This window comes from Pinus tabuliformis, chromosome 3_1, assembly GCF_031772625.1.
Source record: "Pinus tabuliformis cultivar Carrire ecotype Pingquan chromosome 3_1, CPIR1, whole genome shotgun sequence".
NCBI classification, from domain to species: Eukaryota; Viridiplantae; Streptophyta; class Pinopsida; order Pinales; family Pinaceae; genus Pinus; species Pinus tabuliformis.
The window spans coordinates 97,947,453-98,235,810 of NC_142301.1; the positions used below are offsets into that span (position 1 = coordinate 97,947,453).

Genomic DNA, 288,358 nt, shown 5'->3' on the forward strand with positions numbered 1-288,358 from the left:
AAATTATGAATACAATAAGCCCTCTACCCCATTCTTTGCATCATCATCAACTACCAACATGTATGAAATGTCAATTAGGTGTTTATTGACTGGCAAAACCTAGCTGAGGCACGAGGGAAGACATATATGCAAAGGTCATGGCAACGCAAGAGGTGCCCATAGCATCTATTCAATATTCCCTTACATCATTATTCGCACTCGGACTACTATAGGGATGTTGACAAAGATACTAGATTCTACCAGTGGTTCACGAATTGTTGTCGCTGCTACAACACCACCCAAATTTTTAGGCATATTCAAAATTTTGGGTACCCCCACCACTCACCCCGAGCTTCTAGGGTTTTTTATAGGACCCCAACCGATTGCTCTCCCAGCGACCTTGCCTATCCAACCCCTTTGGTGTGCCCACTCACATTTCATGCATCGCATTCCCGCATCATGTTTTATCTTAGATATAGGCCTCAGAATCGCATTAGGGTTTCGAAGGTCAATGGCTTCATTCGATGCGTTAAGAGTCTCATGATTTTAAAACTCATCTTCGCATGATATGCATCGTGATCAATGGGTGTCCTATATTTGAACAAGCATGCGTTTAAGGTGGCTTCCCGCAAGAGTGACAATATTAGGGTTTGGGAGAAATCCTAGATTGTTAGAAGAGTGATCTCTTCCCTATTGTCAATATATCTACATGCCTCTAGGAGTGCTCTTCCATTGGCATCACATGGCATCATCGTGGGAGTCACAGCATCACATTTTCCTCAAGACCCTAGCATATCCTTCACCTCAGCATATGCGTTAGGGTCTGTGGGAATTATATCTTTCCCTTACATCCTTATAACCCTGAAATATGTGATTGAAGGTCCAACCCTGTTCTGAATCAGTCCTCACTCTCAGATGTGTATTAACAAGATATTTCTAAGTGTTTATCCTACGAGCTGGAAATTACCTTGGGCCTCATATAATACCATGACCACTTGTAATTAGGAAGCCCATTAAGATGCTTGAATGTTGAACCGATTTCCAAATGAAAGCATAATTCGCTCAACCATACAATGTATGACACCTTAATTTGGATACTTGGGATGCATGTTCCTTTAATGAGTTATTTCCTTTTTTTAAGTTCCATGCTTCCACGTGCAAATATATACATGTGTATGTTGTTTGGGTAAAGTAATTGGTTGGTTTCACTTTCTTTGCAGGGATCAAGGGGAGGTGGCTCGGGCACATGTCCAACAAGGCAACCGTTTGCCACAAAACTAATCTCAAATGCGGGCTTGAAGGGTTTTGACAAGGAGGGAACGTAAGCAGGGAAGATTGTTTTGGTTAATATACATACATATATCAGGCATAATGGTGGTTGTTGTATAGATATATGTTGAAACAACTCTGCCACCACCATTTTCTCTCAACCTTAATCATTATGACAAAGAGTTAGGACAGCGCTAGTCATGGGGTAATTGTTAAACTTCCTCTCATTAAAAAAACGCACAGATATGCATCGCACTCAAGGTCGTCAAGAAGTTTTGGTGATGTAATTAACGGTGGGTGGCCCAAATTATGTAGTGATCTGAAACCATACCTTTAGAAGGAAAAGGTTCAAGCATCACGTTGAAGAGGTTCTTTTTTTTTTCATTTGACCACCAGGTTTGACTCCTCAAAACAATATCACGTTGCGAAGCACGATCTAGAGTGGGCATGATGTAATCGATGTTCAGATTCGGCGATCATGGTTAAACTATAACGCAGCATGGAATGACTTCAGAACTTCAAGGCCTTGCTTGCCTATATAGCGGTAGCCTTGTTTTTTCTGAGTGAGTTAGTTGTATGGTTTAGCTAGGGCCGATAACCTCATCTATGCGCCAAGGGATACTCATGAATAAAAAGCGGATCCCTTCCTTCTTAAACAGTTACCATCGTTTCATTGGCAAACCCTTGGGAGTATGAGCATGAGGAAGCGCATAGCGATGAGCAGGCCTACCTAGTAGGACCCAATGTTATCAAGACGAGGCCAGCGTGACACCTCCCAATCAAACCTATCGCAGAGGAGGGAATTAGGTGTACCGCATCTCTATTTTCGACCAAGGAAAGCATTGTTAAGCTGGCTACGTTAGCCCAGAAAATGGAACTGGGTTTGTTTCACAGATTTAATAAGATCAGTAATAACCAACTACTGTGGTTTGGAGGTGTGTATAATGAAGTCATGCCTCGTCGAGACCTCATCTTGTTGTCAACAGACCGTCCCGAAGACGAAGCTCTTATACTTCAAAGACTTCACACGCTTTCAAACTGTCAAGTTGTCTTGACTGAAACATAACACGGATTAGCTTTCACGATCGAGGTTGAGACTTTGGCTTGACCATCATAGCAGCGGGGCAAGTCGTGAAGTCGCAGGGGTCGATGCTCAGAGACGAAGTTATAAATGCGACCTGTGACCATGTTGCTTCTCTAAGTTGCAAGATCGCAATTTCGAAGCCTTAAACAAGCGTTGGAAGTGCGACTTCGCTCCAAATGCGATTGCACGATAATGGTCGCTAAGTTGCACTCGAAGACCTCAAGTGGACAGCCAGAAATGTGACTTGCATTACGTTGTGACCCTGTGACTTCCAATAAGTCGGAATTCCACTCAAGTTGCGTCATCGCATTCTTATATATTAGGGAAGGCAGCCGAAGGATGCGACTATGTTATAGCACGACTTTGCGACCTTCCGGAAGTCGCATACTACCTCACAGATCGACTTTCCTCCCAAAGGTCACAATTTTTCAACAGAGCATGAGGTTGTCGATCTGCGTCAAGTCGCATTTCCAAATGTGATTGATTTAGCAACTGTGAGGCTGCAAGATACATGCTTGGGTCATGAAGATGACATGACTTGATTTGAATAGGGTCTTCTCAAAACGTTTCGAGATGGCGCAGTGGAAAATGAGCATTATGCAATTTTTCCCTTAAAATAATGATGAGAAGATACAGCAACCATGAGACAAAAGAAATCATGAAGTAAATAAAGGACAAACAATTTCCGCCCACAAGTGCACTGGTTACAAATCATCTCCTGGATAGCATTACCGATGGAAAAGGGAGATATTATCAATGTCCAAATGACAAGGGAGTTATAGAAGGACTGTGCAACAATCTTCTTGATGGAGTTGTCTTTTATTCGGAATAGTGGAAGTTACATTACCATTTTTCTTATGAAATGACATTCCCATTGACTACTGTAATATTTGGATTGTGGATGAACATATATGGCATTGAGAAGAAACCTCCATAGTCATCCAACATCAAATTCCAGGGAGTTGGCCATATGCATTAGAGTGTTGGATCTTGAAGCCCGGGAAGCTATATGCCTCTTAGCATTGCATTTCCTCTATAGAAGATAACAAATGCTCTGGGTCCTTCACCCTAAAACACCTCTTGATGATTGATTAGAGCAAGAAGAGATATGGGTAGTCCTTTCAGGAACTATTGTAAACATTTTGGAGCCTAGAGACACCCCATAAAGATCGCATTAATTCATTGCACTATAGCACAGGATAGGACTATCCAGGGGTCCAAAGTTGTTTTCGGTTTTTTGTGATTATTGTTATTTATTTATCTATTGTTACATTTATGGTGTGGTTCTGCAAATATCATCGTGTTTAACTATGGTTACTGTCTTACACGGTATAGGAGGGCGAGGACTCCAACCTATGAGGAGAGATCTAGGGTTACTTGTGGGAAGACCAGCAACTAGGATGTTCGACCAGTAAATAAGTCGGCTCAACATGGTTGATTAAGACATGATGGGAATCGCAATGGCATTCTATGCATCCAAGGAACCACACAATTTGATCTTGTACTCTAGCAATCGTGTTAAATTTGGACAACTAGGTCCAAACTCCATGTTCTGATGCTCAGATTAAGAGGCTAATATTTTTGTTGGATTCCTCTTTCTGAGAGGTGTAAAATCCATATAAAAATAGTCTTAATCTGATGAGCAGAACTTATATTTTGAATTTATTATTCTTAATAAATTATATGTGCAAAGGTCAGCCAGTTTTGTAATGTAGGCTCACATGCCCAACAGATGTGTCACACACCCTCATTGATGGATATATATATACAGGAAAAGTTGGAGAGAATTTGATCACAACACAACTCACATCTTCCTCTCTCATCCTAAAAAGTACGAGCTACCTGGAGGACGAATTTCAGCCACACGTGGGAAGGACGAAGAAGATTTTTCTGCTGCTAGGATTTCTGCTGCTAGGGTTTCGCAGAAGTTTGACCAGCGTTGACTTTGGTCAACGCTTGGTCCAAACAAGCTGAAAACTTGTGGGAGGTTCGATTTTTGAAGGCCATACTACCTGGCACAAAAATCGAGGTCAAAGGGTTGACCGTTTTGCTGCTGCGCTGACTTTTAGCTTGCTGCCCCTGCATTGACTTTTCATGACAGCGTTGACTTTTGTAGAACTGACTTGGGTTGACTCATCTACTGGTTGGAGGGTTGTTGTGACACATGCTGGGCTGGCTGACCAAAGGAGACTTTGCTGGTTGAAGCATCCTGTTGACCGCCGAAACAAACACATACATTTTTCTTGTTTCTGATTTGTCTTCTGTAAGATCTGCTTATATGTTCTATCTGCATTTTGCTTATCTACTTGTATAATTGCTGTGAGAAAAGTGAAATTGCTCTTAGCATAGAACATCTACAAAACTTTACATGGTATCAGAGCTGAGGTGAAGACAAACTCTATCTATAGCAATCATCATCGAAGGAAATGGATTCCTCTAAGCTTGAATTCAGGGAGAATGACAAGCTGACTGGAAGTGATGACTTCCATGCCTGGAAGATGTTATTAGATCTCAAATTAGAAGATCATGATCTCCTAGATCATGTGACAGGGAAGATTCAAGAACCTCCATCAAATGCCTCTGCTGCTGTTAAACACAAGTATAAGAAGGGAGAAATCAGAGCAAAGCTGCTGATCAGGGAATCCATAAATAAGAGTCTGGTTGCCTACATATCTGAACTAGGCACATCCAAGGAGATGTATGACAAACTGATACTTATGTTCCGAGTAAACAATGTGAACCAAGTGCTATTCCTCAAGAACAAGTTGAAGAATATGAAGAAGGGCCGAGACGAGTCTATTCAAACTTTCTTTATGAAGTTGACCGAAACCAGGAACAATCTGCTAGCTATTGGGGAGACAATAGCTGATCGTGAGATGGTTCTCACCGCACTTGGAGGACTTCCATATGAATGGCAAGTATTCACAACTACCATTCTCAACAATAATATCATCCCTAACTTTGATGAGCTTCTGTCTAGATGTATGCAAGAAGAAACAAGGATGAAGGAATTTGATAATGAAAGAAATGCTGCCTATGTTGCTCATTCCCGAAAGAAGAAATCTGGTGGTTCCAAGGACAAAGGAAGGACTAAGACTCAAAAGAAGAAGGGTAAATGTTTCACCTGCCATAGGACTGGACACTATGCTAGAGAATGCCCCTTCCAGAAGAATTCTCCCGATAGTGACGACAACAACAACAACCGAAGGAATGGGAATCAAAGAAATGACAAATCCAAAGGAAAGAGGAAGGCTCACTTTGAAGGAATCCATCCACCTTCTAAAAGGACCAGAAATACCAAGTATGAGGAGTCTAATGTTGTTGATAAAAGAAATGAGTATATTCTAATATCTGCTCTCTCAGCTGCATCTCCGCCCGACACTATGGATGTCTAGCTAATTGATAGTGGTGCCTCAAGACACATCATCGGATGCAAGGAAGCACTTTCTGACATGGTTGAAAGGGATACTAATCTAGAAATTATCCTTGGGGATAATGCCACTTATCCTGTGAAAGGGACCGGGACTGTGACCCTCCACTTGTCTCAAGGACAAGTCCTCCATCTACAAGATGTACTCTATGTACCCAAATTGAAGAAGAACCTTGTGTCTGTATCTGCCATGGAAGACAAAGGATTCAATGTAACTTTCTCTGATGGAAAGGTACTCATGTGGAAGAAGAGCTTCAAGGAAGCTATCTCAATTGGTTTTAGAGTTGGTACACTCTACCAGGTTGGAGGGAGTCCGTTGGGAGCTATGACTTGTGATACTATCCGTCAAACCAAACTATGGCACCGAAGATTTGGACACCTTCATTACAAGGCTCTTCCCGAAGCAAGGAAGGTGGTGACAGGGATGCCTGATTTTGGAAATAATCATAAAGGTGTATGTAAGGGCTGTGCTGAAGGAAAACATACAAGGGGACCTTTCCCCTCAAGTGTCACAAAGACATCTGAGATATTGCAACTGGTCCATTCTGATCTTTCCGGTATGTTGCCTGTAACATCCCTGGGGGGATGTTCTTACTATATGACATTTACTGATGACTTCTCTCGCAAAACCTGGATATACTTCTTGAAGAAGAAGGATGAGGCTTTCATGTGGTTTCGTACCTTCAAAGCCTTGGTGGAAAATATGACCGGAAAGAAGATCAAGATTTTGAGGACTGACAATGGCACTGAATATGAGTCAAATGAGTTCAAAGACTTTTGCAGAGAAGCTGGCATTAAGAGGCAGACTACCACTGCATATACTCCTGAGCAGAATGGTGTTGCTGAACGCAAGAATAGGACTATTGTGGAAGCTGCCCGTGCCATGCTATGTGACCAGGGTCTTCCAAAGTTTCTGTGGGGAGAAGCTGCAAATACTGCTGTGTACATTCAAAACCGATGCCCTCATTCCGCTTTGGACTCCAAAACTCCCGAAGAGGTTTTCTCTGGTAAGAAACCTGATGTCTCACATTTTAGAATTTTTGGATGTCCTGTCTATTTTCATGTGCCGAAAGAAAAGAGAAGTAAGCTGGATGCTGTTTCAATCTTGGTTCTGCTTCGATCTCATGGATGAGCAGGAAGCAGAAGTCGGTGGCTTTGAGCACCGCGGAGGCCGAATACATTGCTGCTAGTATGGCCTGTTGTGAAGCAGTTTGGTTGAGGAAGCTCTTTAGTGAGCTGTTCCAACATGTGCTAGATACCACTGTAATACTCTGTGATAATCAGAGTGGGATTCGTATGACTGAGAATCCTGTGTTCCACGACCGATCCAAGCATATTGATATCAGGTACCACTTTATCCGGGATATGGTACAGCGAGGCGCTGTAAGGCTCGATCATATAGGAACTGATGAGCAGGTCGCGGATATTCTCACTAAGCCCCTGGGGAAGGTCAAGTTCCTAACCGTCCGTGAGAGTCTTGGTGTCGTGGAAAGACCCTATGATGTGGGTCCTGTTGGACGATGAGCTCTGGGAGCTCTGGGGGGCTTTGGGGATAGCTTCTCGGAGCTATAAGCACTCATAATGCTTCTGCCCCACCCTTGTGATTATTGAGCTGGTTCGCCACTCATTTAATCTGTGCCCCGTATGCATCCTACCCATTGAGTTCAGGGCTCATGGGAAGTACCTCTCATTTGGCCAATGAGGTGTGGAAAAGCTAGAGACTATTAGCAAAGACTGATGGACGCATCAGAGATTGCCGTACTCTCTATCTAGGATGGCATGGTCCAACCACTTGATCTGGGATCAAGATTTGTGAGGTCTGGGACCTCTAGACTGATTATGTCAGTCGGGGAATGATGTCTTTGTGACTGACCCACTTCTGTTCTAAAATAAAGAAGCCAGCAAAGCAAGTTTCGGCGGGATGACTCACGATGTTAATTGCACTAATAGATGGAGTTCTCCCTAGTTGAGAGGGAGTGTTAAATTTGGACAACTAGGTCCAAACTCCATGTTCTGATGCTCAGATTAAGAGGCTAATATTTTTGTTGGATTCCTCTTTCTAAGAGGTGTAAAATCCATATAAAAATAGTCTTAATCCGATGAGCGGAACTTATATTTTGAATTTATTATTCTTAATAAATTATATGTGCAAAGGTCAGCCAGTTTTGTAATGTAGGCTCACATGCCCAACAGATGTGTCACACACCCTCATTGATGGATATATATATACAGGAAAAGTTGGAGAGAATTTGATCACAACACAACTCACATCTTCCTCTCTCATCCTAAAAAGTACGAGCTACCTGGAGGACGAATTTCAGCCACACGTGGGAAGGACGAAGAAGATTTTTCTGCTGCTAGGGTTTCTGCTGCTAGGGTTTCGCAGAAGTTTGACCAGCGTTGACTTTGGTCAACGCTTGGTCCAAACAAGCTGAAAACTTGTGGGAGGTTCGATTTTTGAAGGCCATACTACCTGGCACAAAAATCGAGGTCAAAGGGTTGACCATTTTGCTGCTGCGCTGAGTTTTAGCTTGCTGCCCCTGCGTTGACTTTTCAGGACAGCGTTGACTTTTGTAGAACTGACTTGGGTTGACTCATCTACTGGTTGGAGGGTTGTTGTGACACATGCTGGGCTGGCTGACCAAAGGAGACTTTGCTGGTTGAAGCATCCTGTTGACCGCCGAAACAAACACATACATTTTTCTTGTTTCTGATTTGTCTTCTGTAAGATCTGCTTATATGTTCTATCTGCATTTTGCTTATCTACTTGTATAATTGCTGTGAGAAAAGTGAAATTGCTCTTAGCATAGAACATCTACAAAACTTTACAAATCGCTTTGGTGATAAGCACTCTAGGGTCTAAAAGAACCCTCTACATCTTCTTCTTTTTATCATAATGTAAATGTTCTCCTATGATGCCAACAGTTAAGCTGAGAGAAATTAAGCATGTACTAGGCAGTAGGCATGAGTGAGTAGTAAGGAAGCTCAAGAGGCATGAAGGTCACTGAAAGGTCACGAGGGAAGGCCAAAGGTCATGGTAGGTGAAAGGTCACCTTACCTCTATAAATTTGCCCTCATCCCTCACTTAAATTGACTTTTAGCACTCGAGTTGAGGCCAATATAGATAGTTGATTGATGCTTGAGAGATGAGGGGCCAGTCAGCTCTTGGTAGCTAGGAGAGTGGTTTGGTAGTAGGGTTAGGGATTTGACATCGGGCGATAGTATGAACAGTCCATGTTCCACTACTGGGTATTGGCCAGTTACATGATATGTATTTGAAGTTGCAGCGATATTAATAAGATGTTTTCTTTTTCCTTCTACACTGATCCCCGTGCTTACTCATGGTGGTTATATTAGCTATCTGGTACCTGACCATATTTGTATGAGTGTTGTCATATACGTGAGATGTTATGTACTGATACATAGTGGTTGCATGTATGTTTCGCTTTAGAATCTGTGTTTACTTGTTCCTTGCCATGTCGGTGACCTATTGTGAACTACTTCGCAATTGACCTCTGGCATGTTCCTATTTATTATGTCCAATGGGGGTTCAGCTTAATAATTGTCCCCATCGTTTATCTCTTCTTATCGTTGTTGTGACTTGTTTAAACCTCTTTCTGCAATTTGTCAATCTTGGTCTGATTTTGTTTCACTGCCTGATCACTTCATTCTCGCACCACTCTGGTACCTTCTCATTTAATAACCAAGAGGAGAAAACAATCATGGTGGCAGTCGGGCCCACATACTAGATGGGGCTCCTATTCCAAACGGTGTGAAGTCTAATTGGGACTTTACACCGCGGAGACCCCTTAGACGTTGGCGGTACATTTTGCCCCGTCAACACCTCCCTAAGTTGAGAGGGAGAGATAGACACATCATTCTTGTCTTCACTTGGGAAGACAGAATGGAGGATTGGGTAAACATCTGGCATCTGATACTCTTTGAGGATGAGTTAGTGCATCCAAGAAAAGAGTAGTCATAGAGGATTGATATTCTTTGAGGACTCGAAATCCAAGATAAGAATAGTCCTGGTGGAACACACTCTGAGAACCCGGGTAGGATATGTTCCAAGAAAGAAAATGATGTGGGTGAATATACATCATTGGTCTCGCCAGCATTGAGCTCTAATATTGTGGAGAGAGAGAGTTGTTAGTCAAGGCTATGTGACAATGTTGGTTGGTATAATGTTATACAGATGGGTTACCAATCCGACTCTTCTTATGAGAATTCTTCTGATTGATAATGTCCAAGTACCGTCTATGGATTATGAATACCTCCCTAGTTAAGAGGGAGTGTTGAAAAATGTAACTAGGTTCGGTCTTCATAATAACATGTGTAATCATGATTTTATGTAATTGATGTAAAAAAGAAAAACAAATTATTTTGTAATGCTTAAGTCATGGTTTTCATGCTCAAGAAATTTTATTTTAGTTGAAGCTCCCATTGTGAGCTATTAGGTTTGGTCATCAAGTCATAAAGTCTAGTAAAGTCAATGTCAAAGATTGAAGACCTATTTGGGCATGTTACATATGTATTTGAGTGATTATAAGAGTCAAAAGACCCTCTAAGACCAAGCTCAAGCACTTCTAGCAAGTCAGCCTTAAGATGGAGCAATGAGCCTACACCAAGAAGACAAGTCGGCCTAGAACCCAATCAAGTCAGCCTATAAGATGAAGGAAGAAGCCTATATATAGGGCTCTCGGCCTCATTCAAGTGACACACACCAATACACAAGAAGTTCGATAAGAAGGGAAAGAAGATACCTTACATCCAAGCGAAGAAAGGAGGACAAAGATCGAAGGAAGAACAAGGACATTTGAGGACTATTTTTGGGTCATTTCATTCACACGTGCAAGGAAATCTAGGGTTTCCTGTCTGTTGCAATTTCATATCTTAAGAAGGTTGAATCAAGACAAGAAACTAAGCTACTTTGAAGGCTGAAGTCACTAGCAAGCCAACTCTTGTCAAGCAAAGGAGAAGAAGGGGTTAATTAGCCCTAAATTGGTCACATGTGGGAAATTGCAGTAAATTGCAAGCTGCCGAAAATTGCAGGAGAGGTCGAGGACTTCAGTCTTGTGTTGCAAGATCTAGGGTGAAGGAAGGAGGAGGAAGTGCAAAAAGTAATTGACTTGGTCTTGGGAGAGGTCATTAGGTCAAGGGTCTTGGTCTTGATATTCGTCAATTGAATTCTCTATAAGAAGAAGAATTTGTTTTGGGTTTTCCTTTCAAGTTGGAGAGGTTTTGCCCCTCGCTTATCACCTACACCTTGTGTCTCTTGTCTCATTATTGTTTATGTTTTTATAGTTGTTTGTTGAAGAACACTATAATAATCTAAGTGAAAAGAAGAATCGAATCTAAACAAGTAAGAAGCATTCACAAGAAGTTATCATCAAAGAGAAATCTCCTAATCTTAATGCCCTAGATTTCTCAATAGGAAGATCATCAGGCAATAGGATGTGTGATCCTTTTCTCTCATGACAAGTTGGGTATCTTTCCTATTGTCATTGGATATAGGGTGGCAGATTTATCTCCCGTATGATGATTCTTCTTCTTTAGATTCGAGAGTGTTCAACAGATGAGTAGAGATGAGCCAGGACGAGACAAGATATGTTACAGTGGTGATGATGATAGGGCATTTGAGATGAGATTATGATGCAATAGGAAATTCCTCCCTAGCTGAGAGGGATTGCTGAATTTGGCATCTCTAGAGAAATTCCCTCCATTGGGAAGCCTTCCTCACCCAGAGAAGACCCTTCTAGCCCTTGCAAGAATTTAATTTGGTCAAAGAATAATATTATATTTGATGCGAAATTCACATGTACACAAAAGTACAAGTCGACCTAGGCAAGGAAATTTGAACCCCTAAGGCACATATAATAAATACACATTATGTCACATCTGGAGGACATCATCCCACATCACATTCTTCTCTTGGATTGGTTCGTATAGCTTTGAAATTACAGGTTTATCTTCACACATTCAAAGGAGACAGAGTCATTTTCTACTGGCCGAAATTGTCTTTTTTTTTGGTCCTGTTACCCACCACTTCATGGGTGATATCCCCAGGAGAAATTTTTCTCCATGATGAGCCTCAGCCAGCAGCCCCTTGATGCCTCCTACTAGCTCGTTGTGCCATTTCTCTGCCACCTGAGCCAACCATGTGATCCCTCACCCACCTGTATTGATCGTATGTTTGAAGGTGGGCCTCCCGAATCTAAAGGTATGCCTTGTCATTTGGTAATTGAGTATTGGGTTTACTTATCACAGATACTTCTGGGTATGGATTGATGGGGGGCTTTGGCAGAAAGAGTGGGTTTAATTTGTGCTCATGTCCCCTTAATCTCTTTTGGTTGTTACCCTTGGATCTTAGAACTGTGGGATCTCCTTTATTGACCATTTGGTTCTAGGGTGGTACTACTTGGGAAACCCTGATTTTGGGTGCGTGGTCCCGCTCCTTTATCCACACATATCACTCCCCTTCCACTCACTATATCCCCATTCATATTTTCTCCCACCTGGGTCCGCATTCTCATTTTGGGTCCACATAGGGCTCGCCTCCCTATCCCCTTGCCCCCACCTTGGGTCAGGGCTAGAATGATGCCTCGGCGGTTGAAGCGATTAAAAGAAAAAGTAAAAAGCATAAATGGCCACATTTAACAAGAAATTGTACCACAAAATGCAAAAGATGGTCGGAACAAAAATAATTAACACGTGAGCAAAAGCCAACACATGAGCTCTACCCCATCCATGGCCATCACGTTGGTTCCACAAGCCCTAGATGAGCCTCCTCTATCATTTAGGAATCCATGATTGTTCCAACCCCTAGAGGGCAATGAACCGCCCTACCTCCAAAGGGGTAGTTACTGCTATATATACACATCATGCTATTGTCATTTGAGCCTCGAGTAATTAATTAAAGAAAAATCATAAAAGGAAAAAAAAGCATATAAAGAAGGGTGGAAAAATCAAGGTCGAGACACCTCATGTACCACAATTGCTCCCTTCTATACATTATATACCCAGGTGTGGGCTTCCCCTTGTTTAGCTACCCTTACGCCCCATTATGTGGCACAGGGCTGCCCCCCTCATTCCCTATTCCATATCACCAATTTGTCACTTGCCACCCCCATTAGAAGAATGTACCTTGGACATACTATCCCCTCTAAGGGCTAAAACTACCTAATAAGGTCCTTGGCTAACCCCCTTTGGAGTTTGTAGACACTAGCACATGTCAAAGCCCACTACAGAAGGGCATACCATTATGAAGTGCCCACTTTGTTATTCGTGATTTGTAAGCTCCTTTAGTCGATTATTTTAATGGATGATTGTACTGGAAGCCTAGGGGACACATTGGATCTTAAGCAAGATTGCAGGTGGTTACCATTTGGGTTTGGCTTCTGTTGAACCCCAGAATTGCTTATTTTTGACACTCCTTTTTCCACCTTAATCCTTCCTTTTTGACATTCATAAGTTACAATCTGGGTATCAATTTACAAGGTTGAAGCATAACAGGTATATAATCATCATATATTTCATAAGTGTCATTTGTCTTTATTATTTGACTTAATATCTACCTAAGCTACCGAATTACAGTGATTCTGCAACTGATAAAAATAATTGCAGCTAGATCCAAGGTTCAATAGGTTGTGAAGCTCCATCCGAGAAATAAGGCACATGGGTAGCTGGAAAATAATGAGGACAACGATTCATTCCTATTTGCAGAAGCTGGATCGATGAAAAAGGCACCTTATCAGTCTGGTCAAAGGATAAGTCAAACAACATGGAAGGCATGGATCAAGCAAGCGAGATGCAGATTTTTCGTTTCATGATTTGCTACGTTGTTAGCAAATCATAAATAAGATTATGATATCTTATCTCTTAGGATATGTTGATTAGCATAGGCGTAAAGCTCTGAAAACATTTATTGCGTAAGGGTTTTATAAATATGCCTCTCGACATAGCTAAACAAGACAAGAATTGTATTTGTGAAGTACTTTGTTTTGATATAAAAACTTTCTTCAACTCCATTGCTTGTTGTGTGTTCCAATGCATGAATAATCATTTCATGAAATCTTTATAACGTTCACTGCTTCTCATAGGAGAGCCCCCTCGAGACAATAAGGATTTTGTTTATTTACAATCAGTATTTCCGCACAGATTTCCTTTAGATTTTGTCAATTCATTCAAGTATTCAAGTTTTGATTTTTAGATATAGATTTGAAATTGTTTTACTAATCATTTTATTGATCAAGAAAGGAGAGATCTCATATGCATATGGATAGAGCTTAATTCAAAATAGCAGTAGGAATTTAAGCTTTATATTGCAGTAGTTTTTAATCACAATTTTCATAGAGATAGATTTATTTATGAGTACGATTTGAAGAGTGATTTTATTTAAGTATAGGTGTAATTCTCATTCAAACAAGTGTGGGTTATGATTCTTATTCAAGCAAGTATGGTTTTCATTTGAATGAACATAATTTTCAAGAATGATTTTCATTTAAGCAATAGTGTTCGATTTTCATTACAACATGTGTGATTTTACTTTAAGCAAGTGTGTGAGTGATTTTATTTCAAACAAGTGTGAGTGTGATCTTATGAAGCAAGTTTGAAGTTTCTTTTAAGTAGGATGAAATTGTTATTTAAGCAAGGAGAGAAGAATTGATTTCATTTGATATAAGCAATTTGTTTACTTATATAGCCATAGAGAAACATGTGCATCTTGATAACTCAAATTGATTTAGGCATTTAATAAGTGACAAAGACTTCTAGCACATACAGTGCACATACATTTCATTAGTTTACTAGCCCTGGTTGATAATTTTATGTAAGTAATTTAACATCAATTAAATTACCAAACATTTGCCCTATATGGGATCCTGACACCCAAAGGTCCACATTGGAACATGTAGGGTGTGCATAGAGAGCCATGGGCCTCCACAGCAACAGAGAACACTCCACAGATCTTCATAAATGTTCAGAGACAACTAGCGATCCACTTTTGGGACAATGGTGACACGATTGGTACACTCTGCCCAGCAGGTCCCCACAGGAGCTCCACACTCTTGGCAAGTGTCCCAGCGCGTGTACGATGTCATGGCAGCATTCATTCCACCACCTAGACCATTACAGAGGATCTACATACATCTTCGATTCATATGGAGACCCATGGGTCATTGATGTGCCCTCAGACCCACTGAGAGCACCACAGGCCCACTACTTGGAGAACAAGGGGCCACCCCCTTGTCCATCATATTCCAAGGAATTTATTCCTCAATATGGCACTTTAGGATGTTATTGAGCCTTTCGAGGGCCCTATGACATGCATACACCATCATTTGGCCCCTTATGAGGCTTGTTTTTACATTATAAGCTAGTATGGGGGGCTTGTCACCATTAGGAGTTATTATTTGCACATTATTTTATCTTTAGGGGCCCATAGGCTAATTTTAATTCTTTAGGAGGGTATATATTAATGTTAGATACATCCATTTGTATCATCATTGGACTTGGGATCTCTCTATCTTTAGAGAACTTCACATTTTTTTCCTCGGTGGATTATTTTGGATGGATGAATTTTGATGTATGGATTTGGGCTATTTCTATCTTGGAGCTTCTTATTTACAAATGAAATGCTCGTTGGATATATTCTATAATGTTGTAAGTAAATTTTGATGTGGTTATTCCTATTGTTGCATACTGCTAAAATTAGGGCTAGTTATTGCATAATTGAAATGTGGAATTAAACATGTTTTAGCTAATTTAATGTATGGGCCAATGTTATATGAATGAAATGTCCTAGAGATTTATTTGTCTCGATAAGCTTGCATCATTTGCTTTGAAGTATAAATGCTTGAAGGTCACTTTTCTTTTCTTTCTCTCGACATTAGACGAAGTTGACTTTCTGGACCTCCTTGATCAAGAAACCAAATTCTCACTCACCATTATCCTTGATTCCATATCCCCAAGTGAACTAGGCACTAATCCCATAAAAGGGTGATCATTCCAACCCCCTTTTAAACCATTTTCCCCTTCTTCCCCAAGTTTAGCCCCATTAGGTCACCTAGGGCACCAATTTCTTGGCAATTAGCCCAAGGAAAAAACTTGATCTCCTCTAGGCTACTGCTTTGGTGGGTCCCCTCCTCTCTTCCAAATTTGAGGCCATTCTAACAACGGAATCTCCGGGAATCCCAAGCCCTAGCTCTAGGACCGAATCTTGCCTAGGCATCTCGGCTAGACACTAATAGGATCAATTCAACCTTTTAAAGTGAATATTCGTGTTTGGTCCTTTCCCCTCACCTTGTCCAGGATAGGAACATCATTGGTTGTTACATTCCATCCCCAAACCTAGAACGGGTCCACTTGGCCCTGTGTGATCCCACTTCTTAATAAAGACTATTTGTCAAAAACCATTTGGGAGTCCAAGTTTCCAAGGATTATAGGGATCGACAAAACTCCTTTATAAGCCTATTATTTCTCCCTCAACCCTCCAATCCTCACCTCTTAGCCCTAGTGGACCAAGTCCCTTGCTCAAATAGCAAACAAGTTCCATTTTTCATTCCATCCTTAGGAAAGGGTTTTCAGGGTCACTTCTCATCTATCCATTGACATCTAATTTACAAAGTGATCCCTACACTACCACGACTCCTCCCATCTGTGTAGTTGTGGTGATAGTAGGATAAGCCTCCATCGTTGCCCTTGACCTAGCAGCTTCCCTCTTAGGAACCCCCTTTAGGTCCCCCGCTGGTTTGAGTGGTAACAGGGCCTTTGACTAGTGTTGAATTTTGAACTTGTAGCATGGTTTGACTTGGTTTGCCTTTGAATTTTTTATCTATTTGGAGGGTCATGTTGATTGGCACATTGACCGAGATTTTTAGGGTTGTTTGACCAATGTTGACTATAGAATTTCAGCGAGGGTTTATGTAGGTCAAAGTTTGACTTTGACTAAAAAAGGAGGCCTTATTTTCTAACTGTTGACTAAGCTATTTCAGAGGTGATTTGACCATTGACTAATTAGGGTTGCTACTATTATTGTTGACTTTGACCATAATTGAAAATTTTGACTTTGGATCAGATTTAACTTTTGGGCTCATCTTTGATTGGATATCAGATTAGGGATTTTCCCTAGTCTTTGAACAAATCCTATGTCTCTATTGTTCTTAGTTGTCTTCTATTGTGCATTGGTTCACTGTTCTATCTACAATTGCTTATTGTTGCTGAAAATTTAAATTATATTGGATAAATTGATTGCTAATTGAAGAAGAATTGGAATAAGTGATTGTGTTAAGCATAGAGCACTGGAAAATTAACAAAGAAGTTGAAAAGTTCTAATATCATTGTACCAGCAGTTGATTGGTTCGATCCAAGAACACATCGACTGATAAATATACTACTGATGATTGGAAGCTGATATAATTCCTTGAAAAGCGTGAAAGCATAATTATGTAACGAAGGAAGAAGATATGAAGGCTTGTGCAATCAAATGTGAAGAAGTTTGGCTCCACAAGGCATTTCATGACACGTTGGATTCGATGTGAAGATTGTTAAAGAACCAAGAAAAGGTCGAGGTGTTTTATGATTTGAGAGTATGATGCAGAGGGGAGTCGAGAAGCTAAAACAGATCTCCATGGAGGAACACTTAGTTGTCGCATAGATGAGTATTGCTAAGACAAGCTTAGGCTTGTGGTTGTTCCTCGTTTGAGAGGGAGTGAAGATTTCCTCCCTGGTTGAGAGAGAGTGATGATGGACACTATATTCTCCATGTGTCATACACTATAGCCACGACTAACAGTTATCAACCTAGTGAAAGAACTGTTAGGGAGTATGGAGGATTAGATAAGCATCTGGGACCGATACTCCTTGAGGAATGGTATCCAAGATAGTAGTTTCAAGGATCAATACTCTTTGAGGATAGGGTATCCAAGATAAGAGTAGTCCTCAAGACCAATATTCTTTGAGGATAGGGTATCCAAGATAAGAATAGTCCTATGAGGTCATACCCTGTGAACATATGGATGGGGCATGTGCCTAGAGAGAGGTGGTGGTGGTGTCCAAATTTATGCCTCCAACATTGTGCTCAGATCTAGGAGAGATAGAAATTGTCAATCGAGAGATAGAACTTGCCAATCAAGGCCTTGCTATGTCTGACAATGTTGGTTATGATAATGATGATGCTTATCAATCTGAACCCTTCTTATGAGAAGATTTCAATTTGAGAGTATCATGTTGTGTCATTATGAATACCTCCTTACATAAGAGGGAGTGTTGAAAATGTAACTAGTGTCGGTCTTCATAATGTAAATTTTCATAATTAATAAATTGATTATCTTTCCTAGCATGCTCTTTTTCATTCTAAGATTTATTTATTTTTCAAGCATAGGTTTCATGCTCAAGTCAAATTATTCTTTTATTCAAACATGTTCTTCATGCTCCTTATTATTTGTTTTGGTCAAAGTCAAAGGCTTATTCATAGCCTAGAAAAAGATTTTTCAAAAGATGTAATTTGGGTCAAATTCAGCGCAAGAAGCCAAGTCGGCCTTGCCCAGGAAGAGACACCTATTCAATCCCCTCTGGACAAGTATAAATAGGTCAACTTGAGCCCATCTAGAGACCAATTCGCAGTATCTGACCTTCTATTCTTCTGCGTTAGAGCTAGAAATAGAGCGAAGTCAAGGAGAGAAAAAGAAGAGGTCGAAGTCTGATCTTTCTTAAGCTCGCATGTCCCTTGTTGGTATGTTGAAGCTTATACCTGGTGCTGAACTTGTTGCTGGACCTGTTATTGTACTTGATGCTGGATTTGTTGACGGAAGGATATCTTGAAGGAGGGCTTGATTGGGATCTTGAAGGTTAGAGTCTTGTCATGGTTTAAGTCTTGGATGTCTCACTTTGATCTGACTCTATAAGAAGAGGAGTTTCTTGGGTTTTCCCCCTCGTGGGGTTTTTCCCTAGCTTGGAGCCTAAATTTTTGTGTTCTTTGTCTCTGGTGATCTTAATGTGTTTATGTTTTTGGTAATTGCTTGATGAAGAGAATGTAATAAAAGAAGTAAAAAACTAACAAACATTCACAAGTAATTATCAAGTAAGAGAAATCAACCCTAATTTACAAGCATCCTGATTTCTCAACACAATAGACCAGGGAAATAAGATAACATGTACACTTGTGTAACCTGAAATATGACACACAAAGGTAGCATTTTAAATCATCTATACAGTTTTCATGTTAGCAAGCATCTCATAGTTGGAAGTATACAAATGAATAACTGGATGCTCAGGAGTGCCAAATATACATACTACATATTTTAAGGCAAATTTCATTATTGGCAAATCCGTAGCTAATTGCTACGGATTTACTGGTCGACCACTCAATTTTGGGAAGGGATCTTGTTTGCTGAGAACCACTACTTTGCTCTTATGAGAAAAATAACCTTTCATCAAGTTCTTGTGGATCAGGATAGCCATTATACATTCTACCTGCAACATATCACGAGTAAAATGTAATCACTATAAGAAAATAAAATGAATCTAAAGATCTTGATTATTACCACATAGTATCAAGTAGGAAGGACAAACCTCTTCAACATCCATGTCAATTTCTAGCCATTTCAGAGCTTTAACAATAATATCCATTTTCACTTGGTGTGCCCTGCTTGCATCCTTCTGTTTTTGAATGATGTATCTGTAGATCCTTACATATGTTAAAAATAAATTTCAACGCATAATGAATGACTGGCACACTACAATGTATTTTAACAAGTGGGAAACTCACATCTTCTTAATCAATCTCTGATAGACTTGCAATTCCAGCTTCTCTAAAACTAGATATACTCCTGAACGCAGAAACCTACAAAAGTCAAACTGTTATACACCATTTAAGAAACTGCATAGCTAGGAATGGAAAATCTTTGCTCAAATAACCAATATTGACTATTAAATGAGGCCCATGAGCCTGAAGTGAAACTCAAGGTTACCAAACACCAAAATACAGACTAAGACCATACTCATCCTCATGATTCTGCAGTGCATGTCGAAGCAGTCTTAGGTCACCTCTGCGCAAAGCTTGCACAACATCAATATACTGCATTTAAGCACACACACAATCAAAATGAAGAAGACATTTTATGAGGCCTTTCAATACCTTTCGTAAATAGTAAAAAAGAAACTTTGAAGCTGCTAAGGGTTGAAACATGCTTGGTACAACCAAAATTTGATGTCCATTTTACCTTGCTCACGCATAATCCATACGTTTTTCAAAATTTATGGAGTTATTATAACGACATGAATTCCTCTCAGACAAGGACCCGTACTGCATGTTTGAATTATTTTTTCATTTATATTAGCATTCAATGGTAGTTTTCAACAATTCAATGATCTTATCATGGAACACTAGGCTCCTAGCCTCTAGATGAAGTATGCGCATGAACAACACTTTAATCACAAACCCATGTAAAACGAAGGGAAAGATGATCAACATATTCCATTTATATATGAAGATAAATATAAGATAATAACGATGGCATCCCATTATCAGTTTACATGGCTACTGAAACCTAAACAATCTCAAGTCAAACTTTCTGATCCTTCAGATTGCTTTCGTTTAGTATGAACTGAGCCACCTATTTAGTTTGGTGAGATAAAATTCCTGTCTTCTAACTGTTCCTGGACTCAAACACATCAATTTTGATTTACAAAAATCCATGGAAAATTTACAATTGATTAACAAGCACTTATCAAATCTGGATTCTATTGTCATATTAACCTTAGAGGAATACAGCCTACAGGCTTGCATAAGATCACTGTAAACACAGACGCAACACTATGCAGCTTAAATAAACAATAGGATAGCTTAATTCTAGGAAAAGACACGAGATCTTCATAATACAAACGACCCATCTTAAGAAATAAGTGACCCACATGATGCAAGCCAGCCTTCTCTTTTAAGCCACAGACCGTCACTATAGGGGGGGAGCTTATACAGGCCCGTATCGACTAGATATTATAGACAAACCGGATAGACATTTCCCCATCGTTTAAAATTTAAATACTTACAATTTAATACACGCTTCTCCATGTTAAGTCACCTAGTTCGTATTTGTGTTCAAATTCAGGGACAAGGAACTTCAAAAGAAATTACCAGTGAAACAGAATATGGTAGAATTTGCCATGACGAAAATTAAATTTCAAATATACAAATATATATAAACTTCAAAATTAACCAAAAAAATATGTCAAAATTGAATACATACATACATAAATAATTTTGTTTTTGAATTTTAAATTTTTTAAAAATTAAAAATTAAAAAAAAAATTCTTAAACATTTATTTTTAGAACTAATAAAAAAAAATCTTAATGGTCAATTAATTTTTTTAAGAATGGGCCATGAGCAAGACAAGCAAGCAAATTGGCGGAAAAGGCTTTAAGCCCTTCGTGTTGTTTTGTATTGAGCTCAAAATGTAAATTTATAATACATCAATTGACCTTCTAGATCTAAAGCTAGATCACACTGACAACTCATTAGTGGATCATGATGACACCTCGTAAAGATAAAAAGTGTATTCTCGGATTTTGTGATTGTATAGGGACTTACAATGTAACATTCCCCCCTTAATCACAACTCTGAATAATCTTACCAATAACATTCGTTATCTTCAATCTGAAACTGTTGAACTAAGTTTCGATAAAGATATGCCTCAAAAACAGCCAATAATTAAATAGCTGGAAGTGATCAACTACTATGTCTGAACTGTTGAAATTTCTAAGTATTACCCGTTAGAAATTTTATTTGTATTCTCTGGTTTATTTCTCCTACTTGTTAATTACAAACAAGTTATTTAACCATATAAACACTGAAATAAACACAATAAAGTCTCAACCATCTACAGATCAACAGCTGAAAAAAATAGCAAACACACAAGTGACACCGTTATTTTTGGACAACTCGTCCCCGGAAAAACCCAACTTGGGAAAACCGGTGCAGCAATTCTGAAGGTTATTTTATTATGCAGTGTTTCTAAGTACAACTGGGTGCCAAACCAGCTCACCCAACAGAGAAAATAATTCAGCAGTAATACCTCTCTATTCGGAAGAAGATATTCAGAAAGTCTGCCCCACGATACCCTCTCCAGCACAATCTGAAGCTCAGCATCAACCCTCTTAGCCTCTACGTTAGCTCGAAACTCACTATGTCAGCCCTCAGAGGCTCTGCGCAGCCTCTCTGACCCTCTGCATCACTCTTGCAACCTCTGCGTGGATGACGCAGGCCCTTCTGGCTTCTGCGCAGTCCCTTCTGCCTCTGCGTGGCTCCCTCTGGCTCAACGTCTACCTCTCTGTGCTTTTGCACTGGTCTCTCGGCACTATCTCTGACTCTTTGTCTCGTACTCACTGCCCCTCGTTGCAACTCTGATCACTGATTCGATTTCTCTTAGCAAACCCCGCTCTAGAAAGTCAAATGACCGATCACTCTGGTGTATTCTCCAACTGACCCTCAAGCCTCCTTTTATACTTTTCCTATTGGTCATTCAACGGCTGAGATTACATCTCTAATCAATGGCTAAGATTAGATTTGGCTTGATCCATGTCATTTAGAACCTTCTAACCCAATTTTATATTAATATTTTATTTTTCCTAAGTTTAGACTTAGGAACTCCATTAAAAATATTAATTATTTTAATATCTCCTTAACTGGGTAGAATCTGCCCAATCCTATCTTGGAGATCTCATGTGCTTTAGCCTCTCCACCAATTTTCATCACTAGAGCACCTCTGATGCTACCCCAAATCAACATAAACATTTCTATTGAAATGATAGTTGAAGAGACCAGTTGTTATGCTGGAATTCCCCATTGTTAACTGAATGTTGATTGATTTGACTTTGAAACTTGAATGTTTCCCCTTATCAAGTGCAAAAAGAGAATTTTTTCATAGTTGATTCTTGAAAGGATCCAAGTTGACGCTTTGGATTTTTTTGGTGGTGGTTTTTCTAGTTGACCATTAAACTTTTTACATGAAAACTGGTGGTTTATGGTTTACCACTAACCAAATTGCTTTGACTAATGTGATGGCTTCTGGATGATCACTAACCAATCCAACTTGATTTGAATAATGTGGTGGCTTGTGGATGGCCAATGACCAATCTACTTTGAATAATGTGGTGGTTTCTGAGTTATCACTAACCAATCTTATTTGAATAAGGTGGTTGATTTTGGATGACCACTAACCCATTTGACTTCATCAATTTACTCCACCCCCCTTAAAAGTGTAGGAGAGTTTCCTTTTATCATTGTGCTCCCTGCCTTTAGGTGTGAGAGTACCATCTTTTTCTGAAATAATTGGTTGAGAACCTTTTGCTTTATTCATTTCTTCAAATAGCTTTGTCTTTACCTTTGTCTTGAACAGACTGTAGGATTTATATAGCTTCTTTATTTCGATTCTATCTCCAAGGATTGATCCATCCATAATGGATTGTTTTCTTAGCTTTCTTTTGCTTTTGACATCTTTATGATAGGTGATTTTTCTTCCCACAATGAAGACAAGGATGGAAGTCAAAACACTGACTCTCCATGTGACCACCTCTTTTAAAATGTTGACACATTTTAACAAAATTTAGAACGTCTTCAAGGAAACCTGCACTCACAAACTGAATTGGTTTAGAGTAATCTAAAATATAAAAAATATTGTCTTTGGTGTATACCAATCCGTGCCATTTTTTGTGGAATGATATTTCTTCCCAAGGTTTGATAATCATCTTGAAAAGATCATTTTCTTGTTCTTTTTCATCTTCACAATTGCTTGTTGATTTCTGGTAGCATCGGATATGTGTTCTAAGTCTCCAAATTTGCAGGGAGGCTTAGACATATGCATTCTCCAATGCCTAGAAATTGTTTTGGGAAATACCACCCGGAGATAGTTTTATTAAAATAATTAATTTCATTAATGGGATTCTCCAATGCCTAGAAATTGTTTTGGGAAATTCCACCCAGAGATAGTTTTATTAAAATAATTAATTTCATTAATGGGACCCTAAGTCTAAACTTAGGAAATTAAAATAATTAATGGGTATTAATCTAAACTGTGGGTGTAACTTCTAGAAGAAGACGAGGATCAAGCCAAAATGATCTAAGCCATTGATTAGAAGTTAATATGAGTTGTTGGTTGTCCAACAGAAAGATATAAGAAGAGGCTTGAGGAGCACTTGGAGAACATACACAGAGGGAAGATCAGAAGTTCAATTTTCTAACGCAAAACAACTGACCAAAAGATTTTCGATAGTGATCTTATGCAGTGAGGTGCAGGGATAGTATCCGAAGGGAAATCTTTCCTGGTTGGAGAATACTTAGTAGAGAAGAGAGAGAGAGATCCAGCAAAGGCAGTGCAGAGCCAGAGAGGTTGATGCAGAGGCAACGTAGAAGCCAAGAGGGAATCTGAAATTTGCTGAAGGAATCGAGTGTAGAAGCCAAAAGTCAGGGTGTGAGACCAAGAGGTGCAAATTAAAGTTCCTGGGCAGCGAATCGATCGGCTGAAGGGGTGACGTTGTCCCCAGAGGGTGTGACATTGGACTGATTGTGGGGAAAAACTCCACAGTTAAGCGCGCTTGAGCCAGAGGAGTTCTGGGATGGGTGACCTCCTGGGAAGTCCTGGTTACCGGGTGCAAGCCCCGGAAGTGATGATTGATGCTATGTGATTCGTTCTCCACATTTCACTAGTTTCAATCCCACTTCTTCACCCCTGTGAGCATCACCCGATGCAATGAGTGCTAAGTGAACTATTCAAAAATCATGAGAAATTAGTCACTTTACGACTACCTCTCATGGAAATGGTCATACGTTTGAATGACTTACTTAACGCAGTTGAATCCCAAAAATGATATCTAATATAATGCACTGCGTAAATCCCCCATACTTAAACAAAAGATGTACTTGGAGCAGAAGATGAGATCTATGCAGATGCAGAAGGGGGATTGCATTGACTCGTTCCTTACTAAGCTTCAGGAGACCAGAGACAAGCTGGCAGTTATGGGGTCAACACCTCAAGGTTCTGAAATGGTAAGACTAGCCCTAAATTCAGTATCTGAGGAGTGGCAAGTCTTTGTCCAGAGCATCCTGGGCAGGGCGACTTTGCCAACTGGGATGAAATGTGGGCAGCTCTTAAGCAAGAGGAGCTAAGGAGTGACTTGGTCAAGTGTAAACTTGATGGAAGCAGCAGCAGTGGGTCGAAGCCCAAGGAGGAGGAAGAGAATCCAGCCCTCGCATCCAAAGGGCAGCAAGAGCAGCGAAGGCGGAAGAAGGACGTCTCGAAGATTAAATGCTTTAGAGTGTGGTGAATTCAGTCACTACGCAACACAATGTCCTCTCAGGAAGAAGGACAAAGATGAGAAGCATGATCCGAAGGTTGCAGCCGCAAAGATCGAGGAGGAGTTCGCCATAACAACCCAAGCATCTCCAGGAGGGAGGTGGGGTGATCTAGAGTTGTAGTTTGAAAGGACTACAGATGGACAGGATCCTTGAGGAGCCCACCTTTCGGATAAATTCTTTGCTACAGCAGCCCATATCAATAGTAGCAGGATGGACCAATGTCAGTGGGTGTAAAGGAGTGTCGGAGTGACAGTTGCAGTGGCTAGTAGCACTAGAGACTGAGCAACGCAGAGCAGAGTTGGTAGTAGTGCAAATGGCACAGAGCAGAGGTCAACAGCAACGCAGAGGCTTCAGAGGGTCAGCGTAGAGACTAGCAGCAGTCAGACTCCAGCAATGAGATGCATCATACTGAACACTTGTTCAATAATTTGGGATGCTTTTCCGTTGTTGATGCAGTAGCAGCAGCAATTGGAGAAGGGTGCAGTGCAGATGCACTATTGGCAGTGGTAGTGCCAACAGCAGCACGGATGCAAAATTGAGAGGAAGTTGCAGTACGGATGTAGTGTTGACAGTGGCAGGGTCAGCAGCAGTACAGATGCAGCATTTGCTCAGTAGTTGATGGACAGGATGTCAGACATCAGCGACGTAGAAGATGTTACAGAACAGAGTGATGCTTCAGCAGGGTGCATTGCTAAAGCACATTCCTTGCTAAGAGGGAGTGTTGATTTCTAGTAGCATCGATTGTGCTCTAAGTCTCAAAATTTGCAGGGAGGCTTAGACACATGCATTCTCCAATACTCAGAAATCGTTTTGGGAAATTCCACCCAGAGATAGTTTTATTAAAATAATTAATTATTTTTAATGGGACCCTAAGTCTAAACTTCGGAAATCAAAATAATTAATGGGTATTAATTTACACTGTGGGTGTAACTTCTAGAAGAAGACAAGGATCAAGACAAAATGATCTAAGCCATTGATTAGAAGTTAATCTAACCCATTAGTTGTCCAACAGAAAGATATAAGAAGAGGCTTGAGGGGCATTTGGAGAACATATACAGAAGGATGATCAGAAGTTCGATTTTCTGAAGCAGAACAACTGCCAAAGAGATTTTCGATAATGATCTTTTGTAGTGAGGCGCAGGGATAGTTATCCGAAGGGAAATCTTTCCCGTTCAGAGAATGCTTAGCAGAGAAGAGAGAGAGAGATCCAACAAAGGCAGTGTAGAGCCAGAGAGGTTGACGCAGAGCCACGCAAAGGCAACATAGAAGCCAAGAAGGAATCTGAAATTTGCTGAAGGAATCAAGTGCAGAAGTGGGAAGTCGGCGTGTGAGACCGGGAGGTGCAAATTGAAGTTCCTGGGCAGCAAATCGATCGACTGAAGGGGTGACGTTGTCCCCAGAGGGTGTGACGTTGGGCTGACGCAATGATTGTGCAAAGGTAGCGCAGAGGCAACCAGGTGCAGTTCATACAGTGGTTGGATCAACCTGGGTTTCCAGTGATAGTGTGGGGTAACCTCACTTATCTCTCTGTCAATGATATTCTCCGTAATTGGATTGTCGGGAAGGCATCCAGAGATTGTATTCAGAAATTACTACTACTTAATAATAAAACCCTCAGTTGTTGCACCGGTTTTCGCGCATTAGGTTTTTTTGGGGACATTTGTCCAAAAATAACTGTGTAGATGTGTTGTATTCTTTCTTGTTTAGTTTCTTGTTTCTGCATTTTATTTAAATGGTGAAGGTGGCAGTGTATTAGTTTCGGTGTTTACTGTAGGAAACAGTAAATAATTTTGTTCAGTAATTAACAAATAGAAGAAACATAATCAGTTGTTGCAGTGGAAATTTGGGCATCCAAATTTTCACATTGCTACTATTGCTCATATTCAGTGCTTGACTGATTGATTCCATTAAGTCATTTGTATCACGATGTTCATCAATAACATGTGTGTCGTGAGCATCACAAGTTACATCAACTTTTTCCATTATTTCAACTATATCACATGTTGCATCAAAATTTTGGATTAGGTCTTGAGTGCAACTTGTTGCATCAATTTTATCTAGTAGCTCCATTGTGTCACAGCTTTCAACAACCTATTAGATGACTTCAATTGTTTCACAAATTGCATTCACTGTTTGGATGAGATCTTTTGTATCACAAATTGCATCTATCTTTGTTGTAGATCTTGCATCGATCATATCATCACGTAGATCTTACTTTTGCCTCAATTTTATCCGGAGTGCATCAATCAATTGTCCTTTCATATTTATTTCCTTTTGCAGATCTTTTGTTGTTGGGAAATCCAAGGAATTGGCAGTGAAACGAATTCCCTTATTAATGACATTAACTTGTGATGTTTTCATTATTAGTGTTAGATTTCTTAATTATCTTTTCTTATCATCAAGATTAATGCCAAGCAACAAATAAAAGAGTACACAAGATGTAGGCACGATGTCAGGGAAAACCCCCGCTCTAAGGGAAAACCTAGTCAAATTCTTCCTTCAGTAGATTCAAGATGAGACAACCAAGACCCTTTCAAACTAGACTAGACTCTCTCCATCAATTCATCCTTCACCCTTCATCCTTGTTTCTATGGCAGCATTGCAACCTTATCACTGTCATAACATCCAGACCTTGAACCGAACCTTGAAACCGTATCATTGTACTTGCACCGGAACTTTGTCATTGTACTAGCATTGAGACTGATCACTGTGGTAGAACTGGAAAACATTTGCAGTGATAACATCAAAACATCTTCACAGAATATCCACTGACATATCACTGAATTTATGTCTTTATCCTTCACTGAAATCTGCATTTGTATCACAAAAGGTAGGCCGATATTATCACTATGAGTCATATGAATTCTTCTCTGAAACCCGAACTTCTTCACCGAACTTGTCTTCTGAAATTATGTCTGAAATGCTTGTGTTATACCATCGAAACTTCCTCTCTGAGATGCGAGCTTTTGTACTTGTGATTTTATGCGAAGTCTAGGCTTGTATATATAGTGGTTGCCCAATACAAATGAGCTGACATGAGTATATAAAGCGATGTGTCTTTATTTAGGCCAACTTGAGTTCATTTGATTATAATTCCTTTGAGGCCGACTTGAAGACTTGGATGAGGAGGCTGAGTTGATGACTTGCTGAAGAGGATGACTTGATGGAGGAGTCAAACAATAAATGACTTTGATAATAACCTAAAGCCTACAATGGAGGCTTGACCTATAATTGACCCAAGCATGAAACCCATGCTTTAATAAGTCATTTCAAATTAATAATAAAATTCTTTTCACTTTCTTTTGACAAATATATTACATTTGACTTCAAGTACAATTATGAAGACCAAACCTAGTTACATTCTTCAACATTTGCCACTACTAGTGTGTTAGCCATTTGATCAATTATGGTTTGATTTTGCTTTAATTACCACTCAAGTACTTTGATTTTATTGTGCAATTCATGGTTGAGTCTTCCAAATATTTAGTTTCTTGAGAGGCATTTTGTAGACGTTTTCCACCTTTAACTTTTTTTTTTTCTTTAACTTCGGTCGCTTTCCTATCATGCTCACTTGATTTTATGTTTATCTATGACGTTTGTTTGAATTTATGCCACGTTAGGTTGTCAGGCACAACCGATCATACAACTTGAAGTGTTTTCACAAGGATTGACTTTGATGAGTTAATTGACCCCGTTATTCAATTCCAAGAAAGAAAATTTTCACAATACAATTGAATGAATTAATTGATGTACAGAAACTTTCAAGTAGACTTTTGTCACTCCTTTATGAGACACTTCTTTCACTTCTAACAAACAAATTGAGTGACACGTTTATAAAATATTGTACCACTTAAGAAATACTTCACAAAGACCCTTATAATTCCAACCATCAAACAATTAAATAATAAAAAACTACTTTTATAGCTCAAATACAAAACACTTTAATATATCTCCCCTTTTCTATGCACTTTCTCAACTTTCAAAAAGGAAAAAAAAAATCACCTTTAATATTGTTCACAAACAATGCCAAGATATGCACAATTGCCTTCCTGTAAAGCATAGACTTTATGGAGGCTACATAAAGAAGCTATCTTAAGTCATTGTCTTCTATTCATAGACCTCATCTGCTTCTGGAAGTGGATGCTCCATCAACACCAAATGCATCGATCTATGGCTCATATCGCCACGTAGGATTCCTCTGAATGCAAAAGAGATCACACTATAGACCAAACCAAAACAACGTTCAAGCTCGAAGGTAGCTCGGATTCTATGTTGTTTCTATGTTGCTTGTGTTGTTTTCATGTTCAATATTGATGCAAGTTTTCCTACAAAGCATTTGAGAGCAGTGTGTTTTTCTCCACCTCAACATCTTTTGGATTGCAATGGAGAAGGCATAAATGGACCATTGCCAAGAATTTTTATCTCAGAGCTCCTATTTGACAAACTAAGTTCTAAAGCTCAGGAAATAATAATAAAATATACAATTATTTCTTCTAGTGGGAGTAAGTAGGTTGCTATTGCAAGCGAATTGGGATCTTTTGTTAGAAAATCGGAAAGGCAGAAAGATTTTCTTATTCTTGGTAATTACTTGTGATGTTCTTGATTTGTTATTACAATTCTTCATATTTTCTTTCTTATAGTTCATCAAACAATTACCAAAGCAATAGCACATAAAACAATGGACACCAAATGTAAGCATTATGTCAGGGCAAACCCCCCTCGAGGGGAAAACCTGGTCAAAATTCACTTCCTTTCAATAGTATTCTTTGAGACTCTTCACCCTAGACAAGGACCAAACCTTCCCTCCACACCAAGTCAGCCTCCCAAATCTTCGACCTCTCTTCCAGCAACTTCGACTATGTAGCAGCTTTCGGCATCAGCAAAACTTAGAAGACTTCGATCTCCCAATCTAGGGCACGAAATAGAGAGAGAGAGGCACCAAAATTTTGTTTTTCTTCTTCTCCTTAGACTCCACCCAACTCGCACTTCCTTTGGCTTCCCGACTTCGTACTTCACACTTCCCAGCGTCCTTAGAGATATCGAACTTTCTTGAGATGAAGTGCTCCAAATGAATTCAACTTGCTTGTATTTATAGGCTCCATGTGAGGTCAAATTAGTGTCCTTACGCCGACTTGATCTCTTCTAGGCCGACTTGATGTAGAGGATACATAAATTAAATTTGACTCAATACTTAACCTTTTTACATGATTCAAAAGCCCAAGAAGGGTCTCTTTAAAAGTAAAATGACTCTGTTGACTTAGAATAAATCCTAGAAGTCCTCAATGGGAACTTTGACCTAAAACCTGGTGACCCAAGCATGAAACCCATGCTTTAATAAGTCACCATAATAATAATAAAAATTATTTTCTTTATTCTTTCGACAAGTACATTACAAGATGACTCAAATACATTAAATGAAGACTAAACCTAGTTATATTTTCCAACATCTTCGACATGGCCAATCCCTTTTCTCTCTGATTATTAATTATTTGTCAGGGAAAGTGAGTATGCAGCCATGGATATTGGTGGAATTTGCAAGGCGTGTGGAAGGACTCCATTTGCATTCCTTCAACATCCCTGTGAACAACAATCACCAACACTGTTCATCAAGTTGTCTTCATATTCTCCTGCATTGTTGTTCTTCTACAAAAGCAAGAAACTGGCAGCTCTAATGTTCGATTCTAACACTGACTTGAGAGGAAGAAAGCACTTGTGCGTGATTTCGAACTTGCGGGAGTCAAGGATGGATGTCACTATGTAAAATGTGCAGGTGAATTTTTCGATTTCAAAACATTTTTTAGGAATGCAATGACATCAATGGAGAAAACATATCTTAGCAAGAATCCAACAGTTAGTTTTGTTCTAAATTTTGTTCGTACATATGATGGGGGAGGAGGGGGAAGCATTTGAAAAACCAACCAAGGGAGTCTTTGGCCAAGACAAGGAAGGGAGCCAGGTTCTTAGCATGGCCCTCGATTTGAAAAAAATCTACCCTTGCAGAGCTCCTATTGCCAAGAGGAGGTAGTTGGATCTTTCCAGAAGTGTGATGCACTCCCTTGGAAAGGAGAAACAACTATGATGGCAGATAACGACAATGATGACCTAATTTCATTCAGACGAGTGTGACAGATCAATTCTCATTTCCAGATTTGAGATGTCATGTCTAGATCTGAGATCTTACAACATGTTTTGTGTAGATTCATTTGAGTAGAGTTTAATTTGATCGACCATGCAACCATAAAGAAACCGACCACTTTTGTGGATTAGAGCGGATCCAAATCCAATAATATATCTCGGTCCTTTGATCTTCCTCTTGGTAGATCTAATCTGATTTGGATTTAAGCAACTTACAATAAATCTCAAAAAATAATAATGAGAAGGGCTTGCAAATGTTTAGATCCAAAACTAGATCTTTTAATATAAAGTGTATACCTTATTGTCGCTCAAATCGTATAGGCAATATGCGACAATGCTCAGAACGGGGGTTGTCATTTTGATCCCCGTTGTCTCTGTTCTAGTTGTCTCCCTACAGCAAGCTATGTGGGGTAGCCCTTATGAAATGTGAAGATGGGAAACTTGTTGACAATCAACAAGTTCAGGAGACACAACTGAATGGCCTAGCAACTTGGTGAATTTAGCATGTTTAAAGATTAGATTAGATTTATCCTAAAAGACCAATGCCTAAATGGAGTCAATTACTTGCTTAAGATAGATTGCTTACCAAGTCACCGGATGAGCAGTTGTTGCTTAAAAGATGCTTCACTGTCCTATATGAAATGCAAATCTTACAATTTAAGTGAGATGCAAAATCTTTGTTTATTTTAAATTAAATGCCTATCTAAGTGTATTCTTCCTCTCGACTGTTTTGAAACTAGTCTCTAGAGTAGGTTGTGAGAGAGGAACCAACGAGAAGCAAGCAATGACTTGATTAACGATCCCTCCCCTTGGGTTTTAACCATCTGATGCCTCTGGCACTGTAGAGACTGTGGCTCTAACGACTACAAGATCACTGTGTTAACCACTAAATAGGTTCTAGGCTTCGCAAGCTGGATTAGAAAGGTGGGCCTATCTCTCTATTGACCAAGCTTATGCTTGGAAGTAAGTTTAATTAATGCAACGCTAGGCCAAAGATGCAAGTGCAATTTATAAGTGAAGACTCTTAACGTGAGATTATTGAATTTCTTAAGTACTTACAAAACAAGTTACAATGATTTTCAATTTGAAAACAATGAAGTACTTAGGCAATGAACAAGTGATAATCTTCACCACAAGAGAAAGTGATCAGAATAAACAAATGCAACAAAATGTTGCCAATAATACCAAAAGACAATTGATTAAGAGGTAAACAAGATCAAGTTGACAAGATCAATGCTCCTTAACACAATTAGCAACCTTCAAGATCATAACAATGAATCACCAGTGTGCCAATTAGATACAATGAAGAGCTCCTTATGGACACAATTAGATCTATTATCACAATTGAGATTGAATTCGATTAAGGTGCTTTAAGAGCAACTCAAATTATTAATCCAAAAGAGATATTTAACTCAACAATGAGCAATGTATGCACTTATCCAATAACGATAATAGCAATGAGAAACAAGAGCCTTAATCACAATGTTACTCGTTAAGCCAATCTCATTAAACATGTATCAACTTAATTAGAGCACTTATGTATGTTAATGCAAGAGTGCAAATAGATGCCAATGATGCAAAAATGCAATATGGATCAGCCAAGAGGCATATGATTGCAGCAATAAGAAAATCACCCAATTACACAATGAAATAGTTATCCAAGATCCACAAGATGCAAGAGACAAGAGCTAAGTGAAATTAGATGATTCTCAACACTTTCTCCACCACTTGAAATATTTATATCAGACCTATAGTAAATTTTAGACCTCAAACTATTATTTCAGCCTTCAAAAATGATCAAATATGCATAAAGATGTAAGACCAATGAGTGCAAGTGACAATATAATGATGAAATATGACTACCAATGAGTTATCATGCCACCGCTATAAAATTTTATTACTGTTGTAAGTATTTCTATGTGGCTATAGCAAACGAATCAGGTCTGAAAATTACCCAACAGTCCACAAGAAGTTCTCTTACATGCACTCAAATTGAATTAGGCTTAATTCTCGATGACTTAGATTGATTATTAATGAATTTAGGCTTCTTTAAAAATGTGTTTAGGACTTAAATATGTTGTTGTCATAAAATACTTCAGAAATTGAAATGAGGACAGTGATGAAACTATAGGGTTAGAGAGCAAACCAAGAGGTCTTATGGCCTTGTAGATGGCTACAGAGGTTTCCAATGGACTTGAGAGCCTGCGACCACCAAGTTAGCTCTAATATTGTCGCAAAACCAAATGGTAGAGATGAAAAACTAAATCAATGACTGAGTAATGACTAAAAGAGGGCTAGAAAGATAGACTAGGGCTAAGAAACCCCAACACTAGGGCTACATTAACATATCATTACTAATAAAACTCATCATCATCAACAAAGATAGAACAAGATGCTTGTTCAGCAGAAGAGGCAACTCTACTAGTATTTCCAGTTGCACTTACATCACCACTAGCACAAATATCAAGAGCAGAAAGAGAGAGCCCTAAATCTGGAAATTTTGCATCCACATCCCAATCTTATGAGGTGCACTTGTATATTCTTCACCTCTACGAGAAGCAAGGCGTAGGTTTGAACGCACATATACAAGGTCCTCTGCCTTCTACAATCCCAACCTGTTGCGCTTCACACTATGAATGAAATTGTAGGTGCTCCAATTTTGTTCTGCCGATGAAGATTTCCACTTGTGATAGAATACAAGTGGCAAGACTTTGCAAATGAATAACACTTGCCCCCTGACAAGTCCACCACTTAACTGTGTCCATGGTCCTCCTCCCATCCAAAGCTGATATGTCTGCAAAATCCTCTAATCTAGCAGCAAAACAGACAAATTCTTGCCTTACATCAGTTTGTAAAGAAGCCGGAAACATCCTCTGAAAGGCTTTCTTCACTCCATTGGCCACCTCCTTGTCCTTATGTGGAGCCTTCCTCTTCCCATTTCTTTCAGCAATGAATTCTTCATCATAAAATTTTGGATTCATAGCATGTGCCAAAGTGTGCAATGGAGTGTTGAAGCTATTCCACCTGGTAACAATAATGGACCTCACTTGTTCATCAAAATCAAAATCCACAAAAAGAGGAGTGGGAGCCTCCTTTGTAACAATTTCCACAGTTTTTTTCAACCATGGTATCCATGCCATCATAAACCTCTCCTAGGAAAGGTTTCTATGTGTCTACATCTCGAAGAAGATCAAATGTAGGTGATGTGAACTTGAGCAAGAAATCAATCTTGATCCACCAATCTTCATCAACCAACACCCTCCTCACCATAATTCCCTTCTCTGAATCTACCTGTCTTCACCAACCACCGCCAATCTCAAGTAATATATCGAGAATACTCGAAATTGGAGTTGTTGAAAGTTGCTGAGACAAGGTATGCCTCAAACTTCATCATGTTGCGTCGCCTTGTTGAAGTTAAAAATGCATTAATGAGTATGGTGGTGGGTCCAACTTGGACAATGCAAGGAGTACAAAATATGTGATTCTTTCTACTCTCAACAATCAAGCCTACAGCTTTGCAAACAGATGCATTATCTATAATAACTTGTACCAAATATTCTAGCCCTACTTGTTCAATACCATAAATTAAAATATCAGCAATGAACTTACTATCCTTTATCTCACCCGAACAATCTTTTGCTCTGATGAACATGGCTCCTTTTGGTGATGATGCAATTGTTGGAAAATCTAACTAGGTTTAGTCTTCAGTATTGTACTTGATTCAAATGTGATATATTTGTCAAAAGAAAGTGAAAAGAATTTTTATTATTAATTTGATTTGACTTATTAAAGCATGGGTTTCATGCTTCAGTCAAATCTATGGGTCAAGCCTCCATTGTAGGCTTTAGGTTATTGTCAAAATAAATTTGTGAAAACTCCTCCATCCATCGAAGTCTCCTTGTTGTTTAAAGGATCTCCATCAAGTCATAAGAAGATCATATGTCGGCCTACACAAATAAATGAATATGCATGTCGGTTCAATAATAATGACGCAACTCTTCATCAACTCATGTCGGCCTATTTTCGTATGGAAAACAACTATATATACGGGGATGAGGACCTTGCATTAGGAACACAATTTTTCGGATCAAAAATTCAGAGCTCGCATTTTTTGGTGATTACAGGGTTCGAATGAGGGTAGACATTTCGATGTTATTTCAGGAGTTCGGATAGGGCATCAAGATGATCTCCATGATCGGTGTTAGGCCTCCCAACAGTTCGGTATGCTTTCACAGGATTATAGATTATTACAGTGACCTTTGTTCGATGCTCTCACATCACCACAGTAACCTCATCTCTGTGCTAGTACAGTGACTTCGTTGATGCTATTATAGTGATGCTTCCTCAGTTCATTCATGTCTCAATGCTATGATTGATGGAGGTAGTCTTGAGTCTAGATTGTAAGGGTCACAGTCGTCTCATATTTTGAATCTATTGAAGGAAGAACTTATGACTGGGTTTTCCCATTGAGGGGGGTTTTGCCCTAGCAACATGCCTATATCTTGTGTTCTCTTCTTTTGTTGCTTGGCATTAATCTTGATGATCAGAAAAGATAATTTAGGAAAAATAATACTAATAATGAAAACATCACAAGTTAATGTCATTAAGAGGAAATTCATTTAACTGCCACCTATATAGATTTTCCAACATGGTATCAGAGCTATGGTCAAATGCCAAAGGCAGTTTGAAGAACTCGTACACATCCTTGAAGCATTTTAAGTTTTTTCAAGATCCCTCAAGATGACAACACAATGATATTTCAGTGCTACCACAGAGAGAAATTGTTCGGTCTTTTCAGAGAATAGGTTCCATTGATGGCACAATACCTCACCCCAATGTTCAGAGAATATCTCACATAAATCTCAGAAGGACAAGGTCAAAGACATCTGAAATAGAGTTTGGATGTCACAAGTTAAACTTTCGATACAATAGAAGTTCGGACTTCAATCAGGTAGTTTCAGTGCAATCACAATAATAAAAGTTCGGTAAGAAGGTTTCGTTGTCAACACTGTGAGAAAGTCTTAATGCATAACAGTGATATTACAAGGATAAGAACTTCGCATCACATACATAGAAGTTCGATCAAGACACTTCAGAAATTCGGTGATTTCACAAGATGACAGTTTGGGTGTGACTCCAGTTTCAAGTGCCATTACAGTGACTTCAGGATGGATTCATGGCATTTTCATTAAGGAATGCGGATGAGGATCAATCTACCACAGTTTCGATACTACCATACCACATTCACGGTGCAATCACTGTCTTGGTATAATTACAACAAAGAGGGTTCGGTGTCACCACAAAGGAAAGGGTTCGAAATTCCCATAGTGAGAAGGCCTCAGTGCTCCTACAATGACAAGATCTTAGTGCAATCCCAATAATGTTTTCAGTGACACAATGATCTAGTTCGATTAAATGCAGAGTGATCAGTTATTCTCTTGCAAGCCTTCTCTACAATATTCAACTATTTGAGAACAGCTTCTAACACAAGTAAGTATTGTGATCTTTGTGCTTTAGTCATCTAACAATGTGTTTACAGTTTCCAAGGAGAGCATCAAGTCCTATAAATCATTGATCTCAAAAGTTCAAGGTATAAAAACTCAAGGTACGAATATAATATAGCCTATATAAAAGAATTTGAATCCTTATCTTCTAGGATTTATAAAGCAAACTAGGATGTCAAGTAAAATTAGAATGAAAGGGAAATTTGATTTTTATATAAAGGATTCTATTGTTAGAAAAATATAGATTGAAAGCTAACATCATATTCTAGGTATCGTATATTTTCTCTGGAAGTATTCGTTACAGGTACAAAATATCATGACACTTCAAGGAGTCCCTACAAGATTTGCCAAGGAACAAAGGTATGTCAAAACATTGATTTCCTTATAATGAATACTTATTCATTTGATAATATGTTACTACCATTATTATGTCCAGCTATATTGAATCATAAAGATTCTTGTTTAGGGTGATTCATCTTTTGATAAATCTACCCCCTCATATTCTTCATTGACTTTATAGAACCCTAGACAGGTTCTCTGAAAAACCCTAACCTAAGGGTATGTTAATGTTAATGTTTAAACTCTAAAACTGCTTAGGGTTACTAGAAAATGTTATTTGAAGTTTTGTTGATGATGTCATATTTGGGGTTTTGGTATGATCATGAAAACCATAACTTGTTAGGGTTGAAATCACTGAAACCCCAAACCATTGAAGTTTTGGTATTATAGGGTTTGCCTTGCTATGTTATGAAACCCTAGATTCTTAGGGTTTGGTTGGGTCTATAAGCAAAACCCTTGTTATGTTTGTAGAATCCTAGGAATGAAACCCTAGGTATGTGTCCACTGGTTGAAACCCTAGCTTGAACTAGGTCAAGTATATGTCTAAATGATGTCTGACATATGATGTGCTTATGATATACTGATGAATTCCTAGATATATGTGTTGACCTAGTTATTGTTGGTCATAAGTCTTCAAATTTGATATAAGTTCTTGTCTGAGATTCTAGGATGATGATATTTGGAAATATAGGGTGTTGCAGTCAAGCCCTAGTAGTAGTTAAAATCTCTAATATGTGTGATATAACAATCTGAGATCTATTTAATGAATGATGAGATTGGGAAAATGAAATTCTAGGGTTTTGGAGTTAAACCTTAGAAGAAGTAAAAATATTTGATGTATGATGACAATATGATGATTTGAGATTTGTATAAGATTGTTGAAATCTATGTTTTGATATTTGGTTGAAAATCTAGGCTTTGCAACTAACCCTAGTGGAAGTTGGTCATGATAATGACTAAGTTGTGATCAGTTTTCATTGTTGAAGCTCATATATGAAATGTAAGATATGTATAAAAATCTTAGTGAGGAGTCTAACATATGAATTATGAAAGTTGTTAGATTCATTGATTTGATTTGTTTCTAGGGTTTGCTATATGAAGTAATTTGTTGCTACAAGAATATTGAAACGCTAGATATAACGAGTTTGATTGATGAGTTGTATTGAAGTATAGTCTCTTGCTGATTATGTTTGTAAATGCTTCTACTATTATAAAGTTTTGATATGGCTAACTTCATGCTTCTATAATTTTGGTTGTACTTGCTATCTAAGTTGTGCAAGTACATTATCTTCAAGTTGGTGAAGATGATCGTAAAATAAAGTTGATATGATAAGCATGATATATGAATGACTCTGATAAGAAAGATGGAAGCCATGAAAAAATCGTCGATGTTGTAAAGTAGTAGAACTCCCTAAGTTAAGAGGGAGCCTGGATGAGATCTCCCTAGGATAAGAGGATGGTTGAGAATATTCTTTGTACAGGAATGATTAGATCCTTTTTGATTAAGAGGGAGTGACAGATATAACTCTCTACTCCATGTGTCATGCACTAGACCAGGACTAACAACGTCTTAGTGAAGGCCACGAGTGAGAGAAGGAAATTGGAGAATGCATTTTGAGTTGTTGCTAAAAGAAGGAAAGCAAGATTTGATTGAAGAATATGTTGTTGCATATGAAGTAGGAAAGGAAAGTGTATGATTGAGGAATCTTCTGTCAAAGATTTGGTTGATAGTCCTACTATGAAAAGTTGAGAAGCAACATCAAGTTGTTTGAAAGACCCCAAAGGTTTGTATTTGATTATATAAAAGTATATTATTGATTGGGGTTGTGTTTGTACAGGTGAATCTCTCGAAGGTTTTGATAGCATGTTGGTTACCAATCAGTTTGATTGGGAGAGATTGGCCATCCTTGATCTGCTGGATCAAGGAGTGTTGAGGCTTTGTGAGTGAAGCATTGTCTAGGATGCCATATGGCCGGCACTTTGTGTTGATGTCTAGGTCCCAAAGTTGGAAAAGGTGGTGTTGATAATAAAGCTTTGTTTTGATCAGTGTTGTTAAAATCGCGATAAAATCGCGATTTTATCGGAAAAGCGCGATTTTTTCATTTACCCGATTCAAATCGCGATTTTTATGCATAAAAATCGCCACTTTTTTTTATAACGATTTTTATCGAAAAAATCGCGAGTTTTTGAAAATATCGCGATTTTTTCGAAAAAATCGCGATTTTTAAGGAAAAAATCGCAGGCCGTCGGGGCAGCGGGCTTTTTATATGCAAAATCGATTTTTTTTATGTCATTTTGCTGTTTGCGCGCGGAGGAGGAGGAGAAGAGGTGAGGGAGAGGAGCTGAAGGGTTTCCGTCGGATTTGGGAGCGAATCGAAGCGTTTTTAAGAGGAATCCAAGCCTAGATCACCAATTTGTCCATAAAAGAGGTATGTAGATTAATTTTTTTTGGTTTTGCTTCTATAAAAACTTTGGTTTTCATTGTTTTTAAAGAATTTTTTGAAATTTTTCATTGATTTGGGATGGGTAATTTGTTATGACTATGAGAACCAATTTGTTATTTTTATTTTCTCATTTTTTTTAAACATTGTTTATTTTTTTTGAATTTTCATTGTTTTTTGGCATTTGGTTGGGTAACTTGGGTTTAGAAATTGGGATTTTGGAAATAATTAGCTTGTAATTTTGCAAATGCTAAATTGTAATTTGTATTATCATTTATGTAATCCTAAATTCCTATTTCCTAATCCTTATTTTTCCATAGGTTTGCAAATTCAAAATTCAAAAACAAACATGCCAAGGAAATTGGATCCTTTCTGGGAATATGGTGACCCTAAAACTCCGAATGATAGACAAAACTTGTATTGCAAGTTGTGTGGAAAGGAAATATTCGGGGGGGTGTACAGGTTGAAGTTCCACCTTGCACAAATCCCTGGACGTGATGTGGGGCCCTGTCTAAAGACAAATGCTGAAATTATCCAAAAAGCCATGAGAGCATTGGGAGAATTAGAGCACACTAGAGACGCCAAAGAAGAACTCAAAAGGCAACTAAAAAGGTCAGCTGAAGGAAGTGGGCCAAGTGGCACAGGTTCTACTGCAGCGTCAGTCAATCCGGTAGCTGCATCATCATATTTTGTTCCTCGAACCACACCTGGTTCACAACCAACTATTGGTTCAATGCTAAAAAGAACTGAAAAAGAAAAAGCTGACAAGTTGATGACAAAATTTCTCCTCTGGAGTGATATTCCTTTCAGCATTATAAGGAATAATCCATTTTTCCAACCTATTGTTGATGCTATTGCCAGTGTTGGCCCGGGGTACAAACTCCCTTCTCTTCATGATTTCAGAGGCCGGCTTCTTCAAGATGAAAAGCGTGACTGCACCCAAAGATTGGAGGATTTTAGGGCATCATGGGCACAAACAGGATGCACTGTTATGTCAGATGGTTGGACTGACCAAAAGGGGAGAACCCTTATAAACTTCTTGGTTAGTTGTCCCAAGGGGACTATGTTTATCAAATCTGTTGATGCAACTCATCAAATCAAAGATGCAAGAACTTTATGTGATTTGCTGGATGTGTTTATTTTGGAGGTGGGTGCAGAAAATGTTGTCCAAGTCATAACGGACAATGCTGCAAATTATGTTGCTGCTAGTAGAATGCTTATGGACAGGCATCCTGCTTTATTTTGGACACCTTGTGCTGCCCATTGTATTGATTTGATGTTAGAGGACATTGGGAAAATTCCCTTTGTCAAAGAGGTTGTTGACTCATCAAAAAGCATCACAAAATTTATTTACAATCACACATCTGTGCTTAGCTTGATGAGAAGATTCACCAACAACAAAGAGTTGGTGCGCCCCGCCATTACACGGTTTGCGACGAGTTTCATATCTCTTCAATCCCTCTTGAATTCTATGTGGGATTTGAAGAGAATGTTTCTTTCAGAGGAGTGGCGTGCTTTGTCAATGAGCCGCAAACCAGAAGCAGAGGCCGTCTGCAGACTAGTTTCATACCAGGAAGACTTCTGGGTGGGAGTGCAGGAGGTGTGCGCTGTTACAGAACCTTTGGTAAAGGTTCTTCGGTTGGTTGATGGTGAGAAGCCCGCAATGGGCTATTTGTATGAAGCCATGGACAGGGCCAAAGAAGCCATTCGGTCCTACTATGATGACAAGGGAGATGATGGGTTCCAAAGACAACTCCTTCTATGGAACGTCATTGATGAGCGATGGAACAACACACTCCATCGTCCAATTCATGCTGCGGGGCTTTTCCTGAACCCTGCATTTTCTTATGCATGTGGGTTTAATTTTGATGTTGAGGTCGTGGAAGGATTATTAACCTGTGTCCAGAAGATGGTGAGATCTTCAGAAGAACGTATGGAGATCTCTAGACAAATTGAGCAATATAAGTTGTCAGGTGGCACATTTGGCTTTGAGATGGCTGTCATTGATAGGACGGTTAAAATGCCAGGTATTTTTTAGTTTGTACTTTGTAACTTTGTTTCAAATTTCATTGTTTCTTCAAATTCCATTTTTTTCTTATGTTTATTTAAAATTTTATTTGTAATTTTGTTGTAGACGCATGGTGGAAGATGTATGGTGGCAGAGTACCCCTTTTGCAAAATCTTGCCGTACGCATCCTCAGCCAAACATGCAGCTCCTCGGGATGTGAGCGCAATTGGAGTGTATTTGAAAAAATACACAACAAGAAGCGCAATAGGTTAACACTTAAACATTTAAAATATTGCAAATTTCCAAATAAATTTTTGAATTCATTAAAGTTTTAAACAATATTTTTTTTATAATATTAATTATTAATTATTAATTTATTATTTCATGAACTTTGTACAGGTTGGAGTCCCATAGACTTAATGACATGGTCTATGTCTACTACAATCTTCGATTGTGGGTGAAACAACTAGAGAAGACACCTGATACGGAAGCCATCTCATTGGATGGGATTGACACCACTGTTGAATGGAGGGTTGAGACCGAGAGGCCTCTCATGGATCCCACTGAGGATTGGTTAGTGCAGGATGAGGGGGAGGAGGAGGAGGAGGAGGCAGCAGGAGCAGGAGCAGGAGGAGGAGGAGTTGGAGGAGCAGGAGGAGGAGGTGACACCGCCTACCCGGGCTACCCGGGCTACCACTACCAGAGGACGTGGTCTCCGTCCACCTCGGCCTCCTGTAGCTGCTACTACTAGTTCTTCAGCTTCTAGAGCACGTCAGACTCCACTGCCATTTCCACCACCACAGGCACCAGCTTCTACATCTAGAGGGAAAGAGAAAGTTGTGCCATTTTCTCACAAGAGGGGCAGAGGAAATCAATAGGATTAGACTTTCATTTTATTGTATATGACATTATGACATGATGAGATACATTATCATATTTTTTGTTGATATTTTGAGGCTGAGTTGGACTTGGGACTCAGGACTTACTATTCAGGACATGATTCAATGTTATGTGTGATTTTAGCGCTAGAAATGATATTAAACATCTTATATATTAGTTTTTTTATCATATTTATGTGTCAATGTATTTATTTTATGTTGTAGATGGTTTAGATATTAAAAAAATTGAAAAAAAAATGAATATTTTTGTGCCAAACGATTTTTTCCCGCTTTTTTCCGATTTTTTCCCGATTTTAACGATTTTTTCCGCTTTTTTCCCGGCGCCGATTAAATCCCGATCGCGATGTGTGCAACACTGGTTTTGATACACACATGAATCTTTGGGTTGGTGGTTAGCAAGTAAGCCTGATGGTACCTAGAGGGGCGGAAAGCTTGAGTCCATCTTATTCCCACCCGAATAGATTGCCCTATTCAGGAATCTAGTCAGTGGCATTGTGGTGCCTAAATTGTTGAGAGACCAATGGATAGATTGCCCTGGTCAAGAATCTAGTCCATGGCATTGTGGTGCCTAAACTTCTTCATAAATGATGTGGTTTGAGATCTTCCATGCACCTCTTTGGTTATATGTAAATATGAATACCTCCCCAGTTAAGAGGGAGTGTTGGAAAATGTAACTAGGTTCGGTCTTCATTATTGTACTTGAGTCAAATGTAATATATTTGTCAAAAGAAAGTGAAAAGAATTTTTATTATCAATTTGATTTGACTTATTAAAGCATAGGTCTCATGCTTAGGTCAAATGTATAGGTCAAGCCTCCATTGTAGTCTTTAGGTTATTGTCAAAATAAATTTGTGAAGACTCCTCCATCCATCGAAGGCTCCTTGTTGTTGAAAGGATCTCCATCAAGTCGTATTCCATAAGAATATCACATGTCGGCCTACACAAATAAATGAATATGCATGTCGGCTCAATAATAATGACGCAACTCTTCATCAACTCATGTCGGCCTATTTTCGTATGGCAAACAACTATATATATGGGGATGAGGACCTCGCATTAGGAACACAGTTTTTCGGATCAAAGATTCATAGCTCGCATTTTTCGGTGTTCAGATGAGGGTAGCCATTTCGATGATCTATGTTCAGATGAGGGCAGACATTTCGGTGTTATTTCAGGAGTTCGGATAGGGCATCAAGATGATCTCCATGATCGGTGTTAGGCCTCCCAACAATTCGGTATGCTTTCACAAGATTAGAGGTTATTACAGTGACCTTTGTTCGATGCTCTCACATCACCACGGTAACCTCATCTTTGTGCTAGTACAGTGACTTCATTGATGCTATTACAGTGATGCTTCCACAGTTCGTTCGTGTCTCAATGCTATGATGGATGGAGGTAGTCTTGAGTCTAGATTGTAAGGGTCATGGTCGTCTCATCTTTTGAATCTATTGAAGGAAGAACTTATGACTGGGCTTTCCCCTCGAGGGGGTTTTGCCCTGTCAGCGTGCCTATATCTTGTGTTCTTTTCTTTTGTTGCTTGGCATCAATATTGATAATCAGAAAAGATAATTAAGAAATCTCATACTAATAATGAAAACATCACAAGTCAATGTCATTAAGAGGAAAATCATTTAACTGCCACCTCTACAGATTTTCCAACAACAATGACATTAATCAAAGCCATGCGTCTTGTATCGATCCAGCCATCTGAGATAATGGAAAGCCCTGTACTACCCCATGATTTACGCATTGATTTCAGAACATCATCAAGAAGTTGCCTCTCTTTATTTAGCAAAATTGTTTTGACTTTTTCAAAGTTTGGGCCCTTGTAACCTTGAAGAGCTTTGTCAATCGCTCTCACCAAATCCTGCCAATATGGGGATCGAACCACATTAAAGGGGATGCCACAAGCAAAGATTGCCCTTGCCACTCTTGAGTCAACTTCTTCTCTCCCTTGACTATCAAGCATTTTCAACAATTTGTTGTGTTGAATTGGTGTTGATGGCTTTGTTAACTCTGCTTCTACTTCTAGTGCCCTCTTCTTTCTTGCTTCATGAACAATCCTTGGCTCAATGCTATCAGACATGCGAGGATTGGTAGTGCCCGTGCCGATTTTGCTTCTTTGATCCTTCAACCTTTGAGCATCATTGCCTTCTTTCTTGAATTTAGCCCTCACCTCTCCATTTTTTGTATGTGCACACACATCAATACCCTTTATCTCTTCATGCAAAATGTGAGCCTTCACTCTTGTGTAAGAGCCCTTGAAATTCTTTTCATTTTTGCATAAATTGCACTTCCATTCCCATGTACCACTAAAACCCATCTACTTCACTTTGGTAACATACTTCCATAGAGAATAATATTCTTGCTACATGGTTGCTTGAATGGATTTAGGGACATTTGAAACACAACTTTGAGAAGCCATGAATGCTGCAAAGTTAGCAAATGAAAAACTCACCCAACTAGTTGCTGCCCGCGCTCTTCCTCTTGCTGCCCACACCCTTCCTCTTGTTGCCCACACTCCAAAACACAAATAAACTCCTTGCTGCTGCTATAGGAAGCTCTTCTTGCAAACCAATGTGAGAGAAATGAGTGAAGGAAATGCCTTTTTAAAGAAAAGAAGAGGCTCATAGGGTTTCTAAAGAATTCTATTATTTTCATCTTCTAGAGAATTCCATTTGTAATTTTTTTATTAAATTTAGCTAACAGCCACATAAAAATTGGGTTATTAGTGTGTTTTGGTGTTAGATGGGGCCCACGCCCTTTTTCCACTCCTTGAGATGGCCGAAAAAGGCCAAAAAAAAATTATTTTTTGCTTTTCAGTTGCCGAAACTCGAACTGTAGCGGCCGAAACGACGCCAGTTATATGTACGACATTTCAAAATCGTGAAACATTGTACGGTACAACCAGCAGCATTTCAGCCCCGTTTCAAGGTCGTTTCAAGCCGTCCCCAGTACTTGTACGCCACCATTTTTGGCATTTTTTGCAACATAGGTGGCGGGTAACATGTCCTAGAAGAGGAGAGTTTGTGAAGTTTGATAGTAGCTAAGAGGAAAGGTAATCAAAGTGATTGGATGCCCTAACCAGTGAGCAGATGCTACAGCATTGTATTGGACACTCGTGGTCTGTTGGAGGGTAGCGTGAGAGTAGACCGAGCTGGCAGAGTTAGAGAAGCCTAAAGAACAACTTGTGGAGGATTGGAGAGGCTTGCTTCAAGCCTGAAGAAACAAGTCCCTTGAAGAACTAAGGGATGGTAAGAAGTGGCAGGAGAAGAGCTCATAGGTCTAACTAGCCAGGAGCAGTTTTCAACCCTAGACTTGCCTTGTGGAAGAAAGACATCTACAGCAAATATTGGGCAGTCCTCCGTGCCCTAAGTTCATTGTTGGAGAACGACTATAACGAACAAAGTTCGTATACGCAGAGGAGTAATCTTCAAAACACTTGGAAGATGTAAACATCCATAGTAGGACAAGTAATGTATACTAAGTAACCAAATTCGTTATATAGGGTCCACGAATCCGAATCCGTCGTGTCGGACACGATTCGCCCGAAAATCGTGTCCAAAAAACATGACACATCGAATCCGATTATGACACGTCGAATCCCCAAGCGTGTCACGAAATTCACCAGCGTGTCACGAAATTCACCAATGTGTCACGATTTTTGACATCGTGTCCTGTTTTCCAAGACTCGTTTGGCAGAAAAGTGACTTGCGCGGGTTAGAAAAGGCCGCATTTGTTCATTACAGCCACGGTGTTTATCATTTGGCAAGCGTTGTTTGATTATAAGCGAAAGGGGAACAAAGAAGGGAACGAAGGCATTACAATAACTGCAACCCACCACCTAAACTGATACGCAAGTAGACTAACGAGCAAAAGCTAATAATTCATGGTGGTTCAAGCAGTAGCTCGACATGCTCTTCAAGTTTAAATACAATTTTGCGCTGAAACCCTGAGATAGTATTGCCCATATGGGACATACACAACAGAGCTACACAAGATTCAACTTTGTACAACTTCCATGAATAAAAGTTCATAACTCTGGTTTTTAACAGTCAAACGAAATGGGTAAGGGGATCGAACATATTTATACTACATTCTACTCATTTTTTCTTCCCGTGCATTTTTAACATTGCAATGCATATATTCATTCATTTTGCATTGATGAAAGAATGAATTCCTTACCCGGCAGGGGAAATGACGACCGATACCCTTACAAAAATGAGAATCGCAAGCTTTTCACAGAGCAGGGATCTCATCCGGCGCAGTAAACCCTCACTTTGGCGGGGTCCGATTTTATCTTGGTAAGTACGATAACAAACTACCGATGATCAGGCTGCCTGAGCATTTCATTGTTACTTGAGACAAAAGAGCTAGGGCTCCACCATATCTATATATCAGTGAAGAATATATTGGTGTTTCTTGTCAGCTGGTTTGTCATTGGGGTTACGAGAGGCTCAATTTGGACTGAATCAATTGGTGTGATCTAGTCAATGGTTCTGTAATAAGTTCATTATGAAATTAAAAATATATATATATATTTATTTATTTATTTATTGTTAATAATTTTAATTATCAAAAAAGTATTATGTTTGTATCATTAATTAAAATTTGTGTAAGAAATATCTAATTTTTAATATATATATATATATATATATATATATATATATATATATAACGAATCCTACGTGTCCTGTTCCAGGGGGTCAACATGTCCGAATCCGACACCACGAAGCCCGAATCCTACGAATCCCAAATGCCCGTGTCAGGTGACTTAGAATGTATATTAAGTAATTTATATAGAAATGATGTGATCCTCTAATTACAACTAAGTCCCTGTATATATACCCAGGCAAGTACCCTTTCACGAATGGCCATGTCTTTAGAGACATGCCTTTTTATTAACTAATCACTAGCTAATTAATCCTTAACTATGATTATTATTGTTTACATTATTTTTTATTATTTTTCTATAAACTATATTCATAACATTGCCTTCCTCTTCAAAAACCTTTGTCCTCAAAGCTTATTGAAGGGCTTGATCTATTTTCCTGTTTTGAATATCTTCTAATCTCAGTACATTCATCTTTGTTGATACAAGACAATATGATCCTCTGAGTGATAAACAAAATTGTTGAACTAAGAATGGATCTGACCATCCTAGATTAATGTTCTGTAGAACTTTCCGGTGACTAGAAACTTGTAGTGAATTGTTATCATAGGATTGAATTCTGCAAACTTCAGCATTCCTTGGAACATAAATTTGTTGCTTCCATTCTGAATGGTTCAAATATGTAGACTGTCTTAGTTTCCTACTCTTATGATTCGAATGTCGATAAGGAGCTCTTGCAGTTTGATCTTGCCCTATTTTGTTTGTGGTGATTTCTTGTTTTATTGGGGGTATCTGATTTCCTTCAGGTTCAGAAATTGCTTTATTATTTGCAAGATCTTCACTTGAATTTTTTGTTGTTTGGACTGCAACTTCTGAGTACATCTTCACTTCAACTGATTTATCCTCTTCTTGAGTTGTGATATTGACTGGATCGGTATTTGTTCCTTTATCTTCGACTTGGATTGTTACAACTAGAGACTTCAATACTTCTTCTTGATTAAGTTGTTCTAACTTGTCATTTAGTGACTTTTTGTCACTTTTAAGCTTCTTTATTTGCGTAAGAAGGGCTTGGTTATGATTCCTTAGACGTAAAATCTCTTCTCTTTCTAGATTTTCGACTTTATTCTTAGTACCCTCCTTATCTTTTAAATTTTTATTTGTTCTAATAGCCTTTCATTAAGGGTTTTTAAACGCAAATTTTCTTCTTTCTTTTCTGATAGAAAGTGATAGTGGGAAGCCCTCTGGCCCTAAGTGTGTCTTCATCAAGAAGCACAGGAAGTCACTAGTGAGAAGAAAGTCCCAAAAGAGTTGAGGAGCAACAGTGGGCAATTGAGAGTTGTTCACAAACGTTGTTAACAATTTGACAGGAGTCTTGATGTGTTGATGCATTGAAGGAATAACGGTCAGCGAGAGAGCAGGTGGAGCCGAGTTCAATGGCCTAATGGAGTTGGTTCATTGATGGAGGCAGATTGGAGTTGTTGTAGATTGGGGTCTGAAGGAACGAGCAGACGTATACAGGTTACGACCAAGGCAGTTGTGAGGAGCTCTGCATAAACTAGACGATCAGTGTACTTTGTTGAGGGTATATTGGTCGTCATCATGATAGATACAAAGCCCTCTTTGTTGTTGTCTTGTATCAATGGATGTTTGAGGGCCATTATCTTGGTACGAGAGCCCCAGACTATTGTATTATCAGTTTGATTAATATAACAAAGTTGGGTTGTAAAAATTTGTAAAAAGTTGTCTATATTTGTGCACTAGTATATTTACTGCTATTTTTTGTTTCGTTGTTGCAAAATAGTTTGTTGTGATACTTGGATTTGGTAGCATCAGTAATTTAAGATTCTATCCTAGACTCCAATATTGTGGAAAAGCAATACAACACACTTGGGATTTTCGCATAGCTCATTAGAGATTTCAGACCTGCAATTTCGAGAAGGATTTGGATGTTTTATGGATGAATATTGATATTTGGAACTTTTCGCTATCTTTCTTGGATACTAATTACATTTAATCCATGAAACTCCATTAACTTGATTGAAGAGGGTAAATGCTTGAAGGGGTAGTTAGGGCTTCCTCTTCAGGCCTCCTTAAAGGACGATTTGATCAAATCAAAGTTCCCATGACTCCAACCTCCCAATGGTCCAGGCACTAGTCTTGTCCCTTGGTGGTCACTCTTTAAGTTTTCTCCACAAAATTCTCTTTCTTTCTTCATCCCTTTAAGGATAAGGAGGCTCTCCTAGGGCTTGGTGCAAATTCCAAGAGGAGGAAAATTTGAATTTCACTTGGATAAAACTCTTCCTTTGAGTCTCCTCTAGTAGTGGTCAAGTTTTGGTGGAATTCCCACAGTGGATTCTGCATAAATTTGATGCCCTAGTTGTCACATCAAGATGGAACCCTAGAAGCCAATCCTTCAACTTGGGGATTCTTTGAAGGCATTTGCTTTGGTACTTGTTGAAGTAGATTATAAATTTCCTTTTCTCTTATCTACCATGACCTTGGATGCAGCTGTATCTCATTATATATCTCAACCCTAGGTCTCGAGTAGCTTTTCGTGGAAAGCCTTACTAGCGTCTCACAAAGCTCATACCTTTGTCGAACCTTTCCATTGAATGAGCCACCTTTCCTCACTTCAAACCTTGTCAAGAGAATATTTTATCACATGTGAGTATTTCTAGGACTCCTCATGTCAGTGAAAATCTAAGAAGAGTGGGGGACTTAGGTTGTGGTGACAGTGGGCCTTTGTCCCAAGTGTTGTTGTGCCCTCTAGCTCTTGCCCATTTACAAGACTTGCTAGTTTGTGCAATAATAGGACAGAGAGACTATATAGTCGGGGATTGAGATAGGGATTCTTCCCTTGGGTTGCGGCTGAGAGACCTATGGATTGGTTGGGGAGATGGACCCTATGTAATTTGGTCTCATGAACGATATTGATTGATGAAATATCTTTGATGGTATGTATCTTTTCTTATGATGAGACTTGTGATCTGTCCCTTGGGTAGTTGCTGAGAGACCTATGGATTGGTCGAGGAAATTGATCTTGAAAGAGAGAGAAACCTATATATTGGATCTCTCCCTAGGGCTATTGTTGAGAGACCTATGGATTGGTCGAGGAGATTGAGCTTGAGAGAGAATGAAAAGTACCTCCCTGGCTAAGAGGGAGTGTTGGAAATAATGGTAGCCATGGTCGGTATTTTCATCAAGATATGAAAAGGAAATTAAATTTCAATTAATTACTCCACATTTGTACAAGTCGGCCTCAAGTTAGCTAGGCCCCTTGGAAGCACTCTTTCGACCCCTTTGGAAGACTATCAATAAGAGACCTCTCCTCCTCATTTGACACATCAACTTGTGACTTGATTATCTTTGTTCCAGCGAAGGAAGAAGAAGAAAGGGGGGCTGAAATTTCAAAAGGAAGGAGGAGAGGCTTGGCATCTCTTGTTTCTAATTAGATGTTATCTTTATGTCTTGTTTCTAGATGTATTGATGAACTTTGAACTTTCTCTCTCATAAGGAAAAAAATTTGGGTTTTCCCCTTGTGGGTTTTGCCTTAGCTTCAGGCCTAATATATTTGTCTCATGTCTCATTGTCTCATGGTTATTTTCTACTACTCTTTCATGTTTATTTGTTGAAATTTTCTTATGTATAACTACTTAATGATATTGGATGATCTATATGTAATTAATGCTAATTGGTCATTGGAAGTAGTTATTTGTTGAAAAAAATGGTTCTAGATTGTTTGCCCTAGAAATATCAACATTTAAGAGGCAAACTAAGGTTAAATAAACAATGATTTTAAATGGATAAAAGTTCTTATAACAGAAATAAATACCAAGACATAAGCCTTAATTTTTGGGTTAAAATATGCAACTAATGCCAGATTTTGTCTTTTATTATTTATTAAATGCAATCCCTTCAAATAGGACAATAACATATGGACATAAAATTGCTATAAAATGCAGATTTTAAGCTAATACTAACCCTAGTGACCATGAAATTAAAGAAAAAAATGAAATTTAATTTGATCAACACCTACTAGACTAGTTGTGAAAATTTCAAATCTGAAATTTTACTGCAGCAACTAATTTATTTCACCTACTTATTCTTCACAATAAGTTATTTACGAAATCCCTTCAACAAACATTAAAATAAATTCTACTGTAGTAATCACATCATTACACAGAGAAAAAATACATGCACAAGAACCAATCACATGAACACAGTTGTTTTTGGACAATTCTCCCGGGAAAAACCCAATGTGGGAAAACCGGTGCAGCAGATGAGGGTTTTATTAATCTTTAGCAACAATTGCTTTACAAGGAATGATTTTAAAGAGAAACTGAGAGAAACACCTGAAACTTTCCCGTGGAAACTTTCTAACACCCTGGAGACCCTTCTCCCACTTCAACATCACCTTTGCATCACTTTGCGTGGTTTTTCGTCCCTCTACGTTAGCCTGCGTGAGAGTTGCGTCTCCCCTGGACTGCGTCTCCCTCTACGATGTCTCTCAATACCCCTGCATCACCTCCTCCTCAGTCACTGACTATTATTGATGCCCTCCTCTTCCTCCACCCTACAACTTTCCCTCTAAAATCGATCTCCTTCTCTTTGAGAATCGATTTTCCTTGGGATACTGAGTATCTGTCGGTGTGTCTCCAAATGATCCTCAAGTCTTCTCTTATACTTTTTCTGTTGATGAATCAACAGCTGAGATTAAGTCTCTAATCAATGGCTAAGATTAAAACAGACTTGATCCTCGTCTCTTAGAAGCTTCTCACCCTTATCTTTATTAATACCCATTAATATGTTTATTTTCCTGAGTTTAGACTTAGGAACCTATTAAAAATATTAATTACTTTAATAACACCTCATCCGAGTGGAATTTCTCCAAATGATTTCTGGGTCTTGGAGATCTCATGTGCCTTAGCCTCTCCACCAAATTTCAAGGCTAGAGCACATTTGATACTACCCAAAATCAACACCAGTGCCATTCTCTAATTGGGCGTTGGAGTCAATTAGGGCAATGTCAATGATAGAGGGCCTTGGATGAAGAGGGTGGAAGGTTTAATTTCTTTACTTAGAAACCCTAGCAACTTATCTATGTGGGAGATTTTAAGGTCAAAGGATACATGAACCAAGTTCCTTTGATGGATTCTTGCAAGACAAATCTTACACACCATATAGAATGGAAATTCTAAGAAATGATATTGCAATTTTTAATATGGCACACATAGAAACCCTAATTTCATAAATATAGCATCCAAATGGGAAAAGGATGGCAATTAAACTTACATAATTCCAACAATTATCACTTCAGTCAATCCCAAAGAAGTCTCCCCATGCAAACATCTGCCTCCCATGACAATTTGCTCCACAAAGATCACATTGTGCCTGTTGCTGCACAAACTAGCAAGCCTTGTGAATAGGCAAGGGCTAGAGGGCATAACAACATTTGGGACATGTTACCCACCATTTTGTGGGTGATATCCCTAGGAGAAAAAATTTCTCCAAGATGGTCCTCAATTGGCAACTAGCAGCCACAAACTAGCTCGTTGTGCCACTTCTCCACCACTTGAGCTAGCCATGTGGCTCCTCTCCCATTTGTCATGATCGTATGTTTGAAGGTGGGCCCCCCGAACCTAAAGGTATGGCTTGTCATTTGGTAATTGAGTATTGTAGTTTGCTTATCATGAACACTTTTGGGCATGGATTAACGAGAGCATTCAATGGAAAGAATGGGGTAGGTCTATGCTAATGTCCCCTAGACCCCTTTTGGATATTAACATTGGATTCTAGTCTCGTGGGATCTCTTTTACTAACCATTTGGATTTATGGATGGTATTTCATGGGAAACCCTGATTTTAGTTGCGTGAACCCGCTCCCTCATCCACATATATTGCCCGCTTTCCTCTCATTACAACCCCATTCATCGTTTCTCCCACCTAGGTCCACGTTCCTCCACTGGGTCCACATAGGGCCAGCTCTGCCCTTCCCATTGCCCATACCTTGGGTCGGGCATTGAATGATGCCCCAAAGATTGATGTAGCTAAAAAGAAACGTAAAAGCATAATTAGCCACATTCAACAGGAAATGTACCACAAAATGCAAAAGATGGTCAGGACAAACACATTTAGCATGTGGGAAAACGCCAATACATGAGCTCTACCCCATCATCATGGTCATCACCCTGGTTCCTATAGGTTCTATGAGCCTCCTTCATCATATAGGAACCCATGATTGTCCCAACCCTTGGTGGGCAATGAATTGCCCTACCTTAAAAGGGGGTATCCATTGCTATATCTCACACATCGTGCTCTCACCCCTTGAGCCATGAGCAATTAATTGAAGAAAATTCATAAAAAGGCAAAAGGCATATAAAGAACAGTGGAAAAATCAAGGTCAAGGCACCGCACGTACCATGCTTACTCCCTCCTATACATTATATACCCAAGTGTGGGCTTCCCTTTTACTAGCTACCCTTGTACCCCAGCATGTGTTAGTTTTTGGTAGCATCAGATGTGCTCTAGCCATGAAAATTGGTGGAGAGGCTAAGGCACATGAATTCTAAAGAAACTAGAAATCATTTGGTGAAATTCCACTTGGATTGTATTTTAATAAAATAATTAATATTTTTAATGGGGTTCCTAAGTCTAAAATTAGGAAAATTAAAGTATTAATGGGTATTAATCAAAATAACAGTGAGAATGTTCTAGAAAGCGGATCAAGTCAAGTTTTAATCTTAGTCATTGATTAGAGACTTAATCTCGGTCGTTGAACTCTCAACGAGAAAAGTATAAGAAGGAGGCTTGGGTTCATTTAGAAACACACATGGAGAGAACAAATTGATTTGGGGTTCGATTTCTGGGGCTAGGAAGCTTAGAAATTCGAAATGAGTGATCATTCTGCAATAGAGGGGCGGGGATAGTTCGGGAATACTCGGCAGAGAGGCGGAGAGACACTAGTGGAGGCAACGCAACATCTATAAGGACTGACATTGGGCCAATCTGGGCCCACACAGGCACGCAGAGCCAGAAGGGCCAGCGCATAACTGAAGTTGCCCTCACGCAGAAAGTCAGGAACTACCAGAACAGCCAGGAAGGTTGACACAGAAGGCAGAAGAGACAGTGCAGGGCTGACACAGAGCCTATAACCCTGACACAGGGCCTACGCAAGGCCAGCGCAAAGATAGTCGAGGTTAGCCAGTTCTACTGCCGGATCAGCCGGAATCTACCAGGTGAAGTGAGGTAAACTCACTTAGTTTTCGGCCATATTTTTCTGTCACTGGATTGTCGGGAGGGAAACTAGCATTATACTCAGAACTACTGCTTAATAATATAAAACCCTCAGAGCTGCTGCACCGGTTTTCCGCATTGGGTTTTTCCGGGGACTATTTTGTCCAAAAATAATTGTGTCCTATGTATCTTGTTCTTTGCTCATTTTATGTTTCATATAATCAAATTTAAAGTAGTGTAGGCTACAGAATTAATTTACTTCAGTATTCAGAAAATAGCTTGATAATGTATATTAAAATCAAGTAGGAGAAGTAAATTAAGTTTTGTTGCAGTAGGGGTTCCTTGAGCCTAGGAATTCTCACATGGTATCGAAGCATTGATTTTGAAACAGGAAGAGCAGATCCCGCACTGAGTAGAGAGGCCAATAGCTGCATTTGGCAGCAATTCGAATCCCCTTGAAGGGATTGCGCAGTCCTTGCCGGGAAAGCAAAGATTCCGAGGAAATCTCTCTCTAAGAGAGTCGATAAAGAGGTACGATTTCCAGTTCGTGAGCTTGCAGAGGCAGAGGGAGTGACGCAAAGCCTCAGCACAGTGCTTGAAGGGCACAGTTTCTGTCGGGGCAAAAATCTATCGGAAAAGAGCGAAGACACATAGAAGGGGAATTTTCTCCTCAGAGGACTTTTCTCACCAAAAGTTCAAATTTTTCCTTTGTCGAGCAGCAGACCAGTGCTACGCAGTGACTAGAGCCAATTCGACAGTTTGGGTGAGATGGCATCACATGGCTCAGAGATCAGGACAGGTTGGAAGGAGCTTCTAGAGGAGTACCATCTCAAAGATTACGTCAATAGTGTTGTGGTTGTTCCCGCGGACAATGATCAGAAGAAGTACAAGGTCGAGCAGGGAAAGGCGAAGAGGTTCATACTCGATGGAGTTCGAGATCATGTGGTCTCACACTTGCAGGAAAAAGATACAGCCAGAGAAATGTGGGAAACTTTGTCTTCACTGTATGAAGGTTCTTCTGAACAATGGAAGATGTACTTAGAAAAAAATTGCAGCATACATTGATGCAAAAGGGAGAAGGGGTTAACTCCTATCTTCAACGTCTTCACGACACTAGAGACCAGCTTGTTGTAATGGGGTCTAATCCTCAGTCTACCGCGATGGTAAGGACGGTCCTAAATGGAGTCTCAAAGGAATGGCAAGTCTTCATCCAAAGTATATTGGGCAGGGAAAGACTACCTTCATGGGAGAAGATGTGGGTAGCCCTTCAACAGGAAGAATTAAGGAGGGATCTGGTTAAGGTCAACCTCAATGGCAGCAGTGGGAGTGGCATGAAGACCAAGGAGGAGGAGGAGAATGCAGCTCTAGCATCAAAGGGACAACAGAAGCAGAAGCGGAAGAAGGACATTTCGAAGGTGAAATGTTTCAGATGTGGCAAGATGGGCCACTTTGCATCCTAGTGTCCTTTGAAGCAAAAGGATAAGGATGAGAAACATGATCCTAAGGCTGCTCCAACAAAAATTGACGAAGATGAGTTTACCATGAGTGCCCACGCATCTCAAGGAGGGAAATGGGGTGATATTGAGCTTTAGTCGGAGGACTACATGTGGGAAGGATCCTTGAGGAACCCACCTCTTGGATCAATTCCTTGCTACAGGAGCCCGAGATTCAGCAGTAGCGAGATGGACTTAGTGTCAGATGATGCAATGGGTTGGTTGGAGAGACAGATGCAGTAGCCTGAGACCAGAGACTGATCAGCGCAGAGCAAGGTTGGCAGCAGTGCAGATGGCACAGTGCAGAAGTCAGCAGCAGCACAAAAGATTCAGAGGGTCAGAGACTAGTAGCAATTAGATTCCAACATTCACATGGTATTAAGCTTAACACAGTTAAGTTCAGTAATTTTGGGTGTTTTTGAGTTGCTTCTCTCAGCAACTGAGTTACAGTACAAATGCAGTGTTAGCAGTGGCAGTGCTAGCAGCATAGCAGATGCAGCATTTGAGAGGGAGCTGTAGTATAGTAGCAGCGGTGGTAGTGTCATGGGCAGCAGTACAGTAGCAATAGCAGCACAATGTTGGTGGCAGCAACAGTGTGGAAAGGAGATGCTTCAGAGACAGAGCAACATGCAGTTGGACATTGTTGCTAGAGCACTTTCCTCGCTAAGAGGGAGTGTTAGTTTTTGGTAGCATCGGATGTGCTCTAGCCATGAAAATTGGTGGAGAGGCTAAGGCACATGAGTTCTAAAGAACCCAGAATCGTTTGGTGAAATTCCACTTGAACTATATTTTATTAAAATAATTAATATTTTTAATGGGGTTCCTAAGTCTAAACTTAGGAAAATTAAAGTATTAATGGGTATTAATCAAAATATGGGTGAGAATGTTCTAGAAAGCGGATCAAGTCAAGTTTTAATCTTAGTCGTTGATTAGAGACTTAATCTCGGTCGTTGAAGTCTCAACGAGAAAAGTATAAGAAGGAGGCTTGGGGTTCATTTAGAAACACACACGGAGAGAACGAATTGATCTAGAGTTCGATTTTTGGGGCTAGGAAGCTGAGAAATTCGAACTGAGTGATCATTCTGCAACAGAGGGGCAGGGATAGTTCGGGAATACTGGGCAGAGAGGCGGAGAGACACTAATGGAGGCAGCGCAGCATCGACAAGGACTGACACTCGGCCAATATGGGCCCACGTAGACCTGACGCAGAGCCAGAAGGACCAGTGCAGAAGTGAAGTTTCCCTCACGCAGAAAGTCGGAAACTGTCGGGGAACTGCCGGAACAGCCGAGAAGGTTGACGCAAAAGGCAGAATAGACAGCGTAGGGCTGACGCAGAGGCTGTAAGGCTGACGTATGGCCTACGCAGGACCAGCGCAGAGATAGCCGGGGTTAGCCAGTTCTACTACCGGATCAGCTAGAATCTACCGGGTGAAGTGAGGTGAACTCACTCAGTTTTCCACCATTATATTTTTCTCTATCACTGGATTGCCGGGAGGGCAACCAGCATTATATTCAGAACTATTGCTTAATAATGTAAAACCCTTAGAGTTGTTGCACTGGTTTTCCCGCATTGGGTTTTTCCGTGGACTATTTTGTCCAAAAATAACTGTGTCCTATGTATCGTGTTCTTTGCTCAGTTTTTTGTTTCATGTAATCAAATTTAAAGTAGTGTAGGTTGCAGAAGTTATTTACTTCAATATTCAGAAAATAACTTGATAATGTATATTAAAATCAAGTAGAAGTAAATTCATTTTTGTTGTAGTAGGGGTTCCTTGAGCCTAGGAATTTTCACAGCATGTGGCCCAGGACTGCCCCTTTTCATTCCCTACTCCATTCATCTCTTTATCACATGCCACCACCTTTTAAAGGGTGTACCTTGGACATATTATCCCCTTTAGGAGTAGAAACCACCGAATGGGATATACTTGGTTAACCCCATTTGGAGGTTGGAAACGTTAGCACATGCCAAACCCCATTATGCAAGGGAAGGCCATTATGAAGTCCCCACCTGTTGTCCATGGTTTGTAAGCTCTTTTACATCGATTTCCTTGATGACTTGTTGTACTGCAAAGCTAGGGGACACATTGGATCTTATGCAGGATTGCAGGTGGTCTCCATCTTGGGTTTGGTCTCCCTATACGGGGACCTAACCTTCCGGAGGGCTACACTGGCACATGTAGGGTGTGTGTTGAGAGCCATGGGCCTCCACAAGAGTAGACAGCACTTCATGGATCCCGAGAGATCTTCAAAGACTACTAGAGATTCACCTATTGGATGAGGAAGATGCACCTGGTCACCAGCCCCACAGATGTATCATGCACTTGGCAGATGACCCAGGACTTGTATGTTGATATGGCATCACTTGCACCATCATTTGCGCCCTTATAGATGGTCTACATGCATCTTCGACTTACTTGGAGACCTATGAGGTCACTTTTGTGCCCTCACAGCCATTGGGAGCACCACGTGTTTATTATGTGGAGAACAAGGGGCCAAACCCTTGTCCATTACTTTGAAAGTCCATTTCATCATTTTGGCACTTATGGACTTCATCGGGCCTCTTAGAGAGCCCAACGACATGCATTATTGATTATTCGACCTCTTGGGAGGCTTATTATTTTATTTATAAGCTAGTTTGGTGGGCTTGTTACCAATAGACAGTTATTTGCACATTATTTTAGTTGATGGGCTCATGATTGGCCAAAGAGCCCGCTGCCCGTGTCACCATGAAGAGTATGGTGCGAAGAACCATGTCGTCCACCGTCGGAATACCCACCTTCCCACTCCATGTTTTAACAGCCCGTGGGCACACTCGAGCCATGAGCTGGTCAAGGGTCTCACCGCTGGGCCGTTGCCCCTCCAGGATGGGCATCTGGCCCCGGCGTGACAATCCAGTCAAAAAATAGATATCCGTGGAGTCAAACTCAATGTCTCGGCCACGGATTGTGAATTTTCCGTCAACTGGGTTCCAAGCTCTGATTAAGAGCTCGAGAAGATCAGGTTGCGCCCTCAGGCGCGAAGTGAGGAAGAATTTTAAGAACCCGCATGCCCGCATTGCATTTCGGCATTCCGCAATGGCATAAGCGGCTATATCCTCGTCATCGTGAGCTCTCTCCTGCCAAACAAAGGCCATTATGTCCTGCAAGACCATGAAAAAATATTAGAGCGCTAACCGTTGGAGTTTGTACGTTCATTTTCTTAAAAACAAATTTTTACGGCGTCAGCGCGGCTGTTTTTAAAACAGTCGCGCTGATCATGGCGCTCCGTTGTTTTTTCCTTGGGTCAGCGCGGAAGCACACGTGTTTTCCGCGCTGACCCGAGAGGTGGTGTGTGTAAATTTAATCGATCAGCGCAGACCCGAGCGGGAAATCCGCGCTGACCGAGAGCGCATCAACGCTCAAAGAATTTGCCCAAAGGGCCACTTCCCACCATGGAATTGCTCTCAAAAAGACTCAAATTAAAGCACAGGGGGAGGAGAACCTACCTGAAACAAGCTGCCGGATGAATGGTGTCCGCACGGGCTGGAAATCGCTCCGTCAACCTTGCAGCTCCACAACGTTCTTCACAACTCAAAATGGTAACAATGGTAAAAAAATGACTTTTACCCCCCTATTTATGGTAAAAATTCATAATTAACTATGGTTTTTTATAAATGTGGGTTTTCTGTCATGTTTTTACCATGGATTTAGCACTAATGTCGCTATATTATGCTTTTATGCATGTTTTACTATGTTTTTTAACATGTCGAACAGGTTTACGCGGGTGGTGTTCTTGTGCAGGTTCTAATAACCGGCGTGGTCACAGCAATTCTATGAACACTTGGTCCCAAAAAACGTCGTCTTCACGCTCTTTTCCGACGTAAAGTAAGAAAAGATGGCCGGGTTCCCTCTCGACTCGTTAAACGGAACGAGAGGCGGTCGCTTTTAAAGCTCTTTTTTCGACCGTTTAACTTAAAAAGATCGTCGGGTGTTTGTCGTTTCGTACTCGTTATTGGCCCCAAAACGACGTACTTCCGACCGCTTTTTTACTTTTTCGGGTCGAAGTCACTATTCACGAAAAGCACTGTTTTACAACCAGGCCGGTTTGAAACGGAAACGGCCTGGTCATACCGGGTCATTAAAAAAAATTTCGACCAGGCCAAGTAACCGGCCAGTTTAGCCGAGTCAGCTATGACTCGGCCTGGTCATCTAATGACCAGGCCGAGTCATAGCTGACTCGGTCAACCAGGCCGAGTCCGCATTGACCAGGCCGGGTCATTAAAAAACGCGTGGGCAGCGTTAAACTTGTTTTTTTTTTTCACTTTTTTGCTGATTTTTGGTAAAGTTAATAGGGTTTGTGGATTCCAAAAGGGTAATGGTAAATTGTTAAATGCTTTTGGGGTCCATTTCCCCCTCCCAAACTCTATTTAAGACAGCCAAATGCTCTCATTTCACTCACAGCAGTCTTATGCATTTGAGTGAGAGTCTTCTTTGAGAGTTAGTGAGCAGTTCTTGAGCTTGTTTTGGAGCAGCAGTGAGGAGTCTTGGAGGAGCATTGTAGCTGGAGTGAGGAGCTTCTTGGGCAGCCATTTGGAGCAGCATTGAGGAGTTGATTCTTGGAGCAAGCTTGAGGAGGCAGTTTGTGCCTGGAGGTATTTTTTTCCACCCTTACAAATCTGTTTTTGCTTAGTAAAATTTAGGTGCATATCAAGAAAGCTTAGAGAGTGTTTTTTGTCAAATAAATGAACATTGAATCAATTTTTATTTTTTTTTTCATTTTCAGATTGTTTTCCTAGTCAAAAAATGGCACCTAGAGCAAAAGATCCTGCTTGGGCATATGTTGAAATGGTTGATAGTCAAATGCAATGCAAATTTTGCCATAAGAAAATTAAGGCAGGTCCTGGGGGGATTAATAGGCTGAAACTACACTTGGCAGGGATTAAAGGCCAAATTACCCCATGTCCCTCTGATGAAATTGAGGAGATTAGAAAGAATTTGTTGGCCAGCTTTGAAAAATTTAAAGAAGATAAGGCTAGGCAACAAGAGATACAGGCTGAGATTGGGAGGAAGAGGGAGATACAAAGAATGATGGCTACCAACCCCCACTATGATTTTGAGGGTTCTTCCTCTATCCCTCAAACTGAGGCATCCAACCCTTTCCGTTATGTTCCTCCCTCTTTTGGTTCAGTTCAAGATAAGGGAAAGGGTAGAATGAAGGGTAATGTGACTATCAAAAGTTATTTCACTCCCTCCTCTCCATCAGATGCACATGGTCCTGAAGTTAGTAAAGGTCAAATTCAGCCCACTTTAGATGACCATTGGAAGAAAGAATTGAGGGAGACTGCTTGTGACTACATAGCTAGATGGTGGTATGATGCTGATATCCCCTTTAATGCTGCTCGTTCACCATATTATGAGCCTATGTTTGATGCCATACATGCTGCTGGAAAAGGCTTCAAAGGCCCTACTATGCAAGAGCTAAGGGGGGTTTGTTTGCAGAAAGAAATTTAATCCATTAATGAGTATTTGCAAGAGTTCAGAGACTCATGGGCAAGAACAGGGTGTACCATCATGTCAGATGGATGGACTGATCAAAGAAACCGTACCATCATAAACTTTCTTGTCTTCTGCCCACAGGGAACCATGTTTTTAAAATCAGTTGATGCATCTGATAAGGTAAAAGATGGCCACTTGTTGTTTCAGCTATTGGATGAGGTTATTGAGGATGTGGGGGTGGCTAATGTTGTTCAAATCATCACTGACAATGCCTCTAACTATGTTCTTGCTGGTAAACTGTTAGAGGAAAAACACAAGACCATCTTTTGGACCCCATGCGCTGCACATTGCATAGACCTCATGCTTGAGGATATTGGAAAATTAGATTGGGTCAGAAACACTGTAGATAATGCCAAAAGCATAACAAAATTTATCTACAATCATACACTGGTTTTGAGTCTCATGAGGAAACACACTGGAGGCAAGGATATTATTAGGCCTGCCATCACTAGATTTGCTACACATTTTTTGACATTGCAATCTATGCTTTCCCAACATAGAAACTTGCAAAAGATGTTTTCCAGTGATGAATGGAATCAAACCAATTGGTCTAACAAACCAGAAGGCAGAGAATTGAAAAGGAAAGTCCATGATGAAACTTTTTGGAGAAAGGCAGCAGAGATTGTGAAGCTTGCTGAGCCACTGGTTAAGGTGTTGCGGTTGGTGGATGGGGAAAGGTTGGCTATGGGCTTCATTTATGAGGCTATGGATCAAGCAAAGGAGCAAATAAAGACAGCATACAAGGATAGAGTGGCAAAGTATGGGCCCATTTGGGCAATCATTGATGAAAGATGGAACAATCAACTCCATTGCCCTATACATGCAGCTGGGTATTTTTTGAACCCACGGTATCATTATAGAGCTAAGGAGTCAGGAGCTTTGAGCGGGGAGGTCAGAGATGGACTGGTTGATTGCATTGAACGCATGATCCCATCGGAGTCTGATCAGCTGCAGATACATCAACAGGTCACATCCTTCAGCAATGCAACAGGTACCTTTGGGAAGAACCTAGCAAAGATTGCAAGAGAAGCAGATGAGCCAGGTAAACAAAAATTTAATTTTCAATTTCTTAAACGGTTTTACAGTTTTACTTTTTTTATTAAAGACTAAAGTTTGTTAAATCATTTATAATTTGAAAGTTAGATATAATTTGTAATTTTGTTGAGCTTCAGCCTTCATCTAACTCATAATTCATTACACTCCTATGTTTTTTGCAGCACAATGGTGGGAGGCCTTTGGTGGCCAGTGCCCTCAATTGCAAAAGTTTGCAATTCGTATTTGAATCAAACTTGCAATGCATCTGGGTGTGAGCGCAATTGGTCTGTCTTTGAGAGGATTCACACAAAGAAGAGAAACCGTTTGGAGCAAAAACGGTTGAATGATCTAGTTTTTGTCCAATACAACCTTCGGCTCAGACGGAACCAATTGCTGAACAAAAGACCTGATTCAGATCCCATTGTGTTGGAAGACATTGATCCAACATCAGATTGGGTAGTGGAGAGTCGTGCACCAGAGTTTGATCCTGATGAGGATCTTGATGAACTTGGCCAAGTTGGCCTGGGTCTGGAACATCAACTTCCGCCTGTTCAGTTGAATGCAGATCCCGATCCACCAGCCTCAGTCTCACAGCCAGCAAGGACTCCGAGGAGTAGGACTCCAGTTGTAGGTGCTTCCTCTGCTCAGCCACGACAGAAGCGCAGCCGCATATCTACTCTATCTCAGCGTGCATCTGCTAGTGGTACTGGCACCACTTCTACAGTTGCAGTTGGAGACGATGATGATGAGGAGGCATGGGGCACCTTGTCTGACTCTGATGATGATGATGAGTCTGATCCAGAGATTGGTCGATATGATCTTGGCTCCTCTGGCAGTAGCCAGTAGTACTAGTATTGGAGTCTGGTCAGCATCACAGTTTACTTTTGTTGTAGAGGCCATTTCTAGCCTCCTTGGTTATTTGTATTTTGTTTTGAGTCTTTGATCATGTATGACAGTTGACTATGTATTGCCATTGGGTACCATTTTGATATAATGGATTGGTTCATGAGCCTACTTTGATCATATGTTGTCTTCCATCTATATCTATGTGTTTGGAAACATGAATGAAAATCTTTAAAATTATGTTTAAAATATTTAAAATTATGTTTTTTTATAAAAAAAATAAATATTTAATGTATTTTTTACAACGACCGAGTCATTGAAATCGACTAGGCCTGGTCATTACCGAATCCTGGTCGGAGTCGGAGTCGATCCTCGGCCTGGTCGGAAACCTGGTCCTGGTTGTAAAACACTGACGAAAAGTACTCCTCGATCATACTGGTCGGGCGGTTCTTTCGAGCATTGTTTTATACTTTTTCGGGCTCGAGAGACACAACTTTACGAAAAAGGACCCCCCTAGAGTTTCCTTTTCTGCTGTCTTTTCAGACTCTCTAAACAAGAAAAGACGCTGAGTTCTTCCTTTGTCAGGCTCGTTAAAACTTATTTGACATCGAACATCGTCGAAATGACATCTTCGTGAATAGACACCTGCACACACGAAGAGAAATGCAAACACAAGCGTGAAATCTAATAAATGCAATTATACATCAGTCAGAAAGGATGTAATTCACATTAACCATTACAAAGACAAATGAGAATGGAACCATAACAGTAGTCATCTATTATTAATCAATAACAGAGAAAGGTACAACCAAAGTTCTGACGCTGAGTCCTTCTCTAGAGGGTCCAGCCAGCAAGTCTCTTAAGCATTCACCCTTGGAGGTAGATTCTCCCAAGACAAAGCTCTCTCTCACACAAGCAATATTCACAACCTTCCTTAAGCTTCCTCTAGCAAATCCACACTTGTCACACCAACTACCTACTAGCAGCAGCACTCTAATCACTACGAATCCACACTATCCAAACTAGCTGATCATGGCAATGGTGGAGGTTTAAATAGGAGAAGGAGTCTCCATGAATGATGGGAGGATAAGCTTATCTTCAAGGAAGGTGGTTTCAAATGACGAACAGACATACCATAGAAGGGAGGGCGATACTCACAAGGCCAACAACCAAGTCTGGAATCATCTGGAAGGCTGGCTGTTGGAACAAACTCGCCCAAACTGGATCAGCGCAGGTGCATAACTGGACTGGAGCACTGACATCGCATCATAATAACGGAGCAGGCTGTGTCAGCGCGGCTCAATACTTTCATAGGATGCGCTGGCTCATGAAATTCAACCAGCACGGAAAACCTGTGTGCTTCCGCGCTGGCAGCGCATCAGTTACATTATCAACCGCCAGTCAGCGCGGTTATTTTAATAACAGTCGCGCTGATGAAATAAACTTTGGCAAAGTGGGTCATTTGGCCAGTTTAGAGGGCATGAGCATGGTGCATTTGATTTCATGACACAGTAGGGAGACTGACAGGGAGACAGTGACAAATTACTGCGTAACAGATGCCCCCTAAAGCATGAAGCCCGAGAGAGTGGGAGGGGTGAAATGCTTTACAAAACTGTTGAACTGGAACACCACCAGGAAGGACCTGCACGTATGTACAACTGATATCTCGATTACATGTAGTCTAGGCATGGGCGCAGCCATCCAAAAGACATACGAAGAAGGTCTGTGGTATGGACGCAGCCACCCAGCTGAAGAGACCATGATGATAAGAAGGTATGGTCGCAGCCATCCCAAAGACTCAGGTATGGGCGCAGCCATCCATCAATGAGTCATGCAATAATAATCCACAAAATCGCAGCCTGGTTCCTAATAGACAAAAACCAGGGTCTTGCGCTCCATCCCAACCCGAACAAAGTACAAGTCCAAGCATGTGAATACATGAGCTGAAGTCGAACATGCATGAACATCGTCTGATTACCAGCCAATAATGAAAACTATTAACAGACGCGAGAGGTACCACCAATAATGACAATGGTCCTCAAGGTACTTATAGGTACAATCTGCGGCGTGTGAATTAATGAGCTGGTGTCGAACACCAGCAGAATCATCCGATCGGAGGCCAATGATGAAAACCTCACGTCGAACACGAAGAACCTGCCATTAGGGCATGCAGGCTCTAAGGCACCTGAAGGGGGTCTCTAGGTCACATTCCTGGATAATGAGCTGAAGTCGACAGGAAGTAACCTTGATCGAAGGTGGGCCATGATGTTTCCCACATCATCGACACGAGACAGAGAAGGATAAAATATTTTGTGCGAGACATCAGAGGGAGGTGGTAAGCTTGCAGAGGCCAACTTCTCTTGAACATATCGGCGGCACAACAGCGGATTTGGCAGTATCTGACATCAAATGAGCAGAGGTCATGGTGACAAGGCAATGAGCAGATGAGAGGTCAAATAGGATAACCCAAACCCACGGAGGCTAGTGTAAAACAAGATGAGAAATCCCCACCCAGACACGAATGCAGACGAGTGCCATGTTCAAGAGCGACATACTGCCGACACGACCATTATTACAGTTTCATTTTCCCCACCATTTCTGGCAGGTACCCCGATTATTTTTGGAGGACAAGCTTGACGGGGATAGCATATGCTTGGGAAGATGTCATTTCGACGATGTCCGATGTCATTTAAGTTTTAACGAGCCTGACAAAGGAAGAACTCGGCGTCTTTTCTTGTTTAGAGAGTCTGAAAAGACAGCAGAAAAGGAAACTCCAGGGGGGTCCTTTTTCGTAAAGTTGTGTCTCTCGAGCCCGAAAAAGTATAAAACAATGCTCGAAAGAACCGCCCGACCAGTATGATTGAGGAGTACTTTTCGTGAATAGTGACTTCGACCCGAAAAAGTAAAAAAGCGGTCGGAAGTACGTCGTTTTGGGGCCAATAACGAGTACGAAACGACAAACACCCGGCGATCTTTTTAAGTTAAACGGTCGAAAAAAGAGCTTTAAAAGCGACCGCCTCTCGTTCCGTTTAACGAGTCGAGAGGGAACCCGGCCATCTTTTCTTACTTTACGTCGGAAAAGAGCGTGAAGACGACGTTTTTTTGGACCAAGTGTTCATAGAATTGATGTGACCACGCCGGTTATTAGAACCTGCACAAGAACACCACCCGCGTAAACCTGTTCGACATGTTAAAAAACATAGTAAAACATGCATAAAAGCATAATATAGCGACATTAGTGCTAAATCCATGGTAAAAACATGACAAAAAACCCACATTTATAAAAAACCATAGTTAATTATGAATTTTTACCATAAATAGGGGGGTAAAAGTCATTTTTTACCATTGTTACCATTTTGAGTTGTGAAGAACGTTGTGGAGCTGCAAGGTTGACGGAGCGATTTCCAGCCCGTGCGGACACCATTCATCCGGCAGCTTGTTTCAGGTAGGTTCTCCTCCCCCTGCGCTTTAATTTGAGTCTTTTTGAGAGCAATTCCATGGTGGGAAGTGGCCCTTTGGGCAAATTCTTTGAGCGTTGATGCGCTCTCGGTCAGCGCGGATTTCCCGCTCGGGTCCGCGCTGATCGATTAAATTTACACACACCACCTCTCGGGTCAGCGCGGAAAACACGTGTGCTTCCGCGCTGACCCAAGGAAAAAACAACGGGGCGCCATGATCAGCGCGACTGTTTTAAAAACAGTCGCGCTGACGCCGTAAAAATTTGTTTTTAAGAAAATGAACGTACAAACTCCAACGGTTAGCGCTCTAATATTTTTTCATGGTCTTGCAGGACATAATGGCCTTTGTTTGGCAGGAGAGAGCTCACGATGACGAGGATATAGCCGCTTATGCCATTGCGGAATGCCGAAATGCAATGCGGGCATGCGGGTTCTTAAAATTCTTCCTCACTCCGCGCCTGAGGGCGCACCCTGATCTTCTCGAGCTCTTAATCAGAGCTTGGAACCCAGTTGACGGAAAATTCACAATCCGTGGCCGAGACATTGAGTTTGACTCCATGGATATCTATTTTTTGACTGGATTGTCACGCCGGGGCCAGATGCCCATCCTGGAGGGGCAACGGCCCAGCGTTGAGACCCTTGACCAGCTCATGGCTCTAGTGTGCCCACGGGCTGTTAAAACACGGAGTGGGAAGGTGGGTATTCCGACGGTGGACGACATGGTTCTTCGCACCATACTCTTCATGGTGACACGGGCAGCGGGCTCTTTGGCCAATCATGTAGGCTCAAATTAGTGAATTCGAACTCCTAATGAGTGTATAAATAGAGAGAGGCATGAATTCATTTGTATCATCACTTTGGATTGGATCATTCTCTCTCTTGAGAATTTCACATTTCTTTCTTGGAGGACAAATTGGAGCATGGATGAATTTTGATGTTTGGGTTGGATTTTCTTATCTTTGAGCTTCTTTATTGGCAAATGTATTGATGGTTGGATGTATTCTCTTACATGTAAGTACAACTTTGATGCTATTTTCTTTTACTTTGTCACATACATCGATCATGGGATTTTCACTATTTTAGCGCTAATTGTTACATGCACTTACTGCTTCATTGTGGAATTATGTTTCTATACAACATATCTCTATGTATCGGCCATGTTTGTTGAACGAAATGCCCTAGAGATCGAAGTTATCTTGATAAGTCATCTTCATCTGCAAGCAAAGTATAAACACTTTAAGGTCACTTTTTTTTTTGCCCTAACATTGGACGAAGTTGCCCTTAGAGCCTCCTTGAGCTAGAAAGGAGATCCTTCTTCATAATTCTTCCTGACTCCATATCCCCGAGAGGAATTAGGCACTAGTCCACCATAAGGTGATCACCTTAAACCTTTTTCTTTACCTTTTTCCCCTCTTTTCTAGGTCTAGCCACATTGGGTCACCTAGGGCATCATTTTCCCGACAAAGTAGCCATAAAAAAAGTTCAATCTCCTAGCCTCTACTGCGCTGGTGTGTCCTCAAGGTCTCCTCCAAATTTGAAGAAATTCCAATGATGCGATTGTGAGATATCCCAAGCCCTAGCTTTGAGATCAAATTTTGCCCTGGTGTTCCCTGTTGATTTGGGGTAGCATTGGATGTGCTCTAGCCACGAAAATTGGTTGAGAGGCTAAAGCACATGAGATCTCCAATACCTAGAAATGGTTTGGGCAAAGTCTAAGCCAGATCAAGCCAGATCTAATCTTAGTCGTTGATTAGGGACTTAATCTTGGCCGTTGATTTGTCAACGAGAAAAGTATAAGAAGAGGCTTGAGGGTCACATGGAGAACACACTGAGGGAGAACAGTCAATTCAATTTTTGGAGCGGGGTTAGCTGAGAAATTGAACCAGTGGTCTGGTGAGCAGTCAGGAGGCAGCAAGTACAGAGCAAAGAAGCAAGATCAACCACTGGAGGTCAACGCTGAGGCAAGAGAGGCAGACGCAGAGGCAGCAGAAGACTGCGTAGTCACTTGCTGGGCCTACATGAGTGGTGCAGAGAGGCCCAAGGCTGACGCAATCAAGCAGGGGCTGACGCAGAGGGTTTGAGAGCCATGCAGAAGTTAGTCGGGCTGACGTTGGGATTGAGAGAAGTGTTGGAGAATTATTTCTCTCTGTGGGTAAGCCAGTTTGGCACTCTGTTGTACAGAAAAATTGTTGAATAATAAAATCCTCCCTTGCTGCACCGGTTTTCCCACATTGGATTTTTCCGGGGAATGTTGTCCAAAATATCTGTGTCAATGTGTTAATGCTTGTGCATATGTTTGTTTCTGTATTACGGTGTGATATCTGCAGCACTATTTATTTTAATGTTTACTGAAGTAATTTCATAAATAACTTATTGTGGAATAAGTAGGAAAAATAAATCAGTTGCTGCAGTGATAGAATTTTCACTAGGCTAGTACCTCATAGGACCAATTAGACACCTTTAAGTGGAAATTCTTGTTTTGATCCTTTCCCTTTCCTTGTCTGGGTTAAGATCATCATTGGTTGCTAAACTCCCTCCCCTTAACCTAGGTTGGGTCCACGTGATCCCATACTTTTGAAAAGTTAATTCTTCACAAACCACATGGGAAACCAAGTTCAATAAGGATTTTAGGGATTGGGAGCTCATATTTGTGGCAAAGAATCTTAGAACTGTTACAAATTCGATTCTATGGAAAGTCTTTAAGCAGACTCTAAGTTTAGGCCATTGGAACAGTTCTTGTTGAGCGGAAGTTTCAGACCTTTATTGAAAAGAAGGTTCTCAGTTTTTGCAATAGACTTACCAAAAGAGAAACCTTAGTAGTTTGAGCAAGAGTCTTGGTTGTTTAGAGCAGAGGTCTTGATCACCTAGGAGTTGAAACCTCATCCATTTTGAAATAGAAATCTTGGACATCATGAAGCTCTGAATTCGGCGTTTTTAGAGCAGAAACTTAAGTAGATCATTTTGGCCTTTCAAAGCAGACGTCTAGGACTTCTTTTGAAGAAGCATTCTTGGCATACCTTGGCCCTGGGGTAGGACTGTTTTTAGCCTTAAAAAAAAAGGGAGAATTTGGACCTGTGGAAAGGTTGTGGCAAAATCTGTATTTCAGCATCTTGAGAAGTAGACCTATCATAATCTTGAAGCAACATCTGTGGAGGAGACTTTTAGAGTTTGTTTAATCAGTCTATTGAGCAGAAAGAAGAGAGCTATTGAAGTGACCTTAAGGTAATCTTGAAGAAGACACCTTTGAAGTTTTGTAGAAGACCTATTGATCACATCTTGGAGCCATCATTGGAAGTTGCCTTTGGAAAACTTATTGTATAGACTTGGGTAGACCCTTGATATGTGTAGTAGACTCTCTTGGAACAGATCTTGATATTTGTAACAGACCTTGAATACTCTGGAAGCATAACTTTTCTACTTGTTTGATTCAGACCTATAGAATGCTTTGACAGATTTGGAGCAGTCCTTGAAGGCTACATGAAAACTGTACTGGAGTAAACATTATTGAGGACATTTTTGGAGGCATTCTTGGAGACCTTGATGAATGATTAAAGAACTCATGGAGTAATGTTGGAGAAAATTATTTGGGTATCATGAAGAGCTGTGAAGACACGTTTTGTGGTTGATAAAGTTTTCATTAATGAGCTAAGCGAGGGCATTGTTGAAGGGGAACTTGAAGATACTACCAGGGCTTGTTGTAGAAGACATTAGAAGCCTTGAAGAACCGTTAAATCCATATTGAAGATCTGAAGCAGTGGGTTGGAGCCCTAGAGGATTGGAGTCCTCAAGAAGACCAGGTTGGAGCCTAAACTAGTTGAGAGGGTTGGTGCCCTAGAGGATTGGAGTCCTCAAGAAGACTAAGTTGGTGCTTGGCAAAGTACAGGTTGGAGCCTGGTAGATTGAAGATTGTAGTCTTCATCTAAGGTTGGAGCCCTAAAGCATTATTGTACTTGTTTCGTTGTAAAGAGGATTGGAGTCCTTGTCGATCTTATTAATAAAATTATTTATTTTTATAGTTCATTTTTTGTTTTGTTTTATAAGTGATCTTAACTGGCATGAAAAATAACAATTGTAAAAGAAACATTGATTCACCCCCTCTCTCAATATTTCCAACAAGTGAATATCAGGGGAAGTTGGTTGAATGGTTGTCCAATGTAGGAGAAAAGTTTTTTCCTATGCAGTTACCATTTTGGTGGGTAACAGAGCCAAAAGTCACCTTGCTAGACTACGCCCTTCTGAAGACGTCACTCAGCAAAGGACAGAGTTGTGAGGCCTTGCATAATATCTGCAAGTTGCTAGAGATGAATGAGAGGGGTGGCTTTCTTGATGCAAAAAGCAACAATCTATGCAAGCAAAATTGTGCTAGAGATGGGAGGGAAAAGCAAGCTAAGATGGTATCATTTTACTGCTTGTGGTTCCCTTTACAGCTCGTTTACCACTCAATGCCCTCTATATGTGAAAGCTTAATACTGTGCTTTGTGTATTCTTCAAAATAGAACTTTCCTTCAGTACATTTTTTAGCATGAAGCTCAACTACTACAGACTTGAACATTTCTGTTTGCTACAAGAAAATTCGATTGTGAACCACATTTGCTACAATATTATACAATCATGGGTTTGTCTTGAATTCCCTCTTTTTCAAGATGGCTTAGAAGGTTTGCACCGAAATCCCTACACCCATAAACTACAACCTCAACAAGTTAGGCAAAATTTTGTCTTGCCCGTCCTACAAGATCTCAACCATACATGTGCATTTCTCTCAATTTATAATTTCCCCAAGTATCAAACCTTAGGGATTATTAATTGCTTAAAAAATACCCATCCTTATTGGTTAGCTTACACTTTTCTGCACCACACCGGCATGTATGACCTAGTCCCTCAATGCCTTCTCCATTCTCAAAAATCCCTTAACACCTTCATTCATAGTAGGTTTGATACCATGTCAGTGTTGGAGAATGTAGTAGGGCAGCTATTTAAACTTTTATCCTTAGGCTTATTCTTAATAATTGCTTGTGTTCTTTAGTTAGATTCTTCTTACTCTTTATTAGATTCTCTTCATCAAACAATTATTAAGAGCATAAAACAATAAAGACAATAGACACAAGAAGTGGGCTCCAAGCCAGGGCAAAACCCTCCAAGGGGAAAACCCAGAAAGAATCTCTTCTCTTCTTATAGAATCTGCTTCAAATGAGAAAACCAAGACTCGAAGACCAAAGTCAAGACCTCATCCAAGCCCCAATTCAGCCCTCCAAGAATCAATCCCAAACAAGTCAAAGTTTGACCACGTCAACCAAAGTCAAATCTCTTCAAATCTGCTTCACTTCAGAAATTTTGGCCTTCTGCTTCAGATCTGTAATTTCAGCTTATTGACTGCAAAAACCTTAGCTTACTTTCAAGTCTAAGCTCTCCAAAAGATCCTTCTTCAAACTAGTCAAAGTCAACAAAAGTCAAACTAGGTCAAAACAAGATTTCAGCCCTCCTTCCAAGTCTGCAATCTCGGCTTGCAATCTTCAGCCCTGCAACAATTGCAGAAACCCTAATTCCTTCACGTGTGAGAGAAAATATGTCCAAAAATGGGTTCTTCTTTTCTCCTTTGACTTTCTTCCTTCTTCTTTGACTTTTGCTCCTTTTGTTATGTCCTTCTTGCTTCAGAACGAGTACTTCTCATTGCAGATCGAATTCTCTTCTAAGGAGGTTGAAGCTGCTCTTATATATACCAATCTGTGGAGGTCAAATAGCCTCTTCTAGGCCGACTTGTGCTTGGAGGCTTACATTGACTTTCTAGACTCGAAAAAATATCTTTTACATGTTACAACTTGCCCAATAGGGTCTTATACAGATGATAAAGACTCTTTGGACTCAAGAAAATTATTCTTTTGACTTGACAAACCCTAGAAGCATGAAGAACATGCTTGAAACCCATCAAAATCGAGCATGAAACCCATGCTTAAAAATAATATTTCACTTTCTTCTTTTTCCTGTAACATAACATATACATAATTACATGAGTACAGTGACAATTCTGAAGACCGAAACTAGTTACATTTTCCAACAGTCAGATACCACACATACATAAGCAAAAGATGCAAGACAAATAAGAAAGAAATTATAGCTGGATGATAATCAAATCGTCTAATGTCTCAATACATAGAGAGGGATATATAGGTTAACTGCATTATATAACACAAACATCTAGTTAAATGACTTTACTATTTTACATTTATTTAGTGATGATTACACCACTTTGCCATAAAATAAACCTAATTAAGCAATATAGCCATGATATCTAACATAAATGTGTACAATTTTCAAACTTTACATGTGTTTCCTATATATGTGCCATATTTTTTCTCAAACATTCTATGCCTCATTAAAGTTTCATATTGCCGCTGTGCATTGGGATCAGACCATGCTTTATCTATGTACTTTGTGGTCGACAAATGGTTTTATAACATATTTTGTGACCATGGTTGAAAAACAATAACTGAAACCTTCTTGTACAAACAGAGAAAGCACCAAGGAAAAGAAAATGCCTTTTCATGCCCAAGTGTGTAATTTTGGCATGACTCACCTCAAGAAGATTGTACTTCTGAAGAAGCCATTCTTTTGGTAATATCCCAAGTGAAAGTTTAACTGGTATAAGGAACTTGAGAATCATCCTGTTTACAAAGGGACTTCGATCAACACATAAAGTTTCGAAAAACAATAAGAGTACATGATGAAAGATAATTTTTACCACTGGCTAGTTGCATGCAAGTACAGCCAGAGATTAAGAAAATAAAATAAAGAAGAGAAAATTACAGCAAATGCCGAACTAACATTTACAATCTCTCTCTCTCTCTCTCTCTGCACTTTTTGTTGAGTAACATCCATTATGTCTATAAATCAGTTAACTACGGGATACTCTAAAGCAGGACACTACAAGATACGGCACACCTGAATCAAACCTTATGTTTGCCTCTTTCCGAGGATCGCAGTGCTCTAATGCATACATGAGTTTCTGATCTGCCTGTTAGGAAACAGCAAAGAATAGTTCACAAAATTATTTTATTTCAAAAGTTAAAGCACAATTTCCTTGAAACATGTATTTCTGGTGGTCTATATAAATTTTATTAAAGAATAAAATCCAAAGAATTATTTTTTTATGACAAGGACTTAATCAAAGTCTGGAATTCATAAATGTACAATTTGGGGACTGTGATAATATATATCAATTAAAAAATCAAAAGTGTTGTGTCTACATTGAATGCATGTCATCTAAATCAATGTGGAAAAAGTCGAAGTCGGGATTAATTCGGCAAGGGTCCAAAAGTTGAAAAACTCGGCAAAGTCGGGAGTTTTTCGAAAAAGTCGGCAAAAAGTTGGCAAAATTAAAAAAAAATACAAAAATATTCATTTTTTAAAAAATCCGGACTTTTTCAATAAAATCCCGACTTTTTCAATAAAATCCCGATTTTTTCAATAAAATCCCGATTTTTTCAAAGAAAAAAAAAATCATTAAAGAAACTACCACGATTTTTTGGAAAAAGTCCCGATTTAATCCCGACTTTTTCGATTTAATCCCGATTTTTTCGACTAGGAAAAATCGGCAAAAAATCGGCCGATATTATCGGCCAGCCAAAAAAATCGTGTTTTGGGGATTTAATCCCGATTTTTTCCCGACTTTTTCCAGATTCTAAATAAGGCTATTTTGGCACTTAACATGAAAACATGGCACTTCATATCAAGTTTCAGCTAAAATATTAACAAACAGCAAAACTGCTGCTCTTAAAGAAGTAAGATACAAGATATATGACAATTGCATTGTTGGCACAACTTTTCACAAGATACGTTAAAACGGTTGCTAGTGTTTATTGCATCAAAATGCACGCCCACAATATAGGGGCCTATTCAACACTACTATCAGAATTCTCCACTTGATATAAACTTTGATCACATTACGAACAACATATATTTATCATTGGACAATACCATATGCTTACACTGAAAGATCATTTAGAATGTGATGGAATATCTTTATTAGGAGATGATGAGTTGTCAAGGAAGAAAATATTAGAAAGAAAAAGACGATATGGAAGAACTACTCAATTTCCAATTTCAAAAACCTAATTGGTAAACTGTCAAATTAAGAGACTTATGCATGACCATAAGTCTAATTAGAAAGCAAGCATCATTGAAAAGATAAGATAATTTTATTATAGTCCAATGAATGACCATTTAAGCAGGTCAAGGGGACTGTTGGATACAATGATGTCTATACAAAGTGGGAGACCTAATGGAGCTAGTATGAAAGGCATGATGCAAAAAATAAAGTGTGAATCAAATCAAATAAGAGTCTAGCTCCAAGCTCCAAAAATGGGAGGTCAATCTACGAAAAAGATGTACAAAATGGTGACCAATTTTATCAGAACCAGACCATTCATCGAACCAGTAGAGCCCAAAAATGTGAAATGGACCAAAAACAGGTCAACCAAAAATTACATAAATATACAAATTTTGCAATGTTTCTCATATCTAAACCATTATACACAAATATGCAATGTTTCTCATACATATGTAGCAAGGGTACATATATAACCAAAATAGTGTTGAGAAACCAAGTACGATGCGTACAAGTACTATTTCTGAACTATTGATAATTATTTGTGAATTATTAGGGCTTCTTTTAATCTTTCTTCTTCATCAAATAATTACACTTCAGAAATTCAACTAATAGCAATGACAAGAAAGTAGAGATTACAGTGCACAATACATAAGAGACACCAAAATTAGGCCAATGGCCAGGGAAAAACCCAAAAGGGGAAAACCCAGCAATCTTTTTTCCTTAGAGAACCAATCCAACAAGAGATATCAAAGTCAAGTTATGGTCAAACTAACTAGCTTCACCAAGTGTCCAAGTCAGCCCTCTGTCACAACTATCAACCACAGGAGTCACCACAGATTCTCTGTACTAGTTCATATCTCTATCACAGCAGTCACCACAGACCTCTGTATTAGTTCAGATCTCTTTGTATCAAATTGGATCTCTTTATCACAGTAGCCTCACATGGTCAGATCTCTTTGCCACAGTAGCTTCACAGGTTCGGATCTCTTTGTCATGGTAGCTTCACAGGTTCGGATCTTTGTTGCACAGGTAATATGTCACAGAGTTTGGATTTTGCTCCAAGAAACGAATCACAGCACTGACTTCGGCTCATGTACAAGGTATTAGACAAAGGCTTCAACCTTCTTGAACAGATTTTGATCACAGAGATGATTTGTTATTCCAAGGAGACTTCTTCACCTTTTTATTTGCTTCTAAACTCAATTTGGGTGCCCAGAACTGTGTATGTATGCTCAGACGAGTTGTCCTTATGCTTGTGCGAGTTCTGCCTTTGAGGAGGACAAAGAGCTTCAATTTATAGCCAAATATGAAATCAAATGGGTGTCGAAGGAGATTAAACCGACTTGAGGGGAAGAGAGATCGACCTGGACACTTGGGACTCCAAATAGGATTTTTTTTTTAATTTTTAATAAATAAAAATAATTTTGAGCATGAAGATCATGCTTTATATGTACATCAATGATAAATATATTAATATGAAGACCGATCATAGCTACAAACTTCAACACTCTCTCTTAGCTAGGGAGGTATTCATAATGACTATCAAGATAATCTGAGGTTGACAAGTTGTCTAAGGAAAGATCAAGATTAAGATAAGCACCATCATCAATAACTTAATCACCAAAATCAACATAATCACATTTCACCATCAAACAACTATAGACATAGTCTAGATGAAACACCATAGGCCTTATCAAAGATAAGCAAGCTCTCTCTAGAAATAGATTAGAGCGAGATGTTGGGAGGCCACAACTTCTAGGACCATTCTCCCTAATCCAGGTCAAAGTGACAGGGATAATCTCCCTAATCAAGTCACTATACGATGACACAAAGAGAATGATTGTCCTCAACAGGACCATTTTCCTATACAGGTCAAAGTGACACAGGGACTACAACCCTAATCAGATCAATATACAATGGCACAGGAAAAAGTTTGTCCAATGGAACATTCTTCCTAATTCAGGTCTATGTACTTGACACAATGATAACTGCTAAGAAATGTAACTAGTATCAGTCTTCATAATTGTATGATGTAATATATTTGTCAAAAAGAAAGAAAGAAAAAATTATTGTAAAAGAAAAAAAAATATTTAAGCGTGGGTTTCATGCTTTATCATTTTTGTTTCTAGGTCAATCCTGCATTGAAGGCTTCTAGGATTGAGTCATGAGTATATATCATTGTCATCATGGTCTAGATCCTTATTAGGCATTGTGTATCAAAGAAACAAAATTATTTTTATGAAATTGGGTCATCTTATCCTCCTCCATCAAGTCAACCTGCCTACCATTCATGTCGGCCTTAAGAACAGATTGAAACAATTATAAATACCCTTGCATTCGACCTATGAAGGAGGATATTCACCAATGCAATTCGATCTACAGCTACAAGAAAAGATGAAGTGGGAAATATTTAAAAGAAGGAAAGAAAGCCAAGCAAAGGAGATTATAAGTCTAGAAAAGATTTGAAGTTGTCACATTCTACCACACGTGCGAGGTAGACCGAGACTTTGTTGCAGGGCCAAAAAATACAAACTTTGTTGCAGGACCGAAGATATAGATTGCAAAGAGGGCTAAGACCCTAGCTCATCTTTGTTTTGGAGAGTTTATCTATGTTGATGTGACTACATGGAGGTTGGCTTGATGGATGGAGGGCAGTCTTTGTCTAAAGGTCCTAGTTGTCTCACTTGATTTGATTCTTGAAAAAGAGAAGAGTTTTTAGGTTTTCCCCTCAAAGAGGGGTTTTGCCCTGGCTACGTGCCTACATCTTGTGTCCTTGATCTTCATGCATTTACTGTTTGATAGTTGCTTGATGAATAAAAGTAAAAGAAGAGATAAAGAAGTAAATAAGAATTAAAGAAGATCACAAGTAATTATCAAAGAAAGAAAATATTTCTGCCTCTATGATTTTCCAACACGGTATTAGAGCTAAGGAAAAGACGAAGAAAAAGACAACCTTGAAGATAAAAAGGGTTTCAAAGAAAAGAGGACTATGCATAAATCAATACCATATAAGTCTGAAACTATACCTCTGCAATCAGGCCAAAAACCTAGGCTTGTAGGCCGAAGCACTCAGAGGAAGTCAAAAAAAGTATTAGTTTAAGGATGAGAGAAGCTAGACAACCATCCTAAATAAGGTCGAGCTCCTTACGATATAAAGTGAAGTTATGTAAAGTATCATTAAGACCTGAACATACAACATTCTCAGAGATCCGAATTTCGTGACCACAAACATTTATATGATGATCCCAGTATTATGCATAAATGTGATCTATGATCTGAATCTCCTCAACTCATATGGTTGAAATTGTTGAGAAATATAGGGGCAACAAGTGTGTGTGATTTCTCTTTTCATGATAACTGCTTGTGAAGATTTTTTACTTTCCTTGATTATATTGTTCTTTACCTTGATTATTATTGAGTTATTTTCATAAAAGAGTTACCAAAACATAATGAACAATGAGGACACCAAATATAGGCTATTAACCAAGGCCAAAAGCTCTCCAATCTTGAGAGGAAAACCCACCAAATTCTTCTTCTTATAGAATCTTCAATTGATGAATTCCAAGACCAAGACCCTTGACCTAAGAACCTCTCCAAGACCAAGTCACAAGGCTTCCTTGAACAACTCTTCTTTTGCAAGTCAACGCTAGTCAAACTGACTTCTGCACCTTTGTTTTCGGCTTCTCTAGAATTTCGGCCTCTTGTTACAGGCCTGCAATTTTTCAGCCTCTTCAAAAACCCTAGTTGCAGCACGTGTGAGAGATAGACAAAGATTTATCCCTTGATTCCTCTTCGCTTGGATAGTGGCTCCTTTTGCAATTCAGCTTGAAAGGTGTCTTGACTTCCTCCTTGTTTCGGCCCTCTTAGATGACTGTAATGACTTGGCTTCTTCAGCAATAGATAATACCCAATCTTCCTTGCACATGTGAGAGATTTTCACCCTAAAACAAACCCAAACAATTTGGTTCTTCCTTCCACTTCCTTCGCTAGGATAGGAGGCTTCTTCTTGTCCCTTGATCGAACTTTCTTGTGCTTGAGTGAGTGCTCTTCAAATGAGGTCGATGACTCTATATATAGGCTTCTTGACACATCTTTTAGGCTGACTTGAAGCGTCCTTAGGCTGACTTGTTGCTTCATGAGGCCTACTTGATGCTTACACATTTGACATGGTTTTGGAGGGTCTTTTGACTCAAATATTTTTTCTTACAATATGTAACATGCCCAAATGCATCATTCATGTTGAAGAATCTAGGGCATGGAGGTATAGTAGGATTCTTCTAGACTTGATAATAATTTGTGAAGCTCTTTTACAATTTATCTTGTTAGCTTAATCCTCTTCTCTTCTTATTAATGCATGTGTGTTTACTTTATCAAACTGCTACCAAAAACATAAGAACAAGAACACAAGATGTTGGTTCTCTGCCAGGGAAAAACCTCTCTCTCTTAGAGAGGAAAGCCCTTCCGTAAATTTCTCTTATTGAAGCTTCTTATTGATCAATGCCAAACCCTAGACCCTTGATAAGAATATCCTCCAAGCACAAGTCAAGTCCTTCCTTCTTCCTGCACTTTGTTTCCCGGCACTTCGTCCTCCTTCTTCCTTCTTCAACTGGAGATAGACCTTGTTTATGTGAGCTCTAGAAGAGATACTTATCTTTTATACTTAGTGAGATCCTTCACCTATGGATACACCTTCCTTCTCTTGACCAACCGAGTTTCTTCTTGATGTGTAGTTGTAAGCTTGATCTGACAACACAGCAGCCCTAGTTTTTCACATGTGGGTGGTTTCCTTGAATATTAGGCTCCTTTGACCTTTACTTGGGAGAGTCTCTTCTTTGCTTGAGTAGGAGGCCTTATAGGCATAACTTTCTAGCCCAAACAATAAGATATATATGACTATGATCTTGTTGCTGATGTAACTGCATACTGTCCTCTATTTCTCGCACGTGTGACTGTTTTTCACCCTAAAAACAGTCCCTTCAACTTTGGTTTAGACTTTTCCTTCTTCGTTGCACTAGAGGCTTCTTAAACACGACTTTTCTTCACCTTTTCTCGATTATCTTTCTTCGTTGATTTCAGAGGTGTGTTGGCTTGTCATTGGAGGAGTGGACAGCCTCTATATATAGAGGATTGTCCCTCCTTTAGGCCGACTTGAGGATAGTAGGCCGACTTCATTTTTCTTCTTTGGTTTTTCTTAGAGAGGACTTGTCTTTGCTTAGAGGGATATTCTTTCACTCTTATACAAATATATACATGGTGCAACATGCCCTTAATGGTCTTCAACATTTTCTTTTGACTCTTTGACTCACCTATAGCACTTTGACATGCGCTAGACCTATTTCACTAAGAAAGAAACTCATTGATAAATATAACAAAAATAATATTTCTTTTCTTGAATAAATACAAATATCAAAAGTACATTTATGAAGACCGAACCTAGTTACACTTTCTTCAACAATTCATACATGACAATGACTCAATTATTTTATGACAAACCTAGAAGCACTCAATGGGTGCTTTGACCTATAAGAATAAATTCTCTTGAGCATGAAACCCATGCCTCAAGACTCACAATAATAAATTTATTTTTCTCTTTTCATTAAATACATAAAATCATGATTACATCTATCATTATGAAGATCGAACCTAGTTACATATTTCAACAAAAATCTTAAGTATATTGCAGAATGGACACTACAATGTTTTGGTAGCAAACCTAGACAAGAGCAACAGCACCAAGAAGATCTCTCTATGCCTTGTTTGTCATCTCTTCTAAAGAATGTGAATTACAAAGACCCTTAAAACTGAAATTATGAGCATAAGAATGATATATAAGGAGATATGAATTCATAATGTTCTTCAAAGGTGATCTAATTACAAAAGTGGAACATCTTTTATTGTCCCATCATATCCAGGACTGAGCTATATAAAAAGTTGACAAGACCTATTTCAAGACCTACTTCAAAGCTACCTTTGAAAGGAACCGAGATCCCTGAAAAGAAGGAAGTTGACCTATGCATATATATAAGGATTGAAGTAGCCCTAGTCAAAGGACTGAAGGCCTAAGAATCTCAAAAAATCTGAAATTTACAAGTAGCTCTTGAGAAGACCTTGACATCATGGGAAGTCCTTAACCTCAACATATTTGGAGTATTAGCATCTTGAAGAAATCATTGCAACGGACTTATTGCAATCATATTGCACTAAGGTAAGTACAATCATTAACTCAATTTGGATTAGGGTTTTAAAAGCTCATTGTCTTGGTTCTAGGGTGTGTAATATTGAAAATTGTTGACATCCAAGTTCTTATAAACCCTAATTAAGAAATCCTGACCCTAGTTTTGGTCTCTAGGGTTTATAAATAGTCCAAGGAGAAATTGAAAAACCCTGGCAATTATAGAATTGAATGTAAAACCCCAGAATTGATATTTTAGGGTTTGGATCTAAAATCCCTAGTTTGTCATCATACAACTATACTTGTAGACTTTTGGTACTTGTCAAGTAAATGTTGCAAGTAAGGAAGAACCCTTCATAAAGAAGCATCCAATTTGTTACAAACAATAAGTAGTATGTTGATATATCTAGTTTTATCTTTATTGTCCTTTCTCTTGTATTTTTCCTTGGAAGGACAAAACTTGCAGGTATGAGGATTATGGCTAGATTGAGATGGAGACTTCAAAGGAAAAAAAAAACTTGAATCCTGAAAGAAGCTCTATTGCAGAGGGAGCCCTTCATGAGAAAACCCTACAAGGTTTGTAGAAGAAGCTCAAGGTATGTTCAAGACCACGTGATTTGTAGCTAATATTCTTCATTTATAAGGTACGATCATTTTGAATTACTAACTCTCTCATGTCTAGGGTGTTGAATCATCAAGATTCTTAGGGTGATTAATCCTTGAATTAAATCAACCCTTACTATACCATCTATCTTTTGTTTACTTTGGTAAAACCCTAACCTTTAGGGTTCACTATAAACCCTAGCCTTTTGATGCTTAGGGTATGTTGATGTTAATGACGAAACCTTGGTCCACTTAGGGTTTGTCAATAAAGTCTAGAACCTATGATGAAATCCGACTCTCTTGATGCTTAGGGTTTGTTGATGTTATGGAACCCTAGCCTTTTAGGATCTGTTGTTGATGTCTAGGTGATATGATAAAACCCTAGATTTTTAGGGTTTAGTGAATTAGGGTTTATGACAAAACCCTTGTAATAGTTAATGTGAGTTCCTAAGAATAAACCCTAGGTGTATGTGCTTCTGTATGATTGAAAAACCCTAGCTTGGTCGAGTTGTTGTATTTCTAACTTTAGAGTTTTGATCTAGGGTTTACGACAAAACCCTAGTAGAAATTGATATAAGATTCTAGGGTATGATAATGAAACCCTAGATGTAAAATATGATTGGAATGCTAACTTGATTTAGTTGGTGATATCTAAAGTTTAGGTTTGATGAAATCTAGGGTTTGTGACAAAACCCTAGCAAAATTGTTGGGGTATGAAAGATGCAACCCTTGTTGATTGTAAACCTAACTAGGTTTAGGTTTTGGATGTCTAAAGTTTGATTTATTGTTTTAATAACCCTAGATGCTCCCATTGCGATGACATGCTAATAAAATTGACTTCATGCTCCGGTACATATATTTGTGTTTGGTTCTATTTGTTGCTAAAAGTGTGCAGGTACATAGTCTTCAAGATGTTGAAGATGCTTACCTAATAGTGACTTGATGATGATGTCGAGAATGATGGAAAAAAGGAGTTGTAAGGACCTTGATGACATTATGACCTTGTTACCATGTAAAGATTAAAAAACAATTGAAGGAATTAAGGACGAAATTCTTCAATGATATGATGATGCAAAAGAAAAATCATGTGTGGCTGAAAGAATAAAATTTGTTGATAAACTTGTCCCCTAGTTGAGAAGAAACATGCATGAAGAAAATGTATATCTCCCTAGTTGAGAGGGAGCTTGGTTGAAAAAGTAAATATCTTCTAGTTGATAAGTTGATGTAAAGACCATGGGGATGTTTGACATCGAAGAATAGCTCAAGCACTATAAATGGTTTTTCGCGATTGATGAAGCTATGAGCAAGACTCAGAGATTATGACGAAGTGTTGAGGCTGAGTTTGGTGAAGTTGGATAAGTTGAAGAAGGAAGCTTCCCTCAAGATGTATTTGGATTATGAAGCATAATTAGAATAGTTGAAGACCCCAAAGTTTTGTATAAGGACATATATATATTGAAAGTATATTGATTGACGTTGTGAATCTATTGGTTGAATAGGTATGGATCTCTCCCTACGTTTTTGACTATTTGATAAGCATGCTTGATGATTTGATAAGGAGAGATGAAGTACCATGAGCTACTAGTGATGGCACTTGGAAGGACATCTTGGTCGCCCTGTTGATGATGTCTCAATCCCGGTGAGGGAGGGTATCATTGGTCTTGTGGAGCTCTGACCTTGGATATGATACCTAGATCCCTGTGGGTTGGTGTTAGGGTTGAAGCCTAATGGTACCTATAGTCGTAGAAGCTTGGATAACACCTTAGTCTCGTTAGTGTCCTAGATCCTTGATGAGTGTATGGCACTGGAATCCCTGAGTTGGATTCTTTGTATTAGTGTCATGACACTTGGATCTTTGATGAGGACACCTTGGCAATGATGGTATCCTATTGAACTCTTCTTGGATTTGGAACACTTCAAATTGAGGTCAACCTTGTACCAATTGAGCAATTTTGAATACCTCCCTAGTTAAGAGGGAGTGTTGAGAAATGTAATTAGTATCATTCTTCATCATTGTATGATGTAATATATTTGTCAAAAAGAAAGAAAAAGAAATTTTATTGTAAAAGAAAAAACAATTATTTAAGCATGGGTGTCATGCTTTATAATTTTTTCTTCTAGGTCAAGCCTCCATTGGGGGCTTTTAGGATTGAGTCATGAGTATATGTCATTGTCATCATGGTCTAGACCCTTATTGAGCATTATGTATCAAAGAAACAAAATTATTTTTATGAAATTGTGTCATCTTATCCTCCTCCATCAAGTCAGCCTACCTACCATTCATGTTGACCCCAAGAACAGATTGAAACAACTATAAATACCCTTGCATTCAACCTATGGAGGAGGAGATTCACCAATGCAATTCAATTTGCAGCTACAAAAAAAAATGAAGTGTGAAATATTTAAAAGAAGGAAAGAAGGCCAAGCAAAGGAGATTATAATTCTAGAAAAGATCTGAAGTTGTCATATTCTGCCACACGTGCAAGGTAGATTGAGACTTTGTTGCAGGGCCAAAAAATACAGACTTTGTTGTAGGACCGAAGATATAGATTGCAGAGAAGGTCGAGACCCTAGTTCATCTTTGTTTTGGAGAGTTGATCTATGTTGATGTGACTACATGGAGGTTGGCTTGATGGATGGACGGCAGTCTTTGTCTAAAGGTCCTGGTTGTCTCATTTGATTTGATTCTTGAAGAAGAGAAGATTTTTTGGGTTTTCCCCTCAAAGAGGGGTTTTTCCCTGGCTGTGTGCCTACATCTTGTGTCCTTGATCTTCATGCATTTACTATTTTGATAGTTGTTGGATGAATAAAAGTAAAAGAAGACATAAAGAAGTAAAGAAGATCACAAGTAATTATCAAAGAAAGAAAAAATTTCCACCTTTATGATTTTCCAACAATAACCTCCCTAATTAGGTCAAAGTACATGACACAAGAAGAATGTCAGTCCACCAGACCATTCTTCCTAATCAAGCCTATGTACTTGACATAGGGATAACCTCCCTAATCAAGTCAAAGTACATGACACAGGGATAACCTCCCTAATTCTAGTCAATGTACTTGACACAGGGATAACCTCCCTAATTCTGGTCAAAGTACATGACACAGGGAGAAACCATATCTATGATGCAATCATCACTCCCTCTCAATCAAAGAGGCATCTCAAACTTTTCTTCAGAAAGAGGCTTCGACTATCTTCTCATCAATGGAAATATATTTGAGCTTCACTGCTCCCTTCGGCACCATGTCTGCCATCATGATCGTCATCTACATTTGATCAAAACTTGCAAGTAATCTCTGAAGCTATAATGATTCTCAACCAGCCAATCCAATTGCAATACACATTACCTCTAACATATTGCTTCATGCTTGTCCAAGAAATCAAGCAGTCCATCATCCAAGAATTTGAGGTCAACCTTCTCTGAGGTCATAACAAGCCTTTTTGACTACTCCCTCTAGAGGCAACAGCTGCTCCCTCTGACACATGAGTCCTTCAGCTTTTGCTATAGACAAATCATATATAGGATCATCCTTGATTTATTCAACCAAGCCCAAAAGTTTTCTTTACTCATGAGGCTTCTTTCCATGTCCTATAACGACCTGAGGCAACCCGTATAACTCAAGCAAGTGTCTTGTCATAATCTACTCCCTCTTGTTGGAAGAACTTTCTCAAATCTTGCTTCCAAGCGGCTATTTGGTACAATATAGAAATTCTATAACATTTTCTTGCTTTGCTTCGTTCTTCTGATTCCTCCATCCGTTGTCAACATCTTGGTAGCTTATTCTATGTACCTGCAATCCTCACAGGAGGCCATGGAAGATCAATTACAACTAAGAAGAGAATTTAAAGATGATATTAAATAGCAACAATAAATCAAATAAGAGAGATAAAAAATACTTATCTTTTTGAGAAGAATGTTAGTTGCCTCTTAATCTTTATACTTCTTGCATCCATCTACAATTTTGTCCATGCCATCCTTTAGATGCCATTACTTCCTTTAAAGAGCTAGGGTTTCTTCTTTCAGCCAAACGATTGAACCAAGTCTAAATTCTAGGGTTTTATCCACAGACCTTAGACATTTCTTATCAAGAATTCCAATTTTCTGGGGACTATTTTAAGAAGGGTTCTAAACAACTTCTAATTTAATGTGAGGGACCCCTTCAGCTCCCTCTTGCTCCTAGACTACTTACAGTAATCCTAGTAATATAAGTCTTTAACATCAGATGCTAAAGCCTTTGAAGAATCATTCTTGGATTTCTTTTCAAGAGGATGCTCATCATCATCATTTTCAAGAGGATGCTCATCATCATCATTGCCCTTCCTCTTCTTATTGTTCGATGCTTCAGAACAATTATTTTTATGTCCAAATTTGTGACATCCATAACATTGGACTTCGGACAAGTCTTTCTTTCCTTGGAGACTAGATATTCTACCTGCATTCTTATTTTGAGAGCCAAACTTCTTCTTACCATAATTCCTTTTAGATTTTGTAGCAAAAGCTTGAGTTCTCCTTCATCGTGTCTTTGCATCTTCCCTTTTAGCAATCAATCTAGATCCCTCTTGAGTGCAGTTGGTCCATAATTCTTCAAAGCTTGGAGTATCCTTTCTAGCACAAATGTTAGCTGCAAATGAATCTAGTAAATCTGGTAGGCCATTGAGAGCAGTAGTGATTAATTTAGATTCGAAAATGAATTCACCCATACTTTGCAGCCTATCCCTTATGTTAGCAATACTCATAAAGTAGGAGGCCACAGGTTTGTCTATTGACATCTTTGCACCACGAAGTTGATTTCTCAAAGACATCTTTTGACCAATGTTATTAAATGAGAACAAATTAACAAGTGTATCATAAACTTGGTTTGATGTAGGTAATTCTGAAACAAAAGGAATCAAATGATCCCTAAGAGATTCAAATAAGATTCTTTGAGTCTTGACTTCACCCTTCCTGAACCTTGCTCTTCCTGCAATACCATTGTTGTCTGGTTGAGGCACTTTATCTTGGATAACTTGCAAAACTTCATGTTCTTCAAGAAAAAGATCAATCATTTTCTTCCATGCCTTGAAGTTTGATGGTCCTTCAAGTTTGTATCCTTCCTTCCATGAGGGAACCATTTGCTCATAAATCTTGGACATAGAGATAATAGATTTCTTCCTTGAGAAAGAGAGAGGAAATTAACAAAATGTATTCTCCAACTTTCTTCCTTCACCAAAGCTTTGATACCATGTTGTGAAACCAAGTGCAATGTGTACAAGTACTATTTCTGAACTACTGATAATTATTTGTGAATTATTAGGGCTTCTTTTAATCTTTCTTCTTCATCAAATAATTACACTTCAAAAATTCAACTAATAGCAATGGAAAGAAAGTAGAGATGACAGTGCAATAGACAAGAGACAACAAAATTAGGCCAGTGGCCAGGGCAAAACCCACAAGGGGAGAACCTAACAATCTTCTTCCCTGAGAACCAATCCAAGAGATATCGAAGTCAAGTTATTGTCAAACTAACCAGCTTCACCAAGTGTCCAAGTCAGCGCTCTGTCACAACTATCAACCACAGGAGTCACCACAGATTCTCTATACTAGTTCAGATCTTTTTCACACCAGTCAACGCAGACCTCTGTATTAGTTCAAATCTCTATGTATTAATTCGGATCTCTTTATCACAGTAGCTTCATAGGTTCGAATCTCTGTTACATGGGTAATATGTCACAAAGTTCAGACTTTTCTCCAAGAAACGAATCACAAAACTGAATTCGGCTCATGCATAGGGTACTACACAAAGGCTTTGACCTTTTGAACAGATTTGGATCACATAGATGATTTGTTATACCAAGGAGACTTCTTCACCCTTTTATATCCTTTTAAACTCAATTAAGGTGCCCAGAACTATGTATGTATGCTCAAATGAGTTGTTATTATGCTTGTGTGAGTTCTGCCTTTGAGGAGGACGAAGAGCTTCAATTTATACCCAAATATGAAGTCAAATGGGTGTCGAAGGAGACTGAGCCAACTTGAGGAGAAGAGAGGCCGACTTGGACACTTGGGGCTCCAAATAAAATTTAAATCTGACTTTTAATAAATAAAACTAATTTTGAGCATGAAGATCATGTTTTATATGTACATCAATGATAAATACATTAATATGAAGACCAATCATAGTTGCAAACTTCTACAAATAGCACTAAGTGCATGTTGACTTTCATAGGGTCTTTTAGTCAAATAATTGCTTTTAATGAATTTTAATTCTTTTACATATGTTTTTCCATGATTCCATCATTAAGCAATTACACAAAGACATCAACAGTAAAACATACATAACAGTAGGATCATGAAGAAGCAGCCAACAAAGATCACAAGAATTTTACCCTAGGAAAACCCTCATGGAGAAAAACCCAACAACCTTTTCAATAGAGAATTATTCAATTCAATAGAGATGCATCTTAGTCAACAACTAGGTCGAACCTGGTCCTTGGTCCATACTCCTAGTCAAGTCATAATTCTACCCACTGAACATGATCTGACAAGGTCTATTGTTGCCTTAGAAGATTTGATCTTTGTCATAGAGATTATAGCTTCAAAACAATAGTCTTTCTTAGTCTCATAATAGACCAACAAGCTACCTCAGATCAGCGGAGCGACCTCCTTCAAATCCACCTTGTACCTTTGCTGCCCAAACATAAGATTATGCCTTAGATAGACCTTCGTTGTCCTTTGATAAACTTCGTATACCTCAGACCTTCATTCTTGGTCTTGCCTCAAACTAGGCTCTTTTTGCCTCAGATATAAGCGAGCTACATTCATGCTTTAAGGGAGTTCGAGTCGCTTCTTATTTATAGTACTTTCTTGGGTCAAATGGGTGCCTTTTCACTTGGGGCCGACTTGGCTCATTTTGGAGCCACAAATTCTATTTTTCAAAAATTCAAATTTCTTCTTTTTCAATCGACATGAATAACATGTCTTTACAATATTTTTCCTTTTAATTCAAGCATGAAGAACATGCATTACAAAGTAATGAAGGACAAAATAATTATGAAGATGGACCATAGTTACAAAATTCAACAATGCAATCCATCTCTAAACCGAATATACATCAACAAAGAGACTCTACATGGCCTCTAGAGTCCAAAAAAAAACAAATCATGCTGCAACAAATACGTATATATCATCAAAATCATTGCCTATATTGGAATCCTCATCATCAATATCACCATCTAAGCATTAAAATAATATAGAAAAAGCTTAACATGTCAAATCAAGATTTTGTTTCAGTGATGGGTACATTTTTACTAGGGTCGTGACAGAAAAGTTCAACAATCAGTGCCACCAACATCGAGTTAGATAGAGGGCTCGGTGCTCTTCATTAAAAGCTAGTTCAATACCCTCATACATGACAGACTCCAATGGAAACATTGCAATCCCCCCACTTCTAATATCCTGAGAACTATTAAATCTACTGGATTTTGAGTGGGATCTAAAATTATACTTTCCCCATGTGAAATTCAATGAGGTTGGAACCACTCTCAAACATTTCAAAACAATTAATGGTAATGTTAAAAATTTAAGTATTATTTTACTTTAAGAACTTAACATTACCATTAATTGCATAGCATCAGTAGGGCCCTATGGTTGAATATTAGGTCACCTCATCTTGGAAATACTGAGAGGGGGGTGAATCAGTATTTCCTTTAATTCTTAATCATTAATTGCATAGCATCAGTAGGCCCCTATGGTTGAATATTTGGTCACCTCATCTTGTCAACACTGAGAGGGGGATGAATCAGTGTTTCCTTTAATTTTTAATCATTAATTGCATAGCATCAGTAGGGCCTTATAGTTGAATATTAGGTCACCTCATCTTGGAAATACTGAGAAGGGGGTGAATCAGTATTTCCTTTAATTTTTAATCAATTGGTTAGAGTACTTTAGATATTCAGAGCGTCAAAGCAAACATGAAACAAGATCACATCACATAGAATTAGTACACAGGAGATATTACTCAACAAGCTCCATTATGTATGGCTTACATACAATTTGCCAGATGAACTGGAAGGAAGTACAAAACTCCCCAAGGGTTTTACCAGCAAGGGGCTGGAAGGAAGCTAATGCTCCCTAAGGCCTGTAGAGTTTTACAGATCCAAGTTTGTAGGAGTCATCAGTCTCCCTTACAATCAACAAGTCAGCCAATCAACCACCCAAACTCCACAACTGTCAGCTCTCGCTGCTGCTGCTGTCACCCCACAATAGTTGCCACTGGTGCTGCACTTTACTGCTTCTATTGTCCACTGCCACTTCTGCTACCATTCACTGTCACTACTGTTGCCATTGTCCATTGCCACTCCTGCTGCCACTGTTGCTACCGTCCAATGTCAATACTCGATTCTTGCCATCATATGTCATCATGTAAACTAACACAGGTAATGTCGATGCACAGGTTCAATAGTCAACATTAATGTTTGAGAGGCTATTGTAAGACTCCAACTCTTACACCACATAGCAGCCTGAACTATACTTCCAACTATTGACAATTCTCTGCAACACTTTCACAACTGGACCTGCAACACTTAAGTAGAAAAGTCCTGTCCTCAAAATTGTCACTCTGATATATGTGCCTCACAGCTCTGAATTCTCTGTTGACTCAGTACATAAACAATCACACTTTGCAATACTATAAATCATGGCAAGGTTAATAATCACACATAGATGACATACAAAGTTGTTCTTGGCATCCACAATTCAATCAAACACAACTTGCATCAGACTCTCAAAGGCACATCAATATTACTAGCATACAAACCCTGAACATTATACCATCAACCTTCTCAAATCCTGCCTCTGTTCATTATCAAACCCTGACACTTAATACACATGTTGTAGCTTATTGCCAGACTTCTTCAATAGTTACAGAAAAATGTGAAACTGAAACTCAGCAAGACTTTTTTAATAATGAGAACAAACCAGACTTCTCAACTACTGCAGTAATGCCACTACCCACTGCTTATTCTGTCCTTTCCGAAACCCTTATAGCAGAAAAAATGATAGAGCCCTTACTTCAATTGATAACCATGAGACCCTGAAACTTACTGCGACAGAAATGATGATGAAACTCAAACTGTTGACAGTGAGATCTTTATTGCTCAATTCTGAACAGCTGGAGGGTATACTTTAATTTCAACAAACCATTGTACAATGTACCACAAATTATTCTGTTGATATATCTTCGTCATAATGTTCTGAAGGTGTCTTCTGTTGTCTCCAACTGATGATACCACCAGAGAACAAGTTCCTTAATCTCAATTCACTGTCCACTGTCAAGGTTATAGTATTACAGTTCAGCAAACCCTAGATCATTCTTTTAGGAACATGCAACAGTTAATCTGATACATACATACTCACTCCTATAATCGAAGGTTCTGATGCAAATAGGATCAAACCCTTAGCAGATGTAATCGTGCCACAGAACCTTAACTGATACAACCTGGCTCAGAACAGTGCAAATATGGCACAATGTAGATCTATCCTTACCCCACAAAATAAGATAAACCAACAGTGTCAAGTTATCTATTAAATCCCTATTAGGGCTTCGCCCTATTCATATCAGCTCAGAAATCTACTCAACTGAGTTCAAATTTTCAGACTTCATTGACTATTTCATTCACCCAGTTGCACAGCTTCTCAGCAGCCAGAGTGAGCCCAGGATCAGTCCAAAAATCAAAAGGATCCTGCACATCAAAAGGATCCTGCACCTCAGTGATCAAGCTAGAACAGGAGACTAGTATCTTTACCATAATTATACAGAGATTAGAGTATATGGCTGCGAATTGGCTCCATATAAATTGCCCAAATATGTTCCAATGAGAATTTTCTCTCTGGAATATATTAGGCAAATGATTAATATGGATGAACTTCATTTCATTTCAAGGAAGAGGAAATCTCAGTTTAAGATCAAGTCACAGGTAGGATCATTCATTTGTAATACAAGATCAGCAGGTATTGAAGCAAATGCAATCCTCAAACAGTTGGGTTTTCAACCTAGTTTCACCTAGTCTTATGACCCATTCAGTATTGTTTCCAACTTAAGGGTGGAACTCAAAACCACACCTTACAATCATACACCAAGACCAGAGATTGAGAAGTACAGGAATCAAGAACAATGGGAGGAAAATACACTTCAAGAAGCAGAAGAACAGATTTTACCTCCTTATACTCTCCAGACTCCTACTTCTCAAACCAAGCAGGACAAGAGGCCCAGAGAAAGATCTTCATCGTCAGCCATAGGTGAAAAGGAATCCATTAATTATTAAAAGAAATCAAGGACTGACTCCAAAGGCACTACTAATACTCATGGTCAGAAGAATCCTATAATTATCAATTTGGATGATTCACAGGTTTCTACAGGGACAGAAGAAACTGCAATCACTACTCCATCTTCCTCTTCAATTCATAGAATTTCTTATAGATCACTCAGTCTCTAGGAGCAAGTGAGCATGAGGAGTCAAACATCTTCACTAATTTCCTTGAAATTAAACAAAAGAATGAATCTTTAAAGGCAAATGTATATGCTTAGTTTTGGAAACAGACATCTACTTCACAGCACAGGTTATTGACAGCTTTTGACAATGAGAAAGGCAAGATGCAAATGGCATTCCTTCAAGCCCAAGTGCCTTTTCCAAAGGCTTCTTCAGATTATAAGAAGATTGTATTTTCTTTTGATGCCAACTAGATACATCCAATCGATCAGATGGATATGCATAGGCAGTCTAGTGAGATGCTTTTCTCTACCATGACCAACACTGTTATGGCATTATCAAAACTCAAAACAGCTCTTTCAAATGTACAATCACAATTGAAGATAGAAAAGATATCCTCTTTGGCAAAGGATAACAGGGTCAAAACATTAGAAGACTTAGTGATTAAAATTGGGTATGATCCCACTGATGTTAAAGTTGCAGAAGACATTATTAGAAAGAAGAATGCAGACATTTCTGCATTAAGGAAGCAGCTCAAACTACCTTCTATAGAGGATCCTCAAACCAAGGAGATAGCAAAAAGTGAACAGCACAAAGAAGAGATGCTCAAGCTGATCATTGAGCAAAATGTACAGATAAAGACAATGGAAGAGCAAATTGAGAAATTGCTTAAAGAAAAAGAGCAATCTACTCAACTAGCCATAGCTCCAATTACAGTTATACCTATTACAGTGTCAAGGACAGCAGGGGAATCGACATCAACAACAACAAAATCTACATCAACAGCAAGAGATTTGAACAAAGTCTTACAGGAGCTGACTCACTAAAAACAAGAGAATGAAAGGCTTCACAAGAAATTTAAGAATATGGAGACTCAGAAGATTAAAAATGACAGTCTTTATGTTGAAGAGATGCAGAAGACCCACAGATTGACCAGAAGAATAGAAGAGTTGGAAAGTGAATCATTAATGGCTCAGACCTTGGCCCAAGCTAAGAAAAACATTTGGGCAGATAACAGTCAAACTATAACTGAAGTATGGCCCTCCATACAGATCATTTTTTAGCAAGAACTTATAAACAGATGTCAAATAGCTATTGAAGAAGTTAAAGAACTTCTTAAAGACAAGCCAAGTGAAGCCACCCACATGATCAAAGTTCTTAATTCAAAAACCAGGGCCGAGTTGGAGCAGATTTAGATTCTAGACAGAACAGAAACCATTCTGGAGATTAAGAAGGTTTTGCAGAAAAAGAACCTCATGACTCAGTTGGAGACCAAGTGCCAAGGCTTGAACACTGTTGTTCAAAGGTTTCATTTTAAATTTAACTTACTCAATCAGAGAGGACTGCCAGGATTAGTGGCACAAAATGACAAGTTGGTCAGTTTGGAGGAATATTGTCAGAAGCTTTATACAATAGCAATTGATAAAGCTAGTTTTGCAGGTGTAAAGGATAATCTTACCGAGAAACAAATGTTATGGGCTTTAGATTTTGATTTGACAATTAAGCATAAGATTAAACACATTTTTGTAAATACACCCACTTTTGAAAAGTACACTGAGGTTGATGAAGTTTACAGGAAATTGGTAAATCTTTCTATACCAGGTCAAGGCAGATGGGATCACTTATGTGAAATTATCAAATAACTTTCATCATCCACTGACAGACAGTTGGGTAGCACTTTTTGGGGACCAGATCATCAACAAATTTCCTGAAAGATAATGCCAGCACTTAGCAGTGTTAAAATTTCTATAGTTTTGTACTATTTTTGTATTTTTTGTTTTTAAAATATCTAGAACTTTTATTTTGTATAAATAACTCCTCCTTCGGGTTATTAAGGGTTGAACCCTTGGATGAACTTTTAAAGCAGAAATGTAATTGAGCTGGGGATTTGCTTCAAGTTAATGAAAGGATTCTGAATTTGCCTCCTATAGTTTGTCTGCTTGTAAGTTCTTCTTATGTGCTTATTTCATTGTCTTTCTTCATGTATTTAAGCCTTTATGTAGAAATTCGGGTAAGATCATACTGAGCATCAGTCAGTCTTAAATCCCCTGTGAAATTATAAACAATAATTAGGGACTAGTTTATAAAACTATCCATTATTATAAACTCCTCTATATCAATTAATTGTCACACCCATCTGCATTAGATTAAATATATTTTGTTGTACAAGAAAACGTTGTTTGCCTGTATTCTTTTCTTATAACCAATCAAATATTCTGTCTGAATATTTAGCAAGTTATATTTCTTCAAGACTCTGTTATTCACCCACTCTAAATCAATTAACTATTTTAGACAAATAGACAGCCCTTCATCCAACTTAGCAATTGTTAAGGCTTAAGCACCTGTTTTCAAATTATTCGTAACATTGGTCATCCAAAAACTTTAAAAACAAACAAAATATTTTAGATGCTCTGGCATGATTAACTAACCTAGAATCATCTCAGAGGACAACAATCTTCATAGTTTTGGCAATTGTTTTGATGATGAATATAGAAGGAGAAATAATAACGAATCACAAGAAGTTGTCAAGATAAGAGAAATCAAATTTGAATATGTCCTAACTTAGTTGCCCTAAGGATTTCTCAATTGGGTCATGGTCCACTAGATCTACCTCTACTAACATTCAAGGTCGTAAAAGGAAAACTCAAGATAGAATGATGCCCCAAGGAAGAGATGGGGGAAGATCTGGACCCTCTACTGCTTTGTTGCTCGACAACATTAACTTGTTGTTGGTGTCTAGGTGATCTCATTTGCTTGCTAGTAAGGGATCTAGTCTAGTGACATCTCAGATGTCTTTGGGGAGGGGCATTGGTCGCTTTGTTCTGCATTGATCTATAGCTAGAAGCAATGTTGGCCTATTCTTTAATTCCCATAGTCGATGGAAGCACTGTAAAAGAGGTAATCCATTGAGCAAGATCCAACCTAGGAGGATGTTGGAAAGAGTGGGCACGAAGTTTGAACGACCTCTACGTGTAAAGGGTTAAAGTTTTAAACATATCTAGTTGTTGAAATTCCCTTGTACACCAGATATCGTCTATGTCTAGACTTTGATCATAAACACACTAAATAATAGTAGTGAAATCAATAATAGTGCACAAGAATATTGGCCCAAATCTCGTTTCTCATTAGTACATCAATAAAAAAACATTTACGGCTCCTATACGAGGGATCATGGCCCTTCATAAACCCTGATACAAATTAGTATGCATGGTATACAATAAAATATGCAATCTATCCTTTGACTGATCTAAGGCTTGAGATCTAACCCTTTAGATCTTCAATCTGCCCATTAAAACAAAATACAATCAAACAAATATACACTCACCTCGGTTGATCCCTTTATCCCACTAAACTCAGTACTTTAATGTCCTTGTTGTAGCTCATGCCCTTTGGCTACTTCAGACTTCCTTTTGTATACGGTCAGTTCCTTTAGACCTGTTCAACACAGATTTGTACTTGGCCAAGTATACCAGTTGTTATCCAGATCTCCTTACAGTTCCACAACCTTCTCCCTAACCTTGGCCAATTGTTCTAAACCTCTTCAAACCCTCCACCAGGTCCACCGCCAACCTCCTTAAGCCTTCCTTTGTTGTGAGTTCCTTACCTTACCCTTGGCCAACCTTCTTTAGCAATGTGTGTTGTCATAACATACCTAATTAACTCTTGTTCATCCTCAACTCTCATGTGGCAGAACTTCCGCAGCGCGTGTCCTTGCCACCTTCAACCTTGGTTGCATCCCCTTGATCTAGGTCTGCGAGTAGCCATAACAAACTCAGTCAACTTTCTGAGGCCACTGTAGCCCTTCTAGCCAAACATCAGCTAGCAACCAGGCTTCTCCTAAGCTATGGTCTGTCTCCTACTTACTGCAACCTTCCATTAGCAACCCTTCATGCAACAAGTACAGGTTGGCTTCCCCTTAGACAAGCGGATACCCTACCACACACTAAGTTTGTCCACAGACCTCAACCTTAAACCACAAAGCTTAGCCCTCCATAGGAAACCATCTTACTTGAGTTGTCCTCGGTGCCCTTACTGATGCAGCACTATCTCTTGTGGCCCTGACAAAGAACCCTCGGTCTTCTTCTGGACAGAGCTTCTATTCTTGGATCTGCGACCCTCTTTTGGTGACCAAAACTCGGTATCTTGATCAGACCACTGTCCACTTCAGATTTGTTGAACCATCCCTCAATCTAGGGCTCAGCCTACCTGTTCTACCTAGAGACTCTTAGTTGCCTTCCTTGCTAGATTTTGGCGAGCGCAAACAGTCCTTCCCACAAGTCAGACTTTACTGAACTTAAACGTCTTTATCTCTTGGACAAATCTCACCAACTCAGCCCCTCTCCTCCACAGAAACTCGTCCCTCTTGCAGATTGCGGCTCTCTTCCTCTAGGGTAGATTTCCACCACACATGCAGTCCTTCACAAGTGTGAGTGTTGCCTCTCCATAGGCTCTCTATTTATACTTTTCCTTTAGGTTATTTAGGGAACCCTTGGTCCTCTAGGGTTTTACCCACTCAACCATTTAATAATTAATTTGTTAACTTGCATCCCAAACCCGCAATTTTGGGTCCAAAACCCCAACATTGGGCAAATCTCCCAACCAACTTACTTTTGGTGTGTTTTCTCCTCTTGAAAATACCTTTCTAGCTACCCAATTTTCAACACTAGTCCACTGAGTACTAGAAGAAACTAGAAAGGGTCTAGATCCTCCTAAACAAGCAATGGAAGATGAAGTGCTCCTCTAAGTCAATCTCTCGAATATGACATTGTTGGAAGATCTTGTCTAAACCGTCTATTTGGTGGTCTGCCTCAAACTACAGTTGGTGAGATTCAATTCTAAATTGTCCTAAGGGTATCCGAAGGGTGTGCATCCAATGGCGAAGCATCTAATGGGGACGAACAAAGAGTCCATCGCTCATCATCATGAAGTCTTCAACATAGAAGGCCATCTTCGAATGTCACCCACCCTAAGGGTTTATCCAAGTGACATGTATATATTACCTATAGATACACTTGTGAATGATTGTATTCATCTCCTGTTTGGTTGCTAAGAGGTGGCTAGATGCACATAAAGAATATCTAAATGGAGGAAGTCAATTCAATGTAATACCAACTTATGTATGGAAATCCAAGACTCTAGTGTACCACCATCAAGACCGAGTTGAAGGAATAGTAGCTATAATGGACTCTGATCAAAGGTAGGCCACGTATGGATATTTGCCACACCCCTACATTGTATCAGCGAAATTATGAACACATGTAAAAGTGAGATGAGACCTGAAGTCAAAAGGGTCAAGTGCCAAACTCTACAAGGATGATGAGCTGAGGAACTATATGTTTGCATTGGAATGAAGCGGTAAAGCAAGATGATATGCAATCTCTCTACTAATGACCAATTAGAATCCATTAAAACTAGTTCCCCAAACCTCAAACACATATAGAACGATGGGCCAAACAAGAGTGTCAATGAGCAATATCTTGGATGATTGTCCTAAAAATGGTTCTAAAAGCATTGTCTCACAAGAGGGGCCAAGGACCCATAACCCTTGTTGATTCAGGGCAAAAACGTCTCACAAACTAAAGCAAGGACTTATTAATAGCACCCCCATATAAGTATATGTGTTGGTGACCTTGATCTCCTCACCTTTGAAGAAGAAGTGGCGATCAAAGAGAATCTTCTTCAATGTGTTGAAGATCATGACCCTCGTTTTACCCAAGTTGACTGTCAACTAACGAAGGTCACTGAAAAGGGTCAACACATCTAGTTATCATTGCAATACATTCGAGGGTGAGGCTAGAAGGATCAAATCATTTGCAAACAAAAGGATAGAATTTAGGACATCGTGTAGAAGGAAACCATCACCATCTTGGATGTGTTCAAACAAGAAAGATTCTAGATCATCAATGTAGATCTCGTATAATGTGGGAAACAAGGGGCAAACATCTTTAACCCCAATAGTTCTTCGAATAAAATTTGATAGGCCTCACGTTATGCATAGGAAACCAATGACTGACTTGTATAAACACATGATGGCTGACAATAGGGTCTCTAAGATGTCAATGTCTCTAAGTCTCTAGAATAAAGACTCCCTAGGGACAAAATAAAAATCTTTCTAAAAGCCTACAAAATATTCCTCAATGATAGTCTTAAATGTAACCATGTGAACAGCAGTGTAATGCACGGGTCAAAATTCGATCTATCCTCTAGCTCTAAGAAGTTGCCATTAAATCTCCCTAGAGAGCCTCAAATGGAAAATTGTGGCATAGAGCTTCGAGAACATTTGGTCCACCATGATCATCCTATAGTTATTGGGATCAGAGTTGGGGCCTAATTTGTGTATTGGGTGAATGATGTGATGTGACCATGCCAATGCAAAGCCTATACAAACCACATGGTTAAAGAGATCATCCAAGTAAGAAATCAAAGTAGGAAGAATATGTTTAAAGAACTCTACTTGGAAACCATCCCCGCCTATTGCTTTGTTATTGTTCATCACCCATACAGCCTTGTTGTTGCACAAACTAGCAGGCCTAGTAAATAGGCTAAACCTAGAGGGAACAACGATCTTTGAGACAAAGGCCCATTGTCACCACAACCTATGTCTCCTTCTCCTCTCAGATTTTCACGAACGGGAGGAGTCCAAATATCCCTCACTTGCGATAGATGTTCCTAAGATATTTTTCAAGTGGGGCAACGTGACTCATTCAATGGAAAAATTCAATTAACATATGAACTTTGGGAGAAGCTAGTAAGACTTTCCACGAAAAAACCCTTGAAAGAAATATTATACAAAACCTAGGGTTGAGACATTTGATGAGATAAGAGTTCATCCAAGGTCAAGATAGTCAAGAAAAAAGGTTTTGAATGATATACTACTAAAATACAAACCTTCAAGAAATCCCTAAGTTGAAGAACAGCTTCAGGGGTTCTCACTTGGTGTGATATCTAGGGCAATAGTTTTCGTGAGATTCCACCGTTGAAATTCGTTCAAAACTTGCAGATGCCTAGAGGAGACACTATAGGAGATGTCTACCTAATCATAATCCAAAACGCACTCCTCAAGGGAATTTTGCACCAAGCCCTGGAGAGCCTTCCTTAGGATTAAAGGGACAAGGAAAAGAGAGAACAAGGGGTGACGAAAGAGTGATGTTTCAAGTAGAATGTAATAACCAAGGATCTAGTACTAGTGTCCAGATATTGGGAGAAAAGGAGTCAAAGATTATTCTTGAGATGGCAACTCGCTCATCAAGGAGGCTTAAAGGCAACGTCACTAGCCCTAATAGAAGCAGCTTCACTACAACTTTAGATATTTACACTTCGATGGCATTTGTTCATGGAGTTTTAAAGATGAAATATGCAATTTTTCCCCTAGGAACATTCATTCATTCATTGCTTCATGAGTAACACATGCAAAATTTCCAATAGCTTCAATGTTCTAACAAGATTAGGGCCCATTTAAAACCATAGACAACATTCCATGCATTAGACATTTTCCAAATCAGAAATATAGCATTAAAAAGCACTTACAAGACAATGAAGAATATATCCATCCATTAACATGCCAAAGAGGAGCTCCAAGAGAGATGGTGAATTCAACCAAACATCAAAATCTCAAATTCATCCTAATTCCTCCACAAATTGCAAGTTGAAATTCTCTAAAGAGCTGGCCAAAAATCCAGAGTGTGATGATCTCAAATGAGAGTGAGCCTCTCATATTTATACAGGTCTCATAAGTTCGAATTTCTAATGAGGAAGCCCCTAAAGTGTTAAAACAATGTAACAAACCCTTGGTTACAAGCCAACCAAGATAGCTTTAACATTGATTATTATTTTATTCCTCTTTTAGCCTATGTAATTAATGTGAAGTGCTCTCCAATGATATTGTTGAGGCCTCATGGTTTGAGAACGAGTGTGAGGGCTTCAAAAATGATGAACAAGAGGGGGATGCCCTCCAAATGCTACAGAACATATCCAAACCCCAAGTTGGGCTCTATGGGCTCCAAATGGGTCTCATGGGTCTCCAAATGGCTCAAGATCAAATCGATGATCCATAAATGAGGGCTATAAGACGACACATGCCCTCCCATGTCTCTCCGGGAAATACACAACCTCCTTTGGGCCCTGGATCAGCTGCCAAGTGTCGGGTGCAATGTGTGGTCGGTTAGGCAATGTGGTCCAAGTGCATCATCATCTTTGTATAACTAGGGCACAAACAAGCAATGTGGCAATGATGATGTAGCCTATGGTGTGGAAATCAATGCTCGGCAATGTTGGAGGCCCATAGCTCTCAACGCTCACCCTACAAGTGTCATTATGACCTCTAGGGGGCTTGGACCCCGTATAAGGAGACCAAGTCCAAGATGAAGACCCACCTACAATCATGTATGAGAACCAATGCATCTCCTCACCTTCCAATACAATTAATCATTAGTGCAATTGAGTATATAAGATTGATTGTCAAGGGCAGAAGTGGGCACTTCATAGTGGCATGCCCTTCCAAATAGGCTTTGAACATGTATTAATGTTACCTTGCTCAACAAGAGAGGTTAATGAAAGACCATATTAGGTGGTTTCAACCTCTAAGGGAGTGACAAGTCCATGGTACATCCACCCAATGGCAGGTGTCGTGTAAATAATGATGGAACAGAGTGCGGGCAAGAGGGAAGGCTCCAAGCCACATGCCATGATACAAGGGTAGCTATGATGAAGGAGGCCCACACCTTGGGTGTATGGATGTGGGATGGAGCAAATCGTGGTACATGAGTTACTCCGACCTTTGTTTTCCACCCTTCTTCATATGCCTTTTGCCTTTTATTCATTTTTCATCATTTTACTGCTCAGGGCTCGAGGGGATGAGAGTATGATGCGTAAAATATAGCAGTGAATACCCCCTTAAGGTGAGGCAATACATCGCCCACCGGGGGTTGGGACAATCATGGGTTCCTTAATGATGAGAGGGGCACTCATAGAGTCCCTAGGAATCAGGATGATGGCTACAATGATAAGGGGTAGAGCGCATGTTTGACATTTGCCCACACACTAAATTCTTATCCCGACCATCTTTTGCATTTTGTGGTACATTTCATGTGATATGTGGCCATATTATGCTTTATCTTTCTTTTTAGGTTCATCAACCTCCGAGGCATCGTTCCAGGCCCGACCCAGGGTGTGGACAAGGGGAAAGGGAGGCTAAAACCTTATGGACCCAATGGACAAATGTGGACCCAAATGAGGGAAAAGTGGAAAAGGGATTGCAATGAGTGGAGGGGCGTAAGATATATGGTATCGGGAAGCAGGACAAAGCAACCAAAATAAGGGTTTCCCATGTAGAGCCACTCCTAAAGCTAGTAGCCAATAGAGGAGGTCTGATGGGACTAGGATACAAGATTAAGACCCAAGTTTAGGTAAGGGAACAAGAGTACATTCCAAGCTTGTTCTTATTGTCGAATCCCCCCACTAATCCATGCCAAAATGTGCCCAATAAAAGCAAGCATAAACACCCAATTACATAATGAAAAATCATACCTTCGGGATTGGATGGCCCACCTTCAAACATACGATCACAACAGATGAGTGAGGGCACACAATGACTGGCTCAGGTAACGGAGAATGGTAGCACATTGAGCTATCAAGTGGCTACAAGGGCTTGTTGATTGTCGATTGAAGACAAATTTAGGAGAAAATTTCTCCTAAAGGGGTCACCCACTGGTGGTGGGTAACCAGCCTCTCTAATGTTCTTATATAAGAATAAGAGGCATGAAGAACCGGAGATGTAACCTAAATATGGGGCTGCCATGGATATCAAAGGGTGGAGATGTGCAAGAACAGGGCTCCAAGGTTAAGGTTGAACGAGAGCAGGGAGTGGCAAGGGAAGACATTGTGCTAGAAATGTTTAGGTAAGTGAATAAAGGAAGTGCACAAGTCCCATCTCCTCTGAGAGACAAAGAGGCATTTCTTGCAGTGGAGAAGACAATAATAGGAGGCATTGATGTTGGGGTAAGAGGGGTGAGCATTGACGAGTGTGTATCGCAACTAGCAATTGTGAGCAACCTTGAATTCTTTGTCATTCTAGCAGTTCATAGGATGGGAGTTGGTTTTCAAGGAGGTGGAAGTGGATCAGGTGGAATGAGGGTAGGACTTGAGGGCAGCATCCCATATGATGGATGAGAGGCAATTGTACTTGGTAGAAGCATAGTCTAGTGAGAAGAATTAGGTATCAAAGGGGAGCATTTGGCAGAGGTGGGTAGTAAAGGTGTCTGGGTCCCCCTCTTTGAAACACAAAATAGTGTGGTTTCGGCGTTGGTACATGAGATGTTGGAAAAAGTACTATGTTCGGTCTTCATTAAATGTATTTGAGTCATCTTATAATGTACTTATCAAAAGAATAAAGAAAAGATTTTTATTATTATTATTATGACTTATTAAAGCATGGGTTTCATGCTTGGGTCACCAAGTTTTAGGTCAAAGTCCCCATTGAGGACTTCTAGGATTTATTCTAACTCAATAGAGTCATTAAACTTTTAAAGAGACCCTTCTTGGGCTTTTGAATCATGTAAAATGGTTTAGTATTGAGTCAAATATAATTTATGTATCCTCCACATCAAGTCAGCCTTGAAAAGGTCAAGTCAGCATAAGGACATTAATTCGACCTCCCTTGAAGCCTATAAATAGAAGCAAGTCAAATTCATTTGGAGCATCTCATCTCAAGCAAGTTCGATATCTCTAAGGAAGTTGGAGAAGTGTAAAGTGGGTCTAAGGAAGCCAAAGGAAGTGTGAGCTGAGTGGAGTCTGAGGAAAAGAAGAAAAACGAAATTTTGGTGCCTCTCTCTTTGTTTCGTGCCCTAGTTTGGGAGATCGAAGTCTTCCAAGTTTCGTTGATGCCGAAAGCTGCTACATAGTCGAAGTTGCTGGAAGAGAGGTTGAAGATCTGGGAAGTTGACTTGGTGTGGAGGGAAGGTTTGATCTTTGTCTAGGGTAAATAGTCAAAGAATAATATTGAAAGGAAGAGAATTTTGACTGGGTTTGCCCCTCGAGGGGGGTTTTTCCCTAGTGCCTATATTTGGTGCCCATTGTTTTATGTGTTTTTGCTTTGGTAATTGCTTGATGAACTAAAGAAAGAAGATATAAAGAAACCTAATAAGAAGTCAAGAAAATCACAAGTAATTATCAAGTATAAGAAAATATTTCTGCCTTTCTGATTTTCTAACATGGTTTCATAGCTTTGGTGAAGAAAGAAGGAAAAGGCAGTCTCAAGCACTTGATCAAGGAACCATCGAAAAGGGTTATTTCAGGGAAGAAGTCCACTATATTCAAGGAAGATGTCTAACACAATCAAGGGAGAGAACAAACTTGAAGGAGCCTCAAACTACAGGTCTTGGAAGAAGAGGATTGACCTCATCCTTGAAAAGAACAAGGTACTAGACTTGGTCAAAGGAAAAGTAAAAAAGCCTACAGATGACTATAGTGATGCTGACAAAGTAAAATTCGGAGAATTAGAATTGGTGACCATTACTCTAATGGTAGAAGGAATAATGGACAATCTTGTCCCATTTATAGCCAACATCAATCATGCTCAGGAAATGTATGAAGCCTTGTCAAAGTTATTCACTATTAAGAACATTGGACAGGTGGCAAGCTTGAAGAATAAACTAAGGACCACAAAGATGACTAAAGAAGATACAATGGCCTCCTTTGTGAAGATAGCAAGAATCAAAGATGATCTTTTGGCCATTGATGAAATTGTTCCAAACAAAGAACTCATGATCATTGCTCTATTTGGGGTGCATTTACTGCAGGACTTAACAGTCAGAAAGAAGCTCCTACTTTTGAAGAACTATGGACTGTGTACAGTCAAGAAGAATTGATGATCTCTCTAGTTGTCAATCTTGAAGGAGTATCAAATGCCTACATTGCTCAACATAAAGGAAAGAAATAGAAAGGACCAAGGAAGAAAGTAGACATGTCCAAGGTAGAATGCTATCAATATCATAAGAAGGGTCACTACAACAGTGATTGTCCCGACAATCCAAGAAACAAGAAGAGAGAAAGAGATCAAGCCAATTTTGTTGAAGAGGAAGACCTAAAGAAATCCAAACCCAAAGAATCTGACATAAGGGACTTACACTACTAAGTCCTTTGCTTGTAGCCTTAGATATCTTATTTTATATTTTTGATGTTTTAGAATTTATAGGTTTTTAACATGTTTTTGGAAAAAGACATTTTTTTTTGTAAGTTTATAGGTATCCCTCAAGCTTTGGAGGGAGCCCCCAACAACTAATACAAGTATCTCATTTCCTTTCAGTTTTTGGTTTCATGTACTCATTTAGTATTTATTATATTAAATACTAATCATCATTCTCCCTCTATTGTCTTGATTAGAAAAACATCTGCTATATTCTCAAGGAGTATGAAAGAGGACCTCTCAAGAGAAGGTTTGTCAAGGAACAAAGGTATGTTTTAAAACGTTGATTTCTTTATAATAAATGTTTATTTATTTGAAAATCTATTACTAACATTGTTGTAACTTGTGACTAGCTATAGTGAATTATATTGATAAATCTACCCCACCCCTATTATTAACTGATTTTATAGAACCCTAGACAGGTTCTCTAGAAAACCCTAACCTAAGGGTATGCTAATGTGAATGTTTGAAACCCTAAACTGCTTAGGGATATTAAGAAATGTTATTTGAAGTTTTTATTGATGATGTCATGTTTAGGATTTTGGTATGATGAATAAAACCTAACTTGTTAGGGTTGAATGATAAAGTCTAAAATCCCGAACCTTTGGAATATTGGTAATCTTGGGTTTGCTATGTTCCTATATTGAAACCCTAACTCATTAAGGTTTGGTGGAATGTGTAAGCAAGACCCTTATAATGTCTTAGAAATGATTTCCTTGGTATGTGTGTGTTTGTCTGATCAAACCCTAGTCTAATCAAGTTTGTTGTACGTCTAACTATTATTGATCTTTGTGAAGTTGGTTTGAATAACACATGATATGAAATGCCTATGCATGATGATGAAGTCCTAGATGTATCAGTTGATCTGTTTATCGGTGATCATGAATCCTAGGGTTTGGAACTATGCCCTAGTTAAAGTTTGTCTTTCTAGGATGATAGTATTTGTGAAATTCTAGGGTTTTGAGTTAAACCTTAGTAGAAGTGAAAATCTTTGATGAATGATGACAATATGATAATTTGAGATTTGTGTAAGATTGTTGAAATCTAACATTTAGTTGAAACTGATGTTTGATTGAAAATCTAGGGTTTGCAACTAACCCTAGTGGAAGTTGGTCATATTAATGACTAAGCTTTGATTAGTTTTGATTGATTCTTTTGCATAAAATCTAGTGTTTGTATGAATCTCTAGTGGAAAGTCTAACATATGAATTCTAAAAGTTGTTAGATGCCTTGTAGATTTATATTTGTTTGAATTGTTTCTAGGGTTTGCTATATGTTGTAGTAGGGTATGTCACACCTTTGAAAGAAACATTGAAACCCTAGATGGAATGAAAGTTGTTATGAAGTAGTCTAGGGTTTATGACAAAGTCCCTAGCAAGATGTTGAAGAGTTTGTGTCTCTTGTTTGTAATTAAGTTTGGTATTTTACTATTTGATATATATAAAGTTGAAATGCTTTCGTAATTCTAATATGGCTAACTTCATGCTTCTATAGATTTGGTTGTACTTGTTATCTAAGTTGTGCAAGTACACAATCTTCAATATGGTGAAGATGTTTGTTGATGTGATAAGCATGATGAGGATGATGATAACTCTGATGAAATGGTTGGAAGCCACGAAAGATTCTCCGATGACGAAAAGAAGAAGTTGATCTCCCTGAGGAAGCCTGAATAGAAGAGATCTCCCTAAGATTAAGAGGGAGTCTGGATAAAGAGATGCTCCCTAATTAAGAGGGAGGGCATAGCTTGGTTTTGATTGAAGAATGAATTTCAGAGGATATGTTGTTGCATGAGAAGTAGGAAAGGAAAGTGTATGATTGAGGAATCTTTTGTCAGAGATTCGGTTGATAGTCCTACTATGAAAAGTTGAGAAGCAACATCAAGTTGTCTGAAAGACCCCGGAGGTTTGTATTTAATTATGTACATATAAAGTATATTATTGATTAGGGTTGTGTTTGTAAAGGTGAATCTCTCGAAGGTTTTGATAGCACGTTGGTTACCAATCAATTTGATTGGGAGAGATTGGTCATCCTTGATCTGCTGAATCAAGGGGTGTTGACGCTTTGTGAGTGAAGCATTGCCTAGGAGGACATATGGTCGGCACTTTGTGTTGATGTCTAGGTCCCAAAGTTGGAAAAGGTGGTGTTGATTATAGAGCTATGTTTTTTGATACACACCTAGATCTTCGGGTTGGTGGTTAGCAAGTAAGCCTGATGGTCCCTAGAGACGCTGAGAGCTTGAGTCCTACTTGGATAGATTGTCCTGGTCAGGAATCTAGTTCGTGGCATTGTAGTGCCTAAATTGTTGAGAGACCAATCTATCCCTGGTCAGGAATCTATTCCATGGCATTGTGGTGCCTAAAGTTCTTCATGGTTCATATAATTGAGATCTTCCTTGTACTTGTATATGATGAATACCTCCCTAGTTAAGAGGGAGTGTTGGAAAATGTAACTAGGTTCGATCTTCATTAAATGTATTTGAGTCATATTGTAATTTACTTGTCAATAGAATAAAGAAAAGAATTTTTAGTATTATTATTGTGACTCATTAAAGCATGGGTTTCAAGCCTGGGTCACCAAGTTTTAGGTCAAAGTCCCCATTCAGGACTTCTAGGATTATTCTGAGTCAATAGAGTCATTGTACTTTTAAAGAGACCCTTCTTGGGCTTTTGAATCATGTAAAAAGGTTTAGTATTGAGTCAAATATAATGTATGTATCATCCACATCAATTAGGCCTAGAAGAGATCAAGTCAGTCTAAGGACATCAATTCGACCTCCCTTGAAGCCTATAAATGGTAGCAAGTCGAATTCATTTGGAGCATCTCATCTCAAGCAAGTTTGATATCTCCAAGGAAGCTAGAGAAGTGCAAAGTTGGTCTAAGGAAGCCAAAGGAAGTGTGAGTTGAGTGGACTCTAAGGAGAAGCAGAAAAACGAAATTTTGGTACCTCTCTCTCTTTGTTTTGTGCCCTAGTGTGGGAGATCAAAGTCTTCCAAGATTTGTTGATGTCGGAAACTGCTACATAGTCAAAGTTGATGGAAGAGAGGTTGAAGATATGGGAGGTTGACTTGGTGTGGAGGGAAGGTTTGGCCTTTGTCTATGGTGAAAAGTCTCAAAGAATACTATTGAAAGGAAGAGAATTTTGACTGGGTTTTCCCCTCGAGAGGGGTTTGCCCTGGCATAGTGCCTATACTTGGTGTCCATTGTTTTATGTGTTTTTGCTTTGGTAATTGCTTAATGAACAAAAAGAAAGAAGATATAAAGAAACCTAATAAGAAGTCAAGAACATCACAAGTAATTATCAAGTATAAGAAAATATTTCTGCCTTTCTGATTTTCTAATAGGGGAAAGGTGTAGTGGGAGAGAGGAGGGTCTCAGTCCACAAAGAAGGAAAGAATAGCATGGTCCACGAGGGGGATAGAGAAGATAATTATGTGGCAAACAAAGGCGGGTAAGTTCTAGATAGAAAGGACATAATCAACAACACTGACCCCTCTACCATGAGGGCGTCTTGTGGAAAAGAGGAATTTGGGAAACAAGGGAGCCCATTAAGTATCAACAACTTCGAAGATTCTCCTAGTTGTACAAGGTGTCGACCACAGGCTATGAAATGTCCCAACTCATTGTCTAACATTCAATGAAGCCCCAATTATGCTAGATCTATCTCCTCGATACAAAATACTAACTCCAATTGTTCATGGAGAGCAATTTGGAAGGCTTTGGTATGGGCATTGAAGTCACCTAGAAGGACAACTTCCCCAACCACAAAATATTGGGTGATACTAGCATACAATCTACAAAGGGATCCCTGGTAGGGCCATGAAGAGCAAACCATGAAGAAGCCAAAGGGAAGTAACAAACAACAGTGTAAATGTCCTTGGGAATCAAGGACACATCTATAACCCAAATCCACGTAAACCTAACAAACTCATGTGGCCACCAAAGATATCCTACTTCGGAGAGAGTCTCTAATGAAACAAGCAACTTCGTTTGAGTAACTAATACCACTAGAGCTCCTTGTCTCTTGTCTACATGTTGACAATTGATGGTACCCTGTGATGTCCAAAAGAAGCCGAACATGGCTTTCATGAGCATCAGTGTTGAATAGGATGTATGGCAACCTCAAAACATCATACATGATACCCAATGATCACTAGAAAAACCCACTTCCATTCCAACAGCTGATAGAGATGCCTACACTTTGTCCCCTCTCTCGTAAGGCATGTTATTTGGAAACCCTAGGATGGGATTCCCACCCAAGTGGACAAGAGTCTCAAATAACTACTCTGAGGTTCCGAATGACTACACATTTCCATACCTTGCGTGTTGATGTAACTAACTCTCTGGAATGTTGAAGCTCCTGAACCTATGATATAGTGAGATCTTATTCACGAAATATATTATTAGGAAGAGAGAATAACTTACGCTTAGCTCTAAAGGCTCAAAGTCAATGAGTAGTAGACTTGAATCAAAGGAAGAGAGTGTAGTTGAACCCAAGCCAAGCTCTATCTAAGGGACAGTCTAGCAGATCCAAATTATCCCTAAGAAACAAGATCTCGACCACCATGGGGTCAGAGAACATAACAGGTAGAGGGAGCCCCCTCACCTTGAGGTTTAATTCCCATGCCCACCTAGTACATTCCTCCACTAGCTTAGCTTATACTACCTTATCAACTGCTTTCAACAGGGGAGCAGGGTACGAGGGTGGCTTTATCCTTTCCTCTAGCTACATGTGCCCATGAGTTAATATGAGTTTCTATTTCATGTTGAAATGTAGCCTGTTGGGATCTGATCTTCTCCTATTTGTTTTTTATGTCAAGAAACTCTGCATGCAAGGCTTCACTAGAGGGGTGGAGGAGGACACCTTGTGTCTTGTTTTCATCTAGCTATGTCTACAATGTCTTGTTTTCATCTAGCTATGTCTACAGAAAGAGGTTTTCAACCTCCAATTTTTCTACTATGTTGGTAAGTTCATAGACCTCCATTAGTAAGGCTAGGTTTGATGACTCCAAGTGTTCTAATCTCATGAATCATGATGAAGACATGACTAATGTTATTGTTTCCCCCCTCTCTAAAGCCCTGTGTATTTAAATTTTAGATCCTAATGATTGTCTTGATGTCGATGTCGTCTCTAGTTGAAGTGTCTTCCATCTCGATTGCATGGGAGTCATATTTTCCGATTTGTAACAAAGAACATGGCCAGATAACTTACAATGGGGTCATCAAAATGGATGCATGAAGTGAGTCCCGCAAGGGCATTTGGGATGCCCCACGAATTGCCCTAGACTCTCTAGCAATAATGATGTGGCTTGCCAAAGATGAGGGAAGAGGGGTGGGTGCAAGGGGGGGGTAACCTACAATAGGATCATCAAAATGGGCTGATGAGGTGAGTCCCCCAAGGGCATTTGGTATGCCCCATGAATTTCCCTAGACTTTCCAACGACAATGGAGTGCTTGCCAAAGAGGAAGGTGGGTGCAATCTACCTATAGATCGGATGTCGAACTATAGCAAAGGTCAAGTCGTTGGAAGCTTGAGAAGAGGCTACATTGAGCAAAAAAAAGCTAGGCATGGGCGGACTTGTTCGCGGGTTTTCAAACCTCACGGGGAGTTGTTTGCCAGTGGAGGTTATGCGAGTTAAGAACGAGACGAGAGTCACCAGAGCCAAGTGCAGAGCCACACAAACGAGCATAGAAGTTATGTTAAGTATAGGGTCACGCAAATTGAAGAGCTAAGACTTAAGAGGTGAGAATATAGGGCCGAGAAAAGGATGCATGCCAAGGTTACAGGTTGAGGTTACAAAGGGACACGTAATAAGCCCAAGGATGTGCAAGACAACGAGTTGTTAAGAAAAGGCCGAGAATACAAGGCCAAGAAAAGGGATGCACGCCAAGGTTACCATGCCAAGGATACAAAGGGATGTGTGTTAGGGCTATGGGGCCAAAGATATAAAGGGATGCACACTAGGGTTACAGGGACAAGTATGCACCTCTAAGACACTAGAACAGGAACCTCATCAATGTAGCAACATCACACTCAAATGATTTTGTCTCTAAGGTAGCTACCCCGAAGGGGTAACACTCCACGCAAGTGGATACTTCATGGAACCCCAATGAAAGGTGTCCACATAACTTGCAAGAGAACTCCTATGCCTAAGGGAAGAACACTAAGCCAACAACCATTGATGTCAAGCATTCAACAAGCAAGCTATCTCAATTGTGCAAATCCATCAAGGACTATCTTCTCACGTGTCAAATCCATTTCGAAACATACACCATGAACCCCAAATCTCATGAAGCACCCCAAGCATGGTGTAAACACTTTGGAGTAACCCCAAAAGTTAACACCAACTCTATGAGGAACAACGCCAATCATTTCTAATCTAGGTAATGGATGAAAATAGAGAGTGACCACTCTACATCGTTGTAAACATAGTTAAATCTCATGTAGATCTCATTATAGATGGGACACCTAAAATAAAGTGTTATTCCTGCAAGAAACAAAACTTGCAAGTCCTATCTTCCTAGGTGATATGTTGGTCAACCTCAATGTATTGATACTCTTAGCTGGCCAAAGGATATCGTAAAACCATGTGACCAATGTTGTCATGGGTTGTCCAGGGGAACATTCAGACCATTAAAAATTTCAAGTGCTCTACAAAGAAGGCTTGCTTGCAGATAACTAGGAGGTTGAGTGGGGGATGCCCAAGCAACCTGAAAAGGTATTGATAGATGAAGCGAACAAAGTTCCTTCTTCAGATTAATTACTCCAAAAGATTTGGAATATAAAGATATCCATGAGGATACAACTATATATTACAAATGTATGAATAAGAATTATACAATGAGAGCGAGAAACTTGCTTATATACCAAGCAGGTGTCTCTTCATGGAGAGTCATGTCTCATTTAGACATGCCTCTTCAACCTAATTAGTAATTAACTAATCATTATTTATCATTACTATCATTTACATTATTTTACATTATTTCCTATATATTTATTCATAACATTTTCCTTGGCTTCCTTGATTGCCCTATAAATCTCCCCTCTCAAGGGAGGCTAGTCTTTTAATGAGGATCCCATGCAGAGTATAAAACCAAAGGACTAGAATACCAACATTTTGAAATGAGAGGTCTAACATATTTTAATTGATTGTTTATTGTTGCTTGTGAGTTGAATAGTAAAACCAGTAACAATTGTAAGCCAAAAATCAAATTATGAACTATCTACATTTAATAGAGCAATATAGGCATCAACAACATTCTTGGTGCTTTGGATCCACAATTCCTAAAAATCAAAAATCAAAATAAATTGTTTACTACAGAATCCAGATTCATTTCTCATAAAACACTCACTGATATAAATCATCAATATCCAAGACAGTAAATAAGCAAAAGATAACAGGTGCCATAATATATTACAATTTTCAGAAAAACAGTTAAGTATTTATGTTACTCACTGCAAGAAAGTTGTCATTGAACACCTCTAAGCGCCCTGTGTAGTACATGTAGGTAACCTGCAATACAACATTTCAAAAATGCGACAACTGAAAACATTCATCTGGCAGAACTTCAAAATGTTAAAACAGCTGCAACCATGGAGCCACACAATGACACTATGAAATGAATGTACCATGGGCAGTAGTTCTAACCCATAAATGAATAAAAAAGAATAATTATAATCTTTGCAATTCACAAAGTTTTCACCAGAATTTCTTGATAGGAAGTAAAGATTGTCAGAAGAAATGCTTTTGCTGCTTAACCTTATCCCTAGTGGGAAATTCCTCGAAGTCAAAAACACGTGCTGTCTCGATGCTCCTTATAACACTTCTGCAAAGATGGACAGTTCCCAGCTGCATAGCCATAATCCAGAGATAAAATCACTTTTCTGACATTCACGAAGATAGGGAAGATGGATATCCTACATATCATTGCATGGGAAAATATAAAACTAACTTTACTAGGCAAAATACTAAAGCTTCTAGATAAAAGTATAAAGGGAAAATAGCAGGATAGAATCAAGGGAAAATAGCACGATATAATTACCTTAAAGTACACCTTAAATAGTTGACAAGTTACATACAATGCTCCAAGTCTTTTGGGGCCTTTTCCCTGTAATTCAAATAAGTTATGCAATCAATATTAAGAATGCCCCAAACTCTTTGTGATGCTTGAAGTGCATGGTGCACTTTTGTAGATACTATCTTACACGTTCCTGAGTAATTGTTAGGGACAATAGTGAACATAATTCAACTAGCAACTTTCATCTTAATCTGATAACTGACGCAAACTGCCTTCTGGACCTAATCTAGCTGCCCCTAGATTTCTCAACATTATGCACCAGGATCAAGTCAAGCTAGCTGTTATTTCCACTTGGAGGGGTTATTCCCTTCCATTTTTTCTATATAAGCAAGCCTTTGAGCTCCTCATTGTAACCAAGCATGATCTAACTAGATTGAAATTATCTTTGTACTGAGCAAGGCTCTGCTGGATTTTGTAATAAAAGCATAATACTTTGGGGTTCAATTAAAAGTGTCTCTCACTTGCTGATTTGTCGTATATGCTGGATGATTTATTTTTATATGCTTTGAGCTATTATATTGCATGATTATTATTTCAATTGCCAGTGGTAGCAACATCTATTAGAACAAGTATCTTGCTTTAGATGTTGGGCTAGAGTAAGCACTTTGGGTCTAGGGCTAAGTTGCACGAAACGCCAAAACGTTTCAGAGTTTCCGAAATGGGTACGTTTAGAAACGTCACCTCCCAAAAATGGAAAAATCAGCCAAAACGTTTTAGATATATATAAAGTGAATAACACATTATCTTGCAAGAAAAAAGAGAATAAGACATATATATGACAATTTAGAAGAAAAATGAAGTCCATATTAACTCTCATAGATGATTACATGATCACTGAGTTTTGGAGTTTTGGGTACGGATATGCCCTGAAACACCAGGTTCCTAGAAGTTTCGTGCAGCGTAGGTCTACGGTATCTGGTAGGTATCTCCAGATTTCTAGATCTCTTGTGCGAATCAAATCCCTTTTGATTTAATAATCTATTTTTCAAAGTGCATTGAGCTATAGGTTGCTCTGGCCCTTGGAAACCCCAAGTTCACAGACTGTGAGGGGATAACACTTCACTTGGCTCCAAGTCTTGATGTAACAAATATTTGATGCAGGAGGGTTTTTCCAAATTTTAAAATCAATTAAATTTCTCTCATCTATTTACTTGTGCTGCAAAGATTTAATATGCTAATAAAAGCAATTTTATTTTTGTAAAAATTTGTAAATAAGTTTTTCTCTAATCCTTGTATATTAAATACTAACCCATTGTTTCTATTTTGTATACCATTGCGGTTTTGGGGTTTATTTGAAAATTTTGTATATATTGGCTATTTGGGCATTCTATTTAGTATTTTTCATTTGTATAGGTGCTAGCTCAAGGAATTGAAGTGAAGATCGATCTTTGGAGAGCCCTAACCTCACCTAGCCTAAACAACTAGGGTTTCAAGGGTTCCTAGGCCTCTAGAGGAGTTGTCTAGCCCGATTTGCTCAATGCTCAGCCAAAAAAGGAAGGTCGCAGTCCTTTGAGGTTTTCTAGAGGTGGTATTTCAATGATTTTTTGGACTAGGCTAATATTATTTTGTTTTGCAAGGATGCCATGTGGGTTTGAAGCCTCTTGGAGCCTAGCCACAGGCCTTAGAGACCCTTTTTCCCTTGGTCGCAGCCCCTTCAGGGCTTTTTCCTCTAGCCGCAGCCCTAATAGGGCTGGTCTCCCCTAGTCACAGCCTTTTCGAGGGCTTTCCCTTGTAGCAGCAGCCCTTGAGAGGGTTGTCCCTTGTAGCCGCAGCCCTTTAGAGTGTTGTTCCTCTTAGCCGCAGGCCTTAGAGGACTTCTAGCCCTAGGCCGCAGGTAGAGGGCTTCTAGCCCTAGGCCGCAGGTAGAGGGCTTCTAGCCCTAGGCTGCAGGCCTTATTCCCTCTCCAAGGCCTAATGCAGGCCTCATTGGGCCTCTCTTAGTGCAGTCCCTTTTGGGCTCATTTTTGGCTTTTGTAATTGATTTTGGCACTAATTCTTGTGTTTGCAGGCTTATGGTAAGTTTGGCAAGGGTTTGAAGTTGATTTTCATATCGTTTTTGCCATTGATTTGCAGACCTATCATTGGTTTGAAGAAGGATTCAAGGGGCTTGAAGTCTCACTAGCCCATCAATTATCCCTAGAAGCCCTAGCCACTCTATCATTTTGAGGTTTCTATCAAACTAAAATTGGTGTTGCAGGTGTTTGGAGGAGTTCAAGTGCACATTGAAAGTCCATCTAACCATTCAACAAGGCCTCTAGGCCTAAGGGTTTGTCTCTTATCACTTTTTCTCCTCTTTGTTTTGGTAATCAGATCTTGAAGTGGCTCTTAACAGTGGTATATTCTCAATAAAACCATCCATGATAGTCCTAAGATACATCTAAGATATTGCATAAGTCAAATAAACATTTATGCTTCTCAATTGATGACATTCTAAAGGTTTCTTGAGGTCTGATATAATTTTTCTAAGGTCTGATATGAGCATATAAAAATCTGATATATAAAGTAACAATGGTGAGAAAGCATCTTGCAAAGGCTTAACATTATCTCCCTCTTTCTAAGTTAATGGTAAAGTGTTAAAGTGACTACTTTTATGAAATCTTGTTTATCTTTGAAGTGGTAAAAGGGATCCTTGAATGTCTTGATCTTGTTCTCCTTGCATCTCATTATACATTGGAAAGTGCCTTCATAACATCCCTCTTGCATTTCATTGGTGTCCTCTATTCCTCAAAATCACTGTTAGCAATCTCATTTCAAGATAATTGTTGGTTTAATTGGTTTTCATAATAAGCATTGGTTCATTATTGCAAAAGGCAATCCTAAGTGGCATAAATAAGAAACTTGGATAATTATTGTGGTGGGTATCATTATTGTCTCTCTTGTCTTTAATTGACATATCAAGTTTAAAGAGATCTTGCCATTGTACTCATAATAATTTTTGCTATTTATCAATTGAGAGAAATCGGTTCAGATATGGAGTTGCTAATGAATGATAATTGTCATTGAATATCATTGAAGAGCATTGTTTTATTGGAATAGCTCAAAGTGTGTTTCTTTTTTAAAGGATCTTATACAATTTGGTATAGTTGGTTGAGCATCATACCTTAATCACTTCCTTTTGCATCATTGTAATCTGAAGTTCCTCTTGCTAATTGTAATAAGTGGTTGGAAATCAAATAAATCTTGTTGAGGAACTTATTTCGGTTAATAAATTTCATTAAGGCATTCACTCACATCTTGTATTTCATTCTAGGACTATAAGTGTATTTGTAAAATATACCTCCAAGCCTAAGCTTGGTTGTAAGAAGCTAGGACCACCTTTCTCACCCAACTTGCGAAGTTTAGACCCTCATTTGTGGTTAACACAGGTGACCTTGCAGTTCTCTTGAGAGCAATCTATTGTAGGAACGGAGGCACTTGGGTGGTTAAAACCAGTGTTGCGAACATCTCGATAACATCCCGGTTTTATCTCGAAATCACGATTTTTTGGCCTAGCCGATGTTTGCCAATTTTTACCGATATTTTTTATGGTATATTGATTTTGCTGATGTTTGCGAATTTTTACTGATATTTTCCCGATTTTTATGATTTTTTGGTTTTCTGGACCCTTGTCGATTTTATCTCGATGTCGATGTTCGCAACATTGGTTATAACTCCACGGGAGGTATCGTTAATGAGGCCTTAGCCTCCTTCCTTTGGACTTCTCTCTACAACCTACATTCGAGGCTAACTTCAAAACAATTGAGAGTAAGGACTCATTTAGATAAGGCATTTAACTAAAATTTACCAAGATCTTGCATTTCACTTAGATCTAGGGTTTGCAGTTCATTTAGGATAGATTTGCATCCTGCAGCAACTATTCATCCGGTGACTTGGAATCTAAATTCATATTGTGCAAGTAAATAGACTCCTAAGGCATTGGTCTCTAACTAATAATTTCAAAAAATCTAATCAAGTGGTGCTTAAATAATCATACTCGCCTTTAATTTTAACCAAGTTGCTAAGCCATTTAGTTGTGTCTCCTTCACTTCTTGGTTTCCAACAAGTATTTCATCTCTTCATTCATAGGGACTACCCCTTTTAGTCTTGTTAGAAAGTGTAACTAGGTTCAGTCTTCATAATGACATGTAAATATGATTTTATGTAATGAGATGTAAATAAGAAAAATGAAATTATTTTATTGACTTGCTTCATGGGTTTCCTGAGCAAGGATTTTGTCTTTGAGTCAAGACTCCCATTGAGAGTCTTTAGGATTTATTTGTCATCTAGTCATAAAATGTAAGAGTCATTGTCATGTAATGAAGTCATGATACACTTTGGAAAAGGTCATCTTGTCTATGTAAAAGTATCCTCCAAGAACTTGTCACCTAACCTCTTCAAGTTGGCCTACAACGATGAAGGAATATGCTAGAACAAGTCAGCCTAATCTCCAGCTGTCAAGTCGGCCTAAAGACCCAGTGAAGATGTGTATAAATAGCCTAACTCAGCCTCATTTGTAGACACACAATTCGGACAAGCAATTTGATCTGATTTCGGCTAGAGAAGTGCAAAAACAAGGCAGAAGAAAGGTACGAAGAGAGGACTAGAAAGAAGTGCGAAGAAGAGGCAGAAGGAAGGTGCGAAGAAAGAGAAGTTTCTTCTGGGCATACGAAGAGGATTCTTCTGGGTATGCGAAGTAGAATTCTTTTGGGATCTGCGAAGTAGGGTTTCTTTTAGGATAGCGAAGGAAGGAATCTTCTGGGGCAACAAAGGAAAGACTCTTCTAGGTAATCAAGGTAGAGACCAAGTTTCTCTATAGAAGACCTAGAGACAGAGATTCTCTAGAGAAGTTGTGCAGGTGCAGTGGAAAAGGATAGAGACCGAGTTTCTCTCCATTATCTACCCGATCCACATGTCAGGGCCTACTTCTGACCCCAACAACTACAGGGCAATCATGGTTGGGCACACATTCTCCAAACTATATGCTACAGCACTCCACATGACACTCTCCCATTTCCTTGAGTAGAGACAACTCAAGGCCAAGGGCCAAGCAGAATTCTGCCCAGACCACTAGACGATCGACCACATCTTCACTCTCCATGCGGTGATCGAGGAGGCTAGGCATCGATCCTCTAAAGTGTATTGCTGCTTTGTAGACTTCCGAAAGGCCTTTGACTCAGTCCCGAGGGAAGATCTTTTCCAGAGGCTAAGAGAGATTGGCATTTCCTCGACTCTCCTGACAGCTATCATGCGCCTCTATGAGGTCATCCTTGGCCGTCTCCGCACAGTCGGAGGAATGTTGGATTTCATCCGAAGCACCATTGGAGTCAAGCAAGGATGCCCCCTTTCTCCTACTTTATTCGGGATCTATATCAATGAGCTTGAGTCCTTCCTCCGGGAGCATATCCAGGATACAGATGGGTGTCTTCTTCACCAGGTCCTGATTTCCATCCTCCTCTTCGCAGACGATATTGCCCTTATTGCCTCCTCCCAAGAAGGCCTTCAGAGACAGTTGGATGCTCTCACAACTCTTTGTGACTGGAGGCATCTAACTGTGAACTTGGGTAAAACCAAAGTGATTATCTTAAATGGAGTTAAGAAAACCTCGGGCTTCCACTTCCTATTTAAAGGAGAAGAGATCGAGATTGTCAGCAACTATACATATTTGGGAGTTCAGTCTTCAGGGCCTCGCTTCAACCTTCGGCCAGCCCTTCAGCCTCGGATCAACAAAGGGTATGGCTCCCTAGCCCTTCTGGAGAGGCAATGTTTCCGGCACCATTTCCAGGACGTCTCGTCCAAAATGAGCATCATGGACACTTTGATTCGCCCCACAGTGCTTTACAGCTCAGAGATTTGGGGTCCCTCTCTCCTAGAGTCTGATTGGGCTTCAGCGGAGCGGGTCCAGACCCTCCTTTTGCGTCGTTTCATTAGGTGCAAGCAGACAATTCCCCAGCACATCATTTTAGGAGAGTTCGGGACTCAACCTTTCCGCCTAGAGGTATTATTCAGGTTAGTGTTGCTCCTGCACAAGCTCCGAGGCCTGACAGACGCGAGGAAGGGTCGTGACAGATACCCATATTTAGCATATTTCTCCTCGGAGCATCGCCCGTATGCAAACAAGCCGATCCAAATGTTGGTACACCAGTGTGACAGAGCTTCTAGAGGCTTCAGGAATCCAGATTGACCATCTCCCTCCTTTTCAGTACTCTCTAAATGCTCTAGGCCACCTCCTTCCCAATCAGCAAGAGCTGAATAAAATCATTAAGGAGGATATTTACAGACGATACATTCAAACTACATGGACCAATCCTCCCAATGGGTTGCATCTAAAAATGGCCTTCTACGCGGAGCATTGCCTGGAGATCAGGGATGGGCTCACCATCAGACCCCAGTACACGTTCCAGCATTGGATGCATGCCCTTAGAATCCCCCTCGGGCAGCTTAGAGTTGGGTCTCACAGACTCCGAGTGGAAACAGATCACCACATCGATATGGCAGATAGGATTTGCCAGCTTTGTCACTTACAGGAGATAGAGACAGAGACACACTTCATCTTCGGATGCCCTACTTACTACGAGATTCGAGGTCGTTTCCATTGTCTCTTCAGGCTTCTCAGTCTTTGACCAGCTTCCTCGGATATGTTGATCCGAGATGCCTTGCACTTTATCTCCAGGAGGCCTTCAGATTTCGGGCCCGTTTTCTTCAACCCCCCAGCAGATCGGACACCACGCAAAAGATCACGGACTTCTTTAGGGTGCTACCATGAGCGCAGGGCACCAAAAGAACCATTGACCGACCCACAGACACTGAGACTAGATCAGTGCGGTCCCAGGGGGGCCGACCCACCAGACTGCACCAGCGCTCCAGGATTGGATCCACCCCTAGGAGGCGCCCTAGAACTTCCAGGTGACAGCCCAGTATGCCCACAGGACAGCAGACTTTGACAAGCTTCTCTCAGTTTTCTTCTCTCGACCTCGGATGTTAGGATTAGGGACTGGACAGAAGACTCCTTCCCCCCCTTCTTCTTCTTCTTTTCCTTCTCTCCTTCATCGCAATGCTTTGTTTCAAAGCCAAGAGCCTCTAACTTCTACATTTACATTTACTTAGATCATAGATGTATTTTATGCTTTTTAAAAGAAATGTTAAAGGGGACCGTTTGGTCCACCGGCTTGGCATGATGTAATCATTGTAACTGACAGTCCCATTGACCTATTATGGTCATTTGTTGGACATTAATAAAATTATCTTATCCTATCTTATCTTATCTAGAAGGAGCCGAAAAGGAGCAGTTCTAGATCAAGAAGAAACGCAAAGAAATGAAGAGGCAGAGCATTAAGGTTGGTGACAAGGTTCTTGAGAGGATACTAGAGTCAAGGCTCTGAGTCAAGGTCTTGGTACTTATCAACTGAAGATCTAGAAGAAGAATTTTGATTGGGTTTTCCTCTCAAGAGGTGAGAGGTTTTGGCCCTGGCTGAAGAAGCCTACATACTTTGTCACTTGTCTTTTATGCATAGTGGTAATTGTCTTGATGAAAGAACACATTAATAAGCTAACGAAGAAAAGACTATAAGATTAATAAGTAAAAGTGCATCACAAGCAATTATCAAGAAGAGAAATTGTTAACTCTAAATGCCCTAGATTTCTCAACATGGTATCGGAGCTTAGGTGTTGAAGACAAGAAGGGGCAGTCAAAACAAGTTGACACACAAGAATCAATCTTCAAAGAAAGCATCAAAGTAAGTCGAAGGCTATCAACGAGATCAAGATCTACATCAAAGAAACCCTAGATCAAAGAAGGCAGAAAGAAAGACCGAAACCCTAGAAGCACTTCAGATATCATCACATCATCAAAGGAGTGAAAGCTCTTCAATTCAAGAAGGATCGTGAATCAAGCTCTCTCTCATCAATCACTCAAGAAGAAGGCCCTCTATCAACATCGAGATTAAGGAGGAAGCAAGCAACAATCTTACAAGTAAGTCTATGACTATATCTGATAATATCAAAATGTCTTTTTGCAAGGAAAGCAATAAATTGGTTGGGGCTGTAAATTTCCTTGCATGGAAGAAAAGAACTGACCTAAATCTCATTGAGAATGAGGTCATGGATCACATTAAGGGATCAATAACCCAGCCCCCAAAAGAAGATACTCAAGCTCATGCTAGATACATGAAGGGGGAAGTGAGAGCCCAAAGGATTCTTATAGAATCTATAAAAGACTCTCTAATCCCATATGTATCAAAATTGGAGAATGCAAAAGCTATATATGACAAACTGGTAGAGTTGTTTTCTGTAAGTACCGCAAGAGAAGTAATCTCCTTAAGACAAGAACTCTACAAACTGAAGATATCCAAGGAAGATGGAATAGCCTCATACTTCATGAGGATATCAGAAATTCGAGATCAACTACAAGAACTAGGAGAAGTTATGTTTGATCGAGAGATGACCACAATGGTACTAAATGCACTACCGGAAGAATGGGGTAACTTCACTTCAAGTCTATATGGGAAGAAAGAGACTACTCCATTTCAAGATCTATGGTCACTCTGTAAGATTGAAGAAACCAAATTGAAGGCAAAGATTGATGTTGGACCAAGTGAGCAGAATCAAGCATATGCTACAATGACAAGAAGAAAAGGAAAATTTGGAAAGTTCGGTCCTCCAAAGAAAAGGAAGAACATGGATAAGATAAGATGCTATGGATGTCATGAACTTGGGCATTATAAAAGAGATTGTCCTAATCGTAGTAAGGACAAGAGGAATAGGGAAGAAGCACACATTATTGAAGAAGTTGTTGATTTTTAATGTACCTTGGACAAGTGGTTTCCCATGGGTTAGTCTCTACCTAGGGAAAAGTGTCCAAAATAATTCTTTTCCTAAGTGTGACTTTATAAAGTGAAAGTGACTTTATAAGTGGTAAAGTCAATGTTAAATTATAAAGTGAAAAATGACTTTAGACATAAAGTACAATGTGGGTACTTTATTTAATGGGCGAGTTAAAAAATAGAAAGTGAGAATTAAATGCACATTTATTCTCGTCCCTTGATCTAAATGAATTTGAGCCATTAGTTCTTAGGGTTGCCCAAAAGTCATTTAGGGAAACAAAAGGGGGAAAAGAAAAGAGAACTGCATTCATTCTTCATGAGCAGATTGGAGAAAGGAGGCTGAGAGCTAGAGAAAAGTTATGAAGGAGAAATTTGTTGCAGCAAGTTGAAGGAATGATTTCTGAGCAAAGTTGGGCATGGAATCAAGGCATAAAAGACAGCAAAAGGTACAGTACGAACAGCATTGAATGTTGTGAGCTGCACGTTGTTCGAGAGAAGTTTTTGAAAAAAAAGCACAAGGTACAGTACGAACAGCATTGAATGTTGTGAGCTACATGTCGTTCGAGAGAAGTTTTTGATAAAAAAAAGACCGTATAGTCTGTACAATCCATACAGAATCCGTACAGTCATATATGTAAAATAAATATTTTCAGTTTCAAGTGGGCACAGAAATCGAGGCAAAGTGGGCACAGTTTTCAAGGAGTTTGGCGCTGAAGAGATAAGTTGTATTTTGTTGTTTTGTTTTGTCTGCAAATGTATTTTTCCTGAACTTGAAAGATAAATAAATTTGAAGACCTCTTTAACAGGTTTTCCCCAGAGAAGATTGAAGGGGTTTTGCCTAGGTCTAAGTTGACCAAAAATCTGTGTGTATTTTTATGTGTTGTTGGTCTGGTTATGTCCATATTTATTTTCAGCATGTGTTGAAAGTCCCATGTGTTTTAATCTGAAAATTTCATTTCCAGAATTCTATATGTTGAATGTACGTTTATGGGAAAGGGCATTTAACTGAATGGGAGTGATAAGGTGAAATTAAAACTGGGTTGGGATTGCAGGAAACTTTTTTTTAGTCATCAAATTTCAACATCGTATCAGAGCTACAGGCTGAAAGTTGCAGTTTGAACAGCAGACAATAGTTTGGGATAGCAAACTGTGGTTTGGACAACAAACTGAATTTTTGGACAGCAAAGTGATATTTTGGGACAGCAAGGTGAAATTGCACACAGACTAAACTTTTGGGACAGCAAGGTGTGCTGGAAAGTTCATTTCTCCATTTTCTTGGTTTTGTAAATTTTGGACAGCAGTCGTGACCATGTTCTTAAGGATAGAGGATAGACTGGATGGGATATCCAACTATGTCGTTTGGAAGGACAGAATTCAGATAGTGTTTGAGGAGGCAACAGTTTGGGACATAGTGCGGCAAGTGGTTGTACCTCCTACTGTTGCAGATGAACTTGCTGAATTCACAAAAAATAATGCAAAGGCAAAAAGGATTTTGATGGACAATCTGAAGGATCATGTGGTTCCTCAGGTGAGAGGAAACACATATGCATATCAGATGTAGATAGCTCTAACCACTCCCTATCAGAGTACCAATGAGAGCAGGAAGATGGTACTCAAAGAACAATTGAAGAACATTAGGATGACAAAGGTTGAAAGTGTAGTTCATTATCTTGGCAGGGTCAAACAAGTAAGTCATGATTTGACTGCTATTGGTGAGGCAATTGCACCCACAAAGTTAGTCAGGATAGCTGTAGCGGGACTTCCTAAGCCTTGGGAGGTCTTTAGAGATGTTGTTACCTCTAAGGAGAATCTTCCCAATTGGGACAGATTCTAGGATGATTGTGTGCAGCATGAGATACGAAAGACTGGCAATGGTGGGGTGAAGATAGCAGATGAGGAGGATGTAGCCTTGACAACCAGGGTGAAGAAAAAAGGGAAGGCCAAGAAAGGGGCCTCATCAGATGGAGCTAAGGGAAAGGAGAAGAAGAAGAAGAAAGATACGGATATATCCAAAGTCAAATGTTGGGCATGTCAGAAGATGGGACACTATGCTGCTACGTGTCCTGAAAGGAAGAACAAGGGGAAGAAGGGTATTGCAGCTTCAGCAGAGGTGGAGCAGTTTGCTTCACAGTTTGACCATGACTTTGCATTTAATACTTCCACATTTAGTAGGAGTACATCATCCGATGTGTGGTACATAGACAACAGGGCTTCCCGCCATATGACAGGTGAACGGGGGTTATTTTCAGAGCTTGCAAAGAGGGCACTTGATATTGAGATTGTACTAGGAGACGACCGCACTGTGAGAGTTGTTGGTGTGGGGACTATGACCTTTGAGAGGGAGTCGTTGCCTCCTTTGAAGGTCATGGATGTTTTGTATATTCAAGGGATGAAGAAGAACTTGATTTCAGTGTCTGCTATGGAGGAGAAGTGATTTGACATCACTTTCTCAGGAGGGCAGGTATTGATGCCTCCCAGGGGAGCTTCCATCACTTCGGCCAAAGTGATTGGAGTCCGCTCTAGGAAACTATACAGGTTCAGTTTTTAGTCGGCGAGAGCATTGGCGGCTAGCATATCTAGTAGCACTCACACTAGTACCACTAGCAGTAGAGACTTGTGCGAGTTATGGCACTGGAGGATGGCGCATATGCATGATGGAGCTTTGAGAATATTGAGGGAGATCACTACTAGAGTTCCTGATTTCAGTGTCGAGCATTATGAGGTCTGCAAAGGGTGTGTTTTGGGCAAGTACACCAAGTTCCCATTCCCAACGAGCGATAGCAGATCTACAGATATACTAGACTTGATTCATATTGATGTTAGTGGTCGTATGTCTCATGTGTCTTTAGGTGGTTATGAGTATTATGTTATATTCATTGATGACTACTCTAGGAGGACTTGGATATATTTCCTAAAGACCAAGGGTGAGGTCATCAATCGCTTTAAAGATTTCAAATCTCTTGTGGAAAAGCAGACAAGTAGGAAGATTCGGGTCTTGAGGTCAGACGATGGTGGTGAGTACACCGATGGTGGGTTTTCTGACTTCTGTGCACAGGAGGGCACTAGGAGAGAGTTCACGATTCCTTACAACCCCCAGCAAAACGAGGTGTCTGAAAGGAAGAACAAAGTTATTGTTGGGGTTGCTAGAGCAATGATTCATGATCAGGGGTTGCCTTTGTTTTTTTGGGCTGAGGCCTGCAATACTGTTGTTTATCTTCAGAATAGGATTCCTCACAGAGTATTGGGGAATATGACTCCGGAGGAGGCTTTCACTGGAGAAAAGCCTCATGTGGCACATCTTTGTATCTTTGGATGTCTCACATATTCTTATATCCCCAAGGAGCAGAGGATGAAGCTAGAACCCATGGCAGAGAAGGGTATCTTTATGGGTTACAGCGCGACTTCGAAGGCCTATCGGATTTTCATTTCTTCTAAACGGAAAGTGGTGATTAGGAGGGATGTGAAGTTCGAGGAGGAGAGGGCCTATCGGAGATCACGGGAGTATGATGAGAGAGAGTCATAGACTTCTCCTCAGCAGGGAGGTCAAGTACAGGGAGCAGGACCTCAGGGTTCTGGATCAACTGGTACAGGAGGTACTTCAGTGTCAATGACATCTAGGGCACCAGTGGCGAGTTCACCGAGCACTTCTTTAGGGAGTCCACTGGTACAAAGTTCACATGGCACTTCAGCTGACACAGGCACAGGTGCCAGTACAGGTTCTTCGAGGACAGGTGCTGGTACAGGCACACCAGGGTCAGTTGGCAGACCTTCAGGTTCACCAGACTGGGGGGCAGAGGATGAGGTTCCCTATGGGGAAGCTTCCTTCGAGGGCAGGTGCTGGTACAGGCACACCAGGGTCAGTTGGCAGACCTTCAGGTTCACCAAACTGGGGGGCAGAGGATGAGGTTCCCTATGGGGAAGCTTCTTCAGGGAAGAGGAGGCCCAAGTGGCTTCAAGACACCTTGAAGGAAGCGAAGTCCGTTGGTCCTCCGAAGAGGGTGAACAGGGAGAGTGTGCCACCTAAGCGGTTTTGCAGTTATGTAGCCAAGGCTACCAGCATTGTTGACTCTGAGCCTACTAGCTATGAGGAGGCTGCCAGCCAGGAGGTATGGAGAGAGGCTATGGTGGAGGAGTATGCCTCTATCATTAAGAACAATGTCTGGGAAGTGGTGCCTAGGCCTGAGGGCAAGTCAGTTGTGACTTCCAGGTGGCTCTACAAGATCAAGCATGTTGCGGATGGCAGCATTGAGAAGTTCAAGGCGAGGTTTGTGGCTAGAGGGTTCTCACAGATAGAGGGAGTTGACTATGATGAGACCTTCACTCCCGTAGCTCGGTACACTTCTATCCGGTCCCTTATTTCTATTACTGCAGAAATGGGTTGGCATATCCATCAAATGGATGTGAAGACCGCATTTTTGAATGGAGTTACAGAGGAGGAGCTGTATGTTGAGCAGCGACAGGGCTTTGAGGTACCTGGGCGAGAGACCCATGTATGTCGGTTGAGGCGAGCACTCTACGGACTTAAGCAAGCTCCGAGAGCTTGGTATTCGAGGATTGATACTTACTTGCAGCAGATGGGTTTCATGAAGAGTGATGCAAATCCGAACCTATACTACATTGTTGTAGGGGATGATCCGTTCATTCTTGTGTTGTATGTTGATGACTTGTTCATTACTGGGGCAGAGACACTGATTAGTGGTTGCAAGGAGGATCTTGCTATGGAGTTCGAGATGAAGGACATTGGGTTGATGCATTACCTTTTGGGGCTTAAGGTGTGGCAGGAGGTGATCCAGGTGGATGTTGGTGGCCACCCACCTATCCCACTTGGACCCCCATCACTGTCTCTTTCAATTTTCAGTTCCCTAAATTGTAGCACAGTTTACTATTTTTAGCAGTTTTTTGGGTCCTAAACTTCTGGAGCCGTTTTGAGGCCCTAAACAACGTTTTTTGGGAAATCTGGGAGCAACATGGGTCCATGGACTTGGACCGATGTTGCTCTTCCCAAAGTTGTAGTTCTCGAGTAGATCTTTCTAACGAGATATTGTGCGCGTCAAATGGAGATCGTATGCCAAAGTTACGACCCTGCGATGTTGATGTACCAATTTACCCAAATGGGGCCCACAGTTTGGTGTTTCATCTTCTAAGGTTGCGTTTTTGGATGTTTAAGGTTTTCCATTGTTTCTCAACAATAAATAGGCCTTCGAGCCTCATTGTAACTGTTAGGATATTCCGACACATAGGATATAGTTAAGTTCAACTTGGTCTAGCATAGAGTTAGGTTAGAGTTAGGTAAAGTGTGTTTCTTTACCGTTGTACATTTTGTAACTTACAATCTGACGGTCACGATATGTAGTGATCCGACGGTTCACTCTCACCTCGGTATTACCGACACTTGATCCGTGGCTTGACACCCGATTGGTCCATGAGTTCTATTTAAAGCGCATGGAGGGTCATTGTTCGGGTAATCCGTGCATGAGAGAAGCTTATGTAAATTTTCATTCTTTGATTAATAAATTGTCTGTACCCACGTTGGGACAGGCCGTGGACTGTTTCCCTCCTTGCACTCTGAGGGTTTTAACCACGTCAAAAATACTGGTGTATTGATTTGAGATCTGGTTGTGAGCGGTGTCCTTTTGGTATTCTTTCTGAGGAACTTACCCTGTAAATTCCTACATGGTATCAGAGCTATTTGAGGGCCGCGTCCGTTGGTGATCCAAATCTGAAGCCGGTAGAACTGCATGCGGCTGTCGTTTCCTAGATCTGCTGTTTCTGACTGCTTTCGGGCCGAGAGGACTGCTCTGTTGCGTTCGGAGCATCTGTTTCAGTGAGGAACCCCTTTCGTTTCACGCGAAAAGGTTTCCGGTAGCCCTAGCTGCGTCATTTTTCAGATCGGGAGGTATACAGTGTTTTTTTTTTGCAGTTTACTGTCATTTTCTCTCTGCTTATTTCGGTTTCGGTTTATTTAGCCTTTTTTTTCCCGGATCTATACCTTTCATTTCTGCGTATGCTCTTTGCCCTGCGACTCTGTGCGATCTGGGCAAATCAGAAACAGAAAGAAAGGATTTTTCTCATGCGTATGCTCTTTTCCCTGCACCTTAGTGTGATCTTGGAAAATCAGAAACATTGAGAAAAATATTTAGTTTTTCGGTTAAAAGCTAACTTTGAGATTTTTTTTAAAAATTCTAGTTTTTTGGCTAAAGCTAACTTTGAGCCGTAAGGTTCGTTTTTCTTTGCATATTCGTGTTGGGTTTTGTGTTTTGTGTTTTGTAGGGGAAAAGAGCCTTCCCAAGGCAAGCACGCAAATCGAGGCCCCCCCCCCCCCCTTCTCCCTTTCAGTCTGGAGTCAAACTTTCAGTCTCTTGTACTTCTCCTGAAGTTGATGCTACCTTATACCGTCAACTTATCGGAAAACTCTTGTATTTAACCCATACTCGTCCTGATCTTTCCTTTGCTGTTGGCCTTGTTGCTCGTTTTATGCAAAACCCCCATGAAAGTCATTGGAAAGCAGCTAAAAGAATACTTCGTTATGTTCGAGGTACAGTACAGTTTGGGATTCATTACAGTGCCAAAGCAGCTCCTCTGTTAGTTGGTTTCACTGATTCTGATTGGGCTGGTGACCTTGATGATCGGAAGTCTACTGCCGGTTATGTCTTCACTCTTGGTTCAGGACCTATTACATGGGCTTGTAAGAAACAGGCTGCCATTTCTCTTTCGTCAGCAGAAGCAGAGTATCGTGGTGCCGTGGAAGCTAGTAAGGAAGCCTTGTGGCTTCGTCAGATCCTATCCGAATTTGGCTTTGAGCAGCAGCATCCAACCACACTGTGGTGTGATAATCAAAGTGCCATTCAGCTATGCAAAGATCCAGTCTAGCATCAGCGCAGCAAACACATTGAACTACACATGCACTTCATCAGAAAGCTCATTCATGACCATGTTCTTGAAGTGCAATATTGTCCAACGGATGATCAGGTTGCAGACATCTTCACAAAGGCTCTCACAGAGGCGAAGTTCACTAAACTTCGATATATGCTTGGAGTTCAGGAAGTTGTCACTAAGGGGGGATAGGCTCTAGTGCCTCCTTCCTTCTCCTATTGTGTCATATTTGTAAATCCTTCAATCCTATCCCAAGTTGTTCTTAAGGGGGGATGTTAGGATATTCCGACACATAGGATATAGTTAAGTTCAACTTGGTCTAGCATAGAGTTAGGTTAGAGTTAGGTAAAGTGTGTTTCTTTACCGTTGTACATTTTGTAACTTACAATCCGACGGTCACGATATGTAGTGATTCGACGGTTCACTCTCACCTCGGTATTACCGACACTTGATCCGTGGCTTGACACCCGATTGGTCCATGAGTTCTATTTAAAGCGCATGGAGGGTCATTGTTCGGGTAATCCGTGCATGAGAGAAGCTTATGTAAATTTTCATTCTTTGATTAATAAATTGTCTGTACCCACGTTGGGACAGGCCGTGGACTGTTTCCCTCCTTGCACTCTGAGGGTTTTAACCACGTCAAAAATACTGGTGTATTGATTTGAGATCTGGTTGTGAGCGGTGTCCTTTTGGTATTCTTTCTGAGGAACTTACCCTGTAAATTCCTACAGTAACACAGTTCAGAGGCATGTAGCCGCCACATCTCTTCTCAGAGATAAGCTACCATCGCCCTAACTAGTTTATCTCCATTTCTATTTGCAAGCATATTTCAGTATTTTACAATAATGAAATGAAGTATTATTTCCACTGCATCTCAGTATTCATGGTTATGTCTGTAATTTATTGCATTCCTGTATAAATCTGGATCAATGGTATCATAGCTGTCTTATTTTTTCTCTGTTTTTCTTTGCATGTCCCCAACGAGGTCGGGACATAAGGAGTTAGGACTTGAACCAGTCAAACCTTTGCAAGACTAGCCTCGCAAATCCCGACGGCCTCCCATGGCGAATGAAAAGAAAGACGAGGGGACAGGAGATCCTATCAAAACCTTGCTCGAAGAAGCCCTTGAGCGGCAAAGGAACGCGATGATGGACAGCTTTGCCCAGATCCTTCAGTGGCTACCCAGAGGCGACGCATCGGCTTCCAACAGCTACTCTGGAAACGCCACGTCGTTTAAGGTACAAGTTAATTTTGAAATCCCCATATTCGAGGGTCAGATAGACGCAGATGCCATAGATAAATGGTTAAATCTGCTAGAGGGTTATTTTTCTATTCATGATTTTTCCAGTCGGGAAAAGATTATTTTCGCTCTTCTCAAAGCAACCCCCCACGTCAAGGACTGGTGGGAAACCTACTGCGAGCAAAAGGATGAAAGTATGAACTCACTATTTTCAGCTGCTCCCACTTGGAATTCATTCCGAGATGCCATCAAGGAGCAGTATTACCCTGTCAAGAGCTATGAGGACAAATACATCAAGTGGACCACGCTGCGGCAGGGAAGGGACCAAGATGTGTCGGAGTTCACAAACATTTTTCATACCCTTCGCACACAGTTGGGTATCAAGGATTCTGAGCTGCATTTGGTACTCAAATACCGCGGCTGCCTACACAGGTACATCCAGGATGAGATGGAGTTCCTGAACATCTCCTCGCTCGGCACAGTGTACCGATACATTGTCAAAATCGAGCAGAAGTTCAAACAAAAGAAGCGAGACTTTGGATCTGCAAATCCGAAGCAAGGGAAAGGCTTCCCCAAATCGCAGAACCAAGGACAAAGCCAAGACGGGGCAACCCAAGACAACCTGTCGAAGCCACAAGAAAAGAACAACACCATGAAGTCGAAGAAGGACACTTGAAAGTGGTGTGAGTTCCATAAGAGCCCCACTCAAAACACAAGTGAGTGTCAGACCAAGCAGTCGCTGGTGGCCGAGTTGAAGGCTTCAAAATCAGATGCATGTTCTGACCTTGAGTCAGAACCTAACAAGGGGAATGGCAAAGGAAAGCAGATCATTGATGCGAAGCCCAGCACCACTGTTGCCACCGCCAAGATCCAAAAGAATGAGCCTGAAGATCCAGAGGAGGGGGAGCGTCTTTTCCACTCACAAATGTGGGTGAAGGGTTTGCCACTGCAATTCATTGTCGACAATGGCAGCCAAAAGAACCTCAGTTTAGCAAAGGTCGTGAAGCGATTGGGCCTACCGATTACACCACACCCGCAATCGTACAGTATCGGGTGGCTTCACCAAGGACGAGATCTCTAAGTTCGCCAGCAGTGTCGCCTTCCCTACAACATCAAACCCTTCACAGACGAGGTATTGTGTGATGTTGCACCTTTGGATGTTTGTGATGTATTATTAGGCCAACCATACTTGTGGAGGCGACATGCTGTGTATGAGTCAAGGCTTCGTGCTGTCATTATCACTTTGGGTAATTCATTATACAGGATACCGGAGGTAGCCCCACCTACCACCACCTCTTTGATCACTGCTAAGAAAGGCAACAAGATCATCTCCCAGACTAGGAAATTCATTTTCTGTCTGGTTCGCTCCCAAAGTAAGGGGAAGATCGTCGCCACATCCATGACCCCTGCGAAGGGTTCCTCCACACAGCAGCAGCAGCAGATGGATACGGTCATGAAAGTAGACAGGAACAACTTCTCCTCACCCACAGGGGTACCACACAAGTTTCAGGTGGGCAACAAAGTCTGGTTGCATCAACAGAAAGAACGCCTTACCAGAACCCATCAGAAGCTCAGACCACTCCGACATGGTCCTTACACCATTACCAAGGTTGTGGGAAACAATGCTTTGGAGCACAACATTCCCTCATTCCTTCGCCTGCACCAAGTATTCAATGTGTACCGCCCTCGACCATGCTTCCCACCATTACTGGACACATTCGAGATTGCAGAACAACTCACCAGGGACCAAGTTCAGCAGATGGAGGAACTCAACGCAATGGTGACAATTGCTTCCTAAGGGGGGAGGAATGATCCAGGTGGATGTTGGTGGCCACACACCTATCCCACTTGGACCCCCACAACTGTCTCTTTCAGTTTTTCGGTTTCCTAAATTGTAGCACAGTTTACTATTTTTAGCAATTTTTCGGGTCCTGAACTTCCAGAACCGTTTTGAGGCCCTAAATGACGTTTTTTAGGAAATCTGGGAGCAACATGGGTTCATGGACCGATGTTGCTCTTCCCAAAGTTGTAGTTCTCAGATAGATCTTTCTAACAAGATATTGTGTGCATCAAACGGAGATCGTATGCCAAAGTTACGACCCCGGGAAGTTGATGTACCAATTTACCCAAATGGGGCCCACAGTTAGGCATTTCATCTTCTAGGGTTAGGTTTTTGGATGTTTAGGGTTTTCCATTGTTTCTCAACAATAAATAGGCCTTTGAGCCTCATTGTAACACAGTTCAGAGGCATGTAGCCACCACATCTCTTCTTAGAGATAAGCTACCATTGCCCTAGCTGGTTTATCTCCATTTCTATTTGTAAGCATATTTAAATATTTTACAGTAACGAAATGAAGTATTATTTCTGTTGCATCTCTGTATTCATAGTTATATTATTTCCGCTGCATCTCTGTATTCATGGTTATGTCTGTAATTTATTGTGTTCCTGTATAAATCCGGATCAGGAGGAGGGGCATATCTTTCGGGGGCAAGGGCAGTATGTTGTGGATGTGTTGAGTAGATTTCACATCGCAGACTGTAGACCCATGTCTACACCTATGATCACCAACTGGAAGAAGCTTCATACTTCAGATTCTAGTTTGGTGGATCCCACATTGAATAGGCAGCTTATTGGGTCCTTGATGTATCTGATCAATACTAGGCCAAATATATGCTTTGCAGTGAACACACTTAGCCAATTCATGGTTGAGCCCAAGAAGGTGCACTGGGTAGTTGCAAAGCATATTCTTCACTATGTGCAGGGGATTGTTGATTATGGTCTAGACTATAGGCGGGGAGATGGAGTGAGGTTGGCAGGTTACACAGATTCAGATTGGGCATGCTGTGCTTCTAACAGGAAAAGAACTTCAGGGTGTTGCTTCGAATTGGGTTCAGTAGTTGTGTCACTTTTCAGTCAAAAGTAAAAGTCAGTTGCTTTGAGCTCTTCTGAGGCTAAGTATATGGCTATTAGTCAGGCTAGTTGTGAGGTCATTTGGCTTCGCAAGCTGTTGTATGGCCTATTTGATTAGGGGTTGACACCGACGGTTATTCACTGTGATAATCAGAGTTGCATTAAACTCACGGAGAATTCAGTGTTTCATGACTGGTCAAAACACATTGACATCAAATATCATTTCATCAAGAACTATGTTCAGAAGGGGGCAGTGAAGCTCGAGTATATATCAACAGATGAGCAGGTGGTCGATGTTCTCACGAAGTCCTTTCCAAGAGGCAAGCATGTCCGTTTCAAGGACATAATGGTTGTGGTGAGAAACACTTTCCTCGGTAAGAGGGAGTGTTGACTTTTAATGTATCTTGGACAAGTGGTTTCCCATGTGTTAGTCTCTACCTAGGGAAAAGTGTCCAAAATAATTATTTTCCTAAGTGTGACTTTATAAACTAAAAGTGACTTTATAAGTGGTAAAGTCAGTGTTAAATTATAAAGTGAAAAGTGACTTTAGACATAAAGTACAATGTGAGTACTTTATTTAATGGGTGAGTTAAAAAATAGAAAGTGAGAATTAAATGCACATTTATTTTCATCCCTTGATCTAAATGAATCTGAGCCATTAAATCTTAGGTTTGCCCAAAAGTCATTTAGGGAAACAAAAGGGGTTAAAGAAAAGAGAGACTGCATTCATTCTTCATGAGCAAATTGGAGAAAGGAGGCTGAGAGCTGGAGAAAAGTTCTGAAGGAGAAATTTGTTGCAGCAAGTTGAAAGAGTGATTTCTGAGCAAAGTTGGGCATGGAAATTAAGGCATAGAAGACATCAGAAGGTACAATATGAACAGCATTGAAAGTTGTGAGTTGCACGTCATTCGAGAGAAGTTTTTGAAAAAAAGACAACATAAGGTACAGTACGTGTTATCACTCCTTCAAATCTCCAAGGCTGAGGAAGAGTCCAGCTGAGGTAACCATAGACCAATCTTTTGACTTGGTAGTTAGCCCTACCAAGCCGGAGAGGGCTCTCTCCAAAGGATCACAGCCAAGAGGGCTGGATAGATTAGGGTTTTAGGCTAGATGTAAAGTGCAGAGGGTGTTTGATTTGATTTGGTGGGGTTGTTGGAAGAGGATTAGGTCAAAAAGACTAGGTCAGGGCAAATGAGGGTATGATTGTAGACATCTGATGGAGCAAGGTAGGTAGGCACTCAAACACTTTAAGGTTATGGAGTGAGATGGATAAGACTGATGAGGTGCTAGAAAGAGCAAGACAAGCATGTATTCTTTCTAAACTGAAGATAATGGACAAACTATGAAGATTTCCCCAAAACAAAGCATATAAGATGTATTCTGCTCATCAACTTGAAAATCAACATATCATAGAAGTGAAGTGAAATATGGGAGTACAAAACATTCAAACATATGCAACATAAGAAGAAACTAAGTCAAAATTCCATACCACAGGTATTCCACCAAAATAGTTGCAACTCATTCATTAAATTCTGCCAAATACTAATTACACTAGTGTCTCTGATCAATAGCCAAACATCCAATTGATTCCAACCTATAAAATGACTAAGAAAATACATAATATAGGCCTCAAACCAACTCATCCTAGCCTCAGGGGTCGAATCCATGAGAGGAGGAGCAGTTGCAAGAAAAACTGAACTGATAGCTAGAGTGTAGGGTGGTCAAAGTGACTCATCCCTAACTCTAGCAAACTGATTCATTACATGCCATGTAGGCCATTTGACTGATGTATTTACCCTAGATAACAGTAAAAAACATAATAATTACATCATCTTGATCAATTACATGAGTAAAACATTATTTCCCAAAGGTGAAAGTCAATTTGGAGAGAAACAGTGAAAATTGGAGAACACTGTCAAATGCGCCCTCTCAGTGTCAAACGCGCCCTCCAACTTCAAAGGTGCTTTTGGGTGCCTTCCCGGTGTCCAAATTTGCTCCAAGATAGCTCGTTGGAAAGCCCTTCGAGTCTACTTTCCAGATATGCCTTCAGTTTTCCATTTGGAGGTCATTTGCCCTGTCAAAATTCCAATCTCCCAAGACTGGTAAAGGCGCAGCGACCAGGCCAAAAAAGAGGCAGAAAGGTGGTTTTTTGATGGTTTTTTACCCTTTTGGCTGACCAGTTTTCCTCCAAATGCTTAGCAAATGCACAGGGTGCATGTCCTCATCATTCTGAATCCAAAAATGTTGGCCTTTTGTCCATCAAATGCCTCAAAAAAGAGCGCAGCACCCTAGGTGTAACTTCAAAAAACACAGAAAATTGTAACTTGCAAAACTTGGTCAAAAATTGTCAAAATTGGTGAGCTGATGGTTGATCATCTATTTGAGGCATGGAGTGATGCCTCGGCAAGGATATCTAGCCTTCTTTTCTCCTCTTGCTTGGTCAAGGCTTCAATTTTTGCATGAGCTCTTTTGAGCTTGGCTCTTGCAATTTTGTTTCTCATGGCATAGTACTTAGCCATCCTTCTCTGCATATCAATATCCCTTTTGGCCTTGTCTAAGAGACCCTCAAGATGAGTGTTCACCCTCTCGAGCCAATGTTCCCGGTTTTCATTCACCATTTTTGCAAATTGCTCATTTAGGGTGAGCTCATTGGCTAATTCGGCCTCCCTTTGTTTTTCTAGCTCCAAAGCTCTCTTTAGGCCTCTTGTCCTTGGCCTTTTTCTTGGCACCTGTTCATCAAGATGTTCACCATATTGTCCATATGCCTCATCAAGTAAGGCCTTAGCCTTTTCAGCCTCTCTCTTTGCTTTGATAAGCTGAATCCCCATGAGCTCATTTTTTACCTCAAATTGCCTGTTCTCCTGCTCATAGTATGAGATAATGTATTTGGCCCTTTGCAAGTTGACCTGGAGCTCTCCTATGAGTGCATTCTTCTCCTTGATGACAATGGTTGTGTTCTCACTGTCATCATGTTCATCTGAGTCAACTAACTGAAAATCATGCTCTGTCTCATGGAGGTCTTCCTCCTGCTGTTGGATCTCTGCCTCTATAACCTTTTCCTTACCCTTTTGTACCTGTTTTGCCGATGAAGAAGGCAAGGCCCCTCCCACAATCAATGGGGCAAACACTTGCCTATGCCCTCTCTGATAGGTATGTGCCAAGGTACCTAAACCAGCCCTTTTGGGCTTGCTGCTGTCACCATGATCAATATGCTCTTGCCCATTGCCTTCATCCCTGCCAGGTGAATGAATAGGCTCATGAAATGGCGATGATGGAGGTGATGGTGTGGCTGACTCATCAGATAAAGATGGATGATGTATGGGCTGAGGTGGAGGAATGGAGGTGGATGGGTGAGAAGATGAAGGTGCTTCTTGGCCATGCTGAATAGGTGGGACTGTGAAAATCTCATTGGATATGAAAGTGTCCCATGCAATGTTAAGCTGATCAAGGTGGTGTAGGACTATCATCTTGATGAGAGAGTGGTGAAAGATGCTATGCATTTGATGATCATAATCCTTTCTTCGAGCAATGAATGCCATCTTGTCAATGTCTCGGTAAAGATAGTGGGGTAGATTGAGCATTTTGACTCTTGTGAAATGCATGAGTAACCGAATATGGTAGGACTAGAGTCTAGAAAACCTACCCTCACATGTGAAGTACTTCATGATGATTTTCATCATGGGAACATATCTGTCTAAGAGGTAAGAGAAAGGAAAAATCATCTTTCTCTCATTCTTGTACCTTGGTTTAAGATATGGCTCATAATAGCAATGATCCAATTCTCCTTGTTTAAACCATTTTTCTCCAATATATGGGATCCCGGTGGCAGTTGATATAATAACAGGAGATATAGTGAAGGTGGCACCAGCAAGGGTTGCCTGGTTGTCATGGAGGTTGGTGATGAATAATCTGGTCAACACAGGATGATGTTGAATCTTGGCCACTTTCTCACAAAACTCAAAACAGCCCACATGCTTAAAACTTGTCACAGTGATGGGAGATGCCATGAGTTCTCTGGTGTTGGTTGGCTCATGTCTGATGATTCTCCCTCCTTTCTTATATTGCCTCCTCTCCTATCTTTCTTCCTCACCCTGACTTCTGGGCTCTTCTTCAACCATGGGTTATTGGAGTCAAACCCTAGGGAAATGATGAAGTGGAATGTTGGTGTTGGGGGTATGGAAGGAGGTGAGGAATTGTGAGGAGATGGAAATAGGGAGGTGACAGGGGTAATTATGAAATATAGAAATGGTAGTGGGATGCTAGGGAATGAGTTTTAGGAGTGGAATTAGGTTACTAGGGTTTTAAACTTAGTATGACTTCCAAAACCAATGAAACACTCTATAAATCAAATGTAAAGGAGAGGAGTAATGCAATTTAGACCTACTTGCTTGTTGGAGCACCTTGGTGACAAATTTTGATGTTTGGAGCAATGTAGGGCGCTTTGGGCAACTTTTGGTTGTTCTCGGGCAAAGGCGCAGCACAAATGTCAAACACCCCCTCCACTTACAGGAGAGCAGCGCCCTTAGAAAATGGACTAGTTTTCCTCGCAAACGCGCAACACCAGTTCTGAAAGCGCCCTCCAATTTCTAAACGCACCCTCCAACTTGCAGGTTGATTTTGACTGCCTTCCCGGTGTCTAAATTGAGCCCAGGATAGCTCATTGGAAAGCTTGTCGAAAAGTTGATTCTCCCAAGACTGGTCAAAAAGTGCAAAATGAGGGTGCAGAATGAAATGTTCTCTTGCAGGAAACTTGTGGAGGTCTTACTCAACTCCAAATTGAGCTCATTATAGCTCATTGGAAAGCTCTTTCTGCCTAGTTATCATTTGACTCATCAAGTAAGTCATTTTGACACTCCAGCTAGGCGAAAAATTGATTTTCCCTAGGCCACTCCAGAAGTGCAGCAACTCTCTTGTAGCAACTGTATTTTTGACATTTCTCCAAAACCATGACACCTGTGTAAAAAATGAAGAAGGTTTTTCATTATTTGCCTATGATTGACAAAAACCTCTCTCACTTTTGTAAAATTCATCTTTGTTTGGTTGGAAACATATTTGAAAGAAAAAATTGGCCCTATGTGTGGCAAATGATTTGTCCCTTGGAATGAATTCTTGAAAAATGATGGAGACATGATTTTTATGAGTTGGAATGGCCTCATACTTGCTAAAATGACCTCCCTTAGGCCTCCTCTGCTCAGATATCTCTGATTCTATAGCCAACCCTAGCTCTGTGGGAGAAGAAATTAGGGTTAAGTGCTCGTGGAAAATGATGATTTCGACAACCTTGGGAAAAGACAACTCCCTTTGGCATTCACTTAACTTTTTGAAACATTACCTTTTCACTTGACTATTTCCTTTGACAAATTCATTTTTTGATGGTCTTTGAGAACTCTTTGAATTTGACTTTTCTTTAATGAGGTTGGCATATAGAGATTGAGTTGGCAGCTTAGGAACAGTACTTATTACATATCGTGAACATAAAATTATGTGATGAAATAAGCATTTCTCTTTACAAATCATCTTCACATGGTGAAGAGATGCTATTTGATCACCCGGTATGGAATGGAGTTTTATTGGAACCTTGGAAACCCTAATTATTAGAATATTTCTATTTAATGCTCATTCTTTTAGCTGTTGCTATTTTTATTCTTTTAGCAGTTTCTTAGATGAAACTGATTGTTTCCATATTCTACATAGAAACCAGATGTTTCTATTATTGTAAATATCTCTATATTATCATTGAGCTGTTTTGCTCATTCTACTTGAATTCATTCAACATTCTTTTATGGTATCGGAGCGAGGTTAAGAGATTTCTTGAACAGTTATCTCTCTACATCCTAATCTCTTGAGTCCTTTCTAAGGTCGAGCCCTCTGTAAGCCAGGTAGCCTTCACTGAGTCTTAGCCTCGGCTTTGCTCGCTGTGATAAAAGCTTACAGTCGTCCATCTCGATACAGAAATGGATTCTTCTTCTGCATTATCATTTGTCTGAGGAATTAACTTTGTGGCGGTGATCGTTTCGTGGGAGCGGGATTCGTTTTTTTTGGCTGGCCAGTTTGCTCGGAATCGTGAAAGTCATTCTAACTCTCCGGCTCGGAATGGTGAAATCGTATTGAAATTAAAGCCCGACATCAGCTCCGATTGACGGCTTAAGAATTGTTTGCAGATCAGTCATTTGCGGGAGAAGTTTCCAGTCTCGATCTCACCTATACGCAAATTTTGAATCACGGGCCAAATAGCAAATACCCAGGTTCACGCATTCGCTCCTTAAAAAATCAGCTCGATCAACCAGGCTCGGGCGTCATTTGCTGTTTTCATTTGCGGGCTTCATAACAGCGATATATCGACTGCAATTCCTATATTGACGGCTCCGCTTCTTTATTGACGGCTTCCTATTGACGGCTTCCTAGGGCATGTAAGTACGCAAATGTTCTGAGAAAATCTTGTTTTATTACGGTGAAGTTCCGCTCAAATTCCCGTGTTAACAGAAAATTCTCCTTCGTATGGCCGATTTGTCCAAGTCAACGTCAAATTCATTACTGTTTTAGTGTGAAACAAAATTGCGATCTTTAGCAACCAAGGGAACTGTGTACAGCAGAGAAAAAAATCAAAGAATTTTACCGTTCCAGCAATTTCGTGCCACTGTTTTTTGCGTTTCCTGCCTGTGCTATCAGTGTTTTGTTTAAAATCGTGGGTCATTTTCGACGGCTACCACAAATCCGATTACAATCCACGTAATCATTCCTGGTCAAAATTTGTTTTTTATGCAACAGTCAGCCTCTTCAGCTATCGGTTCAACATTTCTTGGTCCGAAAGAGGTGACTTTGGATTAGTAAAGGCAGCGAAAACCATAAAGAGCATCCATACTGCAAACAGCCGGTATTTCAAATTTAATCGGACAGCAGCTTGTATTTTCAAAATTTTCAGAAGTTTTCTGTACTTCATTTTTTCAGCAGATTTGAAATTTGTTTCCAGCATCTGTCCAAATTTTGTCCGGATCAGCCGGCATCTGCATTGAAATTCGTGCCAGAGTCCTTTGTTGTGTTTCGTGTCTTGAGAAACGGGAAAATGGCCACGCTCACCAATCTTATGTTAGAAGGAAATCAACGCTTTAATGGCAGCAACTATAACATTTGGAAACAAAGGATGCTGACCATTTTTGAATACAGGTGTCTTGATCAACTCATTTTGGGCAAAGAGTCTCATCCCGGTACAGCTGGTACCGATCAAGATAAATTTGATGATCGAAATCGAGAGGCTGTTATGCTTCTCAAGCTCTCTGTCGCTGATGATCAGTTACCACAGATTCCTTCTGGCAAGACAGCTGCCGAAATCTGGCAACAGTTGAAAGAACTGCACGAGACATCTGACAAAAGCAAAGCATTTTTTCTCAAAAATCAGTTGTTCTCCATCATGATGGATGAACATATGTCTTTACAGGAACATCTCAACAAAATTAAAGACATTCGAGATCAGCTCGAAGCCATTGGTCGGACCATGGAGGAAGAAGATATGGTAGTCATTACTCTGAAAAGTCTACCAAAATCTTATGAACACTTCATAGAAACACTCAACATTACGACCACAAATGTTGATCTGAAGTTTCCAGATTTATGTACCAAACTTCTGCAGCAGGATCGGTGGAAACAGCAGTTTGGTAGTGGTGCTTCATCAGTGCCCTCGGAAAATGCATTTACTGCAAAATACCAGTCCTCTCAGTCCTTTCAGCAGAAAGGCTCTTCTCAGCCTTTTGATCCTGCTAGGAAGAAAAGTGTGCAGTGTAATTACTGTCACAGGTTCGGTCACATGAAGAAAGATTGCCGACTGAGGATTGCTTCTGAACAGAAGAAACAGGGAGGGCCACATCAGACAGCAAATGTTGTAGAACATTCTGAGCAGACAGACAGATTCTGCCTTTTATGCCTTTATGGCTAAAAGGTCTTCAGAACATGTTCCTTCCTCTGCATGGTACATAGATTCTGGTGCATCACGCCACTTCTCTCACAGGCGTGACTGGTTTATTGACTTCTCACCTTTCAGTGATTCCGTGGTATTTGGTGGAGGTGAAAAGTACACAGTAGCTGGCAGGGGTACAGTTCAAATTCAGTCTGGTGGACGCACACTCATATTTCTGAATGTATACTATGTTCCTGGTATGGAAATTAATCTGCTATCTGTCAGCCAGATTATGAGGAATTCTCCTCAGCTTGATGTTGTGTTCAGTGCACACAAGTGCTCCATCATTGACAGGGAGACCAGTCTAACAGTTGTTGTTGGCCTAGAGGACACTATACAGGCTACTTGACACCGGTGACTCTCCAGAAGTGGCTCTAGCAGCACGTGTCTCTCCCATCAGCACTCTATGGCATCAGCGATATGGGCATCTAAATATGCAGTATCTCTCTCAGCTCTCTCGGGAAGGACTTGTGTCAGGATTACCTGATATTCAGACTCAGCAGTTGGGGGTATGCAGCGCCTGTCAAGCGGGAAAGCAACATCGGTCTTCATTCAAAGATGGAGAATCTTGGCGCACATCTAAGGTACTTCAGTTACTTCATGCTGATATTTGTGGTCCTATGAATACAGCTTCTATCACTGCTTGCAAATATTTTTTACTTATTGTAGATGACTTCACTAGAAAGATGTGGGTGTATTTTTTAAAAAATAAATCTGATGCTCTTAGTACTTTTCAGAAGTTTAAAACCTTAGTTGAAAAAGAATCTGGTTGTAATATCATGACCCTTAGGACCGACAATGGGGGGGAATTTTGTTCCTCAGCTTTTGTCAACTTCTGTGATATTCATGGCATCAAACGTCAATTAACCACACCTTACACTCCCTGTTATGAAACCAGCTCAAGAAAAGATAGAAAAGATAAATCCACGCCTTAGAATTCAGCCTCTTCGAGGGGGCAACCTCCTTTACATTACATAAATGAACAATTCTTGGATGATACAAATGAAAATACCTCCTTTCTATATATAGGAGTCTAAGTGGTCCCAATACAATTAAAGCCTACATAACAATAATATTGTAGGGCACAACAATAACAATAGTGGGCTTCTATGTGGCACAATAGTAACAATATGGGCACTACATGGGTACATCAATATGAATAAGGGGTATAACTACAATAGTAATGGGGTAATCACTAGTATTATAGGGACCCAACATGCCCCTCTCCTTCAAAAAAAGTGTTGTCCTCAACGCTTGAGTAGTTCAGGATACTTCTGCATAAAATTCTCGTCCTCCCATGTGGAATCTTCAGCGGATAAGTTCTTCCACTTGATAAGGTACTCTGAAATTGATCGATTTCGTAGCTGTCGAGTTCTTGTTTCTATAACTGCTTCCGGTTCCAATATAATTTTTCCTTCTTCGTCAAGTTCTGGCAATATTGTTTGAACTGGGAGCTTGTCGCCTATAACCTTCTTTAAGCATGAAACATGGAAAACTGGGTGCAATCGAGAAGCTGCAGGAAGCTCCAATTTGTATGCCATAGTACCAATCTTTTGCAACACCTTGTACGGACCATAATACTTTGGTGATAATTTATTATCCTTCTTAGCTTGCTTGAGGGACATTTGCTTATATGGTTGTAGCCGTAGGAATACCCAATCACCTACATCAAAACTTCTTTCACTGCGATGTTGATCTGCCTGTTGTTTCATTCTATTCTGTGCCAACACAAGGTTATCCTTTAAGAGTTGGAGGACTTGTTGTTGATGTTCGATGTGATGTTCCACTGCCTGAACCTTAGAATTTTCTCTTAAATATGATGTGATGGATGGTGGTTGATACCCATAAAGTGCCATAAATGGGGTCATTTTTGTTGTTGTATGAAAGGAAGTGTTATACCACCATTCAGCCAGAGGCAACCATTTGACCCATTGTGTCTGTTTATCAGATACAAAGCAACGAAGATATCCTTCCAAACATTTGTTTACTATCTCAGTTTGCCCATCAGATTGAGGATGATAAGATGAGCTATGAGCTAACTGAGTACCAAGACAAGAAAATAATTCTGTCCAAAAATTTCCAGTGAAAATGGGATCTCTGTCACTTACAATAATCTTTGGGTTTCCATGTAGCTTTTGAACTGTTTCCATAAATGCAGTAGAAACTGTACTGGCTTTAAATGGATGTGATAATGCACAAAAGTGTGCATACTTGGTAAGTCTGTCAACTACCACCATGATGACACTCTTTCCCTCAGACTTGGGTAAACCTGTGATAAAATCCATTGAAACCTCCTCCCAACGTTGGCTTGGAATGGATAAAGGTTGTAATAGACCCGGTGTCTTAATTGTTTCAACTTTATTTTGCTGGCAAACCAAACATTCCGCCACAAACTTTTGAATATCTGATTTAAGGCCATCCCAAAAAAATTCCTTCTTAACCCTGTGGTAAGTTTTTAAAAATCCTGAGTGCCCTCCTAAGGGAGAAGTGTGCAATTCCATAAGAATCTTTTGTTTTAGCTGGGAATTCTTACAGAGGTATAAGCGATCTTTGTACCATAACGAATCATTTTTCTAGCTAAATGTATCAGAAGTACTGGAATCTTGTTGTAGCTTTTGAATAAGTGCCCACACTTCTTCGTCATTCTTCCATTCCTCCCTTGCTTCGTTTATCCAATCTGGTTGGATAATAGAAATGGCACACAACAATGCTTCCACATCCTCATCCTTTCTTGAGAGTGCATCTGCCACCACATTTTGCTTCCCTTTTTTGTAGATGATTTCAAAGTCATAACCCAACATCTTTGTGACCCACTTTTGTTGCTCTTCAGAGGATAATCTTTGTTCTAAAAAGTATTTAAGGCTATCATGATCCGTTTTTACCTTGAAGTGTCTTCCCATTAGGTAGGGTCGCCATTTCTTAAGTGCATGGAGTATTGCCAACATTTCCTTCTCATAAATAGCTTTTCTTAAAAACTTTCCCTTGATTGGACGACTTTCAAAAGCAATGGGTCTTTCATCTTGCATTAGAACAGCACCAATTCCATTTCCTGAAGCATCACATTCCACAATAAAGGTTTTTGTGAAGTCCGGCGTAGCTAAGACCGGTGCTTGGCACATTGCCTCTTTAAGATGTTCAAAGGCCTTTGTTGCTTCCGAAGTCCATGAAAATGAATCTTTCTTCAATAATGTTGTTAGAGGTGCTGCTATTCTCCCATAATTCTTAACAAACTTGCGATAATACCCTGTCAACCCAAGAAATCCTCGCAGATGCTTTATGGATGTGGGGATTTTCCATTCCTTAATGGCTTTAATTTTGCTAGGGTCTACCTTAACTCCTTCATGAGATACAATATGACCCAAATATTCCACCTCCTGGACTCCAAAGAAACATTTGGATCTTTTTGCATATAATTGTTTCTCCTCCAATAGTTGTAGCACCCTGTCAACATGTTCAACATGATCCTTCCAAGACTTGCTGTAGATTAGTATATCATCAAAAAATACTAACACAAATTTTCTAAGGAATGGTTTGAAAATTGAATTCATCAAACCTTGAAATGTTGAAGGTGCATTGGTAAGGCCAAAAGGCATGACCAAAAATTCATAATGACCCTCATGAGTTCTAAATGCTGTTTTCGGAATGTCTTCAATCTTCATTCTGATTTGATGATATCCCGAACGAAGATCCAACTTGGTGAAGTAAATTGATCCATGCAATTCATCCAGTAATTCATCAATAACAGGAATGGGGAACTTATCTTTAATAGTGAGCTTGTTGAGCTCCCTATAATCTGGACACATGCGCCATGATCCATCCTTCTTGTGCACCAATACTACTGGAGCTGAGAAAGAACTTTGACTCGGTTGAATTATACCAGCCTCTAGCATTTCTGCAACCATACGTTCAATTTCACTTTTTTGGACATATGGATATCTGTACGGCCTGATGTTTGGAGGAACACTTCCTGGAATCAGATGAATAGCATGATCATGATCACGCATAGGTGGGAGACCTTTGGGAGTCTCAAATACCTTGGAATGATTGTCCAGGACTTTTTGGAGATCTGGAGAAATAGATGATTCCAATGTGGAAACATCTAGCGAACATAATTGTGCAATTACACCTCTTTGCTCCTTTTTTAGAAGCTTTGTCATTCCATTAGAGCTGATTATCTTTCCTGGTTTCCCTGCAATACCCCTTAATTCAACTTCCTTTCCTTCCACAGAAAATTTCATGAAAAGTTCTTGAAAATTAAAAGCTATTGTACCCAAGGATTGTAGCCATTGGACTCCTAGTACAACATCAGCACCTCCCATTGGAATGGAAAGCATTGGGCTAGTCAATACATATTCTCCCATGGATAGCTTGATATTATGGCACTTTCCAGAACAATTTATTGTTCCTCCATTTGCAATCATCACTTGACACTCTGGTGCTGGATATAGGAAGCAATTCAATTCTTTTGCTACCCTACAATGAATAAAATTGTGGGTGCTTCCTGAATCAATCAACACTATTACCTTTTTCTTCTTGATTTGTCCTTCTATCTTGATGGTTTGAGGAGTGGTAATTCCCGCCAATGCATTACAAGATATGGTCGGATTTATTTGTTCTTCATCTAGGCTTTGTTCCTGGAATATATCCTCTTCTTTTGACCTTTCTTGCTCCTTTTCTTCTTCCTCTTCACAATCTATGTAGAATAATTTCTTCTCAGCACACTTATGACCTTTTGTGTATTTGCTATCACAATTGTAACAAAGCCCTTTTGCTCTTTTTTCTTCCAATTGTTGTGGTGTCAACCTTGTAGGTTGTGGAAGACTATGGGCAACAACACTTCCTTCTTTATAGTTGTGAATGGTATGCTTCCTAGTTGCCATAATTTTGCTTTCCATTTTTCTTGCTAACCTGAATGCCTTCTCTAATGAATCAGGTTCCCAAAGGCGCACATCATGTTGGATATTATCCTTTAAAGACCCTATGAACACATCAATCCTATGCTCTTCTGGAATATCTTTTACCCTTATGTTCAATTTTTGAACTCCTCAATGTGCTCCATTATTGAACCCTTTTGTTTGAGACTTATCAATTGGCTAAAAAAAGTGTTGCTTTTTGTATCCTCATAATGTGCTATCAATTCTTCCGTAAAAATTGCCCAAGTGATAAATTGTTTACGAGAACAAAGCCATTGATACCATACAAACTGATTTGGTTCCAAATATAAAGTTGCCATACGTACCTTTTGTGTGTTTTGCACATTATTGAGATCGAAGAATTGCTCCATCTGTAATATCCATGTGGCGGGATCCTTGCCATCAAACTTCCTCATATCGATTTTTGGAACATGGTGAGTCTTTGATCCAACATTAGAGTCTATGGAATCATGATTAACATTTCTTTTGTTCTCATCATGAGTTTCCTTTACTACCTTTTCACCATTAGTGACCCTTTCTTGTAGCAACTTCTTCAATTCTTCCATGTTTGTATTCAAATCTATCTTCAAATTTGCCATTGAATCCTCCATCTTAGCTTCCATGCCCTTTATCTTAGATTCCACGCCATTTACCTTAGATTCCACGCCACTTATCTTAGCTTCTGTTAGCTTTTGTGAGCGTGACATTTGTTGCACTTGTTCTTGTAATTTTGATATATCATGTAGCATTTCTTCCTCTTCTTCATGAGTCATGCTAGAGCTTTCAGGTTCCTTACTAGGTGTTTGCATTTTCTTTCCTCGGGGCATCAGTTACCGATAATAATGCTTTACTATGCCCTTTGAATTCCGTTAAACCAAGCTTACACAAAAATTAAAAAAACTACACACCTTTTTTCACTTTATAGAAGCCTGATATTGAATCTGATGTATCTCTGTAATTTTGGATCATCCAATTCTGAAGTTGCTACCTGTAGTAGCCTTCTGCGTCCTCTTTCCAATGCCACAAGTCTGAGCCAAATTGGATTCTCCAAGGAAGAGTTATGTGAAATCTCCCACGGTGACTTGCTTTTAGACTAGTTCAGTAGAGCGAAGTTGTACGACGTGCCACGAGTCACTGTTTCGACCTTTGGATCTGAAAAACACCCACAAGAAACTACAGTCCGTCCTCTTTCTGTACCTTCTTACGAAACTTCAATCCGATGCTCAGAAAGAAAGTTATGACGATTTTCCCCAGGTCACCTGTTTTGAGTGTAATTCAGGAGTCATCAAAAAGACCAACTTCCTGAGATCATATCTCCGAAAATATCGCGCGAAAAGCTCTGAAATTCGGACCCAAGGTTCAGCGCGATGTCTTCTCAAATGGGTTTTTTTTGCGACTTCTGAAACGTCACAGAAAAAAAGTTATAGCGAAAATGCCACGATGACCTGTTTGGAGCAGCGAAACCCTAGAATCCAAAGCTCTGATACCAAATGTTATGAAACCAGCTAAAGAAAAGATAGAAAAGATAAATCCACGCCTTAAAATTCAGCCTCTTCGAGGGGGCAACCTCCTTTACATTACATAAATGAACAATTCTTGGATGATACAAATGAAAATACCTCCTTTCTATATATAGGAGTCTAAGTGGTCCCAATACAATTAAAGCCTACATAACAATAATATTGTAGGGCACAACAATAACAATAGTGGGCTTCTATGTGGCACAATAGTAACAATATGGGCACTACATGGGTACATCAATATGAATAAGGGGTATAACTACAATAGTAATGGGGTAATCACTAGTATTATAGGGACCCAACACTCCCCAGCAGAACAGTGTTGGCGAGCGTCGCAACCGCACGGTTGTTGAAATGGCTCGTCCCATGTTACAACACAGGAGTGTTCCAAACAAATTCTGCGCTGAAGCAGTATTTACTGCTGTTTACCTTCTTAACCGATCACCTACTCATGCTGTTAAAGGGAAGACTCCTGAAGAAGTTTGGTCTGGTCGCAAGCCTAAGATCAGTCACCTCAAAGTATTTGGCTCAGTTGCATATGTTTGGATTCCACCTACTAAGCGCTCTAAGTTGGATTCCAAAAGCCAGAAACTCATGATGACAGGTTACAGTGATCATCACAAGGCCTATAGGCTGATAGATATAGCCACTGGTCGTCTTAGCTTCAGTCGAGATGTAGTATTTGATGAAGACCGAGGATTCTTTCAGTCTTCTTCATCTGAGCAGTGTTCTGAGGATCAGCGTCACAGTGTTCTTCTTTTGGTCGGTCCACCTGATGGGAGGGATGATGTAGCATCAGTATTTGATAATACTCTATCTGAGCTTCCTCCAGAAAATAACCCTCCCCTTGCTGCCCCTATTGCTCTTGAGTCTTCTCCAGCTCCTCCTGATATTGGTTCCTCTACTCCTGATATTGGTTCTTCTACTCTTCGGCCTAAATGGTGGGCTAAAACCATTGGTGATCTCCGGGATGATGAGCTCCTTGAAGGTAGAACTTCTAGACATAAGAACAGACAACAGTCTACAGTCAATTTTGCTCTTATGGCTAACCTACACAGTATTTTTGAGCCTCAAACCTATTCAGAGGCTAAGGGTACATCTGAGTGGGAACAGGCTATGGAAGCCGAATTCCAGAGTCTTCAGAAGAATCACACCTGGACACTTTCTGATCTTCCTGCCGAAAAAAAGCCCATAGGCTGCAAATGGTTGTATAAAGTGAAATACAAAGCTGATGGAACCATAGACAAGTATAAAGCTCGCCTTGTGGCTCGAGGGTTCTCACAGAAGGAAGGCATTGACTATGAGGAGACTTTTGCTCCTACAGCCAAGATGAGTACCATAAGGCTTGTGCTTGCCCTAGCAGCTCAGTTCAATTGGAAAGTTCATCAGATGGATGTAAAGAGTGCTTTCCTAAATGGTGATCTCCAAGAAGAAGTCTACATGACGCAGCCTCCAGGATTCAAGGTTGCTGGTCAAGAACAGAAAGTGTGTCGGTTAGCTAAAGCAATCTATGGATTGAAACAAGCTCCTCGGGCTTGGTACATGAAAATTGATCAGTACCTGACAGATCAGGGTTTTCAGCGAAGCCCATCTGATGCAAACCTGTATATCAAGCATACTGGTGATGATATCTTGTTTGTGGTTGTCTATGTGGATGACCTTATCATTACTGGCAGCGCTGCACATTTGATCCATGGGATCAAACAAGATCTATGCAGAACTTTTGAGATGACAGACTTGGGACTTCTTCATTATTGTCTGGGGGTTGAAGTTTGGCAGACTGAAAATCAGATCTTTCTCTCTCAGTCCAAGTATGCCAAAAATCTTGTGGAAAGGTTCAGAATGCAGGATTGCAAACCGGCCACGACTCCTATGGAATCAGGGCTCAAACTTTCAGCAGTCACCCTCTCCCCTTGTGGATGAAACTTTATTCAGGCAATTAGTGGGCAGTCTCATCTATCTTACTGCTACCAGACCTGACATCAGTTTTGCAGTAAGCTACATTTCCCGCTTCATGTCATCTCCTAAAGCTGATCATTGGATAGTAGCAAAGCGGGTGCTACGATATGTGCGTGGTACTTCTGATTATGGCCTCTTATATACTCGCAGTTCCAATCCTATTCTCAGTGGTTACACTGATTCTGACTGGGCAGGTTCGGTTGATGACCGTAAATCTACAGCTGGGTATGTATTTAGTCTAGGATCTGGTGCTGTTACTTGGACTAGTAAGAAGCAACAGGCAATGGCTCTCTCCTCAACAGAAGCAGAGTATCGGGGAGCAGTTAAGGCATCCTGTGAGGCAGTTTGGCTTCGACGTATGCTTGCAGATATGCATGTTTTCCAGATAGGGCCTACTTCTTTGTTTTGTGATAATCAGGGAGTGCTCAAACTTGCCAAGAATCCAGTCTTTCATGAACGAACAAAGCATGTGGAAACTCATTGCCACTACATTCGTCAGCTGGTTGAAGACGGCTCAGTTCAGTTGCAATATGTTCCCACAACAGAGCAGCCCGCCGACATTTTCACCAAGCCTCTTGGTCCTGATAAATTTGTAAAATTCCGAGGGTCTATTGGTGTTGTAAATAGATTGAGCATTAAGGGAGGGTATTAGAATATTTCTATTTAATGCTCATTCTTTTAGCTGTTGCTATTTTTATTCTTTTAGCAGTTTCTTAGATGAAACTGATTGTTTCCATATTCTACATAGAAACCAGATGTTTCTATTATTGTAAATATCTCTGTATTATCATTGCGCTGTTTTGCTCATTCTAATTGAATTCATTCAACATTCTTTTACTAATGACCTAATGAAACCTTGAAAAACCCTAAAAGACCCAATGAGGCCTTGAAGGACTGAATTTCAAGATGACATGACTGATGTGATGGCATGATGTCATTAACTTTATGGACAATAGATACTCAGCAAGGTTGAAATGAGCCAGCAAGGGGTAAATTTCTACAAGGAGTAAAGGAAACCCTAATTCAACCTTCAGTTACCAAATTTTTGCATGACGACCTAGTGGAATGACAAAAATTTCAGAATGGGACCCTAATATGATATGAAAAGAGGATTTTTTTATCACTGATGGCAGTGTGCAAATACTGACACTAATAATATGAACAACATTGAATGTTGTGAGTTGCACGTTATTGCAGAGAAGTTTTTGAAAAAAAAATCGTACAAACTATTCAGTCCATACAGAGTCCGTACAGTACAATTCGTACAGTTGTATCTGTACAGTACATATTTTCAGCTTCATGTGGGCACGAAAATCGAGGCAAAGTGGGCACAGTTTTCAAGGAGTTTTGGGCTGAAGAGATAAGTTGTATTTCGTTGTTTTGTTTTGTCTGTGTTAGTGCCAGTGTTTGCATCCTGCCATCAGTGATCAAAAATCCTCTTTTCATATCATATTAGGGTCCCACTCGGAAATTTTTGTCATTCCACCTAGGTCCTCATTCAAAAATTTACTCACTGATGGTAGTCCTAGTCAAAAAACCTCACTCTCCCTCAAAAATCAATATTTGTTGGCCCACCTTCTTGTGTCTTAACTGAGCATACATTGAGCATAAAAGCTCATTTCATCATGTTTTGTGTCAGTGAAATCCACATGGAGTTTGGTCATTCAAGGTCCCATTAGGTCACTAGGTTTCATTCTTTCAAGGTCTCATTAGGTCACTAGGTTTCATCCTTTCAAGGTCCAATAATACTCTGGCTCACTGCATAAAGCCAGCAAAAAGTATGAGAGTGAGAAAAATAATATCCTTTTTTCATTCAAAGAGGATTGGCAAACATGTAACTATGCTTGCCCAAGTTCTAATTTTTATTCCAAGTATCAGTTCTATTTCAGATTGTAATTTTATTCTAAAAAACAGAGATGTAATATTTTTTCTAATTTATGTAATTTTATGTTCATTATATGTAATAAGTTACTATTCCTAAGTTGTCAACTCAAAGAACTATGTGCCAACTTCATCCAAGCAAATTCAAATGTGAAGAGTGCCAAAACTCCATGCATCATCAACCTGCAAAGAAGAAAATCAGAGTGTAAAGGGAAATTAGCAAGCATTTCAAAAAGGAGAAGTGAAACATTAGAAAGTGGGTTTTAAAGCTAAAGATCAAATTCACTCAAGTATAAAGGCCTTCCTAGCATCTAACTCAACTCCATTTGCCTCTTATCATTTCTTGAGCAAACCCCAAGAGACCATTTTTCACAATTCTGGGCGAAATCAGCAAAACAGAGCAAGCGTTGCGCGTTCTCTTCAGGCCAGAGGCGCTACGCACTTGCCACAAGCGCTACGCATTTGTCCAGGAAAGCTAGAATCGCCTCCTCAGCTCCACCAAAGTTGTATTCAACCTCCCACAAGTAAGTAACAACTGAAGATTACATGTTTCTTCCTCCTAAAATCATTCTCATGGTGTTTTGAAAGTTTGTTGAAGATTTGGTGTTATTTTCACATCTAAACCCTAGTATCTCCCTAAAAACTACCCTTGCACTCTCAATTCCTAAATTTTAACTCCCCTACACTTTCATACACCCCCTACACCTTCATTCCCTTTCCCTAAACCCTTTTATCCCAATACTCTCTAAACCTTTGTCCCAAAACCCTAAGTCCTAGGTGCTACAACTACCTAGGCTCCCAAACCCCCTACATTGCAAACAATTTCCCCATCCCAAAAATCTATCATATTAATACCCCATATCCTCCTCCATTACATACATCCCTTCACCCATCTCCTTCATATTTCCCTTCCCCATTCCCTACTCCCAAAAAACCACATTCCAACAACCTTATACCTCCCTAGGGTTTGATATTAAAACACCATGGCAGAAGAGGAATATAAACCATACAGTGAGGAAGAAGAAACAAAGGGAGAAGAAACAAAGGTCAAGAAAACACACAAAGGAGGCAGAATACTCATATTTGAGCCAATAGATCTCAGGGAACTCTTGGCATCTCCTATGGCTATGACATCCTTCAAATATCTAGGTTGTTATGATTTTTGTGAGCAAATTCAAGCAGTCCAACACCATCCTATGTTGACTAGACTCTTCATATCCAAACTCAAAGACAACCAAATCACTTTAGCAGGTGTCACTTTTACTTTATCTACTGCCATTATATCAGCTGCCACCAGAATCCCAGATGTTGGGGAGAAATGGTTTAAACAAGGTGAGTTGGAGAGACATTATTATGAGCCTTTCATAAAACCAAGGTACCAAAATGAAATAAAGGGTTATTTTCCTTTTTCTCACCTACTAGACAAATATGCTCCAATGATGAAAATTATCATGAAATACTTTTCATGTGAAGGTAGATTTTCTAGGCTTTATTCCTATCACATCCGGCTTTTAATGCATTTCACTAGGGTAAAAATGCTCAATATACCCTACTATCTTTTCCAGAGCATTGATAAGATGGCCTATATTGTCTAGAAAAGGGAGTATGAACATCAAATGAAGAGTCTCTTTCATCATTCCCTCATTAAAATCATAGTCCTTTATCATCTCAAAGAGCTCAACATTGCATGGAGTACCTTCATAGCCAATCCCATATTCATTGATTCATCTATTCAGAATGTTCAAAGTATCCCTTCATCATCTCATCCTTCCACCTCCATTCCTCCATCTCAGCCCATAGATCATTCATCATCATCTGATCAGTCACCCTCACCATCACCTCCATCATCACCATTCACCTAACAGAGATGAAATTAGAGAGCAGGAGCAGATTGAACAGGTTGAGGTCATCAAGCCTAAAGGGGTTGATTTGGGCACTTTGACACACACTTATCAGAGAGGCCATAGGCAAGTGTTTGCCCCACAGATTGTGGGAGGGGCCTTGCCTTCTTCATCAACAAAGCAGGTACAAAAGGGCAAGGAAAAGATGACAGAGACAGAGATTCAGCATGAGGAGGAGGACCTCCATGAGACAAAGCAAGATTTTGACTTGGTTGACCTAGGTGAGCATGATGACAATGAGAGCACAAGCATTGTCATCAAAGAAAAAGATGCACTCATCAGGGAGCTCCAGATCAACCTAGAGAGGTCAAAATACATCATCTCATATTATGAGCAAGAGAATAAGCAGCTTCAAGCCAAACATGATGTCATGGAGATTCAGCTCATCAAGGCAAAGAGGGAAGCAATGAAAGCCAAGGCATTGCTTGATGAGGCCTATGACAAGTATGGTGAACCTGAAGAAGAGCAAGAACCTAGAAAAAACCTAGAACTAGAGGGCTGAAAAGAGCTCTAGAACTAGAGAAACAAAAGGAGGCTGAGCTTGCTAATGAGCTCACATGGAATGAGCAATTTGCCATCTTGATCAATGAGAACCAAGAGCATTGGCTTGATAAGGTCAATCAGCATTTAGAGAAGCTCCTAGACAAAGCTAATCAGCAAAATGAAATTCAGAAGAAGATGGCAAAACACTATGCCAACAGAGAAAGGAATGCAAGGGAAAAACTCAAGGCTGCAAAGGCAAAAATTGAAGCCCTAACTCACCAAAAAGAGAAGGAGAAGCTTGACATACTTGCAGAGGCTTCACTCCAAGCCTAGCTACACCAAACATTAGCTCCTTGACCAATTTTGAAGCCTCTTGGCACATTTTAGCAAATATATCTTTTCTGTGTTTTTTAGGCAATTTAAATATCAGTTGCATGGTCAAACGCGCAACGCCTTTTGGGACACTTTTTGGAGAAATGGAGACCACCACTGGATTCATAATGACACATACATCTAAGAAAACCATGTTTCCAGCCCTGGTTTGCAAAACTGGCAGGTGAAAAGGGCAAAAAACTAGCAAAAAATCATGTTTCTGCCCTCTTTTTCAGCTAGGCACTGCGCACTTGACCAGTCTTGGGAGAATGAAGTTTTGGAGGGTCAAATCAGGTCCATTTTGAAAACTAAAGGCAGATTTGGAAACTAGACAAGATAAGCTTTCCAATGAGCTATCTTGGGCTCAATTTGGACACCGGGAAGGCAGTCAAAAGTTGGTCTGAAGATGGAACTGCGCACTTGACACTGTGAGGGCACACTTGACAGAAAGATGGCGCACTTGACAGTTTGCCTGATTTTTCACTGTTCTTCTCCAGATTTGATTTTCACCTATGGGAATCAACTTTTTACTGATGTAATTGATATGGTAAATGTAATTATGGTCTTTTACTATTACCTAGGGGTAAATACATTAGGTAAATACACTTCATCAAGTCAAATGAATCAGTTTCAATGTAATTAGGGATGAGTCACTTTGACCACCCTACACTCTAGCTATCAGTTCAGATTTTGGTGGAATTGCTCCTCCTCTCATGGATTCGACCCCTGAGGTTGGGAGGAGTTTGTTTTGATGTCTATATCTTCCCTTTCTTCACTCTTTTTAGAGGTTGGACTCAGTTGGATGTTGTACTAGTGATCAGAGACACTATTGTATCAGATTTTGACCAGTTTTAATAGATGAGTTGCAGCTATTTCTTTGGGATACATGTGGTATGGATGTTTAGCATTGTTTCTTCTTTGTGATCATTTGTATGAATGTTTTGTAAGCTCATAAACCATTTCATGTCTATTATATGGTAATTTTCAAGTTGATAGGTAAAATACATGTTTGCTCATGCTCTGTTTTGGGAAAGTTATCATAATTTGTCCATTTTTCTTCAGTTTAGGAAGAATACATCTCATATGCTCTTCCTAACTCCTCATCAGTCTTAAACCATCTCACCAAATCACCTTTTAAGTGCTAAGCCTCCTACCTACCTTGCCCTGCCTACCTTGCCCCTTTGAATGTCTGCAATCATATCTTATTTGCCCTGACCTAACCTCTTTGACCTAATATCCTCATCCAGCAATAACCCAATCAAATCAAATCAAAACAACCTCTGCACTTTATACCTAGCCTAAAACCCTAATCATCAAGCCCTCTTGGCTGTGATCCTTTAGAGAGAGCCCTTTCTGGCCTAGTAGGGCTAGCTACCAGGTCAAAAGATTGGTTTGTGGTTACCTCAACTGGACTCTTCCTCAGCCTTGGAGATCCGGAGGAGTGATAACAGTCTGCAAATGTATTTTTCTTGAACTTGAAAGATAAATAAATTTGAAGAGCTCTCTAACAGGTGTTCCCCGGAGAAGATTGAAAGGGTTTTGCCTGGCTCTAAGTTGACCAAAAATCTGTGTGTATTTTTATGTGTGTTGCTGGTCTGGTTATGTCCATATTTATTTTCAGCATGTGTTGACAGTCCCATGTGTTTTAATCTGAAAATTTCATTTCCAGAATTCTATATGTTGAATGTATGTTTATGGTAAAGGGTATTTCACTGAATGGGAGTGATAAGGTGAAACTAAAATCGGGTTGGGATTGCGGAAACTTTTTTTTAGTCATCAAATTTCAACAGAAGTGAAAGAACTTAAGTCAAAGAAGCCTAAGAATGAAGAAGTAAAAGATCTCTACTATGACTAAGATGATCTTCTTCTCTAGAAGGTATTTTCCAAATAATAGATAGGGTGCAATTTAAATAAGATGGGATGCATTCGATTAGAAAACATCATGATTAAAGCATTAATACTAAGAGCTCATGACATGAGAAGCAAAACGTATGTCTGGTACAAATCCTACTGATTACAAGGAATAGGAAGCTCTTAGTAAACCTCATTGATACTTATAGAAAGAAGCAGAGGTCATCATCAACTGGGATCATCATAGTCAATAAAGGAAACATCTGCCAGGTAAGGATATAGGAGATTCTCAAATTTCTCTGATGGAATCCTTGTCAAAGGACTCCCCGATCTAGAAAGGAAGCAAAATGTTTTCTTCAGGAATTCCAACTCTTGGGATTCAAGGGATGATGATATAATGACATAACAGGAAAGCAGGATAAAATCCTTTCGAATGAAGCTACTACAAGAAGGTTGGATGACCGAAAGAATGATGAGGTATGTATGCTTGCATAGATTATTATAAAAGTCGTGTCATATGATTGCAGATAATATGGATCACTATTTCCATCCTGGGAAATATGATCAAGAAAAGAAAGGATCTCCTCCTCCGAAAGATTGCAGCAAAAGTCACACTAGATGAAATAAACATATATATATTCTCATATGAATCATGAGGAAGCTGACTACAATCAAGGAACTATGATTGGAAGCTCCTAGGAATAAAATGTGTGATAAAAGAAAGGAAGAGATTGGAATAATATGCAACGAAAGAAGAAGGCATTCAACATCTGAAGTCCAAGAAGATTTAACTAGAAGATCTCCTGGAAAGATGTGAAGACTCTGATGGAAGTCGAAAAAAGGTAGAGACCCTTAACAATGGTTATTTGTGGGAGATGTGTCAATCTACATGCAGGATGTTGATACTTACAAGGAGATGTCATGGTGAAAGATCATCACAAAGGTAATTTTGAGTTGAAGTGTTCATAGATTATTTTTGAACTAATATCTGGTTGGGTTTATGTAGGACTATCAAAGGAAAGATCTGTACATGACTTCCAAGCAAGTCATATAGAAGGATGTAATGTCCTTCCGAAATATGGCATGAAAGAAGAATTACATGAAGCAAAGCCAGATGGAAAATCTGAAGGATCACTTTCTGATGAGTTGAGGACATGACTGACTCATGGATAAAAAGTGATGGATGATATGTGCCCTATATAGAAGTTCCCAAAGATGAAGACTCCTTGACAAAGAAGAAATTCATGACATCATAGGAAGGAGCTCTTCAAGCAACTGGTTGTTTCAAGATCTCCACATGAGGAGTTGTGTTAGGTCCCTAGTTGAGTGGGAGCCTGAAAAGAAGTTTCTTACTTGTAAGAAACTTGGAAATTCCTAAGTAGGAAGCTTAGGTACATTCATTTGTGATAAGGAATGAGTACATTCCTTTATTGGAATATGTCCTCCTAGTTTGAAAAAGAGAGATAGACATGTTGTTATGATCTTCACCTAGGAAGACAGAATGGAGGATTGTGTAATCATTTGGCATCCCATACTCTTTGGGGATGAGATAGGGCATCCCATGGAAGAGTAGTCGTGGAGAACCGATATTCTTTGACTGAGGAGTGCAAGATAAGAATACTGGGGAGTGCAAGATAAGAATAGTTCTCATGGAACATAGCCTAAGTGAACCCGTGTGGGATATTTTCCTAGAGAGACAATGATGAGTGTGTCTATAAATCATTGGTCTCGCCAGCATTGGGCTCAATATCTTGTGGAGAGATGGAGTTTTTAGTCAAGGCCTTGCTATATAACAATGTTGGTTGATATGATGCTATACAAATGAGTTACAAGTCCGAATTCTTCTTATGAGAGATTCTTCAGATTGAGAAAAGTCCAAGTGCCATTATGAATACCTCCCTAGTTAAGAGGGAGTGTTGAAAAGTGTAACTAGCTTCTATCTTCATAATACATGTAAATATGATTTTATGTTATGAGATGTAAATAAGAAAAATGAAATTATTTTATTGACTTGCTTCATGGGTTTCATGAGCAAGGATTTTGTTTTTGAGTCAAGACTCCCATTGAAAGTCTTTAGGATTTATTTGTCATCTAGTCATAAAATGTAAGAGTCATTGTCATGTAGTGACGTCATGTTACACTTTGTAAAAGGTTATCTTGTCTATGTAAAAGTATCCTCCAAGAACTTGTCACCCAACCTCTTCAAGTCGGCCTACAACGATGAAGGAATATGCTAGAACAAGTCGGCCTAAAGACCCATTGAAGACGTGTATAAATAGCCTAACTCGGCCTCATTTGTAGACACACATTTCGGACAAGCAATTCGATCTGATTTCAGCTAAAGAAGTGTGAAAACAAGGCAGAAGAAAGGTACGAAGAGAGGACTAGAAAGAAGTGCAAAGAAGAGGCAGAAGGAAGGTGCGAAGAAAGAGAAGTTTCTTTTGGGCATACGAAGAGGATTCTTCTGGGTATGCAAAGTAGAATTCTTCTGCAAGTAAACAATGAGCATTCAGTCAAACACTAGTCTCTCCTGCTATAACTCATGGAAGTGCAATAGACTAGAGCAACCCTCCAGAAAGGTAAGAATCAACACCATGAAGCACCCAAGACCATCAAGAGAATCAACCATCCTCAAGCAAAGAAAAATAAGGTATGTAACCCTGCAAAGATGTTTTTACCACTCATGTCAATATGAGGGGCAACAACGTAAATATGGAGTCCTCTTGAGTCCAATAGATATAATTATTTGTACATTTCTCTTATAATAAAAATGATGCCATACTGTATTTTTTCTGCTAACTGTTATTATCTCCATGTGTAATGCCTGTTGTCAGACTCATGAATGTATCTCTAGTTTCTCTATTTGCTCTCTTCATGTGCTTCTGAATCTCATGCTCAATGAGACTTTGATTTGAACATTATTAAGACAGTGGAAATTATAGCAACACAGAATGGGCCGACAAAAATTTCTAATAGTCCTTTGCATCAACTTGTCAGGGCAGTTAATTCGTCTGTAGTTGTGAAGCTTCATTAAAAATTGTTTATCATTGTCTGATTGTGAATCAGGTCTCCTGGAATTAATTAGAAATGGAAACTTCTCAACATACTCAGAAACAGCTTTTCTTAAATACTAAATATGCTAAATAAATGAAATAACAGAAACCTAGCCAAAGCACATAAAGCGAATGAAAGAAGGCATACCACCAGTGATCCAAAAACTTTCATCAAGAAAGACCCAGCTCCTTTGAGTTTGTCAGGGTTTTTCCCATTTGCTTCCATTTCTCTATCTGCCTGCAATAAGTAACATTTCTAGTGTCAAACCAAAGCACAATATTTGGATATACCAATTCAATTCTTACCATTTCTGCAAGTGTCCGCATTTCATAGACAATTGTATAAAGAGCATCAACTGCCCATGCAGTTTCCCAATTTCGAAACTCCTGTAGAAAGGCACTGCATTTAAAGTTAAGGGTGTGGTCGTTAATTATGGTCCCTGTATCACCGAAGATTCTTGCACGATGTTACAAACAGAAGATCTAAACACGTCTATGAAACAAGGATACTTTGCAGACTTTTCTAGAGCATAATAAGCATCTATATAGTTCTTAGATTGAAAACTCTGCATGCAACGGATGTGTTGCTGAAGCATGTCACCAAGCTGTGCATACTTCTCCACCTGTTTAACCAGCCTGCTTATATCCTGCACAAAAAGTAACCACAAAGGCATTTGAGACCACCATTATGTCAAGCTTCTAAAACCCAAACTAAAAAAATAAAAAAGTTCTTGTATAATCACAATCCCAAACTCACACTCCCTAGCCAAGATAGGTGTAATCAGCGTCAAGGAACTATCCTGGCCCCAAGCTACACAATTGTACAGACCAAGAGGGCCAACCTAGAGAATCTACCATGATAAGGTTTAGTTGTGTTAGAAGCTAAAATTGGCTGATACAGAACATTCAATCAAATATAATCCCTGATATAGTTAGTTATGGCTGCAGTTAGTGTTGTATGCTGAAAAGTGATATTTAGCAGTGAGAAAGCTAATGATAACAATATCTCAGAGAGCAGGATGATGTCCAAGGCACAATCATTCGCATCATTTAGGTCTTGGACTGGTGCATCATTTGCACAAGGCCAATCTGTGCAATGTATTGTTTAAATAGACAAAAGCAATTTGTTCATAACTAAGACCTCAAAACCTAGTCAGTCCAATCCTACAAGATCATCTAACAGTCAAAAAAAATCCCATGGTCAATGGGTTACTAGGCACTTTACGATGTAGCATGTGAATTAAACAATATGCAACCTGCACATAAATATTGCCACAAAGTCGCATCCACTCCATGGAAAGCAAATGATATTGTTACAAAGAATTTCTGAGGGTCAATGAATGAGTTCATGAGAAAGACAAGAAGAAAACAATTAAATTAATGTCCATAAATGACCAAATTAGGTCAATAGCACTCAAAAGTATATCAAGTCACAATGGAAATCCAGGGTTGCCGATTCATTATATTAATTACAGAGAGATATAGACTAGTTAAAGAACAAATAACAAAGGGGCAAACCTTAGAGAATGAAGCAGAGACCAATCATGTGTAAGAGGAGATGAAGAAAAAGCACTCATGTAGTAGATAAGATACATAATATAAGATAGTTTTATTAATGTTCAACAAATGATTACAATAGTAGGTCAATGGGACTTAGAAGTACAATCAACTGCAAGTACATTATGGGACTGCAAAAGCAACTACTATCACCAATCTATAAGAAAGTGGAATAGCTAAAGAGTTAAGCAATAGTAAACAAAAAGAAGACAAATACAACACCCATACAACACCCATGTCAAATCACAAAAAGCCGATCAAAAAAATGGTAAACAGGTGTTGATTTGGGGTAGCATCGGATGTGCTCTAGCCACGAAATTTGGTGGAGAGGCTAAGGCACATGAGATCTCCAATACCCAGAAAGGGTTTGGGCAGATTCTAAACAGTTTGAGAGAAATTAAAATAATTAATATTTTTAACGGAGTTTCTTAGTCTAAACTTAGGGAAATTAAAATATTAATGTGAATTAATATAAAACTGTGTTAGAATGGTCCAAAAGTCACGGATCAAGCCATATCTAATCTTAGCGGTTGATTAGGGACTTAATCTCGGCCGTTGATCTGTCAACGAGAAAAGGATAAGAGGAGGCTTGAGGGTCACTTGGAGAACACACCAAGAGATCAAGATTTCGACTTTCTGGGGTTGGGTTTGCTGAGAAAGTTGAGAGAGTGATCAAAGTTGCAGCTGAGGGGCAGTGAATACAGAAGCAGGGAGGCAAAGATAGCAACGGGAGGATCAGTGCAGCAGCCAAAACTGCCGGGAACAGCCGGGAAAGCTGACGCAGAGGGCAAAAGCCAGAACTACTGGGAACAGCCGGAACTACCGGAACAGTCGGGAAAGCTAACGCAGATGGCAGAAGCGGGAACTGCTGGAACAGTAGGGAAAGTTGACGCAGAGGGCAGAAGCCGAAACTACCGGGAACAGCCAGACTTGTCAAGAACTGTCGGAACTACAAGGAAAGCTAACGCAGAGGGCAGAAGCCGAAACTGTCGGGAACAGCGAAAATTGTTGGGAATTGTTAGGACTGCCAGGAAAGCTGACACAGAGGGCAGAAGCCAAAATTGATGGGAACAGTCGGAACAGTCGAGAACTGCAGGAACTGCCAGGAAAGCTGACGCAGAGAGCAGAAGAGGCTAACGCTAGGGTTTCGTGGGGCAAATTGGAGCTGTGGAGCTACCGAAGTGTTTATCCGGGGTTTCAACCAGAATATCTACTTCCAAGTAGAGAGGTACTACTGCCGAGATTTTACTCTATTGGATGAGCCGAATTTGGTACCCAGATTGTATTCTAAAACTGCTTAATAAATCAAACCCTCAAATAGCTGCACCAATTTTCTCGCATTGGGTTTTTCCGAGGACATTAGTCCAAAAACAACGGTTCCACTTGTGTGCTTGTTTCTGTTTCCTTCAGTGGATGGTTTGTAATATGTTGAGCATGTACTTGTGTTTATTTTTAGTATTTACATGGTAAATAACTTGTTAATTAATTAGAACACGTAGGAAGAAATAAACCAATAAGTACATGGAGGGTTTCTGACGGTTAGACTTAGAAACTTCAACATGGTATGAGAGCGTGGTTGCAGATCATAGGAGAATTGAGGACATCAGCCGAGCAGAGCAGCAGCAGCAGAAAACAATTGTCCTGAGTGACAGAAGTTGTTCCTAGCAGAGTAGACGCAAGGGAAGGAGTTGCAATGCCTGCGTCATCGAGGTTGAGCCAAGAAGAGGCAGCTCAGAGGTTGAGGAAGGCAAAGATAGGCTCACGCAGAGCCACGCAAAGGCCAGGTACGCAGTTGGCTAAGGAGGCTAATTTGTTGGTGTCGGGATTGCGCAAAGCCTAGGAGCTCTAACTTCGTTTTGTTGGGGTTTAGGAGGCTGTGGGTAAGTTGCAGAGTGGAGTTGGTCGGGTACTACAGTCAAAACAGTACCTAGCAGGGCAAGGCCAAGGAGGAGGGAGTTGCTACCGAGGGTTTCTAGACGAGAAATCTGGATCAGTGGTGCGGCTGCACAAATGATCAGAGAAGGGGCATCTCGACATTGGCAGAAGGATTGCCAGAAGGGAAATCGAGGCTCAGAGGGAGTCACATCGAGAACTTCCAGAAGGGAAGTAGAGGAGCAGCAAGATGACAGTGAACGAGGTAAGAGACCAGGACAAATTGGACAGAGCCTCAAACTTCGTAGTTTGGAAGGCCAGAGTCTAATCCATTCTAGATAGAAATCGTGTCAAGCACTTTGCCTTGAGGACAATAGCTATCCCGGTTGACGTAGCTGATAACAAAAAGTACGAGGAGGCAATGGCGAGGGCCAAGAGCATCATCCTTGACAAGGTTAAGGACCATGTAGTACCACATATTGCCGAAAAGGAAACGGCACATGAAATGTGGGAGGCCCTAAAGAAATTGTGCCAGCATACTTCTGTGCAGAGAAGGATGTTACTAGAAAATCAGTTGCAGTCATACCAGATGAAGAAGGGAGAACAGATCGACCTCTTCCTCAAACGATTGAAGGAGATCCGGGATCAACTGACTTCCATAGGATGCACGCCAGATCCAGAATTGATGGTAAGAACAACACTGAACGCAGTCTCTGAAGACTGGGAGGTGTTTGTCCAGAGTATACTAGGCAAGGCGACCCTTCCAGATTGGGAGGAAATGTGGGCGGCTCTTCGCCAAGAAGAGATCAGAAGGCTAAGCAAGACGGGAAGTAGCGGCAAGAGGATCAGAATCAAGAAGGAGGAAGAGGACGATGCTGCCCTAGCATCTGAGAGAAAGTTGGAGAAACGTAAGAAGAAGGACCTCTCCAAGGTCAAATGCTTCAACTGTGGGGAGTTGGGTCACTATGCGATCCAGTGTACAAGGAAGAACAGTAAGGGAGAGACCTCTGAGACCAAGGCTATGCCAGCAAGGGCAGAGAAGGAAGTGGAGACAAACGATGACTGTGCCATGAGTGCACATACGCCACTTGAGAATAGCTCCCAGACCCTCTGCATAGCTCCCAAACCCTCTGCGTCAACTCCTGCCTCTCTACGTCAACTCCTACCTCTCTGCGTCAACATTGGGCCTCTCTGCGTCACCCACGCAGGCCCTCCAATGACTGCACAATCTATTGCCTCTGCGTCTGCCTCTCCAACCTCTGCGCTAGTCTTCTGGTGCTGTTCTCAACTCTCTATTCTGTACTCACTGCCTCCTGCTGCTCTCCAAACCACCAGTTCGAATTTCTCAGCTAACCCCGCTCCAGAAATCAAACTAATTGCTCTCCCTCAGTGTGTTCTCCAACTGACCCTCGAGCCTCTTCTTATACTTTTCTCGTTGGTCCATCAACGGCCGAGATTAAATCTCTAATCAATGGCTAAGATTAGATTTGGCTTGATCCATGACTTTTGGAACCTTCTAACCCAATTTTATATTAATACCCATTAATATTTTATTTTTCCTAAGTTTATACTTAGGAACTCCATTAAAAATGTTAATTATTTTAATATCTCCCAAACCTGGTACAATCTGTCCAAACCATTTCTGGGTCTTGGAGATCTCATGTGCTTTACCCTCTCCACCAATTTTCATGGCTAGAGCACATCTGATGCTACCCCAAATCAACATCATCATTGCTCTGCTCTACTAGAGTGAGTCACTAGACCTTACCACTCTCCACTGACAAAATTCAATTCAAAGGTAGAACCTCAAATGATCATAGATCAAGTTGTTGAACACCATGCATCCTAGTCTTCAAATGATCACAGATCAAGTTGTTGAACACCATGCATCCTAGTCATAGGGAGTGCAGTGGTACATAATGCATCCATCGGTAGTGCTATGGTCTCTAACCACTTTTCCCAACTCATTGGCCAGATGAGAGGTACTTCCCATGAGTCCCGGACTCATGGGTAGGAGGTATGTTGGTGCATCGACAGGGGAAGGTGAACCACTCATCCTGCTCATATGCCATAGGAGAAGGTGAAACACCCATCCTATGCATATGTCAATTGTAGGGGAAGGTGAACCACTCACCCTACACACATGTCAACCATCATGGGGTATCACAGGGGAAGGTGAACCACTCACCCTGTACATAGCACACCACTAGGGGAAGGTGAACCACTCACCCTATGGTCACTCATAGCTCCAAGAAGTACCCCAAGCCCCTAGGAGCTCCCAAAGCTCAGTGTCCAACTCATGCGAGACCCTCATAGGAGGGTCTTTCCATGACTCCAAGTCTCTCTCAGAAGGTTAAGAAATTGACCTTCCCCAAGGGCTTCGTGAGGATATCTACGACCTGCTCATCAGTCCTAATGTGATGGAGCCTTATTGCTCCCCATTGTACCATATCCCAGATAAAGTAGTACCTGATATAAATGTGCTTCGAGCGGTCGTGGAACATGGGATTCTCTGAAAGATGAATCCCACTTTGATTATTGCAGAAGATCATGGTGGTATCCAGCACGTGCTCAAATAGCTCACTGAAGAGCTTCCTCAACCAAACAGCTTCACAACAAGCCATACTGGCAGCAATATATTTGGTCTCAGCAGTGCTTAATGCAACTGATTTATGCTTCCTGCTCATCCAAGATATTGAAGCAGACCCCAAAGAGAAGCAATACCCAAATGTGCTCTTACGATCCACCACACTGTCAGCCTAGTCAACATCAATATATCCATGTAGCCTCAAATTCCCGGCAGTGTATCTCAAACCATAGTTGATTGTGCCACGGAGATATCTCAAGAGATTTTTGGCAGCAATCCAATGTATGTGATGACGCTCGACCATAAATTATCTCAATGTATTCACAGCGAAGCATATATCAAGATAGGAGTTTACCAAGAACATCAGGGCCCCCACAAGTTGTTGATACTCGGAAGGATTCGCCAATGCGGGACCAACAACACTTCCACATAGCTGCTTGAAGTTGAGTTCCATCGGAGTAGACACAGACTTGCATTCCACCATCCCACATCTCTTGAGTAGCTTCACAATGTATTTTCCTTGAGAAAGGAAAATCTCACCTGGCTTTTCCTAGAACTCCAAGCCTAGGAAGAGTTGAGCAGTAAAAAGGGTCTTTTTAACCTCTATTTCCCCTACATTAATTATTAATCCAGGTACGATTTTTTATCTCAAGAGTGTACTCAGCCTAAGGCAGTCTTGTTCAAGAGTAATGTTCGCAGTATAGTGCTTTACAAAAAGTAAATAAATGCTAGAAACAAACTCTAATTGTAATGGCAAGAAACTTAAATGCTTTGTAACTAAATCATTCACTCAAGAAACTACAGCAATCATCAGTCAAGGATGCAGTAATAATAACTCTTTCCCCTGTAAACTGATGTAAATGAAAATCAATCAAAGACAAGACCTCCAATCTGAGAACTTAGACAGTAGTAGTCAATGTTTGTTACAGTTGTAGATCTTTCTATCCACACCAAAGCAAATACTGGAAATAACAATTCAATTAGCAAAAAAGGAACAGCAACTAATCTATTGAAAAGATCGAACAGCAAAGCTTAATCTACAGGAATGAATTAAGCAACAATCTTAACCGAAAGGATTTGAACAGCAATCTTTAACTAATAAAGGAATTGAGCAGCAATCTATGAAAGGAACAGCAAACCTAAGTAAGTCTACGGAAATTGAACAGCAAACTTAATCAAGTGTAACCACACAGCGACTATGGAATCAGTAATCTTATTCTAGCATAATGGACATTAACCACAGTTATAAAGGAACAGCAATTGCAATAATAATGGAACAATAATCTAATGAACAGCAATCACAATTGTAAGTAAACCGTAGCTATGAACAGCAATGTCAATATGTAAATGAACAGCAATATCAATCTGTAAATGAGCAGCAATATCTGAATTAGACAGTGCCATATTATTTCAGAATGAACAGCATAACATTTCCAGTTGCAAATAATTTCTTGCTATTTCAATTACGAATTCGATATAACAGAGCAAATCAATGAAATGTTTAGGAACAAAAGATTACTGAATAAAGCGAATTTAAAGGAATGCAAAGGAAATCAAACCACACACGACTGTAATCGGAAAATAATGATACAGAAAGCAAGTGATCCACTAGGGCCGGGCCCTTAGCCACCAGGGAAGCACTGCTACGGTTACTCCAGGATCAGAAGACGGAACAGCAACGAAGTTATATATTAATCATAAAGGCAGAGTTACAGTTATCGCTCTTTAAAGAGAGTCGATGATCAAAGTTCAGATTACAACAGTAAATTCTACAAATCAACAATAATCCGCCCCCTGGGCTACCAGCGTTGTCCCTTTTTATAATGGCCAGGCGGAAGTATCAAAAATGCAGATAAGTCTTGAGGCAGTGATCCCTCGGGATCCTTTTTCACCATGTCTTTAATCTTCAACTTATCGTTTTGTCCTCTTGCGCTGATACCGTGTTTCTTCTTCTTTTTCCTGGTCCATGCGTTCCGATCTTGATTTCCTCTTCTGGATGCAGTTTCCTGTCAAAGGGACAGCAGTTGGTTTTGCTTTGTCTTTTCCCCCGGAATAGTGATTTTCCATTTTCTTCACTTTCTGCATAGAAAAAGACAATAATTAATCATTTTACATTAATCACAAATCTCCTTAATTCTATCATAATCCTTTAACATATTACCATCTCAGAATGTAAAGAAGTTAAGATTTAAAGGAAAAGATAAAGAAATAGATGATAAATACATACCTTTTCCAATGCTCAACAGGAAGTAGTGCATTAAACCTAGGTCCTTCATCTCGAATTCGGAAGCCAACTCCCTCTTGCATTGATAAATGAGAGGGTCTACAGCTGTCAGAAAAGATCATCCACATAAAGGACCAGAATGAGAGGCTTGTCCTTATCAACCTTGAAGTATAGGTTTGGGTCAGCTTCACTCCTTGTAAAACCCAGCTTCATAAGATAGTTATCAATCCTCTCATACCAAGCCCTAGGGGCTTGATTCAACCCATATAGGGTTTTCTTCAACCTGCATACATGTGTCTTTCGGTCTTGAACTTCGAACCCCTCAGATTGCTCTACATAGACTTCCTCCTTAAGCGAGCCATGCAAGAAAGCAGTCTTGACATCCATTTGGTGTAGGACCCATCCTTGAGAGGTAGCAAGAGAAATGATGGATCGGATAGTGGTGTATCAGTCAACCGGTGCAAATATCTCATCATAGTCCACTCCTTCTTTTTGAGAGAAGCCTCGAGCAATGAACCTGGCCTTGAACTTTTCAGCACTCCCATCAGCTCCATGTTTGATTTTGTAAAGCCATTTTCAAGTGACCACTGATTTGTCCTTGAGTCTAGGAACCACATCCTAGACATCATTCTTCATGATCGATTCATATTCCTCATTCATCACATCCTTCCAAACTTGGTGCTTCACGGCTTCTTCAAATGTACATGGCTTAGATTGAACAATGGTACTCATAGCAGCTGAGTACCGTTGGTACATGTTCAGTTTCTTGCTTTCATGAAATATCCCCCTTGGTGCAACATGTCTTTTAGCATCTTCAAGAGTATCTTTGAGCCACAAAGGTCTTTTCCTTGAGGTAGAGGGCTCACCGTGAGGTGAATCAATGGGATCCATTGAGGCTTCAACATCGGGCATCGGATCAAATGTTGAAGATTCATCTCTTTCCAACATCATCATCATTGTCCTTCCTAGGGATAGGAAGATCTCAAACTTTCCCAAGGGCAAAATCTTCATCGAAGATGACATCATGACTTATTTCCGCTTCTCTTTGACCAAGCATAAATTCTATATGACTTTGAAGTTTCACTGTAGCCCACAAAAGTTCCTTTCTTCCCAGATACATCTAGCTTGTTTATTTTGTCTTTCGGCACACGAAAATATATGAGACAACCAAAAATTCTAAAATGAGAAACATCAGGTTTCTTACCAGTGAAAACTTCTTTGGGTGTCTTGAAGTCCAATGCTTGATGCGATCACCTATTTTGAACATATACAGCGGTGTTGGCAACTTCTCCCCATAAGAACTTTTGTAGGCCTTAGTCATGAAACATAGCATGAGTAGCTTCTATGATTGATCGATTATTCCTTTCGGCAACACCATTTTGCTGAGGAGTATATGCAGTAGTAGGAGTAAATGCCAGCTTCTCTACAATAGTCAATGAATTCATTTGACTCATATTTGGTTCCATTATCGGTCCTCAATACTTTGATCTTCTTTCCTGTTTGATTCTTGGCCAAGGCTTTGAAAGAGCAGAACCATTTGAACACTTCGTCCTTCTTTAAGAAATAGATCCATGTTTTGCGAGAGAAGTCATCCACAACAATTGCATAGTACAAGTATCCTCATAAGGATGATACGGGAAACATACCTGATAGATCAGAATGAATCAATTGAAGAATATTGTTAGTTTGACTTTCACTTGTGGGGAATGGTCCCCTTGTATGTTTTCCAGCTGCACAACCCTAACAAACTCCTTCATGATCTATGTTGAATTTGGGCATACTAGTGACCATCTTCCTTACATCAAGTAAAGTTTTGTAATGAAGGTGAGCAAATCTTCGGTGCCATAATTCGGATTGAAGAGAAGTATCGCAAGTCATTGCTCCCAAAGGACTTCCTCCAACCCGATACCGACCTTCAACCCTAAATCCACGTGTAAATGCATCTTTCGGGTTCCTTTGTCAAACACGTACCTACCCATCAATAAATGTCACCTTGAAACCTTTATCTTCCATCGCAGAAATAGAGACTAGGTTCTTTTTCAAATCAGGTGAATACAACATTTCTTGTAAATTAAGGATTTGACCTTGATTTAAGTGAAGAGTGATAGACCCAATCCCTTTCACAGGATAGGTGGCATTGTCCCTAAGTATAATCTCCAAATTTGTCTTCTTTTCAACCAAGTTTGAGAGGGCTTCCTTGTACCCAGTGAAGTGCCTTGAGGCACCACTATCAATCAACCAATGATCCAATATATCCGGAGGAGAGGTAGTGGTGAGGGCAGAAATAAGATAAAATTATTTTTGCTTATCTACAACATTAGTTTCCTCATACCTGGAGTTTCTCGATCTTTTTGGGAGGACGACCATTTCCATATCGAGCAACAGGAGCATTCCTCTTTCCTTTGTTGTTGAACTTGTTGTTCCTTTGATTGCCATTGCCTTTGTAATTGTTGTGGTTGTTGTTGTGATCATCCCTTGGAGTATCATTCTCGTGAGGACACTCTCTAGCAAAGTGGCCAAACCTGTTGCACTTGAGGCATCTTCCTTTTCTTCCTTCTTTCAATCCAGGCTTAAACCCTTGACCTTGTCTTCTTGGACCAGCATTGTTCTTCCTTTCAGCACGAGCAAAGAAAGCGGTAGGATTATTTTCATTTGAGGGCTTATCGCTTTTCATCATCCTGATTTCTTCTTGAGTGCATCTAGAGAATAATTCATCAAATCCTGGAATCTTGTCATTGTTGAGGATGATAGTGTTAAACACATCCCATTCTCTTGTAAGGCCTCCAAGTGCAATAAGAGTGAGCTCCCTGTTGCCAACAACTTCTCCAATAGATAGGAAATCATTCTTGATTTCGGTAATCCTCATGAAGTAGGATTAAATGGACTCTCCTCTCTCCATCTTGATGTCTTTCAACTTGTTTACTTTGAACATCCCTACCAGCTTGTCATAAATCTCCTTAGATGTTTCCAAATCAGAAATATAGGCGACCAAAGGCTTGTAAATGGAATCAACAATAATTTTCTTAGCTTTGACCTCACCTTTCATGTACTTTGTTTTTGTAGCAGCGGGTGCATTTGAAGGAGGCTCCACTACTCTTCCTTTGACATAGTTCATAGCATCATTCCCTTCCAAAGTCAATTCCAGAGACATCTTCCATGCATGATAGTCGGATTTGTCCTTAAGCTTGTCCTCATATTTGAAGTAAGATGTAGTCGTCATTGAGGCTAGTTCCAAATTCTTGTCCAGCAGCTCCCCTTAGTGATTGCTTTCCTCACTCTTGCTTGGGCTTTGTCTTCACCTAAGCTCTGGTACCATGTTAATTTTAGATAACAATGGTATGTTCTATGCTTAACACAATTTACTTCAATGTTCATTAGCAACCCATTAACAATTTTCAGTAGCAATCACATCAACCATTAATCACATTAACAGTAAATGTAGATAGAACATAAAAACATATGCAGAAAACAAGCCAAGACAAGAGGACACCAGATTTGGCGGATGCCAAGGAAAAACCCCAATGTGGGGAAAACCCTTTGATCAAATCTTCTTATTATTATGCAATAGTTCAGCAAAGAGAGTACAAAAGTCAAATAGACTAGCCCAATACAAAGTCAAATCAGCCTTGTCAATTATACAGTCAGCTTCAATCAAACTTCAGCGCTAACCAGAAAGTCAACACTGGTCAAAACAGTAAAAATTCTTTCTTGAACCAGCTCGATCTTCCTTGGTCAAACTCGGCCTGATCAGGAGGATAAATTCAACCCAAAACAACTCGATCAAAGGAGAAAGAAGATTGTTGTAATTTTATGCGGTCAAACAGCAGTCAAACCTGAAGTCAACGCAGGTCAACCAGCCCAAAATTCCTCGATTTTTGTGCCCAGCAATGCGGCCTAAGAAAATCGAATCTTTGGCCCAAAAACCGAAGTCAAATTCAATCAAATGCCCCTTGGTCAACGCTGGTCAAACCTGCTCCTGAAGTCTGAAATTCGGCTTGTAATTTTCTGCCCAGAAAATCGTCCTCCTTGCCACACGTGTGAGAGAGAGAGAGGTTGCCCAAGTTGTACGAACCAATCTGATGAAGAGAGAGAAGAAATGTGTGAGTGAATGATGTCCAAATGAGGTGTGAGGTCTCTTCTATTTATACACTTCGTTGTGGGTGAAGAGACACATCCATTGGGCTTCTTGAGCCTACATTAAGCTGAGGCCGACTTGAACAATTTGCACATGTGAGGGAATAAATTCAAAATCACACTTTTGCTTGGCCGAATAAGATTATCTTAATATCAATCTTGGACCTCTCAAAAAGAGAAATCTAATGCAATAATTGTCTGCATCATATGAGTTGTCCCAAGGTGGAATTTGCCCAGTTGCCAATTTTAACACCCCTTTATTATTAGGACAACCCTATTACATACACATTTACATATTACATGTACATTTAACCCATACATGCCTCCCTTAGGGTCAAATCATATACATTTAACCCCATATATGGCACCCTTGGGGTCATATCATTGAAATGTGTTAGGAGACCTTAATGGATCACTCAAACATTGAGGGGCATAGTGGAGTATGGTCTGAGATATCTTGGAGATGAAGTGGCAAGCAGTGTAATAAACAAGATGACCACCTCAAGGTGTTGTTTTATCTTGGGATTAGCAATGGCATCCTGATTCAACAAGAAGCTAACTTTCGTCGCACTTAACTCAGACGAGAGCAAAGACACTTCATATGAAACAAGATCCAAACAAGAGCAGTGAAGCTTTATCATATTCCCATGGATTGGATTAATGTGCAAAAAAACGTTAACTCCACTTGCTTTGGCCTTAGGGGCAAGTCTCGAGTTGAAGTTGTCACTCAATCTCAACTCCTTTGTCTAGGCTTACTCCTAGCGAAGCCAAGGGGGGTGGACCCTTAAAGATATCTAAGGCTCAACTATCTAAGTTAAGTTCTAGAGTTAGTAATGATGATCAAGATACAATTCACTATATGGCATCAATGCACATTCATGAACATGTACATCAACAAGACTAAATATTGCAAGATAAGCAAAGTAAAACCAATGCCAAGATATATGTGCTTGCTAAACAAATATTCCAAGTAAAGATAATGATTCTGGAAAGGGAGCTTGGAAGAAAAGATTCCACAAGATATAAGTGTCTTCAAAGTAGAATGGCAAAAGCAAGTATAACAACTTGGATGATTCTTGAAAATGAAATAAATACTCAATAACTTGGAAATATAAACAATTGCTCAAGATAAATAATACTTGCAAAACACAAATCCAGATACCATCCTTGCTCTGTAGTGAAGTGGAATTATCTTGGTAAATTTTACTTTAAGTTAGTCGTAGGATCTAAAAGCAAGTTTTAAAACAACTCCCTTTCCCAAACCTTACCCTCGCCCAAGCCTAAATCTCACAGTAAGGAGTCAATAGGGGGTTGGAGGATCCCTAGAGTTGCTACTTCAACCAACTTATGTTGGAGGTAAATTGTTAATGCCACAATTGCCAAATGTTATGAAAAAATGCTTTGCAAAGTATATGATACTTGAAAATAAAGCAACTTAATTTAATGAGAACAATTAAATCAATGAGATTGCAGAGTATTATAAGAGCAAGTTAATCTACAAATTGCACAAAAGAGACAATTGCATGAAAAAGGATAAATGCAAATGGAATTACCGAACTAAGCTACCAAATGAAAGTTATTCAACACATTAACCTAGATTGCATGTGAGATGAAAATGTTAAAGAGACTAGAAGTGAGATTGCGAACAACTCAAGCAACCATAAAAGACACTTTCCCCAAATGGGGAAAAGGATGCCAAGGGGAAAATTCCCCAAGCTCCCAAGAAGAAAATGATCCTCCTATTAAGATTGGATCCCTTTTATGAGATTAAGAATGGCGAGGGTATTTGGAAAGAGTTTACAAGCACTTCCCTCAAAGGGGAATGATACTCTTTCTAAATTTGTTACAAGTGAGATCAACTCCTAGCCCAAAATTACAACGGGAGTTGAGCAAATGATTAAAAGCAAATAGTAAAGATCAAGGTTCCCTTATAACCATCGAGAGCAATTATAAAATATAAACCAAGGGGAAATTTCCTTGAAGGTTCTCCAAATGGATGAGAGAGATTCGGGAGAATTACAATGGTGAAGGTATGATGGCCTTCGAGGCCACTCGTTTAAGTGCACAAAATCAGATCTGCGTGTTGCCCTCTCTTCTCGAAATTTGTCCTAAAATTTAGTGAAAACGGACAATGAAAGTCTATCATATGGTCAGCCTCAAACACTGTCCAAGAAATGTCTTTTACTGCCCACAAAGTCTGTAAAATGACAATCAACCAAACCTGGTGAATTGCCTTAATGATGTTAATTTGGCAACTCAGTGACAAATTCCAACCATGTGACTAGATTCCTCCTTTCGAGAGGACCAATTATTTGGACAAGGAAAGAGTACTTAAGAAGAAAAGCCCACATATGCACATTTGGACAAGTCGGCCCTAACAAGAAATTGGTCACCCTTGGAAACCTATAAATACAAGTGACGTCAAGCCCATTTGGACATCAAAAAGCATCATCTTCTTCTCTTCTTCATTGATTAGTTCACACAAGTCTAAGGCTAAGCCGACGAAAGTCATTCATACAGGTCTGAAATTACAAGGTCCGAAAATCGTATGTGTTTTAGGGTTTTGGTTTCCCACTGCAAGCTGCACATAGGGAATTTTCCACTACAACTGTAGGCTAACAAGCTCAACAATGCGGTTGGAAGATCTCAACCGCACACATCCTTCTTCCTCCATGTAGTTGAGCTCTAGGGCTGAAATTTGCCATTCGACCACAGTTGACCGCAAACAAGAAAAAAATTGCCTTTGATATATATTGATGTTGGGAACATATTTCTAAATGTTGTCGGGTTAATTTTGCTGGATGATTTTGTATCGAGCTCATTGTACTCTCCGCTAAACATTTTATGACAATCTAATAGAAGAAGAATTTTCAAAGGGTTTTCCTCCTTGTGGGGTTTTTCCCTGGTCTTTGACCAAATCTAGTGTCTCTTGTTGATGTGTTGATTGTCTCCTTTGTCATTGCATTTATTGTTCTATCTTCAATTATTGTTGATGATTGGAAATATTAATTGTCATTGAAAAGATTGTTAATTGAAGAATTGAATTGGGCTAAAAGTAATTGAAATAGCATAGTGCAGTGTGAAATTTAACAAATGATCAAACCTCAAAAGGTGGTCCTCGCTGCCTCAAGTCTCTACCAAAAGACAACAAAAAATTAAGTTAAAAGTTAGCTAACCTAAACTTGAAAGGCAAGCATCAAAACCTAGCATAAACTAGGAGCAGTTAGCAGAAAAATTGCAGACTTGAATTGTTGAGAAAAGATACCAACGTGGTGTTTTCTAGTGCATTTGCCTTTTGCCTAGGAAAACACTTTATAACACCTTTTTAGCTAGCGACTATAAGTTATAAATTTCATGTGACGTAAAGTCACTTTAAGAGGTAGCTTTTGTAATATGTAATTTATGTTATTAAAATCACTTTATGTTTTTAAGTTGACTTTAAGTAGAAAAAGGTATAAGGTACAAATATAACATTAAAGTGACTAGGGAGTTCATTAATGAGGGGGGACACAGAAAAGGGGGTCAAGTGAGGAAAAGATATCCACCATTGATCTAGAGGGCTGAGATCTAATCTCAGCCCTTGATCAAGAGGGTTAGGATTCTCACATCTAAATGAAGCTAAAGAGGAAAAAGGCTAGTAAGCTCATTCATTCTTTTTGTGAAGAGTTAAAGAGGAGAGCAAGGTGAAGAGGGTTTGAAGGCTGAGAGAGCACTTGCTTAAAGAGAAACATGGCAGCAAGAGAAGCCCATTCCAAGGGCCTGAGATACTAGGCTTGGATTGGCACGCAGCCCTAGGTGAGAAGCTACACATTTTTTGAGACACATACAATAGTCTACTAGTGCAAATTTCAAGGCAGAGGGAGGCTGTAGCAGGCCAAAAAAATTCGAGTTTGCAGACCAAGATTCCAGGCGTGATTTCTAGTAATTTCCAACACATAAAATAAGCCATTCTCTACAAAGAATTTGAGGTGATTCTCTACACAAATTTTGAGGAGAATCTGTCAGTACAACAGCCAAAATTTGAGGAGTAAATTGAGGGTTTTCTAGCCCAAATTTTGAGGTACTATGGGACAACTATATCATGAAATTTGAGGGAGGAAGACTATTGACTATGGCACGAATTCTGAGAAGATAAGGTATGACAATGGTGTTGTCGCACAGAATGTCTAGGCACTGCGACAACGACTCAGATCGGGGGCTGTCACCCTAATCCCCAATCTCTCCATTTAAGTTGTCTCCCTACAGCAGGCTAAGGGGGGTAGACCCTATGAAAATGGAATGAAGGAGAACTAGTTGGAAACCAACTAGTTCAGGAGACACAGTGAAGCGACCAAGTACTTGATTTAGATTTAGCAAGATTTATAGGATTTGATTAGATTTTAAGCAATTGATGCCAGTGCCTTATGGAGTCAACTATCTTGCTAGGAAATTTAGGACCAAGTAATTGATTTGCAACTGTTGCTTGGATGAATGACTATCTTATATGAAGTGCAGATCTTAAAGTTAATATGAGATGCAAGAATCTTGGTTAATTTTAGTTAAATGCCTATCCAAGTTTTAACCCTTCGATCCTTTCTATATTGAGCCTGATTTCGTAGTAATTGGCAGAAAGAAAATAAAGTGAAGCACACTAAAGTGTGATTAACGATACCTCTCCTGAAAATCTAACATACCCGGAGCCTTCGACGCTGCAAAGAGTTGTATCTCTGACGACTGCAAGGTCACCGTTTTAAGTACTATTAAACGCAGGCTTCTCAAGCAAAGATGGATGGTTACCTATCTCTCTATCGACCAAGATTATGCTTAGAAGTAAATTTTATTTATGCAAAACTAACTTATATGCAAATGCACCAGAAGATAAGATGAAGTTATACGCGAGGATTAGAAACACTTATCTCGCAAAAACCCTCAATTCACCAAAATGGAATGTTCGCTTCATTGGATGAAGACTTAAAAATAAACCCCTAAAGATATTACAATTAAAGCACAAGCTTATTTCAAATCTTTCTGATACAATTATAGCTCAAAGAGAACAAAAACTTCTTTGCAATTAGTGTTAATGTCAACAGATGCTCAAAAGTATACTCAGCTTAGGAAACAAAGATATGCAATCTATTATAATTCCATGACAAAGAACTTTAACAATTACTTGAAAATATTCACAATATATCTAACATGTAACACACATCAAATAATTCAAGCAATGACGATCAATTTCAATAGATGCAAGATATTCTAGCAGTTAAATTTCTCAAGATAAAACTACTTTAAACAACCATGAAATTTAAATGCTAATCAATTCCAACCCTAAAATTAAGATGACTGTTAAAAAACGTGCGCGCTCTGATCTGCGATCCGTCTAGGTCAGCGATCGCTACCAAGACTGCCCGCCGCCATGGCTGCACCAGGGGGTGCAGAGCCCTCTCCCACCCCTCCATCATCATCAACAGAAGCCTTCTGAAGCCTGCTATCGCAGAAGGGGAAAAAACGACCTCATCCCGAAGTCCCGAAGTTTATCAAAAAGCTTGATGAAATCCCAGAAATCGCTTTGCCGGAAGATCAACCGATCAAAATCGCCCTTGCCTTGGCTGACAGAGGTTTAGTGGGGCAATTTATGGGTCGTTGGCCAACAACAAAATCGACTGATGAATGGGTCCAACGAAACTGGAGGCCCCTGCTGCCCAACAATGTGATCTGCTACGCGGTCGGAAGAGGTTTTTTCATCTTCGAATTCACTACCAAGGAAGACCGAGATCTGGTGTTCAGAAACGGCCCATATTTCATGGGAAACCAAGGTCTCTTTCTGAATAAATGGACCCCCGACTTCGACCCTTCAGTCGATGTCCCAAAGGAGGTCCCTGTTTGGGTTCGGCTACCCAACCTGCCAATACACTGCTGGAGCTATCAATCCCTGCAAAAGATAGGAAACGGACTGGGCAGATTCATCGACAAAGCTGATAACAAGGGCCAATACACCTGCGCCAGAATCTGCGTGGAAGTTGACTTGGAAGCTGGGCTGCCGGAAGCCATCAAACTTACAGTTGGAGATTGGCACCACTTCCAGAAGCTGGACTACGAGCAACTACCTTTTAAGTGCAGAATCTGCCATGAGCACGGTCACTTTCAACGAAACTGCCCCAAAGCACCATCAGGGGACAAAGTGGAAGAAGAAGGATGGAAGGAAATAAAAAAGGGTAAGGTAGTCTCAAAGCCAAACGAGCAGAAGAAAACAGGACCAAAGGGGAATCCCCAGACCAATGACAAGACCAAACCAGTCTCAAATGAAGGCCCCTCCTCAGGGGAAAAGGTGGATGCCTCAGAGAACCATGAAGAAACTGAAGATCAGTCGAAGAAAGGGAAAGAAACCGAAGAAGAAACAAATGTCCCCCTAACAGAGGCAGATCAAGGGGGAAACACAGGCAACGACGAGCACATTAGTCTTGCATCTGACTCAGGGGAAGAATCATAAGAAAGAGACTCCGAATCAGACAGCTCACAAATTTCTCCTATCAAATCGACCAGGGGCCGGAAATCCAAGAAGAAATAGAGAGAGGAGAAAACTTATCTGGATGTTCTCCAAGGCTCCCAGAAAACTCTCAAAGGAATGATGAACACCAGATCCGGGCGCAAGCACAACAAGGCTTCAAAAGGAGCCACTCCCTCCCAACCCAGTAAATAATGAAATACGTCTCCTGGAATTGCAGAGGATTAGGTAGCAGGCTGAAAGAAGATGCCCTGAAAGACATTGTGAGGTTGCATTTGCCTGAAATCCTTCTCATCCAGGAGACAAAGCTGGAGGACACTCTCCTCCTCCATTCCAGCAAAACATTCTGGCGCAAAGGCCCTGGTAGAGCTGTCAGTGCTAGAGGCGCCTCTGGTGGGATTGCCTCCTTCTGGGACAGCTCCAAATATGACTTGATTCAAGAAGAAAGTTGCCAGCACTGGATTTTCACTCAACTCCTCCACAAAGACTCTGGTCAACAAGTAAGTATGTTCAACCTTTATGCTCCGGTCTCTCCAGCGGAGAAAAAAATTTGTTGGGACTCGCTCCAGTCTTTTCTTTTATTGCACAATCCAGAAAACATCATTATTGCAGGGGATCTGAACATTACTCTAGCCGCTGAAGAGAAAAAAGGTGGTTCTCCAGTAAGGGATCCAGCTAGAGAATGGGTAGAAGATATAATGATTGGCTGGGATCTGGAGGACATCAAACCAACAGCTGGGAAATACACTTGGTCTAACAAAAGATTAGGTCCCAGCCATATAGCTGCTCGTTTGGACAGATTCCTCGTCCAAGCCTCCTTTCTTACTAGTGGTCTAATGGCCTCATCCAAAATTCTTCTTAATTGCACCTCCGATCATAAACCCATTAGTCTCGAGCTCTCCATGGATGGTTTTCTTGGCCCCATTCCCTTTAGATTTAGCCCTTTGTGGATTCAGCAAGAGGGTTTCAATGAGGTGGTTTCTGAAGTCTGGAACCGGAAAATCCTGGGATCCCCTTTCTTTGTGTGGGAAGAAAAGTTGCGGGCTCTTAAGAGAAGGCTCAAGGAGTGGGCTAAAGCCCTGAAAACACCAGCTGCCAAGAGAAAAGAGTCTTTAGAAAACCTTGCTGCCCTCCAATCATCAATGGAGGATTCTGCTATTACCCAAAGTCTGCTCCAAAAAGAAGTTGAGTTGCAAAAAGCCCTCCATAAAGCTAGTAGGGACGAAGAGGAGTATTGGAGACAAAAATCCAAAAACTTATGGTTACAGGCCGACGACAAAAATACTAGTTTTTTCCACAAGCATGCCGAAGCTCGCAAGCAATTCAAAAATGTTTCAGAAATCCGCTCCCAAGATGCAGTGGTTAAAGATTTTGAAGGCATCAAGAGAGCAGCCTTCTCTTTTTTCAAAGATCTTTATTCAGCGCCTGATGACCCACCTATAGATCCTCAAGCCTATCCGTATAATCTAATCCCCTCCTGTGTGCAAGACTCTGTCAATAATATGCTGACTGCTCCGATCAGCATGGATGAGCTCAAGAAAGCCTTGGATTGCATGGAACCGGATAAGGCGCCAGGGCCTGATGGGTTCACTGCTAGGTTCCTTCAGTCTTGCTGGTCAACTATCAATAAAGACCTCCTGAGAATGGTTAGGAAGTCCCAATATTGCGCAAAGATAGGAGGCAGTACCAATTCAGCCTTCCTTGCATTGCTACCGAAAGAGAAAGGAGCTTCAGATTTCAGTAGATTTCGTCCCATTTCGCTGTGTAATACTAGCTATAAACTGATTACCAAAATAATATCCATTCGTCTCAAGAATATTCTGCCGGACATCATACCGGAGAATCAAGGAGGCTTCATCAAAGGGAGAAAGATACTGGATAATATTGTGCTGGTTCAAGAGGCAGTTCATTCAAGTGGCCAGAGAAAAGAGAAAGGAATGGTAATAAAACTCGATTTGGCAAATGCCTTTGACAGGGTGAGGCATGACTTCCTGTTTGCTGTTATGACGAAAATGGGCTTCTCAATAACCTTCATAAATTGGGTGAAAGCCTGCATTGCCTCTCCTTGGATTGCACCGTTGGTAAATGGCCGTTCTACTGAATTTTTTAAAGCATCCAGGGGATTAAGACAAGGTTGTCCGCTGTCCCCTCTTCTCTATGCTATTCAAGCCTCAGTGCTTAGTTTCCAGCTAGACTTTTGTCAGCAAGTCCAAACTCTTCCAGGCCTTAGAATGGTGCACAATGTCAAAGACATAAACCATGCCCAATTTGCCGACGATACTCTGCTCCTAGGTGGAGCGAGCATTAATTCGGCCAGATCTTTTAAAAAGGAACTGAACATTTATAAGGAGGCCTCCGGCAGCAAGATAAACTATTCAAAAAGCACAATCTATGGCTGGAACTGCTCGGTCAAAGATCTGGCTGATATAGCTAGGCTCCTTGAGATGAAAGTCTGTCAGACCTGGGAATCATTCAAATATCTTGGGATCCCAATCTTCAAATCCACTCCTAAAGTTACTCACTGGATGCCACTCTTAGACAAGCTTAAGCTAAGAATACAAGCCTGGGGAAACTCCTGGCTGAACACTGCTGGGAAATTAATTCTTATAAAATCTGTTCTAATAAGCATGCCACTTTTTCAGCATTCCATTCTCCTTGCCCCCAAAACCTTTCTCAGTAAAATGGATGGTATGCTGAGGAGATTTCTTTGGGTAGGGGGGGAAAAATAATGAAAGAAGATTTCATTTAGTCAATTGGGATACCATTAAGAGGCCAATCCTGGAAGGAGGTCTGCAAATGAGAGATTTGGCTACACAAAACCTCGCTCTAGGCTCTAAAATCCTGTGGAATATTGTGGCTGGGAAAATAAGCTGGAGCAAGAAAGTCCTGTGGAAGAAATATTTTCAAGGTCAGCGTTTGAGATGTTTGGACCATCCGTCAAAAACCACCAAAGGTTCCCCAATTTTCAAGCTTTGTATCGCTGCTCTGGAGCATTTCAGTCCCAATCTCTACTGGATCCCAGGTAATGGGAAAAAAGTCAGAATTTGGGAAGATCAGATTCTAGGTGACCAGCCTCTGCACCATGTAGAAGGCCTTGCAAATATTAAATTATGTCTACAATCCAACAATATGAAAACCCTTTGGGGCATATCCACCTGGACGGAGGACGCTGGTAGACGGTGGGACAGCTGGAATCTAGGAGAGGTTCCACATCGTCTGCAATCTAAGGCTTCATTACTATTAGACAAACTCCAAGGAAAATCTCCCATGTCAGCAAGAGCCAAGGACAAAAGAGGGTGGGGCTCCCATTCTGGTTCTTTCTCGGTTGCTGAAGGTTACAAAAGTTTGATTGTTGTTCCTAATGTCCCTCCTGACCCAACGCAATGGAAATTCATTTGGGGCTTCCCTTCGCTCCCAAAAATAGACTTCTTCTGCTGGACGCTAGCTCACAACAGTATTCTCATAGGAGATAACCTGAGAAAACGTGGAATGGAAGGGCCATCCAGATGCCCTTTATGTATGTCAGAGGAAGAAACAGTTGATCACCTGTTGTTGCTGTGCCCCTTTGCCAAAGCAGTTTGGAAGGGGGTTCTGAGATCAAGGGCTGACAAGGTTGAGCTGCCAAGAAATATACCAAACCTGTTTCACGAGTGGGCCAAGCTATCATCGTTCTGCCTCAATAAAAAAAACCTGCTTAAGACTGCATGGATGTGGATCCCTAAATTCATCTGCTGGAATTTATGGTTGGAAAGGACTAACAGATTATTCAGAGGAGAAACTTGCACTTCAAACAACATTATATCCAAAATTAAAGCTATTCTGGGAGAGACTTTGGATGCTATGCCGGCCTTAAGGAATGAAGCGATTCTGGACAGTGAGGAGGAGCTTTGGCTGAAATATATTGTTCCAAATAATCAAACCAAACCAATTTCTCCGGCCTCTTGCCAAGCTATGTGGGAAATACGCCTGGAAGAACAGGAGTTTCTAAAGTGGCGTTATGCTCTGGATGACCACTGTCTATTCTTCGACGGGGCCTCTAAAGGCAACCCTGGAGCTGCGGGTGGGGGTGGAATTCTGCTGAATCCTGATGGCACTACATTGCTCAGGTATCATTGGGGTCTGGGATTCGAATCAAACAATAGAGCTGAGGCTCTGGCTTTGTGGCAGGGGCTGACTCTGGCTCTAAATCGGAACATTCAGTCTCTGACGGTCTTCGGAGACTCTAGGCTTATCATTCAAGCGATGAACTCACTCTCGAATCCTTTGCAGATCCATTTAGTCCTCATTCTCAAGAAAATTAGATCCATGCTGGCCAAGTTTCGGAAAATTTCCTTCTATCATATATTGAGGCATCTGAATTCACAAGCCGATTTGGAAGCCAATCTTGGCTCAGCCCGCAGCCAAAGAACCCTTTCAGTCAACTCTGAAGAATCTCTCTGCATCGTCCCTTAATCTTCTTAACACCGTCACTCTCAGGAAATCTGTTCACTCTGATGCAATGGGGATCTGCTCGTGAACTAGTAACATTGGCTCTGCAACAGGCTATTCCTGAATTAGTTCCCTGAGCAACTGTTTCTGACTCAGTTGCCCTCACTAGCACCAGGCTCCATGGGTAGGCAATCAACTCAGAAAAGATTGATGCTCTGGAAGCTCAGTCCATAGCAGTAGCACTACAAGCTTTGTACTCAGCAGAAGCATACGCCAGAGGAAGAATTTCTGAAGATAAGCAAACAACAATCCAAGCTGGTCTATTTACAGGAAAGGTTCATCATGAAAAAAAGAGGGAAATATTGGGCAGTAACTGATAAGTTTTCCAGACATGACCACCCCCAAACTGAAAGATGTTCTTTCCTGCGACGACTTGGATATTGTGAGTTTGAATGAAAGGATGTATCAGCATTTCCATGTTACAGTAGTGGAGTTTGATGAATTAATTCTCGGTTCTCTCCTGATGACGAGCGGTTGTATTCTATTCTGTGGCGCAAATACAATCAACAAAACTGTAGGAGGTAACGCTCAGAATCTCATTTGTAGCTGAGATCAATGCTTTGGGTTTGAGCTCCAAGGAATTGCAGTAGCAGTAGCCCATTTTCGTAACTCCAAACAGCGACGCAGAATTTCTTAAGCCCAATCCTACTTTAGTTCATTCAGAAGGCGGTGGTATTTCATTTGACTGTGGATTAGTGGAAGGACGAGGAGCAAGCATTGGTCCTAAACGATTGACAGAGCAGCAAAATGGACAGAGCAAACTCTTCCCCGGCAAATTGATGGTATCTCTGACTTTAAAAGGTGGTCCAGACAAGTCCAGCAGTTCATAGAACCTTCAAGCGGGGATTCTGCGAAACAACTTCTCCAAAGGGCGGCCCAGTTTCAAAGCATCTCCATGGACCTGCTGTAACAAAGAGCAAACCCTCTCTGTGTAATAAGAAAGCCTGAGCGATAAGAAATATTGGGGAACAAATGAATTCTGTGTAACAAGTACGCGGCAGCTGTTTTGCCGCCTTTCAAAGCAATTAACCGTTAAAGTCAAAAAAAAATTAAAATGATTTATGCTTAGTGACCCAAATATAGGAAAATTTACCACTTTCCTATAGTTAACCTTTAGATACAAAAAAATTTAAACGCGTTTAACTATAGAGAAATGAAAAAAAGTCAATACCACAAAAGTTCTCTTTGAGATTTTACCCTTATAGCACAAAAAGACACCAAAAAGGAATTTTGAAATTGGCAATTTAATTAGTCCTTAGGAAATTTTTTTGATGCGCTAAGTTTTATGAAGCAAAACTAATGTGGTAAATGATCTATTAAGACCATTTAATGTGACCAAAATAAATCAAAAGATTTAATAATTTTTTTTCAGAATTTAAGACCTTTTAATGTGACCAAAATAAATCAAAAGATTTAATAATTTTTTAAAAAACTTTAATGGGCTAGAGGCCACATAAAAAAAAAAAAAAATTCTTTAACGTGAAAATTTAATTTGGATTTAGATTTCTAGCCACATAGAATGAAACTCTCTTTTTTTAATTCTTTTTTAGGGTTTTTAAATGTTTAAGATCTTTTTTAGATTCTTTTAATTTTAGGATTTTTAATTTTTTTTTAATTTTAAATCAAAAATTAAACAAACAAACAAACAAAAAATCAAATGTCAAAAGAATTTTTTATTTTTTAGATTTTTTTTTAAACTTTATATTTTTGAGTCAAAATTAAAATCATAAAAAAATAAAAATAAAAATGAAATAAAGTCGAATCAAAATAAAAGTGAAAACCAAGTTGAAATTTTTTAAACTTAATGATTCTAACTAAAGTCTTAGTTAAATGAAATAAAATTGAATGCACTAACCTAAAAAGAGACTAACACAAACATATTAAAAAAAAAATCAAGAGTTTTTTTCTGTTATTATGCAGGTCTGCAAGTCGACGGAAAGAGTTGAGGGAGGAGAGGATATCTGTGGAAGAGAGGCAGGACGCACGGATTGATAATGACAGAATGGGGCAGCAAATGAATGGACATCGTGGGAGAGATAGCCACAAATGCAGGTAAAGAGCAGCGTGAGTGAGAGAAGTTGGACAGCGTGGATGGAAAGGGTGCTAAGATGTAGCGAAAAAATAAACCAGGTCCCAGAAGGATGAAGAGCAATGAGTGGGCAAGAAGAAGCAGATCGAGGGCAACGTTTGAGGGATGGACGGCGATGGAAAAGAATGCAGATTGCAGATCAATGAGTATGGACAGCAACTAGGAGAGGTAGAGTTGAAAGGGTTGTGTGCAGGTTGACAGTGTAAGGGAAGCAATGCTCGATGAGCAGGTTAGACAGCGGATCTGGAGGAGTGATGAAAATACTGCAGGTTAGGGAGTGAGGCAGTTGTAAGGGCAGCAAGGGCTACGGGTCTATAGTTGTGGCCTTCTCCTAAAAATATTCAAAATTTCTTTAGCAAGACTGCAAAACAAAAAAACCAGGGAGCGAAAAAAAAAACCAGAAATTTCTCAAAAAAAATTATGTTTAAAATTTTCTTTCCAGAACTTATGAATTTTTTAGAAAATTTGAAACCCTTCGGATTGTAAAACCCTTATTAGATATTTTCCAAATTTAAAATAAAAATTTAAACCCCTGGACTTTTGCTTGGTCTTATGCGAATGAAAACCTGATCCCCTACTTCATAATTGTTAGGATATTCCGACACATAGGAAATAATTAAGTATAACTTGGTCTATTGTATAGTTAGGTAAAGTGTGTTTCTTTAGCATGTACTTTTTGTAACTTACAATCTGACAATCACGATATGTTCTAAACATGAAGTGATTCGACGATTCATTCTCTCATTGGTATTACCGACACTTGATCCGTGGCTTAACACCCGATTGGTCCATGATCTCTATTTAAAGAGCATGGAGGGTCATTTGTTAGGTGACCATTCATGAGAGAAGCTTATGCAAATTTCTTTCTTTTAGATTAATAAATTCCCTGAAGTGGTCGTGTTGGCTCAAGCCGTGGACTGTTTTCCCTCTTTGAGGGTTTTAACCACGTCAAGAATATTGGTGTACTGATCTGTGATCTATTTGTGAGCAGTGTCCTTTAGTGTTCTATTTAAGGAACTTACCCTGTAAATTCCTACATGGTATCAGAGTTATTCGAGGGCCGCATCCATTGCTGATCCAAATCCAAAGTCGATACAACTGCATCTGGCTATCGTTTCCTAAATCTATTGTTTCTGACCGCTTTCACAGCGAGAGGACTGCTCTATTGTGTTAGGAGCATCTGTTCCAGTGAGGAAACCCTTTCATTTGACGCAAAAAGGTTTTCGGTAGCCCTAGCTACGTCATTTTTAAGATCTGGAGATATACAGTGTTTATTTGCAGTTATAGTTATTTATGTCTATTTATTTCAATTTATAGTCCCCTCTGAAAATTTTATTTACCAGATCTATACATTTCATTTCTGTGTATGCTCTTTGCCCCGCGACTCTATGCAATCTAGGCAAACCAAAAATAGAAAGAAATGATTAATCTCATGCGTATGCTCTTTTCCGCCGCGCCTTAGTGTGATCTCAAAAAACCAGAAACATTGAGAAAAATATTTAGCTTTCGGTCAAATCTAACTTTAAGTCGTAAGGCTTGGATTACTTTTGCTTGTTCGTTTTGGGTTTTGTGGTTTTTTTTGTTTTGTAGGCAAAAAAGAGGTTTTCCAAGCACGCACTCCAAAGCTTCAGTGAACAAACAAACAAACAAAAAATCCTTCCTCCTTTCCAAAAATTACTAACCTTTTAAACTAGCTCACTTGGTCTAAAGTTATTTTATGAGAATAGAGGTCTTGGGTTCAAGTTTTTCTTTTTGTTGAGTTACTTTTTCAAAAAGCACATGTAACTTATGCTTTAAAGATACTTTATGTAAAAGTGTTCTCACCCATTATAAAAAGTGAGTCACTTATAATTCTAAAGTCTCTTTATCTTTTATTTAAGTTGAAATTTAGTGGATAGTTCATAAAGTATCTCTTTTGACGCCTTTTGTGATTCTTTAATAAGAGAACAAGAAAAACTCTTACATCTTGGTCTTCTTAATACTGGAAATTCTTCTAAGAAAGCCTTAGCAGCCCAGCGACAACCAAATTCAAAGTATCCTAAGAAGCAGCATCCTAAAAAGAATGGTCCTAAACCAAACAAGGGTCCTAAGCAATTTCAATCTCAAAATGAAAAATCAATTCAACAAAATGATAAGGCAAATAAAAACAAAGTGAAGAAAACTAGTAGACATTGCAACTTTTGTAATCATGATGGCCACTTAGAATCCAAATGCTTTAAGAAGATGGAAGCCTTGGAAGCAGCGATGAAGAAGCATAACATCCATTTGGAGCACTCTTCAACTTCAACTTCATCTTTAGGAATAGCACTTTCTGCATGTGGTTGTCAAGCATCTCGGTCTGGTTATGCACTAAATGTATCTTCTTCTTCTCATTCTCATGAGTGGCTCATTGATTCTGGAGCTTCTTATCACATGGCCAAAAACAAAGTCATGTATTCATCTTTAAATGATTGTAACACCAAAAATATTTATGTTGGTGATGATAGATCTCTTAGTGTTGTAGGGACTAGAACTATTCATCTAGACAATGGTCAATTTAATGATGTATTATGTGTTCCTACCTTATCCTGCAATCTTCTATTTGTATATCAGATAACTCATTCAGGGGAAGGTAAAACTGTTGAATTTTCACCTCATGATGTTGTAATTAAGGACCTAAGATATCCTAGACAGATTTTAGCTACTGGCATTGTTGATGATTCTACAAGGTTGTATAAGTTTAACAACTTTGGGTCATCAACTCTTCCCTCGGTATTTGTTGCTCATAATGATAAAGTGAGCAAACTTTGGCATGAACGATTCGGTCACTTAAACTATCTCTCCCTTCAAAATCTATGTAAAGAAATATGGTGACAGGTCTTCCTATGGTATCTTGCAAAGATGGTGTTTGTTCCAGATGTGTACTCGGAAAACATTATCGGGATAGTTTTGAAAAGCGTGCCTCTTGGCATGCCTCAACCCCTTTACAGCTTGTGCATAGTGATTTATGTGGTCCACTTCCAGTTGTTTCATTCTCTAGCTACAAGTATTTCTTAACTTTCATTGATGATTTCTCCAGACGCACTTGGGTATACTTCTTAAAACTCAAGAGTGAAGTCTTTAACATGTTCTTGGCCTTTAAAGCCTTTGTTGAGAAACAATCTGGACATCAAATTCTTAAGCTAATATCTGATAATGGCGGAGAATATGTTAACAACAAATTCATCAACTTTTGCACTGAGCATGGAATTCAATTGCAACATATTGTTCCATATACTCCACAACAAAATGGTGTAGCTAAAAGGAAGAATCACACCTTAAAGGAAATGGCTAATTGTATGCTTCAATCTAAAGGACTTAGTCTTAATTTTTGGGCAAAAGCAATTAACTGTGCAAATTACATAGTAAATCGCACTCCTACTAAGGTTTTAAAGAATATCACTCCAAAAGAAGCATGGAGCTCAATTAAACCAGAAGTAAGTCACTTTCATGTTTTTGGAAGTGAAGCATGGGCCCATATTCTAGATGAGAAACATAAAGCCTTAGAACCTAAGTGAAAAATGTGTTTTTGTTGGATATTTTGAAGATGTCAAAAGATATAGACTTCTTCAACCTAAATCCAAAAAAGTTATCATTAGAAGAGATGTAAAGTTTGTTGAAAATATATCAGTCTGCGAGCCTAGTTCGGCGGATATGCCACCTCTCTCTATCCCTTACCTCTGAAATTATTCCTTCTTTAGATGATGACAGCGAGGATGACAATCCTCCCCCACCTTCTCGGGATCCTCCTTCAGCTCCTCAGCTTCCAAAATGGGTCCGCGCTACTCAGGATGCAGGATGTGCTCTTGCAGGTGATCCTACAGATCAGCGCTATACACGTTCTCAGTTCGATAGAGCCTCTTCTTTACTGGCTCAAGCTTCAGCGAATTATGATCCTGACACCTTTGCAGAAGCTTCAGACCATCCATATTGGGACGCAGTTATGAATAAAGAATATCGTTCATTATTGGCAAATGATACATGGGACCTTGTTCCTCTTCCAAAGGGACGAAAATTTGTTAGATGTAAATGGGTTTACAGAACCAAGTTTGGACCAGATGGAAAAGTTGATAAACATAAAGCTTGTCTTGGTGCTAAGGGTTTTTCACAAGTTGAAGGCATTGACTATACTAAAACCTTCTCCCCTGTTGCCAAAACGAACTCTATCCGCCTTGTTCTTTCCCTTGATGCCTCTTTCGAATGGGAAGTCCATCAGATGGATGTTAAATCCGCCTTCTTGCATGGGGACTTGCATGAAGAAATCTATATGGAACAACCTCCTGACTTTATACAAACAGACTCCAACCTTGTATGTCGGCTTAAGAAATCCCTTTATGGTCTCAAGCAAGCCCCTCCGGCTTGGTATGCCAAAATGGATAGCTTTCTTTTAGATATTGGCTTTTCTAGGTGTCATTCTGACAATACTGTCTACACCAACAAAGTGGGTAAGTCTCTTATCATTCTTGTTCTTTATGTTGATGATCTTAACCTTACTGGTAGTGATCCCAACCTTATAAACCATGTGAAGTCCAGACTTAAAAAGTAGTTTGAAATGACAGACTTAGGACACTTGCATTATTTTCTTGGTCTTCAAGTCTTGCAATCTAAAGAAGGTATTTCCCTTTCCCAGTCCAAGTATGCACGTGATCTTCTATGCCATTTTCACATGGAAGACTGTAAGCCAGCCCCTTCTCCCTTTCAGTCTGGAGCCAAACTTTCAGTCACTTGTACTTCCCCTGAAGTTGAAGCAACCTTATACCGTCAGCTTGTTGGAAAACTTTTATATCTGACCCATACTTGTCCTGGCATTTCCTTTGTTGTTGGCCTTGTTGCTCGATTTATGCAAAACCCGCATGAAAGTCATTGGAAAGCAGCTAAAAGAATACTTCGTTATGATCGAGGTACATTTCAATTTGGGATTCATTACAATGCATAAGCATCTCCTTTATTGGTTGGTTTCACTGATTCTGATTGGGTTGGTGACCCTAATGATCGGAAGTCTACTGCAGGTTATATCTTCACCCTTGGTTCTGGACCTATTGCATGGGATTGCAAGAAACAAAGTGCCATTTCTCTTTCTTCAGCAGAAGCAGAATATCGTGGCGCCGTTGAAGCTAGTAAGGAAGCCCTGTGGCTTCGTCAGAGCCTGTCAGAGTTTAGTTTTCAGCAGCAACATCCAACTACACTTTGTTTTGATAATCAAAGAGCCATTCAACTATGCAAAGATCCAATCCAACATCAGCGCAACAAACACATTGAAGTACACATGCACTTCATCAGAAAGCTCATTCATTACCATGTTCTTGAAGTGCACTATTGTTCAACCGATGATCAAGTTGCAGACATCTTTACAAAGGCTCTCACAAAGGCGAAGTTTACTAAACTTCAACTTATGGTTGGAGTTCAGGAAGTTGTCACTAAGGGGAGATAGGCTCTAATGCCTCCTTCCTTCTCCTGTTGTGTCATCTTTGTACATTCTTCAATCCTATCCCATGTTGTTCTTAAGGGGGGATGTTAGGATATTCCAACACATAGGAAATAATTAAGTATAACTTGGTCTAGTGTATAGATAGGTAAAGTGTGTTTCTTTGGTACGTACTTTTTGTAACTGACAACACAATGGTCACGATATGTTCTAGACATGAAGTGATCCGACGATTCATTCTCTCCTCGGTATTACTGACACTTGATTTGTGGCTTAACACCTGATTGGTCCATGACCTCTATTTAAAGAGCATGGAGGGTCATTTGTTAGGTAAATTTTATTTCTTTTACATTAATAAATTGCTTGAAGTGGCCGCGTTGGCTCAAGCCGTGAATTGTTTCTCTCTTTGAGGGTTTTAACCATGTCAAGAACGCTGGTGTACTGATCTGTCATCTGTTTGTGAGCGGTGTCCTATGGTGTTCTATCTAAGGAACTTACCCTGTAAATTTCTACAATAATTCTTATCTGTCTTGTGAGCATCAACATAACTCTTTTGTCTATCATGTGCCCCCTTTAACCGTTGTCTAATTTGTTTTACATGTTCCTCCATCTCTTGAATTAATTTTGGCCACACTGTCATCCAATCTTCTAACCTGTCCCAACTTAATGGTGTCCTACAAGGTCTGTCGTACAATACTTCAAATGGAGGCATTCCAATTGAACTGTGGTAACTATTATTGTAAGCAAATTCGACTAAAGGCAAGTAATTTTGCTAACATACATCCTCAGCATATCTTTTAGTACTTGGTTCTCACCCTTTTTGTTTTTCCATCAGTCTCAGGATTATAAGTTGTACTTAAATTTAGTTGAGTTCCTAAGTATGATTGCATACAAGTCCAAGATCTTGAAGTAAATCGTGAATCTCTATCTGTTATGATTTTCTTAGGTACTCAACTACGTCAGCAACTTTGTAAGTATCTCTTTTTCTTTTATTATTATTATTATTATAAATACTCGAGCTATGTCAGCAACTTCGTAAGCATCTCTTTTTCTTTTATTATTATTATTATTATTATTTTTAGGTGTGAAAGCAGTGTTTTTCATCATTTATAAATACTGGAGCTACGTCAGCAATTTCGTAAGTATCTCTTTTTCTTTTATTATTATTATTATTATTTTTAGGTGTGAAAGCAGTTTTTTTCATCATTTTAATAGTTTTAATAATAATAAAAATCATAAAATAATATAGTAGATTTAAGATTTGAAATAATAATATCATCCATCCAAAGCACCCAGCAATCCCATAACACCCACACGTCCAAAAATTTTAGGAGATTTTCCAATATATATATATATATATTTTGTTTTTTTGAGTGAGGTATCTCGAATGATTTTGGGTTGGATTGTTTGAGAACCTACATCTTGTCCTTGTCGAGACTAAGAGAATGTTGCACTTCACTTTCAGATTAGTGAAAATTATTTAGTATTGTTTGAAAAAAAAAACAATGCCGGCTACCGGGTTCCCACTCGCACCTATAATCATGTAGGTCTTGTCTTTTTCACTTAACAAACCCAACCACATACTTTCCTCACATAAACAGTTAATCATGTTATACAATTTTTTAGTTGCATTAATGATAAGATACAGTCATCTTTTTTTTTCTTCACCCTTTCCAAATGATAAAATTAGTTGTTATTATGGCGTTGGTTATGGGACACATCCAAATCAATTTCCATCAGTGTGGCAGAGAAATTAAGGGTGACAAAATCTACGTTGTCACAGCGAAAAATAAGCACTAGCGTGAAAGACATTAATGCCAATATTTTTAACACATGTTGATGTTAAAAGCCATGAATGCATCACTTCGTTGCATGAAAGGGCGCTTGGTTGCTATATCATAAAGTCAATAAGCCAATACTCTTGGACGCATCGGGCCTTTGAAGCTAATGTTAGTCATATTCAACTTCAAGCAGCGGCCCTCAACATAGTGAATAAGTAAATTTTCTTGGGTTCGAGATTATGAAACTCATACCCTTATAGTATCCATTACTAACCAAAACAACTACCACAAGTGTCCAGACAGAAACCGCCTGTTATTATAACAAAAATCGTTGATTTCGTGAGGGCTTAACAAAAATAAGATGAAATGCAGAATGAGCAATAGATAGGAGGCAATGGCTACGACGGGTGAAGAGGTCATTGTCTCTGGAACCCATCCCTGCGATACATAACCTTTGCGCCATCATGGCTTCTGCGTCATTTCATTGGCTTAGGGTTTGACCTAGATTGGTCAAATTTGCAATGGTTATCTGAGGGAGTACCATGATTACGAGCAAGGAAAAGATGCAAAGTTTACTTAAGGCTCAGAGGCAAGCTATGGTCAAATTCTCTGCACGGTTCGATGGAGGCAATACAAGCCCAGAAAATCACAAAATTATTAAAGAGAAATCCTCAGGTCCAGCAGAGTTGAAACTAGCTCTGGTACTAGTTTGTAAAGCCTTAAATTTAAAATTTTTAACATGATATAACCATTCAAAATATCAAAATTTATCAATTTGATGTTGAGTACCTACCTAGGGTTTCTGTGGTTGAATATGCTTCTAATTTGCTCCAGTTCCCGGTCCTGTTACCAAAAGACCAAAAACCACCCAGCCAAACTGGGTACAATCTCGATACCCAGCTCCAAAATACTTCAAATTCGAAGTAATTTGGGCCCTGCGCCCAAAAGCTTCAAGAACAACTGCTCAATTTTTCTCTATCTTTCTCTTGTAAGTTCCTCCTCTATCTCCCTCTGTATAAAATTTTCTTCTCCCCCTTTTCTGTAGTACCTTTCCTCCTTTTATGCTGGAGAGGTTACTCCACCACTTCCAAATTTCTCCACCGCTTTTAATTCGATAACTTCAAAAGTTGCAGAGGCGGTCGCCGCCTTCTCCCCTCTCGATTTGATGACAATGTCTTTTATTTATAGTGTATCTCCTTTATCATATTATGTTTCCCCTTTTGTTTAAATTAAATTATTTTCATAGTATTATGGTTTTATTTTGATTCACAATTTTAATAAATATATATATATACTTCTCTTTATAATATATATTACTTTCCTTTGATTTTATAGAATACGTAGTTTCTTTTGTTAGAATAATATATATATATATATATATATATATATATATATATTAATTATAATTCTTTTGCACATAATTCCTTTGTGTATAGTTCCTTTGTATGTAGTAGGGTACATAATTCCTTTGTGGTGAGTTCAATACATTGCATTTATCTTTAGTTTTATGTAGTAGAATTTTATATATATATTATGGTGGTGGTACCATAATATATTATGGTGGTGGTACATATATCAAGTACCCTAATATATTCTTGTGAGTTAGGTATTCACTTCAATAGTTAATTTGTTACCCTAAATATGGACGTTTTTCAATATTAACTAATATATATACTAGTGCAATGCAGGTGATGCATGCATATGTAGCTATCATATGCATGTCTCGTGTGCATGCTAATATCCCTATGTTCCCTTTAATTCAAGATGGGTCATTACAATGATGCCATCCTGTCATCATGTACCATCTCTGCATCTCGTCTCAACTCTACTGAAGATTGATATAGATAATAAGAAGAATCGATCGAGAGTGAGTCACAAGACCTTGTCACTCTCCACTGACAAAAGTCAGTCCACACAGCCTCGGGTAGAACCCCAATCTGACTTGATCTTGAGCGATCAAGTTGTTGAACATCACGCATCCTAGACATAGGGAATACAGCAATATACAATGCGTCCATCTGTAGTGCTATGGTCCCTATCCTCTTTTCCCAACTCATTGGCCAGATGAGAGGTACTTTCCAAGAGTCTCAGACTGCAAGGGTAGGATGTATGTTGGGGCCTCCGTAGGAGAAGGTGAGCCACTCATCCTGCTCATATGCCATAGGAGAAGGTGAATAGGGGAAGGTGAACCACTCACCATATGCTCTCATATATCATCATGAGGTATCACAGGGGAAGGTGAACCACTCACCCTATACATAGCATACCTATAGGGGAAGGGGAACCACTCACCCTATGGTGGCACATAGCTCCAAGAAGTACCCCAGGCCCCCAAGAGCTCCTAGAGCTCAATGTCCAACTCAATCAGGCCCCTCATGGGAGGGTCCTTCCACGACTCCACGTCTCTCTCGAAAGGCTAAGAACTTGACCTTCCCCAAGGGTATCATGAGGATTTCAACAACCTCCTCATTCGTCCTGATGTGTTGGAGCCTTATTGCTCCCCATTGTACTATATCCCAAATAAAGTGGTACCTGATATCAATATGCTTGGAGCAGTCGTGGAACACGAGATTCTCTGAAAGGTGAATCCCACTCTGATTGTCGCAATAGATAATGGTGGTATCCAACACGTGCTCAAATAGCTCACTAAAGAGCTTCCTCAACCAAACAGCTTCACAACAAGCCATACTAGCTGTAATATATTTGGCCTTGGCAGTGCTTAGAGCAATCGATTTCTGCTTCCTGCTCATCCAAGAAATTGAAGCAGATCCCAACGAGAAACAACATCCTAACGTGCTCTTTCTATCCACCACACTGCCATCCCAGTGGCATCAGAATATACATGTGGCCTCAGATTCCCGACAGTGTATCTTAGACCATAGTTGATAGTGCCACGAAGATATCTTAAAAGATTCATTGCAGTAACCCAATGTATGTGATGAGGCTCAACTATATATTGACTCAAAGTATTTACAGTGAAGCATATGTCCAGTCGGGAGTTTACCAAGAACATCAGGGACCCCACAAGTTGTCTATATTCAGAAGGATTTTCCAATTCAGCCCCAACAACACTTCCACATAGCTTCTTGAAGTCTAGTTGCATCGGAGTGGTCACAAACTTGCATTCCACCATCCCACATCTTTCTAACAGCTTCACAATGCATTTTCCTTGAGAGAGGAAAATCTCGCTTGGCTTTTGCCAGACCTCCAGGCCTAGGAAGTAATGCGTAAGTCCTAGGTCCTTCATCTCAAATTTAGAAGTCAACTTCCTCTTGCATTGATAAATGAGAGGGTCTGCACCGGTCAAAAAGAGATCATCAACATAAAGGACCAAAACAAGAGGCATGTCCTTTTCAACATTGAAGTATAGGTTTGGATCAACATAGCTTCTAGTAAATCCTAGTTTCACGAGATAACTGTCAATCCTTTAGTACCAAGCCCTAGGAGCTTACTTCAACCCATAGAGGGCTTTCTTCAACTGGCAAACATGTGTCTTTCGATCTTGTACTTCAAACCCCTGAGGTTGATCCAAGAAGACTTCCTTATTAAGTGAGCCATGCAAGAAAGCAATCTTGACGTCCATTTGACGTAGGCTCCATCCTTGATTGGCAATGAGAGCAATCATAGATCAAATAGTGGTATATCGAGCCACCAGTGCAAATATTTCATCATAGTCCACTCCCTTCTTTTGAGAGAAGCCACAAGCTAAGAACTAGGCCTTATATTTTTCAGCACTTCCATCAGATCCATGTTTAATTTTGTAAAGCCATTTTGAGGTGACCATGAACTTGTCCTTAGGTCTAGGCGCCACGTCCTAGAACATCATTCTTCGTGATCGATTCATATTCCTCATTCATCGCATCTTTCCATAGTTGGTGCTTTACAGCTTCTTCAAATGTCCAAGGTTTAGCTTGAACAATAGTACTCATGGCAACCAAGTACCCTTGATACTTGTTAGGATTCTTACTTTCGCGAAATGTCCATCTTGGAGTAGTATGTCTCTCAGCGTCTTTGAGAGTATCTTTGAGACGGAGTGGTCTTTTCCTTGAGGTAGAGGGATCACCAGGAGGTGGATCAATAGGATCCATCGGACCATCAACATTGGGCATAGGCTCATCCAACTGAGGTTCTTGTGATTTAGCAGCGTCATCATCGTTCTTCCTTGGGATAGGGAGATCTCTGAATTTCCAAGAGCAATGTCTTCATCAAAGGTAACATCTCTGCTTACTTTCACATCTCTTTGACCAAGTACATAGATTCTATATGCCTTTGAATTTTCATTGTAGCCGACGAATATACCTTTCTTCCCATAAGCTTCCAATTTATTCATTTTCTCTTTGGGCACATGAAAGTATATCGGACAACCAAAGATTCTAAAATGAGCAACATCAGGTTTGTTACCAGTGAAGACTTCCTCGGGTGTCTTGAAATCCAAAGCTTGATGCGGGCTACTATTTTGAACATATACGACAATGTTGACAGCTTCTCCCCACAAGAACTTCGGTAGACCTTGATCATATATCATGGCATGGGTGGCTTCTTTGATTGTTCGATTCTTCCTTCCAGCAACACCATTCTGCTCAGGAGTGTATGGAACAATTGTCTCCCTCTTAATGCCAACCTCTCTGCAAAAGTCATTGAATTCATTTGATTCATATTCGATTCCATTGTCAGTCATCAACGTCTTGATCTTCTTCCCTATTTGATTTTCCACCAATGCTTTGAAAGAACAGAACCACTTGAACACTTCATCCTCTTCTTCAAGAAATAAATCCATGTTTTGCATGAGATGTCATCCACAAAGACTGCATAATGTGTATCCTCCCAATGAGTTTACGGGTAAGTTACCAGATAGGTCGAAATGGACCAATTGAAGAATATTAGTTGTCTTGCTTTCACTAAAAGGGAATAGTCCCTTTGTATGTTTCCTGGCTGCACAACCTTGACAGACTCCTTTCATGGTTCATATTAAATTTGAGCATCCCTATGGCCATCTTCCTTACCCCAGGTAAGGCTTTGTAATGTAAGTAGGCAAATCTTCGGTGCCATAATTCACATTGAAGAGAAGTATCACTTGCCATAGCTCCCAAAGGACCTCCACCAACTTGATAGAGACCATCAACCCTAAATCCAAGAGTAAATGCATCTTTAAGATTTTAATGCCAAATACGTACCTTTCCATCAAAGAATGCTACCTTGAAGCCTTTGTCTTCCATCACAATAATAGATACCAGGTTCTTCTTCAAATCGGGCACATATAACACTTCTTGTAGATGAATGGTTTGACCATGATTCAAATGTAGAGTGACAGTTCCTATCCCTTTCACGAGGTAGGTGGCATTATCTCCGAGTATAATCTTTCGATTAGTTTTCTTCTCAACCAAATTTGAGAGGGCCTCCTTGTATCAGGTGAAGACCTTGAGGCTCCACTATCAATCAACCAATGATCCAAAGTATCTGGAAGAGAGGCAGTCGATAGAGCAGAAATAAGATAGAACTCATCTTGTTTTTCTACAACATTACTTTCATCATACCTAGCATTTCATGTCCTTTTGGGAGGTCGACCATTTCCATTTCGAGCAGCGGGAGCATTCCCCTTTCCTTTGTTGTTGAACCTATTGTTCCTTTGATTGCCATTGCTTTTAATTTGTTGTTGTTGGTGTCATCATCCCTTGGAGGGTTCTTATTGTGAGGGCACTCTCTAGCATAATGGTTGAACCTGTTACAATTCTAGCATCTTCCTTTGCCTCTTCATTGATCCTTGACCCCGTCTCCTTGGACTAGCATAATTCTTCCTCTTTGCATTTGTAGAGAAAGCAATAGGTTCATTCCTATTGTTGGATTTATCTTTTTCCATCACTCTTGTCTCCTCTTGAGTGCATCTAGCCAATAATTCATCAAACCAGGTATCTTGTCATTGTTGAGAATGGTGGTGACAAATACATCCCATGGTCTTGAAAGACCTTCGAGAGAAATGAGAGTGAGTTCCCTGTTAGTAGTAACTTCTCCAATAGATAGCAAGTCATTCTTGATTTGAGTTATTCTCATGAAGTAGGATTGGATAAACTCCCCTTTATCCATCTTGATATCCTTCAACTTGTTCTTGAGAAAGAGGATTTGATTTGCATTGTTCATTGCGAACATCCCAACCAACTTACCATATATTTCCTTAGAGGTTCCCAAATCAGAAATATAGGCAACCAAATTCTTTTGAATGGAGTCAATCAAAATTTTCTTATCTTTGACCTCCCCTTTTCTATACTTTGTTTTTGCAGTAGCAAGCGCATTTGAATGAGGCTCCACCACTTTTCCCTGCACATATTCCAATACTTCATGCTCCTATACAAAGTCAGGTCCAAAGTCATCTTCCATCCATGATAGTCAAATTTGTCATTGAGCTTGTCCTCAATCTTGAAGTAAGATGTAGAGACCATGGAGACTTGTCAAATATTCTTGTCCAACAAATATATTAGTGATTGCTTTACTCTTTCTTACTTGGGCTTGTCCTCACCTGGGCTCTGACACCATGTTAACTTTAGATAGCAATGGTAGGTTCTATGCTTGCAACAATTACTTCAATGTCCTTTTGTTAGCCCGATGATAATTTCCACTTATTTTCCAATAGCAATCACAATAACCATTAATCACATTGACAGTAACTATAGATAGAACATAAACAATAAAATGTAGAAGACAAGCCAACACAAGAGAACACAAGAATTTGGCTCAAGCCAGGGAAAAACCCCAAGATTGGAAAAACCCTTGATCACTTCTTCTTATAAATATCAAATGTTCGAAAGAGAGAGAGTACAATAATACAAAGTCAAAGTCAAAGTCAAAATTGACTTGCCAAATCAATGTCCAAAATAGCCCTATCAAATCTATAATTTTCTGCTTCTAGTCAACAGCAGTCAAACAGCCCTAACCAGTGAATGGTGCAGTAGTAAACAGTCCACTAAGGAGCTTGGTCAACCTTGGTCAAATGCAGCCTGATTCGCTGGTCAAGATGCCTTGAAAATAATCCAAAAATTCCTCCTTAAAATCGGTGAAACTCAAAGTCAAATCTGCTACAAAACCCTAGTTGCGGGTCTGAAGTCAACGTAGTCAAATACAACAGAATGCCTCGATTTGTGTGCCCAAAAAATTGACTTGCCCAAACGAAAATTCTCCCAGAAAATCAAAGTCAACATTGGTCAAAGTGTAGAAAATTTCCTGATTTCAGCCTCCCGAAGTTCGACCTCATTTCAGCCACACGTGTGAAAAGAACATCTTCCCAATAAGGTGTACGAACCAATCAGATGAGGAGAGAGAAGAATCCGTTGAGTTGATGAAGTGCCAAATGAGGTTGGAAGTCACTCTTATTTATATGAGTCAATGAGGGTCAAAAGATATGTCTCTTGGGCTTCATGAGCCTACATGATGGTGTGGCCGACCTTGACAAATTACACATGTGTGGGCTTCACTTCAAAAAGATATTTCTCCTTGTCTGATTTCGATAAACCTTAGGTCAATTTTAGCCCTCTCGAAAAGAGGAATTTAATGCAATAATTATCTCCATCAAATGAGTTGTCCAAAGTGGAAATTGGTCCTAGTTGCCAACTTTAACAGCATCTAATAGGTAAGAGTAGTCGAAGAGGAAATTCCTTGAGGATGTGTAAATCCAAGACAGAAATGGTCCTAGGACATACCTTGTGAACATCCGGATGGGGTATATGCCTTAAGAGGTAGTGTGGTCTCCCACGTAAAACTTCCTAGCATTTTGCTCTGATCTATTGAGAGAAAAAGCTTGTTAGTCAATGCCTTGCTATGTTGACAAAGTTGGTTTGTATATTAATCATAATGTTGATGCTTAAGATGGCTTACCAATCCAACTCTTCTTATGAAAATGATTCAATGGAAGTATTTTCCTTGTACTTGTGATAATTTATGAAGACCTGCCTAGTTAAGAGGGAGTGTTCAAATGTGACTAGTGTCCGTCTTCATTAATTATACTTGAGTCATGACTTGATGTAATTATTGATGTACTTGTCAAAAGAAAAAGTGTTTGTAAAAGAAATTATTATTATTGAAATGGGTTTCTTGCCCATCATGTTGTGATCCTAGGTCAAAGCACCAATTGAGTGCTTTAGGGGTCTTATTGACAAGTCAAAAGGTCAAAATCATGATGTACTAGCCCTTGGAGGGCTCATGTAACAAGAAAGAAAAATAATAAATGTAAATTGTATTATCTAGAAGCCTCCAAGTGATGGGTCGGCCAGCCCTCTTCAAGTCAGCCCAAGGTGGCCCAATTCATCCTCAAGCAAAGCCTATATAAAGGAATTTGGTCTCCTTATTTGGGAGATATCCATCAAGTAATATATCTTTGATCTAACGAGAGAATTAGAAGAGATCTGATTCAATGAAGAAGGGAAGGCGGAGTGAATTTATGTGGAAGCTAGCGAAGGAAGTGTTACCGCTCAAACTAGCAGGGGACCTAAGGGGGATCCCTAAAGGGCAAATGCTAGACCAAGGGAAACAAATGGAGACTTAGCCCATTGTCACCCCAACTAAGGCTCCCTTCTATTTACGGATTTTCACCGATGGGAGGAGACCCGATATATTGTGGAGTCACTGATGAAGGATAAATCAATGAATGGATATGAGTGACCCAAATAATCCTCTTTCTAGAAGAGCTTGAAGGATGGAACTTGCTTTCTTTCTAAGCAAGGTACAATGTCTTCTAGGGAAAGGAAGGGAGGATTTGAGGGTTAGGTTTATGGAATATGACTTGTGAAGGAGTTTTCCAATCCCTAAACCCCTTATTGAAATTGGTATCCCGAATGGCTCTTGAAGAATTGTCTTTTCAAAGGAACGAGACCACACAAGACCAAGTGGACCCAGTCTAGGGTAAAAGGAAAGAGTATGGCAACCAATGACGTTCTTACCCTAGACAAGGTGGGGGAAAGGATCAAAGAAAGAATTTTCACCTAAAGGTGTTGAATTGATCCTATGAGGCACTAGCCTTGGGGATACTAGGGCAAAGTTTGAACCTGAAGCTAGGGCTTGGTTTTTCTCTCAACTCCACTGTCAGAATGGCCTCAAATTTGGAGAAGGTCTTGAGGGCACACCAGCCTGGGAGGACCTAGGAGATTGAACTTTTTGGAGGGCTAGTTCATTGGGAAAATGATGCCCTAGGTGACCCAGTTAGGCTAGACCTAGGAGAAGGTGAAAAAGGTATGATTTTAAGTGACCACTTCTTGGTAGATCAGTGCTTTAGTCTTGGGAGAATGGAGTCTATGATGAATATGAGAGAGGACCTTTGATTCTTGGTCAATGAGGGCTCAAGACTACTTCGGTAGCCTTCTAAGTCAAAGAGAAGCAATCTTGCAGCTTTTATACTTCGATGTGCAAAGGAGATGGCTTATCAAGGTTAATTCGTTAGTGGAATTACCCCTAGGAGATTTCATTCACATTACATGGCCTATACATTGAGAGATGCTATAATAGAGACAAAATTCCACAATTTAAAGCAGTAAATGCATGCAACAATTAGCCCTAAAAATAGCGAAAATCCTAGTCCAGTGTATAGAACAAAGTAAAACAAGAATAACATTAAAAGCATGTACTTACATGTAACAAAATATATCCAACCATCCACAATTGACAAGAGAGAAGCTCCAAGATAAGATAGACCAATATCGACACATCAAAATTCATCCATAGCACTCCAATTCATCCTCTAGAAAAATTCTGAAATTCTCAAGAGAGAGCAAAGATCCAATCCAAAGTAATGATGAGCAAATGAACTCAACTCACTTGTATTTATACACTAATGAGAAGTTCGAATTAGCCTCCTTGGCCTACATAAGCCCCAAAAATAAAATAATATTCTAATAATTTAACTTTTGGTGACAAGCCCATCAAACTAGCTCACAAATGAAAAAATAAGCCTCTTAAGAGGTCAAGCAATAATCTGTGCATATTGTAGGGCCCTCTAAGAGGCCTGATGAGGTCTATGGGTGCCATAATGAAGAGTAGAACCCTCAAAAGTGATGGACAAGGGGTTGGCCCCTTGTTCTCCAAACAATAAACATGTGGTGCTCTCAATGGGTGTGGGAGCACAATAATAACCTCATGGGTTTCCAAATGAGTCGAAGATGCATGTAGATCATTTGCAAGGGCTTTGATGATGGTGTAGGGGATGCCACATTGTCTTACAAGTCCTAGGTCAGCTACCAAGTGCGTGGTACATCTGTGGGTCTGGCTAGTCAAAGGTGAACCAAGTGCATTTTCCTTGTCCAATGGGGGCATCCTGAGCATCTCTGACCATCCTCGGGGACCCATGGAGTGTTGTCTACTGTTATGGAGGCCAATGGCTCTCAACACACACCCTACATGCGCCAATGTAGCCCTCTAGAGGATTAAGACCCTGTATAGGGAAACCAAACCCAAAATGGAGACCTTCTACAATCCTACATAAGATCCAACGCATCCCCTAGCCTTCCAATACAACAAGTCATTAAAGAAATCGAATAAATGAGCTTACCAATCATGGACCACAAGTGGAGACTTATAATGGCCTGCCCTTCCATAATGGGCTTCGGGATGTGCCAATATCTCCTAAACTCCAAATGGGGTTAACCAAGTATCGTATTGGGTGGTTTATACTTCTAAAGAGGATAATATATTCAAGGTACATCCTTCAAAAGGTGGTGGCATGTGACAGACAAGTGAATGAAGTAGGGGATGAGAAGGACAGCCCTAGGCCAGATGCTGGGGTACAAGGGTAGCTAATAAAAGGGAAGCCCACACTTGGGTCTATAATGTATAGGAGGGAGCAATCGTGGTACATGAAGTGCCCTGACCTTGATTTTTCCACCCTTCTTTATATGCCTTTTGTCTTTTTATGATTTTCTTTGATTAACTGCTTGGGGCTCAAGGGGTAAGAGCATGATGCATAAGATATAGCAATGAATACCCCCTATGCCTTTTGTCTTTTTATGATTTTCTTTGATTAACTGCTTGGGGCTCAAGGGGTAAGAGCATGATGCATAAGATATAGCAATGAATACCCCCTTTAATGGTAGGGCGGTTCATTGCCCACCAAGGGCTGGGACAATCATGGGTTACTGTATGATGAGGGAGGTTCATAGAACCTGTAGGAACCAGGGTGATGGCCATGATAATGGGGTAGAGCTCATGTATTGGTTTTTTCCCACATGCTAAATGTGTTTGTCCCGGCCATCTTTTGCATTTTGTGGTACATTTTCCTATTGAATGTGGCTAAACATGTTTTTATCTTTCTTTTTAGCTACATCGACCTTCAGGGCATCATTACCGGCCTGACCCAAGGTGAGGGCAAGGGGAAGGGGCAAGCTAACCCTATGTGGACCCAGTGGAGGAATGTGGACCCAAGTGGGAGAAATGATGAATGGGGTAATAATGAATGGAAAGGGGGTAATATAAGCAGATAAGGGAGCAGGACCATGCAACCAAAATCGAGGTTTCCCGTGAAATACCATCCCTAAAGCCAAATGGTCAATAAAAGAAATCCCACGGGACTAGAATCCAAGGTTAATATCCAAAAGGGGTCTAAGGGACAGGAGCATAGACCTAGCCCATTCTTTCTGCCGAATCCCCCCATTAATCCATGCCCAAAAGTGTCCATGATAAGCAAACTACAATACTCAATTACCAAATGACAAGGCATACCTTTAGGTTCAGAGGCCCTCCTTCAAACATACGATCATGGCAGATGAGTGAGGGACCACATCGTTGGCTCAGGTGGCGAAGAAATGGCACAATGAGCGAGTTGGTGGTTGCAAGGGGCTACTGGCTGCCGGCTGAGGACCATCTTGGAGAAAAAAATGCTCCTAGGGATATCACCCACAAAATGGTGGGTAACAAAAAGAAAAGAAGCGAATTCAGTATTTGCCTGTTCACACGTGCGAGTTTTGAAGGAGGAACTAGGGTTTCCACAGTGTTGTTGTGCAGAGATATTCTTTGAGGTTTTCGCTAGCTCATCACTTGGGGTTTGGTCAAGGTCAAGGTCAAGGTCAAGGTCTTAGAAGTCTTCATTGAAAATCTATAAGAAGAGATTTTTGTGGGTTTTCCTCTTAGGAGAGGTTTTGGGCCTAGCTAGCAGCCTACATCTGGTGTTCTTGTGTTTGTATTGTTTGTATTGTGATCTGATCTTAACTAAGTATTCTGTACTTTTGCATCAAGCAGAACCAGGGGAAAATAGCTAGACGTGTTATACTCGCACCAACAGGTGCTATGTGATACAATAATAGAATTTTCAGGCGAGAAAACACATGCAGAGGCAATATAGAAGTCGTATCCTTCCAAAGTCGTGCATTAGCCAAACCTTACTTCAATTATAAAACTTCAGTTTACTACGACATTTGACTATAGACATGATGGAAGACATGCACCCACTAGTAGATTTGTTGTGAACTTGTAATCACAGAAGTACCGATGGGGTAGCTGGCCAGAGGGAACGTTCATATCCCATATATTTGGTTGTTCACATCAAAAGAATTTGTTATGGGTCCTGGCCCTGGGAAACACACCATCGTCTGGGTATGAGACCCCTTTGCCGGGACACACCCGCCCTACCCATTTGGATTTCAACGTCGTGACATAGCCCGGAAGCAAACCACGCATTACAGTTCACCTACACCCTCGAGGGAAATCATAATCCACCTATACTGCTTATGATAACACAGGCAACGGCTTTAATGACAGTACCAATCCCTTGCATACTGAACATACCATTCCACACATACTTAAGGGTTGCAATGGAGCTCCAGAGATTAGCGATGGATCTAAGAAGATCTCATCAGTCTTAAATACTGTTTACAGGATTATAGTTCCTTTCTTCAAAACTAAAATTTGTACCATTCCCCCATGGTGGCTCTGTCTACAGCTATTAAAACAGTAATCTGAAAACTACTTTAGGAAATTATTGTTTGCGGCTGAAGACAGTGAAATATTTATTACCTTGAAAACTTGGATGGCGGAGGCCACGGATTCCCGATAGGGTGAATTTGAGGAAATAGCCAAAAGTTGTTTCAATGCAGAGCCGTTCTGAAGAGCAATGGCCTCTGTAAATTCATTCACGTACTCTGAAAGCCTCCTATGAGCTTCTCCCATACTCATATATACGGACATTTTTACGAATTTTCGAAACTTCAGAACAGTTTCTCTCCTCTTCCGCTTCCGCTATTTCAGAGCAATGTGGGTGCCACACGAAGAGGGATGGAGTCGAGTACTGATTTCGATAAGGAGGTTACTGGTCTCGCTTACCTCCTCACCTGTTCTGGTTTTAGTTAAGTTCGTTGAAGGTTTTGATCAACTCATCCTCCCAATTTCGAGATTAGAGGGATGGGACGCAAATGGTTAAATTCGAAGCGGTTACATCCGACCATAATTTGTTCTTCGCGGTTCACTTAGAAGCAAAAACAAGTTCATGTGATTTCATTTTTCTTCTTTTTTTTGGGGGTGGTATTTGAAAGAAATTTTTATAATAAATAAATATTTAATATTATTTATTTTATTTTTAAATTTAAAAAGATAATAATATTTTTTGAAATATGTTGTTAATTTTATAGAAATAAAGAAAGAAAGAAATTATATTAACGTCTATGAGGCTAAAGATATCCTATGGGACAGATTGTTTCTTCGTCTGCTTAATGTGTTCGGCCATTTTTGTGTGAAGCTTCAAAATAAATGCTCCTAGCTTCTCGACAAACCCCTCGCTAAATAGATTATCCCAAGAGCTAGCTACCAGCACTAAAATGAAATGTTTTTTTTTTTTTTTTTTTTTTTTTTTTTTTTTTTTTCACTTTTACGAAAGAACAAAAAAAACATACTCTTTCCTCCCACACTTCTTTTGGCCTTTTCCAGTGCCCTGTTTCACAACGGAGTTGATGAGAATTAGTCCTTAACTGAACAATAAGAATTTTGGCTCTCCAAGAGATATTGGCCTCTATGTAACCTTTTGGTTGATGACTATGAGTGGGATTAAACACTTCAATATAGTACTTTTTCTTTCTTCCTAGCTCCTTATCCCAAGTACGCTTGTGGAACTTTTCCATAACATTAACTTTTATCTCTTTGTTGTTTATGGGACACGTTCAAGTAAATACCCCATTTACTAAACCATTTGTTATTTTGCTCAATCCAAGTATTTTTTCTCTTGCACAATCTGTCATTAAAGATAACTTTAGGTCGTCTACCATTTTCCATTTGCTCAATTTTTTTTAAATACCTTACGACTCGCACCATAGAAATTGCTTCAATAGGAGCAGTGCCTGTTTCACTTAACAAGATAGCATAAGGAACTGCACTTTTAATCTTGAATTTGTTTGTAATCAAACGCTTCTGAATTTTCTCAATTTGTCTCCACTGCATGTTGGATGTATTGTTGGCCCATAGTTCACAACCATTAAGAATCATTGGAATCACTAGAAGCCCAAAAAGAGTTTAAGTGGTTTTTCAGTCCCATAACTCTGTCTTTCCACACCTATTTTGAAAAGCATAAAATGACTTCCAACCCCCCAAAGTTCTTTTCTTTCTACAACCATTCCAGCTTAGATTTTTGTTGAAATCAATTCTGAGATATTTTTAATCCACAACTTCTTCGAGAATGTTGCCTTCAAAGTAGAACTTATGTTGGTTATGTTTTCTTTTCTTAGAGAAAATCACTACTTTCGTGATCCAGGTGGATGTTGGTGGCCACCCACCTATCCCATTTGGACCCCCACAACTGTCCCTTTCAGTTTTTCAGTTTCCTTAATTATAGCGCAGTTTACTATTTTTAGCAGTTTTTGGGTCCTAAACTTCCGGAGCCATTTTGAGGCCCTAAACGACGTTTTTTGGGAAATCTACCGCCAGCGATTTGGCTGTTAAAAAAAATTGTCTTTTACGTCATAGTCCTCGGAGAGATCTTTCCAACGGGCTATCATGCACATCAAACGGAGATAATACGACCAATTCGCAACCCCGGGAAGTTGATGTACTAACTTACCCAAAAACGGGGCCCACAATTTGGCGTTTCATCTTTTAGGGTTAGGTTTTGGAATGTGAAGGGTTTTCCATTGTTTCTCAACAATAAATGGGCCTTCGAGCCTCATTTTAACACAGTTCAGAGGCATGTAGCCACACATCTCTTCTCAGAGATAAGCTACCATCGCCCTAGCTCGTTTATTTCCATTTCTGGTTGTAAGCATATTTCAGTGTTTTCCATTAATGAAATGAAGTATTATTTTCGCTGCATCTTTGTGTATATGGTTATCTCTATAATTTGTTGCGTTCATGTTTAAGTCCAGATCAGTGGTATCAGAGCGGTCTGCTTTTTCTTTGTTTTTCTTTGCATGTCCCCAACGAGATCGGGATATAAGGAGTTAGGGCTTAAACTGGTCGAACCTTTGCAAGACCAGCCTTGCAAATCCCGACGGCCTCCCATGGCGGATGAGAAGAAAAATGAGGGGGCAGGAGATCCTATCAAAATCTTGCTCGAAGAAGCCCTCAAGCGACAAAGGAACGCGATGATGGACAGCTTTGCCCAGATCCTTCAGCGGCTACCCAGAGGCGACGCATTGGCTTCCAACAGCTACTCTCGAAATCCCACACCCTTTAAGGTACAAGTTAATTTTGAAATCCCCATCTTCGAGGGTCAAATAGACGCAGATGCCGTAGATAAATGGTTAAATCTGCTAGATGGGTATTTTTCTGTTCATGAATTTTCAAGTCGGGAAAAGATTATTTTTTCTCTTCTCAAAGAAACCCCCCACGTCAAGGACTGGTGGGAAACCTACTGCGAGCAAAAGGATGAAAGTACAGGCTCACTATTTTTAGTCGCACCCACTTGTAATGACTTCCGGGATGCCATCAAGAAGCAGTACTGCCCTGTCAAAAGCTATGAGGACAAATACATCAAATGGACCACACTGCGGTAGGGACGAGACCAAGATGTGCCGGAGTTCACAAACATTTTTCATACCCTTCACACACAATTGGGTATCAAAGATTATGAGTTGCATCTGGTACTCAAATACCGCGGCTGCCCACACAGATACATCCAGGAAGAGATGGAGTTCTTGAACATCTCCTCACTCGGCACAGCATACCGATACGCTGTCAAAATCGAGCAAAAGTTCAAACAGAAGAAGCGAGACTTTGGATCTACAAATCCAAAGCCTAAAGGACAAAGCCAAGGCGGGGTGACCTAAAACAACCCCTCGAAGCCGCAAGAAAAGAACACCAACACGAAGCCGAAGAAGGACACAGGAAAGTGGCGTGAGTTCCACAAGAGTCCCACTCATAACACAAGTGAGTGTCGGACCAAGCAATCGCTGGTGGCCGAGTTGAAGGCTTCCGAATCAGATGCATGTTCTGACCCTGAGCCAGAACCTGACAAGGGGAATGGCAAAGGGAAGCAAATCATTGATGCGAATCCCAGTGCAACTGTTGCCACTGCCAAGATCCAGAAGAATGAGCCCGAAGACCCAGAGGAGGGGGAGCGTCTTTTCCACTCACAGATGTGGGTGAAGGGTTTGCCACTGCAATTCATTGTCGACAGTGGCAGCCACAAGAACCTTATTTCAGCAGAAGTCGTGAAGCGGTTGGGCCTATCGACTACACCACACCCACCTCCGTACAGTATCGGGTGGCTTCATGAAGAACGAGATCTCAAAGTTTGCCACCAGTGCCGCCTTCCCTACAGCATCAAGCCCTTCACAGACGAGGTATTGTGTGATGTTACACCTCGGGATGTTTGAGATGTACTATTAGGCCAGCCATACTTGTGGAGGCGACATGTTGTGTATGAGTCAAGGCCTCGCGCTGTCATTATTTCTTTGGATAATTCATTATACAGGATACCGAGGTAGCCCCACCTACCGCCACCTCTTTGATCACTGCCAAGAAAGGAAGCAAGCTCATCTCCCAAACTAGGAAATTCATTTTCTGTCTGGTTCGCTCCCAAAGTAAGGGAAGATCGTTGCTACATCCATGAACCTCGCAAAGGGTTTCCCCACACAGCGGTAGCAGCAAAGGGATACGGTCATGACAGAACATAGGAACAACTTCTCCTCGCCCACAGGGGTACCACACAAGTTTTAGGTGGGCAACAAAGTTTGGTTACATCTGCAGAAAGAACGCCTTACCAGAACCCATCAGTAACTCAAACCACTCCAACATGGTTCTTACACTAGTACCAAGGCTACGGGAAACAATGCTTGGAAGCACAGCATTCCTCCATTCCTTCGCTTGCACCGAGTGTTCAATGTGGACCGTTGTCGACCATGCTTCCCACCATTTCTGGACACATCAGAGATTGCAGAACAGCTCACCAGAGACCCAACTCAGCAGAAGCTTCCTCATCTCAGGGAGGAACTCAACGCAATGGGGACCATTACTTCCTAAGGGGGAGGAATGATCCAGGTGGATGTTGGTGGCCACCCACCTATCCCATCTGGACCCCCACAATTGTCCCTTTCAGTTTTTTCAGTTTCCTTAATTATAGCACAATTTACTATTTTTAGCAGTTTTTCGGGTCCTAAAGTTCCGGAGCCGTTTTGAGGCCCTAGAAGACGTTTTTTTGGGTAGATTATCTACCGCCAGCCATTTTTCTGTTAAAGAAATCATATTTACCGTCATAGTCCTTAGAGAGATCTTTCCAACGGGCTATCATGCACATCAAACAGAGATAATACGACCAATTCGCGACCCTGGAAGTTGATGTACCAACTTACCCAAAACGGGGCCCACAATTTGGCGTTTCATCTTCTAGGGTTAGGTTTTGGAATGTGAAGGGTTTTCCATTGTTTCTCAACAATAAATAGGCCTTCGAGCCTCATTGTAACACAGTTCAAAGGCATGTAGCCACACATCTCTTCTCAGAGATAAGCTACCATCGCCCTAGTTGGTTTATTTCCATTTCTGGTTGTAAGCATATTTCAGTATTTTCCATTAATGAAATGAAGTATTATTTCCGCTGCATCTTTTTGTATATGGTTATCTCTATAATTTGTTGTGTTCATGTTCATGTCCGGATCAGTGGTATCAGAGCGATCTGTTTTTTCTCTGTTTTTCTTTGCATGTCCCCAACGAGGTTGGGATATAAGGAGTTAGGGCTTGAACTGGTCGAACCTTTGCAAGACCAGCCTTGCAAATCCCGACGGCCTCCCATGGCGGATGAGAAGAAAAATGAGGGGGCAGGAGATCCTATCAAAATCTTGCTCGAAGAAGCCCTCGAGCGACAAAGGAACGCGATGATGGACATCTTTGCCCAAATCCTTCAGCGGCTACCCAGAGGCGACGCATTGGATTCCAACAGCTACTCTGGAAATGCCACACCCTTTAAGGTACAAGTTAATTTTGAAATCCCCATCTTCGAGGGTCAAATAGACGCAGATGCCACAGATAAATGGTTAAATCTACTAGATGGGTATTTTTCTGTTCATGAATTTTCAAGTCGGGAAAAGATTGTTTTCGCTCTTCTCAAAGCATCCCCCCACGTCAAGGACTGGTGGGAAACCTACTGCGAGCAAAATGATGAAAGTACAGGCTCACTATTTTCAGCCGCACCCACTTGGAATGACTTCCGGGATGCCATCAAGGAGCAGTACTACCCTGTCAAAGCTATGAGGACAAATACATCAAATGGACCACACTGAGGCAGGGACGAGACTAAGATGTGCCGGAGTTCACAAACATTTTTCATACCCTTCGCACACAATTGGGTATCAAAGATTCTGAGCTGCATCTGGTACTCAAATACCGCGGCTGCCTACATAGATACATCTAGGAAAAGATGGAGTACTTGAACATCTCCTCACTCGGCACAGCATACCGATACGTTGTCAAAATTGAGCAAAAGTTCAAACAGAAGAAGCGAGACTTTGGATCTACAAATCCGAAGCCAAAAGGACAAAGCCAAGGCGGGGTGACCCAAGACAACCCCTCGAAGCCGCAAGAAAAGAACACCACCACGAAACCGAAGAAGGACACAGGAAAGTGGTGTGAGTTCCGAAAGGGTCCCACTCATAACACAAGTGAGTGTCGGACCAAGCAGTCGCTGGTGGCCGAGTTGAAGGCTTCCGAATCAGATGCATGTTCCGACCCTGAGCCATAACCTGACAAGGGGAATGGCAAAGGGAAGCAAATCATTGATGCGGATCCTAGTGCCACTGTTGCCACTACCAAGATCCAGAAGAATGAGCCCGAAGACCCAGAGGAGGGGGAGCATCTTTTCCACTCACAACTGTGGGTGAAGGGTTCGCCACTGCAATTCATTGTCGACAGTGGCAGCCAAAAGAACCTTATTTCAGTAGAGGTCGTGAAATGATTGTGCCTACCGACTACACCACACCCACAGCCATACAGTATCGGGTGGCTTCATGAAGGACGAAATCTCAAATTTTGCCAGCAGTGTCGCCTTCCCTACAACATCAAGCCCTTCACAGACGAGGTATTATGTGATGTTACACCTCTGGATGTTTGCGATGTACTATTAGGCCAGCCATACTTGTGGAGGCGACATGTTGTGTATGAGTCAAGGCCTCGCGTTGTCATTATTTCTTTGGATAATTCATTATACAGGATACCGGAGGTAGCCCCACCTACCGCCACCTCTTTGATCACTGCCAAGAAAGGAAGTAAGCTCATCTCCCAGACTAGGAAATTCATTTTTTGTCTGGTTCGCTCCCAAAGTAAGGGGAAGATCGTTGCTACATCCATGACCCCCGCACAGGGTTCCCCCACACAGCAGTAGCAGCAAAGTGATACGGTCATGACAGAACACAGGAACAACTTCTCCTCACCCACAGGGGTACCACACAAGTTTCAGGTGGGCAACAAAGTTTGGTTACATCTGCAGAAAGAACGTCTTACCAGAACCCATCAGAAACTCAGACCACTCCGACATGGTTCTTACACTAGTACCAAGGCTACGGGAAACAATGCTTGGAAGCACATCATTCCTCCATTCCTTCGCTTGCACCAAGTGTTCGATGTGGACCGTCGTCGACCATGCTTCCCACCATTTCTGGACACATCAGAGATTGCAGAACAGCTCATCAGAGACCAAGCTCAGCAGAAGCTTCCTCATCTCATGGAGGAACTCAACGCAATGGGGACCATTGCTTCCTAAGGGGGGAGGAATGATCCAGGTGGATGTTGGTGGCCACTCACCTATCCCATCTGGACCCCCACAACTGTCCCTTTCAGTTTTTCAGTTTCCTTAATTATAGCGCAGTTTACAATTTTTAGCAGTTTTTCGGGTCCTAAACTTTCAGAGCCATTTTGAGGCCCTAAATGACGTTTTTTGGGTAGATTATCTACCGCCGACAATTTTTCTATCAAAAAAATTGTCTTTTTCGTCATAGTCCTCGGAGAGATCTTTCCAACGGCCTATCATGCACATCAAACGGAGATAATACGACCAATTCGCGACCCCGAGAAGTTGATGTACCAACTTACCCAAAAACGGGGCCCACAATTTGGCTTTTCATATTCTAGGGTTAGGTTTTGGAATGTGAAGGGTTTTCCATTGTTACTCAACAATAAATAGGCCTTCGAGCCTCATTGTAACACAATTCAGAGGCATGTAGCCACACATCTTTTCTCAGAGATAAGCTACCATCGCCCTAGCTGGTTTATTTCCATTTCTGGTTGTAAGCATATTTCAGTATTTTCCATTAATGAAATGAAGTATTATTTCCGCTGCATCTTTGTGTATATGGTTATCTCTATAATTTGTTGCGTTCTTGTTCAAGTTTTCAGATCTTGGGGGTCTCTCCTCCCAAGATCCATTTCAATCTTTTAGATCTTGAGGGCCTTCGCCCCAAGATCTGGATCAGTGGTATAAGAGCAAGTTATGATTTCTTGGGTCAAGCAGGAAATTTTTTTCTTTTTTTCATTTATTTGCAGGAATTTTTTTGGGTGGCGACTTTGAAAATCAGATCTGAAACATTTGGCACAAAATTTACAAAAACAAATACCAGATCTGGATTCCTCTCGAAAAATCACCCAATTTCAAAAAAAAAAGGGTCGAATCGAAGTTCGGATGTGGGAGATATCGCTGATTTAAAATCAGCTATTTTATCAGAATTTTTGTGACGGCGGAACTGTTGCAGTGCAAATCTGAGATCTCAGAGTGTCCAGATAAGGATTTCCAACTTATGGGAAGATGAAAAATGATCCTTCTGCTTCCAAAAACAGGTTATAATAAATATTCCGAGTTATATTGGCCGAGTTATGTCCATTTTAATTTTGGAGCAGCATTCGGAGTGGGTTTCCATTGGAGACATGCCCTCCCACCCCACTTTAGTAGGCACCTGCTTCACATTCATCAGTTTCAACATAGCAGCATTCGGCTTAGGTTATTTGGAGACGTGCCCTACCACCCCAGTCTATGTAGGCACCTGCTACTTCATCAGCAACCAACATCATGGTTATGGGTCAACCGCATAAAATCCTTGTCATAGAAGTCCATTTGCTAGGCCACACACTGTCAGAATCACAGTTGGTCACAAGCATTACAGGGCATCTTTATCCCCGGATCTTCATTTATCAAGGTTTTGGGTTAACCACATAAAACCCTTATCTTCAGTGGCTCTTCATATTCAACAAAGGCTTCGCAGGAGGGAACTTTACGCAATGGGGACCATTGCTTCTTAAGGAGGGAGGAATGATCCGAATGGAAAATGGCATCAACCCATGGTACTCATCCACCCATATTATTCATTGACCCATGGAATTTACCCATGGTATTGTAAATGGCATTCGCCCGTGGTATTGTAAAATCCACCCATGGTATTCATTCACCCATGGAATTGACCTGTGATATTGTAACTGAAAAATACTATAAGTAACAAGTCACACTTTGTAAAAGGACAGATTTTCCGCCACAATGTAGCCTTTACAGTTTAGAACAGTTCAGAGGGATGTAGCCACACATCTCTTCTCAGAGATAAGCTACCATCGCCCTAGCTGGTTTATTTCCATTTCTGGTTGTAAGCATATTTCAGTATTTTACAGTAATGAAATGAAGTATTATTTCGCTGCATATCTGTCTTTATGGTTATCTCTGTATTTTGTTGCATTCATGTTTAAATCCAGATCAGTTGGTTTTCATAAAAAGTTTCTTTGTGGTTTTGTTTATTGGGCATTCTCCTATTTTTCTTCTGGCAATGCAAGTTTTCAGATCTTGGGGATCTCTCCTCCCAAGATCCATTTAAATCTTTTAGATCTTGGGGGCCTCCTCCCAACATCTGGATCAGTTCGTTTTGCTGATATTGACTTGCATCCCCACACTTCTACAAAAATGCTCAAGGGATAGTAAGTGCTCTTACAAACCAAGAGTTGATTTAGCAATCAGAATAAGGTCATCTGCATACAAAAGAAGCCTTATAACAAACTTGCCCAAATAGATACCATCACCTCCTTATGAATTTAACCACTCCTCAAGCTTGGTTATATATAAACCAAAAAGGGTAGGAGACAGTGGGCAACCTTGCTTGACCCCGATATCGCTTTTGAAACTTTCAGAAATGCCTACTGAAGTTCTAATTTTAACTTTCACCTCTTCATATAGCCTATGCACAGTTGCTCTCAAATGTTTAGGAACCCCAAGTTCCTCCATTCTGTGCCAAAGCTTATCCCTCGGAACCAAATCAAACGCTTTTCTGAAATCAACAAAGCAAAAAAATACTTCTTCCTTTTTCTCCCAAACTTTTTCAATGATGTGCCTTAAAGTTACACAATGATCAATTGTGGAATGTTTAGGTCTAAAACCTGCTTGCCCTTTAGCACGCTTATCTCTTTCTTCTGCCCACTTGCTAATTTTGTTTTCTATCATGCTTCCAAATAACTTTGCAAACAAACGGTTTATCATGATGGTCCTATAATTGGAGGAATTATTGATGTCACCGCTTTTGAAAAGAGGTATTGCCAGACTAGTTGTCCAATCTGTGGGGAGCCCCTGTTGCATGATGTTGTTGAAAATTTTTGTAATGTGAGGTGCAAGAATCTTTGAGCCCCACTTTAGATATTATGACATTTAGTACATAGTGGTATTAGAAAAACAACATGAGGTTTTGCAGGTTGGTGGCTTATTTATCTATTCTAATTATGGTTTAGTTATTGGGTAAAGTGTTGTTGTATAAATAGCTAGATTCAAACTATAGGGATTTTATATGTGTTTGAAGGAATATGTTTGACCTCTTGGAGCATCTTCACCTGACATGGAATAAAATTGAGCAAATACAAAATGTTTTTATAACCTATGATTTTAAAAATGAAATGCAATACTCTTTTCTTTGTTCTCTTTATTGAAGTTTGTTAGACTTTCATGGAGTTTAAAGCCATGATTAGATGTCTAGCATATGGATTCAGATGGGCTTGCCTCCTACAACCATTGAAACTCTAACCTTGGAGTAGAGATTGTTGAAAATAGCAACAAGAAATGATAAAAATAGAATCTAGAATATTCCAATTTTAATTTGTCCTTGAATTAAAATTATGAATTAAAATTCGAATTTAGTATCACTAGCTGCTTGGAAATAATTAATAAATTCATTATGGATTAATTAGTTGGAGAAATTCAAGTTAGAAGCCTTTCTGAAGTCATGCAACAGTTATCCCTTAAATTAAGGAGATTATCCCTTAATTAAGGAGATAAGATTGAGTTATATTTGAGTTGTAATTAGTTAGCTCGGTTTACTGAGTTAAGTCAAGTTAAATTAGTTCCAAACTGTTTGAGGAACTAATAGAGAGTTATCAGTCAATTGATGCATGCATGCACTCAACCAGTGTACTCCAGATAACTAAAGATTCCCTCATTAGAAACTCATGCATGTATATTCTGAGAAAGACCCAATTGAGCTAAATGTCAAGGACAATGTACTATCAGTTACATGTGTCTTCGTATAAAGGAAACTCATCCATGTAGTCAAAGGAAGGTTCCTCGAGGATTGCGCAGTTCTGACACAGTGTAGGATCAGTGTGAGAGATCAATCTTCCACTTGGTAACAGGAGGATGACCCAAGGGAAACAACACAAGGAAATAGGAGCTTAGAGGGTAGAGGATAAGGCTTGTGAGAAGCTTTGTTTGCCTGTGAGCATCGAGGAGGATTGTACTGAGAGCTGACTAGTTGTGAGATCTAAGGATTTGTATAATTATGATGTATTTCCACCTTGTATCATAATACAGATAGTGGGGTTTTTAGCTGAGGCTTTCCCCTGAGTATTTTCTATGTTTCATGTGTATTGTTCTTCTTCTTCTGGTTATATGTGTTCAGCTCGATCTTGCTCAATCTTTAAGCTTCCGCAAAACTTTGGCAGTAGAAGTAGATTATAGTATTTTGCTTTGGTATATTGCATTATCGGGTTAATCTACAGTCATATTTTCTACATGGTCATAGAGGTAGATTTGTAGAGAATTTGCAAAATTTCTACATGGTATCAAAGCTAGCTGATCTATAGAGAAATTTCTACATGGTATCAGAGCCAGGTTTATCGGAGAAAAGTTTATCAAAGCTGTGAATAGTATACTGAGAAGAGAATTCAAAGTTTGAAGTTCGGGGTTGCAGGTGCAAATCGAATTCATATCATACTTCAAATTGAGATGGGACATTATGTGACTAATTGCCCATCGAAGAAGTCCAAGAATGGATCCTCAGTAGGATCGGAAGGTGAGGCATTAGCCTCTCAGTTCGAAATGGACTTTACCCTCATCGCATGCATGGTGTCATTGATGATGGGTTGTGTCTAGTATCTTGACAGTGGAGCCTCATTCTACATGACCCGTGATGAAATTTTATCCAGTGCCTTGGAGGAGAAAGACCTCAAGATGCGCATAGAGATGGGTGACGATGAAAGGTATAGTGTTTCAGGAGTGCGCATGGTTTCTTTTTAGAGGGAGCATGGAGCTCCTATCACCTTAACAGATGTGAAGTATGTGCCTGGACTGAAGAAGAACTTGGTATTGGTCGTGATGTTGGAGGACAAAGGCTACGTTGTTGTCTTCAGTAAAGGAAAGGCGTTCCTTAGACACATCACCATGAGACAGGTGAAACCGATTGGTTCATGAGTTCAGAACTTGTATGCTCTTGAGGTTCAAGATGCATGTAAAGCCTTGAGGAGCAAGGGAAATGTTAGAGACTTGGTGGTTGAGAGGGAGAGTAAATTACGTCTTAACATGCAGCTCCAGAAGAAGTCTCAGATAATTGTGGAGGAGCCACAATTGGAGAAGTGGGCAGAGGGATCACACGCAACCATACCTCCAGGTGTGATGTGGGGCGATGTGAAGTGATAGTCTCAAGAAGGCTGAAATTGGGCAAGGTCCATTGAGAGGTTTTATCTCATGGATCGTACCTTGCTACGAGAGCCCAAAGTACATAGTAGTGGGAGGAATTCGTGGGATTGATGTAGTTAGAGATGAAGTGAGAGAGGGTAGAGTAGTCAGATACTAAAGAGCACAAAGAAGGATTGACAACAATGCAGAAAGGCAGAGTCAGCCGAAGCGCAAAGTTTTCAGTTGACAGAGGCAATAGCAGTCAGAGACTTTGATGACAGATGCATCATATTGATTCAAGTTGGATATTTTTTTTGTTTCTGGAGTTGCTGGAGCTACAACACTAGAGAAAAGTGTTGCATGCATAACATTCCAAATGTTCAGGATCGGGATAGAGTTGAATTCCTTTCTTGTTGAGAGGGAGTGTTGAAAATAGCAACAAGAAATGATAAAAATAGAATACATAATATTCCAATTTTAATTTGTCCCTGAATTAAAATTGTGAATTAAAATTCGAATTTAGTCTCACCAACTGCTTGGAAATAATTAATTAATTTATTATGGATTAATTAGTTGGAGAAATTCAAGTTAGAAGTCTTTCTGAAGTCATGCAACAATTATCCCTTAAATTAAGTAGATTATCCCTTAATTAAGGAGATAAGATTGAGTTATATTTGAGTTGTAATTAGTTAGCCCAGTTTACTGAGTTAAGTCTAGTTAAATTAGTTCCAAACTGTTTGAGGAACTAATAGAGAGTTATCAGTCAGTTGATGCATGCATGCACTCAACTAGTGGACTCCAGATAACTGAAGATTCCCTCATCAGAAGCTCATGCATGTCTATTATGAGAAAGACTTAGTTGAGCTAAATGTCAAGGACAATGTACTATCAGTTGCATGTGTTTTCCTATAAAGGAAACTCATGCATGCAGTCAAGGGAAGGTTCCTTGAGGATTGTGCAGTTTTTACAAGGTGGAGGATCAGTGTGAGAGATCAGTCTTCCACTTGGTAACAGGAGGATGACCTGGGAGAAACAACGCAAAGAAATAGGAGCTTGGAGGGCAGAGGAGAAGGCTTATGAGAAGCTTTGTTTGCCTGTGAGCATCCAAGAGGATTGTATTGAGAGTTGGCTAGCTGTGAGAGCAAAGACTTTGTATAATTTTGATGTATTTCCACCTTGTATGATAATATGGATAGTGGGGGTTTTAGCTGAGGCTTTCCCCTGAGTATTTTCTGTGTTTCATGTGTATTGATTCTTCTTCTTCTTGTTATATGTGTTCAGCTCGATCTTTCTCAATCTTTAAGCTTCCGCAAAACTTTGATAGTAGAAGTAGATTATAGTATTTTTCTTTGGTATATTGCATTATCGACTTAATCTACAGTCAGATTTTCTACATGGTCTTAGAGGTAGATTTGTAGATAATTTGTAGAATTTGTACATGGTATCAGAGCTAGTTGATCTATAGAGAAATTTATGCATGGTATCAGAGCCAGGTTTATAGGAGCAAAGTTTATCGAAGTTGTGAACAGTATACTGAGAAAAGAATTCGAAGTTTGAAGTTTGTGGTTGTAGGTGCAAATCGAATTCATATCATACTTCAAATTGAGATGGGACATTATGCAACTAATTGCCCATCAAAGAAGTCCATGAATGGATCCTCGGTAGGATCAGAAGGTGAGGCATTAGCCTCTCAATTCAAAATGGAATTTACTCTCATCGCATGCATGGTGTCACCGATGATGGGTTGTGTCTGGTATCTTGACAGTGGAGCCTCATTCCACATGACCGGCGATGAAAGTTTATTCAGTACCTTGGAGGAGAAAGACCTCAAGATGCGCATAGAGATGGGTGACGACGAAAGGTATAATGTTTCAGGAGTGGGCACAATTGCTTTTCAGAGGGAGCATGGATCTCCTATCACCTTGACAGATGTGAAGTATGTGCCTGGATTGAAGAAGAACTTGGTATCGGTCGCGATGATGGAGGACAAAGGCTACGATGTTGTCTTTAGTAAAGGAACAATGTTCCTTAGACACATCACCACGAGACAGGTGAAATAGATCGGTTCACGAGTTCAGAACCTGTATGCTCTTGAGTTTCAAGATGCATGCAAAGCCTTGAGGAGCAAGGCAAATGTTAGAGACTTGGTGGTTGAGAGGGAGAGTAAATTACCTCTCAACATGTAGCCCCAGAAGAAGTCTCAGACAATTGTGGAGGAGCCATAATTGGAGAAGTGGGCAGAGGGATCACATGCAGCCATACCTCCAGGTGTGAGGTGGGGCGATGTGAAGTGATAGTCTCAAAAAGGTTGAAATTGGGCAGGGTCCATTGAGAGGTTTTATCTCATGGATCGTACCTTGCTACGGGAGCCCAAAGTACATAGTAGCGGGAGGAATCAGTGGGATTGATGCAGTCAGAGATCAAAGTGACAGAGGCTAGAGCAGTTAGATACTGAAGAGTGCAGAGAAGGATTGACAACAGTGCAGAAAGGCAAAGTCAACCGAAGCACAAAGTTTTCAGTTGACAGAGGCAATAACAGTTAAAGACTTTGATGACAGATACATCATACTGATTTAGGGTGGATATTTTTTGTTTTTAGAGTTGTTGGAGCTACAACACTAGAGAAAAGTGTTGCATGCATAACATTCCAAATGTTCAGGATCGGGATCAAGTTGAATTCCTTTCTTGTTAAGAGGGAGTGTTGAAAATAGCAACAATAAATGATAAAAATAGAATCCAGAATATTCCAATTTTAATTTGGCCTTGAAATAAAATTCGAATATAGTCTCACCAGCTACTTGGAAATAATTAATTAATTCACTATGGATTAATTAGTTGGAGAAATTCAAGTTAGAAGTCTTTTTGAAGTCATGCAACAGTTATCCCTTAAATTAAGGAGATTATCCCTTAATTAAGGAGATAAGATTGAGTTATATTTGATTGTAATTAGTTAGCTCAGTTTACTGAGTTAAGTCCAGTTAAATTAGTTCCAAATTGTTTGAGGAACTAATAGAGAGTTATCAGTCAGTTGATGCATGCATGCACTCAACCAGTGTGCTCTAGATAACTGAAGATTCCTTCATCAGAAACTCATGCATGTCTATTTTGAGAAAGACCCAGTTGAGCTAAATGTCAAGCACAGTGTACTATCAGTTGCATGTGTTTTCCTATAAAGGAAACTCATGCATGCAGTGAAGGGAAGGTTCCTTGAGGATTGTGCAGTTCTTACAGGGTGTAGGATCAGTGTGAGAGATCAGTCTTCCTCTTGGTAACAGGAGGATGACCCAGGAGAAACAATGCAAAGAAACAGGAGCTTGGAGGGCAGAGGAGAAGGCTTGTGAGAAGCTTTGTTTGCCTATGAGCATCTAGGAGGGTTGTATTGAGAGCTGGCTAGTTGTGAGAGCTAAGGCTTTGTATAATTCTGATGTATTTCCACCTTGTATGATAATACAGATAGTTGGGTTTTTAGCTGAGGCTTTCCCCTGAGTATTTTTTGTGTTTCATTATATGTGTTCAGCTCAATCTTGCTCAATCTTTAAGCTTCCGCAAAACTTTGATAGTAGAAGTAGAATATAGTATTTTGCTTTGGTATATTGCATTATCGGGTTAATCTAAAGTCAGATTTTCTACATGGTCTTAGAGGTAGATTTGTAGAGAATTTGCAGAATTTCTACATGGTATCAGAGCTAGCTGATCTATAGAGAAATTTCTACAGAGATGACTGGATCTTTGGGTCAAAATTGTTCGAGTTGTTGAAATTGAAGAGGCATGAGCTAATAGTTGTCATAGTGGGCACAAGTTATGGTGTGAGCCCTTAAATAGTGAAAGTAATATATATTCATTGCTCTATAGGTTAAGTGAAGAGGTCTTCAACTCTTCTACATGTTCAAGTGTCAACCACAATGATGGGTTGAAGGGAGCTAAAGTTGAAAGGTAAAAAGCTTTAACACATGGAGTATGCAAGGGCGATCTAGGGTTAGGGTTCCCACAACGAGGTAAGAATTATTCTTTGGATTATAGCACAAAATTAGTTATAGACACGAGCTTAGTTATTTCATAATGTTATGGTTAATACTGTTGAAAAAGTGTAACTAGGTTCAGTCTTCATAATGACATGATCTTTGTATTTGATGTAATAAAAGAGAATAAAATATTTTTGTAATCTTGTTGCATGGGTTTCATGAGCAAGAAGTGTCACTAGATAAAAGACTTCTTCTTGATGTCTTTAGGATTTAATTTATATGTCAAAGGGTCATGTCATGTGTATAGAAACTCTTCATGAGTTTATGTAAATGTATACAAGTCTTCAACAAGTGTAACAACCCTCCAAGACCAAGATCTATTCCTCAAAACAAGCCTTCTGAACTCTAAAAGCAAAGTGATAAGGAAATACTTCATGTAGACTCAAAATATGAATTAAATACATAAATAAATGTTATGTCGTCTTGATAAAAAGACCTGTTGGTTCATGGATGTAGGTCGGCTCAAATATAGGGCACAACCATTATAAATACCCTGTTGGGATATCCGCAAAAGAAGAAAACAGAACTCGCATAGAGTGATAGCCGTAGTCAAGTAAGATAGCCGTAGTGAAGAGGAGTCACAGTCAGGTGAGGTGGCTGCAATGAGAGGTAGCGGTAGTTAAGAGGGAGCCGCAATCAAAAGGAGCCACAATCAAGGGAGTTGCAGTCAAGGCTTGACTGCACCTCGGATGGGGTTTAGGTGGAGTCAAGACCTCCCATAATGACGCAGCTATGAGGCAGTTGTCAGGGCTATACGTATCCTCAAGTGCAAGTGCGGAAACTTGAATAGAAGGAGAAACAAATATTTTGGATGAGGTGGCACGAGGTCAGGACTATCCCGGCATGACAAAGATCAGTCTCATCTCAGTGGCAAACTAATCGTTGAACAATAGTAATATATATGCTCCCTCGACTCAACGAAAAATATGTCAAAAGGTGTCTCTTATATATATATTACAATCATGCTATGATAATGAAATAAGGGTTTAGTAAGGAGATCCTTAGCATACATAGAAGGAGACTAAGTCATCACAATGTTCAGATATATTATTCAAGACAGTCTCAATATGTTTCGATGAACAGTGACAAGGATCATAGATCATGATCATATATATATATATATATATATCAGTGATCTCATTATCTCAAGGGATCTAGGTGCTGCAATGATGAAGAGCAAGTTGTTGCAACAATATTGAAGAGCAAGGTGTTGCAGCAGTGATGAAGGGCATGGGATTGTAGTAGTGATGAAGATCACAATGGTGATGACCTCTATGATGCAACGACTGAAAGGAGGGTTGATGTCTTGGTCTTGGAGAGGCAGAGTGTGTCAAGGGTTATGGTCTTGGTATTCGTCAATGGAATCTCTATAAGAAGAATTTATGCATGTGTTTTCCTCTCCAAGAGGGAGAGGTTTTGGCCCTGGAAGATAGCCAACCATTTGTGTTCTTGTCTCTTTTGTTTGATAACAGTTTGATGAAGTTAACTTACACATGCTAATAATGAAGTAAATAATGAAGCTAAGATGAAATTGCATTAACACTTCACAAATTGTTATGATGTAACAAAGAATCAAGCTAATGTATACATGCGCTAAATTCTTCAACATGGTATCAGAGGGATTGGGTCAACAATCAAAGAAGGGTAGAAAAGGGACATGCCAACATCAAGATTCAAGCATAGCAAACTGAAAGAGGATCAAGAACGATACCTTGATCAAACCCATATCAAAGGTTAAGTCTACAACAACAATATGTAAACACAAATATGATCAAGGAGACAATCTACCTACATTGTATCGAAGAAGATAAAGGTCCAATAAGCAATTCACAACTTCAGTCATCTTCAACAAGAGTTTTGAAGTCTAATCTATGCCTCAAAACAAGCCTTCCGAAGTCTAAAAGCAAAGTGATAAGGAAATACTTCATGTCGGCTCAAAATATGAATTAATACATAAATAAATGTTAGGTCGGCTTGATAGAAATACATGTTGATTCATGGATGTAGGTCGGCTCAAATATAGTGCACAATCACTATAAATACCCTGTTGGGCTATCCGCAAAAGAAGAAAACAAAACTCGCATAGAGTGATAGTCGCAATCAAGAGGATCCGTAGTCAAGCAAGATAGCCGCAGTGAAGAGGAGTCACAGTCAAGTGCGGTAGCTGCAGTGAGAGGTAGCCGCAGTCAAGAAGGAGCCACAGGCAAGGGAGCTGCAGTCAAGGCTTGACTGCACCTCGGATGGGGTTTAGGTGCAATCAAGACCTCGCATAATGACGCAGCTATGAGGTAGTTGTCAAGGCTATATGTATCCTCAAGTACAAGTGCAAAAACTTGGATAGAAGGAGCAACAAAGATTTTGGATGAGGTGGCATGAGGTCTGGACTATCTCAGCATGACAAAGAGCAGTCTCATCTGAGTGGCAAACTAATCGTTGAACAATAGCAATAGATATGCTCCCTTAACTCAATGAAAAATATGTCAAAAGGTGTCTCTTATATATATATATATATATATATATATATATATATTACAATCATGCTATGATAATGAAATAAGCGTTTAGTAAGGAGATCCTCAACATACATAGAAGGAGACTAAGTCATCACAATGTTTAGATATATTATGAGACAAGGATCATAGATCATGATCATATCTCTCTCTCCCTCTCTCTCTGTATCTATATATATATATATATTAGTGATCTCATTATCTCAAGGGATCTAAGTGCTGCATTGATGAAGAGCAAGTTGTTGCAACAATAATGAAGAGCAACGTGTTGTAGAAGTGATGAAGGGCATGGGGTTGCAGTAATGATGAAGATCACAATGGTGATGACCTCTATGATGTAGTGACAAAAAGGAGGATTGATATATTGGTCTTGGAGAGGTAGAGTGTGTCAAGGGTTATGGTCTTGGTATTCGTCAATGGAATCTCTATAAGAAGAATTTATGCCCTGGCAGATAGCCAACCATTTGTGTTCTTGTCTCTTTTGTTTGATAGCAGTTTGATGAAGTTAACTTACACAGGCTAAGAATGAAGTAAATAATCAAGCTAAGATTAAATTGCATTAACACTTCACAAATTGTTATCATGTAACGAAGAATCAAGCTAATGTCTACATGCCCTAAATTCTTCAACATGGTATCAGAGGGATTGGTTCAACAGTCAAATAAGGGTAGAAAAGATACATGCAAACTTCAAGATTCAAGAATAGCAAACTAAAAGAAGATCAAGAATGATACCTTGATCAAACCCTAGATCAAAGGGTAAGTCCACAACAACGGTATGTAAACACAAAGATGATCAAGGAGACAATCTACCTACATCGTATCGAAGAAGATAAAGGTCCAATAAGCAATTCACAACTTTAGTCATCTTAAGCAAGAGTTTTGAAGTCTGATCTATGTCTCAAAACAAGCCTTCCGAAGTCTGAAAGCAAAGTGATAAGGAAATACTTCATGTCGGCTCAAAATATGAATTAAATACATAAATAAATGTTATGTCAGCTTGATAAAAAGATTAGTCGTTTCATGGATGTAGGTCGGCTCAAATATAGTGCACAACCACTATAAATACCCTGTTGGGGTATCCGCAAAAGAAGAAAACAGAACTCGCATAGAGCGATAGCCGCAGTCAAGTAAGATAGCCGCAGCGAAGAGGAGTCATAGTCAAGTGAGGTAGCTACAATGAGAGGTAGCTACAGTCAAGAAGGAGCCGCAGTCAAAAGGAGCCACAGTCAAGGGAGCCGCAGCCAAGGCTTGACTGCACCTTCCTCAAGTGCAAGTGCATAAACTTGGATAGATGGAGCAACAAAGATTTTGGATGAGGTGGCATGAGGTCTGGACTATCTCAACATGACAAAGAGTAGTCTCATCTCAGTGGCACACTAACCGTTGAACAATAGTAATAGATATGCTCCCTCGACTCAATGAAAAATATGTCAAAAGGTGTCTCTTATATATATATGTATATTACAATCATGCTATGATAATGAAATAAGGGTTTAGTAAGAAGATCCTTGGCATACATAGAAGGAGACTAAGTCATCAGAGTGTCAAATATATTATGAGACAGTATCAATATGTTTTGATGAACAGTGATTAAGGATCATAGATCATGATCATCTCTCTCTCTCTCTCTCTCTCTCTCTCGATATATATATATATATATATATATATATATATATATATATATATATATATATATATATATATATGTAGATATAGATATAGATATATATCAGTGATCTCATTATCTCAAGGGATCTAAGTGCTGTAATGATGAAGAGCAAGTTGTTGCAACACTAATGAAGAGCAAGGTGTTGTAGCATTGATGAAGGGCATGGGATTGCAGTAGTGATGAAGATCACAATGGTGATGACCTCTGTGATGCAGTGACAAAATGGAGGATTGATATATTGGTTTTGGAGAGGCAGAGTGTGTCAAGGGTTATGGTCTTGGTATTCGTCAATGGAATCTCTATAAGAAGAATTTATGCATGGGTTTTCCTTTCCAAGAGGGAGAGGTTTTGGCCCTAGCAGATAGCCAACCGTTTGTGTTCTTGTCTCTTTTGTTTGATAGCAGTTTGATGAAGTTAACTTACACATGCTAATAATTAAGTAAATAATCAAGCTAAGATAAAATTGCATTAACACTTCACAAATTGTTATCATGTAATAAAGAATCAAGCTAATGTCTACATGCCCTAGATTCTTCAACATGGTATCAGAGGGGTTGGTTCAATAGTTAAAGAAGGGTAGAAAAGGGACATGCCAACACCCAGATTCAAGCATAGAAAACTGAAAGAAGATCAAGAACGATACCTTAATCAAACCCTAGATCAAAGGGTAAGTCTACAACAACAATATGTAAACACAAAGATGATCAGGGAGACAATCTGCCTACATCGTATCAAAGAAGATAAAGGTCCAATAAGAAATTCACAACTTTAGTCATCTTCAGCAAGAGTTTTGAAGTTTGATCTATAGCAGTAGTTTCGGTGTTTCTCATAATCCACATCATGGCATACAAAGATTCATCCTTCCAATAAAGAACAACTCGAATTCCTACTAAAAGAAGCAGATCATCTGCAACATGAGGTATATGGACAGTTCTTGAGGCAAAATGAAGGTGTTCACAACCATAATAACACCTATTGATGGATCTCTACATCATGGAAATCAACCTCAAGTTGATGATGCAAGGATCAGATATTCAAAACAATCATTTTGAAAGTTTGAAGATAAGCTTCAACAAGGATCCTATCCGAAGGAAGCATCAATGCATCTACCTCAATCAAGGTGAAGACATCATCTTCACGTATCGAGTAAGTATAATCAAGTTTTGGTTTATTGACTTCATCATTGTAAGAAGATCTATGGGTTAGATAAAGCTCTTGCAGTAGGATTGATAGAATCCTTATGAAGAAGTGAAGTGAGCACGTCAAGGTCTCCTTCAAGTCATAAGAACTCTTAAGGTTCTATGAAGTAAGAAAGGAGACACAAGAAGATTAGATAAAATACTAGAGGATATATTCTCTGAAGTAAAGTGCAGAAGGTGCCAAAGAGTGAAGAAATATCTTCATGAAATATCAATGGAGAAATCTAGTAAAATAATCATCATTGATATTGATATTGATAAGCAAGGTAACAGATGTCCATAAACAAGAAGGTTACCTCGATCAACAGTCTATGGTCTACATGTCAGATAGAGAAAGGAAAGTTGTATAGGATACAAATAAGTGCAGGGAAGCTTGTTAGCCTCACTCTCTTAAAAATCAATAATAAATCCAATTATTAAATTAAATAAATAAAATCATGAGAATTCCTCAAACTAAGGAGTCTAGTTTGGATGAGAGATTCTCTCCAACTAGCTCTCCTAAATTAGTGTGTAAGTTGAGAAATTGTCTCAACCAAGTGAGTCTAAGATAGACGCACTATCTTAAGACCACTTACTCATGTATTTAAATGTATTATTAAATTTTTTGAATAATGAAAATTACATGAGCATGAGAGACCACATGATGGCTCTCTGCCTTTTCTGCCAGTTTAATGTTTGTGTGTTAATTTGTTGTGCATATGGTTATATGGCTTTGTGATTCTTCTTCATGTGGTATCAGAGCTAGGTTGATTCCTACGTAGAAATCATAGATGTTGAGATTTCTTTGTGTTATATTTTGAATTTTTTCTGCGTGAAAGCATGAGGCAGGAAGATTATGTTAAGTTGTTGAAAGCCTATGGAGAAGAGAGTGCCCTACGCGTGGACCCAAAGTTGGAGTTGTATTGTGAGCTATTGACTGTGTTAGGTGATCTATGTAAGCTTAGAGTCTAGATCGATTGTTCATTGAGATATGCACAGATCATTGGAGGGACCATCCGTGTGAAATAAATCATATTGGAGTATAGAGAACGGTTGGCTTGAAGCCATCATGGAATTCCTGGCTATGTTGATTGATCGCTAAGTGGGATGACAAGAGACGCCATATTAAAAGGAACAATGTTAGTGTTGGACTGTGCAAGATGTTGTTGTGTCAGAGCTATGGTCATGTGATCTAAGAGTTGTGTTGAAGATCGAGTGCTAGTGTATGCAACCCGAAGAATTTTTTTTTAACTTGTATGATTTTTGGAGCATTGGACCATCTGCATGGAAAGTTAACGAAGAACAATCTATAGTGTTTGCGACCTCGACATCGGATGGCGGAGTCCCAACACCCTCGAGCGCATTGTTGATTTCTTTTTCTTTGTGAGTAAGGACGATAAGTGATCTAGTAGAAATCTCTCATTCACCCAGCAGTGGCTATGATGCGGGGGACGCATCGACAACATTTGGCCCAAGCGAGGGGTTGATAATTGATCTGAAAATGGGGCACTTAGGCTTCTTGTCTAACTTACAAGAACCTCTCCCACTTCCAAGGCTTTAAATATTCCCAAGTCTTATTGATTAACCAATGCATAATTAAATGTGTGCTTGAAAATATAAGTGTATGCTTATGTTTGTTTTAAATTGTTCAGGTGCTGTAAATTAATTTGCTTAAACTAATATAAAGCAAATAGCAACAATTAAAAATAGCAGATACAATGCAGCAATAAAACACACACAGAACAACAATATTAATTTGGAGTTCACCCAAAACCCTTGGGTTACATCTCCTTGAGCTCTAGTCAACTTGACTAGGCTGTCTGGGATTATGGCAAAGTCTTTTTTTTTTACAAGATCATGGCTCAACTCGACTGTTTTACATAGAAACAATGGGTTTAGACACCACTTTAGCCCTTGGCTATGAAGCTCTCGACTTTCTTGCTCTAGGATCTGGCTCTTCGGCTCTAGCTATCTTGATCTCTCTCTCTTGGCCCCTGCGTGCCTTTGTGATCCGCTTAACCTCCAAGCGATCCTCGGCAACCTTCCAACAACCTTTTTGCAGCTTTACTGCCTGTCAATCGCACTCTCAGGCTTTCTCACCCCTTCAGCTCTCTGTGTTGCCTGGTTATGCCTCTCTATCGTGCTCTTAGGCTCAGCAGCCCCTTTGTCTCTGTCATGGAACGAATTTTAAGCCTATCAGTGCTTGTCTGTTCGTTTCAGCTCTCGAGCTCTCTGGCTTCTGGTCGCTGTCCCCTCATCTTCCTTCTGGAGTGTTTAACAATCATTGCTAACGTCCTAAGGTATGGTGGCCACTTGTTTTGCAACGGAAAAGGCCACTGGTGCATTGAAATCCCATAGATATCATTTCTCTATTTACACAGAGAAATACACCAGAAATGCTAAAAAAATCTGCATAAACGCCTTTTATCGGACTTGAAAATCCCTTGAATTTGCTTTATAACTCCTATCGGGTCCGCCTTTATGTTGCTTATCGCATCCCCACTGCTGATCTGGGAGATCTGGATCCAACGGCTGAGGTTCATTTCGGGTGGCTCACTCATACGGGATTTAACCGCCCGAAAAGGGTGGTTTTCTCTCTCTAGGGCTTGGCCACATGGTAGCTAGTGTATGGGCTCGTGCAGAGCCCGACCAAAACCAATTACCACCTACGGCCGCCCGAAATCCCACTTGTTTCCTTTGTATTAAAAAAATCACATTAAACATTGAAAACCCCGTAAAATGGCTTTAGACGGACTTGAAATATTATGCATATGCATTCATAAACCCTTTCAGGTCCGGTTTCATCACATCGATGCTTTTCCTTCTATTTTTTTTATTCAACGCAAAACACAAATACAAAGGAAAATGTTGTTTTATGGAACTCAAAATATATGCTTTTATTTATAATCCCTTTTGGGTCTGGTCGCATCACATCGGCGCATATATATACGTGTGGCCCTGCTCCGTCGTATGACTCTGACGCGATATTATGATGTGATTGATCGCAATCGCGTATCACATGGGCCTAGAGTCTTTCCATATGGCATCGCCGATTGTAATCCGCTGATATCGGCGATCGCGATATCGCATCGGCCCGGTCCTTTCCATATGTTCCATGCCCTCGCCGATGCCGATCGGCGATCGCAGTGTCGCATCGGCTCGGGTATTTTGCTCATTTTATATGCCTATGCCTGCCTCTGACCCGATATGTCGAGGATTAGCGATCGAGGGTGCTTCCCCTTTTCGCTTAAGTCCGTGATTTTGCCCTGGTCTAATGTGATTTCCGTTTATAAGGGTTTTTGCTCATTTTTAGGGGATTTTGCCTCTTTTTCTAAGGAACAAGGGCATCTTCTTTGAGTGATAACTTATGCATCCTAAGTCAATTTTTTCCCATTCAAGTTGCAGTAGATTCAAAACGAGAAGATCTCTGCAATGGGGCTTGTTACACAAAATATTGTCACCATGACTTTCTGCAGTCAGTGTGAGTCTATCACCACTCATACTGTCCTCCTTTGCAAGTTTCAAACCTCAGCTCTTCATGTCAAGCTTTAAAAATGAGAGAAAGTCTCTGAAAATCTATAAAACTCTAGTTTCGCACTTTCTCTTATCATTACTTGTGGTCTCGCACCCCTTGGTCATGTTACCTGCGGACCTACCTGCTCTGTCTCTAAAGGAGTGGGTGCGGACCCCTGTATAAGTAAAAAAGGCGCAAGTTTATTCTTAAAAACTCACTTTGGGTTAATTCTGGACGCTTCTAGAAGGAATCTTGACGTGGATGGTTCGCTCCTAGGTGGTTCATGCATCCCATAACTAAAGGAGCTAATCCCTTGATGAGAGGAGCTTATCCCTTTGAAGGAGGGCTCTATCCCTTTGAAGGTGGACCTAGTAACTTCCCTCCTCTGCTCTATAAATTGAGGCATTGGGCTGGTTGCTAGGGAGGTTGAAAGCTGAACATTTGTTAGGGTAAATGCTGTTGGAATTTAGACTTCCTATTTGAGCTTGAGAGGAGAGATTACATACCTTTTGGCTTCATTGGGAAGAGAGTGAAACTTGTCAAAGTAGAGGAGATTCTTGCTGGACCTTGGGAGGAGCTTGTACAACATCAAGGCACCAAGGTTGTAAAGTTCTTCTTTGATTAAAGTTAATACAATCAGATTCATTTTTCTCAATAAATTGTCTTCTATGATTTATTTCATGAACTCCTTGATCATCATGATAAATATGGTTTATTATATTGGCTATGCAGGTGGTATTTGATGTGTGTGCCTGTTTGTGTTTGCAGATTCTTTAAAAGGGAGCTCATTTGGACAAACGGAGCGTGGCTTCCACAAACTAGCACTGGACCTGAGGTAGGCCTAAAACACTTGTTTGCCTTTATTTATAAATTGCATATTTAGAGAAAGATAGAATTTGTTTGGTTTGCTTGTCGCTAGATATCATTAGATACTAGGGGATCGATCTTGTCCGCAAGAACGATTTATCCGTCCTCGTACCTCGTTTTGCGTCATTATGCTGGGGGCATGCGAACTTATAACAAGCATAGTTTTTTGTTTCAAGTTTGTGTAAACATGAAACCGAATCCAAGCAAAGTTCTCTATGGTTCAAGCTTGTGTAAAAATGAACCTATACCTGATTTACATCTCGTGATTGTCATTTTTATCCGCTAAATCATGTTAGATGAGCCTTGGTTGTTTTCATTCCATCGCCCCCATCTCTTTGGTTGATCATATGCTTTCACTTGGTTGTTTACCCTTCCTGAGGGACCGCATCTATGAGTGGTTTTATTAGCCAGCCTCTTAACCATTACATGTTTTGAGCAGTTCCTCCATTGACGGAACCAGTTGCTACCCTTTATACCACTCGTTCCCCTAGGACGAGTCCTCTTTAAGCTCTTTTCTGACTCGTAAAATATGAAAAGATCGCCGAGCTTTTCCTTTTCAAACTCGTTAAAAAGGAATTAAAAGGATGGTCCACTTATAGCTCTTTTATGACCGCATAAACATGAAAAGATTGCCAGACTTTTGTCGTTTCAAGTTCGATATTGGTAATAAAACGACGTGTCATTGATTGATTTTTTACTTTTTCGGATCAGAGACACTAATTATGAAAAGTACTCCTTGATCGTAATGGTCAAGCGGTTCTCTCAAGTATTATTTTATACTTTTTCGGGCTTGGGAGACACAAATTTACGAAAAAGGACAACCATGGAGTTTTCTTAAGTTTTTTTCAGACTCCCTTAAATTGAAAAACGCCAAGTTTCTCCTATACTGGACTCGTTAAAATTTAATAGTAAAGGACCTGTTCAATTACAAACAGGAACAGACCACTCCTTCTTAGGGTTCGAATTTAAACTAAGTTGGACTCATCCGAAGGATGAGCTTATAATCAAGCAAATGTATCCTCCTCAAGCTTGTTAAAAATAAAGAGGTACTTGCCAGAAATGGTGGGGGAAAAGAGAGAAAAATGAACCTATTTGTCATACTTTGTGTCTCGGAAAAACATTTAACCACTCTTGAACATGACACTTTTTGTTCACCTGGGTTGGGAAATCCTTTGCCTAACAGTTAATCAAACCATATTGACCGGGGTATTAGCTTTGGGTCAATTGTCAGTGTCTTTCAACTAGGGTCTAATTTAACGTGCAGATCTGTTCAAACCCACACTCTACAAATGATGTCGTCTATCTACAGTGTCGTTATGTGTTCAAGCGGTCAGTGCAAATAAACCATTCATCTGCAAAATATCTATCATCCATCTTGACCATCCCTGAGTCAGTCCTTGCAACTATATTTCTTCAAACTTGATTTATGATTTCGTGTTGTGGGCTTGCCTACGACGGATCGCTTTCTATCGACTTCAACTCATTATCTAGAAAGATGATCTAGAAATCGTCAGTACCTTGGGATCTGCATGCCTCAATGGCAGGTTTCTCGCCTTCGACGATAGGTTGCATCATTGACCTTCGATCAAAGGATTCCGTGACATGTTCGACATCAACACATCTATTCACAGTTCATGGATTGTACTGAGTACTTTGAGAGCCATTGACATTACTGGTGGATTCTCTCACACTTGTTAACAGTTTACATCATTGACTGGTAATCAAGTGGTTTCTACCATGTTCGACTTCGACACATTCATTCACATGGATAGAATCGTACTATTTCAGGAAGTAGAAATCAAGACCCTGGATCTAGTTTCCACCATCTAGGCTGCGAGGAATTTTGTATTCATTATACAATAGACTATTCATAAACAGATGACTGCACCCATTCTGTGTCTACATGTGTCTATACTTGTGATGTATTACAAGATCATTCCTATATCAGAGCAATTAGTTAGTTTTCTAGTTAGTTTTGATCCCAGTATGGGAATGCCTACCTCAACGATGATATGATCTCATATATATATATATATATATATATATATATATATATATATATTGAATGTTTTTACAGGTTCCAACCGGGCTCTCCACAAGATGATCCTCGAAATGATAAAGTACTTCACTCTTCTTATATGATAAATGAAATCCTCATCTACTACAGACTTCGCACTTTAGGGGGAATCTGTTACAAAAAATATTGTCACCATGAATTTCTGCAGACAATGTGAGTTTATCACCACTCATACAGTCCTCCTTTGCAAGTCTCAAACCTCAGCCCTTCATGTCAAGCTAAAAATGAGAGAAAGCCTCTGAAAATCTATAAAACTCTGGTCTACACTTTCTCTTACCATTACCTGTGGTCCCGCACCCCTTGGTCATGTTACCTGCGGACCTGCCCGCTCTGTCTCTAAAGGAGTGGGTGCGGACCCCTGTAAAAGTAAAAAAGGTGCAAGTTTATTCTTAAAAACTCACTTTGGGTTAATTCTGGGCGCTTCTAGAAGGAATCTTGACGTGGATGGTTCGCTCTTAAGTGGTTCATGCATCCCATAACTAAAGGAGCTAATCCCTTGATGAGAGGAGCTTATCCCTTTGAAGGAGGGCTCTATCCCTTTGAAGGTGGACCTAGTAACTTCCCTCCTCTGCTCTATAAATTAAGGCATTGGGCTAGTTGCTAGGGAGGTTGAAAGCTGAACATTTTTGAGGGTAAATGCTGTTGGAATTTAGACTTCCTATTTGAGCTTGAGAGGAGAGATTACATACCTTTTGGCTTCATTGGGAAGAGAGTGAAACTTGTCAAAGTAGAGGAGATTCTTGCTGGACCCTGGGAGGAGCTTGTACAACATCAAGGCACCAAGGTTGTAAAGTTCTTCTTTGATTAAAGTTAATACAATCAGATTCATTTTTCTCAATAAATTGTCTTCTATGATTTATTTCATGAACTCCTTGATCATCATGATAAATATGGTTTATTATATTGGCTATGCAGGTGGTATTTGATGTGTGTGCCTGTTTGTGTTTGTAGATTCTTTAAAATGGAGCTCATTTGGACAAACAGAACGTGGTTTCCACAAACTAGCACTGGACCTGAGGTAGGCCTAAAACACCTGTTGGCCTTTATTTATAAATTGCTTATTTAGAGAAAGATAGAATTTGTTTGGTTTGCTTGTCGCTAGATATCATTAGATACTAGGGAGATTGGTCTTGTCCGCAAGAACGATTTATCCACCCGACAGGGCTATGTCCAAGAACTTCCTTAGACTTACATTTTCCTCTGTGAGGAACATTTAGACTTAGGAGTCTATCCAAAACCCATTTTGGATCACACCTTCCCACTAAAAGAACTTTTGGTCTTCAAAAGACTGATATACTGATCTGAATAGTAAATGAGAGTGACTCACCCTCTTCTTTCAACCTCCACACACTTGCCTTGCGTAGTGCCTCTGAACCAAAGTTTCTGACCACTTCCCCTCTTGGATGGGCTGGTCTTCCTGGGAAGAATTGTCTTCCTCCTTGCCTTCCTGCAGAACTCCTGCTGAAATGGTCATAGAAGATGGTTTGAACTTCTTTGCCTTGATCATTGATCCAAGCTGGCTCAAACAAATGTGAAGTTTATCTGTTCCACAAAACTTTCATTTGTACCTGTTTGAAAAGCTGTCAACAACAACTGTTAACAACAATAGAAACACAGACAACAATTGGATGGCCTAAACTCCTGCTTCAACAAGAAATAGCTTTCTTAGCTTGTGAACACCTCCATGTCTTACATCTGGATACAAATGATGGACTAGATAACAAGGCCACAAAACATGCCTTTAAACAAATGACTCTTCAAGTCAAGCATGTAGAAGAAGATGATTTGGACTATTTTTAAAAAGATGAAACACTTCATTATTACCTCCATCTTGGAGACCAAGTTAACTTCTCCTAAGTCAACATTGCATCACATGCATGTCAAAGCAATCAACCCTATAAGTTAATTACACATACATGTTCAAAACAAGGAAAACATCAACATCCCTGTAGCCATGCACATCATGCTCATGCACGCATTTCATCCTTCAACTTTTACTTAAGTACATTGTACTTTCGAAGCTGAAATGAGATATAATGTTGCAACAATAAAGTGAGTCTCCTACTCAACTTTTCCATTCACCTTCTTGGTAAGAACCTGCAACTTGCATCTCATCAACAAAGAAATGCAAATAGATGCATCAATAGACATGCAACCTTAATTGGAAAAGACCTCTAGCCATTTCTTACCAATCCAGTTCCAAGGTCTTTCCTTTGTCTGCACATCAGTATCAACATGTGAATCATCCCGAGACACTTCATTCATGGAAAATTCCTTTCCATTTCTGCCATCTTCTCTTTCCACTTTCCTCGACTTGTGTGGAGGCATTGTTGGATTCAGAGTCCAACACCTTTCAGCAAGATTCCCTTGCTTATGACACTAAGTGCAGCAGATGTGCATCCTCTTGTCAGCATGATTTGCCTTGTCCAAGGGACCTTTGGATTTTTGCTTCTTCTTCTTCAAAAGTTTCTTGTATGTGGCCATTCTCTTCCAACATCTAGAAACATGATGGTTATCCAAACCACAAAAGGAACATGTAATTCTTTTCCCATGCTTATGTGGGAATATATCATGATTTGCAAAATCAAAAGGAAGATGATTAGAACCAGATTTATACTTTCTCTTTCACCTTTATTGCCTTCATGAGGAGGTGAGGCAATTGAAGAAGTGGCTCCCTTTGGAACCCCATCAATCTCTTCAAGGCTGTTAGAGTCTCCCCAACTCTCTGGTTCAAGTGTGTGCTTCTGAACACCTACATCTTGCAAACGACGTTTCAAGCTATTGCATTCCTCCTGAATACAACCCTCACACTCTTGAAGACCTGCAATGCAACTCCTTCTTGGAGCTATTTTAATGGTCTTCATGGCAGCTTTGGAACTTTCTCCATAAGCTTGTCCATAGCCAAGACCCAAATGCTTAGGCCTTTCCTCAATTATTATTGGCTCAACAATACCTTGTGCATGCTTGCCCAACCCTTTTCCTTCATAGCCCATCTTGGACATTAGCTTGGAACCTATGCCTCTAGTATGTTTTTCAAAAGAACTAATATAAACATTCTTAGAAGAATTTGAAGACAAACTGGAATGGTTTACCTCTTCTTTAAGCTGATACTTGACCAAGGCTTCTTTGGCAACAAAGAGCTGTGACTCCAACTCATGCATCCTCTACAAGTTCATATTTTCAATATGAAGTTGCCTCTCCATTTCCTGCAGTCTGTCAGAAAGAGACTGCTTCTCTTCCTTCATGTAATTCAACTACTCTCAAGTATGCTACTCTTCTTTCCATCCTCCTACATTTCTCTCACCTTGTCCATAATGATGAACAAGTCTTGCTTCAAGTCTCCATCATAGAGTCATGTGATGAAGAAGGAATTTGAGGATTCACTTGTAGAAGTTGTCATTATACCAATGAACAAAAGAACTTCAAACAAGATTAATAAAATGCTTTATTAAGCAACCTTTTGCAACAAGCCTCTTGTGCTTCAAGGATTGCTTTGAGGTCCTTTGGAATATAAGAATGCCTTCAACCTTTCTTCCTTCTTGTCCTTCTTGGACTGAGCTATCAGCAACTTTCCCTTTTCCTCTTCAAACTCAGAAAATATTCAGGCTGCAACAAGCATACCATCAATCAGACAATCAACCCTTGACTGCCCAAACACCTTCCAGACAAGCAATTTTTGCTCTGTCAATCAAGCATTCTGATATAACCTTGTTTGAAGGTAGGTTTAATCAAACTTAAGCTCTGATACCACCTAATCTAAAAATGGGGCACTTAGGCTTCTTGTCTAACTTATAAGAACCTCTCCCACTTCCAAAGCTTTAAATATTCCCAAGTCTTATTGATTAACCAATGCGGAATTAAATGTGTGCTTGACAATATAACTGTATGCTTATGTTTGTTTTAAACTGTTTAGGTGCTGTAAATTAATTTTCTTAAACTGATATAAAGCAAATAGCAGCAATTAAAAACAACAGATACAATGTAGCAATAAAACACACACAAAACAACAATATTAATTTGGAGTTCACCCAAAACCCTTGGGTTACATCTCCTTGAGCTCTAGTCAACTCGACTAGGCTCTCTAGGATTATGGCAAAGTCTTTTTTTTTACAAGCTCATGGCTCAACTCCACTATTTTACACAGAAACAATGGGTTTAGACACCATTTTAGCCCCTGGCTCTGAAGCTCTCGGCTTTCTGGCTCTAGGCTCTGGCTCTGGCTCTGGCTCTTCGGCTCTGGCTATCTTGAGCTCTCTCTCTCGGCCCCTGCGTGCCTCTGTGATCTTCTTGACCTCCAAGCGATCCTCAACAACCTTCTAGTGACCTTTCTGCAGCTTTGCTGCTTGTCAATCACACTCTCAGGCTTTCTCGCCCCTTCATCTCTCTGCGCTGCCTACTTATGCCTCTCAATCGTGCTCTTGACTCAGCAACCCCTCTGTCTCTGTCATGGAATGGCTTTTAAGCCTATCGGCGCTTGTTTGTTCATTTCAGCTCTCGGGCTTCCTGGCTCCTGGTTGCTGTCCCTTCATCTTCCTTCCGGAGTGTTTAACAATCATTGCTAACATCCCAAGGTATGGTGGCCACCTGTTTTGCAACGGAAAAGGTCACTGGCGTGTTGAAATCCCAAAGATATCATTTCTCTGTTTACACATAGAAATACACCGGAAACGCTGAAAAATCCACATAAATGCCTTTTATCGGACTTAAAAATCTCTTGAATCCGCTTTATAACTCCTATCGGGTCTGCCTTTATGTCGCTTATCGCATCCCCACCATTGATCTGGGAGATCTAGATCCAATGGCTGAGGTTCATTTCGAGCGCCTCACTCGTACGGGGGTTAACCACTCGAAAAGGGTGGTTTTCTCTCTCGAGGGCCTAGCCACGTGGCAGCCAGTGTATGGGCTCGGGCGGAGCTCGGCCAAAACCACTTACCGCTTACGATCGCCCTAAATCCTCCTTGTTTCCTTTGTATTAAAAAACAGATTAAACACTAAAAACCTCGTAAAATGGCTTTAGACAGACTTGAAATATTATGCATATGCATTCATAAACCCTTTCGGGTTTGGTTTCATCGCATCGGCGCTTTTCCTTCGTATTTCGTTTATTTAATGCAAAACACAAATACAAAGGAAAATGTTGTTTTACGGAAGTCAAAATATATGTTTTCATTTATAATCCCTTTTAGGTCCGGTCGCATCGCATCGCCGCATATATATACGTGTGGCCCTGCTCTGTCATATGACTCTGACGCGATATTGCGATGTGATTGATCGCAATCGCGTACCGCATGGGCCCGAAGTCTTTCCATATGGCATCGCCAATTGCGATATCGCATCAGCCCGGTCCTTTCCATATGTTCCATGCCCTCGCCGATGCCGATCCGCCGATCGGCGATTGCAGTGTCGCATCGGCCCGGGTCTTTTGCTCTTTTATTTGGCTATGCCTGCCTCCAACCCGATATATCGGGGATCAGCGATCGAGGGTGCTTCCCCTTTCTGCTGAAGTCCGTGCTTTTTCCCTGGTCCGATGCGATATCCCTTTATAAGGGTTTTTGCTCCTTTTTAGGGGATTTTGCCTCTTTTTCTAAGGAACAAGGGCATCTTCTTTAAGCGATAACTTCTGCATCCTAAGTGCATTTTTTCCCATTCAAGTTGCAGTAGATTTAGAATGAGAAGATATCTGCAATGGGGCTATGTCCAGGAACTTCCTTGGACTTTCATTTTCCTCTGTGAGGAACACTTAGACTTAGGAGTCTATCCAAAACCCATTTTGGATCAATAATACCTGGTTATTGTCATTGCGATGGCGTCCTTGCATGCGCACAATGCCTCCTGCAAGGTGTTCCACCCCTGCTCGTTCTGGAGGCTCCAATATGCCCCGGAAGCCATCAGTATCTCCAAGGCTATACAAACTAATCGAGCTTTTAGTTCTCTATTTTGAAGCTTCCACCGTAATGAGCCATGGAGCAGTAGTGGATGTGATCTGTGCATGGATTAAAGATCGTTGAGCAGTGCTTTTGATGGAAAAGAATTTCTAATTATCAAGGTAAGATTCCCCCAAAGAATTTTGAAGGTATTTTAAGAAGATATCAATTCTACGCATTGTAGTGTATAAAGTCTATCTTTGTGGAAGCCTGGATGTGGAAAATTGCCTTTGTGGAGAATTTTTGCGGACTTGCTATGCGTAAAGTTTGTATGGATTGTGCGGCATAACACAAAAGAATTGGTGCTAAACTATATGTAAAAGTTCCAACAACCAGTCCAGATAAATTCCAACGGGAGATGACATGGATCCATCCCATGGCCAATTCGTATATCACTCAACATATTCAGAACCACCTCATGGCCTATGCCTTTTCATTCTGGCTTTGAGGAGATTATGAAATAGGGGGTTTTGAGTATTTAAAATTTCTAGTTTATGCATTACAAATCAAATTGCATTCAAAATATGCACTTAATATTTTTGGCACAACAAAATAAACCAATCTTCGATCGAAGCCCTAGGGTACACAACAACTATTCACAACAATTTTGGGGCCACCTCTGTGGTTCAATATCATCCTCGGTGTCTGGAAATTCCATGGGTGTAATGCTTGAATGAAAGTGAGACAAACAAGAAGCTTGTCCAGAGCGTGACTAAAGTTACACTCTGAGCATGAATCTATGATCGCCTCAAAGTACACATAATTTTTTTGAGCTGATGTGTGAGCACCATTTCGATCCGGATGATCAGATCAATTTGAAACATGTTCTCTCCTTCAAAAAAAAATGCACGCAAGCATTTGATCTAGGATTGAAGGCAAGATTGTGTAGAATCCATTTTTTTTGGATGGAATTTGGATTTCTATTGCAGGAAAATAGCTAATTTTCATTTTTGGGGGCGTGGAAGAAATCATATCATTTAGGCAAAGCGTTGCTTCCATAAATATTGTTGCTTTTCAGGGAATTCTGATTGATATTGCAGGAAGCATAGTCCTTTTTTCTATTTAGAAAATCATAAAATTTGGCAAAAAAGTTTATTTAGATTCAGATCCTTTTTTATCCGAAATTTATGAATTGAAAGTAGAGGTTTTATGGAGCTTTTGGAGAGATAGGGTTATGAAAGCTTTTTTTTTTGTAATCATGATAAAGTTATTGGAGTCATAAGGTGCATATTTTTATAAATTTTTGTGGAGTGATAAGGTAAATTTACTTTTGTAAATTTGGAGCGATAAGTGAATTTGTTTAAGTGAAAGTCGTTGTTGTAATCCAAAGTAAATTTTTACTTTGAGAGCGATTGAGTCAGTGCATGCAAATTTTTGAAGACAAAAGTTTGCAAGTGTGAACTTCTCATTGCTTGAGAAGGTGAAGGTTGATGTAATTCGCTATTTAATAAAAAAATCTATTTTTGTGGTGATCGTGTCCTAGATCTGCTCGAAATTGAATAAGGGGATCATAGGTACACTCTGTGTCGTGAACGTGCTTGCATGCTTTGAGTAGAATTTGTAAAACACTCTCTTTATTATGCTTAAACAAAACAAGTCATAAATCAAGCTCCTGAAATCAAATCTCCCATAATCAATTAAGTTCATAAGCACAAAGTGTCACATCGTCAACTTGATAAAAGTAATATTCTACAACAACATTTCACATCATAGTTAAGGACGCTACAAAAATCAAGCATTTCAATCCAAGACGAGATCAATCACTTGCAGATAAACATTTTTTAACTGAATTGTACGGGTGCATTCTCGGTTGTAACCGACACCCTAATTTGACTTGTTAAGGTGAATACATTAAGTCAAGTAAGTCTTCAACTGAGTCATCAAGATTTAACTTGTCATTTGTATCTTGGGTGCATTTTCGACAGTGTTTGACACCCTTTTTTTTTTTTTTTTTTTTAAATCAACACATTCAATGAGTACATTCAAGAAAGCACAAAGTGTCAATAATCAATCAAGTAAGTGCAAGCAAAGCAAGCGAGCGTGTCATTCAAACAATAAAAGCAAGCAAGCGTGTCCATCAAGCACCCAAGCAAGCAAGCGTGTCAAAATCAAGTGCGAAAGTTCAAAGCACGACATCTACAACAAACGAGCCAGTGTGAAGTTGATTGAGCATTCACAAAGTGTCAATGAAGCATTCAAGCAAAGCGATCGTCATCAAGTGAGCGTGACATCAAGAGTTCAAAGAACCAAGTTGTAAAACTCTAGCAAGTGTTTAAAGAATCAGCCATAAGCAACAGTACAAGCAAGCCTGAATTCAAAGTGAGCAAGTTAACATGGCGACACACATTCAACTGTCCCAAATCCTTAACAATTTGATTTTATCATCAGTTGGCGACATGGTGAACATCAACAAAACAACTCTTGCTGATATTCAAGTGCATCTTCAACATGCACATGAAACGATTGAGTTCCTTCAACTAGAGTTGCAACTGTAGAGAAATGAGTTGCAAGAGAAGCGTGTTGCTTCCAAGTCTTTGACCAATCCAGAGACAGTTGATCATTCGACTTCATTCATCCAGCCAGCTTCAAGTGTTGAAGTTGTTCCAGTTCAACTTTCTTCCAAACCCATCATCAAGCCATGGGAAGAAATTAAAAGTAATCAAAATTGACGCGACTTAGGATATGTCAAAGATAACGACAACTTACATATCCCTAATTATTCAAAGCCCATTCAGTTCATCAGTGCCAGATTACTTGAACAAATCACCTCAGCAAGTTCTCAGCAACTTGCAGACCGACGTCAATGCACACAAACTGAAGTTGCAGACAAACAGAAATGCACACAAACTCAAGTTGCAGACAAACCGAAATGTTCTCATTTTCAAAGAACCAGTCATCTGGAAAATCAATGTTTTGATCTCCATCCTTGTAGCCATTGTGGCAAGTCAAATCATACATCAGAGAAATGTTGCAACCAACGACATTCAACCAGATTGAAGATAAACTATTCATGGATTGATCCCTGGGAATGGTCATCCACAGCTCGAAGATTGTACAAGTTTTACAATCTGATTCACTCACATATTGCAGCCAACAGTCAATTAAGATGGTACTTTCATGCACTTGAAGGCGGGAGTACCACAGTGAAACTCTCCTACACCTAAAGGGGGGGAGTTCGAGTTCAGATATATTTTGGAGAAGATTGCCTCTCCTTTCAACTAACAAAGGGGAGAAAATGTCAATGAAATTGACAAGTGGTTGTCAGAATAAAAGTCTCGACAACATCAACGAAGCAGCTAGTGGGCATCTTCATCAGCCAGTGGGCGATCATCATCAGCAAATACGCCAGTGGGCGTTCATCAAATTGTGTCAGTGGACACTGAATGTTGTTTTCAAGCAAAGGACAGTTGGATACTTTTATGGCTTGGCACATGATGGAGTTGTCAAGCGACATTCAGAGATGAATTAGTCATGCAGCTGACTCATGGTCTCTTCATATTGTAGTTTCTTTAACATCCAGCTTTGGCGGTTTTTCAGGCAAAGGTTTTTTGTGGGCCAACTTGAGAACTTGGAAGATGGTTCCTTGTTCGTTTTGGATTTATCATTGAGGGGGGGAATGTTAGTCTCACTCTCTTGAAAACCAATAATAAATCCAATTATTAAATTAAATAAATAAAATCATGAGAATTCCTCAAACTAAGGAGTCTAGTTTGGATGAGAGATTCTCTCCAACTAGCTCTCCTAAATTAGTGTGTAAGTTGAGAAATTGTCTCAACCAAGTGAGTCTAAGATAGACGCAATATCTTAAGTCCACTTACTCATGTAGTTAAATGTATTATTAAATTTTTTGAATAATGAAAATTACATGAGCATAAGAGACCACATGATGACTCTCTGCCTTTTCCACCAGTTCAATGTTTGTGTGTTAATTTGCTGTGCATATGGTTATATGGCTTTGTTATTCTTCTTCAAAGCTGAGGAAAGGATCAAGGGAAAGAGGGAATAATGGATCTCCATTATGGGTGAAATGATATCCCTCTAAAAAGGATCCTATTAGGAGTCCCTGCAGATATGAACATAGTAAGATGCATCGTGGCATCAAGAGCTCGTATGGAATCTTGAAGAACATAGCTCTGGGGAATCTCATTATACATTGAAGAAAAGGAAGAAGTCATTCAGGTCAAAGGAAACATTTGCCAGATGGGGATATACTAGATCCTGAAGGATCTCTGATAGAGATCTCAACGGAGGATCTCCTAGTCCGGGAAGGCAACAAATGTCTCGTCAGAAATTCCAACTCCTAGAACTCATGAGTTGGTGGTTCAATGACATGAAGAATGGAGCAGACCAAGGGATTGAAGATCTTTTCAATCAAGGAAGCTGCAAGAAAATACCGGAAGAAAAATAAGGTATGTATGATTGTATTTGTATTTTCATTTGATATTGTAATGTCATGATATGTGGTTGCAGATAAAATAGATCAAGCGTGATCAAAAGGGAATAGATCTCCTCCTCTGAAAGGATGCAGAAAGACATAAGTCAGACTAGATGAAATCAACATAATATGTTCTCATAATGTAGTATGAGGTAGTTGATGACCATTGAATAACTATGAGAGTTCTTGTGAATGAAATATGTGAGGACGGAAGAGATTGTGAATTATGCAACCTTGATGAAGGAAATCAACATCCAGAAGATCAGGAATACTTGACTAGGAAATCTCCCGGAATGAGGTGAAGACTCTGATGGAAGTCTGAAAAAATGAAGACCCTTGACAACAAATATCATTGGGAGATGCATCAACATGTATGCAGGATGTTGATACCCACAAAGAAGATGTCACTAGAAAAAGCCATCACCAAAAGGTAATATGTAATTTGTTTTTGATGTTTAACCTCTTGGAAAAGTCTGGGTATGTGTGTAGTATCAAATAAAGGAGAGTTATGAAGGATGTCACAACAATGTACCTAGTGATCCAGAGCAATCACTATTGAAGGAAAGTGTAGACAGGTGATCTTATCAAGGAATCCCAAGATGTAAAGCCAAGGAGGATACTTTCCGGGAAATAAGGAATGACATGACAGAGGAAAGTGATGGATGGCTGACCCTACATGTGAAGAAATTGATGACATCGAAGTCTTGAATTGACAGTCAACTAGAAGACCCTATAAAGCACTGATGATAGTGTCCCCGGGTAAGAGGGAGCTTTGGGAAGTTCCTATGAGCAAAGGAACTTGAGCAAGTTTCTGAGTAAAGAGAAACTTGGAACTCATCCTTGTTTAAGAGGGAGAGTTAGACATGACATTCTTGTCTTCAATTTGGAAGAAAGAATGGAGGATTGTGTAATCATCTGGCATTTGACACTCTTCGAGGATGTGGTAGGGAATCCAAGACAAGAGTGGGCAAGAGGACCGATATTCTTTAGGGATAGGAACCCAAGATGAGAATAGTCCTAGCAGGGCATACTCGGAGAACACTCGGGTGGGTATGAATCTAAGGTAGATAATGACAATGCGTGTCTATCAGTCATTGGTCTCGCCAACATTGTGTGCTTTGATGTAAGTGAGAGATAGAGTTGTTAGTCAAGGCCTTGCTAAATGGAAACAATGTTGGTTGAAATGATGCTATAACAGATGGATTGCAAATCCAATTCTTCTTATGAGAAATTCTTTAGATTGAGAATAGCCAAGTATCATTATGAATACCTCCCTAGTTAAGAGGGAGTGTTGAAAAAGTGTAACTAGGTTTGGTCTTCATAATGACATGGTCTTTGTCTTTGATGTAATAAAATAGAATAAATTATTTTTGTAATCTTATTGCATGGGTTTCATGAGCAAGAAGTGTCACTAGATAAAAGACTTATTCTTGATGTCTTTAGGATTTATTTTATATGTCAAAGAGTTATGTCATGTGTATAGAAACTCCTCATGAATTTGTGTAAATGTATACAAGTCTTCAACAAGTGTAACAACCCTCCAAGACTAAGATCTATGCCTCAAAACAAGCCTTCTTAAGTATGCAAGCAAAGCGATAAGGAAATACTTCATGTCGGCACAAAATATGAATTAAATACATAAATAAATGTTATTTCAGATTGATAAAAAGACTTGTCGGTTCATGGATGTAGGTCGACTCAAATATAGTGCACAACCACTATAAATACCATGTTAGGGTATCCACAAAAGAAGAAATAAAAACTCACATAGAGTGATAGCCACAGTGAAGAGGAGCCGCAGTCAAGTAAGATAGCCACAGTGAAGAGGAGTCACAGTCAAGTGAGGTAGCTGTAGTGAGAGGTAGCCGCAATCGAGAGGGAGTCGCAGTCAAAAGGAGCCACAATCAAGGGAGTCACAGTCAAGGCTTTACTATACCTCAGATGGGGTTTAGGTGCAGTCAAGACCTCGCATAACGCCGCAGTTGTGCGGCAGTTGTTGGGGATATACATATCCTCAAGTGCAAGTGCAGAAAATCGGAAGGAGAATCAAAGATTTCAGATGAGGTGGCATGAGGTCTAGACTATCTAGGCATGACAAAGAGTAGTCTCATCTCAGTGGCAGACTAATCGTTGAACAACAGTAATAGATATGCTCCCTTGGCTCAATGAAAAATATGTCAAAAGGTGTCTCTATATATATATATATATATATATATAAAAATCCTAGTATAATAATGAAATAAAGGTTTAGTAAGGAGATCCTTGGCATACATAGAAGGAGACTAAGTCATCATAGTGTTTAGATATATTATGAGATAGTCTCAATATGTTTCGATGAACAATGACAAGGATCATAGATCATGATCATATATATATCAGTGATCTCATTATCTCAAGGGATCTAAGCGTTTCAGTGATGAAGAGAAAGGTGTTGCAGTAGTAATGAAGAGCAAGGTGTTGCAGCAGTGATGAAGGGCATGGGATTGCAACAGTGATGAAGATCACAATGGTGATGACCTCTGTGATGCAGCGATGGAAAGGAGGATTGATGGAGAGGCACAGTGTGACAAGGGTCATGGTCTTTATATTCGTCAATGGAATCTCTATAAGAAGAATTTACACATGGGTTTTCCTCTCCAAGGGGGAGAGGTTTTGGCCTTGGAAGATAGCCAACCATTTGTGTTCTTGTCTCTTTTGTTTGATAGCAATTTGATGAAGTTAATTTACACATGCTAATAATGAAGTAAATAATCAAGCTACGATAAAATTTCATTAACACTTCACAAATTGTTATCATGTAACGAAGAAACAAGCTAATGTCTACATGCCCTAGATTCTTCAACAAATACTACACTATGATGGATAGATTTTTCAACAACTCGAAGTTTTGAATTTATAATCAAAGAATTTACATACATACATTTTCTTGCATACTGTACAATATTCATTCATATATGTTTAGGCAAGAAGCTCATAATAGCTAGGGAAAAAACCTTAGCCACACAAAACAGATAGAATTATTGGCCAAATAAAAATACACTAGATAACAATTATTTTCCTTGTGCCATCAATCTCTTCTAGCATTCATGTGAATAGTCTAGGTTAATTAGTGGTTGTGGCCATTAAAGTAGCTTGGCCATTGAAGTCACGAGACTTTTTAAACTTATCTAAAGTGGTGGAGCTTCTATTCCAAGATTTGGTATTGTTGTCCTTGTGATCAATGTGTCCTTCACGTAGTAGATATAAATTGGATATCCATACAATAAAAACTATATAAATTTGTAGAGGTTCATATGTGTTTGGGCAAGAAGCTTGTGGTAGCAAGGGAAAAAACTCTAGCCACATGGAGAAAATATAATTTTAAACCAAAAAAATACATTAGCGAACAAATTTTTTCCTTGTACCATCTATCTCTTTTGGCATTCATGTTAAAAGTCTAGGTTGAATAATTGTTGTGGCCATTGAAGTCAAAAATCTTTTTAATCTTGTAGAAAGTGAGGAAGCTTCTATCCCTAGATGTGTTACCTTTGTTTTGCATTCAATGTGTCAATCACATACCAAATGTAGATTAGATATTTGTACAATGGAAATGATATTGGTGAAATGCAAATAAGATATCTATACAATGGCAGTGATATTGGTTTGTAGAGGAACACATTGGTGTCTATCATTTCTCATTATTCTTTTCCTCTAAGCACCATACAAAAGATGATATCTCTTAAAGAATTATTTAACTCATAGATAAGAGAGTTCATGTGGTCTTTTTCAAGTGTCTTTTGTGATCTAGATGGGGGGGGCAAAGATGCAATTTACTTTGTTTTTGCAGGTATTTTCCTAAGAAGTAAGTTGTATGGTCTTTTTAAACTATACTACATCATGAAGGAAGAGGACCTCAAGTTAGTGGATTGTGAGGATGGTGAATCATTTGTGAGTCCTAATTTGGTCCTCAAATCCCATCAAGAGGTCCTTGATATTTGACATAATAAAAAGATAGTGACTAAGGATGGTGTCTCATTTGACAAGGCTCATAATGATTTAATATTGGGTTCAAGTAGATATAATGAAACTAACAATAAGGACTCAAAGAAATTACAACAAGTAACTAACATTGAAGAACAAAAAGATGTCATTGACCTTGGATTGCATTTAAAAAACATAGGATTTGTTTTACAAGATGAGGCAAGGATTCCTCCTCTAACTTAGCCTACATCAAATATGGTGGTTTATGGTCATCCTTTAGGACGCTCTTTGTTTTCTCTTAATATCCCTAGGAGTCTCGCTTTAGGATATTTCAAGAATTTAACCCATTTTTGGGAGCAAGGAGCAGTTCTATAGGTAATATAGAAGAAATTTTAAAGAGGAATCCTATTTCAGAAGAGATTTTGAGAAGGAATATGTTAAGCTCTATATAAGACCGATGTTAACACTAAAACCATTTGCTAAACCCTATATATTGAATTATTACATTTCTATTGTTATGTCAACTAGAACCTTTGATGGTACCATTTTATTATAATTGTACCCTTTATCTCCTATATATACACTAAGGAGACCTCATCTTATGATAATAAAATCATGTCTTATACATCGTGTTCATTGTCAAAGGAAGTTTCTGTCTCACAGTAAACTTTAATCATTAGTTTCTTATCATTTTTAAGGTGCAAGGTTCATAACATTTGGTATCATTGCTATGTCCTAAGGTTTTGCTACTTCAAATGAGTCATCTCAGAATTTTTGCTATAATTTTTTAAGGGATGTTTCAAACCAAGAAATTTTGAGCTAATTGAGAAGACTTCTCAAGGTGAATTTGATAATAAAAAAATTGTTCTAGTTCGCTGTATTTTTAGAGATATATTTTGTTGAAGTTAGGGTTTGTGAATGGTCCTAAAATCAATTTCAAATGAGTGATCTTGGAAATTTTTCTTTAATTCTTCTTTTGAGAAGATTCAAACCATGAAAATTGTTGCATCTTGAGAAAACATCTCGAGGTACATTTGATAGCAAATTTATGTTCTAGTTCACTATAATTTCAGAAAAATTAAGGTTTGTGAAGGGTCCTGAAATCAGTTGCAAACGATTGGTAATGGAATTTTTGTTATAACATTTTTCTAGGATAATTTAGATTGTGAAATTTTCATATGTATGAGGAAACATGTCAAAGTACCTCGGATAGAAATTTTGAAATTGTATTTGAAGAATTGGCCACGTGGCACACTATACAAGTTTGTTATTGGAAAGAGGCCAAAAATCAACAAGTATTGGGAAAATTACCATAACTTTTAACTCAACACATCAAATTTTAATAAGATATGTGAAATTGCAAAGGAGTCATATTAGATTACTACGGGCCAAATTTTCATATTCAAAAAGGGCTCAAATTTTAGAGATATATCAGGACAAAGGTCAATCATCCAAATTGTCTACGAATTAGGGTTTTGAAAGGTACATAACTTACAATTGGCATAATTTTTTATTAGAATGTCTATTTTTGGTGATTCAAATTTTTTGACCGGGAGGAAAAAAGGGGGCATTGTTATTTACTCACATGGCTCCTAAGGGCGCTTCCAAAGTTACTTCACCACTTAAACCTCTATATTTCATCCATGACTCATGAAGAAATAGAAGATGTCCAATATGGGGTATCCAAGTTGGAAGGTCAGCTGTCACGTATGGAACAAAGGATAAAGGAAAAACAAGGAAGAAATGCAAAAATCTCATCAAGGCAGAAATACAAAATCCATGACTTAAAATAAGGAAGAAGTAAAAAAATTACAAACCATTCTATTAAATGATCTCCCAAAAATGGATAGGGAGATCAAACAAAATCGTGAACATAAGGAGAAGCATGGTGTTGAGACTTGATCACATATGGGAGTATTTTATCGCAATTGGAGAGCACAAATATTGAACCATAGAACCACAATCATGATTTTTCTATCCAAGATCCACATCATCAAGGCTTCAAGTTAGCACCAAGGAACTACTACATTCCAAAGAATGATATGAGGAAGTTTGACAACAACAATCTTATAACATGGATATTCCATATGGAACAATACTTTGATCTACACCAAGTGGAAACCTTAGAAAAGGTAAATATGACATCCACGTATTTAGAACAAGATCAACTTGTATGGTATCAATGGCTTTGTGAAAGGAAAAAGGATTCTATTGTATCTTGATCCATTTTTATGAAGAAATTGATAACACATTATAAGGTCATTAAGAGTAATACAATATTTGATCAATTGGTAAATCTTCAGTAAAAAGGTCCAATTACAAATACAAAACACATTCAAAAAATGCAAAAGTTGAGTCTTGGGGTAAAGAACATCTCAGATGATAATTTGTTAGACCTCTTTATGGGAATTTTAAAGGAAAGCCTCCAACGTGAGGTGAGTCTCTTTGAACCCAAATCTGTAGAACATGTTTTTAGTCTAACAAGAAAAGTTGGAAGTAAATATATGGATATTATAAAATCGATCACTAGTAACTTGTAACATCCCTTTTATTAATCCTCATTGATATTGTAATTGTAATTAATTTTTTTTATTGATCCCTATATGGACATGTAAATGTAAATAGGAAAAGCTTATGTTGGCCCTCAACATTGTAAACACCAACCATTGTTTTCCTATACTATCCCTTTGCTTATTATGCTTCTTTTGTTCTAAAAACCCATAATGCTGACCCCAAACACCTATATTAGTTTGATGAGGTACTCCTTGCTACTTATCAAAATATTGTGTTTTTGACTAGATTTAAGTGTATTTTGAGGTTATGTTGCTAATGATGGACATGTGGTTCACTTATAGTACTAGCAGAAGGATTCTATTACCAAGGGAACCATGAGGTCGTTGATCATCACATTTGTGGCCATCCATGCAAGGGTATGAGTCATAGGTTTGGACGAGTACATGACAATGTGGTATCCTTCCTCTTGGTACATTTTTAAGCCCCCTGAAGCAACCCTAAAGTCAAATCAAATCAACAATGGTTCCATAATGTACTGACCATTAATGAAACCATAATTGTAACAACCTGAGGTTAAAAATCCATGTAATAAAGTTAATAAAGGCAAAATAATAACCAAGGTGATGGGACACGTATTCCAAGCTGAATGTTGGGCAAAAACATAGTGATGGGGATCTTTTGTGGTTAATTAATGGATATGGAAATTTGCAATGGCAATGGAAAAGGCTTTGAAAAGGCAAGAACCATTAATTGGCATTTTATTTATGAAAATAATGAAAATTAGGAGAAAGGAAGGTGAAAGGTCACATGTTGCATGTGAGGAGGAAAATGAAGGAAACTAATGGAAAATGAAGAAAATAGAGACCTCATTGATAAAAAGGCTTATGAGGATCAGTTCATAGTTTTTTGTCAGTATTAGCTTGGATCTCTCTCTCTACTCTCTCTCTCTCTCTCACTATTGCACACTTAGAGTTTTCTTGGATCGCTCTTGGAGCATTGTGGCATACTTTGGATTTGAAGCAAGAAGGCAAAGGAAAAGCAGGAAATCGCAAGGGAACAATGGGATCAATAGCTACAATAGGTTTTTCTTGCAGGTACTGAGTTGTATGTATAATTACCTTGCATGTTTTGACATGAATTACATATGCATGTGGTTATTTGGTTATGATTTGTCATTGGCATGGAGGATTGCTTGGATTGATAGTGGTTTTTCCTAGCCTTGAAATTTCTTGGATAGTCATGGTGTTGTGGGTTTTACCTTTTGTCTCTAGTTTGTGCTCATGTTCCTTATAGTTGTGTGTTGAGTTACTAGTCCTGGAAGCCTTGGTTGGACAAACGTTTTGGAGCCCTTGGTGGGTTGAGTTACTAGTCCTAGAAGCCTTGGTTGGACAAATGCTTTGGAGCCTAGCGACATCTATGGGTTGAGTTACTAGTCCTGGAAGCCGGGTTGGAACAAACACTCTAGATCCCTAGACAACTTCGATAGAGACCAATCTAGTGATGGTTAGTGATGTCCGACCGTGAGGTGGAATCACTGGTTGAGGATTGAGGTGGTTTGGCCTCTAGAAGCCTTGGTTTGGTTTTCTTGTTGTATTCCATGAGATCCCACATTCATGCTTGGAATATGGCACGGGGGTGATTAGCTGAAAGAAAGATTTAGTTCAACCCAATATATGGTCGGGTGGTACGTCGAAGTCCCTAACTTGGTTGGATTTGCATATTTTAATAAGACTTATTTTCCTCTTATGTTTTATGTGTAAGTGTACTTATTATGGGGCTATGATGGTTGCTTTATTGTTGTTGTTTATTTGGTTTATTGGGTTGTTGTTTATCTAGTGGTTCAATAAGATAAGCACTAAAATAACAGAAATAGTTCAACTACTTTAGTATAGGTGGAAACAAACATGAATCATAAACATTCATAGAACAATAATACAAATATTCACAATCCATGCATGAAAACATGTTGCCCATCATGCTTCAAGTACTAAGTAAAAGTCACAATATACATGTATACAACGAACATCACTAGCTCCAATAGTGGAGCATTGGAGCCACAACTTGCTCCCCAAAGGTACCGACTCTGTATCTCTAATGCCTTATGGGAGAGCCAAGGTGAAAAGTCATTTTCTTGTATAATCAGGGTGTTTATATAACAAATGAGGTGACCATTCACCTTCCTTGAGACTTTTGGACTACCCCATGATTTTTTGACTTCTCCATGACTCTTTGACTTCCTACATGACTTTTCACATCACGTGGATGACTCCTAGACTTCCACTTTTACAATACATTTTCCAATATTGAATTACATATTCCACAAAATGATGTGGCAGATGATTACTAATGACGTGACATGACATGTTACTAGTGTCATGGACTGCATGAGTACATGGTCGTGTCAAGTCACTCTTTTTTGTTGCTTCCATTTTGTCTTCTTGAAAGATGGAACATGCTCTTCTTCTTCCTCCTCCTCATGACTTGAAGATAAGGAGTATCCAATGTGGTCTTGGGCTTTAAATGTTGTTGCAAATTGATGTCTTTTTGTCTTCTCTTGATGGATCAACTTATCTTTTCATCTACAAGGGTATCTTCTAGCATGGTCTTCTTCTCTATATCCTTCATCATCATCTTGTCATGACATAATAGAATACCTGTGACTACAAACCACTCATGACAAGACAACATCAATCTGATAAATCCCTAGCCTAAGATTGTTCATGAAATCCCTTGTTAGGGCTGGAACTGGTGACTGACTTAGGGATTGTGTAGTTCTAGAGGCCAAGGCCCGAGATTGAGGCTTGAGACTGCATAATGCACAGTTTAGGATGGCCAGAGTTAAAAGATTGTGCAGTTGAGGGACTCAAGGATTCAAGTTGCAGACTTGAGCCTTGAGACTACACAATGCACAGCTGAGGAGGCCTCAGTAGAGGGACTGTGCAGTTGAGGGACTCAAGGGCTAAGGTTGGAGGCTTGAGCCTTGAGGCTGCATAGTGCGCGGTTCTGAGGGCCTGGGCTACGTGAATGCGTATTTGGGGAACTCAAGAGGTCAAGCTTGAGGCTTAAAGTTGCCTAATGCGCATTTCAAACAAGAGAAAAAGTTGGGATATTGCGTAGTTGAGGGGTTCAAGGGCTCAAGGTTGAAGCTTGAGGATTGAAGTTACCCAATGCACAGTTTTGGAGGGTGAACAATCTCAAATATTGTGCAGTTGCACAACTCAAGGTGTTAGGCTGGAAGCTTGACACTTGACATTGCACAATGTGCAGTTAAGGCTGACTGGGAGGCAGAAATTGCGTAGTTCTAGAGCTCAAGGGTCAAAGTTGGGCACTGTGATTGTGAAATGCGTAGTTCTAAAAGGCAAGGTTAGGGCTTGAGGGTTAAGACTATGCAATGCACAGTTCAAAAAGGCTGAGTGAGATCAAGTTTCCTAGGAGTGAAATTTGTCGGATGAGGCTAAGTGTGGAATCAGTGAGCCAAGTGAACAAGGAAAAAACTTGAGCATGATCAGACACTTAGAAAAATTGAAGACATGACATTGATCACTCATAATACATGAACAACATACTTCCCTCAATGTGATGACATTGCAACGAATTTCCCCAAGTGCGACACTAAAGGTAGACTTTGCGATGACAATGACGACACTTGTGCGACAGTGCTTGAAACTTTGGAAATGAGTGTGAATCATGTCTACATGATAAGAACATCTCGTTATCACAATCATTAGTCCTTGAAACAAGCCAAAACTCCACTTTACGCGATAAGTGACAATTCCCACACCAAAAGATGACACTTGCAATATGCGAACACTGGTGAATACAACACATGCTAGGATGAAGATAACATAAATATGACACTAATTAATGTGAACACAATAAAAATGATAGTCCTAAGAATGAAAACGACACTTGCGAAGACGAAAGTGTGCAAAAGGCGACAGTTGACGAAACTCAACAAAATAGAAGTATGATCACAAACAAAGTGAGGGACTGTCAATAACATTATGCACTGACTGTCAACATGGGTTGAACATTGCACAATCACTATCTTAGTGGACTATGCCACGCTTGTTCAAGCTTGCGTGAAGGAATGCTTTCATGAATGCATTATGAACTAAGCATGTGTTAATAGGTGACTTCGATACTTATGATCCAGAAGCAAGCTCAAAGACTTAGTAACTCATCGACCGACGAAGAAGTGACTATGGAATTATTGATTGCAAGATCCACAGTAGGCTCCAAAATTCAGGTGTAAGAAAATTTTTGGAGGATGTTTGTCATAGCTATAACATAATGTTGGGTTAACTAGTTGATATTCAAATTCAAATCATGTTTCTTAGACTATGGAATCCGTGTATGAGCCATGCATTGGCAAGCCCATTGTAATCTGATTGAAATTAATAGAAGGTTGGTTTGATCCATGGTTTTGTTGTGATTTATCATCTTTCTTGATAGTAATCTAGGAAGATGCTACCTGTGGGAGGGCCCCTCACAATTACGTACTTGATTTGTAATGTATTGCTTTTGTTTATGCATATACAATCTACAGTTCCTTTCTACACATGTGTTGTTTCTTAAAGTGTTTTAATGGTTGATATATTGGTAACTATTATGACTATTGTTGTGTAGATTGCATACATAGTAACATTGTGTGAACGAATATAACTACCTTAGCTTATATCTAATTTTAACTTGTTTTATATTAATAATTATATGCAATATCATATTGCTTTGTCATTGATATGAGATCTTGTTTGTACATCGAAGTTTGAATAAGTCATTTGTCCTATGAAAATCGTCAAGAGTTGCATTGAGGTATTAAGATCAATGATCTCATTTTCTCACATTTTAACTTCACTCTTTTCCTTTTGATTCATATTGATACAATATTGAGATTTGGGGAAACATGATTTGCTGCACTCTATGATAAGAAACCCCAAACTAATATTATTCTTCTGAGTGTCTGAATGATATTTATCTGTCATACTTGGTTTGTAAAATGTTGATCAAAGTTCTAGGGACTAATTCAACATCCTTAGCTTACGATTTCAAAGAGTTATTGATCAATATACAAGTTTGGATTTTGATTTGTATAAGCATATGGTCTATCCTTACATATATTGATTTTAACTATGATTTATAATGCATGAATACACCCGGGATTGATCAATAATGTGGACAACAATATAGCTCTCATTGTGATAGCTAGGGTTTGAATAATTTTCATACAGTTGCTTTGTAATAGATATGTATATATTGATTCCAACTCAGTAAATATATAGAGATTGGTGTGTTTATGGATTGAATGTCTAAGTTTGATTGATTGTTATTAAGCACAATAGTTTCTCATGATGTATATACTTTGCTTATGTTCCTTACTATGGGTTGACCCAAACTAGTTAGAAGGATACATTAGAATCATTGTTTGAGCAACAACTAGTACACCTTATGAAACAATTTTAGCCTTGATTTTAATATGATACTTGATTTACTTCAACGCCTTGCTTTTCAATTTCTCGTATTTGATTTTCGGGGAGCTAAGAACCATAACTTGAATCTTTTATCCTTCAAGTCCAACTTGCAATTGAGTACATTAATGTTGTCTTGAAGCAATGAAAGATTATATTTTGAAACCAATACAGAGGATTTAGGATCAAGACTGCTAGACGGATTTAGTTTTTATTTTATTTTTCTCATATCCTTAGCACTAGATACAAGTTTAAATTCTTCTTTTTGGATTAGATTGGAGGGTAATTATTTTAGATGTTTTAGGAAGTACGATAGCTTTGATGTTGGTTGCACATATGGTGTTTACAACTCATAAACTTAAATCTTAGATTGACTTGTGAAGGGTTTTAATTATGACATTAAAGTAGCCTAGTATTTTTGGCGTTGTTGTTGGGGCACTGTAAAAAAGGTAGCAATAAACAAATAAATTTCTTTTTATTTAAATTTGATCACATTTTAGATTGGAAAATGAGAGAGAATAAGACACCTCTTTTGAAATGTATGTGTTGTCGTTGCTACAAAACCTCCAAATTTTGGCCTATATTCAAACTTTGGAGCCTTTCTCTGATCATGTGAGTTATCATTTCTAGTTGTTAAATATATTCCATACTCGTTCTCTAAGTTTCAAGGTCCCTTTGTGAAGAAAATCAAAGTGTCCTCTTTTGTTAAGGGAAGTGTAACTCTTTGTGAAAGGGAGTTATAATGCATCTTTAAGAAGCAACTTTGGTGTTTTATCTTGTACTAAGGGGTTTTATCTGTCATAGAGAAATGTGTTAGATCTATCCCTAGAGTATTGTGCACTTTCTTGTTGCAGTCGTCACTTCTGTTGCAAAGTGTATTTCAAGTGTTGCACTTGGAGGTAAGTGTTGTTTTGTTGTCATTTCAATGGAGCCATGTTGATTTTGGGTGTTAAGTGTTATATTGTGTTATGCAACCAACTCACAAAATAGAAGGAAGAGATAGATCAATGACTTCAAAATCAGCCTCTTCAAGGGGGAAACCTCCTTTACATTACATAAAATGAATAATTCTTGGATGATACAAATGACAAGACCTCCTTTCTATATATAGGAGTCTAAGGGGTCAAAATATAATCAGAGCTAACATAACAATAATAATGTAAGGGCACAACAATAACAATAGTGGGCTTCTATGGGGCACAATAATAATAATATGGGGACAACATGGGCACAACAATAACAATAAGGGGTACAATGACAATAATAATATGGGAATACACTAGTATTATAGGGACCTAACATGCCCCTTTCCTTAAAAAAATTGTTGTCCCCAATGCTTGAGGAGTTCTGGATGCTTCTGTATAAAATTCTCATCCTCCCATGTAGAATCTTTAGCGGGTAAGTTCTTGTTTCTGTGACTGCTTCAGGTTCCAATATGATTTTTCCTTCCTCGTCAAGTTCTGGAAATATTGTTTGAACTGGGAGCTTGTCACCTATAACCTTCTTTAAACACGAAACATGGAAAATTGGGTGCACTCGGGAAGATGCAGGAAGTTCCAATATGTATGTCATAGTACCAATTTTTTGCAACACCTTGTACGAGCCATAATACTTTGTTGATAATTATTATCCTTATTAGCTTGCTTGAGGGACATTTGTTCATATGGTTGTAGTCGTAAAAATACCCGTCACCTACATCAACACTTCTTTCGCTGCGATGTTGATCTACTTGTTGTTTCATTCTATTATGTGCCAAAGTGAGGTTATCCTTTAAGAGTTGGAGAAATTTTTGTTGATGCTCGATGTGATCTTTCACTACTTGAAACTTAGAATTTTCTCTTAAATATGATGTGATGGATGGTGGATGATATCCATAAAGTGCCATAAATGGGGTCATTTTTGTTGCAGTATGGAAGGAAGTGTTACACTACCATTCAGCCAGAGGCAACCAATTGACCCATTGTGTCGGTTTATCAGATACAAAGCAACGAAGATATCCTTCCAAACATTTGTTCACTATCTCAGTTTTCCCATCAGATTGAGGATCATAAGATGAACTATGAGCTAACTGGTACCCAGACAAGGAAATAATTCTGTCCAAAAATTTCCAGTAAAAATAGGACCTCTGTCACTTACAATTAGCTTTGGGTTTCCATGTAGCTTTTGAATTGTTTCCATAAATGCAGTAGCAACTGTACTAGCTTTAAATGGATGAGATAATGCACAAAAGTGTGCATACTTGGTAAGTCTATCATCTTCCACCATGATGACACTCTTTCCTTTGGACTTGGGTAAACCTGCGATAAAATCCATTGAAACCTCCTCCCAAAGTTGACTTGGAATGGATAAAGGTTGTAATAGACCCGAGGTCTTAATTGTCTCAACTTTATTTTGTTGGCGAACCAAACGTTCCGCCACAAACTTTTGAATATAAGATTTAAGACCATCCCAAAAAAATTCCTTCTTAACCCTGTGGTAAGTTTTTAAAAACCCTGAATACCCTCCTAAGGGAGAGGTGTACAATTCTAGAAGAATCTTTTGTTTGATTTGGGAATTCTTACAGAGGTATCAACGATCTTTGTACCATAACGAATCATTTTTCCAGCTAAATGTATCAGATGTACTGGGATCTTGCTGCAACTTTTGAATGAGCGCCCACACTTCTTCATCATTCTTCCATTCATCCCTTGCTTCGTTTATCCAATCTAGTTAGATAATAGAAATGACACAAAGAAATGCTTCCACATCCTCATCCTTTCTTGAGAGTGCATCTGCAATAACATTTTGCTTCCCTTTTTTGTAGATGATTTCAAAGTCATAACCCAACATCTTTGTGACCCATTTTTTATTTTCTTCTCAAGATAATCTTTGTTCTAAAAAGTATTTAGGACTATCATGATCTATTTTTACCTTGAAGTGTCTTCCCATTAGGTGAGGTCATCATTTATTAAGTGCATGTAGTATTACCAACATTTTATTCTCATTAATAGCTTTGTGTAAATATTTTCCTTTGATTGGACGACTTTGAGAGCAATGGGTCTTTCTTCTTTCATTAAAACAACATCAATTCCATTTCGTGAGGCATCACATTCCACAATAAAGGTTTTTGTGAAGTCTGGCATAGTTAAGACCGGTGCTTGGCACATTGCCTCTTTAAGATGTTCAAAGGCCTTTGTTGCTTCTGGAGTCCAAGAAAATGCATATTTCTTCAGTAATGTTCTTAGAGGTGCTACTATTCTCCCATAATTCTTAACAAACTTGTGATAATACCCTGTCAACCTGAGAAATCCTTGCAGATGCTCTATGGAGGTGGGTATTTTCCATTCCTTAATGGCTTTAATTTTGATAGGGTCTATGTTAACACCTTCATGAGATACAATATGACCCAAATATTCCACCTATTGTACTCCAAAGAAACATTTGGAGGTTTTTGCATATAATTGTTTCGCCTCCAATAGTTTGAGCACTTTGTCAACATGTTGAACATGATCCTTCCAAGACTTGTTGTAGATTAGTATATCATCAAAAAATACTAACACAAATTTTCTAAGGAAGGGTTTGAAAATGGAATTCATCAAACCTTGAAATGTAGAAGGTGCATTGGTAAGGCCAAAAGGCATGACTAAAAATTCATAATGACCCTCATGAGTTCTAAATGTCATTTTTGGAATGTCTTCAGTATTCATTTTGATTTGATGATATCCTGAACGAAGGTCCAACTTGGTGAAGTAAATTTCTCCATGCAATTTGTCCAGTAATTCATCAATGAGAGGAATGGGAAATTTATCTTTAATAGTGGGCTTGTTGAGCTCCCTATAATCTAGACACATGCGCCATGATCCATCCTTCTTGTGCACCAGTATTACTGGAGGAGAGAAATAACTTTGACTAGGTTGAATTATACCAGTCTCTAGCATTTCTGCAACCATATGTTCAATTTCACTCTTTTGGGCATAGGGATATCTGTAAGGCCTAATGTTTGGAGGAACACTTCCTGGAATCAAATGAATAGCATGATCATGATCACGAATAAGTGGCAGGCCTTTGGGAGTCTCAAATACCCTGGAATGATTGTCCAAGGCTTTTTGGAGATATGGAGAAATAAATGATTCCAATGTAGGAACCTCTAGCGAACATAATTGTGTAATTACGCCTCGTTGTTCTTTCTTTAGAAGATTTGTCATGCCATTAGAGTTGATTATATTTCCCGGTTTGCCTATGATACCCCTTGATTCAACTTCCTTTCCTTCCGAAAAAAATAAATCAATAAAAGTTCTTGAAAATTAAAGCAATCGTACCTAAAGATTGTAGTCATTGGACTCCTAGTACAACACCAACACCACCCATTGGAACGTAAAGCATTGGACTATTCAACACATATTCTCCCATGGATAGATTGATATTATGGCACTTTTCAGAGCAATTTATGGTTCCTCCATTTTCAACCATCACTTGACACTCTTGTGTTGTATATAGGAAGCAATTCAATTCCTTGGCTATCTTACAATGAATAAAATTATGTGTACTGCTCGAATCAATCAACACTATTACCTTTTTCTTCTTGATATGTCCTTCTATCTTGATAGTTTGAGGAGTGGTAATTCCGACCAATGCATTACAAGATATGGTTCGATTAATTTCTTCTTTCTCTAGGGTTTGTTCCTGGTGTGTATCCTCTTCTTTTGATGTTTCGTGTTCCTTTTCTTCCTCCTCTTCACAATCCATGGGGAATTTCATTCAGTTGAGGAAGACTCATGGAGGTATTGTTACCATCATTACAGACCCAATGAACAGGTCATTTTCATCGTAGAATGGTTAGCACGACATCATGAAGCAACACCACGGAAAACACCAGCAATAGAAGCAACAATAGAGGCAGCAAAGCCAAGCATACATGTGCGCGACAAAGGGAAGAGAAAGGTTATTGACCGCATGGAGGAGGAAAAAAGTTGCAAGTTTCGAGCAGATTCACTTGTAGAAAAAACAACTATGGCTATTCAACATAAGAGGCAGCAACGCAAAAAGCGAATTGCGTGAAGGCAAAGAGATAAGAAGAGAATGGAAGAGATAGAGAAGGAGTTGCATGAGCTGAGGGAGAAACTCCAGAAAGAAAAAGAACTGCGCCAATAGAATAAGGAAGCATAACAACAACAGATTTAGTAGGGGGCGCATCACTTGTAGACAAACGAAGCAACTCCCATACAAGTATTTGATTCTTCTGAACATCTGGCATTAGGCAAATAGGGTGAGCCCTCACAGGGGCAAGATTTTGCTCATGAGATAGAACAGGCTTTCGAACAATTGGATGCAGACATGGAGCAGCCAGAATTGGAACAAGACACTAACCTCATGCCTCGCCATAAGGAGGTCGACTCGCCTGCTGCAATGCATCCAGATGATGAGAAAGTCTCGAATGAAAAAGGATGCACTGAGATCCTTGGTGGTTAGCTGGAAGCAGAGATGCGTGACAACTCCTTTGATGAATCTCAACATGGAGTTGTGCACCCTAACAGAGTACCAACTCCGGAAGGCTAAACATCCCCTAAGCAGGTTGAAGAACAAGTGATCATGACCGATGTGCACAATAACCCAACTACTTTGGTTGATGCAACTAGAGTGTATGTCGAAGCTACCAGCTCTAGTGTTTGCTTCCTCATAACTGAGAATGAGCGAATGGAGAAGGAACTACAGGTGGCCAAGCAGGGAGGATACCTGGTGACAATATCCCTCGAGCTGAACTGAAGAAGACAATATTGGAGGAAGTGTTATCCTTGGACATGGTTATGCGGGCATTGTACTCCAAGTTCATTACCGTGCGTCAAGCAATCGTTCATCTTCACAGATGGCAACACCCATGTGTGAGAAGAGCTCGCATATTGAAGAACATACATGCTGTCATTGATAACATGCGAGCATGGACGATGAAGTATAAAGGAGCCCTGCTTCATTTTCCCAAGATGATGAAGGCCAATGCGGTTGATCTGCAAGCACGTATCCGGAGTCAGATCTGGAACTATGAGGACCTACCACAGGTCATCACTGGCATATAGGCGTCCCATGCACGAGTATTCAAGAGCATGGAGGATGTTGTGCACACATATGCGATTTCGTCACTTGGGACTCTCACCCAAGCGAAGACCAAGAGCAAGTCCAACAGGAGCTTGACTCGTACTTCGACGAGTTGATGCATGTCTCCACTAGTCCAGACTTACCTATTAATGCATACATGATGTGTAAGTATGTTGCTAATCTAGCCACATTGAGGACATCGTTGCGCATTATTTTAGATGAATTGGGCATAGGAGCCCAAGCAATGTACCCGGATGCCATGGAGGCAAGGTTTAGGTTCCAAATGGATGTCACAGTGCAAAACATAGACACTATCAGAGACTACCAATATTGGCACCAATATGTTACTATTTATCAGCATGAGGATGTCGAGCAGTTGGACTTCCGTAGTTGTCTAAGTTTGAGTGGTGTCTAGTTTGGCTTGTTCAAGCCATTGTTCACATGGGTACATGTGCTTTGTATTGTGGAGTCATGTCAAGTGTAAGTCAAGTCTCAAGAGTGAATGTAACAATTATAGAGTAGGTGAAGAGTCATGAGGGTAGTTGAACGATCACAAAGGGGAATGTTAAGGGTCACCCCGCCCTTTGCTATAAATAGTCCCTCATAACTCATTGTATAGGCTTTTGGTCAACCAACCTTCTACTAGGACTATCTTGAAGAAGGCTTGGACAATATTGTAATGCGCCTTGGCTTCTCCACTACACGGAGCTAGTACATCTCTTTGGAGGAGCAGGCAGATGTGGCTGTAACGTTCTACTGATAGGGCTAGCAGGTTTACATGGTGTATTGTATGACTGTGACTTATACTTCTTTATATAATAAAATACAACTCATTTTCATGCATATGTTGTTATTGTAGTTGGACTGCTCTGGTTGCCTTAATGATATATGTTGTTTAACTTATGTACTTGTGTATGAACTGATTCACATGCAATTATATGAATCTTGTTGTTAATGTGTTGCATATGTTGTTAATGTTGTCATCGTCTGTGTTGATTGCTCTACCAGACACTAGACAAACCTTTCTCTGAATCTTGTTATATCAACCGTCACACCCGTCTCTGACTGATATGTGAGTGTTTTTCAGGTTATCTTACCTTGTATGTTGGGACTACCACATTCGTGTCGACTACTCTGCCAGAAGTTGTGCATGTCCTTTGTGTGGTGTGTTCCTAGCAGAGTTGGGACTGATCCCTTTCAACCTGGAACTCACCTTCACCTTCCTCCCCCCTTTGAAGTGTTGGAACCTCTCATACTCATTCCTTGACTCACTGCATCAGTCACACCCTTGCTACTGATAGAGTTATCTTACTTGCCTCTATGCGACATCGCGGTCAAGGCATTACCTTACGACCCACTGTTGGGACTCCTACACCAAACAATTTGAGGTCTAATTGGGACTTCTTACCTGGGAGATCTCCTTGACATGTTGGTGGGTCTAGCACCGTCAACATTTGTGGTGCTAGAAGGAGGGCCTGATGACAAGCAATGCTCTCTCATCCAGTTTTGAACCTTTGCATATATTTCAATGGAGTCTTGCATTCTTCTTCCCCTGAGGTGTTTTTCGAATTGTGAAGATGTCTCCATCTTGGGGAAGCTTTTTTATCTCTTGTCTACTCACACGTACGATGGTGAAGGCGAAGTGGCTTGGCTTGAGTATTTACAGAACTTTCTTTCCATGATTCATGAGGAAGATGAGTTTACTAATGAACAAGCCAATTTTCTACTTGCATTCACACTTCGTGAAGCTCCATTTCGTTGGGTGCTCAGCCTGCCGGCTGACACCGTGCACTCATTTGAGCACTTTTGTGATTTTATTGAAGACACGTTCTATCATTTTGATCTAGACCACCTTGACTGGAAACTGTTACAACAACGCAGAGCTTCACACGAATCCGTTATTGATTTTTGGCAGCGCTTCCGTGACTTACAGTTTCAAGCTCCAAAGAGCAAGATGAAGTTCACTTACCTCTGGGACTGGTTCGATTATTATCTTAAGAAATCTGCCCGTCCCAAGAGGAAGCTTGATTCCAAGCCTCGCTCGACCTTCTTCGTTGATGGAACTGCGCAATCCCATGTGGGGGACACACTGTCCCAACAAACTGTTCACCTCCTCTCATTCTACAGTTCCACCATCGCCCAATGATGTTGAGGATAATGTTTGTACACCTGTTCACACCCTCCCAACATCACTCCACTCAATTTTCGCGCAGAGTTGGTTGTGAGTCCTTTGAGTTCTCATATGCATTCTTTTTTCCGACCTTCGTCTTTGCACTTAGGTGTTCCTCCAGATGATGTTGTCTTGCGTTCGTCCATTTCAAATTCTTCACTTGTTGTGAACGAGGAACAACCCACTAATGGAGTTGGTGTTGCACAACCAACATGCATTATCATTCATGAATAGCATGAGTGGGAGCTTGAACATCAACCCTCAGCGAATGATGACTCCCTTCCATTCGATCCCACTCCATTCTTTCCTAACATCATTGGTGGACCCGCCATCCATGATTTTGCATGTGTATCTTCATCCACGGATGAACCAATCGTTGATCACTCGCAGGACCCACCGGATGTTAGTCCATTATTCAAAAACAGAGAGGATAAGTTATTCATTGAAGATCCACTTGATGCTTCATCTGCCTTTTCAAGAAACACAGAGGACGAGTTTGTTCACTTTTTATCTACCCCTCTGTTTGATTCATCTGATCATGAGGATGCTGAAGAATTCATTGATTTTTTTTATCATGGCGGTCTTGATCCATTTTCTTCCATTTTTTTATCACGGTCATGAATCTATTGCAGTTGATATTTCGAAGCCACCGATCTACCTGATGATGAATTTGAGACACCCAAGGCTGTCGAGGTACTTCATCCCGAGCTAATGGTTATGTTAGGCCCTCGCTCTCTTGGGGTTAGTCTCACTTGCGATCATGAAACTGTTCAATCACCCAAGGCTCCTAATCACTCATCTATATGCATTGAAGATCCATCTCACACATAGATCACACTTCCTTCACTTGAACTGCATGATCCCATCGCTCATGCATTGGAGGAGTATTACATTGCAAGCACTCGTTTGTGACGCATGATAGCTTTGTTTCTTTCATTTGCTTGCATGTCTCAGTCAAGAGTGTGCTTATGTTTTAAAATTGCACATAGTGTAACAGAGCACGATGATGGGTCCATGGACTGTCCATCATGCACATGCACTCGCTTATGTCCAGTGGGCACTTTGAAGCACGAAGTGTGGTTGTCTTCACTACCATATCTTTCTTGTATGCTGGTCTGCATGACTAGGTTACTCACAGACCAAGTCTTCACTGACATGGGTCTACCAATGCGCCGATGGCTGCATTGGAAGTATCACTTCACGTGATCAGGCCCATGCACCGTTAGTGTAGGAGTAGGAGTAGTGTTTGCTTTCAGTTGTTTGCTTGCATGATTGTTTGCTTACGTGCTTTGTTTGCCTGTTCGTTTGCTTGCTTTTTTGTTTACTTGTTTTCACTTTCACTTTTGCTTTTTCTCTCATTCTTTCTTTGTTGATTGTTAGTTTGTTTGCTTCTTTCATTCATAGGTTAGTTCGCATGAAACCATGTGTGACTCATGAAACAAGCTGGGTAAAGTATAAGAGGGCTTGTACAACTATCAATTCTTGGTTATCTATCATCTTTCCTCTGTATGATGAACTTGTTACCCTTAGTCCATGATACGTCGAAGGAAAATACATACTGTTCGAAGTGAACTTTGGTGAAAACACAACACTTGCACGCTAACTAGTGTCACCTGCTCTAGTCGATTGTTTTTGGGTTAACCCTTGGCAACTCAGTCAAGTAGAGTAAGGTGAGGGGGAAAACCTTAACAAGCACGTTAGAGATATCATAAACTACTTCTCTGCTGGAACAACCTCCTTTGCTCTCAATAAGTCGGGATCCCTCTTCCGCCTCTGAAATGAATAAGTGCTATGCACAGTAAAAAAAAATTAAAAAAATTAAAAGTCAAAAAATTCAAAATGAAAAAAATGAATAAGGTGAAAGAAGAGAAAGGCTTCCTGCGTAGGTGAGGTGATTTCAACTCTTGAAGCTTCGTATAAAAATAGTTAAGCAAAAATGCCACAATGATCTATTTGAAGCAATGAAACCCCTAGAATCCAAAGCCTCTGATACCAATTGTTATGCAACTAGCTCACAAAATTGAGGGAAGAGATAGATCAATGACTTCAAAAGTAGCCTCTTCTAGGGGGAAAGATTATTTACATTACATAAAATGAACAATTCATGGATGATACAAATGACAAGACCTCATTTTTATATATAGGAGTTTAAGGGGTCACAATATAATTAGTGTCGACATAACAATAATAATGTAAAGGCACACCAATAACAATAGTGGGCTTCTATGGGGCACAATAATAACAATATAGGGACAACATGGGAACAACAATAACAATAAGGGGTACTATGACAATAATAATAAGGGAATACACTAGTATTATAAGGACCTAACATATTGGCATGTGGTTGATTATTTGTAAGTGTGTGATCATGTTCAAGCCTTGTTATATGTTTGGTCTCATCTTCGCTTTATTGATCCCACACTTAGTCAATTTCTGAAGCTTTCCTATCACCGCAACTTTCCCAACCAACCAATCATCATATTGCCTTCCTAAAATACATAGTCTTAGTCCCTAGTCAACACTCCTTACCTCCTAGAACTACGCACTATGTAGTCATTGCCTCCAAGTACTGCAAATTTCTCAATCCTTGTGCTCAGTCCCTGCCTCTTTCACTTGAAAACTCCACAATCATTGCTTGTTCAGACTTCCACTACACACTTTGCAATCCTAGTCAGCAGTCAAGCTTCCTCAACTGTGCAATCCACTGTCCTAGTCCTCCTAGAACTGCACACTGCACAATCACAGTGAGCAAGCCTACCTCACTACATCATTGACTCCCTCAACTGCGCAATCTTGCCTTCCATTTCCCAACCACTACACATTGTGTAGTGACAATGACTATACTCTCATCACTACCCCCTGGAACTATGCACTGCACAATCCTTGAGCCTCCTCCTTAGTCCTGCACTCTGTCCCAGATCAATGAATGTGTTGCATGAAGAACAAGATAGACTAGGAGATGTTTGGACTTATGTTGTCTTCTCATGGGTGAACTCCATATGCAGGTGTTGTTATCTTGACATGACATGATTATGCTCAAGGAGGATTCCAAGCAGATCATGTAATAAGACACTTATGAAGATGGAGATACAAAGAGCTCATCAATAAAGGGGATGAAGGGACATCAGATCATGATAGAAGATTGAAGATCATGATCACATGGAAGACTGTATGTCAACTAGCCTTTTTGAGGATGGAGATAAAGTACTTGCAAGATCCACCATGAAGACACAAATATGATAACAAGAAAGAGGGATTGACATCGACACATTACAATGAAGTTCCATGTCATCATTGCCAAGTCATGGCTTGTCCAAGTGTCACCTCAAGAGTCATATGTATCATTGTATTTTTCCACATCACCGTGGATGTAATTTATAAAATAATAAAATGCAAAGCGTGTGGAAGCCCAAAGGTCACACATAGAATGTGGAAAGTCATGTAGAAGTCCAAAGGTCTCATAGGAGTTTGAAAAGTCACATGAAAGCTCAAGAGTCACAAGGGGATCTCAAAAGTCACAAGGGGGGTATAGAGTCATCTCATTTGTTATATATACACCCTCAGCTCAAGCAAAAGACTTTTCACCTTGGCTTCCCAAACTAGGCATAGGAGAGAAGATTAGAATTTTGAGAAGCAAGTAGTTGTTTAACGGTCCACTATTGGAACAAGTGATGTATCATTGTAATGGTGTATCTTAGGACTTTCACTTTATAATTTGAAGCTCTTAGAGTCGATACACTTTTCATCATATGTCGTGAATGACTGTGATACTATTATTTTGTTGTTTGCAGTATATGTTTGTATTTCCACATACTAATGAAAATGAACTATTTCTTTGACTTTAATATGCATATTTGAATTGTGTGTCTCTTGATTTCACGATCATTATTTCTTTGTGAACTATTTCACAAGATTACTAATGATTCTTTCATATGTATGCATGTGTCTTTATTAGGATAATATTATTACTTTTCTCTTAAAGACTCGCTTTTTCTTTCTTTCTATGAAAGAACCATTACACACTTTGCAATTGAATACATCACACAATTAACTTACTTATTTATCTCGAAAGTGCACGTGCTTCCCTTGTGTCATTTATTGCAGCCAAGGCAAATATTTAAAATTATGGCAACCGACCTAACTTTCTGGTTGGGGCTCCTACTCCAAATAGTGTGAGGTCTAATTGGGACTTCATATTGAGAAGATCTCCTTATTGTTGGTGACATCCAAAACCGTCAACAATATTAAAGGAAGATTATAGCTTGTCACATTTACTTTAATAAAACTCAAAAGGGAGAAACTTCCATACATATATTATCTCTTGTTCTTAATTCTCCAAAATCTAAATCTACAGTAGAAAAAGGCACAAAAAGGACAAAAGAGAAAGGAAGCTAAAGACAAGCAGGTTGAAGAATTGATTCCTATGGCTGATTTGGTACCATATCAGACGATATCTCCATAATACATCACTATATTTCTCGATATTCCATGAGACGTTTTTGTATCGCAAGTAGAGGTTGTTGTTGTAACAGAAACACCAGAGATATGTGTTGAAGACAATTTCCTTATCCACCAAAATATGATTATTGAGCCACTCTCATCAACAAACTTCATTGAATATAGTTTACTAGGCAACATGGAAAAAGAACACAAGGATGAAGAAATTGAGAGTGAAACCACTTTCGGGTTTCCCATTCTTGACATGACACTAAATGTAAATATGAAGAACATCAATCCTTCTGTCCTACCCAATTTTTGAGGTATGGCTACAAAAGATCATGATGCATTTTTATTTGAGTTTTGACATTCTGTGTCGTAGTTATAACTATGTGCATGATGACCGTAAACTAAAGTTAGCTCCTACAACATTAAAAGGCTCCACTTTGAGATGGATCATGGGACTTAAAGAACATTGCTTTAGAACTTGGGATGATATGAAAACTACTTTTCTCAAAAAATACCAAGATTATTGTAGAATAAAGGTCTCACATAATGATATCCTTAACTTGCAATAATAGGAAGTGGAGAGCCTTGATGATTAAATTGAAAGGTTCTTATATAACCTCAAGAAGACTAAACCCGGTGCTCTTAGTGATGACACAAGTAGGACTATTTTCCTAAGGCTGATACAAGATGAATATATAGGTATGATAAAATTGATGGGTGTTGGTGATATTTCTTCTATATCATTTACTGTCATTTGTGAATTGCGTAGGAGGTATTCGCAAATTAGAGCTAAGATTGGTAAAAATATGAGGAACCTTGTCTCTAGGATAAATAAATATACTTTAAGGGGAATAACAAGGGTCAGATTAGAAAATTTGTTTGAAAAATTTAACTATAAAATCCTTGGTACTCATAGCTCATAGTTTGATACATTGAAAATTAAAAAGAAGCAAAAGAAGAAAGTGTACCTTTAGTTATTTTTTGTTTTCAAAGAAAAATGTCCTCTGAGAGAATGTCCATAGAATAACTTTCAGATTTGTGCTATTTGTGCAGAGGACCATAGTACAAAGAACTGCCTCACTTCCAGGACTGAAAATTGCTTATAAAGGAAGCGGTGAGGTAGTTGAACCATCCTTTCCAGTTGCAACAAGGATGTCATGGCAGCCACACATGCAAGGTATGGCACAAGATCCTTCCTCTCATTTTTTTCCATCTTAAATTCAAAATGGAATGCTTAAATTCCTTGGGAGCATACATGGCCTCAACAACAAAACCATCTTGAGAAGCAACAAAATTAGTTAGGGAATATCTATGGGAACTTACCCTCACAATAAGTTCATATGTCTTATCCTCAATATCCATAATATCCCCCACAAATGGAACAATAATGTCCTTTTGTGCAACTACAAATGAACAACTCTCCTCAACCTATAGTGCCTTAGTTACCACAATTAACCGCAAGCCACAATCTCCCTAGACCACAATTGCTTGTATAGTTGATCCCTAACCCTAATAATAAGCCAACTCAACCTCTTTTGTGTTGGCATTATGGCACAGGTGTTGTCCTTGATGGCAACTCTCTTTGGTAACAGATCTCAGTTCAGGCTTTCAGAATGAAGGAAAAGACATATACGCGGTTTCATCTAGACGAAGACGCGTATACACGCGGGTTAGATGTTTCAAAGGCGCATATGCATATACACGCAATTTCATGCAAGGAAAAGCGCGTATATGTTGGAGAACTTACCTTTGGTCCATGGTAGTTAGTCCTTGGTATTTGAACCTATGGTTTTGGACCATGGTACCTCGTCAGAAGTGTTGATCCCAAGTATTGGGTCCATGGTATTGGTTTATTATGGTTTTGGACCATGGTATTGTGGAAGACCTAAAACTATAAAAGAGGAAGGAGATCATGTGGCAAAAGATCATCTGAATTATTATTGAATATCTGATAAAGTGCTAGATCTAGAATACTGGTATTTGGGTTATGGTGCAGATCTGGATCTGAATGAAGGAGGAACCTTAGCGCAAAGAGAAGGATAAGTTCTATTGATGGATCATAATCTTTAAGCTCGAATGGTAGTTTCGTTGTATGATTTTGATCTGTTATATGTGGCGCTTGCTTGATCTATAAAACTGATAATCTGGGTTAATTAGTGTTTAAATATCTGAAAGAGCGAATTATCCTTTATAGATCTGTACGTAGGTTCAGTGAAGCGAAGGCGCGTATATACGTTGGTTCAGTGAAGGAAAACAACGTATACGCAAGTTGTTCCATACGCAGAAGCATATGCACGTAGGTTGTTCCATATGCAGAAGCGTATGCACGCAGGTTTCAGGCTATTAAAGTAGCGTATATATTTTGAGTTGTGACCTAGCTGCTTCTGTTTATTACTGCAGTGTTCTGGGTTCGGATTTGGTGTGTGGTTACTGTTACTGTGATCTGGGTACAGTCATCAGAGAAGTGTTTATTTTGATTCAGTTTTGATTGGTGAAAAGGTGATTGGTTGATGTAGAAATTCTTGATGTTTGATTGATGTTATTTGTGGATCCAGTCTGAAAATTTATGAACGTGGGCCCTGAAAGAAAGAGAAGGTTGTAGCCTTCTGTAGGCCAGCACCTACGTACTAGTATATTGGCTAGTGCAAGAGCTAAGGGGGTTGTAGCTCCCTTCCAGGAGAAGCTGGAAAACGAGAGAGGATTGTAGCTCTCTGCAGGTTGTAGCCTACGTACTGGTAAAGGACTGCACCAGTACAATTGTAAAAAGAAGTTTCTAATTAAAGAGAAGATAGAGACGAATTGCAGCAGGTGGTTTTCACCCACATTGGGTTTCCACCTTATATCTTGTGTTCTTGTGTGCGATTGTCTTTCTGCTCTGCTTTACTGTTTCTGGTTACTGGTTATTTGATTCTCAAACACAGATTAACAATCAACATCAAAAAGATAAAGTAAATTAAAAGTTTGCATTGTATACGTGGGTTTCCTTCTACATAGTTGCGTATATATGCGGGTTTAATTAACTGAAGTAGCGTATATCGTTTGATTTTGAAAAAGGAATATTTGACTTGATAATACTGATTCACCCCCCCTCTCAGTATTATTTCCAACATTTTGAATGTTGAGTTGCAATCCTTCCTCACATGCATAATCACTTCCATACCATTACAAGGAGTACAATTAAACTTAGGGAAGGTTCTTGAATAGATAAACTCTCCTGTCATCATTAAAGAGGAATATGAAGGGGAGGAAACTCCAAACTAAATTATTCATGATGATCAACTTGAGATAGTAAGTGTTTCCACCACTCAACCATCTTCCACCTCACAATTAGACCAACCTCAGACATCCAAAAATCCACCTTTTCTAGCCTAAAGGTCGGCGATAGAAAAAACTGTTGTTCGGTTTGAATTCGATTTCGAAACAAAATTAAAAATTGTTTGTGTGAAGATTCCCTTGCTACAAGCCATACAAGATGTACCAATATATGCAAAATCAATAAAGGAATTATGCATTAAAAGACCCGGAAGGAAATGAAAAGAGCCCCCTACGGTTCAAGTAATAAGTCAACTAACTAATTTAATGACGGGAAAGACTTTAATGGAAAAATATGTTAACCTTGGAAATCTTGTAACTATTTTTTCATTAAAGATATTTGTATAAAGAACACCTTAATTAACCTACGGGGCACAATAAACATCATGATTGTTCCCACCATGGAAATGTTACAATTAGAGAATCCTCAACCTAGACCTACAATGTTCAAACTTGAAGATAGATCTCAAGTCAAGCGTACTAGTGTCTTGGACGATGTTATCATAGCTTTGGATTCACGGCAGTATCTTGTGGATTTCTTAGTAATTCAACCAAAAATACCATGGATGGACACCACTTAATTCTTGGAAGGCCTAGGTTAGCTATGACCATTGCTTTCATCGGTTGTAGATCTAGAGAAATAATTATTTCTAATTCAGCCTCCATGAAGAAACTTATTTAATATCCACCCACAAAATCCATAATAGAAGATTCTTTATGGATAAAAGATCCTTACGTAAGTGGAGGAGACGTATGACCACTTTTGACTATTGAGCAATCAAGGGAATTAAAATAACTAACCGAATATAATTTATTGAGTCAATTCCTTTCTATCACAAACTGCACTTAATATCTTGAATTGTCTTATATATATATATATATATATATATATATATATATATATATATATATCATATTTTTTTGGTGATTTTAAGGAATATTGTGATTTGTCAAATTCATTGTCTCTTCTCATGTCAGTTATTAAAGAAAGCACATATTTCAACAATATTCCTATTGAGATTAGTCCAAGAAAATATCTACATGTTAATCCTAATCTCAGTTAGGAACAATAAAAGTAATTAATCAATGTATTGCAAGAAAAATTTGGTGCATTTCCAAGGGAATATCAAGACATGCATGGCATTCCTCCTAGTACCTACCTACACCATATCTATCTTCAAGAAAATACTAAACCCATTAGGAAACTCCAACATCGCATGAATCCTAATTTAAAAGACAATGTAAAGGGAGAATTGCAAAAACTATTAAAAGACAATTTCATATCTGATAATAGGTGGGTTTCTCCACTTATAGTTGTGCCTAAGAAATTTGGTAAATGGAGAATTTATGTCAACTTTAGGGAACTAAACAATGCTACTTTAAAGGACTATTTTCCATTAATCTTTATTAATCTGTTATTAGATACATTATCAAGCAAACAATATTTTTCTTTTCTAGATGACTATAGTCAGTACAATCATATCCAAATTGCGTCGGAAGACGAGGAGAAGACCACATTTATGTGCCCATGGGGGAAATTTGCATATAGAGTTTTACCATTTGGTTTATGTAATGCCCTTGCTACTTTTCAATGTGTGTAGTACTAGGTATTTTGTCTGACTTAGTTCATGAATGTGGAGAGGTCTATACAGATGATTTTTCTGTTTATGGTGACACTTTTAAAGAAGCACTTGAGAACCTTGAGAAAGTGTTGATTCACTATAGAGAAGCTAACCTTGTTTTGAGTAATACAAAATGGAGAATGTTATTAATAGAGAGATTGTTTTGGAGCATCATATTTATCATGCAGGTATCAAGGTGGATCCAACAAAAGTCAAAGTTATCATGTACCATTATACACCAGGAACGTGAAAAGAGGTAAGAAGTTTCTTGGGTCACGCTAGTTATTGTAAGAGATTCATTCAAAATTTTATAAAAATAGCTACACTTATGTTTAAATTACTTTCGAAATATGTTGACTTTACTTTCAACTCACATTGTCAAATTTCTTTTGAAGCTCCCAAAGGAGAAGTATAAAACACTAGTGCTTCAAGGCCCAAATTGGTCCCTCCCATTCCACATTTTTATAGATGCTTCAGACACAACCCTTGGAGTTGTTTTGGGCCAAAAAGAAAATCAATCATCTTATGCCATTTATTTTATACATAAAATTTTAGCACCAACTAAACTCAATTATATAGTTACTGAAAAGGAACTTTTAGTTGTTGTACAAGCTATAAATAAGTTTAGGCACTATATAACCAGTTATGAAGTTTTCATACATACTGATAATTTTGCAATAATTTTTTTGATGAACAAAACTATCACTAATGGTAGAATCATTAGATGGCTGCTATTGCTACAAGAATTTAACATTTCTGTTATAGATAGACCAAGAAAAGTAAATTTGTTAGCAGATTTCCTTTCACAGATTTATATTAGTGATGAAGTAAGTCATGTGGATGATGTTTTCCTCAATGATAATTTATTTTCTATTCTTACCAACATGTCATGGTTCACATATATAGCTAATTATTTGGACAAAGGTAAGTTGTCTCAACACCTATGCCCATGAAAAAGACAATAAATTGTTAAACTCAACACTACTTACACATGGGTTGGGGGAGATCTCCACTGAATTGGGCCAAATATGACTATTCAAAGATGGATTCGAGAAGATGATATGTTTGACATTTTACGGGCTTTCTAGGATGGATCTTGTGGAAGTCATTTTACCGACAAGAGCACTGCCTATAAAGTGCTCCAACAAGGATATTATTGGCCAACACTTTTTAAAGATACAAAGGACTACATTCATAGCTACGATTGTTGTCAAAGGATGGGAAAGCCAATACAAGTGGACAAAATGCCTTTACAACCCCAAGTGCTTGTTGTTGGGTAAACTTGATTTGGGGAAAGAGTCAAAATTGACCAATTTTACAGTAGTGGTTTTGGACCCATGGTGTCACGCCCCCAGGCCTACGGTAGTCTTCCAACCGTGTCCGGCGAGGTGCGGCACCACTGTACACTTTCTTTTTAACAATACTCGTGCACATGGACTACGCCTTTCCACATTAACATACTTAGTTTGTGTTTCGCAACCAAGTAAAATGCATTAGCCTTTATACTTAATGAAGCCCATACTCATTCATTATCCATATGCAATTATAAAACAAGAACAACAATTGCAACAAGTATAAAGGGGAGGGGCAACTCCCCGTAACGTGAGTCTGCCCAACCGTTTATTAAGAATATCAGTTTATAATGTACAAGTGTGCCTGGCAGAATCCAAGGCCAACACTTAACCAATTTTAGAATGTCAGGCAACCTGCCTTTTATATACATATTTGTGCACCTTTGCCCAAGAGCGGGTGTCCACACGGTTCACCAAGACGCTTGTACAATCCTACACAAATACCGGTTCAAACTGCAACTCGTAGCACCTTCGACCAACCAAAATCCAAGTAGAACTTCTGCGCATTCACCATGCCATGCGCATGAGTTATGCGCATAAGAACTACGCACCAACCACAAGATATGCGAAGGCAAGAAGGCTTGAGCGAGTTCGTTGATGAACTGTCCTCTAAATGAGCTCAACGCTTCCATGTTTATACATGTCTTGTCGTGGGTTTATGAGAGGGTGTCCAGCCTTAAGGCCGACCCCCATACTCATCACCAAATGCCCAAGAATACACTTTAACATGTCGGCTTTTACTCCATTTGGTAACGCATATAAATGGTGAGCTCAACACTTAGTTTTATTTTCCAAGTGTCACTCGTTCATGTCGCATTGCTGCATTCTTTCGTCGCATATATGGCTCGGCCCACCGTCGCACAAGACTCGCCCGTTGTCGCACGTTGTCCGCTCGCCGCGCCCAAGGAGCGCTCGTCCACCGCGCGCCCATTCGTCGTCATGTACGCCTGCTCGAGTCGCCCAAGTGTCGGAGGTCCGCTCGCCCGCTCGTCGCATAATCGTCCATCCGTCGTGCACGCCTGCCCGAGTCGCGGAGGCCTTACATCCTCCTCCACCTGAAATCGTTGTCGTCCTCGACAACATACCATATCGGTAGCTCTCCACCAAGATCAACATCAACCATGAGGTAGACTCCTCCATATAAGGCAAACATCTCTGCAACATATATAAAGCTCCATCTCCATCATGTCACACCTTAGTGACCAATTGCCACCAAGACAACCATACCAATGTATGTCATAGATGTCCATGATCATTGACCACCTGCTACAATATTCCATGCTGCTCTCCACCATGGAAGGTCAATCCCTCCAACTCAAGCTACATGTCTTACCGCAACAACGTGTCAACTCCACCATGCCATCAACTCCATGTGCAAAACTGCACATGTCATGCCAACAAGTGCTAACACACCTCAACCATGTGTCAACAACTCATCTCCACAAGAAGTCATCTCAATCCATGATGATCAACCATCATGTGTCGTTCCCATGTGAACTGCTGCCATGATACTCCAACACAATGCTAACATATCTCTGTACACTGTTAACCCCCATGTCTGAACTAGTTGGGTGATCAGTCCAACTGTCACGCTCAACCCATGAGAATGCACATCCTCATGTCACCATCAGTTGTTCCTCAAAGCATCCTGTCACATCCTGAACTCGATCAAGAATCCATCCATATAAGTAAACCATGCTCAGGTCCATGAAGTAGTCCTCATCTTAACTGCAACATGTCATTCATGATGTTTGGTGTCAATGTGCTATATGAAACTAGCCACATCTATCCCAACATCATCCGTATGTGTGCCTCCTCCATATGAAGAGACCATCTCATCAAACTCCAACTCTCGGTATGCCACATCCAAGTCCATGAAGCTACCTCCATCACATCTGCAATGTGTCATCCCTCAAGTCTCCATAGAAACAAGTATCTACTTGTCTCATCTATCCATGTGCTGCTCATGATCATAGATCAATCAGCTCCCATGTGTGTAAAAGATAGTTGAGTCTCGGCTCAACTCATGCCCAAGTGTTGCCACCAAGGCATCATCATCATCGTGACTCCATCACCTCAAGGTGTCTCATATCGATCCTCCACATCAAGTCACTCTTCCAAGTCATGCCCATACATGTACTTTGGAAGTATGCCTCCCATACTGCATCAAAGTCTGCTGACCTCAGCTCCTCAATGCATCAGATCCTCTAAGTCCACCATGTATGAAGTCCCCAAAAGTCACAACAATCTCATGTCATCATGAGCTCCATAAGTCATCTCCAACCAACACTCTAGCAAGCATACAAGTCTCGGCCCAAAGGTCCCTGCAAGATGCCTCAGCTCTCCATGTAGTAGGAATGCCCCATAGTCTGCTCACAACTTCATCCAAGTCCATGGTCTTGTTGCACAAGAGTGTACAACCTCTCCATCGGCTCATAAGTGATAAGTCCCCAACCTGATGTCCATGACTAAGCTGTCCATGTAGTCCAATCAAGTAGACTCATCACAACCATCGGTCATCCTTATCCAAGTCTACAATCTTCGGTTTAGTGAACTCGGTCACCCAACCATGTCTTCATGTCATGAGTCTCTTCCATCACAGCTCCTCCACCAAAGTGTTCATCAAGACCATCTCTTGGTCTCGGCCATGAGAAGTCCACCCAAGAGTGTGCCCTTTAATCTGCTCATGAGTCATGCCGGGCACTTAGCCATGTAGATAAAGCATGACCCAACCATCCACAACGATCATCAAGTTCCACCCTTGTCACGGGTCCTTGCACCTTCAACCATAAGGTCACAAGTAGCCCCAACAAGTCCAGCAACCCTCAACAATCCTTGTTCATCATCATGAGTCTCCTCCATGTGAGTGACTCCATCCATCCATGTTGACAAACTGCACGATCCTGGTCCAACTTCAAGTTCATCCTCCATCATGTCTTTATCACCATGGTGTTCTCTCATACAAGTATCTTCATCTGCCCATGTCCACAAACTGTACGATCTTGGTCCAACTTGATCATCCTCAAATATGACCTCCATCATAGTCAAGTCTGTAGCATCTTCTTCTATCATGTCTTCCTCTTCCTGGGTCGCACAATTTGCAACTTCGCCTTGCCGTATTGTCCAATCGAGTTGAAGAAGCTCTTCTTCAATGTTTTTCTCCAAGACTTCAAGTTCTTCATGGATTCGGGGCCTCTCTCCCTTCAACCTTTTCAACCTGCATAAGGTAAGCAAGAGCTTCCCTTCACCTTCTCCCAAACTTGCCATGCCTTGTACTTCGTCTTTCCTGGTTCGTACTTCGTTTGGTCCACAGACACCCAAACCGTGTGTACCTGCCCACACGCAGTCCCACTTGCCCATCTAACAAGTGCCCAAATCGTATGACCAGCACGTAGTACCGCCTGCCCAATTCTACGACACCTGGTTCCAACCTTTACCAGCTTCACCAAGTTCCTTGCAACCGTGAACCGGCCCTTGTTTCACTTCGTGTGAAACGACTTCCTTCACCTGCAAGTACCTGTCACGAGCAACCCTGCTCACCAGCTCTAGACCGAGCTCTGATACCAACTGTCACGCCCCCAGGCCTACGGTAGTCTTCCAACCGTGTCCGGCGAGGTGCGGCACCACTGTACACTTTCTTTTCAACAATACTCGTGCACATGGACTACGCCTTTCCACATTAACATACTTAGTTTGTGTTTCGCAACCAAGTAAAATGCATTAGCCTTTATACTTAATGAAGCCCATACTCATTCATTATCCATATGCAATTATAAAACAAGAACAACAATTGCAACAAGTATAAAGGGGAGGGGCAACTCCCCGTAACGTGAGTCTGCCCAACCGTTTATTAAGAATATCAGTTTATAATGTACAAGTGTGCCTGGCAGAATCCAAGGCCAACACTTAACCAATTTTACAATGTCAGGCAACCTGCCTCTTATATACACATTTGTGCACCTTTGCCCAAGAGCGGGTGTCCACACGGTTCACCAAGATGCTCGTACAATCCTACACAAATACCGGTTCAAACTGCAACTCGTAGCACCTTCGACCAACCAAAATCCAAGTAGAACTTCTGCGCATTCACCATGCCATGTGCATGAGTTATGCGCATAAGAACTGCGCACCAACCACAAGATATGCGAAGGCAAGAAGGCTTGAGCGAGTTCGTTGATGAACTGTCCTCCAAATGAGCTCAACGCTTCCATGTTTATACATGTCTTGTCGTGGGTTTATGAGAGGGTGTCCAGCCTTAAGGCCGACCCCCATACTCATCACCAAATGCCCACGAATACAATTTAACATGTCGGCTTTTACTCCATTTGGTAACGCATATAAATGGTGAGCTCAACACTTAGTTTTATTTTCCAAGTGTCGCTCGTTCATGTCGCATTGCTGCATTCTTTCGTCGCATATATGGCTCGGCCCACCGTCGCACAAGACTCGCCCGTCGTCGCACGTTGTTCGCTCGCCGCGCCCAAGGAGCGCTCGCCCACCGCGCGCCCATCCGTCGTCGTGTACGCCTGCCCGAGTCGCCCAAGTGTCGGAGGTCCGCTTGCCCGCTCGTCGCACAATCGTCCATCCGTCGTGCACGCCTGCTCGAGTCGCGGAGGCCTTACACATGGTCTTTTTGGTTGCACATGGTTTTGTGCCCATGGAATTCATGTGATGGAGCCTTTAAAAGGTTGGAGAACTCTATTGTAATGCTACAGAATCTAATGGAATTCCGTTAGCTGGATTTTCCCTCGAGAAATAAATATTGTGCTTTATATTCATGTGTTTTTGTTGCTAGTTTAATGTTCATCTCGATAATTATTTTATCTCTCATGGTAATGGTAATTTTTAAGAGCCAAGAATTAGCTTTAGAGAACACTTATGTTGTCGAGGGTTTATTTGGCTGGGCGAGTGTGAGAGACACACATGAATATGAAAAATGGAGTTTGGAGTTTTGGGCGGGAACCAAGAAGGAAAGTTTCAAGAAAGAGTGAGGTCTTGGAAATTGCACACACAGACTCGATTTTGGAGAGAGTTGCAAGCATGATGGTTATTAATACATTGGCGTTAAAGGGGCCAATGAGTTTGGTTCACCACATGAGCGCCAAAAATGGGGTAGGGTTGAAAATCATGTCGACACAGTGGATAGAAAGAGCAACATCGACGTAAAGATTCAGGTGGAGCAAGCTGGCCGGGTTGGTTCTTGGCGGCTACACAGAGGCCACCGTTGGCGGTCTTGCAGAGAAAAAGTCTATGGATCCTCGCTTGGACGTTATAGATGTGTCGCTTGATGCAGTCAAGGAACGAAGAGTTGGAAGGATGGGAGTGTTTAACATTCGGTCATAAGATGGGAAGAAAGAGGAATGCGATGTTGACAACGAAGAATTGGATGGTGAGGTAGACATTATGGGATAGATTTGTCTTTTTGAGATAACTAAGTCTATCCTCATCATCGGCGTACTCATTGATTTAGTTTGCATTGCAAGCAGAAGTAGGTCGTGTTAAGAATTCTAGTCCAGCCATGCCGAAACACAATATATCTTTGACAGAGATTTTGGTGGAAAAGTTCAGAAATAACAGTGCAACAGTAGAGATTATGGGTTCAGAGGCGTATTCATTCACATCCATTACGTATGTACTTGATGTTTTTTTGCTGGTGCTCAAACCAGCGCTAGCTCCCTCTTCTGCGCTTGAATGGAGTTGCCACGGTGTGGAACATCTCCGACTATGAAGAAGATAGAACATTTTTAGTGTGCAAAAGGTTTGGGGTGAAAATTGTTGTATGTTTCTGAAGTTTGGTAAAGGGAATGGATTGCTTTGAATAATCACATTGCAATTGTATAATATATCAGTATAGATCCATTTTAAGCACACATCTAACATGCGCAGAAAGGGATCAAATTTCTTCAAGGTGCAAACTTATTTTAGAGTGTAAAAAACAATGTGTAATTTTTCATTGTTTAAATTGTATTTTTGATACAACTAATTAAACATGTATAATATATATATATATATATATATATATATATATATATATATATATATATATATATATATATATATATATAGTAGACATTTCTTTTCTATTTAGAGATATTTTATTTTTATTTTTATTTTAAGAGGGACATGTGTCAAGTCCAAATTGAGCATGGACATACTTACACATCGCCTTCACACTGGGTGTATAATGAGCCGTTCGGCTCAATAATTGAACATGGCAGAGATGTGAATGCTATTGTTTAAGGTGGCCAAACAACTTTGCAATGGCCCGTTGTATTTTGTGGTTATGTTGCTACAAAATGGTGCCATGGTGAAAGAAACAGATTTCGATGGCTATCGGATAACCCGCGTTGTAGAACAGAATGGGCAGACATCTCTTTTTCATCATATTATTACCAAATGGAATTTTGATACCTAAAAGTGATGGAAGTAGTATGTGTAGTTGCATGAACGCAAGAATGTGCAAGCTAAGTATTGACGGGCCTAGTTAAGTCAAAGCAATAAGTAGGGGAGGGCATGGAATAAGGGGCAATAACCAAAAAAATATTTATTATTATTATAATGGAGTCAAAATTATTGCATGTAAATTGGCATATTGTTATAACACCTTGTAAGGTATGTGTATTTTGGTAAATTGTTGGTAAATGTTTGTGTTAGACCTGAGTGATAGGGAGCATGTCGCGTTAACAACTACCTTGTTTATTCGTTGAAAAAATAACTACATTGCTTATAAACTTTGAGAGGGGTAAGGGCTAGAATGAGCAAGGCTGACTCACTTCACTGGTTTGGCTGGATTTAGTCAAGGGAAATCCCAAGTCAAGCTTTATGGGGGGGTTGTTAGGTAAACTTAGGGAAATATTCAAAGTTGATCGGTTCTGCAATAGTGGTTTTGTGCCCATGGAATTCATGTGATGGAGCCTTCAAAAGGTTGGGAGGACTCCATTGTAGTCGGTCAAGGAGGTGAGCAGTGAAGACTCACTTGGTTGGCTTGGCCTGGTTTTGGCCAAGGGATCTAATGGAATTCCATTAGTTGGGGTTTTCCCCAGAGTCAGGGTTTCCCTAGGGTAAATATTGTGCATTGCCTTTATGCGTTTTGTTGTTGGTTTAATGTTTTGATGCAAAGCACTACGTCTATAGTTGTGACAATTGCCAAAGGACGAGAAAGTCAATACAAGCTGACAAAATGACTTTACAACCCCAAGTATTTGTCGAACTTTTTGGAAGACGGGCCTTGGACTTTACAGGGCCAATTTCTCCAATGTCATGGAAAAAAGGTATATTTTAGTTTGTAATTATTATGTTACAAAATGGGTAGAAGTGAAATCCCTTTATCATGCTAGTGAAAAATCAGTAGTTGATTTATTTTTCATTGTATTTTTACTCATTTTAGTATTCCAAGAGAGATTGTAACAAATCATGGAGCACAATTTGTATTGAAGGAAGTACAAGATAGTGATTCGTAATGAACAATAGTGTAATGGTGTATCGATGTCCATATGTTGCTATATCGACATATCATGGGTTTATACCCAAGGCTATATCGATGTATCAGGCCCTGTGTATATTAGAACCTTGGGCCACATTAGTATATTGACATATAAAAGCTTCAAAGGTTTGTAAAATGCGTAGTTCATAAAATGTCGATACAACAAAGCTATGGTATAATAGTCAGGCCACATATGTGGATCAACACAAGAGCAACATGTGACCATAGATAACGACATGTTAGCCACATCACTCGTACGAAGGATGATGTGGCCTTAAAGGGGGTGAATATTCAAATGACCATAACTTTGAGTTGGCATCTCAGAATGGGATGAAATTTATATCATTGTAAATCTCTTGTCGAACACAAGATGATGGCAATATAAAAAATTTGATTTGAGGTGATGGAAGTGTTGAACCGTGCAAACCAAAATGAAAAAATAAGTGTTAATTACAATTTTATTAAGATGATACAAATATAAATACAATGTTATGACCACTGGATTCAACTTCCCAAGTCTCTTGGACTCCCCATAATGGTTCACAGTCCACATCATAACCCTAATGAATTAGGTGCCTGTTGATGGTGTTGGAAATCCGTCAGCCAAGGGGATCTCCCCGATATGAAGTCCCAACTAGACCTCACACCGTTTGGTGTAGGATTCCCATCCGATATAAAGGCACGATTTCGATATACTTAGAGATATTTCTCAGCTCTAGCTGTCACCACATGAGAGTGTTACATTGGTATCTTCAAACAACAAGGTATGTGTGCCTGGTGAGTGTGTAACGTAACTGTGTCAAGGTTCTCTCACTGCAAAAAAGGGTGGGGGGGTGGGGGAGAAAAGTGAGCCTCTAAGTGAGAGGTAATAGTACCACTCAAGAAGAGAGACACGCGAACCAGGAAGGTCTGTCCAACATCCAACGGAATAGTCCATAGTGGACGCGACAGTCGTTAAAACCAAAGTACAAGGGAAGACCCATCCACCGTCCAGTAGAGTAGTCCACAACGGATGTGACGATTGTTATAACTAGTAAGCAAGGAAGGTCTGTCTAGTATCCTGTGAAGTAGTCCAAAAGGATGAGATAACAATGATAACCAATACAACACATTCCCAACAAGGTAAGTACCAAAACAACCGAAATAGATCAACTATCTTAGTACGTGTGAAACAAACATGAATTACAAATGTCGAAAGAATAATCTTACAAACATCCACAGAACGTGCATGAAAACTTGTTTGCCTAAACAGACTTATGTATTAAGAAAAAGTTTCAAAACACATATGTACATCATACATCACTAGCCCTAGTAGTGGGACATGTTGACTTTTGGGTAGCATCATATGTGCTCTAGCTCCAAAACTTTGTGGAGGGGCTAGAACACATGAGATCTCCAAGACCCAAAAATCGTTTAGAGAAATTCCACCCATAGTGCATGTTATTCAAATAATTAATTATTTTTTATGATGCCTAAGTTAAAACTTAGGAAATTAAAATAATTAAAGTGAATTATTGTAAATATGGGTGAGAAGATTCTAAGTGATGATCAAGTCTAATTTAATCTTAGCCGCTGATTAGAGATTAGATCATGACTGCTGATTTCGCAACAGGAAAATTATAAAGGGAGGCTTGGGGTCAATTGGAGAACACACATTGAGAGAAACACTTGAGCTAGATCGAAATTTTGGGGTGTGGTTTGCTGAGAATTTCGGGGTGAGTTTCTAGTATAGTGAGGGGTAGAGAGGCAGTGGGACCTTCGTCCAAGGCCGATAATGCATAGCAGAGACGCAACACAACACCAGGGATAGACAACACAACTCTAGGAGGGTGACGCAGAGGTTGGAGGGCTAAGCAAGTCGCTTAGAGGCAATTCTAGGGTTTCTGTGAGGCAGATCAAAACTCAATTCAGCAGATCGATTTCTGAGTCAAGAAGGCTCACAGGTAGGGTGATGCAACTCCTAGAGGAGGTGATGCAGTTCCAACGTAGAGCTGGGAGCAACCATCACTGCACAACACTGGGACAACGCAATCACTTGTGGGGTTTGTTCATCTAATTGTTGGACACACCCAAATATTTGTCTCCAGATAGAGGTAATTTTGCCGGGTTTATTCTCAGTTGGGTGAGTCGGATTTAGCACCCTAGTTGTATTCATAAATCTGCTTAAGAATAAAACTCTCATATCTGTTGCACCGATTTTCCCTCTCTGGGTTTTTTCGGGGACGTTTAGTCCAAAAATAAGCGTGTCCTTTGTGTGGTTGTCTCATTTATTTTTTCAGTACTTGATCTATATATTGGTGTAGGTTGTAGTGTATTTTCATTAATATTTCTGAAAATAACTTGTTAAATGAAGAACACAAGTAGATAATTCAAATCAGTTGACTGCAGTAGGATTTTTGGTTTGTTCGATTCAAAATTTTTCACAAGACATTGGAGCCACTCCTCGCTCCTCAAAGAACTGACTGAAAAACCCTCTATGCTTTGTGGGAGCAGCCAAGGTGAAAATTCCTTTTCTCATACAATGACGGGGTATATATAACCAAGGGGTGATGCTTGACCCTTGTGACTCTTCGACTACCCTCGTGACTGTTCAACTTTCTATGACTTTTCAACTAACACGACTCTTCATATTCATGTGTGTCCATTGGACTTCCACTTTACATTACATTTGATTTACAATAGATATGGCCAATAATAGTGATGTGGCCTTTGACAACTCTTGACTCCAATTGACAAGACACCACTGACATGACTAGCTTGCTGAGGTGGCGATGTCAAGCTGCTTTTGTTGTTGAATGATAGATATGTTCTTGTATGTGCTTTATTTTCTCCTCCGCATGTCTTGATGATGCGGGCTCTTCAATGATCTTGGTCTTGAAAAATGATTGCATGCATGTGTTCCCTTTGCTTGTTCTTGATGAGCTTCTTTTGTCCATCCAACTGCAAGTAAGTCTTCTAGCATTTTCGCTCCTTCTTCATCTCCTTCATCATCTCGCCATGTCTAACAATGTACTTGTTCCTGCAATTCACTCATGACAGTGTTATCCATGATAACTCATAAAAATAATTTTTAGTTTTATTAGTCAAGGTTTTCCACCATTGATCCTGGCATCTATCTATTGTTTTTCTGAAAGAGGTTGTTGTGGTTCACATTTGGATATTAAAGAAGGAAGGACAGGTCTATTCTAATTGTTTTGGATAATTTCTCTAAAATCCATTTCTCTCACTCATCCCATTTCATCCGCAGACCCATTTCCAACTCTAGCCATAACCCATTCCTACTCTAGCCACATTCACTCATTCCAACTATAACCGTAACCCATTCCGACTCTATCCCTTTTCCCCATTTCTAACTCTAGACACATTTCCACATTACCCTTTGAAGTTCTTCAAAACCTTCATAAAACATGTTGCAGTGCTTTTAAAGGTTGGACCCGCAAATCATATCATTATCGACCCTTCCCTTTTTCCTTTGCATACATCTTTGCCCATTCCCCTTCTTGATTACGATTGCGATATTGTATATCGCAATATCCCTTCCCGCCGATTATCATATCTAAGTCCTCCTCCACTAGTCGATTATCATATCTAAGTCCTCCTCCACTGGTCGATTGTGATATTACATCCTCTGTCGATTGCGATATCGCATATCGCAAAACTTTCCCACTCGTCGCAATACAGTTCTTCATCCTCCTTCAATTGCGATATGTAAATTCTTTCCTCCATTATCGATTACAATATCCCTCCTCCTCACCGATTGCGATATCTGTTCCGTTGTTGATTGCGATAACCCTTCTTCTGCTGATTACGATATCACAATTAGGCATCACACAATCTCAGTTCCTCCTCCCTGAGGTCCTTTCCGACTTGTGATTGCGATGTGCGAGAACCTCCCGGATGCAATATTTTATGTGATGCGTTCTATAAACCATCACGTCCAGAAAATTGGGGAATTACTATGAATCAGTGTTAAGAGGACCCTCTCCTGTGTTGCAATTGCGATGTAAAAAAGGCTCGGATCAACGACCCAGGTTGAATAGGCTCGGATCAACGACCCAAGTTGAATAGGCTCGGATCAATGACCCAAATCATGAATATTAAAATATCTATTTTGCTTCCACTCCGTGAGACAATGAGGGTGTTTTTCGATGTTTCTTCAGCAACATGGTCATTAAACAGAATGTGAACCACAAAGGATAGCGAGGCACTCTTAGCACGTTTTACCAGAAACAATACAACAAGATTTCAAAGAGCCATATGTTCGAGTTTCGACAAACACACTGCCACACTACAATTTTATTTTCCTAAATAATTGTGAATATTAGATAAGTTATGTTCATACGACTCCCTTTTGTATTCGAAATCTGTTGTAACATAAAATTCCTAACAAGGCTCAAGGTTTTATTAATCAGATAGGATTAGATCTCATAGTTGTTGATCGAATCTAGCCCAGGTGGCAGGTTTTGTAAAGAGATATTTCTCTATAAATATGTAGAATTTCGACTCGCTAGAGGGGGATCGATGTAGTGAGGAGACCACTGTTGTATTGTTTTCCATTAATAGAAAATACAATTTGCAAAATACTTTGTTTTAATCTGAGATTCATTCTAGTTTCAGTCCTATCCTATCCTATTCCTATGTTGTCATTAGTTTTCATAGTTTATTGATTACTTGGAATTCAATGTCAAATTGCTCCAACTTCCTTCAATTTGCTGTGATTACTTTGAATGTCCTTCCTTATCCACCTTAGTAAACAAAAGATGCCTCAGTTTCCATAAAACAATGTTGTTTATTATTGATTTTCTTTAACTGACTCCATGGCCAATGGTGGTTGTCCTCACACTCTTTCACCTGAAAAATCACATAGAAAATCAGAGTTAGCCATATGCATTTTTTAAAGAAATATTGAGAGAGCCCTCTCAGATTGAAAGGGCTAACTTCCAATCAAAATTTGGTTTGAAATAGTTACACTGGGTTGAAGGATTGTCACAGCCCAACCCCCACTAACCCGGCTGATAATAGACAGGACGACATCAAATCCAAAACCTCATAGTCTAAGATGATGCATTGTTAACCATGGATTGGGCCCAGGATGAATGACAGGCTAGAAGAGGGCCCAATAATTGCGCATTGCGTAGTTCTAGGTGACAGGGAGGGAGACTGGTCACTGAGACTGTGCAGAGTGTAATTCAAGCTTGACTGAGGAACTTCGGAGCACAATCTTCACTACTGGGAAAAATTGCACAGAGGCCACTGGGAGGCAGGATTGCACATTTGAGATCATCAATGGTAGCTGCAAGGTGAGACCCTGGGAGGTAGGTCTACTTAGTTTTTTGAGAGAAGACTAGACATGGTAGCTGCAAGGTGAGACCCTGGGAGGCAGGTCTGCTTATTTTTCTGAGAGAAGACTAGACATGGATACAAAGGGACCAGATAGAATAGTTTTGCGCAATTATTGGGATTAGTGAGTCCCCGCTGGGGGAGGACACTAGGGGGACACCTCTGCGTAGTTCTAGGAGGAAAATAAGTCTTAGGTCTCTGCACATTGCAGGGTTCTAACAGGCAGGAAGGAGGCTTGATGACTGATCCTGAGAAATGCGCAGTTCAGGTCAGGCTTGAGGTAGCTTTTGCCCAATTCTAGGAAAGAATGCAGGTTGCTCAACTCTGGGATTGAGTAGTGCAACTGCCCCTGGGGACAGTCTCTATGCATTGCACAGTTCCAGGCAGCAGAGCAGCATAACTGAGGGCTGAGACTGTGGAGTGTGTAGCTCAGTCAGGGTCCGGTGAAGGAGATTTGTCTGATAAGAAGGATTTAAAAAAAAATGGCTAAGTGTGGGAGGCGAATGAACTTGTGAGGAACTTGACATTGTGATCACACACATAGCATACTTTACGACATGACAACATAGACCACCAGAATAATAAGATAAAGCATTACCCTCTGTGAGACTATCTAGAACTAAAAGTGACAAGTGTGACACTTGAGATAGACCTTAGGACGATCGTGACGACACTTGTGCGACATTGTTTAAAAAATTGTGTATGAATGTGACATATGTTTACATGGCTAGGACAACTTATATACACAAAGAACGACCTTCTAGGTCACCAGAAAGGCTTGCAAACATGATATAATAACCAAACATGCTGAAAGACGACAATTGATCCAACAAGTGAAAGGGAGCAAGGCACTTAGAGGAAACACATGGAATCACTATTAGTGCTTGCAACCATGAATTCCAATGAATACATAATGATATTGAAATAATAAGCAGTCCTTCATGCTACATTAAGAGGCGTATTTCAAAAGATGTGCTTTGTTTTCCATACCTACCCTCCAAAGGGTTATGCATTAGATGGATTTTTCATGCGGTCCCAATCTTCTATCATACCTTGGGTTCCTTAGTATGCTTATCTTTCTCTCATCTCCTTGAGAGTCATCTAGCATGTCATCCTTCTTCGTGGCCAATGAGAGACATAATTGCGCAGTTCAAGTGGGTAGTGACTATTGCAGGATATGGCCTTGGGAGGACACATCTGCGCAGTTTCAGGATGCAAGGCAGACTGGGTATCTGAGACTTTTGAAGGGAAAAACTACACAGTTTTTTGAGACAATGGGTTTTGGCTGAGGGAAGGACACTGGAGAAAGCCACTGCGTAGTTTTGGATGTGAGTTTGGGCTTTTTGTGCATTGCGCAATTCCAACAGGTAAGGGAAAAGCTTGAGGGTTGCAGATGTGAAGTGCGCAGTTAAGGAAAGCTGGATGAGGCTAGGTTGCTAGGGAAACTCTAGAATTTGGCTAAGTGTGGAATTAGTGGAACTGACGTGAAAAGTGATAGAACTTGATTACGATCACACACTTGAACACTTATAGATATAACATAGACCATCCAGAACACATAACACATACTCCTCTTAATGCAACAACCTTTGTGGTAGCTTATGACAAGTGTGGCTCCGATGATAGAATTTGAGAGGACAAAGGCGATACTTGTGAAAGAGTGCATGAAATGAGTGAAAAACATGTATATGTGGTGAGGACAACCCATTCTCACAAATATTTCCCCTTCAATCAAAACAAACTTCCCTTTGCATGACAAGTGATAATCCCCATGCCCAAAGATGACACATACTATATAAAGATAAAATTGTGAACGACTCTTAAGATCGAACAGGGGAGCTTGAGATCATCAACTTACCAATAAGTGACTAAGGAACAATCACTCACAGGATCCACAGTAGGATCTGAAATTTAAGTGTAGGGCAAAATTTTGAAGGGTGTTGCAGCCGCTACAATAGTGTCGAAATCTAAAGGGGTGTGTGTGAAGAGAAGAGAGATGAGGACAATTAGTAATGGTTGAATGTGCTCTCCAAATTTAATGGTTTAAGGAAGATCACCAACCAAATGGGTGGCAGAAGCTAAAGTCTTCTACTTGTGGTTGTTTAAGGGAGACCATAAACCAAAAACTGTAGTAGAAGCCAAAGTTTTCTATCGATGGTGGTTCAAGGCTAATCACCAACTTTGGAACTTGGCTAAAAGAAGTTATTGGAACAATTTTGAATATGGCTAGAAGTCAATGTCTTCTATAAAATAGAGGTGCTCCCCAATGATGCTTTAAGGATAACAACAAAGTGATGAAATGATGGTTTGAAGTTGACTACAAACTATTGAAAATTGGCTTTAAGGCTCAACGGTTCCTTGAACATTTCCAAATTTGGTAGAAGTTGTTGTCTTATGTTGATTGTAAGTGCTAGCAAATGGAAATTTAAAATGACCACAAATTGATGTCGATTTGAAGATGATAAAAATATGAATCACACTTATAGTTTTGACTTTGGCTACAACTTTGATTATGGCTCAAGATTGAGGCTC

At 39.8% G+C, this 288,358-nt stretch overlaps 1 protein-coding gene across 2 annotated transcripts; it reads right to left on the minus strand.

Moving 5' to 3' along the window:
* Positions 1-18,850: 18,850 nt before the first annotated feature.
* Positions 18,851-204,048, minus strand: EER5 (proteasome family protein). Of its 2 annotated transcripts, XM_089412525.1 has the most exons (13): positions 203,589-204,045; positions 158,459-158,595; positions 158,255-158,348; positions 158,097-158,186; positions 112,207-112,272; positions 111,924-112,013; positions 111,621-111,677; positions 73,589-73,650; positions 73,213-73,300; positions 19,760-19,836; positions 19,528-19,602; positions 19,332-19,437; positions 18,851-19,232 (listed from the first exon to the last, which is right to left on the minus strand). In XM_089412525.1, exons 1-13 carry the CDS (start codon positions 203,757-203,759, stop codon positions 19,101-19,103), a joined length of 1,245 nt encoding a protein of 414 aa, XP_089268651.1. In that variant the 5' UTR covers positions 203,760-204,045; the 3' UTR covers positions 18,851-19,100. The 2 variants fall into 2 exon arrangements, with proteins under 2 accessions (XP_089268651.1, XP_089268652.1); XM_089412526.1 differs by lacking the exons at positions 158,255-158,348; positions 158,459-158,595 and having other exon boundaries at positions 203,589-204,048.
* Between the last annotated feature and the right edge of the window lie 84,310 nt (positions 204,049-288,358).

Excerpts from the sequence above, each read along its gene's own strand:
- EER5 (XM_089412525.1), bottom strand. The coding sequence starts at position 203,759 with ATGTCCGTATATATGAGTATGGGAGAAGCTCATAGGAGGCTTTCAGAG. Across the intron at positions 158,349-158,458 it reads GCTCTAGAAAAGTCTGCAAA|TGCCTTTCTACAGGAGTTTC; the intron begins GTATCCTTGTTT and ends CTTTAAATGCAG. Across the intron at positions 112,273-158,096 it reads AAGTTTTTGGATCACTGGTG|GGAAAAGGCCCCAAAAGACT; the intron begins GTATGCCTTCTT and ends TTTGAATTACAG.